Source organism: Monodon monoceros, unplaced genomic scaffold (genome assembly GCF_005190385.1).
Source record: "Monodon monoceros isolate NGI ecotype Baffin Bay Population unplaced genomic scaffold, NGI_Narwhal_1 Super_Scaffold_7, whole genome shotgun sequence".
Taxonomy (NCBI): domain Eukaryota; kingdom Metazoa; phylum Chordata; class Mammalia; order Artiodactyla; family Monodontidae; genus Monodon; species Monodon monoceros.
Window position 1 is genome coordinate 91597682 of NW_021703784.1, and position 267219 is coordinate 91864900.

Here is a 267219-nt window from a genome sequence, read left to right on the forward strand (position 1 = left end):
GAAAGATGAAAAATATAGAAGTAATGATAAGAGATATTAAAGGCTGCAGTTGGAAGATCTAATGTATATTTCATCAGAGATAAAATGTAAGAAAAAGAGAAAGAGTAGGAGGCAATATTTGAAGAGAGAATGGCTGAGAATTTTTCAGAACTGAAGGAAGATACCAATCTACAGATCCAAAAAGTCCAAATAATCTCAAGCAAGATAAATGAAAAGAAATCTCTATTTAGACATATCATAGTGAAACTGCAGAAGGCCATTGAAAAAGAGAAAAGTTTATTAAAAGCAGCCAAGGAGAAAATAAGGATTACTTTCAAAGCAGCCATTTAGACTGTTCCCCATGCTATACAGTAGAACCTTGCTGTTTATCTATTTTATATATAGTAGTTTGTATCTGCTAATCCCAAACTCCCAATTTATCTCTCTCCCCAGCCCAATTCTCCTTTGGTAACCATAAATTTGTTTTCTATGTCTGTGAGTCTGTTTCTGTTTTGTAAATAAGTTCATTTGTATCATATTTTAGATTCCACATATAAGTGATAGTGTATGATATTTGTCTTTCTGTCTGACTTACTTCACTTAGCATGATAATCTCTAGGTCCATCCATGTTGCTGCAAATGGCATTACTTCATTGTTTTCTACGGCTGAGTAGTATTCTGTTGTATATATGTACCACATCTTCTTTATCCATTCATCTGTTGATCCATTTATCACTTAGGTTGCTTCCCTGTCTTGGCTATTGTAAGTAGTCATGCTGTGAATGCTGGGGTGCACAGAAGTAATTTTTTAAAAGGAAGTAAGTGATCTGGTAGGTCCCACAATGCCCAGACACACTTCTAGCTTAGAGGTAGTATTTGGCATCATCTCTGGCTCAGGTTATCGATCCTGTGGCTCTCCTTGGGTCACTACCAAAGGGAAGGGTGTTATATCTCCAGTGAGCCATTCCCAAGTCAGGAGCTGCTGTCAGGTAAGTCCGGTGTGTGTCTGGGTGGGAAGGTAGTGTGGGCTGTAAGGACAGCATTGAGATACCTTTTGTGTGCATGAGTCCTGCCTGAGCTAACGTTGATGGATGGTGTTAGTAAGTCCCTTGTTCACACCTGACTTGTCTCAGCAGGCTTTGCCAGAGGTCAGGGGTTGTCAACCCAAAAGTCTGCTCTGAACTGTCCTAACCCAAGCCAGACCTCAGTGCAGTAAGCCGAGCTGGATCCTACAACTTCTCTTGGCCCTCTCCTCCCTTTTAGCATCACCCTGTGGTTGTGAGGCCAGGCCTCACCCTGACCCATGGGCTGGTGCTTCACTGGACCTGCTTTGCTTGTCAAGAGAAACAAGAAATACTGGAGGACACACACAGGTGGTGGAGAGGAGGGTACTGATGCTGTAGATGAAACTTAAAGCAGCCGCTGGCTAAACCCCTCAAGATAACTCTCTCTGCTAGGGCCTTCTAAATAAGTTCCTTCATAGCAACAGATTGGCGGGTGGCTGTACTTAAAAAGGTTATCTTTTCAGCCAGCACCTGCATTAAATAGGAAAGATCAGTGCTTAACCCAAAGAGTCGAGTCCTAATTAATTTAATGCAGCTTTCTGGATCCAAACCTTCAATTGTTCCTAAATCGTCTACTGAATTCAGTACAGACACCTACTCTGGCATTCAAGGCCCTTAACCTACCTTTTCAGCCACATCTCCATTACTTCCTACATCAGCAATGTGTTCTAACCTAGCTGGACCACTAGCTCCCCCAGGCCCAGGCATGCCTTCTGCGTCACACACACCTGAGTTCCAATGCCAAGAACCCTGTCTGTTCACAGTGGGACAGTGGGAAAGCCACGTCAAATCTCTGAGCTTCTGTTTCCTCATCTGTAAAGTAGGAATAAAAAAGAACTGAAATGTCTTGGGGAGGAATCCCTGAGATAACATCCAGGGTGTGGAAACAGCCCAGAGCCTGGTGTGTAGTTACTGTTCAATCAGCATGAGTTCACCCTCCCCACATCACTTTCTGTTGAACTATCTCTTCACTTCTCTCAAAATCTGCACTTATTGCCCACTCTTCCCTTTACCTGGTTGGTATTTTTCTCATTGGAAACTTTTCTTTCTTCCCTGACTGTCACATTTTATGCTGTAGCCATTGGTACTAGATTTAGCCCACTCTATTTGCCTTAAATTTTGTTTTACTGTGGTTAAATATACATAGCCCGAGTCACCCTTTTAACCATCGAAGTGGACTGTTCACTGGCATTGAGTACATTCACAGTGCGCATCCGTCACTATCAACTATCTCCAGAGCTTTTCATTTTCCCAAACTGGAACTGGAACTATTACACACTAACTTCCCATCCCTCCCTCACCCCCAGCCCCTAGCAACCACTGTTCCACTTTCTGTATCTATGAATTCAACTACTCTAGGAACCTCAGAGGAATCACATCGCATTTGTCATTTTGTGGCTGGCTCATTTCACTCAGCATGCTATCTTCAGGGTTTATCCATGTTGCAGCAGGTGTCCAAATTTGCTCCCTTTGGGTTGGGTCTCCTGGCAGAGCCTGGCCCGTAGTAGGTATCATCAATCTTTCAGAGTTGTCAAGATATTTTCCTGGAACTGGAGCACAGAAGGTGAGAGAGGCCACCACCACCCTGAGGAGGAAGCCAGGGAAATTCAAGGCAAAAAGTGGGTGAGAGCAGCTTTCCAGCTGGTCCCACTGCTTCCACTCAGCCCTCCAATCCCTCCTGCCCATGGTGGCTAGTGCAAAGATCACCATGTCAATCCGTTTTCAGACCTTTAATGGCTCCCCAAGGTCCTCGGGATACAGTTCAAGCTTTTGATGATGGTCCACAAAAGCCTTCATGCCAGCCTCATCCAGTCTCCATTCTCATCTCTTAGCACTCGCCACACCAGCTAAATTCAACTTCTCCTAAGTCATAAAACAAATCATGGGCAGGCACATGCAACTCTGTCTGCCTGGAACACTCTTGTTGGGGCTTAACTCCTATTCATCCTCAGAATCTGAGTCTGCCATTTGGATCCTTGCCTCACTGGGTGAGGGTTAAATGATAAGAAGCATGTTTTCAGTTGCAAGTAACAGGAGACTCAATATACAGTGGTTAACCAGGAAGGAGTGTTTCCTGTCGTCACAAGAAGTCTAGGGTTGGTTAACCCAGCGGCTCAGGGATGGCATCCGGGGTCCAGATAGCCTCCATCTTTCCTTTCTACCATCCTCAGGCAATCGACTCATCCTTTTGGCCTGGCTCTCCTCCTGGTGCCAAGATGCTTGCAGTAGCTCCGGGTAGGCTCCAGACTGGTGTCTCTTTTTAGACACAAAGAAAACCTTCTCAGAAGCCCCCTGTCAGATATCCCTGAACATTTCATTGGCCAGAATGATGTCACATGCCTTTACCCCAGCTAGTCACATGGCCCAGGGAATGAGATCATGTTGAATACTCAGGCAGACAAGGACCTGCCCCGCGCGTAGGATGGGGAAGGACTCGGCCCAGTGCTGCATGATGGTTGAACAAAATCATTGTCTTTTAGCAAGGAAGGAGTGCAGCAATGGCTTTTTCTTAGTCTCTCTCCTCTGCATCCCCAGTACCTAACCAGTGCTTGGTACACGGTAGGCATTTAATAATTATTTGCTAAATGACGTCACAAGCCCAAAAGGAAGGATGTGGCATCTTTTACCCTGCTCTAAGCAGCATGAATATATTGCCACCAGATGCAGGCTCCATGGTGGGTCAGGGATAGCCCTTTGAGTGTTTTCATCCCACGGATATCCCTCAGGATCACCCATTCCCTAAACCGTTGTACTGCACTCACCGAAATACTTCATCATGTAAGCAGAGACACAAACGGCCATTATATCCCATTAATACTCATGAGGGGCTTTAAGGCATGCCAAGAGAAATAAGCTACCATTTCTTTTTTTTTTCAAAATTCAAAAGTTTTATTACTCATCTATTAATTCTATTACATTTATTTATTCAGTTTTATTGGTTTTTTTTATCCTTTTTTTTTTTACATCTTTATTGGAGTATAAGTGCTTTACAATGGTGTGTTAGTTTCTGCTTTATAACAAAGTGACTCAGTTATGCATATACATATGTTCCCATATCTCTTCCCTCTTGCGTCTCCCTCCCTCCCACCCTCCCTATCCCACCCCTCTAGGTGGTCACAAAGGACGGATCTGATCTCCCTGTGCTACGCGCTGCTTCCCACTAGCTATCTATTTTACGTTTGGTTACCTAACACGCTGGCAGAAATGAAACAGTTGGTGGCACATAGTACTGACAAGGGTTTGGGAAAACAGGTACTTGCATTCGCTATTCATTAGAGTTGAAATTGGTACAAACTTAGGGGAAGGCGATTTGATGATAATCCTTCAAAACGGGGGTATGAGTGAGCCTTTGGCCCCAGCAGTTCTCCTGGTGGGAACACAGCCTTCAGAAATCTACACTAGGCTGTGCAAAGGTGGATGTGCAGGAACATCCATGGTGCACGTTATTCATAATATCAAGAAACTAGAATCATTTGAAATATACATGAAAGGGGGACGAGCCAGGTAAATTACGGGACCTTACACCAAGAAATTTGAAAGCATTAAAAAAACTAAGTAGCTATTACACTTAATCTTAGCCAAAAGTCTAAGAAGCAGTAGTGTCCTGTCCATAGTTAACAATATGGTATTGTGGACTTCAAAATTTGTTAAGAGGGTAGATCTCATGCCAAGGAAACACACACACACACACACACACACACACACAAACACAGGAAACTCTGGGAGGTGCTGGATATGTCTATTATCTTGATAGTTTTCATACGTCCAAACTCATCAAATTGCACACATTAAACATGCGCCGTTATTTATGTATCAGTTTTACCTCAATAAAGCAATTTTTTAAAACACGACTAAGTAGATCTACATGTACTGAAAGGTGCCCTTGGTCTACTGCTAAGTGAAAAAACAAGTTGCAAAAACAGCATTTGTATCAAGATACAATTTCTATATTTGTCTGATAAGTATATGCTTTTTATTTGCTTGGTAGTAACAATTCTGAAAAATTTAACAAAACTGAAGTGTGCAAGTATTTGTTAAGGTAATGATAGCTGGTGTAAGTAAGTGCCAAAGCTGCCTGGCATACACAGTGGAAGTTTATTTCTGGCTCGTAATGCCAAATACAGGTGTCCCAACCAGTGCACCTCCTTCCTCCAAGTGGTCATCCAGTTCTATCCCGAGGTCTGCCATTTTCCGTACTTGATGTCCCAGGAGGATGGCTATAGGAGGATTCCTGGGGCCAGGCTTGGAGGTGGTGGACTTCACTTCTGCTCGTTCCCATTGGCCAGAACCTGTCATGTGGCAACACTGGACTGCAGGGGAGGCTGGGAAAAGAGGGCCAGCTGTGTGCCCGGTGAGAGCCAGAAACAGGTTCTGGTGGACACATTATAGGGCCCCACAGTCACACACTTCTGTGATGCTTGCATATTTTCTGTGAGCAGATATCACTTTTATAATGGTAACCATAAGTTAAGAATGGGTGAATAATCCTCATGCTGGGTCTTTCTGACCCCATCAGGACCAGGACAGGGGCCCTTCCCACTGTGATAAATCACTGATGTTCCTAGCCTAGGAACTGGTTTCTTGGACATTTTGTTCAGGGTGAATCAGTTTCTCAAACCCCATGTGGAGGTGAGAACTAGACCCTGTGTTTGGTGACTCCATGGAGTCACAGTCATTCTGAGTGTGGGCAGAATGTCCCTACACCTCAGGCCACATACCCAGGATATCCATGTCCTAATCCCCAGAACCTGTGAATGTTACCTTACATGGCAAGGGGGAACTAAGGTTGCAGATAGAATTAAGGGTGCTACTCATCAGACTTTAAGGAAATTATTCTGGATTATCTAGGTGTGCCCTGTGTATTCACAAGGGTCCTGACGTGGGAAGAAGGAGGCAGAAGAGTGAGAACCAAAGAGATGGCACAATGAGAAAAACTTGACTGGCCATTGCTGGCTTTGAAGGTGGTGGAAGGGGCCACGAGCCAAGGAATGTGTGCCCTTCTGGAAGCTGCAAAGGACAAATAAATGGATTCTCCCCTAGAGCCTCCAGAAGGCAATGCAGCTCTGCCAACACCTTGAATTTAGCCCAGCGAGACCTATTTCCTACTTCTGAACTCTAAAATAATATATTCTGTTGTTTTAAGCCACTAAATTTGTGGTAATTTGTTACAGCAGCAATAGGAAATGAATATACTGAGCGTCCTGCCTAAGGAACCCACCAGGATGGTTTGGAGCCATCTCTCTCTGAATCTAACCATAGTCTTTGGTGGTGGAGGCAAAATGACCTGGGTTGGAATCTTGACCTCACCACGGGAGCAAGTTGCTCATTTCTCTGGGCCTCATTTTCCACACCTGTAAGTTAGGGTTGTTGTGGGTAACAAATGACATCATTTTTGTATAACATTTAGGATATGCTCCATAAATAATGGACAATAACAATGGACGCACATGTCACTGGGTGGAAAGGGCCCTTCTATTACTTGCCCCTGGGAAGCCCCGGTTCAAGCCAATCAAGACCTGTCCTTGGCCTGCCATTTTGTCTAATGTTTCGTAAGGCCTTCATGAAGTATGGTTAGAAGACATAAACCTCAATGTACTACAAGTTCAAACAGATCACTGTGTAACAGAGGCTCTCCTGAGGTTCTGGCATTGCGGAGAGGGAGGGGCCCAGGAGCTCCCTCCTTGGCCTACCCCTGCCGGGGTCTCTTCTGCCCATGCCTACAGGTGGGTTTTGTTCCCACCCAAGCAGGGAGACGCTGAGTCTCCCATCACCCCATGCTTCTGAGGTGGCAAAACTTGTTTGTCTCTCCTGCTTGAGACAAACCAGGGTTGCTGAAACACCTCATCTACTTAATGCCTCAAAAACCCACATGACTTGGATGAAACTTCCTGATGGAGAAGGTGGGGTTTTTAGCAATAAAAGGGAGACTGCTCTTCTCCAGGAATGGTGCCCCTCCTGCTTTCCAGTGCCAACTGCTCTGGTAAGGAGTTTTCATTCCTTTAATTACCAGGCACAACTTCAGCCCTGAGTGGGAGAGGCTGTGATTTGGGGTTACATTAGGAAAGCCTTTTGGTACTAATTATTGCTGTTATGGCCATTTCTGGGTAAGGAATGTTTACAATTGTTGTCCTTTAAATCTGGGTGAGGGGCCCGGGAGGAACCCTCATGAGCATGTTCTGGGTGGTTTACATCTGGCCAAAGTAAAATCACTCACCGTTTCTATTTCATCAAAACCTAATCCAGATTGAAGTTTGGTGAGACACAGGCCACCCCCTGAGGGCTGTGGGATGAAGGCCTGGTTGTTTGTGGCAGTTTGGGCTTTTTATTACTAGTAAAAAGGCTGCAGGCACTCAGAGAAGCTTTAGATCCACCTAAGGTGTCCTCTGTTTGATCTACATATTGGTATATAGTGATCATTTTTTATTTTATTTTATTTTTTTTTACGGTACGCGGGCCTCTCACTGTTGTGGCCTCTCCCGTTGCGGAGCACAGGCTCCGGACGCGCAGGCTCAGCGGCCATGGCTCACGGGCCCAGCCGCTCCGCGGCATGTGATCATCTTTTAGCACGTTCTCACTTATCCCCTTAAATTAGTTGAGACCACTCCAACTTGATGGCATCTCTTTTCAAATCCATATGCTTTGTTTCTAATTAAAAAGTAAATATTTTCTCATTGTAGAAAATATGACAAATATAAAACAAGTAGAAAGAACAACAAAAAAAATCACCAATGTGCCACTTCTGTCAATATTTTGCTCTTTTCTTCTTCCAGTTTTTTTCTTGATATTAATAGTGGCCTTATTAATTGTTAATTCATGAGTAAGGTTAATTAACTAATAATATATTAAAATTATAAATTAATATTAACTTTATGGTGCATGTACCATCTTATGAGCTTTCTAAAAATGATTCTGTTGTAGGGCTACTCCTTGGTGTTTAGAATTACACGTGGTCTTGGGAGGTGGGGTGGTATTGCTTGCACCGTGTCCTGCTAGCTCAAGAGAAGAGGGAGGACAGATTGGCATGGATTTTTCTAATTATTTGCCCGTTTCAAAATTTTAAACATTATAGAAATGTGTAACTTAGATATACAAAACCCCTATAATCTGAACCTTGGAAATAATCTCCACTACTTGGTATATGTTATTTCCAGATTTATCTACCCAATTACAAAAATTTACAAGGATATATAAAGCTATTACTTAATCAGAAATATGGAATTTTACGACTTCTACCTCATAATAAATCTCACCTCGACAACACATGTAAATCTCTCTTTCTTTTCCATGGCTTCCTATTCGGTTGTTTGGATATACCATAATGCATTCATTTAATCCCCTATCAACCACATTTGGGTTTTAGAAATTTTTCCTGTAATGAATGTTGTAATGAATATTCTTTCACCTGAACCCTTTTTTTGCACAAGTGTGGGATTTCTCTTTGAGGAATTCCCACAAGTGGTTTGTGAATTTGAAACTTGAATCATATCTGCCAAACTATCCCACAGAAAGATTGGAGCAATTTGTGTTGTCATCATCTCTCTGTTTTCGCCCCACTCTTATCATCACGGGATATTATCAATCTTAAAAATGTTGCCAACTGGATAATTTTTATGTGCTTGAATTACTATGAAGTTAGGTTGCGCATCTTTTTTTTTTTTTTTTTTTTGTGGTACGCGGGCCTCTCACAGTTGTGGCCTCTCCCGTTGCGGAGCACAGGCTCCGGACGCGCAGGCTCAGCGGCCATGGCTCACGGGCCCAGCCGCTCCGTGGCATGTGGGATCCTCCCGGACCGGGGCACGAACCCGTGTTCCCTGCATCAGCCAGGGAAGCCCAGGTTGCGCATCTTTTAGTCCATATATTGGGTACTTTTATTTACTCTTCTGTGATCACTGATTCATGTCCTTTGACTAAGAACTTTGAGTCCTTCGTTAATTAGGGATAATAATCCTTTGCTTTTCATCTGTTGTAAATATTTTTATTGTCTATTATTTGGTTCTCTGTTTTACGACCATCTATTAATTACAGCTAGTAGTTTTGGAGTGTTTACCAAGTACTATTTACCAAGAAAATTGCTTTACGTGAATTATCTCATTCAATTCTTTCAACAAATTGTTGAGTTCGGTACTGTTATTATCACCCTCATTTAACAGGTGAAGAAATTGAGGCTCAGAAGTGTAAGTCACCTAGGGAGGAGTGGGTGAGGTCAGAATTTGAACCCAGACCCCATTACATGATTTTGTTTACAGAACGTCATCTATGTGGTTATTTTAGCTTCCCCCCAGAGGTAAACCCTGAGACGGAATTTGAGTGCAGTTTATTTGGGATGTGATCCCAGGATAGGGTAAGGGGTCAGGGAAACGAGATAAGATCAGAAGGACTCCAACACAGAGTGCATTATGGCTTCAGTTGGGCTGGGGACCTCTGAAGGACTGGGTAGTATGTCACATAGGCCCGCAAGAGGGGCAACAAGCAGGGTATTTATCCATCGATTCCCTGTAGCACTGGCTGAGGTCAGCTCCTAGGACACATTGACTCCCTGCAGCTTCTGGCCTGCCCCAAACACTGTTTTCCTTGCGTCTGGAGGGAAGCCGCAGCCAGAGAAGCACAGATACTTGTATGAAGCTGCAAGTCAGGGTGTATGGGATACGGGCAGGAGAAGAGTGGTCTACCACAGTAGCCAAGTTTATCTTTTTCTTTTAAAAAAACAGGGTCATTTTTGATTAATGTTTATACAATAAAGGCAAGTTCTTTTCTCCCAGTGTGACATTATATATGCCCTTCCCAATAGGAAGGAGACAACAACAACTTCCTATCACCCCTCGTCCATGGCATTAATTACATGGGAAGGATTTCATCTTTCTTGCTCTTACTCCAGGTACTTTGCCTTCCGAGGTCCAGGAGGCCAGCCCAGCAGTTAAGCTCTAGGGACCCTTTGCTCACGAGCCTCTCCTGGGATGTCTTGGCCAAATGCCCAGGCGGGGGAGGGTGCAGCCTTGGTGCCTGTGGCCGTAATCAGTTTGGGTCAAGATTTTGAGGGAGAGAAGCTGGCTTCCCTCTGCCCTAGCCGCTCTCCCTGCGAGGACACCGTCACCATCTCCTTTTCTCTTTTCACCTCCAGTCAAAACATTCTCCCTGCAAAGAAGCTGAAAGAGGAGGGCCAGTCGCTGGGTCTTGGTCTGTTTGTGTCTTTGAAGGTGTGGAGTACTCAGAATCCGTTTGCTGAGAACGCTTTGTTTAACCCTGGTGACATAGGCAGCTCACTGGAGCAGACGGGGTACCATCGGTGGGCCTGAGGGGGGCTCCAATAACCCCCCTTCCTAATTCAAAGGGTGACAGAGCCTGAGCTCTGCCCATGGTGACGGTAGCCAGGGAGCTGTGGATGCTCGGCTGCCCCATCCTCTCCCTTCATCTCCCTCAGAGCGGCCTTCTCAGGACCACCCATCTCACCTGCCTCTCCCACCCCAAGACCCTCTTGACCAGTTCCCCCTGTTTCTAAACTTTTCTTTATACAACATATCACCACATATCACCACTATGTATTACTGGCTTGCTTTATTGGTGTGTGCGTGTGTGTGTGTGTGTGTGTGTGTGTGTGTGACTCTGGCATGGGGGAGAGAGTAGAGATGCATCTTCTGAGCACACGTGTCCCCCACGCTCAGGCCTGGACCTGGCGCACAGTAGCCTGAACTCTGTAATGGGGACCTGGGAACCAGGCGTCCCGGGCTCTGGTCTGGACTCGGCCATGGGGTTGCCGGCGGACCTGGAAGTCTATCCTGTCGTGGTCAGGTTCCCCCGGAGCCGACTCTGAGAAGGAGATTCGTGTGCAGAGCCACAGTCAGGGAATGATTCAGGATCCACACTGCGGGACGGGAGGGAAGAAAGCAGGGAGTGGTCAGCAGAGCTGTGGGTACCACCCGCCCAGGTCACCCTGAAGATGGGTGGCCTTGCGGACTGAGGAACAAGACTTTACCCCCTTGTGAGTCAGACTATGGGTGCATCACCCAGGAAGGGGCAGGACGCTGGGAGGAGGCCCTCTTCAGCTGGGGCGCTCCCCAAAGACAGCTGACCGTGAGGTTGGGGGGATCAGTCCCCCAGCCTGAAGGGGGATCTGGGGGGCAGCTTCTACCCACAACCCTCGTGCTCCGTTTGGCCCATCCTTCTATGGGGATGGTTGTATCTCCTCTTCCCAAGCGTTCCAGGGACGCGAGAAGGCAACGAGGAGAAGAGCGTAGGTTAAAAGGTTTAGAATAAAAGTGCTCCAGGGAAAATGCACTTACTGCTTGGAATTAATTAGAAATGGGAGCCCAAGTTTGAATTACAGACAATTCTTTAAAAAAAAAAAAAAAAGGATTTCATTGCTTTCATTGAATTCATTCGTCTAGAAATATCTATCGCACACCTTCTATGTCCCTGGAGCAAGAGATATGGTCCTTGCCTACGTGAATGTACATTTTAGTAGGGGAGACAGACAGTCACCAAATCAGCGTACAGGATCCGTTTGGGTGTTGGTCACCGCTATGAAGGACAGAGAAGGGAGTGACAGGGCTGGGGAGCTATTTCAGTTGCTGGGGAGGGAGCCCTCTCTGAGCAGATCCGAGCAGAGGGAGGGAGGGAGGAGCCAGCAGGCGCGTGGGGAAGGGGCAGGTGCAGGAACAGGATGGAGCTCAGGGTCACCGGGCGGGAGGGCAGGCACAGGGAACGCTTTGGACTGAGATCACGAGGGGACACGAAGAGACACGAGTAACTTTTTAAGGAACACACGGAGCAGATGGAGGTCAGGGTCACTGGTAAATCACACGCTAAGTGTTGTTCTGAAAGACAATCATAAGGGGCCTGGTGGAGGGCAGGGAGAGTCAGGCCTGGCCTGGACACCAGCTTCTTAAGAAGAAGAAAGAACACACACGACCAGTATAAGGAATGAAAGAGTGGACATAACTAGAGACGCTACAGACATCAAATGAGGAAGGGGATATTACGAACAGCTTTATGCCAGTACATTGAAAGCGCAGATACAAAAAGTTCTCTGCAAGGCATAAATTCCAAACGGTATCCAAGAAGAAAAAGAAAATTTCAATGCCTTTAATCAATGAAAGGAAGTTTTAAAAAAACCTGATTCCGAGCCATTTCTGGCACACGGTAGTTGTCTAACACACACAGCCATTATCATGCACCTATTCCAAATAATGAGGCAAATATTTCATCATCGTCAGAAACACCTTACAGTATAAGAAAAAAATACTCTATATAGTTTCACCATTAAACTCTCTCCTATACCTACTTCTGCCCCTACTAGCCTCCAAAGACATTATCTGCTTTATTTATTATACTTGATACAAAAGACTTTCACTTGTTACTAAAAATATGCTATATACTTGCTTGTCTTGGGAGAGGATGCCCAGATAAATGTACTGCAGGCTTAGACCACCCCTCAGTACAAACGAGAGGTTTGGGTGTGCAGAAGCCAGAAAGGTGGGTTATGCACTGCCCCTGAAATTCCACATGTACTCCACAATGACCTAGCAAGGCTCTGTATTCAAGGATGCTGCCAGGACATGACGCTGTAGCCGGGGTCTGAATAAATTAGCAGTGACCGGGAGTTAGTGGCGCCCAAAGGACATTTGTCTGTCGACCTTGCCAAGATATTCATTTCAAAGAAGGCCCTGGCTCCTTCAGGCGGCTGTTCCCGTCGGTCACGTGCCTCCCCTAGCAGGACTGTGTTGCACAATTGGCTTTCCAAGCAGAGGTCAGGTCTTGTCCCTTTCCTGTCACAGCCTTGCCCAACTGAGGGAAATTGTTCCAAGCCCGGGCCATGGGACTTAAGACGTGGAGAGCAGGTGGTGTGTGTCTGCTGGACTGAGCAGAGGCTGCTGGGAAATGGCAGGGGCTCCTGTGGTAGACTCAAAGAACTGCAGGGTTGCCAGGGACCTGCCCAGTTTCATCCAACTTCCCGTTTATCAGACGGGGAAACTGAGGCCCAGGGAGATGAAGGAGTCAGCCAAGGCAGCACAGTGGGTTCTTTCCAGCCTCCTCCCACAGATGGGCACAGATACTGCCTGGGGCCTGGGCCACCTCCATGGCCTGCGAGGAAGCTCGGCTAAGAGGATGGCAGAGCAAGCCTGGGAACGTGGGTGTCTCTATGGAAGAGGCTGGAAAGAACCTGCTGGTGGGCGCTGTTGTCAGGTAGAGCGTGAGCCTGGGTTGTGGAACACGGAACAACACAGAGGGAGGCTGGCTGTCCCACAGAGTCCTATTCAACGTGGGGAGGGGCTACGTGGAGAGGGTCCCCGTGCGTGTCCCCAAGGGTGCTTTCCCCAGCCTGCACTCCTTTTCGGCCAGATGTCACAAAGCCTGCCATGCCACCACCCACACTCCTCTTTGGGGCCTTCTCTGCCTTCCTGTTTTAAATGTAACGTCCCAGGGGAACAGAACACTCCAGACTCTTCGCGAATTCTTGTTATGCCAACAACGCCCTAAATGCTTCCTCCCTTGTTTCCTGTGGGTAGCAGCAATCCGGTGGGCCCTGCCTCTGCCCACCTCCCAGGGTGGTTTGAAGGACCACTCAAGATAATGGCAGGCAAAGTGTTTTGAGGCCCGAAGTGCAGTGCCTGTGCGGGCATAAGAGGCGGTCCTAGTTAATGATTTATGCCTGGGGGCTGTGTTTCCTGGCGGGAAGCTGCCAGAAGAGGAGACCAAAGTGAGAGATGGGAAAGCCGGAAGCCAGCGGCCGAGTTTCCCAGGGGACCAACCTGGACAGTTTCCTCAGGCAGTGTCTGTCACGGGGGGCTCGATTTCCAGCTCCATCTACACACCCAGCAGCCTCTCCCCGTTCAGTTCATTTCACAGAGATTTACTGAGCACTTCCTTACCTCCCTGCCCACCAGTCTCCAGCCCAGCGCTGGCCTCAATGCTGAGAACAGGGTTAGGAGCCAAGCCAGGCTCAGCTCCAGCCCTCGAGGGGCGAAGGGAACAGGAAACAGAAACACAAGTCATCATATATGAGCATCACAATTATTGTCACTGCTGTGACTATCCAACTGCCTCCTTCACATCCCCTTGGATGTCTAAAGGCATCTCTAACTTAGTCTGAAGCCAAGCATTTCATTTCACTGTCCCCCACTCTTATTAAATGCCGTCCGTCAGGTTACTAGAGCCAGAAGCCATTCTTGTTTCTCCCCCTCTCACAGTCATCAACTCCTCAGCAAGCCCTGTCACTTCTGTCACCCAAAGCTCTCTTCAGGCAGTCCGCTTCTTTTACCATCAACACTGCCACCCTTCAGGTGACAGCATCATTCATCCTCATCATTGCACAGCCTCTTAACCAGTCTCCCTGCTGCTTCTCTCTGTCTCCCATCTCACCCCCATCCGCCCTTTATTCAGAGCAAAATATGCTCTTAAAAAATAAATTGGATCCCATCAACCCTCCTGCTTATAACCTTTCCCTGGATCGCTGGTGCTTTCAGAATAAGACTCAGGCTTTACACCCTGGTCATGAAGCCCTGTGTGACCTGGCTCCAGCCACCCACTGTGGGCTTTTTTTTTGTGACAGTGCTGAGATCTTGCTGACCCCAGGGCACTTGCACCTGCTATGTCCTCTGCCTGGAAAAGCCCTTTCTCTAGAGCTTCACCAGGCTGGTTCCTTCTCTTTCTGTGGGCTCAACCTAAATGCCCCCTCTTCAGCGAGGCAGTGCAGACCCCTCCGTACCCCCCTTTCCACCAGGTGCATCCCAACCCTGTTTGCTTCCATCACACGGGTGTTGCAGTTGGTCATCCCTCATTCCTTTGCTGGCTTGTTGGTTGGTTTTCTCTCCCACAAGTGCAGGGACCTTGTCTGGATGGTTTGCTGGGCAAATTCCCCAAATTAACTTTTGTTAACTGGATAAAGGAATGTGTTCCCTCACCACTCCCATCCCAGAAGAGGTGAGTAAATTCTAGCCATGCCCCCACTCCAAGAACTGGCATGGTGTGGGCACTGCAGGACCCCAGAGCCTCTTCCTTCTCTCTAGTGTCCTGATCCCCTAGATTCTTCTTTAAGAAGAGCAGCTTAATGGATTCTTGATTCCCCTGTCACTGTGGTAGGGGCACATGCATCAGGGTTTTCACACATTTATTCAGTCACGCATGCATTTCTTCTGAACTTCCTGAGAACCTGGAGTCAGAAGACCTGGGCCTAGATGTGGCCTCTGCCACCAACTCACTGTGTGTAGCTTTGGTCATGTCTCTGCCCCATCCTGTGTTCAGTTTGTTTCTGTGCCAAAAGGGAGATGATGGAGGCTGGACCTGATGGACAAACTCTTCAACTCCACCAGAAAGAGCGGCCCAGGTGGGACCAGGTGGGCTGCATGATGCCCGACTCCTAGCTGAGGCGAAACCTGAGTCTCAAGGCCTCACAGCAAGGAGACGACTGTTGGCTTCCTGCTGGCCCGTGGTCTGTGTCCAGCCCCAGCTGGTGTCTGGGAATGGAGGGAAGCGGGACCGGAAGTGCAATGTGGGTCACCAGCCCACCCAGCCTCCCCATTCCACCACCCACGTTCCCAGGCTCGCTCTGCCTCCCTCTGAGCCAAGTTTCCTTGCAGACCATGGAGGTGGCCCAGGCCCCGTGCAGCATCTGTCCCCATCTGTGGGAGGAGGGGGGAACACAGGGCACGAGGCCTAGCCGACTTCCCCCAATAGGCCCACATCTCTTCCCAAGTGAACAGAATCCAGTTAATCCAGCATTCTGAAGTTCAAGGCCAAGGCAGGGCGGAGGTCCCAGCAGAAGCGGGTCTGAGGCTGGGATACTGCAGGAACAATGATGTGCACTTGGCAGGCAGAGAAGATTTTTCCTTTCAGGCATTTTAGGCAGATGCCTTTTCCCCTGCCCCCCACCCTAAACCTCCTGCAGGGAATTTCCTTGGGCCAAGGACCAGCAGACCCTGGAAGAATCTGCGTGGAAACTGGTCTCCCGGTTTCTGTCCCAGAGGTCAGATCTGCATCCTCGCTCCGATCCCAACAAAACAAAACAGGATGGATGAATTCCCCTGACGCTCTAGGCTCAGGCGAGAGTTTTCCATGGTGTGAACCTCTTTCTCCTACAGACTTGATCTCGCTAGAAACTTCCCTTCCCCCTTTCAGAGACAAGTGGTTTATGAAACTAATTCATACTAAGGTGTGAACAGCACCCTGCTGGCTTTCACCTGCCCTGTGTATTTGACTATGAACTCCTAGAACACAGGGGCTGTTTTACTTCCCTTCGTAGCTCCAGTGCCAAGTACAAAGTTGGTGTAGCGCGGATAACCATAAAGATGACGGCAATGGCAATAATAAATAATAACAGCTAACAATTACTGAGTGTTTTCTAAATGCCACACAATCTGGTAAGGGCTTTATGTGTGTTACCTTATCTTCACCCCAAGTGGTAGGTACTCTTCTTATTCCCATTATACAGAGGAGGAAACCGAGGCTCAGAGAGGTTAAGTAACTTATCCAGAATCTAAAGCGATGGAAGTAGGGTTTAAATCAAGGTAATCTGACTCCCAAATGCACACTATAACCTAACAAGCTAAGTTCTAACCAAGGTTAATTAGGCTCGCTCTAAAGTTCTTCTATAGCACTTAACACGCCCTCCCCTCCGAGATGTGTCTCTAATGATGAATTTTAGGCTTCCATGAGTGTGGGGGAGTGTAGTTTCTTCTAGGAAGTCCCCAAATCCCCATCAGAGTGATTCGGGAAAGGACTGGAAAATGTCAGTGGATACGGTTGTCCTCCCTACCCTTCCTCCTGCTCCCAACTGCCTGGTGAAAATCTGGGAGCTCCTGGGATGCCCAGCTTCACGGTGGGCCTGGAAAAGGCTCAGGGAAGCCAAGCCCTTGCTGGAGGGTGGGGAGCCTCACTCTGGGTTTGTTCTAAGCCCCCATTTTCCAGAGGTCCCCTCTTTTCCCTTCTCATGGCTCCGTGGTTTCCCTAGGCTCACTCAGCACAGGCGTTCAGTCAATCATGCCTTTACTAGTTCGTCTCCCTCACCAGACGCTGTGCTCCACAAGACCAGGCTCTGTCTAGTTCACCAGAGGATCCCCAGGCAGGGGCACAGGGTCTGGCGCACAGTAGATCCTCAGAAAGTGGCAGCTATTCTGAGAACTGACCCTGGAGCCCAGCGCTCCCTCCCAATTCCAGCCCTCTCTGAGGCCCCAAAGCCGGGAAGAAGGTCCTAACCCAAACGATCTTCACCTAGACCTCTCATTGAAAGGGAAGCCCGCAGACACGCAGCCGCAGGGTGAGTGTACCTGCAGAGGCTGCCACCAGCCCCGAGCCACAGCCTCCATGTCCATCTCCATCATCTGGGTCCTGGTTCCCCTCCTCCAGGAAGCCCTCCCTAATGAGCCCCACCCACATGCCCTGCTTTTGCAGCTCAGGTTCCAGGAATCTCAGGGCGGCCACACACACCCTATGGGGAGAAGACTGGAGAGAAAGACTCAGACTTCTTTAGGGTTCAGAAGTGGGCTTTCAGTTCAAGATCTCAGTTTCTGGCCTCCTCTCTCCTCTTTTTCTCACACAGAGACTCTCCCATTCATCCTTCCTTTTCCCTCTCTTTTCCTCCTTCTTTTCTCTTCTTGTCTCTTTCCCTTCTCCTTCCACCTCCCCCTCATTTCCTTCCTTTACTCCAGCTATGTTTCAGGGAAGGCCTGAGGCCACTGTTACCTCCAGCCCACCACCAGACCGCTGGGTGTTCAGACTGGCCCGAAGTCTGCTCACAGGAATGCCAAAAGCAACACCAGCCTTAGGTTCTGCTGGTACTTCCTCTGGGCTGAGGGTCGCGACAGGGCAACCTTGGGGGTAACACTCAGCCCCAGCGGCCCACACCCTACCACCCACCCTGCTGGGCCAGCACTGGAACCAAGGCGCCCCTCCTCCCACCCCCCGGCAGGTGCATGAAGGAATCCTGGGGCCGAGGAAAGAGCACTGGAGTAGGCGTCCCGAGACTGAATTCCCTGCACGCGTGGCCCCCATTTATATCCCTGGGCACAGCATGCAGCCAACAGATATTTGTGGAATGACTGCCTGAAAGCCAGAGACTGAAGTCCCAGCTGGCTGCCTCATTTCAGATGCATCCCTTCACCTCTCTGAGCCTCAGGACCCTCGGTTAAAATGGGGAAGGATGGCCTGGCCCTTGTCCAGCAGGTGTGACGGTGCCTCCAGTTGTAAAGCCCAGGCCAGCAGGTTGTGTGGGTGACAGTGGGAGCAGGTGGGAGAGGGCTGAGCCGGGGCCCGGCTTTGGGGATGGAAGAGGATCGAACACTCTGTGCTGAATGATCCCAAGGAAACTACCGAGCATGGAAGAACTGCAAGTTTCACGTTAGGGATCCCTCCTTCCACCCCAGCAGAACCCTTTTGGGGCCTGCCGGCAGCACCCCAATCGCTCTTCCCTACCAAGCCTCCCACTGCCCCGGCCCTCCCAGGGCAGGCAGGCCAGTGCCACCGGGCTGGTCCTCGCTGGGCTATCCCTGGTGAGTCACGAACTCGACTTTCAGGAGGAGCTGGTCTAGGTTAGATTTAGCCAGAAGGCAGAAGACTGCTAGCAGGTTCCGGGGTGGGCAGGCTGCAGACCCATCAGGCCTCGTGTCTCAGCCTGGGACTCAGGCCTACTCAGCGCTGCTGCTTGCCAGCTGTGTGGCCTTGGACAAGTCACTTTACCTCTCCGAGCCTCAGCTTCCTCACTTGCCACATGACAAGAATCCTTGCCTTGGCAGCCATGCCGTGAGTGTCCACAGAAGATGAACAGAAAACCTGGCAGGGAGAGGCACTGGGCGATGGTGGGTGTCTGCTTGGCTCGGGGGAGCCTATCCACACTCTGCTCTCCCCTCCCCCGCCTCTCTTCCGGCCCAGGCTCGGCCAGATGGTGGGAGCAGGGAAATGCAGGCGAGCTGCGTGCTTCTGGTCTATTTTGAGACGCCTCCTGTTTCCTTTACTGCCTGGGGCCATGTGGTGGCTGCGGGTCTCCGCTCCCAGGATGGGCTCAGAGATGGACCTTGTCCTTCCTCTGCCCTTCACCCCCAGCCCTTCCCTTCCACCGTGGCCTGGGCCCTCTGAGCCTCCACATCCTGGCTCCCAGCTCAGGCACCACAGCCTCACCCAGTAGGGGCAAAGGTCAGGTGCCCAAAGGGGCTTTGGGGTGGTGGCTGGTCACTTGTCAGCAATATGGAGAAAGTGGGGAGCTGGAGCTGGCCCCTCATTGCCAGGCCCAGCCCCTGGCGGCTCAGCCCCCGCTTCTGCAAGCCTGGGCCTCCACGGCTGTCAGCATCCTCGGTTACCCGGCAGCAGTTATCACTGCTGGGGTTGAGTGTTGGGCGGAGTCATCTGTATTCCACACACAGCTCCCTTCTGAGCCACCTGGGGGGCCCACAGAGAAACACAGCCACCCAGAACGCTGGCCCGGCCAGGAGGTCGGCCAGTCCCCTGGCTTGTGGCCTGGCTCGTCTGAATTCCAGGCCAGCGGGGAAGCTGAGGACCTACATCCCTCAGTCACCTTGCCAGAAACCTGGGAGCCACGCTTACCTCCGCTCCCACCCTTCCTCCTCCCTGCACAGAGCTCTGACCTGGGTGTGCCTGGCTTTGAGTCCCACATCCCTCACCTATTAGATCCATGGCCTTTCACCTCTCTGTGCCTCAATTTACTCATCTGTGAAATGGAGCTAAGGGCAGTCCCTATTTCATGGGCCTGCAGGGAAGAGATATTGAGTTAATACTGGTAAAGTGCTTAGGACGGGGCCTGGCACATAGTAATCGCTCAGTAAATTGTAGCTCCTGTTATCTGATCGATCAACAAAGTCTTCCCACTCCAGTTCTCTTACATCACTTCCAGCTTCTCTGCTGCTATCCTAGTCCAACCTCTCCCGGGGCGTTGCCAAACCTTCTCACTGGCTTTGCCACCTCTGTTCTCCATCCCGCTAAAGCCAAGGGCATCTTTCGAAGTAAAAAGTCTGATTAGCGCCGCAGGGTTTTGAAATTAGATTCATTCATTCACCCCCAAAATATTCGAGGGCCTACTCTGCGCTGCTGCAGTAACCTAAACAAAGTAGGACTCATATTCTACTGAGTTCAAGTCCCGGCTCTGCAGCTGGGTGGTGTTGGGCAAGCTGCTAAACTCTTGGAGCCTCAATTTTGTCATCTGCAAAATGGGATCATAGAGAACCTGCCCCATGCGCTTGCTGTGAGGATTAAGTGTTAGCAGAGTGCGCGGCTCTACAAACATAGCATATGAAATAATTTCAAAGTGGTAGCTCTGGGATGAGGATGGTAAGGATGGTGTCATTCCATTCCTCACAACCTTCCAAGGTTCATGCTGGACTCAAGCATGGCGTTCAAGGCTCTCCATGATCTGATCCCAATAGATGCCTCCCCCGTCCCCCACCAACCCTTTCTCTAACATGCTGCTCATGGTATTTGGATGCTTGGGCCACCCCAGACTTCTCACCACTCCCGCAACAACTGGGCCCTTTCTCACCCCTCTGCCTTTTCATGAAGCCTCCTCCTTTCTTGGAATTTCTCCCTCCCTCCCCTTCTTTTCTTTTCCACTCCCTCCTCTTTTCAAGGCAGCCCCAGTTACCTGCCACTGCTAGGTAATGTCTTTCCAGCCTCTCAGGACGAATCCCTCCTGGATCTGGGCTCTTTCCGTCAGGTATTCACGCCCCCAGTACATCCCTTCCCGCGGTCAACATTACTGTGTGTTCTCAGCCCCTTGGCAGGAATGTGTCACATTTACCTCGTGCTGTCAGAGCCTGGCACTGGCTTGGCATAGCGTGGCACTCACTGACATTGGATGAACGTATGCACGGCTGCCGAGATACCTCTGAGGATCAGCCTCAGTTTAGCCAAGTGGAAGGTGGGATCAGTGTTAGAGATTCACGCTCTACTGGAAGGGAAGGACCTTGACAAATGCCGTCCCCCCTGCCATCTGCGGCAGAGGTGACCTGAGAGTCTTCGACACGCTGGTATAATGGGACACGTTAGCGAGCATAGACCGCAAACTGTCTGGTGGTGCGCACACAATGGAAGTTTACCTCTCACTCACATAAGGCTGAGAGGCATGCTCCGGTCTGCGTGCGGCTTCTTCCACACCGGGATCTGGGGATCCAGGCTCCCTCCATCTTGAGGCCCCGCCATTATTTAGGTCCTTGTCATCTGCATCCAATGGGCAGAAAGAGAAAGTGAGAATGTGGAGGCGGTATACAGCTACTCTTAAAGCCTCAGCTCGGAATTGGTACAGGTTGCTTCTACTCCTGTCCCATTGCCTAAAACCCCATCACATGGCCACCCCGAGAGCAAGGGAGGTGGGAAATGGAGGCTAGTGTGTGCCCTGGGAGATGGGGAGGATGCAGATTTGGGTGAACACTGACCATCTCTGCCAATGCAGCCACCAATCTAACTTCATTTTTCTAGCTCCTGTGTTTGCGTGGAGACCGCAGGGCAAACCCTCAGGCCACAGTGGAGGGCGCTGGGCTACTAGCCTGGCTGCCCGCTGTGCCAGACCACGCTGGACTGGAATAACTTGAGCAGGTCGTGGATCACAGCCCCTCCTGGTCTGTTGGGCAGACAGAGACAGAGAGGCTGCGCACCAGTCAGGGCGGAGGGGTGGGTAGCTCAGGGCAGCCTGTCGGGTTGGAGGGTGTCTCTAGGTCCAGCACCCTTCCTGGGGGCCTGAGGGCTCTCTCGGGAGTTCTGGGACAGGGTTTTGCAGCTGCAGGAGTCCAGACCCCGGCAGGCTGCAGCTCTCCTTCCTTCATGGAGTGGGCGGGGCTGAGTCCTGAGTAATGTCCCGGCCTCTCAGAGGGTCACAGCTGCTTAGAGGGCAAATTTCTGCCGCCCCAGCACCAGCCAGTGAGCTGAGACCAGGCATGTTTCCACAACCAAGTGCTCTCAGCTGCAATTTGAAAGGCCCTTTGGAAGCTGAGCCTCCCTTTCCCCCAACACTTGTAAGCCACGGGAAGCAGAAGGAGCCCCCTGGCCAACGCCTGCCGGGGTGAGCAGCATGGCTTGGCCAGGACACCTGGCACCCCGCTCGGCTCCGTGGCTTCCTGCCCTGCCTCCTTCTCACTCCAACGCCTGTCCCCTTCTCAGCAGGTCCCACGCCAAGGTCAAGAATCTAAGGAAACCTGGGAAGAGAGGATTCCTATTGACCATCTAGTCCAGTGGTCTTTATTTAGCAGGGATGTTCGGAACTCAGTGGGTACATTTTGGATGGCTGCAGCGACGGGGTGGGGGGGGGGGTGGGCACTGGCCAAGGATGCTCTGGATTCTGGGCTGGGTAAGAACTGTCCTGCGTCCCACACAGCCTCTCCGCACCCAGCTGCATGCTCCTGTAGGGCAGTGCTTCCCAAACCTGAACACACAGGGCCTGAAAACGCAAATCCCTGAGCTCCACCCCAGGTTCCTGATTCATCGGGTCTGCGGTGAATGTGTGTTTCTAAGAGTACCCAGGGGATGCTGACACTGCTAGTCCAGGGACCACACTTTGAGAACCACTGTTGTCGCGGGAAATCTGTTTTTAAGCATCTGAACCTGGAATGTAATTCTGTTTAACATCTAAATGTACTTTTTGCAAAGCACTTTTTGCATTTTCATATTCACTTAATTTTTCTGGATTGCAGCTACCATATATATTAATCTTTTTTGTTCTGTTTACCAGAAAATGGAGTCCTCCCTGGCAATGCCACTGGAGGTATCTGAGTCGCTGATTTAACTCTCTGTGGTGGTTTGCATTTGCAGCTGGGATGTTCACGGTCATCTCTCAAATGTATACCTTCATCATGCCTTCAGTGTAGTCATACCATTACTGAAATGGTTTTGAAATGGCCATGACTTTAGTATAAAATATTTTCCTTTTATTCTCCCTTATATTAGCATTAGAGCAGTGTGTGTGTGTGTATTTCAGTTTAGTGAGTGGATAGTTTTTTGTTTCCAAGAATTTCATCTTGGGAGGTAAAGGGGATGTTACTAAATATTTACTATAAAAAGGGGGCGCCGGGCTCCCCTGGTGGGGTAGTGGTTGAGAGTCCGCCTGCCGATGCAGGGGACATGGGTTCGTGCCCCGGCCTGGGAAGATCCCACATGCCGCGGAGCGGCTGGGCCCGTGAGCCATGGCCGCTGGGCCTGCGCGTCCGCAGCCTGTGCTCCGCAACGGGAGAGGCTGCAACAGTGAGAGGCCTGCATACCGCCAAAAAAAAAAAAAAAAGAAAAAAGGGGGGCATCGCGTCCGTATGTCAGAATTGAGACCACTGCTTTAGTCCAACTCCCACACTGGACGGGGTAAAATACACCCCAGACAGAGGGAGAGACGTGGGCACAGTGGTACCAGAGTCCCTGCCCCTACCCGGACCCCTAGTGCTGTAGTCTTTCCAAGCAGAGGGGAATGAACCCCCTTGAGAGCTTGCTGGGCACGGCGCCAGGTGTTGGGGGGAAGGGAGTGGGTGTCATTAAGCCCATTGTTCAGTGAGGACTCGTGCTCAGGAAGGTTAGGTGACCTGCCATGTCTGTTCCGTTGTGGCATTGGGATGCCAACCTGAGACTCTGATTCCACAGCCACTAAGAAGGCTGCTGTGCCTCCATATTGGAGGATAACATCTTCATGTCATATATGTGATACTCAACACACATTGAGGACATGCATGAGACCCTAGACAGTTCAACAGAACTGATTTCGTGCCTGTCCTCAGGGAGCTTACCTTCTGGTAGAGAAAACAGAGCATAAATAGCTCGTTGCCATGTAGATGTCCTAAGAAGGTATAGAGGACAAGGAGAGTGTGTCCCAGGGAGCACGACCTGACCTGGGAGTGAGGGCGTTGGGGCTGGGAGGGGATTGGGAGGGCCAGAAGCAGCTGGTAAGTGAGGAGGCGGGAAAGAGAGACTTCTGCTCCCAAGAAGACAGTGGTAGGTGAGCTGAATTTAAGAGGAGGGAGGCCAGGGAGTTTGGAGCCCAGAAAGCAAGAGACAGAATAAAGCAGGAGAGGTGGCTGGGCCAGACCTCAAAGGAAGAGGTTGGTCTTTATTCTAAAAACAAAGAGAAGCCTGTTTAGGGTTGAATTGTGTCTCCCCCTTCCCCTGCAAAAGACGCTGAAAGCCTAACCCCTAGTACATGTGACCGTGATTTTATCGGAAATAGGGTCTTTGCAGATGGTCAAGTTAACATGAGGTCATCAGGGTGGGCCCTCGTCCGATATGACTGATGTCCTTACAAAACGGGGAAATTTGGACATGGAGACAGACACAAGGATGGGAAAGACCTTGTAGAGACATGGGGAGAGCCATCTGCAGACCAACAGATGCCCAAGGCTCCCAGAAGCCTGAGGAGAGGAGAGGCATGGCACAGATTCTCCCTCACAGCTCTCGGAGGGAACCAACCCTGCCCACACCTGGTCCCAACCATATGGCCTCCAGAATGGTGAGACAATAGATATCTGTTGCGTAGGCCTCCCGGCTGTGGTTCTTTGTAATAGCAGCCTCAGGAAATGATACACCATGGGTGGCTTTTAGCGGAGGAACAGCATGACTAGCTTTGGTGTTTTGAGATGGTCTTGCTTGGTGCGGACCATTCTCCATAGAGAATGGACCCGAGGGACGTAAGTGGCTGCAGGGAGACCTGTCAGGAGGAGACTGTCACATTCTACTGACAGTTGATGGTAGGTCGGTGTGACTGGGGCAGGTGGAAATGACAAAGTGGACAGATGTGGCAGGCAGATGCTCAGAAGATAGAGTTTATAGGGTGCGTCAAGGAGGAGTCCTAGGATGCTAGCTTCTGCTAAGGAGTGGACGGGGTGCCAGTCCCTGAGATGAGGGACAAAAGGGCCAGTTTTGACGATAAGGATCATGAGTTCGTGTCGGATCTGAGGTGCTTTTAAGGCATCCAGTGGAGCTACAGGTTCTGTCCCTCAGGAGAGTTTGGACTGGAGATAAAGTCTGGGCCCTCATTTCAGATGTTTCCAGAAGCCCCTGGCTTGGGGACTCAGCTAGGGCAGCTTTGATGGATCTCATTGGGGAGACTCATGTGGGGAGATTTTAAAATCCCAGTGTCCGGGCCGCCTCCTGGACCATTAAACCGGAATCTCTGGGGGTGGGACCCAGGTGTCACGGTTTCGTGTTTCGTTTGTTTTACTTTTTTAGCTAAACAAAGGGTGCCACGTTGCTGTTTCACTGTGGGCTGGTCTGGTTGAACTGTTTCTGGGAACCCCTGGTGTCAGTTTCTTTTGGTGTGTGGGAGTTCCAGAGAAGATTCTTCCGGGTTCCCTGCATCTTCTGCTAGGGTGGGGTCAGGTGGGAGGGGCAGGTCAAAGGGAGGTTGCCCAACTGCTAGGAATGGGAAAGGGATCAAGGACTCCACCTGCTTTTCTACAAACTGTCATCCAATCCCTTTATTTCAGTCCACCTCTACCCTCAGCCCCACTCCCTCTCCCAGAGACCCTGGGGGCTGGCCGTTCCTGGTCCTCTGGGGGATGGGGAACCTGCCAATCAGGTTAATTCTCTGCTTTTCCCCAAGTGCTGCCTTAGGATACAGCTTTCTGGGGCTCTGCTAAGTCAGAGGCAACCTGTTTGCCTGCCTATCAGCTACAGCCTTTTTCATGCCGTTTTTCCCTCTCCTATTCGCCCTATCCTTGTAGTTTTATGGCTAAAAAACATCCCTTGACTATCGTTTCAGTGCGGTTTGGGGAAGAATGAAAATTGGAGCCATGGGTTTAAACTTCACCCAGCCAAGAAACACGTGTGAACACCTTGAGATACAGATCACCTTTTGCCAATGGGTCATCGGGAAGCCTTCTGGCTGCGTGTAGTAGGAACCCCAAGGAACAATGGATAAAGCAAATGTGTTATCTCACACAAGAGGCTAGACTTTAGCAGCTGAAGACTTGGGTCCAGGGGCTCAGCAGTGCTGGTAGCTGCCGCTCTCGGCCTTGCCTTGTGCCGGGAGAATGTGTCCCTTCTCCATCACCTCCGGAGGAACAGGCAAGGGAGCAGGGGCCGCGATGTGCTGGGTTAGCCATCCAATGGCGTCTCTCTCTCGCTCACCAAATCACCGTCAGCATTGCGTGGTGGTTAAAAGCATGGCATTTGGAGTTCGGCAAAGCTTGGTTTGAATCCAGTTCTGCAGTTTCTTAACTGTTTTGAGCCTCAAATCCCCCACGTGTGAACTGGGGGTGACAGTAGGCCTCACTGAACAGGGGGTCGTGATGCTTGAATGAGACAAGGTATGTGAACAGTTCAGCTGGGAACTGTCCCAGGGCAGTGACTAAATAAATGCAGGTGCCCCATGTCATCCTCACCAGCGTGTACAGACGTGAGCCTGGTTAGAGTTGGATTGCCACAGCCATTTAATCCTCTACTTGACCGTGTGAAGGAAGTGCAGTCAGCCCTCCATATCCACGGATTCTGCATCCACAGATACGGGGGCCCACTGTAGTTTGCCATTTTGTAGAAGGGACTTGGGCATCCTCGGATTTTGATATCTGCAGGGGCGGGGGTGGGGGAGACTGGACCCAGTCTCCCACGGATACCAAGTCATGACTGTACTGTCAGCCCATTTCATAGATGAGGAGGCTGGGTCACAGGGAGTTTAAGAAAATAGAGCCTGGATTCAAATGTGATCCTGGAGCTTGTCCTTATAACCTTTACTTAAGCTGCCCCTTCAAGATATAGTTGCCATTATTATCGTTATTCAAACATTAACTAATCACCTGTTTTGCGTCAGATCCTGTCCTGGTCATGGGGGTCACAGAGCCATATGTATAAGATACAGTCCCTACCGTCAAGGAGCTCCCAGTCTTGTAGGGGAGACAGAAAGAGAAACAAACAATACTGAGCCATGTGGAAACCAGGAACCATTTTACCAAGCAGAAAAGTTGGTGAATAATACTCATTATTTGTATGCAAAATGAAATCACAACCAGGAACTGTACTTGCATCCAGGAACAAAGGAAGCTGCCCAGCCCTGGGTGGCGATTTGCTTCCAAGCTTCCCCAGAGGTTGTTTCCAGCTGTTCATTCTTGTGCTATCAACAGCAACAAGCATCCAAAGTTTAAAAAAAAAATGGAGGAGAAACACCAAAATTATTAAAATTGGGAAATGTTATAAGATTCTGGGGTGAGGCTGTATGGAAAAGAATGGAAGTGGGAGCTTCGTCTGCTGTGACTTGCTGGTGGCAGAGTCTAGCCTCAGTGTGTCCATCTGTTCAATGGGATTCATTCATGCATTCCTGTATTCATTCAAGAAAATAGGAGATCCGCTCACCTACCTTCAGAGCTGATTTATAAATCTAAACTGTAAGAGGACAGACAGGAGGAATTATAGAAATGGAGGCTTGGCCTCTGCCTTAGAATCATGGCTGGGGTGGGAAGGAGGGAGGTGGAGGTGAAGGGGTGAGCATGAGAGTGTGTGTGTGTGTGTGTGTGTGTGTGTGTGTGTGTGTGTGTAAGGAGGCCAAGCCCTGCTTCCCCACAGTCTCCCTCCCCGACCCCCTGGGTGAAAGGGCCTAGGAGGCACCAAATCCCTTTTTCCCCAGCATCTCCTCACCCCACTGCAGCCTGGTGACAGATCCTCTCAGAGCCAGAACGGCTCTTCCCAATATTAATGGCTCAGGAAGGGGGCCTTGGTGGCCGCTGATCGGGGAGAAGGAAATGGGTTTGCAATTATAGGCTTTGTTTTTCTTTTATCTGCAGGCAAAGGAGGTGGGGAAAGTGTTCCTGCTTCTTTGTCCCTGCTCCTTGGTCCCTGCTCGTGGGCCAAGGTGACACAGACTCTCCTCCCTCCTGTGTCCTGTGGCCCCAGACCACTTGGGGTGCATTGCGGTGGGGGCAGAGATGGGGGCAGGGTGTGGGACTGAGCCTCCCCACACTGCTCTGGGTTGTGTTTGAACCTGGCCTTGAAGACTCATCCCTTCAGATTCCTCCGCAGACTGTCCCCCACCCCCTCCACGCTTTGTCCTGCTTGCACCCAAGTAGAGGACATAGGACCCCTGGGAATGACTCACTCATAGGAAGAATTTGCATCCCCAGATGGTTTTCAAGCAAAGCTGATGGCATGAGGGTCTCTCTGGCTTCTGTTTATAACTAGTCCTGACACAGGAGGGCCAAAAGTCATCCCTGGGGCCAGTGCATGGTTTTACCTCTCATTTCCCAAGAGACTGGGCCTTGGGAACTTCCAGTAACTTCGGAGGCTATAGTCAGGCGATCGCTCCCCAAGGGCCACTGCCCCCTTACTCGGGTGGGAGGGGCTCTCCTAGGTCCTAACTGGCACCTGGAAAAGGGCGGTTTGGGAATCTACCTTCCATGAGTCTGAATGCTGTGTGACATCAGGCAGGCTATTCAACCTCTCTGAGCCTCAGAATCCTCACTGGTAAAAAGGGGATAGTCACCTTACCTGCAGTGATTTTTGTTGTGGAGACTAAATGAGGTAATATGCAAAAAACCCTGACAAGGCCCCTGGTGGAGAAGCTACTCAATAAAAGGGAGTGGCTGCTATGGCCTTGCTGGGGGCTGGAGGGGTCCGCATGGGGCACTGTGATGGTGGCCCGTCCCAGTGTGGGATATAGCATGACATTCCGGGTTTCAGCAGAGAAAGGCCCTGGAAAGAACTTCTCAGGGCCTTTTCAGCCATTGTCAGCTTCTGCCCGCTGTCTTTGAAGTTCGCGGCATGGAGAGGCAGCCTGGGAAGTTTCCAGGAGCTCTGACCCTGCTGCTGCCCGTGGGCTGTGGGTCTGGGTTCTGCCGGGGGGGGGCACCTGTCACCCACCAGGTGGTGAGTGTCTCACTCTGGAAGGCTCTCACCCTGTAGGCAGCAGCCCGTAGCAGGGAGCTCCTCCCTTCTGAAGAGAGGAAGGTGAGGGCTCCTGGGAGAGGCTGGGGTCAGGGTCACCAGAACCAGACATCTGGGACCCTGAGCAGAGACTGCCTAGCTCCCTGCAACCTTTAGTTCTGATTGGTGCTGAGGACCAGGGATAGAGCTGAGCCTGCATGTAGGAGGGGGGAAACTGAGGCAGGGGGCTCCCAGGAGTGAGTCAAGTGCAGGAGGGAAAGTGTCCCAGGCAGCTGGAAGCACGTGTACAGAGGCTTGGAGCCAAGAGGACCAAGCAGGTCAGTCAGGGGATGGGCATCGATCGGGCTGTCCTGGGCCAAACTCTTTTTCTTGGTGCCTGCCCATCCATGTGCCTCCCTTGGGGACCCCCAAACCACCCACAGACCCCAAGATTAAGAGGTGGGAGAAGCAGTTTCACCAGCCTGTTCTAAAATTTAAGCTCCAGCTGATCCCTACCCGCATCCAGGGCTTTCTGGGCCAAGCTGAGGTCCGGCCCACTCCCCATAAATGTGGTTTTGCAGCTCCCAAGGGTGTGTTCACAGCAGTTTCCCATTCGTTCTCAGGGCAGCCCTGTGATGCAGGCATGATATCCCTCTTTCCCGCGTTAGGATAAGGAGGCTCTGGGAATTGAGGGAGCTTGCCCAATGTCACAGAGCAGGAAAATGACCCCAGGGGTCTTCCCCTCCCTTCGCCCACCACATCCCCAGAGATGCACTGAAACCTCTCTCCTCAAACTGTGGTCCAAGTCAAGGGCACCGGCAGCATGTGGGAGCTGGTTAGAAATGCAGAATTTCAGGCCCCTCCCTGGACCCCCAAATCAGAATCTGCATTTTAGCAAGAACTCTGATAATTTGCAAGCACTTTACAGTTGGAGAAACACTGCTTTAGAGAAGTTCTTTCCCCTTAGGGTGATGCAACTTCCTGTAGGCAGGAGAGGATACCTACCTACTTCAGCAGGGTCGACCCCTAACGCAGGACATTCGGACACTCGCAGGAGATCTGTTTTACGGGGACACACTGGGGTGACGAGGGTGGCCTTGTCTTCAAAGACCCTTCCCTCCTCGCCCACCACTTCTCCCCTGGGCCAGCCTGCAAGTGCACCCCCAGCCCTTCATTGTACAGGACAGCTGGAGAGGCGGTGAGGGGAGCCGTTTGAATAGCTGCCTCCCCAAGACTCCCAGTCTTTCCCTGCCCCCAGCTCCCTGCCTGGTGAGGCTGACTGTCCCATTCAGCACCCCTCCCTGCATTGGCTGATGGGCTTTCAAACGCCCTCTGCCTAATTACCACTGATCAGGGGCTGCACGTGCAGGCTTCTGTGAATAAGTGATTCTGTAATTACTGCTTGCACCCACTCTGCCTCAGGCGGGGGCGGAGGGGAGGGCTCTGAGGACAAAGGGATTTCACTGCGGGGAGAGGGGGGGACCTGAGGGCAGCACCGGGCTTTGTTCAGCTCCTGGGCTTGGGGGCTCAGGAGGCAGATCCCCTGTGATGAGGCCGGGCTGATGGAGGGAGCCACAGCTGAGGAGGGGCCGCTAATGCAAAAACAGCTTTTGTGCATTGGGTGTGTTCTCGGCCAGGGTCTGTGCTCCGTGATTTGCATACCAGATTTCACGCCAACTCATCCCGATTGCCCTGGGACGTTCACAATATTCACGCATCCCCAGAACCCACCCACCTCTACCAGTTCCAGCAAACCTTGGACAGATGCTCACACTACAGCTAATTCTCTCAACAACTAGAAGAGACAGCAGGCCCCTTAACCCCGTTTTACAGATGGAGAAACCAAAGCTCAGAGAGGTTGAGGATTTTGATCAGGGCCAAACAGCTGCTAAGTGCCGGAAGCTGGACTTGGACCCAGGCTTATCTGATTCGAAAGATCCAGAGGGCAAGGAATCTGACCAAATGCCAAAGTGCAGGCCCTCGGGCCCAAGTATGCAGTGTGTGGCAACTGCCGCATCTTTTCTTTGAACCCTGGCCTAGGCCTGTGGCCCTCACCCACCCTCCGCTGGCTGCCCATTAGAATTTCCAGCCTTTCTCTGTACAGACTGTCTCTCCTGGACCTAGGACTGGGCCAGACTCAGAAGGTGTGGACTGCGCAGAGCCAGGACCTGACTAGACCCTCGGGGACAAGGTGCTCAGGACAAGGGGCAGAGCTCTGGCCTCAGAGTCTGGGTGCTCGAGGCCTGCACCTACCACCAAAGTGCAGCACCAGAGGCCCAGGCTACTTTATGGGGAGGAGCAGTGGGCTTGAAGGCAGGCAGGCAGAGGCCCCTTCTAGGGCTGCGCGCCAGCTGGATGCAGCTCATCCGAGTGGCTGAGAGTCAGTGTGCCTGGCTTTGCAGCCCTAGCTGACTGTGTGACCTTGGGCAAGTTATCTAACTCCTAGGTGCTCCCCAAAGAGGGGATAATGATGTTGCCTGCCTCTTTAAGGTCTTAAAGAGACAATGCATGGGACTTCCCTGGTGGCACAGTGATTGAGAGTCCACCTGCCGATGCAGGGGACACGGGTTCGTGCCCCGGTCCAGGAAGATCCTGCATGCCACGTAGCGGCTGGGCCCGTGAGCCATGGCCGCTGAGCCTGCGTGTCCGGAGCCTGTGCTCTGTGACGGGAGAGGCTACAACGGTGAGATGCCCGCGTACCGCAAGAAAAATAAATAAATAAAAATTAAAAAAAAAAAAAAAAAGAGACAATGCATGGAAAACTCTTGCTATGATGCCTGGCGGAAATAATAGCTAGTTGTTGCTATTCTTGTTGTTATTATTTTTAGTGATCTCCTTCTCCCTGGGGTTGGGGACTCAAACTAACATCTCGCCATCCCCACCTCCAGGCTGCAGCAGGGTCCTGGCAGGCCTGGCTGCTGTTTGAGCCAATGAGAGCTGAGGGGAGAGACCGACACTGGCCCAGGGACTAAAATAGAGACAAAGCTGTCTCCAAAGCCAGGCTTTCTAGGACAGTTTTGCCCATACAAGGCCAGAGTCAGTGCCACCTGGCAGCCCCTTGGGGCAGGGAGCTGCGGGGCAGACTGCCTCAGGCCTGCTCTGGGTTTGGCCAGATCTGCCTGGGGCCGCCCCAGTCACATGCTCCTTCTCCCTCAGATTGATGGCTCTCTGGGGGCTGAGTTTTATTGGAAATCAGTTTGAGAGAAGCAGCCCCGGGCTCCAGGCCCCCCTCCTGGCCAGATATGCCAGAGCCTGGATGGGAAAGAGGCCCTAAGGCCCAAGATGCCCCTCTTGGATGTGGAATTTGCAGCCATTGCTTCTGGGAGTGTCTGGGCAAAAGCCGGGGCTTCAAAATCTCCCCTAGAAACAGATTTCCAGGCGGCTGTGCAATCATGGGCCACCTAGGTCCTCTTAACCAACTCCTTGATTTTTTAGAGACAAGGCCCTGGACTGAGTTCAAGAAAAGGCACTTGAGTGTAGTGGGAAAGACAGCATTTGAAATTTGCCTCTGCCATGCAGAAGCTGTGTGACCTTGGCCTAGGCACTCAACCTCTCTGAGCCTCAGTCTTGATTTCTGGTAAATGGGGATAATAATGCATGCCTTGACAATGTGTGGTGAGGATTAAATGAGACGATGGCAGGATGGAATGAACAAGCCCAGGGCTGGCATACAGTAGGCCTTCTGTGCATGCTCACCCTTGGTCACAAGACGGTATGGGCAGGAGTTTGGATGGTGTAGTGAGATTGGTCTCAATTCCTTGAAATAGTGCATAGGATTCACCTCTCCCTCAAGGTAGGTCAGGCACCTGAGCGTAGGAAGAAGGTTCTCGCACAGACAGCATCCACCCAGCACTGTGTATGTACGTGGGACACTGGTCCAGCCTGGAGGGGGATACGGCAGCGGATTCTCCAGCCAATTTCCAGGCTACTGTCTCATTGCCCCATCAAGCTGGACATGCCAATACTTCAGTGCCCCAAGGGCATCTCCCAGATGCTTCTCACGCCCCAGGCTGAGTCATCCTCTGTGGCTGCCACTTACTCCAGACCATAAGCAGATGCTCAGTGATCGCTCTTGGTGGTGGTAGTGGGGACCCTGACCACTGCAGGAATGAGACCCTTCCTCCCTGCAGAAAGCGAAGAGGTGGCACAGCAGCCATGGACAGCATGGCCGAGGAGCAGGGCCTGGAATACAGGGGCCTGTTCATGCTCTGGTCGGTGGGCAGCTTGCCTCTCGGGGACCTCCTTCAGCTGTCAGGGGACCTGATCAGCACCATGGGGACCATCCTTATTTTGTCACTGGGAGGAGCAGGGCTCATCTGAGCCTTGTTTTTCTTATCTGTAAAAGGGGAGTTTGTCCAGACAGTGAGTGCAGGGGTTTAGAAGGTGGGCTTGGGGCCAGCCGCGTGAGTGTTAAGTGTAGACCTCCCACATGGGACTTGTGTCCACCTGGGCAAGGTGTTTAGCCTCTCTGGGCCACTGGGTATGGCAGTGGTGATAACACCTGTCTCCTAGGTTTGCTGCTTTAAATGGTCCGAGGCACCTGGTAACACTGCTGACCACCCCGCTGGTGCCAGGCACTGCCCGAGCGAGTTACCTGTATCAGCAAGTTCCATCTTCCCAACAACCCCAGAAGCAGGTGCCAATATCAGGCCCCGTTTACAGATGAGGAAACTGCGGTCCAAGTTCCCATAGCTAAAGAGTATCAGGACCAGGATTCAAAGCCAGAGAGTTTGGCTCCAGAGCCCACACGCTTAACAAATAAATGTCAGCTCTCATTGTTATCGCTGTTGTGTTATTAAAATTAAGCACGATGCCTGCTGCTCCATAAGTGCAAGCTTCTGTTGTTAATGAACAAGACACGAGTGACATGGTCTCAGTGGCCCCAGGCCTTTGCTTCCCCAGCTGCTGGAGAGGTTTCCGACGTTTCTTCCCTTCCCCAAACACACAGGAGGGTCTACGAGTGCCTGGCCTGCTCCTTGGGTCTAGGCTAGGACTTGGTTGGAGGAGGGGGATTAGGAGAGCCAGGAGAGGATTGCCAGAGAATATAGGTGTGAAACAAAATCGGGGGAAGACAAAACTGTACGTGGAAAGTGACACGCAGAGCTTACGAGTTGGTTCCTCTTAAGCACCCTTTAAGAAATGTGAGTTTTAGGGACTTCCCTGGTGGTCCAGTGGTAAAGAAGCTGCCTTCCAACGCAGGGGACGTGGGTTCCACCCCTGGTGGGGGAACTAAGATCCCACATGCCACAGTGCAACTAAGCCCGCACGCCACAACTACTGAGCTCGCGTGCTTCAACTAGAGAGCCTGCGTGCCGCAAACTACAGAGCCCACGTGCCCTGCAGCCTACGTGCCACAACTAAAGAAGAGAAAACCTGCACGCCACAACTAGAGAGAAGCCCGCACACCACAACAAAGAGCCCACGCGCTGCAATGAAAGGTCCCACATGCCTCAACGAAGGTCCCACGTGTCACAACTAAGACCCAAGGCAGCCAAAAATGAATAATAAAATTAATAAATAAATCTTTTTTAAAAAATGTGAGTTTAAAAAAAAATCTATTAAATGAGTTGTGAACCATTGAATTGTGCCATTTGAATCCAATACCACTTAGAGACTGAGCCATGTGGTCCCGCCATCAGCAGGGTCACGCTTGATGTTGAGTGAAAATGTATGCCCAGGCTTCAGGGGAAGCTTTGGACGCACAGGGAGATGAAGGAAGAGGGCTGACCTTTGGTGCCTCCAAACCACCCTTGAGTCTTGACACTCTCATGAATACCTTCCCCCTTAGTGAGACTACACACTCCACCTTCCCTTGTTCTACAGCCTTCTGAGGTCTACGGGGGCTCAGGCCCCTCCCGGGGACGGTAGACATGAAGGAGTATCAGCTGCATCCCGGTGAGTTCTGAGGCGAAGGCCCTCTCCAAGCAGCCTGTGGTGGGCAATGAGGGCTGGAGTCCAGGGCTGCTGGGGGGAGTACAGCCCCATCAATGTCTAGGTCGAAGGCCCAAAGAGCCCTTGTTCTTAACACTCTGGTGCAATCAAGAGGGGACTGTGAAAGACAAGAGCCACTGGGCAAGTGCAGGGCCTAGGAGTGGTCAGGGGAGCAGACAACAGAGCTGACCACTAAGGCCAGTGTGCCTGCATCCCCAGTGGAGGGCCACGATGTCTTGTAGGGGTTGATGTGCCGAAATGGGGTGACTGGTGGCATAGTGTTTTAAAAGTGAATCTAGGGGCTTCCCTGGTGGCACAGTGGTTAAGAATCCGCCTGCCAATGCAGGAGACATGGGTTCGAGCCCTGGTCCTGGGAGATCCCACATGCCGCAGAGCAACTAAGTCCGTGCGCCACAACTACTGAGCCTGCGCTCTAGAGCCCACGAGCCACAGCTACTGAGGCCCGCGCGCCTAGAGCCCGTGCTCCGCAACAAGAGAAGCCACCGCAATGAGAAAGCCACGCACCGCAACAAAGAGTAGCCCCCGCTTGCCGCAACTAGAGAAAGCCTGCGAGGAGCAACAAAGACCTAACACAGCCAAAAACAAACAAATAAATTTATTTAAAAGAAAAAAAGTGAATCTACTATCTATTTCCATCAATTGTAAGATAAACCATTGACTTTATCCTAGTTCTTTGGGAGACTAAAAAAAAATGCTGCCTTTTATATGTGCATATCAACTGGAAGGCCCAGTCAGATATCCAGACTATTACAATGTAACAAATCACGCATCTTGGAATCTGGGGGCTCTGGTGGCTCACAGCAAGGCATCCCTGTGAGTGACGGATTTAATTTGTTATCTAAACCCAGAACCCTTTCCATGTCTTCCTAGAAGTTATCTGGTCTGGAAAATGGCAAAAGAAAACTGGAATATAGAAGAGAGAACAAGAGGTACGAACAAGAGGGGGGTTTTGCTGACATGAAAGCCCAGATTGAGGAGTTTGCACTATATTTTTAACAAGAATCTGTACACATATCCATGTACGTTACCTCTATCCTTAGTCTGTGAAATGGTGACTCAGGCGAATTGCGTGATGGAAAAGCTGGGAAATAAAAGTCCAAATAAGTTGAAATATCGTGTTGCCCTCAGGGTCTGTAATCTGGGGCTCTTCCAGTCTCTCCACCCTTTGGAGAAAGAAACACAGGAATCCCCTACACCTCCCTTGCCTGTGATTTGACTTCTTAAGTATCTCTCAGAGGGTTTCCCATCTCCCCATCTGCCCTGCGAGCTATTTAGTCCCTGCTGCCTTCACCTCTTGCCTGGACATTTGTTCAACTGGCCTCTTTGCCCTGACCTCCCCCTCTCAACCCCCCCATCAGTTAGGCTAAATCCCCCATTGCTGGCTCTGACACTGGCACTTCTTCATAGCACTTATCGTGGTCCTAACTGTGGATTTATCACTGAGCTTGTTTAAGTAATGGCTGCCTCCCTCCACTTCATCAGTGTCCTTGAGAGCAGGGACTACACCTGTTTTTGCTCATGATTCTGTCCCCTGCACTTAGCACAAAGCTAGGAAGGGGTTTGAAACGTGTTTTGACCAAGACTTTGTAAACACGTCCATATAAGTTAGCTCTGTCCTTACAACTAGCCTCTATCTCTCCTTATCCGTAGCCATGGAAAGTGCTCAATAAATATTTGTGGAATGAATGGATAAATGAATAAACAAGCTTTAAACATAAAAAAAGAAGTAAATAATTTTTTACATGTATAAAATCAGTTTTTCTCCTCCCCACAAAACAAATGCTGTGGAAATATTTCAAGACCGTCCATTTGGAAGACATATTGGCCTGTTCAGAGCTCACGTGTGGGTGGTGGAGACCCTCACAGACCGTGTGTGTGTGTGTGTGTGTGTGTGTGTGTGTGTGTGGTTGAGAGGCTAAAAGAGTATTCCCTGGGGAGTGTAAAAAAGAGGAAGACAGTGAAGATTCTATCTCTATCTCATTACCTATTAAGATACAAATACATCCAACCAAGAATCCTGGAGCCTTATATTAAGTAGAAACCTACTAAATATTTGTGCAATGAGTGCAGATGTGAGGGAATCGCTCCCCTGGTGCTGATGCTATGCGAGGGTGCAGGAGAAAAGAGTCTCCCTTACAGTCTTTTCTCTCTCCAACTTGCCAAGGTCTTCTCCTGGGTGACCTGTGGGCTCCTGTGAGGAGGTGATGGCCCAGGCAGTGGTCAGTGGGGCTGGTGTTTGGCTCTAGATATATCCCCTCTTTATACCCACTTTGTGCTCAGTCCTCCATAAAGACCTGGTGCTGGCTAAGTGTGGCAAACAGGGTCTCTTATATACTCTTTTTGGGCGTATAAATTTGATCAACTTTTTGTGGGGCAATTTAACAATATCTGTCAAAAACTTAAAGACATATATCCTTGATGGGGGAAAATTCCCTTCCATGAATCTATTCCATGGTTATACTTGAACTTGTGTGCAGAGATGGATATATAAAGATGTCCATTGCAGTGTAAATTATGCTAGCAAAAAGTCAGGACAATTAAATGTCTAACAATAGGGAAATGGCCTAATACATTGTGGTCCAGCCGTACCATGGAATATTATAAAGCTGCAAGATGGTTTTCTCCATGTTACACTCTCTTGGTTCTTCCCAACTTAAGAATGTTGCTTCTTAGTGTCTTCTTTTTGAGTTCACCTCCTCCCAAATGTCAATAGTGCTGAGGTTGAGAAACTTTAGGCTAGAACAGTGCCTGGAACAGAGGAAACAGTCACTACATATGTGATGAATGAACAGAGCCTGATATGTAGTAGGTGCTCAATAAATAATTGTTAAATGATTGAAGGAAAGAGAATGAGGTAGATACATATGTGCCAATAAGAAAACGAGTTTAAGATACATTGTAAAAAAGCAAAGTTAAAAACAGTATGCATATTACTATCACTTTGGTGTTAAAAATAGACATAAACAAATGGATATGCTTGTCTATGCATAGGAAATTCATGTAAAAGAACATAAATAAGTCTTCATAATGGTTATCTCTATGAGTGGGACAGAGTTTGGAGTGGAGAATAAGGGAAAACATTGGCTTTTCATTTCATAGTTTTTGAGCGGTCTAAATTTTCTATTATGAGCATATAGTGATTCTAGAACAACCACCACCACCACCAAAGCCAGTTTAATTAAAAGAACAAAAACAACACCACAGGACTGCTTGGTACACCTTGGTTGCAACAAGACCTAGATGTAAGAAGTGGCGTTTGAGGCCTTGCGGAATGAGCCCTCTAGGTCAGTAACAGCTGAATGTGAGTTTTTCATAACTTGCAGCTGTTCAGAGCCTGTGACCCACCCCCAGCTCTGAACTCATCTCTGGAGGTCTTCATATCAACTCTAAGAAGAAGGCCTCTCTGTCACCATTTTTACTGCTAAGGAAGCTGAGGTCCAAAGAATTTATTACCTTGCTGAGGGAGAAACATCAGAAAAGCACCTTTGCTTTGACCCAGTGGGTGCTGGTTGGGGAGGAGGCATGTATTAGTTAGCTAGTGCTGTGAAACAAAATATCCCCAAACTGTATCTTAAGATAACAAACATTTAATATCTCACAGTTTCTGAAGGTCAGGGTTTCAAGAGTGGCTTAGCAGGTGATTCTGGTTCAGGGTTTCTCAGGAGGCTGCCATCAAGCTGTGGGTAGGGGCTGCCATCATCTGAAGGCCAGACTGTGGGGGTGGGGGGTGGGGATCTACTTCCAGACTCACTGTACAGTCATGGGAGTCCTCGAGTTCTCAATCGCTCTTAGCCAGAGGCCCCAATTCTTTTCCACATGGGCCATAGGCTTCCTGAATGTCATTATGACATGTCACCTGGCTTCCCCCAAGGGGATGAGCTGAGAAAGAGAGAGAGAGAGAGAGAGAGAAACCCAAGACAAAAGCCACAGCCTTTCATAACCTAATCTCAGAAGTGACATGCCATCATTTCTGCCATATTCTACTGGTCACACGTACAGTGTGGGAGGGCACCACACAAGGCTGTGATTCCCAAGAAGTGGGATCATTGGGGGACATCTCAGAGGCTGGTGACCACAGGGCAGCTCCTGGCAGAGCCTTATGCTGAAAGTCTGGATTCCATTCTTAGGTGGCCCCTGGGGCAGGAGCCTAAGAGGACCCACCTGGATGAGTCCTCTGGTACAGTGGGAGGCACCATGGAGAGACACCTGGGAGGAAGGAAAGGTGTGGGCCTAGGCCTCCAGAGCCCTTCCCTGACGTGGGCTCCTGCTCCAACCCCAAGAATTCACAGGCAAGTCATTGTACTTCTTGGGTCTCAGCACCCTCCACCCAGAGCCAGTGATGACTCAGCTGCCTACTGCCTTCCCTCCTCTCGGGGATGTGGTGATACAAATGCAGGGGGCACGCTGGAGCCAGTGGGCACTGTCAGTGCCATAATCACAGGCATGAGAGAACTGCTCTAGACACAGTCTCACCACGCTGGCCGTGTGACAGGTGCTTGATAAGCACCTGGTAATGGACTAATGGCTCCTTCTGTAAACACATGTATTGAATGCTTACTGCATACCAGGTCCTTTGATAGGGCACAATGCATGCACTATGTCAGTGTTTGCCCCCAGCACACCCAATAAGGTTGGTAACCACAGTAGTCCCATTTTGTAGACCGGAAACTGAGGCTGGGAAGGGTAAGCACGTTGCCTGTACACAGGACTTGCACCCAGATCAGCCTGGCTCCGAAGCCTCTGCTCTTGCCTGTGATGTGTCCCTTCCTCCTACCTACTCTCCTCTCATGGGAATCAGGGACTTCTGATAGAAAACATGAGCCTGGGACCTGTAAGGCACTTTATATAGGCCTCCAAGTCCTCTATTCCTCACTAAAGAGGAGGAGAAGGTGCAGTCCCCAGACAAGAAGCACCTTCCCTCCTTGAGTGGGGAGGAGAGCCCAGACCCAGAGCCTCCTAAGAGCCAGGCCAGTGGTCTTTCACTTCCGTCTGCAAGCCCAGACCTGATAGCAGATCATGCCTGGGTTCACTTTCAAGGTTAGAACTAATTCCCAGAAGGGCAGCATGCTAGAATGAGCCTGGGCTATGGCAAGAGGCAGACATTTGTTAAAATCCCACTCCTTTGTCTTTGGGCAAGTAGTTAATCTTTCTGAGCCTCAGTTTTCATATCTGTACAATGGGGAAGTCACACTCATTTCTGAGTTCATTGTGAGGATTAAATGAAACATAAACAGTAAAAGTACCTGGCATGTTGTAAGTACCAAATCATATTCATTTCTTTGTTTCCTTTGGTCTTTTTTTGGTCATATTGTAGAAGCTCCAACTCTCCCTGCAATAAAAATGTTCTTTTTAGGGGTTGAAACAGGGGCCCTCAGTCTAGCCTGCTAGGTTTTTTCTCTGTGGGGTCCTAACATCCCCAAACACCTCTTCCAACTAGTGAAGACCTGTACAGCATTGATGGGAACTTTGTATTCTGTGCCTTGATTAAAGCCAGGCCTGAAGCCCCCAGGAAAATGGGGCCTTGATACAGCTGGCTTAGTTTCAGCCAATTTTCCCTCTGGTGGACCGGGTCAGGGGAGGTTCCTGCAGTATTTCTGGAGTGGAAAAACCCCAGGTTGCAGGCTGGTGCCTGTGACAGCACTGCTGGCCAGCTTAGTCACTGGGGGCAGGCCTGGGAGGTGGTTGGATTCCAGCAACAGAGGTCCCTTGGGGAGTCTCTGCTTCTGTCCTAGCAGAGCTGGGAGAGGGGCCACGGGAGAGCAGACATTCTAGAGACACTCAGCTAGTCCCCAACGGCATTGGAAAGGATCCTAAATCCTCTCCTAGCGACTTTGACCTGAGGTTTTAGGGAAAATCAGGGTCCTATACTGCTTGCTCGCTCACAGACGGTTGAGTTAATAGAAACAGAAAAGGATAGTTTCCATTCCTGTGGGAAGGCTGGCTCTGGGCAGAAGGTGGGGGGGCGGCCCTCAGTAACTGAAGGGTGGCTGCACCAGGCCTCGAAGGTCCTTTCCAATCCTGAAAATACCAGGATTCGCGACGCAGGGCTTTCCTAGGGTCAAGCGGACAAGCGTGGGCGTTCAGAGGCAGACCTGCTGCAGCATTTCTGGGGGAGGGGCGGGGCCGAGAACCAAGACCCAGGGTGGTCGGTGGGAAAAGCACTGGACGGGTAGTCCGAGCTCTGACTGCCCTTGTGACTCAGGGCAAACCACTTCCCTCTCTGAACCTCAGTTTCCCCACTTAAAAGATGGGGAGGGCGTGCTCTTTCAGAGAACCCCTCCAGCTCTGAAATCTCTGATTTGTTTCTGGGGTTTTTGCTTCATCCTTGGTCACCTGGAGACCTGCCAAGGCACAAATATTTATAGAACCCTTGGCATCTTGTCAGGTGAGGTGGGAGGAACAAGTAATTTCAAAGCCAGCCTCTGCCCTCCTGGAGCACTTCAAGGGTGCTCAGATATATACAGGTTCACCCACAGAAGTGGCTACTCAGTACCCAATGGACAGTACCTATCTATGGGGGACCAGAGGAAGAGAGATCAAGGTGGCCTGGGGTGGTCCAGGAAGGCTGCTTGGAGGAGGGAGAATTTGAGCCAGGCCTTGGAAGATGGACAGAATTCACTGGGTTAAAAGAAGGGAGCAGGGTGTCCCATGTAAGGCCTGGTCAAAAGTCAGGGCTCACATATACATACAATTGTGTGGTATGTGCACTGCTCAACTCTTGGAGTCACCAGTCACATGTGGGCCATGTGACTAGCACTGCCTGTGTACAACCTATATGGCCTCGCGAAAGTCCCTGGAAAAATTGCTGGAATAGATGTCTTCCAGGGCCACAGGAGCGGGGAAGAGCCTCTGCCCATTTGCCCCTTGGCGTGTGAGGTGGTACTATTCTCCCAGCCTTGGGGATCAGCCCTGCTCATTCACTGAACAAGGCTCCAAGTGTCATGAAAAGAGTATATATAGAATGGATACACAACAAGGTCCTACTGTATAGCACGGGAAGCTATATTCAGTATCCTGGGGCAAACCATAATGGAAAAGAATATAAAAAAGAATGTATATAAGTGTATAACTGAGTCACTTTGCCGTACAGCAGAAATGAACCCAACACTGTAAATCAGCTATAATTCAATGAAAAAACAAATTAAAAAAAAAAAAAAGAGTACAGTCAAAGAGATGAGGTTCAGATATTTCCTCCGCTGCTTCGTGGGATCCTCAGTAAGTGACTACCTCTCCAGGACTCAGTTTCCTCCTTGAAAGCAGGCATCACAAGAGTCCGTCCTTACTGCGTTGTGGAGGAGATGAACGCAGATCATGCACGTGAAGTGTCCAGCCCTGGGCTTGATAAATGGTACACGTTATGGTGACTGACTTGGGGGACAGAGTGAGAGAGGATGGGTGGAGTGGTGTCTGGAGGCTGCTGGGAAGGGACAGGGTGGGGGTGAGCAGCTCACGTTGAGGCTGCTCATGAGCTATTGCCAAATAGCGATGATTTTGCCAGAAAGTTTTAGATGGTTTCCAGGGCAGCATCAGGGTCTCCTGGGAGAAGGAGAAATGTTTTGTGAAGAACCTTGGAGCCAGGGACCCAGGGGACCAGAATTCTTTTCCTCGCCCACCAGGGACCTGGGGCCACCCCCTGCATCTAGGCCCCTGTCTGTCCCCCACCCCTACTAGGGGAAGGACCCTCACAGTGGCTGGGCCCCTTGGATTCCCTGAGCACTGCCCAACCCAGGCTTGGTTAAGGAGACCGAAGATGAAGGTGCCTGGGAGAGGTGAGCTTCCCGGGGTATCGCGACTCCAGGCAGGCAGCTCCGCCAGACTGGGATGTGAACTCAGAGCAGTGGGGTCTATAACAGGAGTGTTAGCTTCACCCCCCTCACACCAGCTCTGAAGACACAGGGCTGAGCAACGGGAGGCCCCAGCTCGCCCCAGCCCCACTCAGGTTTGCCCTCCTGACACAGGAGGCTATGGCAGTCAGCACAGAAGCTTCTCCCGCGGGCTTGGATTCAGCCCAGGCTCGACTTCCTCTTTCCTGGCCTGTGCAACCAGAGATTGAGGGCACTTCGCCTGGTGGGGGCCACCAGCACACTCAGTCCTTTGAGACCCATTATAGAAGGGTTTCCAGGCTTGGGGACAGGATAATAATAGTAACTAATCATCTTTTAATAAAGCAGCTTTATTGAGATATAACACAGATCGCAAAATTTACCCTTTAAAAATATACAGGTCAGTGGTTCTAAGTATACCCACAAAGTTTTGCAACTGTCACCATGATGTAGTTACAGAACATTCTCTTCACTCTAAAAATAAATTTATAACAATTTTTAAATTAAAAAAAATTTTTTTTCATGTTTTGGCTGCATCACACGGCATGCGAGATCTTAGTTTCCCAACCAGGGATCGAACCCAAGCCCCTTGCCGTGGAAGTGTGAGTCTTAGCCGCTGGACCACCAGGGAAGTTCCAGAAATTTGTAACCATTAATAGTCATTCTCCATTCCTGCCTCCCTACTGCCCCTGGCAACCACTAATTTACTTTCTGTCTCTATGAATTTGATTATTCTGGGCATTTCACATAAATGGAATCATACAATATGTGGTATTTTATGACTGGTGTCTTTCACTTGGCATAGTGTTTTTAAGGTTCATCCACATTGTTGCATGTATCAGTACTTCATTCCTTTTTATTGTTGAGCAATATTTCATTGCATGGATATACCACATTTGCTTATCCATTCATCAGTTGAAGAACTGGATTGTTTCCTCTTTTTGGCTATTATAGATAACGCTGTTATGAACGTTTGTGTATAAGTCTTTGTATTCACATATGTTTTAAATTCTCTAGGATATATACCTAGAAGTGGAATTGTTGGGTCATATGATGACTCTAAGTAAACTTTTTGAGGAACGACCAAACTGTTTTCCCAAGTGGCTGCACCATTTTACAATCCAATTAGCAATGTATGAGGGCTCTAGTTTGTCCACATCCTCACCAACGCTTGTTATTGTCTGTCTTTTTCATTCCATCCATCCTAGTGAGTATAAACTGGTATCTCGTGGTTTTGATTTGCATTTCCCTAATGACTAATGATGCTGAGCATTTTTTATGTGTTTATTGGTCATTTTTATATCTTCTTTGGAGAAAAGTCTACTCAAATCATTTGCCCACTTAAAAAATTGGGTTATTTTCCTTTTATGATTGAGTTGTAAAAGTCTTTACATCTTCTAAATACTAGAGTCTTCCCAGATGTATGATTTGCAAATATTTTCTCCCATTCAGAAGGTTGTTTTTCACTTCCTTGACAGTGTCCTTTGGTAGCACAGTTTGTAATTTTGACGAAGTCTGATAAAATTTTTTTCTTTTGTTACTTCTGTTTTTGGTGCTGTATATAAGATATTGTTACCTAATCCATGCCTGTAAAGATTTATGTCTAAGTTTTCTTCTAAGAGTTTTATAGTTTTACCTCTTAGATTTGGGTCTCTGACCCATTTTAGGTTAATTTTTGCATATATAAATTAGGGGTCCATTTTCACCCTTTTACATGTATATATCCAGCTGTTCTATATCATTTGTTGAAAAGACTATTCTTGTCTCATTGAAAAAAAATCAATTGACCATAAATGCAAGGGTTTATTGCTGGACTCTGAATTCTACTTCATTGATCCATATGTCTACCTTTATTCCAGTACCACACTGCCTTGATTACTGCAGCTTTCAGTAAATTTTGAAATTAGGAAGTATGAGTCCTCCATCTTTGTTTTCTTTTTAAAGATTGTTTTGGCTATGTGAGGTTCCTTGCATTCCCAAATGAGTTTTAGGATCAGTTTGTTAATTTCTGCCCAAAAAAGGGGGTGGGGGACAGCTGCGATTTTGATAAGGATTATGTTGAACCCGTAGCTCAGTTTGGGGCTTGTTGCCATCTTAACAATTTGTCTTCCAATCTGTGAACATGAAATGTCTTTTCATTTATTTAGGTCTTTTTACATTTCTTTCAGTGAGGTTTCATAGCTTTCAGTGTACGAGTCTTATACTTCTTTTGTTAAATTTATTCCTAAGTATTTTATTCTTTTGTATTGCAAAAACAGTTGTGAATTTATTTTCTTAATGTCATTTTTGAATTGTTCATTGCTAGAGTGTAGAAATATAATTGATTTTTGTATGTTGATCTTGTAGCCTGCAACCTTGCTGAATTCATTTGTTAGTTTTGATAGTGTGTGTGCATACGCACACACGCGTGTGCATTTTCCTTAGATTTTCTATATATAAGATTATATCATCTTCAAATGGAGATAGTTTTGCTTCTTCTTCTTTTTTTTTAATAATATAGATGTCTTTTATTTCTTTTTCTTACTTAATTGTCCTGGCTAGAACCTCCAGTGCAATGTTATCAAGAGATGGTGAGAGCAGACATCCATTTCTTGTTCTTGATCTTAGGGGGAAAGCTTTCAGTCTTCACCATTAAGAATGATGTTTACTGTGGAGTTTTCATAGATGCCCTTTATCAGGTTTAAAAAGTTCCCATCTATTCCTAGTTTATTGAGTGTTTTTACCATGAAAGCATTCCACAAGGGAATGACATATTCAAAGTGTTGAAAGAAAAAGACTGTTGAACATGAATTCTATACCCAGCTAAACCCTCCTTCATAAATGAAGGAAAAATTAATATATCCCTAGATTGAAAACAAAATGCTTTTTCTGTTTCTATAAGACTATCATGTGGGTTTTGTCCTTTGTTCTATTAATATGGTATATTACACGGATTGATTTTTGGATGTTAACACAAACCTGCATTTCTGGCATAAGTCTCACTTGGTCATGGTGCATAATTCTTTTTATATGTTGCTGGATTGAGTTTGCTAATATTTTGTTTAGGATTTTTCCATCGATATTCATAAGGCATATTGGTTTGTAGTTTTTTTTCTTGCGCTGTGTCTGGTCTTGGTATCATGATAATACTGGACCCTTGGGATGAGTTAAGAAGTATTCCTACTCTTCTGTTTTTTTTCTTTAAACGTTTAGTGTGATTTATCAGTGAAGCCATCTGGGCCTGAGCTTTTTTCTTTGTGGGAAGTTTTTTGATTACTAATTCAATCTCTACTTATTATAGGTCTATTCAGATTTTCTATTTATTTCTGAGCCAATTTTAGTAGTTTGTGTCTTTTTAGGTATTTGCCCTTTTAGTTTAAGTTATCTAGCTTGCTGGCATACAATGTTCACAGTATTCTCTTATAATGTTGTTATCTTTTCAAAGAATCACCTTTTGGTTTTGTTGATTTTCTCCAGTGTTTTGCTATTCCTTATTTCATTTCTTTCTGCTCTATTTTTTATTATTTCTTTCCCCCTTCTGTGTTGGTTTTAGTTTGTTCTTCTTTTTCTAACTTCTTAAGGTGGAAAGTTAGGTTATTTATTTGACGTCTTTCTTCTTTTTTAATATGTGTGCTTACAGTGGTAAATTTCCCTCTAAACACTGCTTTAGCTGCATCTCATAAGTTTAGGTATGTTGTGTATTCATTTTTATTTCTCTCAAAGCATTTCTAATTTTCCTTGTGATTTCTTCTTTAATCCATTGATTATTTACAAGTGTGTTGTTTAATTTCCACATATTTGTGGATTTCCCAAATTTTCTTTTTTCTTTTTTTTTTTTTTTTTTGCCGTACGCGGGCCTCTCACTGTTGTGGCCTCTCCCGTTGTGGAGCACAGGCTCTGGACGCGCAGGCTTAGCGGCCATGGCTCATGGGCCCAGCCGCTCCGCGGCATGTGGGATCCTCCTGGACCAGGGCACGAACCCATGTCCCCTGCATCGGCAGGCAGGGCTCTCAACCACTGTGCCACCAGGGAAGCCCTCTTTTGTTATTGATTTCTATTGATTTTCATTGCGTTTAGAGAACATACTTTGTATGATTTCGATAATTCTAAATTTACTGAGACTTGTTTTATGGCCTAAAGTATGGTTTATACTGGAAAATGTTCCGTGTGGGCTTGAGAAGTATGTGTGTTCTGTTATTGTTGGGTGGAGGGTTCTGCAGATGTCTGTTAGACCTGGTTGGTTTATCGTGCTGTTCAAGTCTTCTATTCCATTGCTTATCATGTGCCTACTTGTTATATCCATCATTCAAAGCGGGTATCAAAATCTCCAACTATTATTGTTGAATTATGTGTTTCTCCCTTCATTTCTCTCATTTTTTTGCTTCATGTAATTTGGGACTCTGCCGATAGGTACATATATGTGTATAATCATTATGTCTTCATGATGGATTTATCCTTTTAATCATTATAAAATACCCTTCTTTGTCTCCAATAACAATTTTGTCTTAAATTCTATTTTGTCTTATTTTAGTATAGCCACTCCAGCTTTCTTTTAGGTACTCCTTCTATCTTATATCTTCTTCCATCCTTTTACTTTCAATCTATTTATGTCTTTGAATCTAAAGTGTGTCTCTTATAGACAGCATAGAGTTGGATCATGTTTTTTTTTTATCCTTTTGAGTGTTTAGTTCATTTACATTATTTTAATTACCAATAAGATAGGGTTTACATCTGCCATTTTGCTATTTGTTCTCTATGTGTCTATGTCTTTTTCTTTCTATATTCCTCCATTACTGCCTTCTTTTGTGTTAAATAAATGTTTTCCGGCATACAATTTTAATATTCTTCTTGTTTCTTTTACTGTATATCTTCGTTATTTTCTTAGTGGTTGCACTGTGGATAATAATTAACACCTTAACCAATTTTAAAACAATCTAGTTTGGATTAATACCGACTTAATTTCAATAGTATATAAAACTTTGCACCAGTATAGCTTCATTACCTTCCCCCTCCTTTCTACTATTATTGTCACATGACTTACATCTTTATACACAAGATCTTCAATAGTTTTGTAATTATTGCTTTATACAGTGTCCTTTAAATCAGGTAGTTAAAGATAAGTTATAAATTAAATACAACCTTTATGTTGCTTTTATATTTACCTATGTAGTTGCTGGTGCCCTATATCTTCATGTGGATTTGAGTTATTGGCTAGTGCCCTTCCATTTCAGCCTAAAGTGTTCCCCTTAGTTTTTCTTGTAGGGCAGGTCTGTTGGCAATGAATTCTGTTTTGTTTTCAATGTAGGGATGTATTAATTTCTCCTTCATTTATGAAGGAGAGTTTAGCTGGGTATAGAATTCACGTTCAACAGTCTTTTTCTTTCAACACTTTGAATATGTCATTCCCTTGCCTTCTGATCGCCATGGTTTTTGATGAGAAGTTAACTGTTAAATCTTATTGAGGACCCTTTGTATGTGAGGAGCTACTTTTCTCTTGTTTTTAAGATTGTTCCTTTATCTTTTGACCATTGGACTATGATGTGTCTAGGTGTGGAACTCTTTGAGTATATCTTACTTTGAACTTGTTGAGCTTCTTGAATGTACAGATTAATGTTTTTCATCAAATTTGGGTATCTTTCAACTATTATTTCTTCAAATATTCTTTTTGTCTCTTTCTCTTCTCTCCTCTTGGACACTCATTATGCATATATATTGGCATACTTTATGATGTACCACAGGTCTCAGAGGCTCAGTTCTGTTGTCCTCACTCTTTATTCTTTCTGCTAATCAGACTGGATAATCTCAATTGATCTGTTCTCAAGTTGGCTGATTATTTTGTCAGATCAAATCTACTGTTGAGCCCCTCTCATTTCAGCTATTGTGTTCTCTACTTCAGAATTCCTATTTGGTATATACACAATTTCTATCTCTTTATTGATAGTCTCTATTTGGTGAGACATTGTTCATATACTGTCTCTTAATTCTTTATAGTTGGCTTCCTTTAGTTCTTTGACCATATTTATAATAGCTGATTTAAAATCTTTTGTCTAGTGCTATGGTCTGAATGTTTGCATATTTCCAAAATTCATATGTTGAAATCCTAATGCCACTTTGATGGTATTAGGAGATGGAGCTTTTGGAAGGTGCTTAGGTCATGAGGTAGAGCCTTCATGAATGGGATTAGCACTCTCATAAAAGAGGCTTGACAGAATGCCCTAGCCCCTTCTTCCATTTAAAGATACAACAAAACGTCTGCAACCTGGTAGAGGGCCACACCCAACCATGCTGGCACCCTGATCATGGACTTCCAGCCTCCAGAACCATGAGAAATAAATATGTATTGTTTATAAGCCAGGCAATTTATGGTATTTTGTTATAGCAGTCTGAACAGACTAAGACATCTAATCCAACATCTGGGCTTCCTTAGGGATAGTTTTCGTTGAACTGCCTTTTGTTCCAGTGTATAGGCCATACTTTCCTGTTTCCTAGTGTCTTATGATTTTTGTTGTTGTTGTTGAAATGTAAACATTTGAAACAATATAATATGACAACTCTGCAAATCCGATTCTGTCCCCTCACTAGTGTTTGTTATTGTTGCTGTCTGTTTCCTTAGTGACTTCCCTGGATCAATTCTTTAAAGCCTGCATTATTTATCATGTGTGGCCCCTGAAGCTTCTGCTTTTTAGCCTACTGGTCAGCTAATAATTGGACAGAGATTTCCTTAAATGCTAGATCCAGTAAGTCTCTCAGCGTTTGCCATGGGGCTCTGCAAATTTGTACTGGAGCATGTGTTCAGTGCTCTGGCAGAGAGTTTATAGCTTGGCCTTAGCCTTCACTTCCTTCTTGTGCAGAGGCTCAAAGTCAGCTAAAGGAAAGAGGTTAGGGCCTCTTAGATCTTCCCTGGGTGAGCTAACAGCCCTATGCATGTGTGTGGATTTCTAGATTCCCAGGGATACACTGGCACTTTTCACAGTCCTCTATGGACACGCCGTTCCTGTTTTTATTTTTAAGATTCTGCTCTGAGTGGGACTGGGGGAGGGGGAAAAAAAGGGGGGAGGGAAAAGGAACTACGTTTGATAAACACTTACTCTGTGCCAGGCTCAGCTTTCATTATAAACCTCTTTACCTGATTTTTATAAGGATTCAGTTGGTTCTTTATTGGAACATTTACTTTACAGATAAAAAACTAGGATTCAGAAAAGGTGAAGAAATGTGCTTAAGGGCACATAGCTGGTTAAAGGGTGAAGTCTTTTTCTGCTTCCAAAGCCCATGTCTCTCTACCAGTGTTTCTCAATCATGAGATGATTTGAGGTAACATACAGACAAGCATTCAACCACTGTAATTGCATGTTTGTGTGTATGTATCATTTGTACACCCAACCCATGACTTTGTGCTTAGGACGAGGCATAAATCAATATCTAACTTTTAAAAGTTAGTCATTCTAAAAACAATTATTAAGTAAGATATGGTTCAGGTGGTATGTTGTCAGGGCAAAAGTTGGGAATGATGGAAATTGGCATGACACCACATACTACCCATCAGCCCTCCACTCTGACATTGGGAGTTACATTGGGGAGGGCAAGAGGGTCGTCAGAATAGCACTGTCCGATAGAATTCTCTGTGATGATGGAAATGTTCTACTCTCTGTGCTGTCCATTATGGCAGCCACCAACCACATCAAGCGCTTGAAATGTGGCTAGTGAGACTGAGAAATTAAAATTGTTAAATTTATTGTATTTAAAAAATATTTTTGCAGTGTATTTTTTGATTAATTGTATTAATTTTAATTATTTTAATTTGAATTTAAACAGCCATGCATGGTTAGTTGCTACTGTACTGGCCAGTTCAGCCACAGACCAATTTCATCACAGCTGCTCCAAAAGTCATCCTTAATTGAACGGAGAGTGTGGCTCAAGGGGGTCTTGCCCGGGGGGGCGGGGGCAGCGGACGTGGCTTCTACCTCGAACTCCTGGATTGTGTGGTTGTGCAGCCTTGCCCGAAGCACTTAGCCTTCCTGTGCCTCAGTTTCCTCATCTGTAAAAACTGGAATAATAATGCCTGCTCCACATATCTTGTAGGCTTGCGATGAGGGTCATGTGGAATAATACAGGGAAGAATGTTTCATACTCTGTAAAGTAGTAGAGAAATGAAAGAATTTGTTTAAAGAATACTTTCAGAACGAATGAGTCCATTGGGACAAGTGTGTTCAGGCTGGGCCAGGGTGTGGACATGTGGTATGAGAGAATTTGAGGTAGTGGAATGTAACATAGCCTTGACTTAGGCTGTTCCTGCCTGCCACACAGCCTGGGGCTGAACTTGGATGTGGGCTGTTCCAGACTAAATGCACCAGATGATCAGTGAAGGCCTCAGGGAACCGATTCTGATCTGAGGCTGGATCCACACACACAGTCCTGATCTTCCCCTCAGATTTACTCCTTCCATGGTTTCCTGGCTTCAGTAAATGGCAAGTCTGTCTTTCCAGTTGCTCAGGCCAAGGCCCTGCGTCATCCTTGATGCCTCTTCCCCTCCCGCCCCATGTCTGATCAAGCAGCAAATCCCGTGACCTTGACTTCTACCCAGCATCCAACCACTTCTCACCATCCTCACACCCTTAGCCATGTATGACCACCTCACCTTAGGGTTACCGCAGTGTCCTCCTATCTGGTCCCACCCTTGACCCTCTACAGCAGCATTTTCCCCACATGATAGAGGGATCCTTTCATATGCTAAATCAGATCAAGTCTTGCTTAAAACCCTGCAAAGGCTTCCTGCCACACTGCGGGGAAGTCAAGCTTCTTCCAGTGGCCTACAGAGCCCACCTGTTCCATCTCTGACCTCATCCCCCAATACTCCACTCCAGCCATCCAGCCTCTTGCTGGTCCTTGGACACTCTAAGCCCCAGGGCCTTTGCACTCACTGTTCCCTCTGCCTGGAATGCTCTACTGGATATCCTCACGGCTCCCCCTTCGCTGCCTCCAAGTCTCTGCTCAAATGTCACATTATCAGAGGGGTTTTCCGTGGTACACCTGGCATAAAGCAGTTGTCTCCCACCTTGCGCACCCACCTGCCCGTGACAGTGCTTGGTGAATAACTGGTGCTCAGTCATACTTGTTGGACGAGCGACATTCCGGGCAGAAGGGGTCACTGGCAGCTCTGCAGCACAGCAGCGTCAGGAGACTTGCTGTGTGACTTGGACAAGCTGCTTGTCTTCTTTGGGCTTCAGATGCCTCAACTGCACAATGAGGCCTAAGTAAGGGACTCGACAATCTTGAAGATTCTTCTTACGTTCAAAGAGCCCATGATCCTAAGCTCCTTAGGCTCCCCCAATTCTACCTGCAAGCTTGTCCTATGGCTTGGCGAGCTGGCCCTCCAGAGGAGCGTTAGATCTTGGGCTCACCAAGGGACCACTTAGGAAGGAGGATGGAGTCTAAGCTGGGGCCACTGGGGCAGGGACGGAAAGGGCAAGGGGACAACTTTTGCGGAACGCAGGCCTCTTGGAAGTGATTCCATTGGCTTGGATTCATTTCAGACACTCAAACCAGGGTCCCCTGGGCCTTGTTTCTGTTTCTGTTCTTTCTATGTACTAAGGGGCTCCTCCCGGTCTTTCTTGCTTGGTGGCGGGCGCGGTGGCCTCTCTCCTCCTGGGCTAGCAAAGTCTAGCCCCGCCACTTCGTTTTCTTGCTCCCCAAGCAGTATTTCCTTAGGATTCTTGGGCTCCATGAATCTGGGGAGGCCTGACCCGACCATTTCTTCCTCCCCTTCACCAGGAAGCTCTTCTCCCCACCTCCCCTCGGACCCCAAATTGCACAGCCCCCCTCCTCCTCCTGTTTCTCAAGGACACAGGCGTTGGGGAGCCAAGGCCCCCTCCTTCCATCCCTTCCCTCCTCGTCTCCAAGCCCCAGAAGGGGCTGCCTGATGCTTAGCTATTTTTATCCCAGGAGCTTTCTCAAGGAGAAAGCAGCGTGGTCCCCGAGCCAAAGCACGCGGCTGTGTCCCTATGGAAAACCTCCCCTCATGGGGAAAGAATCCAGGGGATTTTTTTGGGTCCTGGCTGGAAGCCTCTGATTTTTGTTTGTCCCTTGCTCATTTATCAAGGTTTCAGTTTGTTGGTGTGTTGTTTTCTTATAGGAATAAAGGCAACACCACATCGTGAATCAGGTCTGGATATCGACCCTTGTGCAACTGTGATCAGCCTGGGGTTTGGGGTTTTCAAAAAAGTGCTTATCTCATTTGTGTCAATAGCAGAATGGAAATAGTGTGGTGTAATGGAAAACTGGCTGGCCTAGAGGCGGGGGTGTGGGTGTAGGGGCAGAACTAATATGTATTGAACACCCACTAGCTCCAGACTCCATTCGTTATACTCACAGGGTCTCTAGGAAAAAGGGATAATTAGTGTCCAAGTTTGGGGAAACTGTGACTCAGAGAGGTTAGGTAACTTGCTCAAGGTCTTCCTGGAACACATGAAAGAGCAGGGATTCACACCCAGGATTTGGGAAGCACCTGACCATTCAGCTTCCCTCCACCTGGATTTAAGTCTCAGCCCTGCCACGTGGTAGCTGTGTGACTCGAGGCAAGTGGCTTCACCTCTCTGGGCCTCATGTCTTCACTTGTAAAGTTAGGGTTGTAATACTGGCTTTATGGGCATTGGAGAGGGTGCAGTGAGATGCTGTGTGTAAAGGGCTTGGGCAGAGACGAGAATAAATGCTACCTTGTCACCCCAGCCCCCCTCCCTGTCGCCATCATTCCTTCTGTGGAGGCTCCCGGGTCACGTCAGTTCCTGAAGAGCCAGGTGTCTGTCTGCCTCCCCCAGGCACGTCTGTGGCGGTTCCTGCACCTTGTTTTCCTTATCCTTGGAGTTTCCCTCTTCTGTGGCCTTAGAGCTTCTGAGGTCTGGAGGGTGGCGATCTTTGAAGATGCCTTTTCTTCCTGAGAGGAAAAGCGTCTGGACAGAAACAAAAGGAGGCATCGGGCCGAGGTCCCATACATTCGAATCTCAACTTTCCAACGTGTTAGTTCATGTCCTCCGAGAAGCAGACGCCAAAATGGGATTCGAAACGCAATGTATTAATTGGAGGAAACACCTGTGAAGGATAAACGGGAGGGAACAGGAGCGGCTGGGAGAGCCTTGAGGCTGTGGTCCTGGTAGAGAAGAAAGAAGGAAGGGGGCCCGAGGCAGGAAGAGTCTTAGATCGCAACACGGTTCCCAAAAAAGCTCAGCCCCGTGATGGGGAGTCCTGGAGCTAAAGTAGGCTGAGGGGGGAAGTCCGCACCTCCTAGGACCAGGCCTGTGCCAGTCCCCCTGCCATGGCCCATCACAGGCTGGGCGCGGCCTGCGGGGAACAGGAAGCCTGCCTCAGTGAGGATGCGATGGTGGGCCCGGCGGGACAGAGCTGGGCTGTGGTCCACTCGGCTCCCTCAGCGGGAGATCCAAGTGGTTCACTTTTACCGCATTTGCTCACGCAGTAGGCAAACTTGGGAAACATACTCACGCTCTCCGAAGCTCAGATTCACCACCTGTAAAATGTGGATGATAATAATAGCTTAAAACAGCACTGATTTATTCTCTCTCACAACTCTGTGGTCAGTGGGGCTCAGTCGGGGGGCTGGAATGTGCAAGATGGCATCTCACCCTCCAGGTGCTCCCTCCACAAGGCTCGTCATCACTCCACAGCCCGGCCTGAACTTCTGTGCAGCATGGCGGCTGGCTTCAAAGGGCAAGCGGTCCAAGAGGACAAGCCCCAGGGGCCAAGCACTTGTCAAGCCTCTGTTTGCATCATGTGGGCTAATGTCCCACTGGCTGACTCGTGACACATGGCCAAGCCCAGAGTCGGCACGGTGGGGGAGGGGGCACTACACAAGGGCATTCATTGTGGTCACCAGTGTTACAGGCTGCCACAGGGCTACGGGGGTGGGGGTGGGGTGTGTGTGACAGGATGATGTTGTTAAGCGCTCAGCACAGTGTCTGGTCCGCCTCTATGTATGCGCCCAGGACACAGTGACTGACGGGATGAAACCTCCCTCTGAAAGGCTCTGGGGTGAAGGTGTCTGCTCTGGCTCTGAGGAGAACTTAGCAGAGTGGGCTAATGGGAGAGGGGACACTTGGGTCTTGTCCCTGCCCAAGGATTCCTAGGAAGAAGGGAAGTGCTCGAGCCCAACTTTGTAGATTCTGGGTTTGGGGGAAGACGCAGGTCAACAGAAGCCCAGTAGGTCAGAGCAGGCCTCCTGGGGGACGAGGAGAAGACTTCCGGCCAAGAAGATTCCCAGTGGGAAGGAACTCACAACTGTGGAGTAACTGGGAGAAAATGTCCTGTGGAAACTCTCAACCCATCATCTCTAGGTCTCCCGGGGGAGAGTGAGAGGAGTCAGCTCCTTCCAGAACATTCCGTATAATGACTTCAGTCTTGGGAGACTGGCGGGCGCACAGTAGGCCTCAATAAACATGGACTGAAAGAATGAAAGTTGAGATGATCGGGGGAGGAATGGTGTGGTGGACGGCTGGGCAGAATTTGGCAGGGAGAGGCTCAAATTTATATTCATTATTTCACAAAATGCTACCCATCCCTCTTCCCTCACCTCTCTTCACAGATGAGGAATTGCTGCCCAGAGATGCTTAATAACTTACTTACAGCCACACAGTTTCTAAGTGGCTGAGCTGGGATTCGAACTTGTGACTTGACACCCAGACTCTTGACAACCACTCCATATAGGTCACACCACACCGCACCATACCTCACTCAGAGAAAGGGACATTTCAGGGGATCAGAGCAAACAACAAGGTCCAGACAACAAGCGGATGAGTTCAGAGCCTGCCAAGGCCAGACAGCACCTTCCCCCCGGGGAGCAAGGCCACCCAGTCACCCCATGGTTGCCATTTCCTGCCTGCTCTCCCCCAGCACCCCCAGGGCCGAGGACACTCAGTCTCCCTCCCAGGACCAGGGCTCCTGAAGGGGGCCCCTTGGCTTTGAAGTGTGGGTGACAGGAGTAGATAGTGTCCATGGATAATGTAACAAAACCCCTTTCTTTGTGCCCTGAGCGGTATCCTGGGTCTTGGGCAGAGGGAGAGGGGGGTGGCTGGAACAAACTCCTCTTTGACAGCTGAAGCAGAAAGACGCTGGGGAAAAGCAAACAGAAAGAGCCCAGAAAAGACTGACTTAACTGAGCCAGAGCTCTGGTAAGGAGAATAGCTTATTCATATTTGAAGAGGTATTGAATGCTGGCAGCATACTAAGTACTGGAAGGAAGGGAGATGCTGCCATCGAAATAGATCAAGGCAAAGTAATGAGATGGAGAAGCCAGAGGAAAAGGCATTGGCAGGAGGGGTAGCGGGGGCAGGAGGCTGGGGAGGGAACGAATGGGGGGGTGAAGGGGGCAGTGGGCCGTAATCGTGCTTTCCCTCACAGACCTACTTTGTTTGCCTTAGAATATGATTCTTCATCTTTGGGGGATTCTGATGAAAGCCTGGTCCTTATCATTCCTATGACACCAAATGTACTTGCAGAGAAAATTCGGAGTGGGATTAGAGGTCCCCTGGGGCCCATCCACAGCCCCTCTAAGACAGTGTTGTTGTTTTTCTCGGCCACGGCACACCTGCGGGGTCTTAGTTCCCAGACCAGGGATCGAACCCGCGCCCTCTTCAGTGGAAGCATGGAGTCTTAACCACTGGACCGCCAGGGAAGTCCCAGACAGTGGGTTCTTTTTCTTTTTTTTTCAATATACCAAAATCGATTGTATTTCTATACATTTGCAATGAACAATCTGAAAATGAAATTAAGAAAACAATTCCACTCACAATAGCATCCAAAAGAATAAAATACATAAGAACAAAGTCAACAAAAGAAATGCAAAATGTATCTCTGAAAGCTATAAAACATTGCTGAAGTAAACTAAAGATCTCAATAAGTGGAAAAACATCATGTATTCATGGGTAGATAACGGGCTCTTAACGAGTGGCATTCATCCCCATGGTCCACCCCAGAGTCTCTGGGTCAGCGAGGCAGAGGTGGAACTTGGCACTGGTTTGGGGAAAAGCTTCCCAGGGGACTCCGACGTGGACCCTGGTTGAGAATATTGTCCTGAGGCTCCATGAATCCCAGATGAAGACCTCAGGCTTTCAGGGAGCAAAAGTGTTCTACTCTAGCATTGAGAACAAGTGAATCCAAGCCAGGAGTGGACCTCACACAGCCCCAGGTGTCCTGACTGGTTTGGGAACCTCCAGTCAGCCCCACAAGGCAGTTAGTCACTCAGATACGAGCTCAAGAAGATCTGTACTGTCTTCCCATGTGCTCAGAATAAAAGCCTAAATCCTCATCAAGGTTCACAAAACCTTGTGAGATCCTTTCCTCAAAGTCAGCAAATACAAGTTCTCACCTCAGGGCCTCTGCACTTGCTGTTCCCTTTGCCTGGAGCTATTCCCCCAGAGATCCATGTGGACTCTCTTTCAGTTCCTGAGGGTCTTTGCCTAACTACCCTGTCCAAATAGCATTCCTTCTTGCTCTTAATCCCCTGCCCAACTTGCATTTTCTTTATAGCACTTATCCAACTCTGTTGGTTTATATACGTTGTTCATTTCCTGTCATCTGTTTTAGAAGGTAAATTACAAGAGGTCTGCCCCTTTTTGTTGCCTTCTGTGACACCAGTGCCTAGAACAGTGTCTAGCACATGGCAGTGGCTCATTAAGTGTTTGTTGAATGAATGAATAGTGATAATTCTTTCCTCTCTGTTATTCCACAGGACACAGATGTCATTTTCGAATTCGGTTAAAAACTCCCTGGAAACATAGAGCTGCTTTTTAGGGCCGTTCTCCCATGTAATCAGCAAATAAGTAAACAAAAAGCAGCTCCTTGACGCCTACTGTATGCTCAGCCCCCATAGGCTAAAGGGAGGTACAAGCAGAGTTAGTCTCTCTTCACGGTCTTTACAATCCAGTTGCGGATGAGGGCTCGGGTCATAGAATGCCTAAGCAGACAACTGCTCAGAATCTTGAAGGATAGTCGTTGGAGCTCTGAGGGGCTGGAGTGGTCAGAGAGGCTTTCTGGAGGAGGGAACACCTGCAGTGCCCTTTGAAGAATAGCGCCTGCTGGGTAACTGGTTGGAAGAAGAATGTTCCCCAGAGGGCAACCAAGTGGCAACCTTCTTCAGGTCCTGATGGAGGAAGATGGGCTGAACGGGTCACAGCCACCATATCCTGACATTATGGCATTCCTGCTCCTCAGGCTGTCCACTCCAGGTCACATACAACCTGGAGACCAGGCCAGACCTAATGGAATCGTTAGGGTACTATTGCTGTGGCCCAGGAATCCAGGAAGAGAACACATGAGATTCAGACACACCTGGAGTCAGGCCAATGCAAGCAGCGTGAACTTGCACAAGGCTGAGGAAAACTTGCTGGGCCTCAGTTTCCCCATCTATAAAATGGAACCAAGGACACTTTCCTCATTGGATTGTTGGGAGGCCCAGTATGTGAAACTCTGGATCCATGTCCTCAAAGAGAGCCCATCACTATGGACTCTCAGGTTCTGGCCACAAGTGTGCATGGGCCAGGGTTTTCTCAGGTCACCTCCTCTCTGGGCCTCAGTTTCACTGCTGTCTATCTCTGAGATGGGTCAGGGAACCCTTTGCAGTTTCCTCCCCTCTTGTCTCCACCTCTGTGCTTGCCAGGCTCCTCTTTCCCAAGTGAATTTGCATGTGGCCGGGTGGCTATTTAAAAGTCCAGGGAACTGAAATCAAGGGAGCAAGGGTGATACAAACCAGGGTGGGAGTGAGGGAGGGCAGCTGGGTCCGTGTCCTTGGGGGAGGAACTAGGTCTTTTCCCCACCTCCCACTGCCTACCTCCATGCTTTCCCCACCAGGAAAGAGGACTCAAGGGCCTTCTAAATGAGGCCAAGCCAGACACTGGACTTGGAATCTTGCTCTGCTTTAGCCCGAAAGAGCTGGGGAGGAGTGGGGAGTGGAGCGAGGGAACAACAGCGTTCAGCACATCTGGATTCTAATCCTACCCCTGAGGTTTTCTAGTTGTGCGACATTGGCGAAGGCACCCAGCCTCTTTGAGCCTGGGGTCCTATCTGAAAAACAGATCCTAGGAGACCCTAAGAGCGTAGGGGTCGTGCTGAGTTAGGTTGAGATTGTATTGCCGGGCTCGTCCGGGCCCCGCAGTCGGCGCGAGCTCGGTCCCAGCCTTCCGTGCGCGCGCGCCACGCGGCCGGGGCGCTGGCTGCTCTCGGAGGGGGTCGGGGCCTTCGCCCACCTTTCCTCCTGTCCGCGCTTTCTCTGCGTCTGCAGAGGCCCCTGCCCTGAGTTTTCCGCGCCAGGAAGGAAAATAAGGGTTTAGCGACCCCTCTTGGCGAATGCATGTTACAGCTGTTGTGGTCGCAGGCGTCCCACAGGCAGGTGGTGGGAAACGCGGGAGGCTGGGGGAAATGAGGGTTTTCCCTCTGGGCACGTCTTCATTCCACCGTCAGCAGTCACCTGGTGACTGCAGTGACTGGTTCCTTCATTCCCGTCCTCAGTCACTCATCAAATAGCTACTAATAGTCGTCAACACTAACTGAGAACCACCTCTGTTCCTTGGAACCTAAGAAGCTACTGCCCAGAATGGACTCAGACCTTAGATAATTGCATTATGGTATCCATTCGTTCGTTCCTTCCTTCATTAATTCACCCACTCGCTCATTCATTCATAAATGTGGTTGAACTCCCCTATGGGCCAAGCACCGTTCTTTACATTTGAGAAACAGTAAACAAACAAGCAAAGACCCTTGCTCTCATGAGCTTTATGTTTTAGAAGGGGGCACTGAAAATAGGGCACATAATAAACAAGTATCGAGTACATACATTTGAAGGAGAAAAGTGCTATAAAACATGAAAAGTGGAATGGGGGGCACTGCAGTGTGGCAGGGGTGGAAGCAGGTTGCAGAATGAGGTAGGTGGTCATAATAGGCCTCCGAGAGAAGGTGCTATTTATGCAAAGAGTCGTAGGAGATGAGGAAGTGAGCCGAGCAGGTATCTGGGGGCAGAGCAGTCCAGGCATTGGAACCCAGCTAGAGCAAAGGCTTTGAGGCACTGCTGTGCTTTATACTGTAGGCATGAGCAAAGAGCCTGGGGATATAGGTTGGGGCCCCTAAACCTGCCTAAGGAGTCAGGGAGGAAGTTTCCTTGGAGGAGGTGACATGCAGGCATAGACCTGAAGGAGAAGCAGGAGTCTGCCAAGTGGGTAGGTTTGTGAAAGTGCTCTCTGAGTGGAGGCAACGGCACATGCAAAGCCCTGGAGGAATGAGAGATGATGGTGTGCTGGGAGCGATACAGGAGGTTCAGTGTTTTGGGGGTGTTGGTGGTGGGGGAAGAGATGTGCAAAGAATGAGACTAGGCAGAAACTTGTGATTGATTATTCTAGAGGTCTGGTATGCCACATGAAAGAATTTGGATTCAGAGGTTGCAAATTGATGGCTGAGGGCTGAAATCAACTGGTAAAACCATTTTGCTTGGCAGTGCTTGCCTTTTTTTTTTTTTTTTTTTTTTTAACTTGAAGGCATAGAGGAGGGATATGCAGGCTTCTGTTAGCCAACAGTCTCCCCAGTCCTCCCCTTTGCCTTAAGCCAGCTTTGCATATTTGTTACCATTGTGTCCTTGAAGGTATTTGGGTTTATAACCCCTGTAAGGTGAAGGGGAGCCACTGAAGGATCTTGAGCAAAGATCAGACTTTTCCATTGGAAAATGTATTCTGGGACTCCTTGAAATCGGGGAATTTTTCCTTCATTTTGATAGTCTCACGGTCTAACACAGTACTTGGTACATGATAGGTGCCCAGTGAATTGTTTTTTTGAGTGGGGAATGAACAAGTAAATGACAGAAGAGATGGGTCGTCAGTGCAGGCCAGGCTGTGGAATATGTGAGGTCCCAACGCTCTCGGTAAAGTGCCTGCCCACTGCTCATGCGTCCTCTCAGTGTGGAGTCCACGAGGACAGCGTCTCTCCAAGAGGAATCCAGAATCACCTGCCATGTTTGTTTTAAAATGCAGACTCCTGAGCCCAATTATAGACCTACTGGATCGAAATCCCTTAGTGGAGCCCAGGCACCTGCATTTTAAACAAGCACCCACTGAAGTTGGAGGACAGTCACAAGACAGGGTATTCTTGAACCACAAGCTGCTTTTGGCCTTGCTTCTGTTTGTCGACCCTCAGGGAAGGCACACCAGGAAGCTCATTCACCTAAGCCATTCCCATCACCCTTTGTGAGGTAGTTTTCATGACCTCCCCCTTTAACAAAGAGAAACTGAAGACCCCGAAAGGCTGAGTGGGTTTGCCAAGGACACACAGTCAGGTAGGGCTAGGGGGATTGGGATCAGCCCTCCTGGCAATCACGCCAGTGCTTTCTCACCAAGCTGCCCTTCCTGCCTGAGGTTAACCCACTGCAGCCTGCTCTCAACTGTGACCTCCCCAGAAACGGGAAAGGTTAGTAGCTCATTTGTGCTTTAATTGAGGTTCCCTTGCTCCAGTGGTTCTCAGACATTGCTAAGTATCCGAATCACCTGGTGGTCTCAAGATACTACTCAGGCCCAGGCCCTCGCCCACTTCCAAGAGCCTCCTGCTCTTTATGAGCCCTCCAGGTGATGCCAAGACCTTCAAAGTTTGAGAACCACGGCTCCAAACTGTGGTTCTCCCAGGTGTGGGCATTGCTGAGCCTCTCTCTGTAATGGTGCAAAGAAGAGTCCATTTTATTCTGAATTTTTAAATCTCCATACTGTTTTCCATAATGGCTGCACTAATTTACATTCCACTTCTGGGTATTTATCTAAAGAATACCAAGACACTAATTTGAAAAGATACATGCACCCTTATGTTCATCACAGGATTATTTACAATAGTCAAGATATGGAAACAACCTAAGTCCCATCAGTGGATGAATGGATAAAGAAGATCTGGTATATGTATACTATGGAATACTACTCGGCCATAAAAAAATGAAATCTTGCCATTTGTGATAACATGGATGGACCATGAGGGTATTATGCAAAGTGAGATAAGTCAGATGGAGAAAGACAAATACCGTATGATTTCACTCATAGGTGGAATATAAAAAAAAAACGAAAATAAATGAACAAACCAAACTAAACAAACACAGAGAACAGAGTAATGGTTATTAGAGGGGAAGGGTGGAGGTGGGGTATGAGTAAAGGGGATCAACGGTGTGATGACAGATGGAAACTAAACTTTTGGTGGTGAGCACGCTGTAGTGTGTGCAGACGTTGAAATATAATATTGTACCCATGAAACATATAATGTTATAAACCAATGTTACCTCAGTTAAAAGTAAAGCAATAAATTAAAGAAAATTTTTTTAAAAAGAAAGGCCATTTTAGGTAATTGAGAACAGCTGGGGGAGATCCCCTTGGAAAGGGCAAGGTGGATCTTGTTGCCCTTGAAATCATCTGTGCTTAAAAGCAGAGCATACAGGCCCAAAGCAGTAAGCAAGCCTAGTGAGAGGAGGAGGTGGTGGAGAGGTCTCTGGGCCCCAAAGATTAAGAACAATTTCATCAGACATAAGGATTTTATTTGTTTTTGTTTTTGTTTTTTGCAGTACGCGGGCCTCTCACTGCTGTGGCCTCTCCCGCTGCGGAGCACAGGCTCCGGACGCGCAGGCTCAGCGGCCATGGCTCACGGGCCCAGCCGCTCCGCGGCATGTAGGGATCTTCCCGGACCGGGGCACGAACCCGTGTCCCCTGCATCGGCAGGCGGACTCTCAACCACTGCACCACCAGGGAAGCCCAGACATAAGGATTTTAGACCAGAGAAGAAATGAGTAAAAACAGGGACAGAGGTAAATGCAGGGTGGCTCGGTCAAGAGCCGCGGCTGTGGAGTGAGAGGGGGCTTTAGGCCAAACATTGCCGGGCTTTACCTGGGCCCCCGGACCGCCAGTGGGGTGGGGCAACGATGGACTTAGGGGGCCTCTGGATCCCTGAAAGTGAAAGCCAAGCTTTGAGGGGATATGCACCCTTCCAGCAAAAGCCTCAGGGAGGGATAGTTAAGAGGGCAGTGGGGCCTGCGGTTCAAGCCTCCCTTTCCCATCCTATTTGTGCGAGCTTGTGTGATTCACCTCCTGCTTTTGAGCCTCTGTTTTCTCATCTGTAAAGTAAGGCTAATGGTGGTACCCTCCTAAGAGAGTCACTCTGAGGATTAAATCACGTGGTGCATACAAAGAATCCAGACCAGAGCCCGGCTCAAGGCAGTACCCAATCAGTGTAAGTTGTTGTTGATAATGTTGCGGTTTCAGAGGGTCTGTGCCCCCCAAAATAGCTTACACTGTTCATACTCATTCTGGGTATGTAGGCGGGCTGCATTAAATTCAACAGACTATTATTAATTATGTCCTTCTTCACCCCATCTGAAAGTTGGGGATAACACCTCTAGGATTAAAGGAAAATGAAGCTGCATGTGGTTGGGGGTTCCAGGCAGTGCTAGGCTCACTCATTAGGTGAGTGCCCCCGGTTGAAAGTGCTGGTCTAGTGTTCACTACCAAAGTCTGGTCAGCATATATATGCAACATGGGTGTAGCTGCATCAAAAGATCTTCATCAAAAGATGAATTGGGGCCCTAGCCTATAACTATACTCAGTTCTCTGGTAGAACGTCTGTTAATTCTTTTGCGTCTTCCAGATAGACAGTAGGAATCTGTAGATAGCAATAATCCAAATTCCCTATTTTTAACTCTAATTTCTTTCCTTGCCTAATACTTTTGGCTGAGACCTCTGGTACAATGTTAGATATTTCACAGTGATCATGGGCAGCCTTATCTCTTGTTCATGAATTCAAACCCTTCAGTTTCTAGATTGAGTAGGAGGCTGGCTTTGTGGCTGAGAGGTGTCTTAGTTAAAGAGGTAGCCATTCATGGCATCAAGTTGTCTAACTCAAGGATGGGTATCTAATTCTGTCAGATGTCTCCATAGCATCTATAGACCAAGTGACTTTTATCCCCTTAGGATCTATTAATGAAAAGTTACTATAAATCATAGAATTGAACTGTCCTTCCATTCTTAGTATGACCCCACGTGGTGGTAAGGTTATTTTGTTATGCTGATGGATTCTGCTTGTTAGGTGCTATTTGTCCTTTAAGTATTAATAACCTAATCATAGGTGAGATTTGTCCATGGTTCTTCATATAAACATCATCAAATCTACATATCACTGTTTATTTGATTATGAAATGTGGATGCTTTTCCTTTTTTCTAGAACAGTTTAATAGCACTGGAATAATATTCTCCTTTAAGTACATGGTAGAATTTCCTTATGAGACCCTCTGGGCCAGATACTTTTTTTTTTTTTTTTTGCGATACGCGGGCCTCTCACTGTTGCGGCCTCTCCCGCTGAGGAGCACAGACTCCGGACGCGCAGGCTCAGGGGCCATGACTCACGGGCCCAGCCGCTCCGTGGCATGTGGGATCTTCCCGGACCGGGGCACGAACCCGCGTCCCCTGCATCGCCAGGCGGACTCTCAACCACTGCGCCACCAGGGAAGCCCTGGGCCAGATACTTTTGAAGGGAGCTAGCTCTTTGATAACTTCTATGGAAACTGATTTGTTTAAATTTTATTTCTTATCTGGAATTAGGAATAATAAGCTATAATACATTTTAAACTGAATTATCCATTTCTTCCGGACTTAGGCATATCCATTAGAATAGTTCAAAATACTCTTTAGTTCATCTTATTTCCATGCATGTGCTTTCTCCTATTTTTCTTGACTAAGTTAGCTTCTGCTTGCATTCTCTCTCTCTCTCTCAAGAACTGTCTTTTCATTTTTTTCTACTGTAAATTAATTATGCAAATATCCCTCTATACTTGGGGCCTGTTCCCATACTGGTCTTTACACTTGAAGGGCTAGCATTGGAAATAAACTCATTTAGCTATTTATAGTCTAAGAGAGCCTTAAATTAGCTACAGCTGCATTTTAAAAACCTACTTAAATATAGTAAAATTCATAAGTGTACACTTTGAGCTTTGACAGATGGCTATAGCCGTGTAACCATCACCCTATCAAGATATAGGTCATGTCATCTCCCCAGAAAGTTCCCTGCACCCCATTACAGTCAGTTTCCCAACCTCCTGTCCAGGGAGCCACTGTTCTGATTTCTATCACTACCGATTACTTTTGCCTGTTCTATGAGTAGAACTGTACCGTATGTACCTTGTCTGCTCTCTATCACTCAGTTGGTTTTCGCTTTTAAAGGCAAACCTACTTGCTGTGATTAGTAGTGCCCTCTGCAGTGAACCCAGCCCCTCTAGGGGCAGAAATTGGTACCGCCTATTGAAATGTTGATCTTGTGATGGCTACAAGATTCTAGGTTGGGAGTTATTACCTTTCAGTATATTGAAAATAGCATTTCACTATCTTCAGGTGTCTGCTGTTGCTAACGTCAGCTTTTGATCTATTATTCCTTTTAAGATAACTTTTTCTTTTTTTTGCTTGGCTGCTTTCGAAGCGTTTGTCTTGTTTTTTTGTAGCTTCACCATGATGTCTTTTTTTTTTGGTAGCTTCACCGTGATATATATATATATAGGTATAGATTTATTTATCCTAATTTGCACTTGTTGGGCTTCTTGAAGCCATGCTTTGGTGTCTGGTTATTTGGCACTGATAAAACATCTTATTCAAATTGCTTCTCTTCTGCCCCATTTTCTCTTCCTTTGGGACTCCAAGCGAATGTGTATATGTGTATGTATATTTTAGATTTTAGATCTTTTGTCTTTCTTTTGTGTCTTCATGCCACACTCTAGAAAGTTTCTTCAGCCTCTTTTTCCAGGTCACTAATTTTCTCTTTAGTTGTATCTAATATGCCATTAAACCCTTCCACTGAGGTTTAAAATTTTTGATCATTGTATTTTAACAACAGGAGATCTAGAATCTCCTGTTTTCTTTAAATCTGTCATTTAAGTAACTTCTAATTTTTGTCAACTTTAAGGCTTGGGTTTTATCTCCTTGAACAGAAAAGCAATTATTTTACAATCTACTCCTAGTACCTCAAGTCCAGTTGGTCTTTGTTGTCTGTGCTGGTTTTAGCTCATGCTGTTTATTCATGTGCCTGGATTTTCTGTGTGCTCGACGCTGTATTTGAAGAATTATCCTTTTTGAGAAATCTAAAATCTAAGGTATACTGCTTCCAGAGTATTTGTTTGCTTCTGCCCAGGGACTTTGAGTCACCAACAGTACAGGATGACAATATTGTTGGATGAAGTTAATCCAACGTCAAAACTCGAGACTTCTGGGGCATCGTGTGATGTGAAGTCAGGCTGTAGTCTGTGTAGGTGCTGGTTTTCTGCCAGTTCACTCTTTTTCTAGGAGTTCTGGGCTAAAGTCAGAGGGCTTAGGTTTAAATCCTGGTTCTACTATGGGACACTAGAAGTTCCTTGTCTTCACTGAGCTCCAATTTTACCTCCAACTGAGGTAAGTACCTTCTCATCTTACATGAGTAACTGATGCCCAGGGGAGATAATTCTTCCAACATCCTACAGTTGTTGAGTTGCAACTACAGAATGGAATCTGGGCTTCTCCAGGCTGCTTTTACCTGAGTTTTCAGTTTTGCAACTTGTATTTAGGCATCTGTATCCCCAAACACCTTGCTTCCCATGCACATAAAGAAGACTCGACAATCTTTATCATAATTACTACATTGAAAAGGAAGAATCTTAATTAGGTTAGAGTACTGAGACTCCAGGGGAGGCTGGTGCATGGCAAGGGGAAGGAAGGCCAAAGGGCAAGATAGAGCTAGAAGGGCTTGTAGGGCACTAAAAAAAGAGACAGAAGTATCCTGGTATAAATGGTATACCCAGGTACTGGCATCCCAAATGAACAGGAGACAAGCTTGTTCCTAGTTCACTTCCCATGTTCTTTCCCCATTCCCAGTTTCTACTGTTTAAGATCTTTCAGCTCTTATCAGAGGGCACCAGCTGGGCTGGTTCTGAGATGCTGCTTCTATAGAAGGGCCCTGAGTGTGGTTTGGGAGGCAGATGGTTTAAGGATGAGAAATACTGAAACCAAGGATGTAGCCAAAAAGACTTAGCCAGACAACTTAGGGCTGAGATTTAAGGACATTATGGCCTTTGTGGAACAACATCATTACAATAGATTTTTCCTGTGGAAAAGACAAGTTTTGGCAGAGGTCCATCTTCTAGGTTTTCCCCCTGGCCTTGCAACATACTCAGCTCCTTATCAGAAAAAACATTTACCAGGAAAATACACTTTTTGTAGTTCCTTGCCTTGGCCCCATTTTCTGCTCCATAAGCCCGCCTGGAGAGGTTCTCATTCCACCTTCTTTAAACAGCCTCCCTCCTCCAATGGCTTGTTGGGCCACCTGGCCTCCAGCTTCCCTGCCCCATCCTGATCCCTGTTTCCTGTGAACCTGGAGTCCCTGGCTGAGGGCTGGGTGGATGGGACAGAGTAGTGGGACCTTGGTAACAGCAAGGACTTCCAGGATAACAAGTCCAAGAGACTCCCTAATCCAGCTTGACCTGGAATAACTTAAATCCTGGGTCCATGTGCTGCTCTATGGAGCTGTCACATCTTTGATTTTATTATTAAGGTAAAACAGAACAAACACACTCCATATGTGACAGCCCAGGCCTGGGAGAAAGCAGAAGTGCCCTGGTGACAGCTTCTTGCCCATAGAAGGGAGGTCATCTCCACCATCTTGGCCCTTCCCACAGGCACTGATCAAGACCAATAAGGATGATGGGTACCACCTTTTGGAAGGCAAAAACAAAGGAACCTACTCACCTCCAGAGTTGAGAGCCCCGTTGAAATGACCCTCTTACTTCTAGGGGATGGAGCTTGGGCCAGAGCAAAGCTTTTGCTTGTGAAACAAAGGGTGAGTCTGGGAATAAGAGCTTATATTTGTTCAATTTCTTTCTAAGTATGTTTCTAAAAGGGGTAAGTAAAGTTCTTTGTATCACTGTTGATGAAATGTTGACATCCTAAGTCAAAACTTGGTACCCTTTTGTCCTATGGCTTCACCTGGCTGTTGCTCTGTCTTCCATAGCTTAAAGTCTTCAGTCGTGGTTCATCTCTTTACTGACTCGGCCACATCCTTGTGGTTGTGCCTCTCCCAATAGTTACCTATGTGCCAGGCACTGTGCTAAGGATATGATGACGAAGTCTGACCTGTGCAGATACTGAACAAGTAACAAAATTAAGTGTCATCACATAGAAGTATAGGTTGTGATGGGAACATCACAGGCAGACCAAGGATGGTTTGGAGAGGTTGGGCGGAGTGTCCAGTACTTTGAAATGCTGGTGCCACAAACCGGTAAAAGAAGTAACAAGGTTTTGTATATGTGGGGGGAATGTAAGGGATGTAACATAGAAAAAGAACTTAGAAGATGGCATTTGGTGGGAGATGTGTAAGTCTAGATTCTTAGAAAAAGAGGTCTCAGTGACTGGGGATATGAGGATTGTCTTATAATGAATTAGAGGCAGCTGTCAGCCTCAAATTTTCTTACCTCCTGGCTACTTAATATCTGATTTTTTTTTACTCTTTGAGGCTTTATAAAGGTGTTTCTCAAGTCTTATCCAGCATTTTGACTTCTTTTCAGACAGAAGGTTGTTCTGAATAGTTAGAGGTTCGGAAAGTATAGTCCTAGGAACTTCGTTAGAACTGCAAGTTCTTAGGTCCCACCCCAGACCTCCTGAAACAAAGTACAGTGATGAGGACTAGCCATTCGTGTCCTCACAAACCTTCTAAGTGATTCTGGTGGACTTTAAAGTTCGAGAACCATGTATCTCGACCATGGTTACTAGTGATGGAAGTCCAAGGCAGCTGTCACCGTGAGCAGGTTGAAGGCATTTAGAGGAAGTAACACAAAGTAGGAGCTTTGAACATCTGGTACGGCCAACTTGGGAAAAATGGCAAAAAGAAGGGCTGACGTTCTAGAACAAGAGCTGGAAAATGTTTTCTGTAACAGGCCAGATAGTAAATATACTAGTCCTTGTGAGCCATGTGGTCTGTGTCACAACTATTCAACTCTGACATTAAAGTACAAAAGCAGCTATAGATAATATATAAACAAGCAAACACAACTGTGTTCCAATAAAACTTTATTTACAAAAACAAATGGAAGGCTGGTTTAGCCCTTGGGCAGTAGTTTACTTACCCCTATTCCAGCAGAATGACTTATTCAGCGTTTTGGTTTGGTGTTTTTTTTTAGCAGCAGAATCCCTTTTCTTCGTTAGAACTCTACAGAGCAGGAATTGCTCTGGTTGAAGAATCCACAGCCTACATGTTCAGTTTCCCCTTTTTCTCTAAGTGGGCCCTAACGCTCTTCCCCAGAACATATGTTAATGACATTTATGTACAGTGCTCCAGTATCTGGGCTTAGGGCCACTTAGGCATTGCCCTTGAATGAGCAGGTAACTCTTCCTGAATTCATCTGGGCCTACAACCAAGGTGTGGAGGTAGGAGGAACTAGTGACCAGCCTGAGATCAGGCCCAGACCTTTGCTGCAGCGCATGGACTCTCTTTCTCTGCAGGTTCCAGCCAGCCTGCTGAGGCCAATAGGAATACCCAGAGTATGAGTGGCCCATCAGACATGCCCTCCATGCCCTATGGCCAGATGAGGGACCAGGCCCTCGGAAACCGTAGCATCCACACCCAGCTGATGGAGATGGTGCTGTCCTTGCGGCAGACGGTGGAGGATAACATCACGCAGCTGATGACCAGGCACCAGCAGCAGGAACTGGCGCTGGAGAAGCAGAGGCACAATCAGGCCGTCAGGGACCAGGAGGCCTTCCTGGGTCACTTAATGTTCCAGATGCTCCACTACCTGCAGTCTGGGGCCACAGGTGACCAGAGCTTCCAACCGCCTGACACTTCCATGGACTCTAGGGTCAATGTTGGAGGTGGGCAGCAGGCCCAATCATCCAGGCAGATTTGCTAGATGTTTTACCAACGGAGTGATTTTGAAGATACACTTATCAGCTATGACCTGTCCAACCGTGGGATTGACATCTCTGCCTTATACCACTCCAGCTTCCAGGACTACACCTACCAAGGAAACAAATACCACAAGGACGAGAACACCCTGGTGAGGATGGGGGGACATACTCTAGGGGCCCCATCACTAGGATTTACTGAGTCCCGTGTCACGTACTGTGCATTCTCACTGACTCTTCCAGCCCCATGAAGTAGGCACTGTTTTCTTCTATAGGTAAGGGGATGGGCACGGAAGTAAGGTGATGTGGCCAAGAAAGTTGACAAGCTGGGTCTGGTTTCCCCTCCTGTCCCAGCTCTTACCCACTAGGAGTCACTCTGGTTACTGTGGTAAGTGAACCTACCCTTATGGAACTCAGTCTGGTGATGGATATCGTCGGCCATTGGGGAAATGAATGTGAATAATGTTTGCAAGAGCGCTAAGGGGATGCCTGCTTTGGGTGGTCAGGGAGGATGTTTTAAAGGTTGAATAAGCCAGCCATGTGGTGGGAGTTGGGGTGGGGGTCCTCCAGGCAAGAGGAACAGCATGTGTGAAAGCTTTAAGGTGGGAAGGACTTGGAGTGATTGGGCAAGGAGACCCATGTGGCTTGAGAAGGGACAGTGAGCGCTGTGACAGAGGTATGGCTGGGATCAGGCCATTGTGAGATGTTAGGATATTATCCTAATGGTGGTGGGAGCAGGAAGAGGCTCCCAGCAAGGGAGGCTCACAGCAGCTCTCCAGCCAGAGGGCGGAGGACCACACGAGCCACACCTTTCCTTCTGTTCCCATCTAAGTGACGTGTGGCTGGTGGCTGTCTGCTTTTCTGGGGGCCAAGAGAGTCAGGTATCCCCACTGGCCTCTGAGGGGTCATACCTCTTCCAGTAACTTGAAGGGTCCATCCATGGAAGTGGAAATAGCAGAGATGGATACACGCAGGGCCTGTGCTGGCTAAGGATCCAGGCTCTGGGGCCAGTCAGGTGGAATTCTGCCCATCACCAAGGTCACATGGCTAGTAGTTTATTCAACATTTCTGGGCTTCACGCTCTTTAAGTCGAGATCAGAATAGAGCTTTATTCTCAGGAGTTGTGAGAATTAAGGCAATTCACAGGAAGCACTTAGTCTAGTGTCTAGAACATAGGAGCTCAATGAATGATAGCTGGTACATAATACAACTATTATTATCTATTGGGCTGGCCAAAAAGTTCATTTGGTTTTAAGTAAAAATAAAAGACATCTTTCATTTTCACCAAGAACTTTATTGAACAACATATTCATTAACCAAACAAACTTTTTGGCCAACCCAATAAATGGCTCGAAAGAGGGAAACTTGCAAGCTGTGAGATCTTTAGGGTTTGTAGAATTTTATCTAATATTAAAGTTGTCAAACATGGATTGCATTGCCTCATGGAGCAGGGAGACCCCCATCTGGGCTCGTCCAGCATAAGTACTTGTGACCTGGTTAAAGGCGTCCATGTAGGGCAGGGCAAGAGGACTGACCTTAGATTCCTTCCATCTCCAGGGCTACATCAACCTTGGTACCAGTGAGAAGAAGATCTGTATTGATCTGCTGGCTGAAAGGGTAAGCCATATTCCGGCGTGTGCTGGGACCCACCTTCAGGCCCAGGCCCCCTAGAATGTCCTTTGGCATGTTGTAGATACAGGAATAAGACTTAGAAGTTTGGGGAAGGGAGTGGGGAAATAGCTTCTAGAATAGCGCATCCAACCTCCTGGTTGGGCTGTGTTGGGAGATGTTTTCTGGATGGATATATGATGGGTAAGCTGCTAAGGGAGCCTCCGGATCAAATGTAGGGTTGGGGAAGTTCTCAGACACTTCCCAGTGGATAGCTATTTGTATAATCTTTGACAAGAAGATTGAAGCCTCCGTTCACCAGGGAACATGAAGCATATATGCCCATTTCCTTCTGGGAGGCCCTGTGTTGCAGGGCAAACACCCATATGCGTCCTAGGAGCAGGCTGAAACTTCTTGGGCACCCCTGGTCTGGCTGGGCTCATGCTCTACTTGTCAACAGTTGAGTCGAACTGACATGCTGTACATTGATGAAGACCTACTGCAGTATCCTGATTGGAGAGGGCAACCATTGTAAGTAGCCCCTTACAGAGCTGGGGTCTTCTGGTCCACAGGCACCTGTCCTCATCCAGGGAAGGACTCAAGGTACCAGATTCTCTGCTGGGTGCCTACCTATTTTGGGGGACAATGACTTCTAGAAAATGCCTAGCCCAGAATATCATAGGAGGCAGGCTGGTATCATAGAGATAGCACTGCCCTGTAATTCAAAAGGTCCAAGTTCTTGTCCAAACTCTTACAGTTAATATCTGTGTCGCCTGGGGAGTTGAGAGCCTCAGTCCCCTGTTAACCCTGTAAGGACCCTGAGGTTGGATGCTTTGCTCTTTCAAAAACACCCAAGTCTAGACTATGGGGAAAGCCCATGGGCAGGCCTGGGAAACACAGGTCTCTCTGGGTCTGTCCACAGCCTGCGGAAAGAAGTAGCCCGGTTCCTGACCTCCGACTGCAAGGCACCTGCCCGCCTTGACCCGGAAAATGTGAGTCTCTTTCCAGCCTTCCTGCCACCCTGGGGGAAGACCATATTCTTGGGGGCCTCTCTGCCTTTCCAGCACAGCCCCTCAGAGCCGGGGCAGAGTGAAGGCCAATGGGTCCTAGCTGAGGAGACTCCTCATGTCTGTCCTCCCGGGGGAGGGAGACGGGGGAAGTATCCCTCTTACGTGAGGATTGGTTTTCGACTTCTGCCTTCTGTGTAGCTTCTTCAGGTGGTTGTTCTAAACGGCTGCTCCTCTGTCTTCTCCACACTAGCCATGGTTCTGTGTGACCCAGGTGGTATGTCAGTGGCTCTGCGTTCCCTCAGGGAAATAGCAGCATGTGGGCACGAGTGCATGGGCACTGGGCCTTGGGGGAGAAGAGCAGCTTGACTGAAGGCCTTTCCCCTAAAGTACTGGGGTGCTTCCTGCACTGGTTAGAACGTCTTCCTACTATTTGTGCTGGGGTGAGGGATTTGGGTTCCCATTTAATATGGACATGTGACAGTCCTCAAGGAGGTCTGCCCCAGGGATGGTGACAACGGGAGCCAACTCATTACAGTATTAGTTGGACTTTTGGTCTCAGCTCCAATCCAGACAGCCCTAGTAAACTAGACAATATAGATGCTCTATCTCCTCAAAAAACAAACAAAAACACCAAAATCAAAAACTGAGTTCTAGACCAAATAAAGCTTAAGAGATTTGTTCTCAGTCTCCTTCTCAACGATGCCTCTTAACAATCTGAAACAAGAATCTCAGATTTCTTGATGAACCTACTGTATGGGAGACTCGTTACCAAGACGACCATTTCACTTGAAGGGGTGGGTCCTTGATTAGCCCATCAATGAGGCCGAATGGACGGGAAGAAAAGAACACATGAGATCACCAGGGTCACATGACCTGAGCCATGTAGAGAGATGAGAGCCCTCCCTGTGCGTGGACCTCAGCCTCCAGTGTCGGTCCGGAGCTGACAAGACTTGCTGATGGCCCGTGTTCTACCTGCTAGCAAGCCTGGCTTGAGTCCCTGGATTCCAAGTCACTTATAGCAGTATTCTTCCCTTTCTCCTCTAGTGTACCTGCAAAGAAGAGACTTGAGTTTTGTTTCCCCAAATAATGTTTAGAAGAGTGGGTTACTTTTATAGAGGCTGTGCCCCAAAGCATTCATCCCTAAGTAGGAGGGATTACCCAACTAACCTTCTCTGAGTGTAGCGTTGCTGCTGGTCTGAGGGTCCTGGCACGTTCTGACTGGGAGACCCTGGACTAACAGCTCTGTCTCTCTGCTTCCAGAGGCCTTTCTGGTCCCCACCCCCTCCCATGGTGGCTTTATCCTTAGTACCCACCTGTATGCGAAAGTTGAACTGGTTCCTGTCCACCTGGAGAGCCAGGTCAGTGTGGGGCCCCTTCCCCTGCTCAGCCCACCCAGGCAATGGAATGATCTTGGGGCATTTCCAAGGTATAGGAGGTTCTTGCTTTTCTCCCATATAAGTTATGGGAGAAGGATGGAGAAATCGGGCAAAGAGGGTATGTGGGACTAGTGCCCTGGGTGTGAAGGTAAAGGATTGTTCACGGTTTATAGGAGTGAGGAATCAAGGCTTGGAAGCTTCCAAATAGGTGGTTGTCAGGCCGTGTTTGTCTTCCAGGTCACTGAGGCGAGCGCCTATCCATTTCAGCTCACTGTGGACAAGCTGGAGCAAGCCCTGCTCAGGGCTAAGATTGAGGTCAGGAGGGAACCAGGTCTTCAGGGTGGGCACTGCCACCCCGGAAAGGGACTGAGTATGGACACTCTGGTATAACTTGTTCACCGAGACGCTGTGGACACCTTCTTCAAAAGAGATAGTGTCCCAGGGCACGTCCCCCGAGGAGCCCTGGCTATGGCGGCCCCCAGAGCTCCTTCCTGATCCCCTCTGTGGGCAAAAATATGATAGTTGCTCCTCCGAGAGCCCACTGAGGTCTTGATTAGGTGCTCGATACTCGGTGCCCTAACCTGATCTTTGGCTGGACTTGATGTAGATGTGAAGGACTTGTGTTCACTTGGTTACGTTTGGTTCTTTTTAGGGGAAAAAGGTCAGAGGCCTTGTGCTAAGCAGCCATCAGAATCCTCTGGGAGATATCTACTCCCAAGACTCAGTGATGGAATATCAGGAATTTGGCAAGAAGTATGAGTTCTACCCCCTCGAGACTAGATGAAGTCCATAAGAAGGGTTCTAATCACTCATAGTCAAGGAGTCAGAACCAGAAATAATATACCCTAAATATTCTTACTGTGTGGTATACTTTGTGAAGTTACGGACAACTAACTGAAATTGAAATGAAGGAAAATGCACCCACCCGCTCACTACTTCAAACTGTGCCATTTCCTTTCTAGCCTTTGTCCATGTGCACATACCTACATAACAGTCATCATATAGTTCTGTTGCTTTTCCACCTCTTGTAGCATAAGCACTTTCTTCCCGCATCCATTTCCCAAACTACTTGGCTTGAGGTGCCGAGGAAGACAGCCTCTCAGACCTTGTGGGGTGAAGATGAGTCCCTGTAGAACTTTCATGTCTCATTTCTAAGAGCATGTTAACATGTTATCTCTGAAGTCTGGAAATAGCCCTCTTAGGGTAGATAATCTTCTTCTATCTAGAAGAAACCCTTATTCAAACTTCATAACGTATCCAGACCAATTAATGGCAGAGCAAGGGACAAGAGGAAGAATGCTGGGGGAGGTCTACATTCCAGCTCTAGCATCTGCTAGCTGAGGGAATTAACTTTCTGTCTCAGAAACTTAGTTTCTTTCTGTGAAATAGAGGTAACAGTACTGCTTCAAAGGGCTGTTGGGAGAATAAAGGAAAAGAAGCACATGAGCACTTAGCCTGCTTTATAAACCTATTTGATTCAGATCTTGGGTGGCAGCTCCTGACTGTACCAGAAGAGACCTCTCTGGGATGCCCAGTCCCTTCCCACCAGTCTCTGCTTGATGGTTGAAGCGTGAGGTCGAATGTTCTCATGCATGTCTTTTGGGTTCTCTTCCTTCCTAGTACCCCAAGTCAGGATGAAAGGTCCTCTCTGGTGAAGGAGAGACCCTCTTCTACGTTGCCACACCTCCTGGAAGGGTTGGATGGGCTTCTGGGGCAGTAGGAGTGTCTGATCTGTGTCTAGAGAGGACCATCAAACGAAGCGAGCTAACAACTGGGGAGAACCTGGATATCGTCCTCCCTCTTTCACCCAACCTACAGGTACAACGTACATGTGATTATAGATGAGTTTTACATGCTGTCTGTGTTTGATGAAGCCATCCCATTCCACAGTGTTCTGAGCCTGGAGAGGTGAGTTGGTCTTGGCTGGAATTGGGAATGAGAACCATGAAGTGCCTACTTTGCAGGGTGAGTCCATGGGCCATCAGCTTAATTGGCTGCATGCCAGGAACTGAGCTCAGAGCCACTGGGAGTGTGAAAGTGAGCAAAGCATCACCTTTCCTCCCAAGTGCCTTCTCTAAATGCCATTTTGTACATGAGATAACTTGAGGGAAAGGTAGCATATGCATTGTCAAAAGTCAAGTTGAAGCCCTCCAGAAGGTCAGGGTAGGAACTTCTTGAGAAGTAGGGCACGGGGAAAGAATAGAAATAGAGCAGAACTTTCTTGAGGGTAGTATTCGGCCCTAGGATAGGATGCAGCAGGCAAAGCAAGAGAAGAGCGTGCCTGGAGGAAGGAAGAGCTTCGCCAAATGCGGCGGGGCAGTAAGAAATAGGTGAACACATTTTAGAAATGGGGGTGGCCCACTTGTGTAGGAGCCAACTGAAGGTGGCTTCGGACCAGCTGGGGGAAGACCCCGAGCCAGGCTGCGGGCCCTGGACTTCCTTCAGTGGGCACTTGAGAGCTGTCCCATCTGGTTCCACGAGGATACCTTTTGTTGACTTCCTGGCTTAACTGGGGCAGCTGTTTCTTGACTTTGGGTCCCATAGGCCCTTCTGTCTAGGAAGGCCCTCAAGGCCACTTTCACCTTCGCTTCATAGACCCCAGGTCTTCATTCTTCAAATATTTCTCCATAATCTTGACTGTACTCTCTCCTCTCCAGTTTGCCTGACCCCAACAAGACCCATGTGACCTGGGGCACCAGTAAGGCGAGTCCCAGCTGCCTGTCCTTGGGTAGAGAAGGAAGTCGATCCAGGAGCAGAAGGCAGACCAACTGGGTATTTCCTTCCCTACTTCTCTTCCTCTAGGATTTCGGCATCTCTGGCTTCCGCTTTGGCACTCTGTACACCCGCAACAGGGAGGTGGCCTCTGCCGTGAGCTCCTTTGGCTACCTCCACAGCATCTCTGGTGTCACCCAGTACAAGCTGTGTCAGCTGCTCCAGGACAGAGGTACTGAGCCCTGTTCAGGGCCAGACCTCGTGGCCACGGGGAATTCCTGGGTCTGCTTGGGCCTCTGACATGCCTTCAATACAGTGAGACCCTGTTCACTGTCTTGGGTTTAACAGTGGCAGGACAGGAAGTTTACAGGAGGGCAGGCTGTAGCTCATATGATGCAGCCGGGTGTAGACAGACGATGGAGGTGCTGGTCTAAAACACTGGCCATCCGGTAGCTCGTGCTCTGCTTGGAAAGGGGATCATCAACTGTACTCTAGGACTTAAAGGTGGGAACTTCAGAAATGAGTCTTTGTGTGAAGGTCAATTTTCCCTCCCCCAAAGCTGGCTTGCTTCAGGCAAAGATTACAAAGGAACACCCTGATTCCTCGAATATGATTTAACTTTATCTTCCAGTGTGGCCAAAGGAGAGCTGCCATTTGGGCAAGTTGGTGTGGCTACATCTATGGCACCTGAATTCACCTTCCCCTTGGATCTTAAGTGAATGCTGGCTTCAGAGGGAATTTCCCGCCTTTTATGCCATGGTATAAGGGCTCCTTTTTAAAATTCCCTGTAATAGAGCAGATGCCAGGCCTGAGGATTTAAATTAAAAGCGGAGATATAATGAAACTAACTAACATAATCAGATGATCCGGTTTAGAAAACAATGTGCTTTCAGCTTTGGGTGGAGAAAGCGGTAGGTAGGAGAAATCCAGCTGGATGCCGCCCTGCATGGTGCCAGGCCCTCTAGTAGTTTGGTAGAAACCAGATTCCCAGCTCCTTGAACGCTGGTTCTCAGTCTTGGACGCACATGGGAATTACCTGGGAAGTGTAAATACTGATGTGTAGGCTGTATCCGTGAAGATTTTGATTTCGATGTCTGGGGATATAACCTGGGCCACCAGGCCTTTTAAAAGCTTCCCAAGTGGTTCTAAAGTGCTGCCAATGCTAAGGATAGTTGGGCTAAGATCATCCCCAAGCACGACGACGAGGTTCTTCAACGTCCATTTGTTAGGGTCTAAGGCAGGAAGTAAGGGAGCTATGAGTACCTGCTACTTGCCCAGTTGACAACAGAAGCATCAACCCCGTTTAGGGGACACCTCAACTTCTTGCCTCAAGGGTGTAAACTCAAACAGAACTTTCCCACACAATTATTGAGAAGCCCAATGTCTCCACCTACCTAGTGGAAATGGGTGCGTTGGGTATAAGTCAGCTCAAATATAATACAGTCAGGCTTGGATAGAATCAGCAGGCATGGAGCCCAGGTAGGGAGCATTTTGTCGGGAAGCCTCTGGCAGATCTTAGCCCTGAGATGTGTGACAGCCCTTTTGCTCCACCCATCCGGAATGGGTTGACAATGTGTACCTGCCCATTTATCGCTTCCGGCTGCAGGAGGCTCACGGGTACATTACTGACAAACTGAAGGTATTGAAAGTCCCTTTTCTCAATCGTGGCTCTGGCCTCTATGTCTGGATCAACTTAAAACAGGTGAGTTCTGGGAATGAAGACAGGTGTTAAAGGGCAGATCTGCCTGATGGCTTTTGAGCTCAGCTTTGTCCCTCTGTCCTCCCCAGTACCTGGACCCATGCACATTTGAGGAAGAGCTGCTCCTGCATTGCCGCTTCCTGGACAACAAGATGATTTTGTCCCGTGGCAAGACCTTCATGTGTAAGGAGCCTGGCTGGTTCTGCCTCATCTTTGCAGCTAGGCCCCTCCTGCTAAGAAGCGGTGAGTGGGGCTGACCTCCCAATCCTGGCATCCTTCAAAGATGCCCCGGCCACTCCTGTATGACGCAATAGCGGAGTCGTCCTTCTTTTGCCTTTAGTAGCCTATAGCTCCAGCCCTTCTAGGCCCTCTGTTTCCACTTTCATACCTTTAAGCTCCTTTGTAAACAGGAACTGACAGGCACTTGAGGTATATTATAACTTTTGGGTGTCTGGTCTGTGTCTGCCATTGAGCAGGTCATTGGGACTGTAAGCTCTCAAGAAATGGAGCTCTGCCCATGTGGGACTTGCTGGCTACTAGGTGAGATAGACAGGGAGATGACCTAGAAGTCCCTGTGTGCTATACTGTGGAGTTTAGATTCTCCTCTGAAGGTTATGGAAACATGACATTCATTTTATCTATTGTATCTCGACACATGCAGGTCACTGTTCTACCTGCTGGGAACATAGCAATGAATAAGAGAACATTTATGTTACACAAATATCTTTTGAGCTAATGTGGAAAATAGACTGAGTGAAGGGCCACTAGAGGCAGAGAGAAAATGATGAGGCCAAGGCCATCAGCTAGGTGACAAGATTTGATCTGAGTCATGAAGGTAACTGGCAGGCAGGGGCTGTGATGATGAAGCCAAAAAGAGCCATGGGGGATGCGGCAGGTCGACTTGGAAATCTATCCCAAAGAGGGGAAGATTCAAGTTCAGCATCCCTGAACGAGAGGCTCTGTGGTGGCCTACTAGGACCTGGCTATATCTGGGGACTACATGAAACCCACTAAGTATTTTTCTCTGTCCCCATTTGGACCCTCTAGCCATTCAGTGGTTCCATCAGGTGCTAGTGGAGCAGGGGCAAGATTGGGGAGTGAAGCAACTGGAGGATGCAAAGAAGGAGGAAGCGTCTACCTCCCAGCCAGCAGCTCCAGCCAGTCTCACCCTCAGGAAGTCCTGACGTCAGCCTCGGATCTGGAAGGCTGGTATACTGACCTGGAGCTGTGACCTGGGCTTCTCCAGGCATGAGCTCGTTTGACCCCACCATCAGTCCCCCTAAGCTGAGCATCTGTCATTTCTGGAAGCTTTACATCTTTTTAGTCTTCTAGCCATTGTGTGTGTGCAAAATGCTTTTATGGCGATTCCGGTGGGAAAGCCTAGAGAGGAATAAAGGGAGCTCTCTGGATCCCTATTTAGATGGGTTTACTTTTATATTTGATATCAAATAACTTCCATATTCTTGTAAATTCCAGGCCTGTTTTGTTTCTTACTCACATGCTTCATATCACCTTTTGAGAGCTAGATGATTTTTAAATTTTTGATTACACCTAATTAAAATTTAATTAAAAATTAAATTTAGGACTTCTTTTGTGGGGCAGTGGTTAAGAATCCGCCTGCCAATGCAGGGGACACGGGTTCAAGCCCTGGTCTGGGAATATCCCACATGCCGCGGAGCAACTAAGCCCGTGCATCACAACTACTGAGCCTGCGCTCTAGAGCCCAGGAGCCACAACTACTGAGCCCATGTGCCACAACTACTGAAGCCCACGTGCCTACAGCCCATGCTCTGCAACAAGAGAAGCCACCACACTGAGAAGCCCGCACACTGCAACGAAGACCCAACGCAGCCAAAAATAAATAATTTATTTTTAAAAATTAAATTTAGTTTTTAAATTCTAAGGCAGGTTATATGTGAAGAACACTTCTGGGGCAGATCAGAAAGGAAGGGAAACCGTGATGCCTAATTGGCGGAGCATTTTCTAGGTGTTGGGTGCAACGTCCCACAGGATCCTTTCACAATCACGCCCACCTTATACACGAAAGTCTAAGTGGCAGGATGGGGGCATAACTCCAAGTATGAGTTCTTTCCATTCTTGCCTTTTCGAAAGGCTTTTAAAGTGAATCTCTGGTGATAAGCCTGAGGTCTTCCATTTTCATCTCTAGTGTTTCCAGCTGTTCAAATCATACCTCCTGTGCATTTCTCTGCAAAGCCTTTGTACATCTGAGCTTTAGTCTGAGCACCAATGCTGTGAAATAGGCAGAGTGGGGACTACCACCATTTTATAGATGATGGAAGAGCTGTTAGCACCCACCAATGGCTTTGGTCAGTCACTTGGGTTTGCAAGACAGGCAGAAACATGAGAGACCTGGGAAGAACCACCTCCTGACAGTATCTTGAGACCTTGCTAAATTCACTTATTAGTCCTAGTTGTTTTGGAGGGGGATTTCATTGAATGTTCAATGTACACAATCATGTTGCCTGCGAATAAAGATGATTTTCCTTCTTTCTTTTCAATATTTATGTCTCTCATTTTTCTGTTCTAATTGCATGGCCTAGAACCTCAAGTATAAAATTGAATAAAAGAAGTAAGAGAGGATATTCTTGCCTTGTTCTCAATCTTAGCAGGACTGAGTTCTGTCTCTCTTTCTTAAGTACTGCACGTATTTTTCATACTGCCTTTACTAGATAGAAGAATTTCCTACAATTCCTAGTTTGCTGAGAGATTTACCATGAATGAGTGTTCAATTTTTGTCAGATTTTTTTTTTTTTTTTGCAGTACGCGGGCCTCTCACTGTTGTGGCCTCTCCCGTTGCGGAGCACAGGCTCCGGACGCGCAAGCTCAGCGGCCATGGCTCACGGGCCCAGCTACTCCGCAGCATGTGGGATCCTCCCGGACCAGGGCACGAACCCGCGTCCCCTGCATCGGTAGGTGGACTCCCAACCACTGCGCCACCAGGGAAGCCGAAACATCATATTCTTAATCTTACCATTTTATCCAGTCTGATGATCTTTTAACTGGTCTTTGGTCATTAATTTAATGTAATCATTGATATGGCTGTACTTAAGTCAATTATCTTGCTATTTGTCTTCTATTTGTGCTGTATGCTCTTTGTTCATTTTTTCCTTTCTGCATGCCTTTTGAATTAATCAGGCATTATTTGGTATCCCATTTATTCTTAATTATACCTTTTGACTTTTTTAAAAAAAGTGTTTGCTCTAGAGATTACAATATATATCCATTGCCCTCAGTGAGAAGTTCACAGTCCTTAACAGGGTTTATTAAGATTCATGACCTGATCCCTGATCGTATCTCCAACCTTTCTCCTGAACCCTGCAAGCTCCGGGGGTCGGTATTAGGCTTGTTGCAGTTCATTAATGTTCCACACGGACTGTAACCTTCAAGGCTCTATCAAAGGCTTTCTTCTGCTTCCAACACCCCACACTCCAGCTAGCTAACTAGGACTCAAGCTTCACTTCCTAAGTGTTTAGGGTGAATGAATGTCTGTGTAAGGCTTCCTGTATGGGGCCAATGCATGTGTGTGTGTGTCAGGGAAGGGGGCAGTGGTGTTAAATCTCCCTGCCGCATGCTTCCCAGGCACCCAGTAATCTTTCTTATTAGTTAGCACATTTGTATGTCTGCCTTCCCAGTCAACCATGCAGGCCCGCTGTTTGTTTTGCCATCACTGTATCCCAGCACTTTGCAGAGATCTTGCATGACAGAGGCATTCAATAAGACTACTTACCTGAATTAAACAGAATGATATGACTTAAATGGAGAGAACTGGCTTATTTTACATAGAGGAACAAAAAGTCTTGAGAGCTGCTCAAGGTCACAATGTTAGTGGCAAGGCCAAAGCGAAGACAAGAAGTAGAGTGATCCGGAGACAGCCAAGTCTTCCCAGCCAGATCTGTACTGATGGATCCTGCTCATTGCTTTTCATGGAGAAAAGGAAACTTTTCCTACTCAAAGGCTCGGCGCGGGCCTGGGACCTTGCCAAAGTGCAGGGTCCCAGGCAGAGTTCACCAGATGTTCTGCAGAACGAAAAGAGGAGAAATTACAAACTCAGGTCAAAAGCTTTCATAGGGGAAGGATGTTTTCAGGATGCCCTTAATCGGAATTAATGTAAGTCCGGAAAGCCTTTTCCATGGGCCGCAACCAGGCATACATTTGTCCAGTAACCTCGGTGACTCTGCCTGTAAATGGGGACACTAAGGCCGGGGGGCAGAGGGAGGGGCCCCCGTGTGCCAGGGGCGGGGAGACCGGGGCGGGAAGGCCGCCAGGGCGCTGAGGCCGCAGAGAGCGGAGGTGGCAGCGGGCGGCCCGTCCCTTCCAGGCGGAGCTCTGGCCCTGGGCCCCCTCCCCTTCCGCGGCTTCCCCTCCCCGCCCCACGGTGCTGCAGAGTGTGCGCTCCCTGCGCGCAGGCCACACCCGGGCGTCCTGCGGCCTAGGGCGCAAGTTGACGAACCGTGCCCGGAACCTTCTGGGAAGCCCGACCCGGCGTGGACGGTCCCGAGTGCGAGTGCCTGGGCCCGGGTGCCCTGCGCACAGCGGCGGAGAGCGAGTCCGGGCGAGGATTCGGACACAGACTGCGCGTGCCTGAGTGCCGGCGGCGGCTCCTCCAGCTCCGCAAGTAGGTGCAATCCACGCTTTGCAGAACAGGGGGCCCGCGGGGTCTCCCTTGCCCGGGCTCGAGGCCTCGCTGCAGAAGTCCCGGCCCTTCCGTCTCGAAGCCCTCGGCCAGACTTAGACTTCCTCCTCCCGGAGACCGGGAGCCGGCGCCCGCGAGGCGCCCGCCGCTCTGCAGGGGTCTTGCGCTCTGCCTTCCGCCCTGTCCGCCCTCTCGTGGATTTCCGAGGCCCGGCCGCGCGGGTTTCGGGCTCTGGACTCGCCGCCGCCCCGCTGGACACCCCGAGCCCGCCCTTCGCTCCCGCACGGCGCGCGCGGAGCCGGGGCCCGGCCGGCCCCCACCTCCACCCCGCCTCAGCCCCTCTGACCTGCCGAGGGCCCAGGCATAGGATGAGGGGGGGCGAGGTGAGGCTGGGGAGAGCCCAGTCAGTTGGGGGAGACCCCAGAAAAGACTTAGTGGAGCAAAATTTAACCGAGGAGCCCCTGGGTTTCTGGGCCGCTGGTTGGTCCCCCATCATTTGGTGTTTGGGGCTTGTGCATCAGGACTGGGGAAAGCGGTGAGGAGTTATAATAACATATTTTACTGAAGTTTGTCCATGAGCCAGGATTTGTTCTAAGCCATTTACACTAACATATATTTATGTCCTCACTGCTACCCTATGAGGTAGTTTCGGCTACACCCAGTGTGCCCGCGAGGACGCCGGCTTAGACAGTGGAGGAGTTCACATCTGAACGCAGCATGCGACCAGCCCCTCCCAGCGGCCACGCCTCCCCCACTTCGGGAGGGAGCGGGGGTGGGGCCTTGGGCTCTGCTCAGGGTCGTGCACTTGCACTTGTGGGAACCCCACTTGCTTCTTCTCAGGCCCCACCCATCATCGCCTCGAAACAACCAGATAATCTCATTTTATCCTTTACTTCTATTCGCAACAGTCACCGCAAGACCCCTGGACTCCAGGCTCTTTCTACTTTAAGTCAGAGAATTTTAACTTGGCTTTTTGAAATTGACGTCGGCAAGAATGGAAAAAGAAGCTGGTGACTCTTTAGGCTGCAGAATGCAAAACTTCCACAAAAGTAAAACAAGCTGAAGCAGCCATTTATTAAAGTTGTAGAAAAGTAGCAAGTACAGCCCCTGTCTGTAGATCCTTAGCAGAGTTGATGCCTTGAAGCGATTGCGCACATGGTTACAACTAGTAAGGGACACAGGAAGTGATGAGTATATAAACTTGAAGGAAGGGACAGATAGAGAAGAGGGAGGGCCCCGTGACTCCCAGTTCATTTTTGTTGCTTGGTGCTAGGAAAGCCCTTGATCAGATCAGGCACTGAGTGCTTTTGTCTTTCTGCAGATGTTCATACTCCCTCAGAAGGACTCCGGGACACCTACCACCTCTCCGGGTTCAGTCTCCACACAGGGCCTGCACAGTAACCATGGGGATGGTCTGGAAAGAGAAGGCTCTGGAAAACCAGACCAGAAGCCGCTGAAGCTCTATGGAGTGGGTGATCCCACTGCCATGTTCTCCTCCGACAGCCCCTACCTGTCCTCTAGAGGCAGCATCATTAAATGGTTCTGGGATTCAGCAGAGGAGGGCTACAGGACCTACCACATGGATGAGTATGAGGATGAGAACCCCAGTGTGAGTGAAGGCCCTCTTCCCACTGGGACACAAGAGAGCACGGGGGGTGGGGGGCGGGTACCCCACCTTGACCAACAGGGCAGCACACAGCTTGCTATTGTCATGTTGGAGTTATGCCCCTTTGACTCCCAAGGGGGTGTCTTATGTTGCTCAGAGAGGCCCCTGTATATTACCTGAATCAGAAAATGGCCCATTTATAATTAAGGGAACCTTGATTTGTGAGGGAGGAATTCAAGAACCATGGAGTGTGCTCTTATATGGATTCTGATCCACAGCCCATTGACTATCCAATTTTAGATCTGGGACAGAACTAGGGTTCAGGTTGCAACTGTTTCACTTTTGGGTTGTGTATTCTTGAGCTAATTACTTAATGTCTTTGAACCTCAGTTCATCTCTATAATGGGATAGTAATACCTCCTCTATAGAACTGTCACAATTAAATGAGATCAGGTATGTAGGTTACTAGCACGGTGCTTCCACATAGAGCATTCAATAAATGGTAGTTGCTATTATTATTAATGTTACCTGCCCCAATTATTATAACTTATTACCAGTAATACCTTCAGAGGGTAGAGAGCTGTCACGAATAACCCTTTAATAATCTTTATTTGTTGAGCATGTACCAGGTGCTGGCACTGTTCTATATACCAGGGTTACAGCCGTGAACAAAAATAAAGTTCCTGCCCTCATGGAGTTTATAGTCTAGTATGGGAGACAGACATATATATATATAATATGTTGGGATAAGTCTTGTAGGGAAAAATAAAGCAGGGTAATAGGATAGAGACTGGTGGGGTGGGCTGGGGATATTACTATTTTATGGGAGGTGGTCATAGAAGGTCACTTTAATATGGTGACATTGAAGCAGAGACCTGAAAAAAGTGAGGGATTGTATTAGTTATCTCTTGCTGTGTAACAAAGGACTTCAGGTCTTAGCAGCTTAAAACAAACAGCTCACAGTTTCTGGAATTCAGGAATCCGGGTGGTGCTTCAGGCTAAAGATCTCCTGGGAAGTTGCAGTGAAGCTGGGGCTGTAGTCTCATTTGAAAGCTTGGTGGGGTGGGGAGATGATCCACTTCCAAGCTCACTCACATGGTTGTTGGCAGGCCTTGGTTCCTCACCACGTGGTCTTCTCCATGGGGCTGACAGGGCCTCTTCTTGTGGTACATTGACCCTTGTTCCCGTTCCTGCCAGAGCACCAGTTTACTGTGTACATTCTTTCGTCCTGTAAACTGAGGCTCTTGAGAGATACAGCGGTGTCTTGGGCATGTAACCAGCCTTCAGGGACTTCCCATCTAGTGGGGGAGATAAAGCCTGTACATCAGACCCTGTGACCTGGGACAGAAACTGACTAGTGCCGTAAAGGGGGACAGATAAAGTGCTTTGGGATCCAGAAGAAGAAAAGATCCCTTGCAGGTGGGATTTTGAGGAAGGCTTCCTGGAGGAGATGGCATTTGCACAGAGCTTTAGAAATGGGAAGATAGGATCAGGGAGCCATGTGGAGGGCATGGCTTGAGCAAAGGCCAGGAGGGGTGGTGGGAAGGGCGGGATTGCAGAGAGCTTCGCTTTGCTGCCTTGGTGCGCCCCCCCCGGGGCCTTCTGATGGCACACTCTGCTGTGCTCACATGGCTCTGTACCTCTTACCTCCAGGGCATCATTAACTTGGGCACCAGTGAGAACAAACTCTGCTTTGACCTGCTGTCCAGGCGGGTAAGTCCTGGTGCACCTCTGGGTGGCATCCCCAGCTGCAAGGGGCTGTCTTCTCTGGGATTCCTTGGAACACTTGCCCCAGAGAGCCTGCTGCTTGCTTCAGCGGCCCCGGGGACCACTTTCTCTGCCATCTTGGGAGAGTCACTTCCCCACTGTGATCCTCTTTCTTCACTTCTTCTGGCTCTTTCCCTCCTCAGTTCCTCCTGCTGGCTGGGTCCCTGCTCTCAGGGGGAGATACTCGGTGCTGGGTGGTCAGTATTTAACAACTGGCCCTGGGAGAAAGGGGCCCCTGATCGGTAGCTTTTCCGATTCCCATAGTGTAAATGCCCCCACTGTGGCCGATATCAGGCTATTGCCGTGACATCACTGCATGCAGAGCTGGGAAGAGAGGTGCAGGGGCACCATCACGTGGTAGTCCCACCATGCAGACACATGGACGGAAAGAACCTCCAGAGCACAGATGAGAGCAAAGTGGAGTAACATAGACAGGAGCAATATTGTTTGAGCACTTTTTACCTTTATTTTTACAGTAACTGACTTACATAATTTATATGTATAGTTTATATAATGTAATTTTTGAAAATGGTACAGTTTGCAAAATTCCTGAAATCAGATTTCTTTCTTTTATTTATTTTTTTAATTGAAGTATAATTGCTGTACAGTATTATAAAAGTTACAGGTATACAGTAGAGTGATTCACAATTTTTAAAGGTTATACTCCATTTATAGTTATTATCAAATATTGGCTATATTCCCCGTGTTGTACAGTATATCCTTGTAGCTAATTTTATACCCAGTAGTTTGGACCTCTTAATCCCCTACCCTTATATTGCCCCTCCCCCTTCCCTCTGCCTGCCAACTCACAGATAGAGAAAATAATCAGATTTCTTGAGCTGGTGTGAGCCATCTCTAGTAAACTGCTGGGGCTATCTGATGAATGTGTCTCTCGAGGCCTAAGAGTTAGAGTTTGGAACTGTGGAGAGAGTGATACTTAACCCAAAGGAACATATTTCCAAAGGGAAACATCTAAGCTGCAAGGGGAGAGGGGTGTAGGGAGTGGGCTTGAAAAGCCTGTTCTACCCAAAGCCAGCTCCCCACTCTAAGGCAGCTCAGCGCCATCCAGTAGAAATAAACTGTGAGCCACGTATATAATATTTTTCTATTAAATAAGTACAAAGAAACTGGTAAAATTCATTTTCATCATGTATTTTATTTAGCCCATTGTATCTAAAATATGGCTATTTCAACATGTAATCAATATAAAAAATTATTAATGAGGTGGTTTACATACTTCTTTCATATAAGTCTTCAGAATCCAGTGTCTCAATTCAGGAGAGTCACACATAAGAGCCACATGTGGCCAGAGGCCTCTGTATCGGACAGTGCAGTGCTCAAGGACGAAGGAGAAATGGAAGAGGCTGGGGTTATAGACACGTGGCTCATTCCCTTTCTTCCTTTTGGTCCTGCCGCCCAAGGCTTCTGCCTTTCCTCGATTTTGTGGGTGTGATGCCCTGGGAGTCACTAACCCAGCACCCAGGCAGGGTGGGGATGGTCTGGAAATGGCCACATTTTCCAAAGTGTGAGGTTGAGCTGAGCCTGCAGGAAGACAGTGGCCTGAGTCCCTCCATGACTTAGAGCCAAGACCGAGGTAGGGCACCTAGTTCTGGGACCTCTTCTGTCACCCCGTTGGAGGAGCTGAGGTGCGCGGTCTCCTATCGCTGCCTCTGCAAATCCACCCCTCTGGTTTTTTTGGTTGGCGGTGTTGTATAAAGAGCACTGGACTAGGAGTCAAAAATTCTGGTTTGTCTTAGCTTCGCCGCTTGCCGGTGCTGTGATGTTGGCTGAGCCACCTGACTTTTTTTTTTTTTTGGTCGTGCCGTGCGGCTCGCGGGATCATAGTTCCCTGACCAGGGATTGAACCTGGGCCGCCTGCAGTGGAAGTGCACAGTCTTAAACACTGGACCGCCAGGGAAGTCCCACACCCGACATTTTTAAGCCTCAGTTTCCTCATCTGCAAAATGGGCATGAGAATGCTGCCCCTGGGCTGCCCCTGTCTCAGTTTCTCTGATAAGCAGACCAAGCCCTTGGCTTTAGAAGCCCTGGTGCTGCGTGGATGCAGGTGGCAGGGCTGGCCCTCACCATGAGTCTGTGCGTTCCTCAGCCCTGCTCTCCCCTGTCTGTCCCCAGCTGAGTCAGAGCGACATGCTGCGGGTGGAGCCGTCCCTGCTGCAGTACCCTGACTGGAGGGGACATCTGTTGTAAGTAGCACCTGTAGGCCAGTGGTTCTCAACCCCAGGGCGGTTTCCTTCCCCAGGAGACATGTGGCAATGTCTGGAGACATTTTTGGTTGTCGTAACTGGGAGGGGGTTGCTCCTGGCTTTTCTTGGGTAGAGGCAAGGGAAGCTGCTAAACCTCCTACAGTGCCCAGGACAGGCCCCTCCACAGGAAAGAATGATCTGGCCCGAAACATCAATAGTGGTGGGTTGAGAAAGCCTGCCCTAGGCTGAGGGCCTAGTCCTGGAGAGCTGGCAGTCATGGGGTCTCCTGGAGCATCTGCAGGGAACTAGTGCCTCCTGCCCATCCCACCCCCGCTCAGCGGCTCCCTGGCTTGGTTTCTCTTGAGTCTGAGGAGTGGAGAGGGCCTTCAGGCCAGGAGCCTTGTCTCCAATTTCTCAGTAGCTTTAGAGGAGCCAGAATCAGCTTAGGAGGAGATGGTTGGGGCCTTCTGCTGGTAAGATGGGAAATAGTAAGTAAAACTAATAAGATTTTATATTTATTGAGCACTTGCTAGGGCCCAGATGCTGTCCTAAGGATTTAGTGCTGGAGCTGGACTTGATTCCAAGAGTAATTCCAAGCATGTGCTCTTATAATAATTAGGATGGTGGCCCTAGAGTCTGACCACTGGGCTTGAGTGTGGACTCTGCCACTAACCAGCACGTAACCTAACTCCTTCAAGCCTCAGTTTTTTTGTCTGTAAAATGGGGATAATAATAATAGTAGTTGTGTCATAGGGGTTTTATGAAGAGTAAATGAGGAATATTCTCTAAATAACACCTGCATAAGGTAAATGCTTGTAAATATTAGCAATAACTATGATAATAGTTATTGTTATAATAATAATTATATTATCCTACATTATATTATATATTTTATTATATTAGTGTGCTATTATTACTATTACTATTAGCTAGATCTGTATGGAGAGTGTCACTTTTTGATATTCCTGCAGTCTGCTGCTTAGGTGGGGTCAGGTGTCCTAGAACTACTGGAATGGAAGTTTCGACGCATGCGGGTAGTGTTGGGACCGAGGAGGGAGGTGGGTACCAAGGAGTGGAAACAAATACTGATCGTATTCCCATCGTGGGAAGCAGAGAAGGGTAATGGCAGCTGCCTGAAGATTCACCAGGGGAGCTTTGGGATGGACTTGGGGTCGGAGCCCCTCTGACAAGCACTGCCCATCTGTCTGTCTGATCTCCAGCCTCCGGGAGGAAGTGGCCAGGTTCCTGTCTTTCTACTGCAGGAGCCCCGCACCCCTTAAACCAGAGAACGTGAGTAGCCCCCTCCCCTGCTCCTTCCTGATCTTCTGCCCCCTCCCCAACTTTTAGCTGGCCAGGGGTAAGTAGGGTCACTTAGTTTTGATTTGGAATTAGGAAGACCCCCTCCCTTCTTTCCCCTCATCCTAGATATTTAGAGTTTGGGTATAATTTCTGCCCCGCTTTGTTCTGTGGCCCCTCTTTGCCTCCACACCTTCGGGCAGGACTCTGAGTGACCAGCTCCCTCGTCCTTGCTCAGTTGATCTAGAACAGGGTCCCCACGAATAAGCCACACAAATGGACTTGGCTGTTAGTCAGGAGGGGCCTGCGGGTATGACCTGGCCCTCCCTCTGTGACCCGGCCCTCCCTCTGTGCCCTCCTGGGTTAGAGGCTGCAGGCCCTTGCACCCTCCTGGGACAGATTCATCTTTGTCCCATGGATGTGTCACCCTCAGGTCGTGGTTCTGAATGGCTGTGCCTCTCTCTTCTCCGCTCTGGCCACAGTACTGTGTGAGGTGGGGGGTAAGTAGACTGCAGCCCATTCAGTACCAGGGGCTGCCCTGTGCCTGCAGTGTCCCTAGCTGCCTGTCCTCGAGGCCTGCATCAGGGTGCTTTTGCCATAATAGACTGTTAGACCACAGGGGGCTTAACTAAGGGGCCTGACAAGACGCCAGGGGTTGGCAGTTCCAGGGGAAGTCAAGGTGATGCCAGGGTTCTGGGCCATTTCTCTGTGACGACCTCACATGACAGCATGTCCTAAAGCAGGAAGAGAGGGAGGCTGTGCTGTGCCTGTCTCTTTTTTACTGGGAGGGAGGAAATGGGGCTACTCTTTCCTGGAAGAGTCCCCGCAGGGCTCCCCTTGCATCTTTCTGGCCAGGACGGACTCACAAACCCATTCCCAAAGCAGTCCCTGGCGAAGGGGAAGAGAACCCTGGTTGGCTTAAACCAAACTTGCTTCATCCCCCAGGGCTGGGGGAAGGTGCACCTTCCTTGGACTTATTGCTGGTCATAGCTGAAAAGTCTGGTGCTCTCTTAGCAAGGAAGAAAATTGGAATGGCTGTTGAGTATCTAGCCAGCAGTGCTTGCTGCAAGAGCCATGGTCAAATCAAGGACATATTGACCATAGTCATGGTCAGGGGCTGTTGGTTGCCAGGAACAGAGACCCACTCATATTAGCTTAATTAATAATCATAATTTAGTAACATTTGTTGACCACATACTACGTTTCAGGCGCTGGCCTAAGGCTAGGCATAGTCTGTCATTTAATCCTCACTCTAACCCCGATGAGGTAGGTTCTGTGCTTATTCCCATTTAACAGATGAGGAGATTAAGGCCCAGGGGTTAAGTTACTTGTTAAAATAACACAGAGAGACATAATAACCAAGTTTTGAACCTTGAAAGGAAGATTCATCACAAGGATGTAATAGGCAATTTCCTACCCGTTCTAGAACCATCAAGAGTAGAATTAGCGTCACACTCTCTGTCTCTCAGTGGCGTGTGCAGTCCCCCTCCCCCGCTTCCTATGCAGGCCTCTCTCTGGACCTTGCTCAGCTCTGTTTGGCCCAGGTTGCTGGCTCAGCTCTGACTCCACAGGACCTTCGCATTCAAGTGCATGTTCTCGTCTCACAAGGATCTGTGCTGCTTGGAGCAAAGTCCTGAGACAGAGAGAACGTGATGGGTGTCTGGCCAGCCAGTGCATTGGCTCCTGGGGTCATTTGTCTACCTCTGGCCCAATCCCTGTGGCCGGGGGAGGGAACATGTAGGGCAAAGTCTGCCCCTTCCAGAGATGCGAGGCGGGGGTGGGGTTGTGCTGAAGGGAAAGCTGGGAAGGGAGCAGCTTGACTGATGCACCCCCTTCAGAGCTGGAGGAGCACCTTTACCTCTGCCTTAGAGCGGACCTTGGGCGTCATCTCATCAACCCCTGTGTCCACAGCGGGAGTCTTCTTCATGACACCCCCTCCCCACCGAGCGGTGTCAGCCTTTGGCTTTAGTGCCCCCAGCGGGGGAGTATTCAGTCCTCCAGAAGCAGCACATTCTGTCTCTGGGCAGTTCCGTGTCTTGTCAGGTTTTCCCATTTGTCACACCCAGATCATCACCCTGCAGCTTCGACTCCTGTTCCAAGTCTGTGCTTGCAGTAACCCAGCATGTCGTGTGCTTCCGAGGGATCTAAGCTTCAGTTTCCTCATCGGTAAAGTGAGGATAATAATAGGACTCACTCCACAGAGTGATTGTGAGGGTCAAATGAGATTAAAAAAATAAATATTTAGCACAGATCCCCATACATATTAAGTGCCCGATAAATGGCAGCTACTAATTATTAGAAAAGGGACTCAGTGGATCCCAGCTTTAGAAAAGGTTTTGGGAAGTGAGAGAGGGAGCGTGTTCCCCAGATGTTCCCCAAGCACACTGAAGGCTTGGAGAGGCGTGGGGTCAGTGGACGGGGGTCTGGGTGTTCCGGCCAGAGGGTGACGGGCCCTGGCCCACTCCTGCCCCCAGAGGCTTTCCTGATCCCTGCCCCTTACTACGGAGCCATCACGCAGCATGTGTATCTCTATGGCAACGTCCGACTGGTCTGTGTCTATCTGGACAGTGAGGTAAGAGTTCCTGGGACCCCAGGTTGGACCTGGGCCTTCCTGTAGGCCGAGATGTTCCTCTGTCTGAATTTGAGGGTAGAAATGAGAGGAAGTCCATGCCGAGGCCTCTGGGGTTATGGCTGAAAGGAGAGTGGAGCCTTCTGTTGGCCATGGCTGCCCTTGCCTAGGTGCCCTGGGGACACCCGATCTTCCACCTCTGAGATCCCTGGGGTCGATGCAAAAGCCAAGGGCAGCCCAGGGAGACCACACCGGAATGGTCGGGTGAGAACGGGGCAGAGCAGACCTCAACATGGAAGCCCACGGACCCCAATCAGTGGACCTCAGGGGGCTCTTCCCCAATCCTAGGAGCTGTGAGGGTGTCCCTGATGTGATGGGGTGGGTGGCAGTGAGAGAGGAGTGACCCCCCTGTGTTTTTCTGAGATTGTTCTAAGAGGAGGCTGGAGATGACAGGGGTAGGAGAGGCCCCAGCGTCCAGGTCTGGGGGGGGGGTCACTGAATTTGGCTGGAGGCCCCAGAGTCCAGGTCTGGGGGGAGGGTCACTGAATTTGGCTGGTGGCCCCAGCGTCCAGGTCTGGGGGGAGGGTCCCTGAATTTGGCTGCTGGCTTTTGTGGATCTTCTTCCAGGTCACTGGGCTGGAGACACGCCCCTTCCAGCTCACAGTGGAGAAGCTCGAGATGGCGCTGGAAGGAGCTAATTCTGAGGTCTGGGGATCAAATTAAACCCAAGGCTGGAAGGCAGGGGGGCCTGAGCAGGGCATGGACCCCCTTCCTGTGGCTGATCTCCTGGGAGTAGTGGTGGCACTCTGTGATGGGGACGGGGGGTAGGGTGGTAGCATGGAACCGTTCTGGGGGTCAAGCGGGAGCCTGCCCATGGAGGGCTTCCTGCTAGAGAAAGACTCTGAGACTCTCAGTGTACAGAGAATCAACTAGAGAGCTTGATTAAAAATACCACCCCCCCGGGCTGCCCTGGGGGCGCAGTGGTTGAGAGTCCGCCTGCCCATGCAGGGGACACGGGTTCGTGCCCCGGTCCGGGAAGATCCCACATGCCGCGGAGCGGCTGGGCCCGTGAGCCATGGCCGCTGGGCCTGCGCGTCCGGAGCCTGTGCTCTGCAACGGGAGGGGCCGCAACAGTGAGAGGCCCGCGTATCGCAAAAAAAAAAAACAACTACCCCTCACTTCTCCCGATTCTGACTCAGCGGGTCAAGCATGGAGCTTAGAAGTCTGGTTCAGCAGTCTCTCTGGTGATTTGGGGAGGTGGTCCCCCTCACTCTGAGGGGATCTGAGGCCTCCCGAAGAAAGGCGTAGGCCAGCAGCCCTCCAGTGGTTCCTGTCCAGTCCACTTTTCAGAAATCTATCAATCTGTTTTTTTTTTTAACCTCGGTCATAAAATCCATATATGCCACCGTGGGAATTTTAAAAGTACAAACCACCACCCATAATTCTACCAACAAAGGCAGCTTCTACTGGCGTTTGGGCATATTTCTGTCTGAGCTTTGTTCTCTGCATTTGTTCTCTTTTATAGCTGATACGATGCTGCAGATATAATTCTTTGCCCTTATTCGTTTCGTGTTGGGTGGTGAACACATTTCGCTGGGATCCGGCCCAGTGGGACCGTGTGGCCTTGGGGAGGAGCTGAGGGTCTCCTGTCCCACTGATGGTTTCAGGGTGTGAAGGTCAAAGGCCTCATCCTCATCAACCCCCAGAACCCTCTGGGTGATGTCTATTCCCCAGGAGAGCTGCAGGAGTACCTGAAGTTCGCCAAGAGGTGAGGCACCCCACGCTCACCCCGTAAAGCGTGTGACGGATCAGGGTTCCGATGTGAGCTTTGGTGCAGGTCCTGTTACCCCCTTTACCCCACTGTGGGTTTCTACCTGCTTTGGCCCTTCCTGGCAGTGGAGTCAGGGGGTAGGGCTTGGTGGGATGCTACTTCTCTCTTCCTTTTTATAACAGCAGCTGCGGTTATTGCCCGCTCTAGGGGCCAGGCCCCCCCCGCTAAGCACCCTACATGCTCCAGCTCCTGTAATCCTCCCAACGACCCTATTAGGCACAGATACTGTCATTATCCCATTGGCTGAGGCTTAGAGTGAGGGGCGGGGCCAGCCGTGAATCTGGGTCCGCCTGTACTTAACTGTGGCTGGAGGTGCCCGAGGGCTCCGCCTCCCCCGTCCCCCCACATTGCTTCAGAATCCCCACTGTCATCTGCCTTGTGTGTGTGCGGCTTCTCGTTTGTTTGAAAGAAATAGACAAAAGAAGGGTGTTCCTGGAAAAAACAAGTTTGGTAACCCTGGGCTAGACCGTGGTCCTTCTGGATTTCTGATTCACTGCCATCCCACCCTGGGGGATGCATTTGGCCTACCAGCCAAGCTCTCTCCTCCCCACGACCTGCCCTCCAGGCATGAGCTGCACGTGATGGTGGATGAGGTCTACATGCTGTCCGTGTTTGAGGAGTCGGTTGGGTACCACAGTGTCCTGAGCCTGGAAAGGTGAGCTGACTCTGCCAGTCCCGCGCCCCTCCGCCCACCCAGGACAGCTCCTCTTCCTCCCAGCTAATCCGACTGTCCTCAGGTCCCCTAATGAGAAGAAGGGAGGCTGGGCCAATCAGTGGTTTTCAGATTGTTCTGTGGTGGTTCTGAAAGCTCCAAGGAGTGGTCTTAGGATTCCTTGAGGGAAGGTTGGGAGGGTGGGAAATGGGCCTCCTCTGCTGTTTCCCTCATCTCCAGAGTGGCTCCATTTTCATTCATTCACTCATTCATTCAGCAGATACTTCTGGGGCCCCCTGCATGTGCCAAGCCCTTCCAGCTATCGGAGCTTTTTCATTAGATTTAGTTTGAGTCAAGAATGTGTGGCCAGAACACCTTTGGAAACAGTTGGATCGGATCATCTGTAAAATCTGCACATCTGTCATTTAGGGATTCTGACAGTTCCTGATACTCGTTCAGATCTTTCAGCGCTGCTGAGTCCTTTTGTTACCGGAAGGGGGACCCCTTCCAGGGCCCGAGAGTGGGCTCTTGTCTAACACTCCGAAATGAATTGTCTGAGGAGACACACATACTGACAAAGCAAGAGACTTTATTGGGAAGGGGCACCTGGGTGGAGAGCAGGAGGGTAAGGGAACCCTGGGGAACTGCTCTGCCACGTGGCTTGTAGTCTCAGGTTTTAAGGCAATGGGGTTAGCTTTCCAGGTTGTCTCTGGTCCATCATCTTGCTTGTGCCCATACTTGGTCCAATTTAAGGCCCTTCCTGGCGGTGTGCGCATCTCTCAGTCAAGATGGTTTCCCGTGCGAGGGTTTCTGGGAGGTTGGAAGAACATATTATGGGCCGGCATCTCCTCCCTCCTTTTGGCCCCTCCTAAAGTCTTCGGGCTGGCGGTAGCTTGTCAGCACCATATTCCTTAGCAGGACCTCTTGTTGTGAGATAACTCGTGCAAGTGGTGATTATCCTGCCTGGCCAGGGTGGGTGGTTTCAGTCAGTGGTTCCTGAACACTTTCCTTTGCTCTGCTCAGCCAGTCCTCGCAAAGCTCTGCCAGGTGGATGGCACGTAGGTTGTTCCTCCCCTTTGCTTATGGATTAGGAGAGTGAGACTCAGGGAAATAGGGATTTGTCACTTCCTGTGGGCCACACTATGCTGTGCTGGAGATACATCAGTGAACAAGAAAGATATAGACCCTTCTTATGTGGAACTTGTCTTTCTAGCTGGAAAAAAAAAAACATCAAAAAAACCCCCCAAAACTTTTAGCAACTAGATACACAGCTAATCATTTGATTATTGAAAAGCAGACGTCTGGAGAGCCAACAGAGGATCTGCTTGGGGTACCCAATTGGCCTGGTCTACTGGGAGGGGGTCAGAGAAGGTCCGCTTGAGGAAGTGATGCTTGAACTATGCTCTACATCAGGGGCTGGCAAATATTTTTGGATCAGATGGCAAATATGTTAAGCTTTACAGGTCATATGGTCACTCACTCAGCTCTGCCATTGTAGCATAAAATCAGCCATGGGGGCTTCCCTGGTGGCGCAGTGGTTGAGAGTCCGCCTGCCGATGCAGGGGACACGGGTTCGTGCCCCGGTCCGGGAAGATCCCACATGCTGCAGAGTGGCTGTGCCCGTGAGCCATGGCCGCTGAGCCTGCACGTCCGGAGCCTGTTGCTCCGCAACGGAAGAGGCCACAACAGTGAGAGGCCCGCGTACTGCAAAAAAAAAAAAAAAAAAAAATCAGCCATGGGCAGTACGCAGGTGGGAGAGCGTGGCTGTGCCCCTTAGAGGTTCATTTACAAGAACAGGCAGCAGGCTGTAGCTGGCTGACCCCTGCTCTAAAGGATGTGTAGGAATTGGTGATTAAAGAGATGAAACCAGACTCATCTGTCTCCTCATTTGTGCAACCAAACATGTGAACTCCGACGGGTCTGCGTTGCCTCTGTTCCCACCCTGTGCTCTCCGCAGGCTGCCTGACCCCCAGAGGACCCACGTGATGTGGGCGACCAGCAAGGTGGGTTCCTGGCTGGCCTTGGGGGTGTCAGGGGGAGGTGAGAGGGCAGAGAGGTGGGTGGAACCGGCTTCCTCTGGGAGGGATGGCTACCTCCCACAGTGCCTTTCTCCTTCAGGACTTCGGGATGTCTGGGCTCCGCTTTGGCACGCTGTACACAGAAAACCAGGACGTGGCCACTGCGGTATCCTCCCTCTGCCGCTATCACGGCCTCAGTGGCTTGGTCCAGTATCAGATGGCACAGCTGCTCCGGGACCGTGGTGACTGCCTGGGCCTGGCCACCTGAGGATGGGGGAGGGTTGTAGTTAGACTGGGACTGGCCAGGGGTCATGGGTGCTTCTCCCAAGAGATGAATTTAGGGTGGTGTTTGAGAGTGCCAGCTCTGAGCCCAAACTACGTTCATATCCTACTCGGTCACGTCCCGGCTATGTGGTCTATTCCTTCACCTCCCTGAGCCTCAGTTTCCTCTTCTGCAAAACAGGAATCATAATGGTACCTGTCTTGTAGGGTTGGTGTAATTTGTCATTCAATTAGAATAGCACCGGGCATACAATAGGCACTTAGTATGAACTCATTATTATTAGCTGTGAGCACTTGAAAAGGAGCAGAAGCTACTAAGGGAAGATTGTTACAATGGAAGTGTCTCTTTCTGTGCAGGTCTATTCTGTTCCTGGGTTCAGATACTGAGTTTAGATAGCAAAGGTTACCTGTAATTGCCACCATTCATTGAGCCCCGCAAGATGCTCTCAATCTCATTTGTCCCTCCCCAGAATCCTAGGAAGCAGGTGTTTCTGCATTTTCCCCATTATTTTATAGATGAGGAAAATCAGGACCGGGTACTAGACACCTGCTATAATAGCTAAATTTTAAAAGATCGCGATAGTATCATGTGTTCCTGAGGATGTAGAGCAGCTGGAACTCTCACACTGCCAGTGGGAATGTTAAGATGGAACAGCCACTTTGGAAAACAACTGAGCAGTTGCTTATAAAATTCAACACACACTTACCAAATGGCCCAGAAATCCTACTCCTAGATATTTGCCCTTATGGTCACACAAAAACCTCTCCATGAATGTTTATAGCTGCTTTATTCATAATCACCCCAAACTGGAAACAACCCAAATGTCCTTCCACAAATGAATGGAGAAACAGACTGTGGTTCACCCACACACTGGAATACTACACTGCAATAAAAGCCATGAGGACACAGACCCATCTCAGAGGCATTGTGCTGAGTGAAGGAAACCAGTCTCAAAAGATTACATTACTGTATGATTCTACTTATGTGACATTCTGGAAAAGGCAAAACTACAGTGATGGAGAACAGACCAGCGATTGCAGGGAAGGGGGTGTTGTGACTTCAAACAGATAGCACAAGGGTGTTCTTCGGGGTGAGGGAACCATTCAGTATCCTGCCTGTCATGGGGGTTACACAAATCTATGCATGTGTTAAAATTCATCGAACTGGACACTGAAAACAAAGGTCAGTTAAAACAATGGGGATCAAGGAGGTGAAGTTGCCCAAGGCCTCACGCCTAGTCAGTGGCCACACTGTGATCTGAGCTTCCACCTGGGTGACTCAGAAGTGTCACTATGTAAGTGGGTACACCTCTGGTGAGGGTCTGAGTCCTGAGGGACTTTGTGTCTGGGCTCCTGAGAACGTCATGCAGGCCCTGGAGCCCTCAGGGCCAAGGATCTGGATTTAAGGTGCTTTTCACTGAATATTCCCATTGCCCCCAACCAGCTACAGGAGGGGCTCACCCAGCTTTGGCAGCTCATGGCCTTTTTCTTTTCAGCATTTAGACTCTCAGGCCAGAGCGGAGGGTTGACGGCGAGGTTTATCTTCTGGCTTCTCTTTCACCCAAACAGACTGGATCAATCAAGTGTACCTGCCGGAAAACCACGCCCGGCTCAAGGCTGCTCACACCTATGTCTCGGAAGAGCTCCGGGCCCTGGGGATCCCCTTCGTGAGCCGTGGGGCCGGCTTCTTCATCTGGGTCGACTTGAGGAAGGTAATGCAGGTGGAAATGCAGGTGGTGGGGGCAGTGTTAAAGCTCCCTCCAGCAGGCAAGGGCAGGGGCTCTCATTCTGCATCCTGAGTGCCCTTCACCCTCCCAGTACCTGCCCGCGGCCACCTTTGAGGAGGAGAAGCTGCTCTGGCGCCGCTTTTTGGATAACAAGGTGCTGCTGTCCTTTGGCCAAGCCTTCGAGTGCAAAGAGCCTGGCTGGTTCCGCTTGGTTTTCTCTGACAAGACCCACCGGCTTCGCCTGGGTAAGCGGTCCACCTCCTAACTGCGTCCTTCATTCTGCCCTCCCTCTTCTGGCCTCACCTGTGGCCCCAGCAGCCAGAGCTTGCTCGTCCCCACCCACCCAGCATCCGTGCTGACCCTCACTTCCCCTTCTCACATCCCAGGGATGCAGAGGGTCCGGCGGGTGCTTGAGGGCAAATCCCAGGTGGCAGAAGACGCCCCTTCCTGCTAGACCTAGGAGCCGAGGGGTCCGCACAGGTGAGCTGGTCGCTGTCTTGTGGCCACAGGGCCTGGCAGCCCCTGTGAAGACTGATGGTGGATGAGCCATTTGGCAGGCAGATACCCTTCTTGGCCTTGCCCTTGAAGAAGAACTGCTCCTTGCTCTCCCGGTGGCAGCGAGACACGCCTTAAGTCGTGGTCCATTCCCCTCCCTGGCTATTAAACAAAACCGGGAAAAAAACTAGAAGCCTCTGCTGTGAGTCATTTACGGAACAGGGGGAGTCGTGACTGCTCCTCCCCACAGCCCTCAGCCCCCCAGGACATGAAAACAAACTACCTGTACCCGCTTTTGTTGCTGCCTGCATTCTTCTGTCTTTGTTGCCAGGGAAACAAGTCAAAGGAGCAACACACGTTGAGAGAGCGATTGCCCCCAAAAGAAAGAAGAGTGATGATTTCTACAAGGAGAAAGGAATTAATTCTGTATGTTCAGATTACTCTCCCTGCACATAGGATGTGTGGGCCTACAGCACACCTGGGACCTGGGACATGGGACCAGCCCCCGCGTGGGCCGAGGTGAACGGGTCCCCGGCAGGAGTCAGGAGGGGCGACTCTATCTCCAGGATACTCTTCTTCCTGGGAAGGAACTGCCTTTACTGCTGGTCTTGAACCAGAGCGACCTAGCCGTGACTGTGCTGGGAGATGATGGGGCCCTGAACAGAGGCTGCTATGGGGACAAGCTCTGACCCAGGCTGGCCTTTCCACCTTAAGCATCAAAGGGCCGCTCACCCCTTCCCCAGGGGTGCTTTAGTTCAGAGCTCCAAGGAGCTTTCTGAACCAGCCTTAAAGCTGTGGGCTGAGGACCCTTCTCAGGTGCCGACACTGCTGTTTGGAAAAGCTATCTTCCTCTGTTCTTCTGTTTAGAGCATGTTGGTGAAATCAGCGTTTACTTTCTATAAACCATGCTCTATGGCTTAGGATTTGTCTTCCTCTTTCTGCCTTTCATTCATTCCTCCTTCCTCCCTGTCTTTTCTTGAATACCTTGTACGTGCCGGACACTGTGCTAGGTAATTTACATGCATCGTTTCTAACTCTAACCACCGTGGGAAGCTGGCAATATTAGCCCTCATTTTAGAGATGAGGAAACTGAGTCTCAAACAGATGAAATGATGTTTCTGAAGTTACATAGCTAAAAAGTGTCAGGGCCAGGATTCAAGTTCAGGTTGGTTTGGTTCACAATCTTTCCACTCCGCCAAACCACAGTCCCGAAGGATTCTTTGACTTTTCCAGTCCTGAGAACCAGGCTTCATGCTGTCATCGTTTCACCTTTCATTATTTTTCAACATCGTTGGCTAAGTAGCACTCGTTTCTACTCCCACTTCCAGGATACGTTGATGCCAGGATTTGCTGTACTGGGATGCCTGCCGCTTTTCAGGAGGTCAGAACAGAATGGCCACGTTGACGGCCCTACACGTCCTCTCCAGAGACCTCTGTTGTGACGCTGCCACTGTTGTTGAGGGTCCCCTGTGAAGGACCCACGTGATGAATTCCATTTAGAATTTTCAGAAGGATGACTCCTAGCTCTCCCTTAGAGGGAATCCAAGCAGGTTTCCTAGCAGAGGCTGACTAAACTAGGAATCTGGATCTGAACTGAGCTCATTGGTTTGAGTAGAGCTGGCTTGTGCTCTGCTGAATGGCTGTGTTCCATATGTCTCCCTTTCTGGAGCATGGACTGGACATATCCTACACCCACCTCACATCTTCTCTGCTCACCTTTCTGCTCTGCCAGTTACTACAGCCATCAGATTTTGTGTTCTCTCCTTCTCTTTTCTTCTCTTTCCTCTGTGTGGCTTCATTTTCAGACATGCTCCATTCAGATGGTGGCAAGATGGCTTCCAGGCAGCTCCAGGTTACATGGTCCTTGTAGTAGACACCTACAGGGTATTAGCAGGATAGACACCCTTTCTTCCTCAGCATTCATTTCTCTCCTGCCATAGGAGGCCAGCAGGCCTTACCTCAATCTTCTGCCCATCCAGGGGAACCCAGGTTCTATTCATCTGTCCACTCTGCCATCCTTAGTGGGTTGGCTTTTCCCCTTCAAGCTTATTTCCTCATTGTCTCAATATGGCTACAGAAGCTCCAAACATCACCTCCTCACCAACCACTTCCAGACACAGAAAAGAGAGTATGTTTTTCTGTTGCCTCCTTTTCATTTTATTTCATTCATTTAAAAAATATTTGTTTAAGCCTCAGATTTGTAGTAGTTCTTTGTATGTCTGGAAATGAGTATTTATTTTGCCAGATACTCTTCATTTATTAACATTCACTTTATCATTTTCTTTATTCTCCTCCTGAACATGGAAATGACCTTAGAACACTTAACTCTCACTCCTTTATTTTCATCTCCTGCCATATTGTTGACTAGTATTTTAGTTAATGCCTCTTTGTTGTAGTTGTTTTTTTCTTCCTCTGGAAATTGTGCTTTGAAAAGTCATGACAACCCCAGTTTGGTCGAAGACCTGGTCAAATAGAACCTCCAGTTCTGATGTGAATATTTCTAACAATAGTTCTAAGGCTTCAAGACTCTCAACAGGATATTTAATGTTTGACACCATGTTTTCTCAGACTCCATCACCCTATGTCAAAATTTAGGGCATTGTTTTCCCATAAAGAGTCTGAAAAAGAGTTCAAAAGAAACTGAGAATAGTAGTTGCCTATGGGGTAGGGAAACTGGGAGGATGGGAAACAAGGACAGAAGTGAGAATTTTTACTCTTTCTTTCACTTTTATGGTTCTCCTGGGTTTGTTTTAATGCTTTTTGTTTTTAAAACCACATGAAAGCTGTATACAGTAAAAAAAGAAATAAACTTAAAAATTCTATTTAGAGAAAGTACCTAGGAGAGTTACAGATACCATCTAGGTCTAGTACTGGTCTCAGATGTCTTTTGAGCTTCTGCTAAAACACTGCATTCAATTAATTTTTAAAAACTGAAGTAAAGTTTACCTACAGTGAATTGGGCAGGTCTTAACTGTAAGATTCAATGTCCTTGACATATATACATACATCTGTGTAACTAATATCCTATCCCCGTCATGATGTGGAACAGTTCTATTACTGCAGAAAGTTCCTTCAAGCTCTTATGTAAGTCTCCCAATCTCCTACAGGCAGCCACCACTCTGATTTCTAGCTCCATGCATAAAGTTTCCCAAAGGAATCATATAGCTGTTCACTTTTGTGTCTGGGTTATTTTGGTCAGCTTCATGTTTTAGGGTTCATTTACATTTACATGTATCAGTACTACATTCTTTTCTCTCTATGTAGTAATATCCCCTTTTCACTCCTAATAGTGGTAACTTTTGCTCTCTCTGCTTTTGTTTTTGTCATGAACAGTCTTGTATTGGTTTTATCAATTTTACTAGTTTTTCACAATGAACTATTACTTTTGTTAATTCTATTGTATTTTTGTTTTCTAATTTGTTAATTTTTTTTCTTTAGGTGTTTATATGAGTACATGGGACCTATAATTTTTGTATAAAGGGAAAATCATTATTTTTTGCTCCTTCTGCCATTACTTTTCCCCCCTCACCTGCCAAAGCTACTGTTATTCCCTAATTTAAAGAAAAAGTACAAAATATGTGCATCTTATTGTACATAAATTTTATCTCATAAGAAAAAAGGAACTGCAAAATATTGATCTCCAGTTAATGATATGCATTCAATAAAATATTCAGATGTAACTGCTGATATCTGCAACTTATTTTGAAATGTAGCAAAAAAAATGATGGATCAGCAAATGGACAGACAGACATGTGACAATACTGTAAAATATTAATTGCATAATATAGACAGTAGATATATGGGTATTTGCTGCAAAATTCTTTCCATTTTTTTTTTTTCTTTTTACCTTTCACCCCCTTCACCCATTTCTTCCATCTCTGGCAACTACCATTCTCTTCTCTGTGTCTATAAGCCAGGTTTTTTGTGTGTTTGTTTTGTTTTTTAGATTCCACATATAAGAAAGATCATATGGTGTTTGTATTTCTCTTATTTCACTTAGCAGAATGCCCTCGAGGTCCACCCATGTTGTCACAAATGGCAGGATTCCCTTCTTTTCATGGCTGAATAATATTCCATTCATCTGTCTATAGATACTTAGGTTGTTTCCATATCTTGACTAGTGTGAATAATGCCACAGTGAACATGGGGGTGATGGCTAGCTTTTAATCTCCAAATTTGTTGTTTTTATTTTTATAGTTTTATACAGCCAGTATTTGTTTTGATTTACCTATGAGTTTATCCATTTCATTACTTCTTTACTTCATCTCAGTACTTTCTTCTGGTTTTAATATTCTTTTTCCTGAAATACATCTCTTAAGAAATTCTGTTAGGGTTTACTGATGGTAAATTCTTTCTATCAGTGTATGTCTGAAAATGTGTTTCTTTCGTATTCTTGAAGGATGGTTTCACTAGGTATACAATTGAAATTGACTGCTAGCTTCTTTTGGCACTTTTACCAGTATCTTATGACTTCTGTTTTTTGTTTTTGTTGAGAAGCCCACTGTTAGTCTTATTGTCCATCCATTACCGGTGAACATCTCTGTCCAATAATGGAAGATTCTTAGCGACTGTATCCTTGGAAACTGCTTCTACTGCATTTTCTCTGTTCCCTGTTTCTGGATACATCCTGGGTTTTCTTCCTTTATTCTCCCTCTCTTTCAACCTCCCTGTCCTATATTCCATCTCCTTGTTTTTGCTTGAATCTGCATTCTGGGTAATTTATTCAGATCTATATCTCAGTGTATTAATTGTATCTAATCTGTGGTTTAACTTATGCATTGAATTTTTAATCTCAATTTTTATATTTAGTACTTTTTCAATCTCTTCTGTCTTTGGGGAAAAAACCCATCTTGTTTCTTTCTAATATTTACAGTTCCATCTTGTAAGTCTTTGAGCACCATAAACTTACTTATTTTATGTCTATTTCTCATTATCCGGTTATCTGTAGTTTCTGCAGGTTAAATTTCTGCTGTTTGTAGTTTCTGCTGACTGGTTTATTCTTCATGCGCTTTGTAATTCCAGATTGTGAGTTTATGTTTGTCAGAATCCTGGGCAGCTTGCCTTGAGGGCATGACCCTCCAGAGGGGATTTATGTTTCCTTTGCTTCAAGTTACTCTTTAGGTGGGGAACTTCCTGGACCATGCTGGCAGTATCCATTCAAATCCCACCTTGTTGTGAAGCTTGAAATTAAAGCTTCTCAGCAGAGACTCTTCTTTTCCCATTCTCTGGACAAGACAGACAAGTTTTTTTTTTGGTTTGTTACTGATGTTGAGCAAATTTTTCCAGTCGTCCATCTCAATAGCCTAGCTTTACATGGTTTTCTCCACATCTTCCCATCTTGTATGCCCAAACTGTACCTTCAACACTCAATTTTCTCACTTCACCTTCATTTTTGGCTCCTTGTATATTTTCTTTACTTCTTTTGTGAGCTCAGTATCCATTTGAGAGAGTGTTCATTATATTTGCTCTGGTGTTGATAGGTGTTTTCTGGTCCACCCAGGCTGCCTGCCAGTGTCGTATAAGCTGACCCAACGTGAAATACCACAGAACAATTCTTTCACGGAGTCTTTTTTCTTGGGGAATGTACCTTTCTCCATACTTACAGACTGCTATCGTGTAAAGGAAGTGGTAAAGCTGGCATTCATCTCCACACTAGCAATTGCTCTTCATTGTAAACTCTCTTTCAAAAAAGTGGCTGATGGGGCTTCCCTGGTGGTGCAGTGGTTGAGAGTCCGCCTGCCGATGCAGGGGACACGGGTTCGTGCCCCGGTCCGGGAGGATCCCACGTGCCACGGAGCGGCTGGGCCCGTGAGCCATGGCCGCTGAGCCTGTGCGTCCGGAGCCTGTGCTCCGCAACGGGAGAGGCCACAACAGTGAGAGGCCCCCGTACCGCAAAACAAACAAACAAACAAAAAAACAAAAAGTGGCTGATGATGCCCCTTTCCTTGAAAACCACACGCTTTTTAACGCTCACTTGCACTTCTCCTGGCCACTGGATATGCGGGACTCTGCATGGTCTTTGCTTTCTCCTGTACCTTCAGAGCAAGTAATGAAATGTCTTTCTACAGTCTCTCTTCTAACCACCGACCACAAGTACTTTTCTACCTTCTGAGACTTCAGGTCCTGGCCCACAGTTTTCCTTCTCATTCTTCTCTGCAGTCGCTCTCAGCTGCTTTAGCATCACATAACTTCTAATATCACAGCTTCTATACTTTCTCACCTCCAATTCCTTGCATGGTTTCTACCCCTAGAAATGTAGCCCCACCATTTGAACCATGCTGGTTTAAAAGACACTTGCTCTTTCTGACTGCTTCTCCTTCTTTCTCACATCTGTGCCTTTGCTCATGCTTTTTTTTCTCTGAGGGAATGCCCTCTTCGTCCTCTATTTGTCAAAATCCTAACTGTCCTCCAGGACCAGCAAAAGTGTCAACTCTTGTGTGAGGTCTTCCTACATCTTTCCAGTTGGATGTGATCGCTTTCTGTCTTGAACCCTGTAGCACAGTGGTCCCCAACCTTTTTGGCACCAGGGACTGGTTTTGTGGAAGACAGTTTTTCTACCGACTGGTGGCAACCAGTACCGGCCCGGGGGTTGGGGACCCCTGCTGTAGCATTTTGTGTACATTTTCCTATGCCACTCTCCATCCTCTGCTTTGGTGAATCTTACTTGTGCATTTGTTTTCTTTCTATTGAGCTCCTCCCAGCATCTGGGCACCCTTTATTCATTCAAAAACTACTCATTGAGCACTTCCTATGTGCCAGGCACTATGCATGTTTAGGGTTATAAAAAGTGAATAAGATAGGCAGGTTCTTCAAAGGCTATGCCTAACACGGTTCTTTAACACAGAAAGTCCTCATTTAATGAAAAAATAATTCATTTAAAATGTTTACAGAGAAAGACAAAGAAGAAAGTGAAAATGCTTTCCACTTATCTGTTTCTCAAATGTGGTGTATGTGTGCTAAAATTTCTTATCATTTTTTTGGGGGGGGTGTGGATTTGAAGAGCAGAGCAAATGCTCTCTTAGATGTGGGGAAGCAGAATGTGTTTTCCTGTCTCCAGAATATTCTCATCCCAATCTCTCTGGATCTTTGTTAAGCAGGCATTAACTCACAAGAATATTCTTGGAATCACTGTTGCTGCTGGAAGCCCCAGTGGGTCTCTAGACTTAGAATCATCCCTATGAATATTTAAGTTCTAAGTGACAACTTCCACCAGATGGTGCTGAGGTACAGCTGAGACCAGATGGATCTGGATTCTGCAGCCGTTGTCTGTAAACTGCATAGGCTCAGTGGGGTCATTTCATTAACTTCTCAATAACATCACTGTGCATTTTGATTGAATTTTTTAGACTCCACTTACTGTCTTATGACAGGGGTTTTGCTGTGCATGTAGGAGGCTAGATCATGTAAATAATACAGAAACAAAATGAAAATGAAAGTTTTTCTCCCCCATTTCTACCTCCACAATTAATCCCTCTAAAACTGTTTATTGCTTCTTGAATTATTTCCGAAAAAATGTTATATATAAGTGCCTGAATCTAAGCATCTACATATATATTTTGTCTTGTTTCTGCATACATATATATGTATATTTTATTACATAAAAAGGATCATACTCATCTACTGTTTTAAACCATGTTTTCATATTAACATGTCTTTGAGATTTTTCAATACCAACATACATATTCATTCTCTCATTATTACATTCTAATAATTTATTTTGATTAATATCAAATTTTCCATAGTTTATTTTGGTTGTGTATGGGTTTTCGCTATTATTAGAAACAGTACTGTAATGAATATTTTTGATAAACGTCGTTGAGAGTATCCATAGGGTAAACTCCATACAGAGGGATTGTTGGGGAAAGTTACCTGCATTTTACGTTTAATGGATAACTGCCAAATTCCCTTTCACGAATGTTGCACGCGCATGAATACCGATTATACTAAGACGTTTACATTTTCGTCAGTTTTATAAAGTTTTGTAAGTTAAGCATGGGGCTTAACTTTAATTAATTTCTTTAATTAATTTCTTTAATTACGAACGAGGCTGCGTGTCTATGGATTTCACTGTGGAGCCTGAGTTTCGCCCGCCTACCTGGGAGAAACCCTAAGCGGTGCCTTGACTCCTCCTGTCCAGCAGGGGGCGCGGGCAGGGGCCGCTCGCGCATGCGCAGTGAGCTGGGTGTCAGGCCGCCGAGCCCAGCCGGCCCAGTGTTCCCCGCTAGCTACCGCAGACCCGGCGCAGGCGGCGGCGACCAGCAGCTTCGTGCGATCCCACCCAGGCGGCTGTGGCCAGTGCCCCGCGGCATGAGCCAGTGACCGAGCGCGGGGCCGAGCAGGAGGCAACCGTGGCCGAGGTAAGCGGGGCGCGGAAGGGCCGGGCGGGCCCCCGGTGAGGGTTCGGGCCTCCCCGGGCCGCGGCGGAGTCGGGGCCGAATCGCCGGGGAAGCGCGGACCGCGGGGAGGTCCGAGGGCTGCAAGAGGCCGGCGCCACTCCCGGTGAATTCCCGCTTTGGGTGCGCTTTGATTTCCTCCCCGCCTTCTCCTTCGTCACCCGACCCGCCTAGCACTGTGGTTTCCCACCTGTTTCCTTGCCCACTTCTATTCCCCGTCCGCACCTTTCCTTTTTCCCGGGATCCTGTGGCTTCCTTTTCCGAAGGCCCCACCCTCTGCCGTGACCTCTCTCTGCTGCCAGCTCCTTCCCGCGAGCCACAGGGATCTGCTTTCTCCCGCTGGGATTTTTCAGCTCTGGGTTCTGCCTTGGCCAGTGGCGTCCCGTGCGGTACCAGATGCCCTGGGCAGGACCGGATGCTCTGGTGAGGAGGGTGGCCAGCGGTGTCCGGGCTCTAGGCATCTACCTGAAGCCCAGAGGCACTTGGAGTTTTACTTACTGACGGCGGGAACCAGATCTATGTATACAGTTTTGAGGTTAAAATTACTTGGTGTAACTTATTGGGAAGTGCTAATCTAGAAGGGTCCTTGATTTATCTGTCTGAAGATGTCTTGAAATAGAAATACGTCCATTTAAATTCTTCTTCTAAGTCAATTGAGTGCCCTGAGGACTTAAACGGGACTTAGTTTGTAAATTTCAGAGCTCAAAGGCTATTTACAGTAATAAAATACATGACTCAATTTCTATCACTCCTCACTGCCGCTGACTTAAGCCATCTGGTTGCAAATGCTGGTGTAAATGGATAGATTTGCGTCTGTCAAATTATGCTGGTTAATTGAGGACTGAAAAAGGTGTATCTAATTCAGGCTTTTAAGGGTAATTAGGGGAGGCAGCTTCACATGGGGGTTAGAGAGCCCAGGCTCTGGAGCCAGGCTGCCATTCTCCAGATCCTAGCGTTGGCATTTTCTAGTTGTGTGACATTGGGCAAATTGCTTAGCCTTCCTTGTTACTTTCCCTGTCTGTAAAATGAGGATAATCATAGATTGTCACAGGGCACTGTTAGGAAGATTAGGTTAACGCAGAGCGCTTAAAACAGATCCTGGCATGTAGTGGGTCTGCAGTAAAGTTTAGTTATTGTCAGTAGTTCCTTAGTTATATGCACTGTGTTAATTATAGTATAATTCACACAAAGGGGCACAGGTTTTTGTTTTTTAAATTTGGAATCATTTTTAGGGGTGGTTCGCTATAACATAACTTTAATTGTAAAGGATCCTATCAGGTAAGGCAGTGAATTGCAGATTTTCCTGCTTCGGTTAATATTTGGTTCCTTTGTTTTCAGGAACAGGTGAGTTAAGTTCCAGGGTAGCAGCGGCCCCAAGAGTTCATCTGTGAGGGCTTCTGTAAAAAGGTTAAGAAGATGAGAGTTTGGGACTGAAAACTTTGGACTAAGTGGATTGGACATAGCCTGAAGCACTAAGGAAAGGTTATTCGGGCAAGATTTAGGAATAACTAATTCCAGGAACAGAAAATGCATCTCATCTTGACAGTAGAGTGAGGTTGAAAGATTTTTCCAGTGATTCAGTGCCTGACATCTAGCCGGATGATTCCAGTGTTTTGCAGGGACAGATTTGATGTGCTTTGAGGAGGCTAAAGTTTGTAGGGCTTGTTGTGAAATTCTTATTTTGACCCAGGTTGTGGTATTATATGGAAAAACATTCATTAATAGAAGATTCCTTTTGGTTTGTCCTCTTGGGGAAGCTCAGTGTTAGGGGAGAAGAGGGTGGTCAAGGGTAGGTACAGAAAATTCCATCTGTGAAATTACCTGTCTATTTCCGCCCCCCCCCCTTTGGAAACTAATTCAAGAAAGAAACTGATCAGAGTTCATCACCATATAATAACTCAAAACTTGGGCCTTGAACAGTGTGTGTGCTGACGGAACTGGGAAGTATAGAGACACTCCTTCATTCAACAAACATTTATGTTTACATGGAATGTGTTCTAGACATGATATTAGATGCTGGGAATACTGAGCAGAGATGAAAAACTGATTACAAGAAAATGACCAGTAGAAGAGAGACTTGCAATTACATAACCAATTACTACAATCTGGCAAGTGCTGTAATGAAGCCTGTAAAAGGTACAAGGATGTTCACGGAGAGTTCTCAGTCTCTAAAGCTCGACTTAGTTGGGGGCTGGTTTCTTTTTCACTTAAGGCTTTTCCCCTCATTTCTTTTTTTATTAAGAGTTTTTATTCCACCTCAAGTGCTCGCCATCTCTCTCAGCTGTTCAGCACAGACTTGTGGACGCTCACTTAGCCAGTGTAGGCAAACCTCAGAAATGTGAGTTTATATCCCTGGGAACAGCCCTCAGGTGGGGGGTGGGGGTGGAGCAGGCACGGGATGGATAGGCTTCGGTGGATGAATGTCCTTGAAAGGGACAGTTCTCAGGTGCATTTTTCAGAGGGACCCTAGAAGGGTTGAGCCCCATCTGCCCAGCTCAGTATGGCAGCCAGCACGGTAATGCACCCTCGTGGCTTTCCGTTCTTCTCCAGCTCCTCTCCTTACTCCCTCCCTCTGGCTTTCTGGATTCGTCTTCTGCAAGCTACTTGCACCCAAGCCATTTTTAGTTTGGCAGAACATAAACTAAGGCGGTTGGTACTGGAAGTGGCTCTAGAAAGCAGGTCCTGAGAATAGCGTTGTGAGACTGGAATCGCTCACCCTCAGGTGGCAACCAGGACCCCTTTGCTGGGGGTAGGTGAGGCGTTGATAACCCCTGGTGCCCTCTAGCGTCACTGAGTAGTCAGGCTGACCAGTGGAGGGTTGGGATGAGGTTCGGGTAGAAAGGAAAGCATTGGCTGGCACAGGAACTCTAGCGCTCGAGCAGTGTGTGGACCGTGGTCATGATGACGCTGGTGGAATTGGTTGGCTCTTGTTATCCCCTTAGAGGCCTTAGGTGCGATCAGGCTCAGATCAGCCAGATATCAACTCGGGACGCATTGTGAAAGATAGAACTCCATGGCACCGTTTCCTGCAGCTGGAGGGCAGACTGTGTTGAAAATCAGGCCCAGAATTTAATCGTAATTATGGCTGAACTGCAAAGGAAGCTGAGTGCACGGCCTTGACAGGCTTCTTCTGCTGAAGTCAGGGCCATGATAGGGAAGAAGTGGGACTGTGAGTCTTAGGATGGAGATTTTGGGTGGAGGCGTTGAGGACTGAACTCCCAGATTTCCTAGATCCTCTGGGCCAGCAGAAGTCTCTCTCTCCATTGCTGAGAAGAAGCGCTCCTCACCTGGCACTATGCAGAGGCTTCCCTGGAGGTGGATACTTTGCAAGGTAGTGCTTCTCCTCGTCAACATTGCCCGTCCCCTGCCCTCAGATCTCAGCACTGCCTAAGTGGGGAAGTACAGCCCCTGCTGCTGGGGTGATAGCTGTTGTACTGGAAGAGCTGCAGGACCTGGCTCGTGTGGACCAGCAGGAACTGGAGGGACACACGGGAATGAATCTTGAGGGTGTCAGACCAAAAGTGGGGTCGCGGTGGACTGTGAAGCCAAGTGGGAGTGACTCTTGGGAGGATTCTCTCCTGATTCAGGGTTTCGTGGCCTTGAAGAGACAAGCTGGTCCTGATGTGCTGCTGGGCAGGCTCCTGGAACCTTGGATATGACTGTGATACCATTGGTTCTCAACTGAGGGCCAGTTTGCCTCCCCAGGGGGTATTTGGCAATGTCTGGATGTATTTTTAGTTGTCACAACTAGGGGTTGCTTCTGGCTTCTCTTGCTTAGAGACCAGGGATGCTACTAAACGTTCTGCATTGTACAGAACAGCTCCCCACAGAAAAGAATCGTTTGGCCCAAAATGTCACTAGTTCTGAGCTTGAGAAACCCTAGTCTGGAGTAAATGAGGTAAAGGTGCCAGAGCTGTGTTGGCAGAATATTAGGGTGGGGGTCAGAAGGTTCAGGGAGGTGGAGATTTGAAATAGATTTATTACTTGAGGCCAGAGGTGCATTTCCTGTTCCCCGGAGGGCGTTCTCCCTTCCCTCTGGTAATATGGAACCGCAGGGAGGGGACCAGCACGTTTGAGAAGCTCAGCATTGATTCTCCTCCATAGGCCAGGATTGACCTTATGAGATTTGACCATGGAGCTGGGTTCCCAAGTATCAATGAGGATGATAGGATTCTGAAGTGGCAGAAGCCAGGTGGTGGCACTAACCATCAGAGGCAAGGTAGACACAATATCCATAACAAGCAGTGAGGCTTGACTCGAAACCAGTGTGTCTGGACCCACTGTGATGCTAAGAGAGCCTGGCATTCCTATAGAGGGTATAGATGGGCAGCCAACTAGGGTATTGTTTCACGGTATAACCAGAAAAAAAAAAAAATCAACAGATGACAAGTAGAAGGCTGATGTCAGCTGCTGCAGTGGAAGAATCACTATCACCTAGTTTTCAGATGTGAGCCAGCTCTCAGACCTGTATCCCGTGGATTGAGGGGGAGGCTGGATCTCTTTGAAGAAGAACTTTGCAACATCCCTGAAAGTATAGACAGATGTTTCCCGAGTCCTTCCTCAAGGGAACTGTAGGTCTTTATCAGACTTGTGGTACATCAAGGAAAGGAGAATATCCAGACCTTCTGAGGGCTGTTAAGTACAGGGTCAGAGCTGATAATAATACCAGGCAACCTGCAAGCAATGGTGGATAGGAGTTTGCAGATAAATGACCTGGCCTCTCCTCCTTCTGAGGGACATGGTGTAGTTTGCACGGTTCTTCAGAGGGTTCCTAAAGAGCCCCTGTTACCCAGCTTAATAACACACTCCTACTGGCTTTCCCTGCTTCCCTGTCTCTCTTCTTGCTCTGTTCTCTAGCTCCCAAGTAAAACTGCCTGCACCCCCATCCTCATCTCTGGTTCTTTTTGGGGGGTTAATTATGGGGGGACTCAAACTGTGACAGGTACAAAGCAAAATGTGATGCCTAGGACTCTAACATAGTGGGTGTCAGCCTCTCTTCTTTCCAGCCCTCCTGATGCCCCCTTGGGACTGTGGAGCCAGGTCATGCTCCTACTCTTGGAGTTCCTGTGGCTCCAGGTCACCACCAGCATTTGGTGGTGTTTGGTGCTGACCTTCTGCCATGCCGGTGGGTAGAAGATGTCTTGCTGTTTTATTGCCATACTTTTCCTGTCCATTAATTAGAATAAACATCTTTTCAGGTGTTTATGTGCCATTTTGTGGGCTCTTCTGTGACATTCTTGTTTAAGTCTTTAGTTTTCTGTTGTTTGTTTGTTTTGGCTTTTCTGTTTTTTTCTTACTACTTTGTAGGAGCTCTTTATTCTGGTTGCTAGTTAGTCCTTATTGGTTACCTGTATTGCAAATATCTTCTAGTTTATAGCCTGTCTTTTTACTTCCTTACGATGCCTTTTGATGAATAGAAATTCCTAATTGTAACACTGAATTTATTATTTTATCTTTTTGTGATTTGCGTTTCATTTTGGAAATCATTCTCTGCCTGGAGTTCACAGGTATTCTCTCTTGTGCTCTAAATATCTTAGTTTTGCCTGTTACGTATAGCTCTTTAATCTGCCTTGAATAGATTTCCTCCCCTCTGGCTGCTTTTAATATTTTTCTTTGGCTTTCTTTTTAGTGGTTTTACTTTGACATATCTCGTTGGTTTTTGTCTTGTTTTTGTTTTTTTTGTATATATTGTACTTGGAGTTGAGCATCTTGAATCTGTGAGTTGATATATTTCATTATGTTTGGAAGAACTTGACAGCTGGATTTTTGTGTCTACTTCTGCCTTCAGTCTGTGCATTATCACACATCACGTAGCTTCTGGCAAATGGAAGGTGAAAAAATAATGTCAGCGTTATTATAAAAATAGTTCAGATCCTTTGAAAGGGTCTTGGGGACCCCCTGGAGCCCCCAGACTGTATTTTGAGAATCACTGGTCTAAGATTTTTGGTATTAGTGTTATACTAGCCTCCTAAAGTAGGTCAGGAAATGTTTCTTCTTTTTTCCGAACTTTGTGTAAAATTGGAATTATTGTTTCTTGACTGTTTGGTAGAACTTGGAAAATCTTTTGGATCTGGAATTTTCTTTATAGGAAGATTTTTTAAACTTTTGATTCAGTTTCTTTAATGTTATAGAGCTTTCCAGGTTTGCTGTTTCTCCTTGAGACTGTTTTAATAAGGTATATTTTTTTAAAGAATTTCTCCGTTTCATTTAAATTTTCAAATATTTTGGTATAAGTTCATTGATACCATCTCATCTTTTAAATACATGCAGTATTTAGAGTTATGGGCCCCTTTTCATTCTAGTATTTATTTGTGCTTTATTTTCTCTTTATCTTGATTAATCTTACCAGAATTATGTCAAATGTCAATTTCTTTCTTTCTTTTTTTTTTTTTAAGAAGATGTTGGGGGTAGGAGTTTATTTATTTATTTATGGCTGTGTTGGGTCTTTGTTTCTGTGTGAGGGCTTTCTCTAGTTGCGGCAAGCGGGGGCCACTCTTCATCGCGGTGCGCGGGCCTCTCACTATCGTGGCCTCTCTTGTTGCGGAGCACAGGCTCCAGACGCGTAGGCTCAGTAGTTGTGGCTCACGGGCCTAGTTGCTCCGCGGCATGTGGGATCCTCCTAGACCAGGGCTCGAACCCGTGTCCCCTGCATTGGCAGGCAGATTCTCAACCACTGTGCCACCAGGGAAGCCCAAATGTCAATTTCTTTAGTCTTTTTTAAAAAAAGTTTAGCTTTGTTGATCCTATTTGGGTTTTAATTAATTAATTTCTGTGCTTTTATTTATTAATTCCTTCTATTATCTTTGGATTTATTTTGTTGTGGTAATGTCTTTTTTTATAATCTGGAGCTCATGAAAATTGTAAAGGTCATATGTGGATACTACCTTTGTGGATTATTGCTCTAGTAGGTTATGGCCAGTATTTTTAAGAAGCAATAGGATAATAGAAGAACACAGTGTTCATCACATGTTCTGTGGCTAATACTATGTACTAAGGTTAAACATTGTTTTGTGAAAATAGTGTTTTGTGAAATATTTCAGATATTATACATACACATCTATGTCTGTATTGGGTCATAATATAAAATGTTGTCTTATAGGTTTTAGTTTAAAAAAAGTTTTAAAAGCTACTGTGCCCTGGTGGCGCAGTGGTTAAGAATCCGCCTGCCAGTGCAGGGGACACAGGTTCGAGCCCTGGTCTGGGAAGATGGCACATGCTGTGGGGCAACTAATCCCGTGTGCCACAACTACTGAGCCTGCGTGCCACACTAGTGAAGCCCACACGCCTAGAGCCCGTGCTCCGCAACAAGAGAAGCCACCGCACTGCAATGAAGAGTAGCCACTGCTCGCCGCAACTAGATAAAGTCCGCATGCAGCAACAAAGACCCAACACAGCCAAAAATAAATAAATAAAATAAATTTAAAGAGAAAAAAGCTACTATGTTAAATGGTAGTTTGTCTAACATTAGTGAAGATTTCAAACCTAGCTGCATAAAATAAACATGCAAGGGGCTTGCTAAATCGGTAGATTCTTTGACCTTATTTTAGACCTACTAATACAACCCTCCAGTGCTGGGGCCAAGGACTCTGTGTTTTAACAAGCTCTCCCTGTGTGATTCTTAGCATTTGGGTGTTTGCGAACCCCTGATTCAGGATATAGATACACCTTGAGAGCCTGTTGGGCAGTTCTGGCATGTGGTATATGGAGAGTGCAGCTCCTTGCGTGCATTTGTCCCAAGACCTCTTTTCTAGCTCCAGGAGAGATACATGGAGAGAAGGAAAATGATAGGGTGGGCCTGGTGGTAAGTAGGGGTTGGGGGCAGGCTAGGAACACCCTGTTCATCGTTAGAATGACAGAAAAAGTGAAATAGCTCTTGTGCCTGCATTTCTGTCATGGAATCCATTAGTATATATTGAATGGCTAATGTATATACCCCAAAGATGATAATCTTTAAGCTTACAATGTATGAACTTTCATATATTAGTCCATGACAAGCACATTTCTTTTTTTGTTTTTTTGTTTTGGTGGTACGCGGGCCTCTCACTGTTGTGGCCTCTCCCGTCGTGGAGCACAGGCTCCGGACGCGCAGGCTCAGCGGCCATGGCTCACGGGCCCGGCTGCTCCGCGGCATGTGGGATCTTCCTGGACCGGGGCACGAACCTGTGTCCCCTGCATCGGCAGGCGGACTCTCAACCACTGCACCACCAGGGAAGCCCACAAGCACATTTCTTGATATGTTCCAGATCATGGTCTCAGAGAGATACACGTTGAAATCATTCATGACCATTCAGCACATTTTACCCAAAAAGCTGATAATGATTGCAACAGTCAAGGCTTGGCGAGACCCTGCTGGCTAGGAAGGAAGCAGTCTTACAGTGTGGGCATGATTGGGGAGAACTCCGTTTAGCTGTAGTGCAAATGGTTGATAAACCTTAAGATAGACCTCTATGAGCTTTTCAGTTATTTCCCTTTATATTAATAGCTTTTCCGAATGAGGCCATTTTGAAGATCGGGATTTTGACATGTGGAATGCTGAAGTCCTCAAGTCTCTTGTTGCAGTAACGTGTCTGTGCCAGATGATGCAGTCACACTCAAGGCTTTACCCTCCCCACACGGTAGCTAGGCATCAGGTGTCGGGCTTGTTTGGTAAGGATCTTAATTTGTGCTCTACAGGGGGACTCTGCATTTTCAGCTGAGGACTAAGGATTTTCTTTGTATCTGTCAATGATGCTTATTGGCTCTTTATCTATTGCTACATAACAAACCACCTCAAAACTTACAGACAGCCACAGCAACAGCCATCATGTATTTGCTCGGGATTCTGCCATCTCTACAGAGCTTGGCGGGGCTGGTTCATGTTTGCTTCACATAGTTTCCCCTGGGGTCTTCCTGAGGTTGCCCTAAGCTGGGAGCTCAGCTTCCTTATAACGTGGCGGCTGGCTTCCATCGGCTACAGGGTCTCTTAAGTCTTGGACTCAGAAGCCCCAGAATCTCACTTCGGCCACGTTCTTTTGGTCAAACAGGTCACAAGGCTAGCCCGAATTCAGGGGGAAGGGAAAGAGATTCCACCTTTTGGTTGGACGAGTGGCGTGCACCTTCACCAGTGGGAAGAATTGTTGGCATCAATCTTTAGAAGTGGACCTACCTCATTGGCCTTTCTTTTCCTCCCTCCACCTCTCCTTTCCTCCTTCCCTGTTTCTTCATTTCTCCCTTCCATCTAAATGTGTCAACTATCCCTTTATTATAAAACATCAGTATATATTTTATTTAAAGATTAATCTTCTCTAATACCCCTTGGCCTTTTCTTGATGTTTTCTTAGTGGTGTTTTTACATTCCGCATTTTGTTACGGTTTTGTGTCTCATTAGCATATAAATTCCTCTAAGGTAGGTTTTCACTTTCTTCTTTGTTTAGGTCCTCTATGAGGGTTGAATGAATGAATGAAAACAGACTTTAGTACAATGAACGAAACCTCAGTTTGTCCAGATGAAGCATCAGTTTATGTTAGGCAGGTATTTGAAAGCAAAATAAAGCAACTGTCTTCAGCTGTTGCACTTTTGACTTTTCTTCCTTGGTCAGTACCCCTCTTCCTAGGTCCCACGCATTTACCAGCGTATGCTTTCAGAGAATATATATCTATAGAATATAGTAATATTTTTACATTATGTTAACAGTATGTATATTAAGTATATAATATTAAATACATCATATTCTCATATGTACACATTTATTTATTTATAAGACAGGTCAAAAATCCCTTTTCATTATTTCATCAGACCACTTAAGGAAAAGAGGTAGATTCAAAGTTGAACAGTCCTTTCAAGTGTCATCTGCCACCCTAAAAACTTCACTCTTCTCTCTTCTCCCCTGGTAACCAGGAGTGTGAGGAAGAGGCTCTCTGGGTCATTATGTGTGCCTCGGTCAAGTACAACATCCGGGGTCCTGCCCTCATCCCGAGAATGAAGACCAAGCACCGCATCTACTACATCACCCTCTTCTCCATCGTCCTGTTGGGCCTCATCGCCACGGGCATGTTTCAGTTCTGGCCGCACTCCATCGAGTCCTCGAGCGACTGGAGCGTGCAGAAGCGCAGCATCCGCGACGTGCCGGTGGTCAGGCTGCCGGCCGACAGCCCCGTCCCCGAGCGTGGCGACCTCAGCTGCAGAATGCACACATGTTTCGACGTCTACCGCTGTGGCTTCAACCCCAAGAACAAGATCAAGGTGTACATTTACTCTCTGAAAAAGTATGTGGATGATGCGGGTGTCCCAGTGAGCAGCACCATCTCCCAGGAGTACAACGAGCTGCTCACGGCCGTCGCAGACAGCGACTACTACACCGAGGACATCGCCCGGGCCTGCCTGTTCATCCCGTCCATCGACCTGCTCAACCAGAACGCGCTCCGCGTGAAGGAGACGGCGCAGGCGCTGGCCCAGCTCTCCAGGTATCACAGCAGGTCTTCCAGGAACTAGAGGGAAGGAGGGACAGAGCCAGTGGTTCTCTTGAGCTGGTGTCCAGCTGCCTGCTTGTCTCTTATCTCATATGGGGGTGAGTGGATGAGCGACTGACTTGTGGGAGGACCGGTGCTTTGGGCACCTGGCCTCTGTACCACCCTCCTGTGCCACTGCTGTGGGTTCCCAGCCTCTTAACGTTTAGAAGCTAAGGATGCTTCCCATGCTTTTCCTTTTAAATTTAAGCACTTTTTTCCCTTCTTTATAACTCACATAATGTACATTCACTATAAAAAGTCTGAAAATACAGGTAAGCAAAAAGAAGAAAGTAAGGTTCATTCCATAAGCCTGCCTCTAAGAGATAATCATTAATATTTTGCTGTTACTTTTCAGTCATTTTTGTATAAAACATAGGCATGTATGTATACATTTTTGTATAAAGTATATATACATATGCATGTGTATATAACATTTTTGTTCAGAATGGGATCACACAGCAAAACACGTTCTCTTGCTGCCTTTTTCCCTTCATTTATCATGAATGTATTTCCAGATAATTTCATCTTCATCTGTCGGTTCTACATGACTTTAAGGGCTGCATAGTATTCCATTTTGTACATGTTCCCTAATGTATTTAACCGGCCTTCTGTTTATTTATTTTTTGTTTCTGTAACCAAATGGTGAACACTCAGGTAGCGTTCAGGTTTTCATTAGCATAAGCAGATCTGTAGTGGACAAGCTTGGAGTGCACATCCCCCAGCTTTACTTTCAAGGAGCCAGGCCAGTGCCTGATGCACTGTTGGGATCTCCAGGCACTCCTGAGAAGAGGCCCTATTATGGGTTGGGGAGACTACTTGTCATCCAGAAGCTGACTTGTCTTTGTTTCTTCATAGTTGATGTGTGAATTCTCCTACATGTTTAATTTCTTAATAGGTGGGATCGAGGAACCAATCACCTCTTGTTCAACATGTTGCCTGGAGGTCCCCCAGATTATAACACGGCCCTGGATGTCCCCAGAGACAGGTAGGTGTATTTGGGGCTGTCCCCGTGTTAGGGTTCTGAGGATTAAGTAAATGCAAGACCCTTTCGTTCATGAGAAATCGTATTTCTCAGCCCACTGGGACGTACTTTGTAACCAGAATTGTTTGTTAAAGTGGAGAATTGTCCTAGGCCTTTTCCTCCTCAAGACCTAGAAGCATCAGACCTGCCTAAGTCTGTTGGAAACCAGTTGGAGCTTAGGTTCCAGCGGGGCATCTTAAAAGTTTGTCTTGTCTTCCTAGTCTGGGTTGTGCTCTCCCGAGCGTAACCTCCCCTCCAGCCCCCACAGGGCCTGGTTCCTCACTGGCTTGTGTCAGCTTTCTCTGCATTTGGGAGCATTTTCCAGAAGTAGAGTCGCAGCTACTGAGGGGAGAGGGCGTGGCTGTGTGATTGGAGCCTGTAACATCCAGGGAATGAGGGTACTCTGAGTACCATTTACTCTCTGTTGTTTCAGTTAGTGGGCTTCTTTCCTTCCTTCCTAATAACACTTCCGAACAGGCAGATCCCGTGTGGGGCGGCCATGACGTCACGACTGCAGTTGGAGCTCGCTTACTGTGTATTGGCCCTTTTGTGCATTGACTGCACCACTTCCTGCAAAACTCAGGAGGGAGGTGCCGCTTAAGGTTCCTCTCCTATCACTGGGTTCAAGGCTCTGAAGAGAGCAGAAAGTTTGGGCCCAACATGTGGGTCCGGGGCAATACTCAAGGTAGAGGATTACTGTAAGTTCATATATGAACTCATTTATAACTAACTTTATTACAGTTGATGTTTAACTCTTAAAAAATCATTGTTACTGAAAAAGGTGAGGCCAGCTGTGGGAGGCCAGCATTGTCATTTATGAAAATCTACACTTAGTACTGCTTTTCCCCAGAAGATTAAATCTAAGCCCTCTTTGCTTTAAGTGATTATCTAGAGTCAGTATTGAGTTTCTATCTGGAAATACAATTATCACTGGAAAAGACACACCCCAGGACCATTCCTCAGCTTTGGTGTAGAAACCATTTTGGACGATAGAGGGCAGCCAGGCCACACAAATTCTGTAGAAACCATCTAAACACAAGGTGATCCCTGATTTGGCTCTCAGCCCCAGTGTTCCTGAGTGGGCTGCTGTTTTATGCGTTTGGTTATTCTGGGAAAATGAAATACTTTAGAGGATAGAGAAGGGAAGGGAAAGAGCTGTTAGGAATGCAATGTCTTCACCTGCGGTTCTGTTTTTTTTTTTTTTTTTTGTTTTTCCAGTATGCGGGCCTCTCACTGCTGTGGCCTCTCCTGTTGCGGAGCACAGGCTCCGGACACACAGGCTCAGCGGCCATGGCTCACGGGCCCAGCCGCTCTGCGGCATGTGGGATCTTCCCGGACCGGGGCACGAACCCGTGTCCCCTGCATCGGCAGGCGGACTCTCAACCACTGCACCACCAGGGAAGCCCCTCTGGGTTTGTTTTGAGAAGGGCTTATTTCTGTTTGGGACATTTCACTTTTGCTGACATTTTGGTATATGTATCTGCATGGGAGAAGTATTTTATTTTTATCAAGTGCACACGTTTAAAAGGGGTTTCATTTCTCTGCAGCAAAGTGTCAAGTAATCAGAGAGTGTAAGTCCTTGCTGGTACTTAGGTGTTAAGGGTCAGGAAGGTTAAATCGTTTTCCCTGTGCATGTGTTTTTTGTAAGTGATTATAGGCAATCCTGTAGCAAGTAATGAATCATCATATAGTCCTCCTTTATCTTTCCATGGGAGAAATATCGTTTTGAAGCCTAGGTAGTCTTCTGGGTGGGGTAAGGATAGTAGATTTGTTTGTTAATTTTTCTTATCCTTTGTCCTTGCTTCTGGATTCAGAGGCAAGAACCATGAGTGTAGAATGGTTTTAGCAGGAGCTGCACATCTGATTATTCAGAAATTAGAAAACAGGCTAGATTAGACTGTTTCTAAGATTCCCCTGAAATCTAAAGTCCTAGGTGTGATTATTTAAGAATTACTTGACTCAGGGAAATGCAAGGACCAGGACTGAAGCAAATGTCAGCTCAGAAAATACATCTTTTATGCTGTTTGAATCTGTTTTTCTCTCTCAGATTTTAAAAATCCTATGCATGATACACATATACCTTCTTGGTACAAGATTGGAACAATATGCAAGGGTACGAAGAGTAAAATGTAAAAGTATGCTTTCAAATCCTCCTCTTTTTACTCTATTACTGAGAGGTAATCACTGTTATCAAACACTGTGTATTTTTCGAGTCTTTATTTGATGGATTTATAGTCAAACACACACATGTATATATTCACATACCCATTTTATTTTAAGTCAAATGACAGCAAATTGTACCTCTTCAATGTCTGACTTTACTGATCTTTGTTTTCTCAGACACATTCTGTAATTTTATTACTACCTTAGATTTTTGTTATCCTTTCTTTGCACGTATCGCTCACAAATTTCTACTTTCGTATGGGTGTATATTTATTTAAACTTCTTATGGAAACTTTTCAACTTATATAAAAGAAGAGAAACCAGTACAGTGAGCCCCACATACCCACTGTCCAGCTGTGATGTCGTCAACTTGATTTATCTGTATTCCTACCTACCCCTCACTAGATTATCTAGGAGCAAATCCCAGATGTTATATCATTACATCTGTAAACATTTCATTTGAGGCTCTGCATAAGAGCTTTTTAAAAAATGTAACTACAGGGACTTCCCTGATGGCACAGTGGTTAAGAATCCGCTTGCCAATGCAGGGGACATGGGTTTGAGCCCTGGTCCGGGAAGATCCCACATGCCGCGGAGCAACTAAGTCCGTGCGCCACGACTACTGAGCCTGCGCTCTAGAGCCCGTGAGCCACAACTGCTGAGCCCACGTGCCACAACTACTGAAGCCAGCGCACCTAGAGCCCGTGCTCCGCAACAAGAGAAGCCACCACAATGAGAAGCCCGCGCACCGCAGCGAAGAGTAGCGCCGCAACTAGAGTAAGCCCACGCACAGCAACGAAGACCCAATGCGGCCAAAAATATATATATATATATAACTACAGTACTATTATCATACCTAAAAAAATTAACAGTAGTTCTTTAATACCACCAGATATTCACCAAATATCTAGCCATTGCTCAAATGTACTTGTCTCATAATTTTTTTTTTTTTTTTTAGTTTGAGTCAGTAAACAAACAAGGATAATCAATAGAATTGGTCAGTTTCACTTTTTGCAAACCCTAAAACGTGAAGCTTTATATATGAGGAATTTGCAGGCCTGATTAAAAGGAAGCAAAAGATACACTTGCAGACGAACTGTGTTCAGGCTCTGTGAATACTCACATGGGAGGAGGCGAGCTGTGAGAGTGTCTGGGAAAGACCCAGCGTAGGGATGCTGAGTCCGCGAGGCCAGGCTGAGAGGAGGAGGGTCGGTGATGTCCCCGAGTCAGGAAGTCCCGGAAAATGCTGAAGGTTCTGGTGACACTTCCAGTGATAGAGCGCCTGGTGTGAGTGTGGTCATCATAGTAATGCTTTCTTAGCTGCAAGGTTTTGTTCAGTCTCTTGCGGCTTTGGAACGGATCTCTGATTTGGGGATACATAATGGGAAAACAGAATGTGCTTCTCAGAAATTTACTTTTCAGTCAATGTAAAACATGTGTTCTGTAAAACAAGGGAGGCTTACAATTTTTTCTCCATTATAATGTTAGGGAAAGCTTGGCAGAAGAAGATACAGTGACTTCAAGTTGAAGTCTTAGCAGCAGGGCCGGTGTGCGGCTTGTTTGACTAATTGCAGCGGTGACTCTTCCTGAGATCACACACCAGATTGCACATGTGTGATCTGTGGCAGGAGACATGCTTCGGGTTGCATGCTTTCCTCCTACCAGTGCTTAACCCCCTCCCTTACCCTCGGGGCTCCGGTGACAGAGTAACAGTAAAAGTTGGCATCATGTACACCTGCTTCCTTTCTCACTACAGACGCATGCTCCTGTCCTCTGGGGTGTGGGTGTAATTACCTCATCACCCACTGCCCTGGCTTACCTGGACTGCTTGGTGCCTGTATATCGGATCAGTGTTTGCTTCTCTGCACATAGGTTGTGGGGACCCATGCAGTCTGCTTGCCATCATGGTCATGGAACCCACCCAGATTCATGTTGGACGGATTCATTGCTGAATGCCACTCAAGAAAAATAAGACCGTATGTTGATATGAAGGCTAGTTACTGAGTCTTACATAGAGGACTGGCAGCTGGAGAGGTTTTTAGCCTGCACGTTACCTCCCTGACCAACTCTTGGTTTCCTAAAGCTTAAACAAACACATTGGGATTTCCAGGGGTGGTTTGAAAATCTTTGGACTTAAACTGGTCATGTTAGAAGGGAATGTAGGCTGTCATCAGGGCAGGGAGGGGATTGGTAGCAATCAAGATGGCACAGAATGTGGCTTTTCAGTTCATACACTTTGGCTCAGACTGTGCAGTGCATGGAACTGGCATCACTCTGCCCCAGTAAGTGATTTGATGGGTTTGCAGCCCCAGGGGCAGAATAACTGTAAAAGTTGGTGTGATATACACCTGCTTCCTTTCTGATGAAGTGTCATTGTACTACTTGCTGGATCCAATTAAAACAGTCTTCTTGGCTTTCTAACTAAGGAGAATAAAAGCTCATGCATACAGACTGCAAGAGAAGCACTAAAGGTCCAGTTCTGGATTCTGCTTCCTGTAGACGGAATTGGGTTAATAGGACTGAGTAGCTGGAATGGATGGTGAGAGCTGGTAGAGGTTACGTGATGCACACGTAGCTCTGGGATGACAGTGGAAAGAACTGCTCGGGGCGGGAATTGGAGAGAGGCTGGGGTGTAGGCAGCATGAGATGTGATACTTTGCTGTCACCACTGCTTTCTTTGTCCATTGTCCCCTGAGATTCCAGTCAGTGGGGTTGGTAAGTGACTCCCCCAGCCAGTTGTCCTGTACAGACCTATTATTATTGCTGTTATTGTAAGTGTGTTTAAGAGTTGGGTATGACTTTTGGGAGAGGTGAATGGGATCTGAATGAGGTGACAGAGGGGCTGTTCAAAGGGAGTCCTCCTGGCTGTGATGTATTTTAAAACATGGAAAGTAGGGAAAGACTACTTAGGGCCCCGGAGGAAGGGTGGTGACTCAGGAATAGGATGCAGCTGATATCCAGGAGGTGTGATTGTACGACACTGAGCACAGGGTCTTTGTAGAAAACGGACTTGGTAAACATTAGCTGTGGTTGATATTGTTATGAATATTCAATTACCCCTTTCCACAGAGCTTATCAGAATGAAGACCTTCTCTCTTTCTCATCATTTGACAAAATCCTTTGCTTTCAGGGCTCTGTTGGCTGGTGGTGGCTTTTCTACATGGACTTACCGGCAAGGCTACGATGTCAGCATTCCTGTCTATAGTCCGCTGTCAGCCGAGGTGGACCTTCCAGAGAAAGGACCAGGGTGAGGAGCATTCGGCACAACAGGGTGTGCTGGGAGATGCCGGCGAGAGCCAAAGCATCGATTACAGGCCAGGGTCTTTGAGTCTACCATTTCCCTGCCTCACCCCAACCTTATTGATCCTTCAGTTCTCTCTCTCGCTCAGTCAGTTTTGAGTGCTGTCTACCAGGCTTCCCAAATCAGAAATCTATGTGGTGTCATCAACTCTTTCCTCTCCCTTACTTCCTGTATCAGAATAAGAAGTCCTATTGATTCTACATCCTACGTATTCAATATTTTCTAGCTCTCTCTCTGCACCCACCCTGCGCCAGGCGACTGTCGTCCTTCCTTTGGATTGCTGAAACGGCTTCCTCTGTGGTCTTCTGCCTCTGGTCTCGCGGTTCTCCAGTTTGACGGTTGGCATCACGTTGTTCTTGGGAAGCCCAGACTCCTTAAAATGTCTCTCAAGATCCTCGACTACATGACCACTGTCTCCATCTCTAGCCTTTTTTTTTAGTTCTTAGAATAAGCTTTGCTCTCTCAGTTTTTCTGGGCTGTAAACACTCTCCATTGTCTGGAAATCCTTTTCCTCATTTTCATCAGACTAATGACCTGCTTGTCCTGTAGGTTTCAACTTGAATACCGCTTAGTCAGGGGGCACTTTCTGGCCCCTGGAATGGCACTCCTAGTTACCCTCATTATGCCCTTGTAACGACTTGCTTAAACCTTCTCTGTTTTGCATCTTTGATTTTGTAAGCTTCAGCCAGGTCTTGTTTTAAACTGCCACGTCCCCCGTGCCTGGCACATAATTGGGTCATGTTTCTGATATGTGAGCAAGGAAATGAGGAGGGCTGATGGTATGGATGTGCAGGGTATTTTATCTAATTTCTTTCTTTTTTTTTTTTGCTGTAGCCTGTTTAAAAATTGTGCTAATTCATGATGAGCATATCAGTGAGCTTAAAACAAACATGATGATAATAGTATCCTTTGTTTCTGTGACAAGTGCTCATGTATAATATGAAGATGACTGATTTGTATATTGCCACACCAGCAATGTTATACGTGCTGGATGAGATCTACAAACCCACGCATAGCATTTGGTGTCAGAAATGAGTCTCAAGGAAGTAGTTTGCTCACAGAACATTAGAATCATTATTGAAGCATCCCAAATTTCCCCTTAGAAGCCTTTATGGGTTCTTTGAGAAGTAAGGGAACTTTCCCAAAGAGAAGACATTTCACTCCTGTATATGTGTTCCCGTGTGGCCCAGAACCAAATTCTGGAACTTCCTTTAGGCATAGCAACTTTTTATAGACAATGTGTAAAGCCCAGGAGATCTTGAAATATTTTTTTCTCTACCATTAGGCAAGTGCAAAAAAAAAGACTGAATGGTTCATGAACTTGCTGCTTAGATCATCTTTGTGGATCTTCCTCTGTTAGTGGACTCCCAGAGTTGACTTAATTTATTTTATTATTTTTCAATTGAGATATAATTCATATTCCACAAAAGTCACTCAAAGTGTACAGTTCAGTGTTTTTTTGTATATTCACAAAATTGTACAACTATCGTCTAATCACTATTGTCTAATTCCAGAACGTTTACAGCATCCCCCAAATAAACCCACTGCCTTCTAGCAGTCACTCTCTATCCCTGCCCCCAAACTTCACGCCCCCTGTTCCTAGCAACAACTACCAGTTTGCCTTCTGTCTCTATGGATTTGCCTGTTCTGGACATTTTATATAAATGTGGTCATTCAATATGTGACTTATTGTGTCTGCCTTCTTTCACTTAGCATAGTGGTTTCAAGGTTTATCCATTTTGTAGAATAGAACCAATACTTCATTCCTTTTTTGACTTAATATTTCATCATATGGATATACCACATTTTGTTTATCCATTCTTCAGTTGATGGACATTTGGGTTATTTCCATTTTTTAGCCTTTGTGAATAATACTGCTGTGAACATTCACGTACAAGCTTTTATGTAAACATATGTTTTCACTTCTTTTGGGTATATACTGAGGAGTGGAATTGCCAGGTCATATGTTCACTCTATGTTTAACTTTTTGAGGAACTGCCAGAATGTTTTCTGAAGCAGCTGTACCATTTTACATTCCCACCAGCAAGGTATGAGGGAGGGTTCCAATATCTTCACAACCTTGCCAAGACTTGTTATTACCTGTCTTTTATTCTAGCCATCCCAGCAGATGTGAAGAGGTATCATTGTGGTTTTGATTTGCATTTCTCTAATTAATAATGCTGAGTACCTTTCCATGTTCTTATTGGCTATGAAAATTTATATACTGTGTTTGGAGAAATGTCTATTCAAATCATTTGCCCATTTTCAAATTGGGTTGTGTTTTTATTGGTGAGTTGTAAGAATCCTTGTACATTTTGGATACTAGATCCTTATTAGATATATGATTTGCAGATGTTTTCTCCTATTCTGTAGGTTGTCTTTTCACTTTTTTGATTTTTTTTTTTTTTTTTTGGCGGTACGTGGGCCTCTTACCGTTGTGACCTCTCCCGTTGCGGAGCACAGGCTCCAGACGCGCGGGCTCAGCGGCCATGGCTCACGGGCCCAGCCGTTCCGCAGCATGTGGCGTCTTCCCGGACCGGGGCACGAACCCGTGTCCCCTGCATCGGCAGGCGGACTCTCAACCACTGCGCCACTGGGGAAGCCCCGATAGCGTCCTTTGATACACAAAAGCTTCTAATTTGGATGAAGCTTCTATTTTTCCTTTGGTTGCTTGCATTTTTGGTGACATACTTGAGAAACCATTGTCTAATCAAGGCCACAAAGATTTGCACCTGTGTTTTCTACTAAGCATTTTATAGTTTTAGCTCTTACATTTTGGTTTTTGATCTATTTTGAGTTAATTTTTGTATATGGTATGAGGTAGGGGTCCACGCTCATTCTTTTTCTTGTGGATATCCAGTTGTCTTATCCATACTTGTTGAAAAGACTGTTCTTTTCCCATTGAATGATCTTGGCACCCTTGTTGCAAATCAACTGGCTGTAGGTATATGGGTTTATTTCTGAAGTCTCAATTCTATTCCATTGGTCTATATGTCTGTCCTAATGCCACTACCACACTGTCTTGATTGCTGCAGTTTTGTAGTAAGTGGTAAATGTAAGTCCACCAACTTTGTTCTTCTTTTTCAGGGGTTTTATTTTTATTTGTTTTTGGCTATTCAAGATCCCTTGCCTTTTAATTGCTTTTTTAAGTAGGGCAACTTGAATAAGTACAAATAAAAAACAATCTAAGCTGCTTTGTACTTAGACAACTACAAAACTAAAACAAATTTACAAGTTAAATACAGACAAATCTACGAAACTAATAACAGTCAGATTAACATAATGTCACAGCTGAGGCTTTTTCTTTAAAACTGAATTGCATCTTTCAAGGTGAATATGGTGTTAGTCATGGGACTTCTGCGTTTAGTGTGCCTGTACTTCGCATGCTGGGTGATGATGTATTTCTTCCTGCCACTCTTTCTGTTTGAGCCACTAGGAAGCTTCCCTTTATGTAGTATATTGTTATAATTTACTGACATTATTATCTTCATCTGGTACAGATGCATGATTTGTATTTTTTCCCCAACATTTTAATGAAAATCTTCAAGCAGACAGCAAAGTTAAAAGAATTTTATGGTGAACACCTGTATACCCATCACTTAGATTTTACCCTTGTATACTTGCTTTGCATTATTTACATTTTAAGTCTTCCTTCTCCTCTCATTAGCCCATCAAATACAAGCTTGGACATTGAAAACTTTTTAGTAGTATACATCATTAAATACGAGCAGAGATTTGCCTATACGAATTTTTTTGATCACCATCAAGATGAAAGCCCCAAAATAAATCTATAGAGAATTTGTAGACTGGAGGAACTGATACAGTTCAATGCCGTGTTTTGAGGCTGGAGTTCCATAAGTTGAGAAAGGATGATCTGTGTGAGCCCAGCTGGTACCCTTTGGGGCAGTACAAGTTTCTCTCATGTACTTAGGATCTGAATTTGGCATATTTATGTAGCACTAGCTTTGAATAACTCTAATGAGCAGAGAAAAGTCACTTGAAATTGAAGGAAGGTTTAGTTCTCTGCTTGCTGCTTCTGTGAGCATCTACTTGAAATCAATTGTGTGATTTTAAACGTTTTTTTTTTTTTAAACCTTGTTTCTTTTCCCTTTTCTTTTCCTGTTGTTCTGGAGATTATTTAATTCAATTTAGTTCTGTTCACTTCAGTTCAAATCCAACTTTTATTGCAGGCCTATTTGGGCCAAGTGTGCCCAGGCTGGTGGTTCTCAGCAGGGGAGGGAGGTTGATTTTGCCCCCCCAGGGGGACATGTGGCAATCTGTGGAGCCATTTTTGACTGTCGTGACTGAGGGGGTGTGTCAGTGGTCCCCAAGACCACCTCCAATTTTGATGATTTGCAGGAGGACCCACAGGACTCAGTGTGTAGTCATACTCGTGGCTATGTTTTATTACAGCAAAAGGATGTAACTCACAGTCCCCAGAGAGCAAAGGCACATAGGGTGAAGTCCAGGGAAACCAGGGGCAAGCTTCCAAGGGTGCTCTCCCCTTGGCATCGCACAGGAGGGGCTTACTTCCCCCAGCACCAAGTTGTGACAACCATGTGAAATGCTGCCCACCAGCTAAGCTCGTTAGAGATTCAGCACCCAGGGTTTTTTTGGGAACGAATCACATGGGCAGTCTCTGCGTGGCACGTGCTGTGCATAATTCCAGGCTCCCAGAAGGAAAGCAGGTGTTCAGCATAAACCCTGTTGTTTGTACAGTTTGGGCCCAGTGAGCCATTCTTACAGTTCTCCCCCCAAATCGAAGTTCCATGCACCAGCCAAGGGCCAGCCTTTCGAAAAAGAGAGCCATCAGGCTGTGTTAACTCTGTTCTGCACAGGGTGCTGCAGGCATCTGGTGGGTGGAGGCCGGTGATGCCGCTAAATCTCTATGATGCCCAGGGCAGCCCTCACTACAAAGAATCATTGGGTCCAAGTGTCGGCAGTGCTGCGGCCGAGAAAGCCTGGGCAAGACAGGGTGTGAGCAGGTGAGGAGCGAGTCTGGCAGGCTGGCTCAGCTGCCTCTCGGCCTCTTTCTTAAGACTGCTCGGCTGAAACTCTCTTTATTGTGTAATCTCTTGAGTATACTCTAGCTCTCTCTCTTTTTTTAAAATAAATTTATTTATTTATTTTTGGCTGTGTTGTGTCTTCATTGCTGCGCACGGGCTTTCTCTAGTTGCGGTGAGCGGGGGCTACTCTTTGTTGCGATGCGCGGGCTTCTTGTTGCGGTGGCTTCTCTTGTTGCGGAGCACGGGCTCTAGGTGCACGGGCTTCAGTAGTTGTGGCATGCGGGCTCAGTAGTTGAAGCTGGCGGGCTCTAGAGCGCAGGCTCAGTAGTTGTGGCGCACAGGCTTAGTTGCTCTGCGGCATGTGGGATCTTCCCGGACCAGGGCTCGAACCCATGCCCCCTGCATTGGCAGGCGGATTCTTAACCACTGCGCTACCAGGGACGTCCCTAGCTCTCTTACATTGGTTTAGGACTGTCACTTCCCTTTAGACTTAATCCAGGGAAAAAGCATACCGAAAGGAAAAGATTCAGTGAAGATGAAACAAAGGAGAGCAAACCACTCCGAACAGTAATTACCTTCAAAGAATAGTTTCAAAGATTTACAGGCTGTTTTCTTGGTGGTGTTTTCTTGGTAACGTAATCTCTAATTTTTATGTATAACTAGGCTGAAATTAAGATCTTTAGATGGCTTAAGGCTGCAGTTGATTTCTAAACTTCTGATGTTCAGTAACTAGTTAGAGTAGCGCTCTACCTTCAAGGGCAGCAGAAGGACACTAAAGGCTGTGATGGGCGTGGTCCTCCCCCTGCTGGCCAAGGGGTGGATTTCTACAGCCCGACCTAGACCTGCCCTCTCCATTTCCCCACCGGTTTTGCAGTCTGGCCCTGCAGTTGTGTTTCTTTTACAAACAACACTCCTCTCCCTCTGAAAAAAAGGGGGAAAAAAGCAAAGCAAAGCAAAGACAGGCTCCAGACTCATCACACTTTCTAGGGACTTGGGAGGAGGCAGTGTGGGTGACCTCGCGGCAACATTTGGGATCTGTTGCTCTTTGTGAGAGTTGCTTTTTAAGGGAATTCCCACATCTCTTGAGGGCTACATAGAGTAGTAAGAGCCTTGTTTTTATTTTAAATCTCTCTCAATATTTTTCAATGGGAAGCTGAGGACTGCTGCTATTGATAGCTTCTTCTCACAGCTGTGTTGGCCTCAGCTGGAATTCTTGTGATTTTCTCTCTAAAAGGAACTAAATTGGGAGTTTACAACTGTTACTATTGAGGGAGACTTCGAGTTCTCAGCATGATTTTACTTAAGCTTCGATATCAGCACTGCTGGGAGGAAACATGAAAGTCATTGCTGGTAATTTTAGTCCTTGAAAGAAAAACAAATCCACCTTAAGATTTTGTTTGCTTAAAACTAAAATGGGCCTACTCCATCGACCAGCCATCTGCCGGGTCAGGGAGAGCCAGCATGCAGGCAGGGGGAACATTTTTAGACTCTTGTTCACATCTGCACATTTATGTAGAAAATGGTAGTGGTAGGTGGGGACCCAGGGAGCCTGGTGGCTGAGTGTCTAAAAATAGAACTGTGTTCTTAACAGTGAAATCCAACCCAGAGCCTTTCTTTACTCAAGAGTTTCTTTGAGCACCACATGTTAGCATCTGTATTTATTTCTCTGTCTATATAGATGGATCTCTGTCTCTCTCTCTGTCTCTCTCTCTGTGTCTACATGTATTGAAAACCATGCGTTCATATTGGTATCTTCAATTCCATCCAACACTGCAGGGGCATTCTGGTTTTTCTCTCTTTCCATATATATATATATATATATATTTTTTTTTTTTTTTTTCACTGCGCCTCTTGCGGGATCCTAGTTCCCCAACCAGGTATCGAACCTGGTCCGTCGGCAGTGAAAGCGTGGAGTCCTAACCACTGGACCGCCAGGGAATTCCCTCTCTTTACGTATTTGTGATTCCCTTCTCTGACAGTGAGAAATCTGGCTCCCCTTATCCTCAGTATCTTATCTGATCAGCCCTCTTGTATGGGACCAGAATTCTGTCGCGTTGTTGCCGCTGCCCCCTCACTGCACAGATACCCTCTCCACGCCCACTCAGACTCTGACCCTCATGTAGCGCTCCTGCTCTCCCCATCACCCCAGGACAGATACCCTCCTCACCCTTCTTGAGTCTGACCGCACACTCCCCCCGCCCCGCACTGAAGTGATGCTACTCTTGCCATCACCCTCCCCCACGCTTTCAGCCTGCCCGGCCTCTAACACTTCTCCTAGGCTGCCCGGATGCCCTCCTAACCTCACCTGGTCTCAGCATCCCATGCTGGGGGGCCATAACTACCTCTACCCCTTCCCCTGTCACTCTTTTAGGGATCTCGTACTCTGTGCCAGGCCACCTCCCTGCTCTTCCCCCAAGTAGAAGCTCTCCCCCCACTAAGACTTCAGCATTCCCTGTGGGCGGGCCACCCCGCTGTGCAGAAGCACCCTCTTCCCTCCAGGACTCCAGCACTTTACCTCCTCCTGCATGGACACCCCCTTGGATACCAGCATGTCTATTCTTGTTCTTAGCAGCCCGGAGCACCAGTTTTATGTTACTTAAATAGAAAATCTCCAGAAATATCCAGCGAGTCCCAGGGCTCCAGGACATCCACCGTAGAACCAGTGTCTTGGGGATTGGAAAGACCTTTAGAGGCCGTTCAGCTCTAACTTAATGTATACCTTTTGCTATTACTTCTTAATGAAAAGTTTTCTGATTTGTAATAAAAAGGACTCAGCACCTCACAAGACAGTTCATTTCATTTTCAAATGGCTTTAATTGTTAAGGTGGTTTCCATGCTTGTCTTGAGAGTTTGACTGTAAATCTTCCTCCTGTTTAAACAGACAAGTTTGATTACAGAAATACTTTGAATGGAGGCGGTCTTCACTTTGAGATGATCTGAGAGTGCTCCCTGTATGTGATCTTCCTATCATAAGTCATCCCTCTGAAAATTAAAATTGCTTTTACAAAAGAAAAATAATTGAGGCTCAGGGCTGGGAGTAGAATTCAAGAGTCTGTTTCAGTGGCTAGAAGGAATACTTTTGGCTGTAAATATACAGTGTATTGTTCAATAAAACGTGATTTAGGGGGAAGTTGCCCAGGATGAGAGAAACCAGTCGCTACAGCTGATCCACACTATCTCCCTGACGGGCTGCTGTTCCACGTCTCTCTTACCTCTGCTTGCCTCTACCCCGGGCTCTGGGTCTGCACTACCGTCCAGGGCAGCTTTCTCAAATAGATCTTTCAGCGAGGAGATGATCTGTATTCGTGCTGTCAGGTGCCCACTGGCCACATATGGCTGTTGAGCAGTTGAAATGTGGCTAATGTGACTGCGGAACTGGATTTTAAATTTTAATAGATTTAAATGGTCTCATGTGGCTAACTGCTGTTGGGCAGTGAAGTTCTAGGGAATCTGCTTGTCCCTTTCTTTCCTCCCTGTGGTGTGGGCAATACCCTTTGCTTTTAGTTCAGCTGTAGAAAGAAATGACCAGAAGAAATGGCTCTGAGGATTTGAGAGCCATGCACAGCTGTGGTGACTGCTGCTCTGTTGAACTGAATTGCTGGCAGGGAGAGTGTTCACCTTCTCAATCACTGCTCTGGGTCTTGTGGGCATGAAGCTTAATACTTGGGAAGGTGCCACCTTCTCCGTTAGAGAATGATTATTCTTTGGTCATGGGTGGATGCATACGGTGTTCTCCATCTGGACCCTCCAGATAAGCCTGAGAAACCGTGGAAAACCAAAACAATTACCCTTTCTTTCTCCCAAAGCAAGAAGGAAAGCGGTGGGGTGGGGAGTGGGGTTCAGACTGTGGCCTTTGGGTTGTTCCTTATGCATTGCTTCCTGTTATCTTTCCTGGTGGCAGTACCTAGAGAGGTGTATGTTCAGTATTTTCCCCGGTCTGTACCAGTTTGAGGTAGATTTGAGTGAGTCCTGCTTCTAGGTCTGATGGGGGTTTCATTTCCTCTGGAACCTGCTTTATATTCTTCCTTTCTTCTACAGTGATCCCTGCTGGTCCCTCAGCCCATGTCGTGTTTATGCTCTGTAACCTGTCCGCCTGCGGGAGGGAATGACTTACCATCTGGTCTCCCCAGAGTCTTCCCCCAACTCCTGGCTTACTCACTTTGTGCTCACGTTTTGTCTCTCGTGGAGATTTAAATGGCGCTAGCTTCTTGGAAGTCCTCCTTTCACTCCATTTTCTTGTAAGCATCCCTGCTATCCAGATGTTAAGACTGGTTCTATCCCTTGGTGAAGATGGTTTTTTCCACTTGTTCTCAGTGCCCAGTCTGGTCTTCCCGAGTCCCTGTGGCCTTGAGGATGGGGATGTTGAGTGGCATAGAGTGCCACCCAACAGCCGGAAGCAGTCTTTCACCTATTCTGCTTTCACAGCCACTGTCCATTAAGACCCCTTGTTTTCCTGTTTGAAGGATTCAGCCCGCTCTCAGTTTCTTTTCAGAGCAGAGAGCTCATATAGAACTAATGGTAACATTTGATGTTCTTCCAAATAATCAACCAGTCAGTCCGTTTCTGTCTTTACACATATACATACACACACACGTAAAGCATGTTCCCTTAGCTCGGCATATTATAAGCATTTCCTCAAAACATTAAGAACTTTTCCCAAATGAAATCTTTAATGACGGCATGACGCTTCAGTATGTGAATGAGACATAGATTGCTTTCTTAGATTGTGTAATATTTTAGATATTCGGCAATGCCGCAGAGTATAATTTCCCAAAAAGTCAAGGATGTGAATAAAGAAGGGTGAGAAAATGCTTGTTGCCATTAAGTTTAATATCAAAGTTGGTCTCACCTTGACTCGCACAGCGGCTGCAAGGTCCCAGTCCCTCGTTTTGTCCTTCGTAGGCCACGGCGGTACTTCCTCCTGTCGTCCCAGATGGCTCTGCATCCCGAGTACAGAGAGGAGCTGGCCGCCCTCCAGGCCAGACACGGAGAAGCGGTGTTAGTCCTGGACAAGTGCACCAACCTCTCCGAGGGCATCCCCGCCGCCCGAAAGCGTTGCCACAAGCACCAGGTCTTCGATTACCCACAGGTGCTGCAGGTGAGTGCCACCCGGCACCTCTCTCGGGGCTCGGCACAGGTCACATCCGCAAGGTGAAACTGACCCCAACAGACAGGTGTTTCCCACGTTCAGCTAGCAGAGCTCCCCAAGGGGAGAGGAAGACAGACTGCTCTTCACTGCAGCCATGGACCTCCAGGAGCTTTGGCATCTGTGTACTGTCTGTGCAAAGCTGCTTGGCCTATGAGCGTTCCTACTCCTTTCAGATATTCATCTTACTGCAAAAGCACAAATCCCATAGATTTACGAAAAAGCCACATAGACAAAGCAGGCATATGTATTTTGCTTTTATCACTGTATTCATAACCCAGCCCAGAGAAACTTCCTTCTCTATGGTGCAGCTTGTATCCTCTGACCGTGCCAACCCGCAAGGCCATGGTCAGCTTTTCCTGAGTGGGAGGTTTTTATTTTTTGTTACCGTTTTTGTCTCTTGGTGTTTTTGCCGCCCTTAGCATGTCCTGCTGGTATTGTGGAAGTGGCAGGGCTTCCGTAACCAGAAGCAGAGTAGCCGTTTTGGGGATGTTTTATAAGCAGGATATTTCACACTGCAAGGGCCTGGAGGCGAGGAAAGGAGAAATTGAGTTTTGTTCACTTAAATATTTAAAATACAGACAGGTTAGTTCAAGGAGAAATATCAAGGAGCTGGTGTGATTTTTTTTTTTTTTTTTTATTTAAATCTCCAAAGAGTACTGGCCCATGCTGAGATTGTTAAAATACTTTCTTTCAAAAAGTGCTGCATCTCCTCTGGAATGTCTGACTGATAACAGTGGTGATGTGAGCAGGAGTATTTATAGTAACCTTTGTCTAGACAGGAAAAATGGTTATCAGCACGTGTGTGCACATCTGGACACCGACTCTTTGGGGCCAGCTGAGCTGTCCACCTGCGCCTCCACCATGACTGATGCCCTTTTTCCACTCTTGCTGTTTTCTGGTTTATCCCCGGAGGAATTTGGCATGTTGAGTTTCTTCATATTTTTTCTGAACTTTCCTTTTCTCTAGCTTTAAAGATTAAGCAGTGTTTTGTTTTTTAACTTTTTTTCCTCCTGAAGAGGCAAAAACTGGGAGAAACTGAGTATTAGAGATGGGGTCTTTTCTTATTTTGGTTGACTTATTGCAGCTGTTTCTTCTCGTGTACATCTCTCACTTTCCCAAACGTGTCCCACATCGAGTACAAGTTTGAGGCAGTGAACGAGGAAGAAATTGTTTGAGATTTTGCTTTTTGTTCGATGGATTGTTTCTAAATAGAACATATCTGTCTTACTATGTTTTCTAAGGCATTGCATTCATGAAATGAATGTCTTCTATATGCAAAGCACACTGCTAGATGCCATGGGGAGTAGAAAGATAAAAGGAGATTTGATACTTTCTATTTAGGGGGTCCTCTAGGGAGACTGATAGGCCCAGATCAAATAATTCTGTAACAAGGTAGGCGGAGGTAAGTGTCCTGAGCGCTGTGCAGCCACTGTGCCACAGTGTGTGTACACAGCACACTAGGACTGAAAGAATCCAGCCCTTGCAAAGTCACGTTGTTGAGTGTCCAGAGAAAGACCTAGACGTGGGTTGTGAACATTTTCAGAATGCCAGCAGTGGAGGCATTGCGCTGACACTGAAGAGTGGAAAACCAGAACATTGCAGCCACTTAAGCTTTTCAGTCTTACTGGTGTGACCTGTTACCTTTCAGCATTTTTGGTGTTGCTTGGCTTCAGCCCTTGAGAGAACTTCATGGTCTGCCGGGATCAGAGTAAGTGGATCAGTGAAACTGGTATGTAATCCCTCCCTCTGCCTGTATTCCTGCAGGAGGCTACTTTTTGTGTTGTCCCTCGAGGAGCTCGGCTGGGCCAGGCGGTGTTGAGTGACGTGTTGTGGGCCGGCTGTATCCCAGTTATCATTGCAGACTCCTACATTTTGCCTTTCTCTGAAGTTCTTGACTGGAAGAGGTGGGTGTTACCTTCTGATAAACTTTACACCAGGAGTCCCGCATGGATTAGATTTTAAAAGTCCCCCCAGCAATTGTAACGCATAGCTAGGTTGGAGAACTACTCCTTCAGACTGTTTTTGCTATATTTTCCATAAGGAGAGTTAGTCCGTTGGCCTGGAGCCAAGGTTGGCCAACAGGCCTTTGGGCCAAATATGGCAGGCTGCCAGTGTTTGTAAATAAAGTTTTATTGAATCACAGCATACCCATTCATTTACATATGATCTTCGGCTGTTTTTGAGTGACAGTGGCAGAGTTGAGTACTGTAGTTTAAAATGACAGAGATTACGTGGCCTGCAAAACCTAAAATATTTACCATCTGGCCGTTTACCCTTGACCTAGAGCAGTGGTTCTCACCTGTGACTGTAGAGTGTACTCACCTGAAGAACTTTTAAACACACACCTGGGCCTTGTCCTCAGGACTTTTGAAGCTCCATGGGCAATTCTGATTTGTAGCCACCGTTGAGAACCACTGCTCTAGAGTCTGTTGAATTTGCATGAAGTGCTGGCTGGAGGCAGAGCGCCTGCACACGGGTGAAAGCTTAGAAACGCTCCCAGTGGATGGATGGACACGCGTGGGTCCTGCCTGGACGTGACTGTCAGTGCTGTGCTTCATGGAGTAGTCTGCTCGTCTCTTGTTGTTTCATTTCCCCAGGACTTTGGAGGTTAAAGGTTTTTGAAAACGAGTTCCTTTTGTACATACCTCTCAGGCTTGTCTTTGCCTCAAATGCTTAATTGCTTTCTCCTCTCCCACCTTTTTTTTTTTTTTTTTTTTTGGGGGGGTACGCGGGCCTCTCACTGTTGTGGCCTCTCCCGTTGCGGAGCACAGGCTGCGGACGCGCAGGCTCAGCGGCCATGGCTCACAGGCCCAGCCGTTCCGCGGCATGTGGGATCTTCCCGGACCGGGGCACGAACCCGTGTCCCCTGCATCGGCAGGCGGACTCTCAACCACTGCGCCACCAGGGAAGCCCCTCCCACCTTTTTTGATACCATGTTCAAGCCTGGTCACCACAGGTATTTGAACAATTTAAGTAGCATTCATTCATGTGTACATTCATTTATCTCACATTTACTGGAAAGCCCTCCGTGAATAATACAGGCTCTGCTCTTAAGGAGGTGAGAATCCAGTGGGGAAGACAAACCAACAATTATAATATTGTATGATAAACGCTGTAACAGATGCATGCAGGGGGTGCTGTGGAAACCCAGAACAGGGAGGGAGCCCAGTTCAGCCTCGAGGAGGAGGGTGTGTGATTCTCTGTGTCCTGGAGAAGCGATGAGCCACTTCCAGTCACTTATTCATCTGTGGAAATATGTATTGAGCACCCTCTCTTTGCCAGGTACTGTGTTGCCTATGGGGATACAAAGATGATCAAGGTCAGGTCTTGCCTCTGAGAAGCTCTTAGTCCAGTGGTGGGAGATAGACAAGTAAGCCAGTGATTACCAGATGCAGAGCTGAGATGCAGCCCTGGCTGGATGGGATGCTTGGAGGGGGAGGAAGAGACGCATACCCTTGCTGGCTGTGGGGTCGGGTAGGGCTTCTCAGAGGCAGTGACCCTGAGCTGAGCCTGAGAAGATATTCATTCCTACGAGGATCTAGATGTGCTTGGGTAGTTGTAATTAGGGATAAGTGGTGGAAGGGCTCTGGATTTGAAGACAAAAGGCTGGGATTCAGATAACCAGCTCTATTACTGGCTAGCTTTGTGATCTTGCCAATCATTTAACCTTTTTGAGCCTCAGTTTTCCCATCTGTATGGTAGAAATCACTTACTTATTTAACAAGTATTTACTAAGCGCAGTTGTGCTAGGCAATATGCCAGGTGCTCGGGTATGCTGGTGATTGGGACCAGACGTGGTTCCATCCTAATGGACTAGGCTAGTGGGCGGAGGGGGTCTCAGGTTTTAATAAATTAACCTAGATGAATATAATGACCAACTCTGCTGAATCCATGAAGGGTAAGTTGTCATCGAGCCCTCTCTCCCTTACCCAGCATCTCTAATCTGGTGGCACGTCCTGCTGGCTCCACTCCCTCGTCACTTTCATCACTTCCTCCCTCTTAGCATCCCTTGCCTGGACCGTGCAGTGGGCCCCAGCCGTCCTCCCTGCTTCCGCTCCTGCTTTCTGTAGTTTGTTCTAACTCTTCAGGCAGAATGATCCTGTTGGAACATAACCAGATCATGCCATGCTTTCCTGACCCCTTCTGTGGTTTTCTATCTCAGTGAAAGCGTAAGTCCTTAAATGGCCAGGGAGGCCGCAGAGGCTTTGCTGTGACCCTCCCTCCCCTGTTTCTCTTCATTGCCTGGTATTCTCCACCGTCTTTACTGTGCTCCTGCCACACTGGCTTCCTTGCTGTTGCTGGAACGTTCCCGACACCCTGCTTCCTCAGGGCCTTTTGCTTATTATTCCTTCTGGAATGCTCTCCCTCGGGTATTCCCCTGGTCCTCTCACTCCCTGGCCTTCCTTCCATGTCTCATTTGTTCACTGTTGTATTGCCAGGACCTAGCACATAGTAGGGGCTCCATAAATACATGCTGAGTAAATGAATGGATTGGGGAATGTAGCTAAAGGAGAAGAGTCATTGTTAATTCAGAGCGTGCAGTGAAGAGTGAAGAAGAGTACCAGGTAGGCAGAATTGGACACGCAAAGCCCTTGTGGTTAGGCAGAGTGTGGTATGTTCAGGAGACTGAGAGGGTACCTGTGTGGCTGAAGCACAGTGGGGAGTGGACAGAGGATGGGAGATGAATGGAGTGGTGCTGGGGAGCTGAGAGATGGAGCTGGTGGGAGCTCCTTTGAGCTGGTCAGCCCTGAGAAAGGGGCAAGGAAGAGGGACTACTCACTGCAAGGACTGTGGGGCTGAGGGTAGTTTGGGGTGTTGTTGCTTCTGCTTGTGAGAATTAAACAAGAAATGTACGTAGCAGTGCTTTGTGTACAGGGCTGCGCATCCATCAGTTGTTTTGCTCTTGTCTCTAGAGCATCTGTGGCTGTGCCAGAAGAAAAGATGTCAGATGTGTACAGTATTCTGCAGAGCATCCCCCAAAGACAGATTGAAGAAATGCAGAGACAGGTAAGGGGCCAGGCAGCCCTGTTGGGGAGGGGGCGTGGGTGACATGAAGGGTAGCCCTGGCTGCTTGGGTGCAGAGCGGTGGCTGCTGGGTGTGTGAGTGGGGTTTATTTCCTCCACTACGTTGACCAGCCAAACTTAAAAGAGGAAAGCAGTGTTAGGGAGTTGCATCAGGTAAGGTTTGGAATAACAACTATCAGAGATTCAGAAATGCTCCTGAGGTAAGCCTGCTGTGACGCTAGGGTCACACCTCAGCAGTATGCTCAGGACGCAGAGCTGCCCCTCTCTGGAAGGTGGTTTACACGGCAGGTGAGGGTTCTGGTGACTGAGGTGGCTGTGGAAGCCAGCACGTTTCAGGGTGATGCTTCTGAGGAGCCTTGACCCCGAGAGTGTCTTGGTGTCAGCTGGCCTGGATCCCCCCTTCAGCGGCCCTCGTGATTACGAGGTGCCCTCCTCTCCCCAGAACACATACACCCTCCCTCTTCCCCTCTCAGGTCTCTCGTCTACCTTCTGATGCCCCTTCCCCTGGGCTGCTCTCCACTGTCTAACGCATCCACCACGTGTCCTGTTTAGTCCTGCTGCCGTTTCTCTCTCCCAAAAGAAGTTTAGTTGGGCTTAAATGTGAAACAAGTTAAAAACTGAAAAAAGACTGTCCCAGTATTGGTACTGTGCATGTTGTCTCTATTTCTTTTTTCCTTTCTTTTTTTTAAAATTTTTATTGGCGCATAGTTGATTTACAATGTTGTGTTAGTTTCTACCGTACAGTGAATCAGTTATACACATACATATATCCACTCGATTTACTTATTTTTTTGGCCGCGCCGTGTGGCACGCAGTGCAGCATGTGGGATCTTAGTTCCCTAACCAGGGACCGAACGCCCCCTGCGTTGGAAGCACAGGGTCTTAACCACTGGACCGCCAGCGAAGTCCCTCCGTTTCTGTTTTGTAAATAAGTTCATTTGTACCATTTTTTTTAGATTCCACATATAAGTGATATCATATGATATTTGTCTTTCTCTGTCTGACTTACTTCACTTAGTATGATAATCTCTGGGTCCATCCATGTTGCTGCAAATGGCATTACTTCATTCTTTTTTATGGCTGAGTAATATTCCATTGTATATATGCACCACATCTTCTTTATCCGTTCATCTGTTGATGGACATTTAGGTTACTTCCATGTCTTGACTATTGTAAACAGAGCCACAGTGAATACTGGGATATATGTATCCTTTCAGATTATGGTTTTCTCTAGTTCTTTTTTTTTTAATGGATTTTAGCAAGTTTTTATTTCTATCAAAATTATCTATGTAGGTGCTGAGCTGGAGAAGAGGTTTGGAGGGCTCTCAGCGTTGAGGATGTAACTGCCCCATGCACCCCTGTGTCTAACCTTGTCCCAGGAACGAGCCTCAAGCCTCTGTCTGGGCTAGGGCAGGGCAGTCACCCAGCTGTGTGTGGAATGGGGAGGAATTCTGGGCTTCTAACTGCTCCTTAAATACACTTTCCATCTGTCCTCCTGCCCTGAGCACTGCCTTTTCCCCTGAGTTTCTGCAGCGGAACCCAGATTTTTCTCAGCTGATCTAGGATGTGCTCTCTTGGGCCTATAGCGTCAGCTACCACCTTTCCTTCTGCTTTTCCGCTTCCACATTTTGTTGCTGTTATCTCCTCCCCCGTTCTCTTTATCTCTCAGTGATTATGCCTTAATTTTTAAAAATTCCCCTTAATTGTCATTTTAGGGTTTTAGGAGGGAGTTAGTGAATGTGGTCAGTCCACCTCTTTATTTTGGTACCGAGCTTCTTAAACCAAAGAGATGGCACATCACACAGTAGTTAAGTCTGTAGGTTCTTACCCCAGACTGCCTGTGTTGAATGCCAGCTTGCCCAGTTACTAACTCTGTGCCCTTGGCCAAGGATCTGCCTTCTCTGGACCTCAGTAGCCTCATCTGTAAAACATTTTGGTGTTCTGATTTGAAAACAAATCACAGGTTGAGTTTAGCCTCCCTGAAGTTTTTTCATAGCACACCCATGTTCGTTTTAAGTTTCTGGGCTTCCCCGTGTGTTACTTAATTCCTGACCTCATCTGAGTTTTAGTGAATTAGAAAGTCAGTCTAGAGATCTCTATGTTCTTGATCTAAACCTGTGATTCTTACAACTCATGTAGAAGAAAATGCTCCTTGAAGGGCGCTGGTATTTATGCTCTTCGTGTTTCTTTTTATGGCTTCTTGATTTGTTAACATAATTAAATAGAAAATCATTGCTAAATCAGACATCACCTTTTTCTAGATTTAGTTTAAAAGGCTAAGAAAACACTGGATGGGTAAAAATGAGCAAGTTCTGTCCAGTTACCTTCTCCCCCCGGCCACCTTTGTGTTGGAAAGAGAACCACTTAGTTCCCAAGCAGAGCTCCCACTGTCAGCTCACAGAATGCCCTTGTTTTCTGGGAGCTTGGTTTGGGAACCATAGGTCTGAGACGAGCCTGGCCGGCCTTTTCGGTGACAGGCTCGGAATCATAGAACCGTTGAGATGGAATGACTAAAGGTTACTTAAAACAGTGCACTTTTAGGTTTTTTTGGTTCAAAGAGACACACTTGGAGTCAAAAGACTCGAGTTTGAGCCCTGGGTCTGTCCCTGTTAATTATACAACCATGACAAGTTACCAAAACTCCTTGGACTTTCCTTTCCTCATTTATGAAATCAAGGCGTTGGCTAGAACATCTCTCATGTTCCATTCAGCTATTAAAAAACGCTGTGAAACTCTTGTCCTTGACAACATTAATAATTAAGTGGTCATCTCTTTCCCATGACCACCTCCTGTCATGAGGGCCTGTTACTGTCTCTGGTGGTGAATAACCTACATTATGTCAACTTGGAGGATAAAGGGAGTCTTGGTACTTTCCTGCCTCCCGTTTCTAATTCTCCCTCTGCTTGCTGATGCCCCTTTTCTCTGTGCTGTTTTCAGACCTTCTGGCACGCTGCTGCCATGCCCCGTTTAGTCCTGCTCCCCTTTCTCCGAATATTCTACATCTCCAAAACGACCTCTTTTCTTCTCCCAACCTCACATTTCTAGACTGGACTGATCTCAACTAAAGGTGAGATTATCTGGTTGAAGCAATTCCCAGATAGTTATAAAGGATGAATAAGTTCAGCTGCCAGATGCCAGCAGTACACCTGTCTCCCAAGTTGGGACAACTGGCAATGTCTCTAGACGTTACCAAATGCCCCCCATGGAGCAAAATTTCTGTGATTGGGAACCACTTTTCTATTGATAGTTAATCATCTCTCTCTTTTGTCCTTTCCCGAATATGCTTGTCATTTTGCCTTCTGTATACCCTCCATTGATTTAATCTGACCTTGGCAGGAGTAACTGAAAAAATAGCACACACTTGGTTCTGGAAAGTTTTTACACCTTAGTGAATTCTCTTTAGGGAGGTCAAATTTGAGTCTTTTTGTAAGACAGGCATAAACTTTTAGGGGAAAACCTGTTGCATCGGTAGCTGATACCTTGGAACCCCTGGTTGATCATGTTAGAATGAGCTGAGACCGAGGAACAGAGGGTCTGATTTTCTTGCTCGGCAACTCAGAACCGGCTCAAGGGCCTGCGTGGACAGCTGTAGCCAGCAGAGGGCTCCATCCACTTTTAAGTGACTGATTTTCCTTTTGAGTGTTTCCAAGAAGTCCTAAGGGCTGTGAGCTACGTTGACATTGTCCTCAGAGCCGCTCTCTCGAGACCCGCTCCTTCCTGCACTTAGCACAGGATTCTGCTCTCCTGTGATGGAATAGAGCCAGAGTTTCTGAATTGACCCCAGAGATGTGGGGTGGGATCTTGGTGACGAAGGTATTGCAGTAACTTCTTGCGGCTTAGAGTTCAGGGGCTATAATCTGATCGATGAATACATGGTGAAAATCCTTAACATGACTCGGGAGTTAGGATGTACCAAGAGAGAAGGATATTCTGCCTGACAAGGAAACCTAATTAAGTTTTCCACCTGACCTTAGACGCGCTAGTGAAGCAACCATAACGTTAAATGCAGGGCTAGACCCTGAAGTTAGAGCTGGGGTCAAGCTAAGATTTTTGAAGTACAACCTGTGTGTTATCTACCGCTAAAGGCGAACAGCCAGCAGTACTGGCATATATGGCATTGAAAGAGCTGGGGTGGCTTATGGGGTTTTTTGTGGTTAAGTTAAAAACCAGTTCCTTCAATGAGAGGTTAATAGTTACAGCGGTATAAAGCCAACTTACCAGTCAGCCTTTAATTGTCCTATGAGCTAAATTAACTAGTTAATTCATTCAGTGCAGCCCTAATTATGTTTTTCCCCCCCAAGGGGAGATGATGGGAGATGATAAGCAACCTGTGATCCCCACCCACAGAGGCCTAACAGCCATCTTGGGGATATGTGGGAATAAGCCTGAAGAAAGCTGAGAAGATGGTGCAAGTTTTCCAAAGGATGTCAGGGGTCTGACATGGGAGGAAGTACGGGTTAAAGCTGTTAGGGACAGCTTTATTGGGGAGGTAGCATTTGATGTAAGCCTTAAAGATGGGGAGTCCCGTCAACCATCTTTCTCACATTGGAAACCAGGAAGAAGTATGCAACCAAGTATTTTTCTATAGTCATATGGAACATTCACATACCCAGTCTCCCTTTGAATCACAATGGAAAAGAAAGCAATCTGGGATATTGGAGGGCTGAATAGACACTGGACTGTATAGTTAGAAGTGTTTGTGTGGATAGGGGGGAAGGCGTAAACGGATCCCCAGTTTATCTGTTGAGCGGAGTTTCCAAACATTCTTTTATTGGTCAGTGGCTCCACCAGCAGTGACCTCTAACCTCAGCCACACTAGGAGGTGGAAGTCAGGAGCCTGCCTTGCCTTTGAACTCTTCTTTGTACTCAATTGACTAGGAGCCTTTGAGGTGGCAGAAACATTCAGCATCTTCTTTGCTCTATCTCTCCTTTAATGCTTGGCTAGGTTAAAATGTCCGTTTCTTTTCAGTCTATTACACTGACCCATCTCAGTCTGCCTTCACATTTTCCTACTAAGCCTACCAAATGTTTGTGCCGTGGAGGAGTACTTGAAGGCATAATGGGCTGATTAGGAGAAAGAACACTTCCATTGAAGAAACCGTGGTACCCTCACCTAGCGGGACTGCAGTTAGGTGTAGCTGTGCCGGAGGAGAGAGCAGAAGAGACCAGAGAACAGTAAGTGCGTGTGTGTCCACCAGAGCTCATGCATTTTATTCAGGGGAGAGCCCCGACAGGAGGCTGCGATTTCAGCACGTTCACTTATCCGCTTTCCATAGCCATAGTAGTCTAAAAGTGACAAATTTGAAAGAGAGAAAGACTCCACCTGAGGGTCTGTGAGATGGGTCATCTGCCAGTCAGGCATGAATAGAGAAGACGGAAAAGCTATTTTAGGACTAGAACTCTCAGCACTTTGGATGTGTGCAGACCGCTGTGTGCGCTTCACGATGTGGGCGTGCCATTGTAAGATGGCGGAATTCCTCGGTTCAAAGAAGTATGCGTGTGTTTGTTTTTCATCTTTTGGACTTCTGGCATCCAAATGAGTCTTCCCATCACTTTGAACATTGAATATAGTTTCTATTTCATCCCCTTGAAGATGTTATTGATGGGCATCTTCAAACTGAGGAGATACAGAAATGGCTCTTCTTGGTGATGCCCTGCAGTCTTTAAGTGAGGGTTTAAATTTTGTTTAGCATATATATTTTTTTAAAAAATATTGGCTTTCATGTAAAATATTTTATAAAGTTTTCTATCTAAAATATTTGTTTTTATTTTTTAAAAAGGTTTTGTGATTCACTTAAAGGTGTAAACCCTCGGATACCTAGAAGGCTCAGCAGTCCAGAGGGTTGTGTTCTCTGAGGGTTCCCTATGCTGGTGGCTTGACTGTTGTGTCCATTGATGGCTACCTAGCAGTCTGTGTCCATTTCTCCCTCCCTCCCTCCCCCTGCTCCCCCCCCCAACACACACACAGTTTACAAAGCAAACTCTGTAAACAGAGTAGTGAGATAGGCAGCGAGAGGAGTAATCCGAATTTTTTAATGTGAGGAAACTGAAGAGAAGAGATGTAAAGTGATCCTCCCGAGACCACACAATATGCAAGGGACAGACAGGGAACATACTCTTTTGCTGCCCACAACTTTATTCAAATTATAGAGCTTTGTGGCCTGGATCGAGGCTGGAAATCAGGATGCCCTTCCCAGTAATTCAGGCTAACTGCTTATGGGATAGTCTTCCCCAAAACGTGGTTGCTTGAGACACTTGGGACTGGACACATCCCTGGAAATATGTTATGAAGAATGTGGAAAAGATTTCACTTCTCATTTCCAGGATCAATATTATAATGTCTGTCACTCTTATCCCCCCACACTGTGAAACTGAAAAAATTTTAATATATATAAACTGAACTCTCGGGGCTTTTAAAAAACGCCAAGTGTTCCCTGCTTCCCTTCCTCTCCCCCCCCCCCCCCCCACCCCCCTGCTCTCCAACATGCCACTCCAAGCTCTATTTCCCCATCCCTGCTTTTGTACTTGCCCTACAAAAAGCTACTGGATCACTTACCCTTCAACAAACACACTGACCTGATCCCTGGAGTTCTCCCTGTGAAACAGACAACCATGGTCTGATACAAAGGCAGACTCTTTGGCCAGTGGGAGAGCCTTGGGGAAGAGTGCGATTACGGGATATTTTGAGTTTCATAATTTTGTTTCAGTAGCACTGTATACTCTGTTGGAGTTTTCCTGAATGTATAAATCCATGTTGTGAAGGAGACTGGTCAATGTATGTTTAAAGTAGGATAAAACAAGGACTCATTTAATCGAAACTCTTAAGGAAGAGCATTTTTATGTGTTTAACTTACCTTTTTTTCAACTTCAGTATTAAGAACCTTATTGGAAAAAGACTCTTGCCAAGTATCTGATGGGAAGCCAAGAAAAGCATTTTAATAGAACTGTCTCAAATTTATAGTGCACTAGGGCCTGTAAATAAATTTCCCTGTCTTTAAGGTATGGGCTGATTTGCAGTTATTTTGTATAGCTTCTGAGATTTAAATCCTTACAGTCCAGATGGAGAGACCATAAAGCTGCTTTCCTTGGCAACCTGGGCATACCTTGTCCATGGCGAGCATCATGGGTAGTAGATGCAGCTCTGTCTGTAAATGCTCGCTTATTGTATCGTGATGCCAATTTTAATTGGTTTGGCGACTTTTCCTAGAGCAGCCCACCTAAATATTCTCTAAATCTAGGAGAATTAGAGTCCTTGATTTCATAATGCAAACCCGTCAAATAAATATGTATTGAGTACCTGCTTTGTTCCTAGAATTGTATAGGCACACTGAGGGAGATTTTTGAAAAGGGAGGGAGGGACACAGATCCTGTCTATAAGAAAGGCCATCAGGGTGCTGGGGAGAGTACTTTCAGTAGTATATAAATGAAGAGGCCAGAAGTGCTGTCACTCAGTCGTACTGTGGAGAGTCAGGAACGGATCAGGAGGTGAAGGGGGCTTCACGACTGGCTGGCCTCGAATAGGGAGAGAGGATGCTCTGAGAGGTACTGACCTTCTCCCAGAGGTTGGCTTCTGTGGGAAAGACTCAGTAGGTCAGATGGAGCAGCCCGAGGGGGGGAATTGGAATCCCGGTAGCAGAGAACTTTGTAGGGAGTTAGAAGGAAGGGAAGGTCAGTGACAAGTGGAGAGTAATGAAAGGATGTGTGATGAGAGGGGAAAGCAGTATCAATTAAGGAGATTGAGGGGAAAAAATCAAAGAGCAGGAAGGGACCTTAGAAATTATTCAACCCCTTTCTCATGTTTTATAAATGATGTATAAACCCTAGAGTTCAAGTGATCTTGAGAATGAATTGCTAGGGTCAGAGCTGAGCCTACCCTTGAACCCAGGTTTTCTGATCCCAGCCGATGATTTTTTGGGGGAAAGGGGGACATTGGGTACTGCAGTATTTTCCAGACTGAGGGTCTCATGATTCATTAGTGGATCATGAAGTCAGTTCAGTGGGTCTTGACTGGCATTTTATTTTTTAAAAATGAAAGATAATAGAAAGATGACATAGCAAGGGTAAATATTTCCTGAAACCTTTGCTTCTTTTGTATGAATGCGCATGGTGAGTTGCAGTATAAAATGTATTTGTATGTTTCTTAGTGTGGGTCCCAGTCCAGAAAGTTTGAGAAATGTTGGTAGTGGAAACCACGTGGGCTTTTGACTCGGAGAGACCTGAATTTGCGTCCCAAGCTGTGGTGTCTTGTCTATCAGCTTCGTGAGTGTGGACAAATTACCTAGCTTTGCCAAGCATCAATTTTCTCATCTCAGACCTGGGGATAATAATACGATAGAGCAACTGTGTTGATTAAATGAAATCATTGACTTAAAGCATCTAGATTTTGGTCTGCCTGCTGGCCATCATCTGGGAGCGCTCCGCCTGGGTCTGTGTTTGAGGCTGGCGGGAGCTTGGTCTTCAGGAACCACAGTGAGTTACCAACGTGGATGTATTATGCATTTGCTTCTGGGCTTGGAAACTTGAAACAGAACTTTTTCCTGTGGGTCTGGTGTACTTTCTCCATCTTGGCATGGAGGGAGGGTCACCTCTCTGTTTTTCTGTTAGGATCAGTATGGCTTATGAAAATCAGTGGTTCTTAAAGAAAAAAAATTCATTGGCACATTTGGATAAAGTACTATTACTTTTTCCCCTTTCCAATGAGAAAAGTTTTCATACTGAGTCTCTGCCCACCCTACTACCCCCCCCCTTTTAGCATGTTCTCTGCTAGATCATTTATTCATTTTTTGAACTAGAAGATTAAAAAATAAGCTTAAAGAGAAAAGTCAAAATCAGAATTGACATTTGGGTGGTGAACAGTTGAAGAACTAGAGTTTTACTAGGTACGTACTAAAAATAAAGGAAAGTTTTATGTGAATTTAAGAGGACCGGTCAGATACCTCTTAGGAGTAGCTGTTGTTCACCTCCTACTGAAAGGAGAATGAAAGAATATGGTTTTCCTTGTTCTCTGCTGCTTCCTTTCCCCTCTCCTCTCCTCCTCCTGCTGCCTCTGCCGCCCTTCCCCCATCCCTTTCCAGTCAGCTCCATCCCATATTTGAAATCCCGCTGGAGAGCGGAGACGAGCGCTTCATCCCCAGATGACTTGGGCCAGGGGCTAAAACACTGCCATAAATCTGCAGCTCATTTTAATGCCACGTTAAAACAGTGTGAGCGGCTGGTTTCCGTGGCCCCTGCCCTCTTTCTTTATGGGCTTCTTTGGCTCTTCTTTATAAAGAGGCCCTGCGGAGTCATTTTAAAGTTCTTATCAGTTTGCTGACAGGTATATGGGCCCTTTTGCCGAGTCCAGGAGCTCTGGCAGGCGTGTGAAACTTCTGATATTAAAATTGAAGAAAAATGCCAGGCAGAAGGGATTGGGTAGCACAGCGGTGATCTGGAGGTAAAAGTCTAGCAAGATAATTAACCTCTGCAGGTCCGGAACTTCGCCCTTGGCCGGATACCTGGCTCCTGGTTGGTGGGGGCAGGGCAGCCAGGATTAGGCAAGGGAGGGTTTTCCAAGGGCTTTTATTTTTATCCCTTGATTAGAAATGCCGTTCCGCTGGTAGTTTGTGCTTTCAGGCTTCAGCAAGCGAGCTGGGCAGCCCTGAAGGGCTAAGGGAGCAAACTTTACAATGTAGCTTTTTTCCTAAAGGCCATCTGACTGGCTAGACCTCAGCTCACGCGTCTCTGCCAGCTCCAGGTCGCTGTCTCTGTGCCCGCAGCATCACTGTTAGCGAATTCAAAGGGACTTTCATCAGTCTGCTTCACTGCCCCTTTCAGACCAGGTTGCTAACCCCCAGTAATCCTCCCAGACTGCTTTGTGGAAGCGCCAGGCCCTCTATAAATGTCAGCCTGCAGTGCTTGGCCCTTCTTACCCTCTCGGTTACAGAGAGGTGGACTGGAAGCTGCTCCTCCCTCTCTTCCACCACTTTTCCTTTCTCTCTTTGCTGGAAAACTCTAGCAGCAGACAGCTGAGGGCAAGGAAAAACCATTACCTGGATCCAGGCCAGTGGCTTGATGGAGCCTCAAAATCTCTGGCATCTCCTGACCAGAATGTTTTTCCAGGCGTTTCAGAAAGTACATCCTCACCCTCCTTCTGCTTTCAGCTTTCCAGCCTTGATTCCAGACGGCTGGCTGGGTGCATTATGCCCCCAGAATCTACTTTATATCTGTCTGCTCTTCTCCTCCTAACTAAAGCTTTTAGGAAGAGGGTAGTAGAGATAAGCAAAATCCAGTGGACATATATTTTTAACTGCTCGGCACCCTTTTGGCACAAACACATTATTTTTCCTTTTTCGAATAGTTTTGGACATGAGTACTTCTGCAAGTGTGTTCAAGTTAAAATAGTCATTTAACTTGAGGTTGAGGCAAAAGCAAGGAATTTTTGTAGTAAGTTAGTCAAATGATATAGCTGTTGATCTAGGATTGATGATTTTCATTGAGCAAACAATAAAAAATACTGGTTTGTTTTATTACTCATGTAGCTCCTGTGGGGAGAGTAATTAGGTATAAAAACCAAACGAGCAATAAAACAAAATAAAATGCCCCAAACTCCAAAGCAACAGAACTACTTTTTTGTACATTTCTGACAAATTGATATCCTAGAATTAGTTAAGAAGTTTACCGGACTGGATGTTATTGCTTATGGTACAGTTTTAATAAGCTTACGAAAAATATCTAACAAGTAATATATTGGAAATTCTCAGTAAATACATGATGATCAACAGTCTTCATCATACAGCCTTTGCAAGGCGTGTGGGTATGTGGAATGGTCAGTTTCCTCTTTGGACACCGGTTGGAGAACTGTCTCTAGAATTAACCATGGGTTGGTTAATCCCTTGTAACGAGTCCACGATATGGGGCATTGCTTCCGGAAATGGCCTCGCTAATAAAAGTGTTAAATATTAATTTGCAGCCTATATAAGGATTGTCTGACTCTTTGGGGCTGGTTTCCTACAGGGTGGGACTATTTGTGAAGCATTTCTGAGAAATAATTGCTCATTACAGGAAACATAGTGCAGGTTTGAATTCATTATATACCTACTTAGAAAAATATCTAGGTTTGTTTACAAAACAGTAACTTGTAAATTATCAAGTGTTGATACGTTTGGTAAAGAATTCACTACTGTCAGGTCTTCGGTAAGGGTCAAACTGATCCATTAGATTTCTGTCTATATTTATAAATCTTAATATAGATTATTATATATTTTTCTATCTCCCTCAGCATTGAAGGGGTTGAGAGAGTTTGGAGTTGCATGATTACTTTACAATACAATAACACAATTAACCTTGTAATTCCATGCTACTGTTCTTCAGAACGTAAGGCAACAATCATGTATATTTATTACATTCAATTTGACTTAAAGACCTTTAATACTGGATCAGACCAGGATTGGTACAGAAGTAGCTCCATATAAACCATTTCTGGCAATACAGTTATCTCTCTCCTTGTAACTCAAAGGCTAATTTGTTGTATTTAAATGTGCACTTATTTCCCATTTTGATAAGGCTTTAATAGGAGGTGAGCAGGTCACTTATTATCTTTCAGAATCCAATACTTTTTATTAAACAGAGCAAGTGGTTTGTCTTCAAGTATTTGAAGTCCATATATGTATTGAAGTATTTTTAATTTTCGTGTTAATTTGGCCAGGTTTTGATGATCTTATATCATTTGTATTTTAGAGGGATCTTTGAGTTTTTGTTTGAAGCTGCAGACTGAGGGTTGAGTTCTCTCAACCCTCTTGCTCCCACTCAGATTCTTAAATGTTTTCTGGGGTGGGGAATGGGGACATGAATTTCTCTTGAGAGTCCTTGCCATGATGAACCTCAGTTATTCTTACTCATAGGTGTATGTCATCGTCCAGGTAAGAAAGAGCAGGGGAAACAAAAGTGAGAACCACTGACATAGCTGGTGTAGCTATTTCAAACTTCTCCCTCTGTTCAGAGTCCCAATTTACGGAACGGACATTGGAGTTTCCACTCAGGATCAACAGGAGAGCTTGTCTTAATAACATGTGATCAGAAGAAGGAGGTTCCCAGACGCAAGCGGCTTATAGGGGGCCCACGTGCCTCTGGTCAGCTGGCACAGTGATGCGAGGCATTGGGCCCACAGTCTTCTCAACTCCTCTTCCTCTGAGAATGTGTGGGGACAGTGGAAGGGCTCCCATGGGACCTGACTGCTGAGTGAGTTAGTATCCACAGCCAGAAAAAAAGAACCTGCCAAAAACCAGCTCCTCGGCCGTCTCTGGAATTGTTACTACATGGGAAGCAGATGGAAGAGGGAACATGGCCCTAATGTGGCATGACATGGGATGAAACGAGCCCTCAAGTCCCGTCCTCAGTCCCTTCACACATTGTATTTGTGTGTGTGCCTTAATTAAAAGGGGTAGAGGCCTTTCAAGTGTGTCTGTTGCAGTGAGACTTGCTTTATATTTACCTTCTCTGATCAAACAAACTTATGCTTTCTCCTGATTTTAGCATAGCAAACACGGGAAATCTCACCCCAGGCAGATTCCTTTACAACTAGTTGACCCAAGTCGTGCTCTTATTTATTTATTTTTGATGACAGATCCTGATTAAAGGTTTCCAATCCACCTTTTAGCTAGTCCATGGACCCAACCAGGAGGCAGGGCTTGTCAGCTGCTAATCACTAAAGAAGCTCCCTGATCTGACCTAGGGAACAGTGGGATTCAGAGGCATGGATAACTCTGAAACGGGGCACGGGAGAAATGAATCTCTAGTCTCTTTGCTGAGAAGGTTTGACCAAACACAGTTTTATTGGTCAGTGGCTCCTGCTTTAGTAACCTTTCACCCCCACGGCTCTTGGAGGTACAAGCCATTGGCCGGCCTTGCCTTTGAACTCCTCATGGCTCCTGCCACCTCAAAGGCTCCCAGTCAGAGGCTTGTGTTTTGCTTGGGATCTCTCCTCACAGCAGGATGTCAGCAGTTGGGAAAACTGATCCACCCTTAGAACCCTGACATATTTGAAGGTGATACCCCTGAGACTTGAAACCTATGGCTTTCTATTTCAGGAGCTGCCTGTCACACGTCAAGAAACACAGCTCAGGCTGCCCCCTTTTCCTCCTCTGTCCCTTCTTGCTTCCCATAGGGCAGGAGATCGTAACATTTGAGCACACCCCACAACTATTCGCGGAGTCCTTCCCTACTTTCAAGCTCTTTTGCCCCTTTCTCTTCCCGGCTTGCCCCAAGTAGCATCTATTTTTGAAAGAATTTTTCTTTCAGATAAGGCCAAAACACGCAAATTAAGCCATGTTTGGTGTCTGGGAGCTGAATCAATGGGGAAGACGGTCTAGGGAAAGTATCACAGGGCTTACATGTTCAGCTCCAGTGAGTCCAGGTTGGATGAGCCCTACTTTTAAGATAGCCCAGCTGCACTCTTCCCTGTCTTCTTGATCTGTTCTATCTTCTGGAAGAAGTAGATCTTGCAAGAAGAGATAGAAGTGGCATGGATTGCTCTCCCACATCTGCTTGGCTTCCAGACTAAGGAACAAGAGTGAAAGCTTTAGTGTTGAGAGGCAAATCCAGGGGCCTTTGAATATTAGATGACTTCAATATAGCTTCTTCGGCAAGAAATCAAACCACTCATTCTAAGAATATTGAGTAGAAAATGCCTTCTACTTATGATGCCTTTAGCTTAGAAAAGGAGCAAATGATCTCTGTTGAGTTCCTCTGCTTTTCTAGAATTTAAATAGAACGTTACTGATAATCCTTAGCAGAAAGGACACTCTGGCAGGGTCTTTTTCTGCTTCAGAGTAAAGGCTGAGTTTTTAGCAGGTACCCAGGTATCAGAAGAGACAGGCCTGGTTTTACTACTGTCTAGTTCTTTCTTTGGTCGTGAGTATGGTCATGAGCTTACACTTTCCAGTTGACAAAGGGAAGGGGAGAGTTAATATTTGTGTTAACTGCTGTGTCTGGTACTGTGTTAGGAACTTCCTCATGAGAACCCGATGAGGTAGTTGTTATTCTCATTTTATGAAGGGGGACAGTGAACCATAGAGGCTGGTAGATGGCCTGTAGTCGCAAAGCTTTAGTGGCAGCTTGGGACTGGGAAGAATTTGTGGCCTATGATTAAGAAGTTCCCGTTCTCACCTTTTCTCCAGGGGCATTTCCCTTTTACACTGAGATAAGTATGTCTTTTGGGACATTCCTGTATTGGTGATGGTTTATAGGTTGCTTCTCTTTGCCTTTATTTTCTGTTTTCCACCTAATTGCAAATTTACTTCTCCCATTCTAAATCCTATTGCATGACTTCGAGAGAGGAAGGAATTTGAAATCCCCGTTCTTCACTTGCCTCTCTTTGCCCCATGTTCTAATTCTTTCTCTGTATCCTTCCTCTGATGGCAGCTCAGGTTTTTAAACTCTTTATAGGAATCAACCATATTACATGACGCCATGTGAGCTTATAAAGAACCTGTAAATATGTATTAGTCTTTGGGAAAAAACACCTTGTCTAATTAAAGACTGTTGTGAACTTAACCGACCACACTGTCTTGCCGTCAGATGTCTTGGGCCTCATCGTTCAGACCGCCTCCTTACATTTTCTTGATTCTTAAGGATCAAAAATGGCCGGAGCCATTTTCTCTGGTAACTACACATGGAACCGACTGCATGTTAATTCTTTAATCACTCCCCATAAATATAAATACTGAGGATGGAGATGAATAGAAGGAAATCTTTGCTTCGAAATGGATGACATGGGCTTACATATGGGCTTTTGGGAATTTTCCGGCCAGCTCTGTTTCAGAATAGGATCTGAGTACTGGTCCATGTACTTGCTTGTTTTCCTAAGCTTTGAGTGACTCGTGGTTTTAGATGTAAGAATAAGGTCTAGAACTCCTAGAAATCAGCTGCACAAATGGAAGTTGTTATGTGTTCAACAACTATTCCTACGGGGCTGGGGCTGCTGCTGGTGTTGAGAGGTCTTCAGCAGTTCTTGGGAGCGTGCTGGGGGGACGTGGCCTGGAAGACTGTGTAAAGACCACTTCATCTCAGCGCCAGGAAAATGGGATTAAATTGGGGGAAGTTGACGGATGGTTAACAAAAATGCTAGGAGTGGAGAAAGCTAGATTTAAAGGAGCAAGTACTCTACAGCCAGCCTAGGGCAAAGGCTGTGAGCAAGTTCTCAAAGTCCCGAGAAGGGTGAGAAGGAGAAGAAAGGGCCCATTTTGTGTGGCAGAGTTTTATAACCACAGTCGCTAGTATTAAGGTGATTTTATTTTTCTTTTCACCACCTATGTGCCAGCTGGGTAGAGACTATTTTAAACAAGACAAAACAACAACAAACCTACTGTGGATTCCGAATTCTAATATATTTTTAGAAGGCTGGGAATAGGGGATAAGGTAAAAATAAAATTGAGATTAAATCCTAGGAGAGATGAATTCCTAGCAAGAATTATCGGGCTCTATGTGAGATCCTAGGAGAAGAGCAAAAATTTGTTCATTAGGTGTGACACATTAGATCTTGCACTGGGCAGTGGCTGCACTGAACGTTCAAAATGTTCTCAGCTGTTCCCCTGCAGCCACACAGCTGAAAATAGAGACCCTACTGGTTAAGCCAAGTCTAGTCCTGCTTTGTTGCTGCTGTTGGGTAAAATGAAACATTGAGGATGGTGATCTATCGCCTTAGTCTGTTCCAGTTTCCCAAGATAGTTGGGCCTTACGCTAGAGGAACTGCAGGATACCAGTGGAAAGAGGCGGTGAGAACCCGCAGAAACGCACTGCCCTAAATCTGTAGTATTTAGGGGCTGAGTTTTTGAATCCTTGCCCTTGAGTGGGGCCTGGTAAGTTTTGCTTTGTACTGTGGGCCATCAGAGAGTTTTTAATCTAGCTGGGAAGATGGGTTTTTTGCCCCCATGAGATAACAGTGGGGCAGAGAATAGATGCTAACTCTTGTGTAAAAATTGTCAGATGAATTTTAAAAAGGGCCTCAATGTAATTTTGAGATTAAATGAAGTACAGGTATGATTTTTTTTTAATTACTAAATTTTATTTTTCAGAACAGTTTTAGGTTCACAGCAAAATTAAGCAAAATGTAGAGAGAGTTCCCCATACCCCCTGTTCCCACAGCCTCCCCCATAACAATGCACCACAGTGGTTCATTTGTTACGGTTGAACCTGCACTGACACGTCCTTATCTCTCAAAGTCCATAGTCTACATTAGGGTTCCCTCTTGATGTTGTACATTCTATGGGTTTTAACAAATGTATAATGATTTATTTCCTCCATGTCACTATTTCTTTTTTTTTTTATATATATTTATTTATTTTTGGCTGCACTGGGTCTTCGTTGCTACACGCGGCTTTCTTTAGTTACGTTGAGCAGGGGCTGCTCTTCCTTGCGGTGCACGGGCTTCTCATTGCAGTGGCTTCTCTTGTTGCAGAGCACGGGCTCTAGGCGCGCGGGCTTCAGTAGTTGTGGTGCGCAGGCTCAGTAGTTGTGGCTCGCGGGCTCTAGAGCACAGGCTCAGTAGTTGTGGCTCATGGGCTTAGTTGCTCCACGGCATGTGGGATCTTCCCAGACCAGGGCTCAAACCCGTGTCCCCTGCATTGGCAGGCGGGTTCTTAACCACTGCTCCACCAGGGAAGCCCCATGTCACTGTTTCTAATTTAATTCCATTGTGGTCTGAGTGCATACATCATATGATTTCTGTTCTTTCACGTTTGTTCAAGTATGTTTTATGGCCCAGAATGAGGTCTGTCTTGGTGAATGTTACTTGTGAGCTTGAGAAGAATGTATAATCTACTACTGTTGGATGAAATAGTCTATAGATGTCGATTATTTGGTGCTGTTAATAAGTTCAACTATGTCCTTACTGATTTTCTGCCTGCTGGATCTGTCCACTTCTGATAGATGGGTGTTGAAATCTCCAGATCTAGTAGTGGATTCATTTCTTTCTCTTTGAGGTTCTGTCAGTTTTTGCCTCATGTATTTTGATGCTCTTTTGTTGGTTGCGTACACATTGAGGATTGTTATGTCTTCTTGGAGTATTGGCCTTTTTATCATTATGTAATGCCACTCTTGATGCCTTGTAATTTTCCTTGTTCTGAAGTCTGCTCCGTCTGAAATTAATATAGCTACTCCCACTGTCTTTGGATTAGTGTTAGCATGCTATATCTTTCTCCATCCCTTTACTTTTAGTTTATATGTGTCTTTGTATTTAAAGTGGGTTTCTTATAGACAACGTATAGTTGGGTCTTGTTTTCTGATCCACTCTGACAAGCTTTTAATTGATGTACTTAGACCATTAAAAATGATGAAAAGAACATGGACTTCAGAGCTAGACAAAATGGCTTCGTGTTCTGGATCTTCAGTTATCAGCTTTGGGACCATGAGCAAGTTACTGTTAACCTTTCTGAGCCTTGTTTTCTTGTCTGTAGGATTATCTCTTTTCATATAGGATTGTTGTGAGGGTCAAGTGAAAAAGTATATACCATGTTTAATTGATTCTCAGACCCTTATTTTTTCATACTTCAAAATCTTTGATGTCAGATTGTGTTAAAATTGATATTGTTTTAGCATTGTATCATATCTTAATTGGAAGCTTTTTCTTTCTTAGTGTTATGTAAAATAATGGTGCATCTTACGGTCATTTGTGTCAGGCAGCTATCCCACATTAATGTGACCGCGTAAATCCTAAACAAAAAAATATAAATCGAACCTAGCAATATATAAAAAGAGATATCTATCATAACTAGATGAGGTCAGGAATATAAGATTGGTTTAACATTAAAAATTTAATTAATGTACCTTCTCACATTAACAAAATGAAGGAGGAAAAGCCTACCCGATCGTCTTAAAGAGGTAGGAAAAAATCATTTGATAAAATTCCGCAATCATTCTTGAGAAGAACTCTCAGCTGAACGAGGAATAGAAAGGAACTCCTGTAACATGATAAAGGATATTTATGAAAAACTTAGAGCTGACATTATACTTACTGGTTCAGTACTGAACGCCTTCTCCTAAAATTGGGGTCATGTCAAGGATGTCTACTCTCTCCACTTGTGCCCAGCATTGTACTGAAGGTCCTAGACAGTGCAAAAGAAAAATAAATAAAAGGCATAAAAATTGGAAAAGAAAAAGGAAAACTGTCTTCATTTGGAGATGACATGATTGTGTATTCAGAAAAGCCAAAAGAATCTACAAACTACTAAACTAATAAGAGATGTTATAGCAAGGTTAGAATACAAACTCTTTGGCTCTAAAGAAAATTTGAATTTTGGCTGAAACACTTTGTCTCGTTTTCTTGTCATGAGACACGTGGTGGTCTGGTGGTCTTTTGCGACCTTCTGTAACATAACTGGAGATGGAATTAAACTAATTTTATTATGTGTATTTTGCAATTATCCACCTTCCTGGATTCTGTAATTAGTTCACATATTTCTAGCTGATTCTCTTGAGTCTTCCAGATATAAAATCCTATCATATGCAAATAATGATTGCTTTTGTGTTTAGGGAAATGAAGGCTATATTATGGTCTTCACATAAGAGAACAGTATGAGGAGGATATGTAACTAAATATAGAAGAAAACTCCACTAACCATAGCTAAAGAAGTCAGGGTTTGTATGTCTCACATTAAAAGAAATCTGGAAGTAGGCAGTCCATCCAGGGCAAGTGTAGTGATTCAGTGATGCCATCAGAGAAGCAGGCTTCTTTCTCTGTTTCTGCTCCATCACCATCAGCATGCTGGCTTTGTCTTTTCATTTACGATACGTCTGCTTCAATTCCAGCCAATCATGTCTGCATTCCGGGCAAGCAGAGGGAGAAGACGAAGGGAGAAAACCAAAAGGCTTACCCTTAAAAGACTTCATCTTTTTAGTTAGGAAAACTCACATACCCAGGGGCTGTACCAGTACTGTGTCACACGGTCATCCATTGCTGCACAAGAGGGTGGAAAATTTAGTATTTTAAGCTGGTTTTGTTAGTAAAGATAAGGAAGGTAATGGATGCTGGGGAGGCAACTAACATCTGTCAGGACTAATAGTAATCTGGACTGTGAGAAGTTGGGGTAGTGGGATGAACTTTGCCATTAATTGTGTGTGTGTGTGTTTGTGTGCGCACACGTGTGTGTTTGTGTGCGCGCGCGCGTGTGTGTGTGTGTGTACACAATCTCACTGGGTATTGCTGGGATACAAGAGTTTTGGGTTTTTGTTTTATTTATTTTAAACACTATTTTGTAGCTGGCCACTTAACTGAACTTCCTTATTTGCTCTGATAGGTTTTTAGTTGATTCTCTAGGATTTTCTTAATAGCCAATCAATGGAAAGCTCTTGGATTTCTTTTCAAATTCCTTTCTTTTTCTGTTTTCTTATTGCTTCTACTAGTTTCCTTATGTTTCCTTCATTCTTTTCCAAATTATCAAATTGGGTGCTTACTTTATTTTTGGATGGTAATTCTGTGTATATATCAGAGTAAAGTTAAAATATGAGACTAGAAGCAATTGAAATTTGGAAATATTTGAGGTCTCAGTAGATTTCATCTCAAGATTTTTTTAATTGTTGTTGCTTTTTTATTAATTTTTTATTAATTTTATTATTTTTTTGGCTGCGTTTGGTCTTCGTTGCTGCGGTGGGCTTTCTCTAGTTGTCGCAAGCGGGGGCTACTCTTCGTTGCGGTGCACGGGCTTCTCATTGTGGTGGCTTCTCGTTGTGGAGCACGGGCTCAAGGCGCGCGGGCTTCAGTAGTTGTGACACGCATGCTCTAGAGCGCAGGCTCTGTAGTTGTGGCGCACGGGCTTAGTTGCTCCGCGGCATGTGGGATCTTCCTGGACCAGGGCTCAAACCCGTGTCCCCTGCATTGGCAGGTGGATTCTTAACCACTGCGCCACGAGAGAAGCCCAGTCTCTTAAGATTTTTAATAAAAACTGGCTATATGCTTTTCTCTTTTCAATAGATGAGATGTGTTATCAGTCTTCAACTTAACATTTAAGGCAAATGTCAGATTTTTTATTTAGTGAAGTTATTGAGGAAAGAAAAGTTTTAATATTTCCATAAGCCACAAAACCCCGTAGGCTTAAGGATTTTAATAAAATCCTATACTGTGTATACATAGAGTAGCTAACATATATATAATACTCGGTGAATAGAATTTCTTAGTTTTTAATCCTTTTAAACAACGCTAAAAATGGTGTGCTAAATTCTTTGATACTCCCTCCTCCAGGAGGTGGAGCTTAATTATCCTCCCTTTGAATACAGTCCGAATATAGTGACTTGCTTCTAACGCATAGATTATGAAATGGTGATGGTAGCTTTACAGTGGAGAAACCTGGCAAACCCCACCTTAACCAGGGGATCAAGGTGAACTTCCCCTGTAATAAGTCACGGTGATACCATGTGTCCCCCGATATGAAGTAAAGAGAAAAGCACATCAGCTCTGTAGTATTCTCCAAAATCCATAACCCCAGTCTAATAAACCAACCCAGATTGAGGGACATTCTGCAAAATTCCTGACCACACTAGGCAAAAGTATCAAGGTCATGAACTACAAGGAAAGATGGAGACACTGTCACAGATGGGAGGAAACTAAGGAAGCATGACAACCAAATGCAATGCAGTGTCCTAGATTAGATCTTGGAACAGAAAAGTGACCTTAGAAGAAAACTGGGAAAATCCAAAAAGAAAACAGAAGTCTGTAGCTGAGTTAATAGAATTAACTAAATGTTAATGTCTTAGTTTTGATCGTTGTACCGTGGTGATACAGGATGTTAACATTGGGAGAAGCTGGGTGAGGGTATTCGGGAACTCTCTGTACTACCATTGCAACTGTTCTCTAAAATTATTTCAAAATGAAAAGTTAAGAAGAAAGCAATTGCAAGTTTGCATGGTAAAGAAATAAAAAAAATTTACACCTACCAAAAAATTGTGGAATGAACTCTGCTACTGTTACGTGAACAGATGTCTCTGGCTTTGAGGAAAGTTCAGTGAGTGGTATATGTGGCTTCCTCAGGTGCTGTGATCAAGTAATTGAGATGGTGGGCCTGGGAACACTGCGCTAGATGATGGAAAAGTGCCTCCAGGGGCATCAGGGACTTTTAGGTGGAAGATGCGCGTGGAGAGGGCGAGTAAAGTAGCTTCATGAGTACGGGAATGAAAAAAAGCACTCTCAGATTTTATGGAGTAAGGTATTTTAAATGTAATTAACAAAATAAATATTTTAAGTAAAGAAAAAACTGGAGTGCTGATAAATTCCTGATATATTAACCTTTTCTGCTTCAGAAATCTCTATTTTAAAGGCGGTAAATCCTTTTTATTATTGTTTGTTGAATCATTGAGTAAAGGTATCAAATGTTAGTGAACTTCCTCTTCTCCTCTAGAAAAACTGACAATACAGGCCTAGTATGTTTTTATAAAACCTTCAGTCCATGAGAAGTGCTCCTGGGGGGTTTTGTTGATATTTTTTTCCCCTAATTTTAAGTACGTTGTCTTGTAACTGTTATGTTTATAAAAATGGGATAAGCAAAAGAATAAACAAAAAGCCAGTCTTGCAGTAGTTCTCAACTAGGAATCAGGATGCTCGTATTATCATTTGACCTCACCAGTGTGTGACTTTGGCTGCCAGGTGGAGGTTGTTCGAGCCTGTCTCTGCTGCCTCCAGGCTGGTGTGAGGTTAGGCAAGAAGGGCACTGGGCTCCCTGCTCTTGCCCTCTCATCTGTACGGGAAGGTAGCGAGGAAGAGAGCCAGTGTAACCCTGCAGAGTTTGCTGCATAGGAGGCTTTCGAGCAATAGTAGGAATGCTCATTGGTTCCATTTGTCACAGCAAACAAATGAAAAGGAACTCATCAGCCTGTGGTGCACTGGTGCTTGGAAAGGCTTAGAATCCCTTTGGAAGTTTTCAGATTCATCTTCAGACACAGCTTTGAAAAATTAATCCATGAGGCGTGGAAATATTTTCCAGCCCTTCACCTGAGATATATGGTTCTGTCAGTGTAGTAAGCTGAGAGAAAATCTCCTGTACTCAGATCCCTTGAATCTCCCAGGTTGCTCAGAGGCAGAAGTGCTTTTGCATCTTTAACGATGCAGCTGTTTCTTAAACTTCCTGAGGGAGAAGGCGAACGCTTTATTTACTCTGTCTTGGTTCTCTGCACTTATTCAGTCTGTTTTATTGTTTTTCATTAATTTTGGAAAATTCTTAGCCATTATTTCTTTAGATGTATCTGTTGCCTTGTTTCCTACCCCTCTTCTGGAACTCCAATTACAGCTACTGTAAGAACATTAGATATGGTTCTACAGTTCTTGGGTGCTCTGTTCTGTTTTCTTACACTCTTTCTCTTTGCATTTTGGTTTGGATAATTTCTTTTTTATTTTCAAGTTCACTAGAGTATTTCTTTCCTTTGCCATATCTACTGTGCTGATAAACCAATTGAAGAAATTCTATGACACTATGTTTTTTACTTCTAGCATTTTCATTTGGCTCTTTTTCTTATAGTTTTCATCTCTCTACTGAATACTCCCGTCTGCCATCTGTTCATGTAAGTGGTCTGCCTTTTTTACTAGTTCCTTCAACATATTAATTATAGTTAGTTTAAGGCCCCCATCTAGTAGTTCCAACATCTTGGTCATCTTTGGGTCTGGTTCTGCTGGTGGCTTTATGTTTTGACGGTAGATTGTTTTCTTTCGCATTTTGTTTCCGATAAATGTTGACTGAATGATGGACATTGTGTGTTAGAAAAACAAGAGACCTAAAGTAAATGTCATGTCCAGAAATGGGCAGACCTCTTCTTCTGTGAGCTGTTAGCATGGGAGGTTGACTCAGTCTAGTGTGTAATCAAGGTGGGTTTGGGTTTGTCCATTGCTAGACTTACCTCCAGCACCACACACTTCAGATGCTGCTGGTGGTCACCTTGTTCCTGTGTGGGGCACAAGGTACCAAGGTTTTTCTCAGAGTTCCAGCCTCACCCTCCACTTTCAGCAGGCCCTGCCCGCCTGTGCCACACAGGAGGCCTTGCTCCCGTCCGTGGGTAGACTTCCCTTGCTTGTGTGTGGTGCCGGGCTCGTGGCGGAGCAGCAGGATTCTGTTCCCCTGGTCCAGCCGCAGTCTGGCAGGCTTGCTTGCCGGGGCCTTGGAGGTGGGCCTTTCCCAGCATTCTTGCTCCTCCCCCTGGGCAGCTAGAGTCTGCCCTCTGTCTGTGGGCGTCTGAGGTTGGAGGGGGTTTCCTGCCCCTCCCTTGGTGGTAGCTGACCTGTGCGCTGTATCCGTGTAGGAGCCTGATCTGAGCGAGTTTACCTGGTTGTCCTTCAGGGGCAGATGGCTTTTGCGTCTGCCCCTGCTACCAGGGCAGCGTCCCTCTGAGTTGCTTGTGGGGGGGTGTCCTGCTTATGTCTAGAACTTCCAAACTGCCCTACTAGCCCACACTCAGTTTGAGGAATTGGTTAAAACTTTAGCTGTATTTTGAGGCTGCTTTTACAGTAGCCACCCCTACCTTCTGTGCTTTTCCAAAGCTGAAATAGTTTGAGCGTCCCATTGCTCCTGGCTGTCACTCTTTGGAGTTTGGTTTCCCTGATTGCCTTATGACCATAGCTCTCCGATCGGCCCAAGACACGTTATGGTGTTAGTGGGGTACCTGGTGCCGTTTTCTCATCGTTATGGTGGACTCCATGTTCCCTTGTGGCTTTCTGCACCCTAAGCAGAAACAGATCCTTTATGTTGTGACCACCCAGTGGGTGGGGGTGGGGAAACAGCAGAATCGGGCCCTACTGATCCACGGCTACATGTCGTTGTCGGGTGTTTGGACGGTGCTACCTCTTGGGATTTGGGACAGAGGCTTAGCTGGCTGGTTTATCATTTTATTTTGTGGTTTTCATTAGGAAAGTCCTTTAACGCACTAAAATGAAGCCTGTCGACCTGGGTCACATTCAGGAGGTTCTGATGGGAAGGGCATATTGCACAGCCGGCTGCTGACTGAAGGGCACTGGAATGCCGTCACTGCTTTGGGAGGCAGATGCTCTTGGACCGCTAGGGATCCTGGGGCTCCTGTCCTTCTGTGTAGTCTTTGAATGGTCGGATAGCCTGTCCACTAGGAACAGACTTGCATGGCATAGTTTTAACAACCGTTTCTCTCTCTCGTGGTCTTTACGTGCGTAATATAAGGGCAACTTATAATCCCATTGCTGCCTTGCTGTTTCACCCGGAAACAAATTTTCCTTTTTTTCCCCTCAAATCCATTTCCTCCATCTTTTACCTTTTAAAATTCTGTATACAAGATGCGGTCATTATTATTAAATGATGGCCTTCCCCCTTTAAGGTCATGGGCTGGTACTTAGAAGATTTGGAAAGTCCCGTGAGATGCATGTGATGCCTGTGAGGGAGATGGATTTGTTCTTTCAACAAACGTTTGACTGCCCACTCCTTGACAGGCACTGTGCTAGGGGCTGCAAGACCAGTCGTGAGCAAAACCAGATGTGTTCCCACCCTCACAGTTTCCAGAGGAGTGCTGGCCTCTTCCTTGGAAGCTTAGAGATTCAGGTAGAAGGGGCATGTCATTGGTTGCTGTACTTTTCAGTATAAAGGTCTGTCACACTCGTACTTGATTTATTTTTATTATATCTAACTCTGTTCTGTGACCAGTTGGATTTCTTTACTGGCTTCAAGAATTGAGAGGAATGGAGTGTAATGTTGAGATCCCATTCTGTCTCTCCTCTACCCCTTCCTCCCTTCCCACCCCAAAACAGTGCTGGGTGTATTCTAACATAAGTGACAAAGACCCTGAGGGGACAGGATGGATTGCAAGTGTTGAGCAGAGAGCTAACATGTTCTGATTATCTGTTCTGCACTGGCACTGGGCAGGGAGCTTTACAACCCTCATCTCACTGGATCCTCAGCTCCACGAGAAAGGTGGTGTGGTCTCCATCTCATAGATTCAAAAAACAGAGGGGTTAAGTCACTTAAAATTGTGCAAGGTACTCATCGCCGTGGTTCTTTCTACCATACTGTGCGGGCTTCCTTTAAACACTTGTTATTGCTAATCCTGTTGGCTTTATGTTACTGAAAATCAAAGAAATTAAACCAAAGTAGCGGTTTCAATTTGAAGTATTTATTTGCTTAAGTTAGTTTTAAGTTGGCCCAATCCTTGCCCTTTGCTTTATGATTCTAATATTTGAAAGCATCATAGGAACTTTGTAGTTCTTATGCTTTGAAATATGCACATTTTACAAAATTACCATGGTATCCGTTTAATGAAGAAAAGCTAAATGCTTTGTCGAACGTTATTGTTATGACCATTTCATATGTGACTTACCTTTCAGCTGTGTAGATCCACAGTGTGGAGTGCCTAGGGAATTTGCAGAGCTGTGGAAGAGTCCCTCATTTAAACTTTTCAGATAGGAAGAAGTGTGGCCCCTGTTTTAGGGGGGAAAAACCCTCAAAACATAATAAGCATTTGCATTTGCTCACTGGATGGGAACACTGGTGCTTTCACGTATTGCCAGCATAGCTGAAAACTGCTTCCTCTCTGCCGAAAAGTGGCTGATGCTGAGTCCTGGAGGGGCTGTAAATTATGCCTTCTAAACACTTCAAGGTGTTAAAGAGGTCCTGCAGAAATAATTAAGCCTGCAAAGTTCACTTATCCTCAGGCTGAGACACTTGAACTATGATTATTGGCAAAGCTTGCTTCCTTTCTGAGAGAAATTGTAATTTGGTGGACAGGGCTAGATGATTTGAGACACCTTAAATCAGAAGCTCTGTCCTACACTTGTGCAGTTGGCTGGTATTCTAGGTGGATTTGTTACCAATCATTGTTTCCTATAAATCCCAAATGCTGCTGTCTCTGCTGTGATTCAATGTGAACGTAAAGCTTTGGAATGCTTAAGTTTGAGTGTGGTGTGATTTAAAATAAAAGAACCTACGAAGATGGACCCATTTGGGTAAAAAAGGAGGTAAATATTTAAGCTGTGTGTGTTTATGTGTGGGGCTCACGCTTCTCAGTGAATTTTTACTCCTTTCAGTTCCTTGGTAGAGGACCGTTTCCTGAAACTTACTGTGTGCTGGTACTCTTAATACTCTAGAATGGGGTAGGGAAAGGTCTGACTTTAGAGTTAGGATTCATGAGTGGTGACACTGCCACTTAACAGCTTTGTGTCTCAGTTTCCTCACATATAAAATGAGATTTGCATCTGCCCCAAATAAGTGACAAACTGGTAATAAAGAGCGAATGAGACCATGGGTACAAAAGTGCTTTGCAACAGGGAAAACATTCTAACATTTGCAAGGATACTAATAAAAGAATGCCAGTTTCCACACCAAAGGAATTCAGTCTAGCTGGAGAGAGAAATGCGAGCATCCGAAATAGCAGCGAAACAGTGATAGAACAGAATGTAAGACACCTGACCTATAAGATAAAGGCTGTAAATGCTGTGGTGTTTCACAGTAAGAGAAGGTTGTTGATGTTGGGGGCGCTCAACCTCAGTAAAGGTCTCACAGAGAAGATGGATTCTTTTAGGTCTCATGAACTGTAGATATTTTGGCTGGATGATGGGAGGGAAAGCAGCAAGATGACTGAGAAGGAAGGAGATTGGAGCGAGTGGAGTGTATCTAAGAAGCAGCAGCAGGCAACCAGCAGGCCCCCAGGCTGTACCCAGATGGCCGACCACAGGACAGCTTAAGTCAGATGCCCTTGGAAGCTAAATCTGTTTCTGATTTTCTTTGAGTAGGAGAAATTCTCATTGGGATGCTTTGCCTTCTTCTTAATGTTAGTGGAAACAACAGTCGTCATATAACTCAGAAGTTATCCTTGGCTTTAACTAATGAATAGAGGACTTGCCCAGGAAACAGAACCAAAGTCAGTAAGTCTGGACTAGAAAGTGTCTTTTTCCTCCACCTATTTCGGTTACGCTTCCAATTTCTCATGCTAAACTTGGAAATGTTCGCCCCCTTGCGTAAGTCCTAACAGTCTCTGATTTTGAGTGGACTCGTAGGCTGAATGAAGCTGGCAAGGTCGTCTACACCAGCATCCTGCTTTCATTAGGAACCGAGTTTAAACTCTGCTTGGATAAGAAACTGTCTTCTTTCAGAAGGCTCTGACACAGTAGCTGGTTTGGGAGTAACCCTCCTGTCAATAAAAGAGAAAGAAGTATAAGAGCTTATTAAAGTAGATGAAACAACAGTTCAGAGAGCAGCCCATGCAGTCAGGACTTGAGAGACAGGAGCACACTGAGGGGAGCTACTTGTTCACTCTGGCTCCTTCCCCGAGGGTGCTTCCTAATTCACAGCCCAGGGTATGGAGGCTTTGCAGAAAGCAGCAGTCCCACAGGGCTGACAGGGTGGAGTTAGGGGCTTCCAAAGTATCTGGGATTTGAAGAACAAAATCCCAGGAGAAAGGGAACCACGGGGATATAGCAAAAAATAGGCGTGCAATCTTCCCGTAAGGTGTTTGCCAACTTCTGAGGTGCACACGATCAGAACAAAACTCTGAGAATGAATCCCTGCAGAAAGAAACAGCTGGGAGCCTAACAAGCTCTGTAGCTATTTCAGCAACCGTGTATAGTACTGATGAGATAAAGATCAGTGTTCAAGGCTGGCCAAGATGGAGGGGTCCTGGTAAATACCCCAGGCTTTAATTGAAGGCCCAGAAGGCCACACCTTCAGAGTAAGGGCAAGCTGAAAAAAGGTGGCCCTGACAAAACTTGAAACCAACCCCTGACAGGATTATAGTGGTCTGACTGCATTCTCTGTACCTGCCAGAAGAATATGTTACATTCTTAGGAGGAAGATAATCTGGATCATCCAGAACCTCTACAGCTTTTTAATACAGAATGTTGGCATCCAATAAAAAATTAAGATGCACACTAGAAGTTGAAACCAAATGACCAAAATGAAGAGTAAAAAGATGATAGAAAGAGACTTACAGGTTATTCAGATATTGGGGTTATCAGTCGGGAACGAACAATGTTCAATAATATAGAAGAAGAGAAGGAGGATTTCCACAAAGTTTTGAAATCTTCTTTTAAAAAGTCAAATGGAAATTCTGCAACTGAAAAATATAAGAAGGGAAAGTAAGAATTCAGTACATTGGTTTAATAGCAGTTTAGACACACACACAAAAAAAGGATAAAGGATTATTGGACCGGAAGAAAAAGTAGTAGAAAATACCCAGATTGAAGCACAGTGAGGAAAAATACAGAGAAGAGAATAAGAGACATATGGGACATGGTGAAAACATTTTACGTACATGTGTATTTGGAGTCCTAGAAGAAGAGGAGTGTGACAGAAGCAATATTTTAAAAAATATTGACTGAGAGTTTTCTAAAAACAGGGAGAGACATCAAATCATAGATTGGAGAAGCTCTCCAATCCTAGGTGGGATAAACACAAAGGGCCACACTGAGGTATATCTGTGAACCTCGATGAAACAAATAGAATGAGCATACACTTAAACTCAGCCATATCAGAAATTACATTAAGCGTAAATGGACTATATGTACAATTGGAAGCCAAAGATTTTTGAATCGGATAAAATATTAAAAGCCACTTATATCCTTTTTATAAGAGACAATCCTGAGACAACCTTTGAGGGCACAAATTTGAAAGTAAAAGTTTTGGAATTAAACACACGCATACACGTGTACATGCACACACGCACAGGCAGAGAAGAATCAATAAAGATAAAGAATATTGAAACAGTACTTAAAATCAACTTATTGTACTTGACAGTGGTAAAACATTACACTCATCAACGCCAAAATTCTCTTTTTTTAAAGTGCACATAGATCATTTACAAAAATAAGCTATGTACTGGGCCATAAATCAAGTTTAAATAAATTGCCAAGTTTTGAAATAACGTGTGTTTTCTGACTACAGTGCAAAGTAGAAATCAGTAACAGAAAGATAAATAGAAAATCCCAAAATGTTTGGAAATTAAACAGCATACTTCTAAATGACCCATGGGTTAAAGAAAGTATCCCAAAGGAAATTAAAAACATTTTTCACCTAAATTATAATGAAAATGATATATAAATGTGTGGGATGCATTTAAAATAGTGCATAGAAGTAAATTTATAGCTTTACATGTATGTATTAAAAAAGAAGAAAGATTGAAATATCTAAACTTCAACCTCAAAAAGCTAAATGCAGGATGAATTAAAATCCCCCAAAACGGAAGAAAGTAAAAATAAGAGCAGAAAGGAACAAAATAGAAAAAAAATGTAAGATAAAGAAAATCAGCAAAACCAAACATTGGTTTTTTGAAAAGATAATAAAATTGATAAACATCCAGTAAGACTGATCAAGTACAAAGAGAAAACACAGATTATCAATATCAGGAATGAAAAGAGGTGTATTACTACAGGTTCTATAGGCATTAAATAGGCATTGACGCACATTTAGTCCAATAAATTTAACAATTTAGGTAAAGTGAACACATTCCTTGAAAAATACTACCTGCGAAACTGACATGAAAATGTGCGTAGTCTTATGGGTATGAAAGAAAATTAATCCATGATTTAAAACCTTTACACACCAAAAAAACACCCAGCCCAGATGGTTTTTTTGATGAATTCTCAGTCTTTCAAGGAAGAAATAATGCCAACCTTGCATAAAATTTGTCAAGGAATAGAACTTTTTCAACTCCTTCTATGAGGCCAGCATAACTTGACACCAAAATCTGATTTTAGTATTACAGTGTTGAGCAAAAGAGTAAATACTGGTTGATGCCATTCATATGAAATTCAGTAGTGGGCTAATAGAAATCAGAATAATGATTACTTTTGGAGGGGTGAGGTTCTGACTGGGGTGCTGGAATGTTCTATATCTTTATCTGGGAAGTAGTTATAAGAGTACTGAAGGTAGAAATTCATTGAGTTGTACCCTTAAGATCTGTGCACTTTATGTATGTTATATCAAAAAAGACTCTAAACTTGCTCTGGTTAAACACACTGATATTTCGTCTTAAGTATCACGTAGTTTCTCTTAAACCTAAGTTGAATCCAGTGTGCGTTTCACGTGCTCACGTGCTATTTTGACTGCCTTGGTTAAATGCCCACTCTGATGGAGCTGGCCTTGAACAGCAGGGAGCCTTTGCCTTGGTCTCCCTCTTCTTCGGGAATAAGGCAATTACCCAGACCCAGAGTTGGCTGTGACGGAGCATCTAGTTCTTCACTCTCTTTGCTCACTTCACACAGTGTGGTTTTCTTCACAGGCACGGTGGTTCTGGGAAGCGTACTTCCAGTCAATCAAAGCCATTGCCCTGGCCACCCTGCAGATCATCAATGACCGGATCTATCCATACGCTGCCATCTCCTATGAAGACTGGAATGACCCTCCCTCCGTGGTAAATGAATTCCGGGGCGAGCCACATCAGGCCTGGGCCGGCTATCAGGATGGGATGATGGGAAATGTACTGAATTTGTAAAGGTTATTCAAATTCGAGCTTTCTAAGATGAGAGTTTGCTATCAGACTTGGGGCCGATAGGACCAGCTTAATTTTGAAATGATGACAAAAGTAAGAAATACCGAAGCAGCAGCTTCCAGTTTATTTTAAATGTGCTTAGGAAGACAGTATGTTTATTTATTACAGAAATAATGGGGAGGCCTGGGTCTTGTTGGAAATGGAAGACTTCTGATGACTTTCGCAGTTGTGGTGCTTTGAACTCTTGAAAGGATTCTGTAAGCAACTTAATAACAGCTTATATTTTGAGCACTTCCCCTTGTGCTTTATGCTAAGTGCTTTCCATGGATTATGTCAGTTAACATTCAGACCCCTTGTGAGGAGCAGCCTCAGCAAACGCGATTGAGAGGCATTAGGGATCGCTCAGGACTTTGGCTGAGGCCCCTGGGTATTCTCAGCAGCGAGATGGTGTGGTCAGAAGCTGCTCACAGGGCTTCGTCCTTGCTTGCAGGAGTCACGAGGCACTTGTGGCCTTGCAGGGAGTGTGTCAGCGGCCACGGCTTCTTTCTCACTGAAAGTGCCTGAAGCTGGAGAACACCTGCCGTCTGGCTCACAGACCCTGAGGCCTCCACCTGAGAGCACTAGGGTCTTCTCCATGTCAGACTGAATCGTTACTCTCTTTCCGGCCGGCCGGCCTTGTCTCCTGACTCTACCTTCTCTAGATAGTCCTGTGTGCTGCCACCTGGTTAATCTTCATGTAGGGCCCTCCTTCCCTCCCTCCTTCCTTTCTGCCTTCCTTCCTCCCGCCTTTATTAAGTGGTTCCTATGTGCCAGGCACTGTGCCATGTGCTGAGAAAGCAGAAAAGGAAAGCAGGCCCTGCCCTCAGAGGAGCTCTTCACTAACTTGGGAAGCCAGCGAGGAAGGGTATTGTATGAGTAGTCCTGTACACCCTAGTGTATGGGGTGGGGCAGGCAGCGCTCCTGGATGGGGGTGGGCAGGACACTTCCTGAAGCGAGGGTGCCTGAGAGGAAGTAAAACGGTAACATCAAGCGAAACAACAGCAGACACCTTTCTGTCTTGCTTGAGGTAAAGTTTCCTTCTGTCTGTCTCTTCCCTTGAATCTGTTGCCAAAGGGAACCTTCCAGAAGGTTTCCATTCCTATATAAACCTAACTGTATAATCTTAGAACACAAATGGGATCATACTATACATAGTATTCTGTGCCTTGCCTTTTTTACTTTACTAATAGATCACGGGCTTACTTCCATTTCATTCTGTATAGGTATACTTCAGGTTTAAGGATGGCTGTATACTATTCCATTGTTCAGGTGTATCTTACATGCAAATCTATTTTCTAACAGTAATACAAGGGACATCCTTTCATATGTGTTTGCACATAAATGTGTGAGTGTATCTACAGAATTAATTCCAGCTGAGAAATTGCTGAAGGAATAAACACATTTTGAATGTTGATAGATATTAACAAATGGCCCTTTCAGAAGACTGTACCAGTTTATCGTTCCACCAGAAGCATTTTGGTTATTCTGGTTCTCCATGCCTTCAGTAACCCTGAGTACTTGAATTTTTGCTCAAGTGGAGGTTGACATCTCTGTCAGTTTCTCCCAGAATACACATATAAATCCTATTTGTATTTCGATTGGTCACATTGAATTTTTAGATAGTTTTAGGCATTTATTCATTCAGTGGGTACTTACTGAGTGCCTGATATGTTCCAGGCAGTGTTCTTGGTACTTGAAATATGTCAGTCAACAAAGCAGAGGAAAATCCATGCCTTGGGGATTTACATTGCAGTAGATCTTGCTATCTGGAAGCAAGATTTGTCTTTCTGGTAGAATTTTAAAGTTTTCTTTATATAGGTCCTTCACAAGTCCTGAAAATCTTTTTCTTAGGTATTTTATCTTTCTCATACTCTGATAAAGGAATATGTACTCTCTGACATCGTAGTTTCTAACTTTTGTGTGAAGACATATTACTGGCTTTTGAACATAAATTTTGAAATACTCTTTTACTGAATTCTGTAATTGTTTCACTTTTTAAACGTTGATTCTCTTGTGTCTTCTAGATATGCAATCATATTTACAAATGCTAATTTTGCTTCCTTTTTTCAATATTTGAACCTTTTATTATCTTTGATCTAATTACCTTGGCTAGTAGTTCCAGAACAATGGTAAATGATGATCTGAGTGTTAAAAGGAGAAGGGCAGGTGTTTCTAGTCAGGGAAAGGGGGAAGTTAGGTTCCATCCAGAAGGACCGGCAAATTCAGAAGTCAGAGGGACAAGAGAGCATGGCGGCTTCAGGAACTTCGAGGGGGTCAGTGTGGCAGGAGTGAAGGGGGCTTGTGAGGGAGAAGCAGAAGGTGGAGCCTGCAGAGGGCCCAGGACGCCAAACACCTGGCATCTTTTTTTTTTTTTTTGGCTGCGTTGGGTCTTCGTTGCTGCACGCGAGCTTTCTCTAGTTGTGGCAAGCGGGTGCTACTCTTTGTCGTGGTGCGTGGGCTTCTCATTGCGGTGGCTTGTTGCGGAGCACGGGCTCTAGGCGTGCAGGCTTCAGTAGTTGTGTCACGCGGGCTCAGTAGTTGTGGCTCGTGAGCTCTAGAGTGCAGGCTCATTAGTTGTGACGTGCGGGCTTAGTTGCTCCGCGGCATGTGGGATCTTCCCGGACCAGGGCTCCAACCCGCGTCCCCTGCATTGGCAGGCAGATTCTTTAACCACTGTGCCACCAGGGAAGCCCACACCTGGCATCTTATGGAAGGTTCTGGAATGTTATCTGTGGGTGATGGGAGATCACTGAAGTATTTACACAGGAATCATGTGGTGAGATTGCGTTTCGGGTCAGTCTGCCATCAGTGTGGAGGATGGATCCGTTGTAGGAGGTTGAGCCTAGAGGCAGGAGGCTGTTTCAGGAACCCAGGTGAGAATTAATGCAGGACAAATGTGAGTGATATTAGCTGGCTAGGGGGAGTTCAGGAAGAGTGAGGAACATGGTGTCATTTATCCAGATATGGAGTGCGGGTGCACGGGCGTCGTGGGCAAGGGCGGTGTTGGCATCCAAGCGCATTCTGGCTGCAGGGCCTGCCACAGTCCAGCTCCAGGCTGCTTTCTAGCTTTCCTTCCTTCTGTTGCCTTTCAGGGAGCGCTAGACCTCTGGCAGCACAACTTTGTCCTTTCTGTGCTTACTCCATGCTTTTCCTTCCCCGTGCCCTTGTGACTGTTAGTCCTTTCACTGAGATGCCTCTCTTCACCATTGTCTCTGGTCATCCACATTTTTTCTGGATATCAGGGGCCTGCTTACATACCCCTTCCTCCATGAGGTTTTCCTATACCCCTAACTAAGCACGAAGTAATCTTTCCTTCTTGTAACTCTCAAAGCATATTATCTGTTTCTTTCCTATCACTTCACATGCATAGAAGTATAATTTCCTGTAAAGTTTTAAGCTTCTTAAGGGAATTTCTGAGTTATCTTGGTATTCCTCATAATACCTAGGATAGTTTAATTCAGACAGGAAGCCCTTGATACATGAAGGAAGGAGGGAGGGAGGAAGGAAGATCGGGACCCCAGGGCTTGAGCCATCGAAGGCTCACTCATATGCTGTTGTGACAGCCATTATTTTATTTGACCTTCACCCCGTTGGGAAGGTGGGGAAAGTGATAGATTCTTGCTCATCTCTAAAGCAGACACAATGAGGTTCACAGAGCCTGATGACTTGTCCAAGGTCATATAATGGGCAAGTTGTGTAAACAAGCAAGAACCCAGGTCTTCTACCTGCAGAGTACCTTGAGTTACTTATAGAGTTTTACGGGAGCCATTAAGCCTCCTCTGGGCTGAAACATTTCCACTCTTGTGAGTATATGGTACAAGCTTGAGACAAAGAATATCACATCTGTTCTTCTGTAGGAGAATTCATACAGGTGGGATGGTCATGGCAGCCAGAAAATGTGGAAACAGTAGGACTTTATTCTGTACTTTGAGCTAAAGCTCTAAGAAAAGTGTATAAGAATAAATGGCTGGGATTTTGGTCTCTGTCTTTCATAAGAATATAGACTAGGAGAAAATAGTATGTGAAATTTTATAGTTTTGAAATAGGTGTATTTTAATTTAGGAGAGAACGATCAAAGTGCTGGACTCTAATTTGGGAAAGAACAGAAGTATAAAAAGCATAGATCTGGATATGCAACTGGAAAATATATTCTTAATTTTTTCCTTTAACTCTTAATCCTTTTTAGGGAAATTTAGTGTTTACCACATTTCTAGGAGCTCAGGTGATGAAAGCCCTGATTTAAAGCTGTGGGTTGTACATTTCTGCATCTTTAGTGAAAGCAACTGACAGGCAGCCTGAGTAACGTTGATTTATTTACAGTTAACTTTCCCCCTCCCTTTCAGAAATACTTAACCTACCCTAGATGTGATTCCTATGAGCCCAACCTTCAGGGAAGTCTCCCCTCTAGATTCCATCAAATTACAATATCAGACGCCCCAAGGTGGGAGTAGGTGTGGATCTTGGTCAGTAAATCAAGGGATGGTCTGGTTCTTTCAAAGATCTGCTGTCAGGGCTCCAGCCATGCGCCGAGCTTGCTCAGCTGGAGAGGAGGGGTGAGAGTAGAGAGCCCTGTTTTGGCCTGATGCTGCTGCCTTAGTTTAATGTTAAAAAAAAAAAAAAAAAGGGCCTATGTGTGTGAATGATGGAGACAGCGAGGGGTTACTGGTGTCGGCAGATGCTTTGCCATTTTCTGTAACCAGAGAGGGGACAAATTACGTTATCCGCATTGCGCTACACTCAGAACTTGAACAAGTTTGAGAAAGTAACTCTGGAGCACAACTTTAAAGTTGCATGGCTGTCAGGTCTGGAGAGATTAGCCCTTTGTTTTGAATCTTCTCTTTGAAAGGAATTTCTCACCAAATTAAGGTTCTTTATGAGGGATGACATGTTTGTTTTTATCGTTAATTTTCTTAGCTCCTCCTGTCAAGGATGCCTGCATTTTACTATCTTTTTAGTCTCTCCATGCTTTCATTTTTCTCCCTTTTTTTGCAAATATCAGCAAAACTTTATCATCCCCCCAAATACTCCACACCTGTATTGCTTCTGAATGTCTGTGTCATTTCTGGTCTTGCCCCTTGGCAGGCCTGGTCCCTACATCTGGGCCTAGCCTGTGTGGCTGGGGATCTCCTCGGGCACCCTCCCCCACCTTACCTCTGGTTCTTTGCCAGATGTGAGCATGTCTGGAGGACAGAGACTGAAGCAAGTGAGCGTTAAATGTGATGCGGGGATGGAGTGGGCCGAGAGCTGTGAAGTTTTGGATTTCTGGCATGTGCCAACGAAACCGTATCCTCTCAGTGTCACGGTACGCGGGCCTCTCACTGTCGTGGCCTCTCCCGTTGCGGAGCACAGGCTCCGGACGCGCAGGCTCAGTGGCCATGGCTCACGGGCCCAGCCGCTCCGCGGCACGTGGGATCTTCCCGGACCGGGGCATGAACCCGCGTCCCCTGCATCGGCAGGCAGACTCTCAACCACTGCGCCACCAGGGAAGCCCTCAGTGTCAGTTTTTAAAAAACTAAACGTAATGTAGTCCTAAAATCATGTTGTAGAGTGAAGTAGTTTCCCATGTTATTTTTCTACAGTGTGATTAGAGAGATTATACTCCACCTTATCAGTATGTCCTAATTTTATTTACCCAGTCCCTTTTGACAGACAGTTTTGTTCACATTTGCTCTCATAGATAACACTAGTAAAGATACCGCAGATTTTTTTTCTTTTCGGCATTGGCCATACCAGACCTAGAACAGGGAGGAGAGACAGCTGGGGTCCCATGGCTGTTGACAAAAATTGATGAGAAAAATGGAGAAGTAACTTAAAATGGATTGTCGAACCTAGCGTAAGAATAAGATTGAAAATAAGAGTTTGTTCCTATGAAATCTAGCCAGAACGGTGACTTAGCTGCAAGCAGGGCCTCAGACGAGGATTATATTCTTACCTAGACGTCCTGTCAGCATCAGTCCGAGTCCAGCTTTTGGAGGCTGGCAGGGAAGGCTTGGTAAGTGGGAGGGTTGTGTGCGAGCACTTACCTGACGGGCACTCATCACCCATGAGGAGCAGCACCCATGAGGAGAGCTGTGGGCACAGTGCAGCAGAGCTTGCTGTAGCCCCTGGTTCTTGGGGAAGTGGTTCTCCAGTATCAGTATGCATCAGAAGCTCCTGAAGGGCTCACGAAAACACAGGTGGCTGCCACTCCACACCTAGTTTCCGGGTAAGTCTCGGTGAGGTCCTAGAATGTGCGTTTCTAGCAAGTTCCCAAGCAGTGTTCATGCTGCTGGTCCAGGGAACCATACATTGATGTGGGGTTGATTCACAGTGTGTGTCCTGACTCACTGCCTGGAGAAAGCTCTCCCTCTCTCCCCATCCAGTTCCTCTTCTGTACCCCTGGGGCTTGGATTAGAAGCATCCAGGGCCGGGGTTCAGCCCACATCTGTCTCAGCTACATGAAGAGCTCAGGGCTACCGGTACTTAGAAGTTCAGACGGCGGCCCTCATTCACAAAGGTTGTGGTTGTACAAGCTGCTGAAAGTATCGCTCAGCTGTAAATACTAACAAGCTATAAATCACTCTGCAGGCCGAAGAAGTGCCAGGTCAGATGCACGAAACAGAGCTCTGAGTTGAAAAGATACCCGGTTAGCAGTCTGTTTAACTCAACTCCATGCCCTTTAACTTCCAGGTTGTGGAATGTTTCTCTGGAATTTGAATGCCTCTCCTGCCCCCCAGGAGGCCCTCTTGGCCTATTCTCCCCTTCTTCCTCCCACTGCCCAGATATGACTAAAGTATGTATGGAATTTAGAAATCTTAGCTTGAATTTTAAATAAGTTTAAGCTTTCGGAGTCTTTTGTTTTCAGAGGCACCACATTTACAGGATCACAGTCGCAAAAGCGGTCCACTCTACTGCCCTCAACTCCAAGCCTTTCCTTGAGCAGCCTTTGCCACTGAATTGTTTTGTATCTGTAGTTGCTTCTCTGGAAACAAGCTAGAAAGTCTCAGGTCATGGAGTAAAGAAAGCTGAGTTGGGTCTGTGAATGGGGGGATGCAGGAAGATCCCAAGAGCTGGACCCGGGACCCCAAGCCAAGAACTTGGCCAGTTCTGATGGTCAGATAGAAAATGGAGAAGATGAGGTCGCAAGTCAGATCCAGGTGGGGGAGGACAAGTAAGGCACATGAAGAGACAAACGCTGGGGCGTTACAGAGAGGATTGTGTCAATCAGAGCGTCCTTCCTCGTAGAGGGAGAGTAGTATACCTGAGCAGCACACACCTGCACGGCGACTCCAGTCGTGGCAGTGGGTGAGCCACACGCACGGTTTCCCTGGATGCGGGCCTACATCTGTGGTTTTTGTAGAGTTCACTTTTATGACCCTGGCTTTCGTGAGTCAGCAACTGACTGCTTCCTTATGTCACGTGTAGGAGGGCAGCGAGTGGAGTAGTTTCTCGAAGTCTGTGGGAGCTTGATGTGGCAGTAGATGAACCGAGGACATATTGAGTGTTTCGGCCACGTCATCCTTCATGCACCAGCTATTGCTTAGTAGCAAACCAGATTCCCTTTCCCGTTGTTTCAGGGGCCACTTCCATTCTCCTGTGAATCTGCTTAAGAGGTTACCAGGGAAATGAGTTGTTGTGTATCACAACGTCAGGATAATGAATTCTGTTTGCATTTCTAATATCCTATACTGTTTACATACCTATCAGTTAATATTTGAGTGTAGCTTTCTAATAAATGGGTCATTGTAGCTGCAGAGTAGAAAAATTTCCACGCTGCTCCAGCTGGAGCTTGATTCTTGATTTTTGGTTCTCTTTTGTATCTCAGCTGTATCACTTAATTTTGTAAATACTTAAAAAAAATAGTACGGCTTAACACACGTATGGTTTAAAAATTCAGACAGTAACATAAAATGTAACTAAAATTAAGGCCTGCTCCCAAGGGGCAGCTTCTTTCAACTCTGTCAGCGTGCCTCTGATATTTCTTTTCCTACCTCCTCGTAAAACACTGATAGTGTCGGTTTTGATTTCTCAATCACAGACATTATCTTTTTACTTCCTTAGGGTTAGTGCTTTGTTTCCTGTTCTTGCCTCTTCCTCTGCACATTTCTTTTCTTTCTCATCTTACCAGTGGGGCGGTATCATCATTTTTCATTAAAGCAGTGTTTATTGTTGCATTATTAGGACTATATAAATGTTGCTGTCAACGGAACCAAGTAGTAAAACATGATTATGTATAACTTTTTATTTTCCGGGAAGTAAATACATAACTGCCTTTTTTTTCCCCCCTCTTAGTTTTACATGTTCCTATCACTGGTTGTTACTGAATTTTCCACCAAAAGAGTGAAATGATCAAGCACAAGTAAACTATAGGATTTCTTCCCTCCTTCCCCATTTTTTTCCCTCCCTGCCTCCCTCCACCCTTCTCTCCCATAGCCCTGCACCTTCAGCTCCAGAGTGGATTGATTGCTCTCTAGGTCTCCTATGCAGAGGTCAGCCTAAATTCTCTGTTCACCATGATGCTCGGAATTCCCTTCTTTTCTCTTCTTTGTTGGATTCTTTGTTTCCAAGTTCTAACATCTTTCTCTTTTTTGGGTTATTTTTTCCAGTAGCTCTTCCGCAGAAAGGGGACAGTTGGGGGATAAATTTGCTGTCACCTTGCATGTCTGAAAGTGCATTTATTCTATTTCACATTGATTAATAGTTGGGCTAGTGTAAAATTCTGGTTGTGGTAGCTTTTCTTCAGAATTTTGAAGACATTGCTTCATTGTTCTCTAAGCTTCCCGTTTTAATCTCAAAAAACTGAGGTGTCTTTCTAATTCCTGATCCTTTTATGTGAAATGTTTTATCTTCTTGGGAAATCCTGTGTTCTGAAACTTTATGATGGTGTGCCTTGGTATGAGTGTTTTTTTGTTCATTGGATACCGGTTTGGGCCCTTTATAAGGAAATTTTCATGTTTAATATCTTTGATTCTTTTTTTCCTCTGTTTTCTTTTTCTTCTTTATGGAACTTGGGTACCTAGATGATGAATATGCTAGACTGATACTTATTTTTCTTATCTTTGCTTTCCTGTTTATCATTTCTTTCTGTCTTAATTGACCTTTGTTTTAATTTCTTAGGTATTTTCTCAATTTTATCTTCTAACCTTTCTTTTGATTTTTAAAGTTTTGTTCACTTTTAATTTCTTAGAGTTTTTTCTTGACTTCTAATTAATCTTGTTTTATATCTTCCTATTCTTGTTTTAAGGATACTGTACTTTCTCTCTCTGAAGATATTTGTGGTTTTGTTTTTATTTGTCTTTAACTCCCTGTATTGTTTGTTTCCTTTGAACTCCTTTTTCATGTCTTTATTTTCTATCTTTCATATTGGAAACTTTCTTCAAATACCTGATGGTTTTCAGCAGTCTACTCTTATTTAAGATAGAGGCACTGAAAGCTGATTGGAAGCTCTGCGTACATGGATAGGTTTGTCGCCTTATGGGCTTTACTGAGGTTATGAGGATGGGGACCTGATTGTTGGTATTCATGGCTTATTTCTGTTGGATTGGTTCACTGATCCAGAGAATAATCTTTCTGCCCTTGGGAGTAGGGAGAGGATGGATAAGTCTGGGCTGCATGCATGTGGGGAGCTGAGTGGGGGAAGGAGAAGGGTTCTCATCCTTCATTTGATAGGTGATCACTTAATCTGCTGTATTCAGTGTGATGCCTTACCCTGCCTTCCGTGCCTCATGTTGCTGAGTATGGAATCTCTCTAATTCATTTTCCCCAGAGAATAAACATCCTTCTCCTGCTAAAGTGGCAGAGGGTAGGGAGGACAGGTAGGGGATTGGCCTGCCTGTGCATATAAGTTTAAGGGATCGTGGAACCAACTGTTTCTTATTCTTGTTTTTAGAGTCCGTCCTTCCTGGACACCTAGTACCTCCAATTTCTGAATCTTCTTATCATCATCCTTGGAAGGTTTAGCTTCTTATGTTTTGCTAGGTACCTTACGTTCCCCTGTCTGCCTTTTGTTTGCTAACAGACCTAAAATTCTCTGTTTTTTTTTTTTAACTTTTTATTGCGACATAATTTCAGACTTAAAATTCCCAAAATAGTACAGAGTTTCTGTGCACCCTTCACCCATATTCCTCAGATGTTAATATTTTACCACATTTCCTTTATTCTTTCCTCTGTGTGTGTGTATTCACATTTACATATGTCTTTGCCTGAACCATTTGGAAGGTGCAGGTATGGTGTCCCTTTACCCCTGAGTATTTCTCATGGAACCACAGTACAGTTAACCAGAATCATTTGGAAATAAACAGTGATACAACATTATTATTTAATTTATAGACCTCATGTAGAGTTTTGCTAGTTATTCTCATAACGTCCGTTATAGCAAAGGAAGATTCCAGACCAGGCATTGCATTCAGTTGTCATGTCTCTCTAGCCTCCTTTGGAACAGCTTCTCAAGTCTTTTCTTTGTCTTGCATGGCATTGGCCTTTTCAAAGAGAACGTGTCAGTTATTTTAGAATATGTCCCTTGATTTGGGTTTGTCTGATGCTTTTGTGTCAAATTATGCATCATGTTCCAAATTATAGAAATTTAAGCTATGCATTTTTGACAGGAATATCACAAAAGTAACGTTGGTTCTCAGTGTATCACATTGACGGACACATGATGTCAATTTGTCCTGTCAGTAGTGAGGATAACTTTGCTCACAGGTTTCTCCAATGGGAAGTTATCCCTTTCTTTTAACGTGTCTTGTGGGGGAATACTTTGAGACTGTGTAAATATCCTGTTACTCCTCAAACTTGCACCTACTAGTTTTAGCATCCATTGATGATTCCTTGCCTGAATCTGTTGGTATAATGGTTGCCAAATGGTGATTTTCTGTTCCCATTCTCTGTCTGCTTTTGAGGGTGATTTTTCTTCTTTAACCTGGAGTGCATGTCTTTAATCAGTGTTGGAAAATTGAGTCATTTTCTCTTTGAATATTACATATCTGTCATTCTCGCCAGTCCTTCCTCTTGGAATCCTATTAAATGTATGTTAGGCCTCTTTCATTCTGTTGTTGTGTCTCTCAGGTTTGTTTGTTTTTTCCCCTCATGTTTTACACATTTTAACTCTTTGTGCTACATGCTGGATAATTTTTTCACATCTATTTTGCTCTTTTCTTTAGCTGTGTCCGATGTGGTTTTTTTACCCATCCATTGAGATTTAATTTTCAATAGTTATTTCTAGAAGCTGTAATTATTTTTGAAATCTGTCTGATCTTTTTTTCATAGTGTCTCTTTTTTTCCACATATGTTTTCAGTTCGCTCTTTTATACCTTAATTATTTGAGATACTTTATATTCTCCCATAATCCAATTTTAAAATTTCTTGTAAGGTCTAATCCTTCCATTTGTCTGTTGCTCTTGTTGCATTGTTTTCTTATATGTTTTATAATTTTGGAATGTGAGTTCATCTCTGGTAAGATTTTCTGTGGAAATCTTTGCCACCTGGGGTAAGGGGGTATTTCTCCAGAGAGTTTGTTTGTTCTTGGGTTTTTTTTTTTTTGCTTCTGCCAGGTGTTCCAGAAGTATTGCAGAGATAAATCACTTTTTAACATTAATTTCTTGGTAAGAGGTTTCCATACTACACAGGGAGAGTCCATTTAGACCCTAAACCTACGTGAGGGCTAGGCTCTATGGAAATCACCCACTGTGCCCAAACTCATGTTGAAAAGGATAAATGTTTTTCTGTTGTCTCCACATGCTGGGGGTGACTTTCTGGACTACCTTCTCACTGACTGTGCAGGCCTTGAAGGATTCTGGCTTGACGTGTAAGTCTCATTGCTAGTTTCCTTCCTTCCTATGCCCAAAGCCATGTCCCTCTTCCAGTATGGGTGTGAAAACCCACACCCCTGCATTACTAAGCACAGCAACAGCCTCTGCCCTCCCCAGGGCACCACGGTGTCAACAAGCCCCTGGGCCTTCAGCTCTCATTCGTAGTTTTTCTTCATTTTTGGTTCCTGGCGATTTCCCATTTCCTGAATATTTAAGAAGACTTTTGTTATATTTTATTCTACATTTCTGTGTGTCGTCTAGCAAGAGGCTCCATCTGTTTCACCTCCCCAAATGTATTGAACTCCTGTCCACCGGTGTCTCCTTGCCTATTCTTTTTGCCCTGTGGGTTCATATGCCGTCCCCCCACCCCGGCCCAGGAGGAAGCAGAGATAAAACATAGTAGACAAAACATGTACCTTATTGGAGTTGCAGAGAAGTTAAGAATTAAGAAATGACTGCATTTTAGAGGTTGCTCTTCCCACTTTGTATCAACTTTAATGGTGGCGTTACACTCCCGTCAGCTCAAAACTGTATGAAAGCTTTGGTTTCCTTGGTCTTAAGTGTGTGGGTGCTTTGTGCTCGGATGCCACAGCTGTAACTTAACCTTTCTCAAGAGTTTCTGTTTACCAAGCTAGTGAAGTCTTCCTCCATACCATAACTGACCGCTAAAATACAGTGAGTGGGCCGCCAGCAAACATTTTTATGCCCAGGCCAGGGAACGGGCTTCTCTTTCAAACTGTGGATGTTTCAGGTGTGGGATAGTCAGATGAAACCGTAGATCTGTTTCACCTCTCATGAGAAGTAGGAGTTTGAGCCACCATTAGCATTCTTGAACACTTTGGATTATAGATTAGCCTTGTTGGCTTGAATCAGATAAGTTTCTAGTTTTTTCATTGAAGTGTTTCTTTTAAGTGTTTTCAGTGTACTTATTAAGTAACAGATCCAGGGATGAGGAGTGTGTGTTTGAAGACTGTGTCTAAGAATAATCCACATTTTTTGCTATCAAACAGCTGAACCGTTATTTTTAACGTATAAAATTATGAACCAGTAAAATCGATGATGTGTTACATTTGCGCCTACTTTATTATATTCACCCATTTAATTGATTTGACAGTATCTTAAACCATCTTACCATAGATATGTTTAGTGAAATTTATTACTTGCAGACTGATATAACTCATGAATTATTAAAAGCATCAACATATGGAATCCACTCATTCCTCATTCCAGCTCCTTTCAATATGGCTTAGGCTGAGCCATTTAACTGGCTTCTGTCCATCCCACTGATGGAAGCCACAGCCAGACGAGGGTTCTTATAAATGATTGGCTTCCTTTCCAAGCAAGAGGAGGATGAAATGTCAACTTTTCCTCTACCACCTGAAAAGCAATCAGGGGCAACCCTTCCTGCTCTTCTTGACAGTAGTTTGGCTTTATAGAAGAAGGGTGGGCACCGGGCCAAATGTGAATTTCAGTGCTATATAAAGAAAAAAGTTAAGAAGCTAAAACTCAGATAGTAACTGGAATTTTCAGAGAGGCATTCAGATGGGTTTAACCTGTGAGCCTTCAGAAAACTAACTGTAGCTCAGAAATTCCTGAACTGCAGGTTTTAATCCCTTCTTTCCTGGTGATGATCCGAGTAAATTGAGGTTACTTACCGAATCTCTCTTTGCAGCAATTTGCTCCTCTGTAGCACTGGGTTTAGGGATATTAATAGCTTCAAAAGAATAGTATAGCAGTTAGTGGCTGATTACCAGTTGCTAATCAGGGTCATTGAAAAGGACATTTTGGAATCAACCTGAGTTCAAGACCGTTTATTAGCTTAACACTGTGTTCTCTTATCTCTTTGAAATTTGTTATCCTTCCTGTAAAATGGGATATTACGTATTTCACAGGATTATTATGAGATATTAATGAAATAATATATGTGGAAGCATTTTGTAAGTGGCATTAATGTAATGCTGCTAGTGTAATGCTTTATCACATGGAAACGTACATTCTAGAATTGGATGGGACTTTGGAGGGGAAAATTGAAATTTACAGAGGGTGATTTTTTTAGATAGATAGATAGGCTCTATTGTGTGTTTTCTGTCGTTTAATCCTTACAACCCAAAAGCAGCATTCTGTTGGCTCCATTCTTACAGATGAAGAAAGTGAGTCTTATTTATTTTTAAGATCTATGTCCCCATCATCCCATTTTATAGATGAGGAAATGGAGGTCTGAAGAAGTGTGGTGCCTTGCCTGATGCAGAGATTCTCAGTCCATCATTCCATCTATTATAATACACTGCCATGTTTTCACAATAATTATTTTTATCTTGCACACAGACTTGGCCCTCAAATTAAACAGGAAACACAATAGCACCTAATTAGATTATTAGTGTAAATATAGAAAGACTTCTGTCACTGGCTTCATGGTGGATTAGATATGCTAAATGACCTTCCCAGCTGAACAGCGAAAATACTGAATGAAGTATGATAGAGCCTGTTGCTAAGCTGGTATAAAAGTAAGATATTTGTCGACCCTAAACAAAGTGAAACTAGGTATCCTGGAAGGTGAGTGGGGGCCAAAGCTGGCTTTTGCTGCAGAGATTTTGCAGAGTTTGATGACCTGGAGCTCCCTGCCTGGTAACTGTCTGAAATAGGGGATAAGGGAGCAGGATTGAAAGCCTGTGGCCTGTGCAAGTTGGAGAATCTGTCAGGAGCTTCCTGGATGAAGCCAGGAAACTAAAAGAGCCTCTTCAGTGTAAGGGTAAAGAAGAATAAGTCTGTATTGACCCTGGTGTTGAGCACTGAATTCATAAGCCACCTTCACGTGGTTTGTGGTCCAAGTTCGTACTACAAGTGTGGTCTGAATAAACCTTAAGAGGAGAATTTTGTTGAAGGTGGCCCTGAGTTGATAGGGACCAGCAGAAGTAGACATGCATCCTCTCTGGAGGAGCTCATCTTCAATCCAGGTCTCAAATAATTCTTAAAAATAAAGTGTCTACGGAAAATGAGCAGCTCACAGTAAAAAACCATAGTTTTTTACTACATCAGAGTGAGAACCAGCAGAAACACAGCTGCAAGAACTTCAGATTATTAGATTAGATTAGATTATTAGATTCAAAGCAATTGTTCAGAATGCAGCCCAAAGAGGTGGAAAATATGAAAGAGTAGTGACATGGAGAACAGAGGAACAAGGTACAACATACGTCTAATCAGAGTTCCAGAAGGAGGAGAGAGAGTGAATGGAAACAGGCCCTTCTGAAAGAATAATAGCTAAGACTTTTCCAGAACTGTTGAGTGATACCAGTCCTCAGATCGAAGAAGACCAACACACCACAAGCAGGAAAGTCATAATGAAACTGCAGTGCAGCAAAGAAAAAGGAGATCTTAAACACATCTGGAGGAAAAAGAGACTAACAGTAAGAAAAGATTTGGCTTGCTTCTGTGACCCTGAGTTAGTCTCTGTGGCTCAGTTTCTTTGGATGTTAGAGAGTCACCATACCTGTTACTCCAGTCCACCCAGATGTGGTTAGACGCATTCCAGTGCCACCATGTAGAAAACTTATTTACCAGTACCTTACTGTAAATAAATTGTAGGAATTCTAAGTTTTTAATTTACTGTCTTCCTTGGTTGTGTCTACAGCACTAAGGAGATTGCTAGCCTTCGATTTTCTTCATCTTTCCTTTGTCTGTTTAATGTAAAGTCAGTGAGATTTAGCCATCAGTGTTCTCCTTGTTTTTGGAACAATCAGTTATTTTTTATGGGTGGGATGAATCAAAGACACAGCGCAGCAAGTAGACTTCAGGCTCGTCCCCAGATCTTTTCTCTCGCAATGTAAGAGAGCCTGCTGGAAGACATCCTTAGGTCTCTGTATTTCTCCAGCTTCCCAAGTCAGCGCACGCCCAGTCGAGTGCTGTGCTGCAGAGTGGAGCTGGAGAGGTTTAATGGTTAAGGCAACTTGGGCCACGTTACTGATTGCCCCTTTCAGATCTCCCAGCATCCATTAACATAAATATCATCTCCCCGTTCTGGACAGGGGACACCACCCTCATGCACGTTAGTACTATGATGCTAATGCTTAACCCTTTCATTGCTCTCTCTGCTTCAAAGGCCTTGCCCTAATCCATTGATAGGGAGTCTGTTTGAACCTAGAGGAGAAATGAAAGGGTTAACTCCTTTTGGTTTTGCCCTTTGACCACTTCAGGATGAGAGGCATGATGAAATACTTTTCAGAGTCTTCAGTGGAAACACATCATGCATAATTGGAGCAAAAAAGAATAAATCAAAGCTTCCCCCCCCCCCCCCCCGCTTTTAGTCTGGTAATTCATAATTGAAACCACATTGAGGTAACAGTCGATAACTTCAAAACAACCAAGAAAACTGCCCTTTCTATCAAGGTAGGGATAGGTAAGGCTACTCATAACCAGGGGCTCGAGAGCTTCTGTGTAACAAGCCTGTCCTCTCCTCTTTTCCTTTCTCCTCTGACTTCTCGCTTTTCTGCTCTGGCATTATACCTTCATTTAGATCAAATATGGATTGACTCAAGTATCTGCTTAATTCTCTTCTTGTCACATGAAGTTATACATAGTGACATTTTAAAAATGTCTGCCATGGTGAGTAATAGGGATTAAATTTTGGATTATGCTGCTTTGAGCTTGATTCCTCCTGTCTGGAATTCGGTTGGTTTAGGTTGAAACAGTCCTTTCGTTGGTGTTAGAATGTGGTCTTCCTCACTCTTGATTTTATAATCTTCCAGTAGTTCCAGCAAGAACATTTCAGAATGGTTAGCAATGTGCTCACCAGCTTCCTCCACTTTCTGTATGGTAGGTAACCTTGACTGGAATGGTTTTGGTTAGGCTCATATATGACTCCCATGGCCTTTCTACTAAGGAAGCAAAACAGGATTGCAGGAAGGGCCCAGACAGCTTCCTCTGTGTGAGATTGCCAAAGGCACTCCTAGTTAGTTGAGTTTGAATCCCTTTCTTGAAGGAGAAGACCCCTTCGAACTGGTAGTTGACTTTAAGCCTGGTTTCCCAAGGCTTCTCTTTCAGGGGATCCTGACACCTGAACCCACATCTCCATCTTGCTGGTTTGTTTGTTCACTACTAGTTCATTCACCAGGGCTTTCCAGAATAAGTGATGTGATAGGAGAGAACTTCTGGAAAGCGGGCATGGTGGCGTGACAGTTGTCGTGGCTCTCGTGGATTACGTTAACAGTCTGGATCACTCAGCTTCCGTGATGAGTACTTGTTTTAAGAGTGAGGAGTGAAGCGAGGAAGGGAGGGCGCGAGATGACGGAGGTATTTGGGCTCAATGCCGGCGCTCTGTCAGAATGACACACACTTCTCCTCTTGGTATCTCCTCTCACCTTGGAGTGAACAGTTTCACTGAGCGTATCTGAGAACCAGCGTTCCGAGGTACAGCTGCGGTAGCTGGGCTTTGCCTTTTCCTCTGGTCTCTATTGCCGGGTGCCTGGTTTCATGCCCCATCTTGCCATGATGGAGATTTAATCAGGCAACAGAGTTAATTGCCAACGTCGTTTGCTTTTTCCCTGGCAGAAGTCAGAGTCTTGAGTAAATTATGGAGGTTTAAATGTGCTTGATTTCCTGCAGAAAGTGGGGTCAGAAGGTCCCAGACTGTAGACACTCTCTTTGGTCAGCCAGCAGGGGGTCAGTTCTTAAAGGTATTTCAGAGGTGACTAAATGCTGTTTTTGAAATGTCCTTCTCCAGTATGTTTTTTTTTTTTTTTTTTTTTTTCCTGGGGGTTGGTTTGTTGACCTTACCCCAGCGGAGTGGAGTGTCTGCATGAAGGCGTGCACCCCAATTAAAGCTGCCTTTCTCCACGCTGTCCCTGGGCTCCAAAGGCAAACGGGATTATGTTTGCAGAGGGAGAAGCACCCGGCACAGAAGCCCAGCTGCAGATCAGCACTTCCTATTTCTGACCTTCTGAGATAGAACATGAAGGTAGCTGTGTTAATTTATCAGTAAAACAATACTCAGGAAAAAGAAAGTTTCAAAAGAAATCAACAGAAGGCCAATCATGAGACTTAAAAAGAAACTTCTGTCATATGGTCTTTTCATGCTGTGGCTTTAGCCTGCCTGACTCTGAGGTCCCTGGTCTCTGCTCTCCTTCCTTCCTCTTCCCAGCCCTGGCCCTGGTGGAATCTGTCCCGGTCTTGGAAGCAGGTCTGAGGATGTGCTGCTCAGTTTGCCCTTCGGCTTCTTTGGCCAGCACTCTCCTACTTGGTCTCCTCCTCACCTCCTCCAGGGAGATGGAGGTGACAGTATGGACCTTCGTGTGCCCACGGGACTTTAGGACCTTGTTTTAGTACTTGTTATTTGCGTTATAATTTGTCTTTTTACCTAGCTGTCTTCCCTACCAGATGATGAACTTTTTGAGGGGAAGGAGTTTGTTCATCTATAGTTTGTGCTCAGGAAATGTCGACTGAATGAATGAGCACCAGAAACCATATTGGTGGGAATGATTGCTGAGCTGCTAATACCATTGTTTTAGCAGACAAGAATATGAATTGGAGCGAGCTAGAAGTTTTTTGTGTTTGCTTTCAACTACCATTCATGGATTTCTGTGTTGAGCCCTCCGCTGAGTGCTTATGTGCATAATCTCATTGAATCGTCATCACCTTAAGAGGCAGGTACTGTCATGCTCTCCATTTTGCGGGTGAGGAAACTAATACTCACAGAAGAGGCTTTACACACCACAGCAAATGGCGGCGTCCAGACCCCAACCCTCTATTAAATATCCTAATCCTACATTCTGCAGAATACTTAGCACAGTAAGATGGCTGGTGAGCATTTCTAAATGAATGAACTAAGTTGGAAATCATTTCAGAGCTCATGACGTCACTCATTTGAATGTACATTAACTGTTCACACCCATACACAAAGAGGACAGAAAGAACACCACCCGGATCATTTGGGCTTAACTGAATCATTTTTAAACACGGTTTTCTTCTTCAGTCGCACCAAGCACCGTGCTAGATGCTGGGTGTTAATAACAGTTATGGCTCCTTTTTTCATGGAGCTTTCAAGATACTTAAAATATAATGAATAGGAAGGAAAAGAGAAAATTGTGAAAATAAAAACAGTATATTTGGAAAGGAAGAAGCAGAGGTAGAGAATCCAGGTAAACCAGGACCCCAGAGCATGGTAAGGTAAAGGTAGAGAGGAAGAAGGGTTTCATTTAAAATCTTGGTGCTGGAAGACACCTCATGAGCACTTAGCCTACCCCCACCCCTCTTTTGAGACCTGCAAAAAATAAATCCCAGAGAAATTGCTATTCCCACAAGATCATCTATTGGCTACCTTTATCAAATGTTTGTATGTGTCAGGTACTTTACAGTTATTACCTATTTACTTTCATTAACAACCTTTAGATTGTTAAGAAATAATAAAGACATGTTAATAAGTAATTATTGTGTTAAGTAATACTACCTAGAAAAGTAGTATTATTATCATGATCTTATAGATTCAGAAACTGAGGTGCAAGAGAGGTTAAGTAATTTACCCAGGTCACACAGCCGGTAAGTGAAAGAACCTGGGTTCAGATTAAGGACATGTGACTCTGAAACTGACCCCAAATGTGCTGATTCACTTTTGAGGTCTTTTGCATCCACCTTGGTGGCATATCCTACAGTAAAGTGTCAAGCTTGTAGCATAGTAAATGTATGCTCAGCAGCTTCTGTGTTGCCTCCATGTTCATCTCAAAGCCTGTTTTTTATGGGAAAGTGTTGGCAAGATTTCAGAACTTGTTATGTTCCTTTACATGCCCTGTCTCCCCAGTATGCTGCCTTTTCTGCTTCTCCAGTCTTCAAGCCCTGTTTGGTATGCAAGTGAGTGGTGTGGAAAAATTGAGCACCAAAGACGAGTTACTATCTATTTCCCACCCACCCGTTCCTTTGTCTCCTCCCCCCAACCCATAACCATCCATTTCCCGAAGGGAGCTGGCATAAGGGATGAGACCAGATCTGTTGTCTTGCCAGAGACTCTGTTCCTTCTCCCTGGCAGCGCCGTGAAACCAGAGCTGTGATGCCTTTCAGCGGGGGTGCCTCAGTTTAAATTCCAAGGGATTCATTTTCTGAAACCAAGCTTTGCATCTCTCAGGGAATTTTCCTCTCCTTTTAATGTCATAGAGTCATGCAAGTGTGCTGGCATTCCCCACTTCTCCCAAAGAACAGACTTCATTTTGTTGGAGGTTTAATAGTTTTTCCTTCTGTGTAAGAGGTGTATTTACCATTTTAAATTTATGTGTTCCCTTTGTGTCAGTGTTATATATTTGGTGTGTTTTTTTTATTCCATGTACCCTGTGAAATCATAGTGTTTGGGTGGGCCCTTACATATTGGCCCAGATTTGATTATCAAGGATAAAGAAAACCTCCAGCATTTTTGTCTCAGAGAGAGCTGGAAGTAATAAACTCCGGAGTTTCCCACAGTTCCAGTTTCCAGAGTCTATAAATGGTGATGCTTACCCCGGACTCAGAGTTGGAGGAAGGGCCGAGAACCACCACATCCTGGTTGTCTGGAGTCAGATGGCCTGGGCTCTTTCCCACTTCTGTCACTAGCAGGTTATGTAACCTGGAGCGTCATTCACTATTTCTTCCTTCCTTTTTGGACTGGTAAAGCACGTGATTAGACATCATTCACTGTTTCTAGTCCTACAGCTTCTTCATCTGTAGAATGAGAATAACAGCTATCTATCTTGGGATTGTTGTGAGGCTCAAGTGAGATAATTTATGTAAAGCACAGTGCCTAACAGTTCAGTACTCAGTAAATCTTGACTGTTTCGACATCACACATTAAATTATTTTACACGCTTCTTTAAAAAATCTTTTTTTTTCTTTTCCATTTACAATGGTGATTTTCAAGCATACGAGGATTATGTCGGGAGGAGTAGATGAGTGGGCTGGGATGGTGATAGCAGAGAGACCATGAACCTTAGAGAGTAATTGGGACTTAAGCACAGGGCTACTTCCTGACCTCAGTTTCCATGCAAGTCAGGAAGCTCTGAAGACTAAGATGGGAGTATAAAATGAAAAGGTGTTCCTACAAAGGTAATTAGATGCAGGCTACAAACACTAAAATCCCGGCACCTTCCTAAGACTACAGCTTAACGCCAAAGCATGATGTCATGGAAACAAAAAGTCAGCATTAAGAAGATAGCCTTTCCTATTGTGTCTCTTGGTTGTGAAATCTAATTATGGCCTGTTGTGGACATTTTGGCTTTAATATCCTGATTACATTAGGACTCCAGGAATCCCGTTCAGTCTCCTTGAGTTCCCATCCATGTGTATTCCATGTGTTTGTGTACATTTCCTGTCCCACACTGTTACATCTGGCACACAGCTGTTGTCATATACATGGTGATGGGTGTCCATCAGTGATATGGATGAGGTTAGTGGGGGGACCTTGGGAATCCCAGAGTATGAAGGACTCTAGGGAGTGTAAGCAGCCAGAATAACAGATAGGTCATTTCATATTCAGCCTCCTCTTGGGGACGATGAAGTTAGGTCCTGGGCTTTTCACATATTAACATATGAATGTGAATGTAATTAATGCCACCGAATTGTACACTTAGTGATGGTTAAAATGGCAAATTTCATATTATATTTTACCAGTTTTTAAAATTTAACAGTGTAATATACCAAAAACCATTGTATACTTAATTATACCTCAATAAAGCAGATTGAAAATATAAGAATGCTTTAACAGTCGTTCCCTATTATCAATACAAAAATATTTTGTTTACATTGCTGCATTAAAAATGACAATACTTTAATGGTAGCAAAGAAATTGAATTTTATTCATTTTATTCATTACTTTTTAAACCTTATTTTGAAAAAAATTTAGACTTACAGATAAGTTGTGAGAATTGTACAGTGAACTCACATGCTCATCACCTAGATTCACATATTTCATTGACTCTTTATTCCCAGTGTTCAGAAGTGATGTGCTTTGATATGGTTTTTGTTTCATTGGTTTTTTTAGTTGTTGTTTTATCTTTTTATGTTTTTAAAATTCAGTGTACTCATTACTTATTTGGTCCTTTCAATCTGAAAATTTGCATCTCATATCTTCTGTTCTTAGAACTTTAATTTCTTTGATAGTTGTTTCTTCCATATTCTGTGTTTTCTTTTTCAGGAGCCTCCTATTAGATGGCTGTTGGACCTCCTGGATTTTCTCATCTTTTCTGTCCTGTTTTTCATCTCTTTTTGTTCACCAGACTGCAATACGTCATCATCTTTATCTTTCAATACTGCCTTAAAAGAAAAATTAAGCTATCATATTTTTAATGTTCAAGGGTTCTTTCCTATCTTTGATAGATCTTTTAAAATAAAAATAGCAATTTATTCTTATTTCATGGGTGAAAAAGTCTCAGAGGATATGATGTGTTGTTGATGTTGTTTAAATTTCCTTCTGCTTCTTCTGTTGTCTCTGTTTCCTCCAAGTTCCTGTTTTTCTCTTTGTTCATTTGGTTTCTGTTGTTCATGCTGAAGATATTCTTGAAATGTCTGATTCTAGGATCTGTTTGTGATTAAGAGGGAAGCACTAAAAACCTGATCAGAAGTTTTTTTTTGTTTTTTTTGTTTGTTTTTCACAGTTCATCCATTTAATAAACGTGTGACAAGAACAAAGCTAGGTGTCAGAAATCTAAAGACGAGTAATCTAGGGGTCTCTTTTCCCAAAGAGGCCAACTGTCTGATTGTAACAAAAAAATCTAAGCAGGGGAAGGGCAAGCTGAATGGTCAAGTACTATTGTCGTTCACACTCAAGTCTCACTGAGAGGGTATTGCCATGTTCTCTTCTCCTATGGGATCCGAGGTGGTTTCTAGGTCAGACCGAGGTCTTCTAGGGTGCAAGGGACAGGGTGGGGAAGGCCCAGGGTGACAGTGCACATCAGGGTGTGTCAGACAGACGGAGAAGGCGAGCATGTGCACTGGCACGGCAGTTCACCTGGACACATGATCAGAAGTTTTTTGTTTAAGGGAAGCTTGTTGCCCGAGGGCTTCACTGTAAGATGGTGGAGCTTTGCTGTAAGGTGATGGAGCTTCGCTGTAAGATGGTGGAGCTTCGCTGTAAGATCATGGAGTGACAAGTAAACCACATGACTGCCGATGTTTTGGGATCTGGAGGAAGGCAGAAGGCCATAGAGCTCATCATTCAAAATATAGGCTTTAATTGCATTTTCCTCTCATCTGTGCCTGTGTTTCCATGTCTAGAGCTTCAGTTTCCTCAGAGGATAAAGCTCCCTTCTCTAGCTCGGGCAGGGAAGGAGAGTAGTTTTCTGGCTGAGTGGGTAGGTGATGGGGAGGCCTATGCCCTGGGTCTGTCGCTGCTCCTTACACATACTTTAACTAGTCCTCCTGTTTTCAACCCCCTCCTCTTACTCACAAGGGCCCACTGAGCATAAGCCCTGAGCCTTTGTGGGGCTACAGTTGGGGCTTGCTTGCCTTGTTGCTCCCCCTACCCTCGGCCCACCTTTTGGTACTTGGGTTTCAGCTCTCCCTCTCCTGTGCGGTCATCACTGCTCCAGCCCCTTTCGGTCTTTCAGAAACGTGTTCACACTGCTTCTCAGCTGCTGTGTCTGCTCCCGTTTCGTTGTCTGGGTAGGTTTATATCTGTCAACTGCACTTTTATATGTATGTCTATATATATCTGTTAACTCACTTTAGTGGGTTTGGGGAGGGAATGAAGATAAATGCATGTGTTTAATCTGCCATGTTTGACTAGAAATCTCTTCTCAGCTGCAAAACTTCTCTGCCCCTTGTTCAGGGGTATCAGAGCCAAACTTAATTAAAGAGCATCAGCACAGATTTTGAGGGAAAGACTTTGAACAGTTGCTTGGCCCTTGGATTAGTCATGGGAAAGGCCATCAGATCTCCCATGTTCGGGTTTGTTGGTGACGCTGGGAGAGAGATCAGCCTCATTGTTACTAGATCCCTCTCTGACCCACATTCATGTGCTCTCTTGCAGAAGTGGGGCAGTGTGAGCAACCCGCTCTTCCTGCCACTGATCCCGCCACAGTCTCAAGGTTTCACGGCCATCGTCCTCACCTACGACCGAGTGGAGAGCCTCTTCCGGGTCATCACTGAAGTGTCCAAGGTGCCCAGTTTATCCAAGCTGCTGGTCGTCTGGAATAATCAGAATAAAAACCCCCCAGATGGTAAGAAGGGAGGGGAGACAGTGCATTCAGGAAAGGCCTGGTTTGGGCGTTAGCGAACCCCTCAGCTGGGTCGATATTTGGATGGCCAAATGATTTGCATCCTTTGGTTTAAAATGAATTTTCCTGCTCTGTCAACAGTAATGCCATTTCTGAGACAGCATGACCCCGGTTTTCTCAGTCATCCCATCCTTGTTCTAGGGTGGCCCGTTTAACTCTAAGCCCATGGCATGCTCTGTAGCCACAAGTGTTTGAGGGCTTAGGAATCAGTAGGATCAAAGGCCATCAGCCTTGGGAAAACAGATCTCAGCTTCCCTCAGCCATCTCAGCTGATTTGTTTACATGAAAACACAGTTTAAAAGGCATTAGTTTTCTCCTTCCTTATCTCTGCTCTGATACTGTGTTCTTCTTCAAAAAGAACAGCCTCACCTCCGATGGGGAAAGTTAGCAAGGCACGCCCTCCCAGGCTTGAATCAGTTCCTTAAAGTGAGCCCTCTCTGGAAGTTCCCACCGGCTCATCCTTAATGGCTCTGTTGCTTGCCTTGGCCACCCCCGTAATCTGGAAGCTAGGGTTGAGGGCTGTTTGATTCACTGGATTTGTTTTTAATTCAGGACGCATAGAGTACGTTCCACCTGCATTTTGTTTCTCATTCAGTCCGTCTATTACTGATCCTAATCCCAGGGACTTCAAAGCTCCTGCCCTTTATAGCCTATTAAAGCCAGGAAGTTTCTGATGGATTAGAGCAAGGAATGAGTTTGAAGTTTGTAATGTGCACCACTATCACCGATAAGGTCTAGTTTATTGCGTGACAGTAGTATCTGCGCTTTTTATGGCTGTTCTTGTTTAATTGGTTATACTGAAGTCAGGATAGTCAACCCTGGAAACTCCCGGTAGCAGATCCATAGTCTAGGCTGGGAGAAGAACGTACTTCTGTCTGTGAGGCAAATCAGGATTTAAATGTCCTCCTGAGACATTTAAAAATTTTTACTTGGTGGGACTTTTGTTCTCTGAGAGAATCAATACTTACTTTTTATATTCAGAGAGCCACAGTTTAGTAAACAAAGTAGCTATTTTAAATGAATAGTATGCCCTGAAGCACACTGCCTTTTGTGTTATTATTATTAACTGTCTTTTATGCCAAGTTTTTTTCCTCCCAACATTTCTGGATTTTTTGGTTTTTTTTGACTCTCAGTAAAGGAGGAGGAAAGGGGTAGAAGAAAACGGAAGGTGTTGGCACCAGGTGCCATCTAAGAGGGAGAAAGGGAGGAGGACGGGACAAAAGGAGCAGCGCAGGGATGGTCGTGGGAGACCCTGGTCCACCAGAGTGAGGGGGATCGGAGGTACTGCATTGCTCATTCGTCTCTTCATTTATAAAGGAGAGGTCGTGTTTTCAGAAGCAAGGCTGCGTGTCCCGTGTCCCTCGTGGGACGCGGAACAACTCTGTGTCATGCTGCAGTCACGCTCCTGCACGCGGAGGCCACCAGCTTTCAGAGAGCCTCCACCCTCACCCCGCCCTCCTGCCCGGATAGGCAGTTCTGTCCTTAGAAAACTTCATTAGCCACTTCGGGCTGAAGGTGAATCATTTATTGTAAACTTGAGTCACTTCTTTGGGGCAAGTATCATTACAAACTACGAGAAAGGAGAAATCTTTTTCTTCCTTCTTGGTCTAAGCCCCTACATTGGCATAACTAAAAGCAAGAGCACAAACCTAGGTTTTGGAGCTGGGTGTTCAGTTTTAATTTTTGGTACACCCTAGTAAAGTGTAGTGGTTAATTCTATGACCAAGAGTTTAGTTTATTTTTGAAATATTTTGGCTCTAGAGAGGAAAGACAGCCCTCAACTGATGAGGCCCTAATTTTGACACGGTTAGGGACTGGACCAGCTTTTTTCTCACAGTGGTTTTTAGGTCAGGGCTCCAGCTCTGGTGACGTGGTTGTCAAGGGAGAACATGGACCATGTTTAATCTTCTGTGGGGTGTTGGCTCAGTTGGTGAAGGTGGCTGCCAGCTCTGGCCCTCGTGCCAGCAGAGGCATCTGACTTTTCATGTACGGCATTAGTAACATATATATTTTTTAAAAAGCAGGTCCAAGGCTTTGAAATATTAGAGGCAAAAGTGATGTTTTCCGCTCTCTCTACATTTACTAGAATAAATATTGTGGCTAACATGCCTGCTGCTGGGAGGGTTAGTGTAGGCAGAAATTGCCCCCTCCCCCGCCCCAACCTTTTTTTTTTTTCACTCTGCAACCCAACCAAATACTTTTTTCTTTTTGGTTACATTTAAGTCTAAATTGCTGGATTTGAAGTTTAAGTAAATACTTAGACTAGGCAATAGAAATTTCCAGCGAGCTTTCGTCACGTTGGTTTTGAGCTCTGTCAGAAGAAAAGGCAAGCCACCGCCTTCCTTCTCCCCTGCTCTCTAGTTTCCAGGCTTGATGGATATAAAGGTTGTTAGCCTTGGCCCCTGGCCCCAGTCTGAAGGAAGCTGTTACATTGTACATTTCAGATAGGTTTAACTCAGCCTTCTGTTTTAATTGATTTCAGTTTTAAATTTGAGTTGATCTCAAGGAACCCCCCATCCTGACCCCAGCTTCAGATTGGGACTCTCATAGTTCTTAATAGGCAGGATGGGATTGGCTGAGCATTTCAGGATGGTCACCTCGGAAGAGGCAAGCGAGAAGTAGAAGCAGCAGCTCTCTTCCTTCGAGCTGAATTCTAGGACCTGGGGAGTGAGGGGCATGGGGACCAGCTGTACACCAGGCAGCTCTAGCACTCCTCGAGGGGGCTCAAGATTTGTATGGAGATAATCTGATCATTTAGTTCGTGGATCTGTGGTTGTGTTTGTGACAGTGATCGCCAGGATGGGCTTTGGCATCGTCAGGCAACCTGAACATTGTGTAGTACCTTTGCAAAGTTGGAGAATTCTTGCTCACGTGGCTCTTGGCATCCAACTTGGAGAAAACTGTTAATCGGTACACGTTTTTAAAAAATCCTTAACACGAGGAGTTCTTTTTCTCCTTCAAGCTGGACTAAAGCTCAGAACTGTAAAGTTATCAGGTCAGCTGGCTCAGCTGTTTGCTTTTCATAAACTTGGCCATGTGTTTGAGAAATCTTATTTTTCAGACTACTTTGTGTGAATGGAAGGTGACATTTCTGTTTGCCAGCTACAGATTCACAGGATGAGACACAAGCTATAAGTCATGTGGTTCCATTTAGAATTTCAAGAAGTAAAGAAAAAGAGCCCATCTGGGATAAGCAGTGTAGCAAGAGGCTGAAGGCTTCTAGCTGTGACACTGTTTGCTTCTGCACCCTAAGGAGTCACCCCATATTCTTCTGTCTACACCTCTTCAAGTTGTCAGAGGGGAGGTGAAGCTCCTAGACTTTACAAGAATCCATCTGTGAAGATGAGAATGACGTAGCGTTATTATAACCATGCACTGAGTACCTTTTACATCCAAGGTATAGGAACGGTGCTAAGTGCTTTACACGTATTATCTCTACTCCTTATGACAGACCTGCAAGGAAGCTGTTATTCTTCCCATTTTACAAAAGTGAAGCTCAGATTAGTTGAGTAATTTGCCTCAGTCACAGAGCTGCAAAATGGCAGAGCCAGACGTGAACACAGGTCTCTCTGGATCCAAAGCTCATGCGCTGTGCACTAGGCCGCACTGTATCTATTCAGATTGCCAATTAGCGCTCAGAAAATCGTCATGCTTTGTCAGTTCTCTAATTCGGGATTATGCAGATGAACCAGGTCCTTATCAGGGGCTCAAGGAGAGGCAGAAGAGTAAATCTATTCTTTTGAAAATACTTAATGGAAAGAAAGAAAGAAAGAAAAAAAAAAACCTCTATTCTTTCTCACCTATATTTTTCTTTCCTACCTCATGCTCCTGTCCTATTTTTAAATTAATTAATTAATTAATTAATTGTCTGCATGGGGTCTTCGTTGCGATGTGCAGGCTTTCTCTAGTTGGGGCGAGCGGGAGCTACTCTTTGTTGTGGTGCGCGGGCTTCTCATTTCGGTGGCTTCTCTTGTTGCGGAGCATGGGCTCTAGGCGTGCGGGCTTCAGTAGTTGTGGCACGGGGGCTCAGTAGTTGTGGTTCGCGGACTCGAGAGCGCAGGCTCAGTAGTTGTGGCGCACGGGCTTAGTTGCTCTGCGGCATGTGGGATCTTCCTGGACCAGGGCTCGACCCCATGTCCCCTGCATTGGCAGGCGGATTCTTAGCCACTGCGCCACCAGGGAAGTCCCCCTATTTTTTTAAACAGAATCAAAATCCCATATCAACATTCTCTGCTTTAGGGCAGGGAGTAATTATAATGCTTATTCTTTGATTGCTGCCCTCTTATCTCTGTATTCCACGGAAGGGATGCTAAAGCCTGAGAGAAAGGTAGTTCCCTTTCTTAGAGGCCTATTTTATTTGAAAATGTGAAAACAAGGGCTTCCCTGGTGGCACAGTGGTTGAGAATCCGCCTGCTGATGCAGGGGACACGGGTTTGTGTCCTGGTCCGGGAGGATCCCACATGCCGCGGAGCAGCTGGGCCCATGAGCCGTGGCCGCTGAGCCTACGCGTCCGGAGCCTGTGCTCCGCAACGGGAGAGGCCACAACAGTGAGAGGCCCGCGTACCGCAAAAAAAAAAAAAAAAAGGGAAAACAAGAAACTGGGAATTCTACTTGAAGTCCTGTCTTGTAGTAACGATGGTTCATAGACAGCTGGACCATTGAGATGGAGACTCCTTTTGCCAAAGCTGCCTTTGGCTATCCAGGCCCAACCCAGAACAGGAAGAGGTAATCGCATTTCCAGAAAAGCCATGATTCATTCTGCATTCCCATCTGCACCCCGTATCATCCTCTTTGGCCTTCATCACCTTCTAAAACTTCCCCATCAAAGACTTTCTAGAGGCAGGTTCGTTCTTTATGGACATTGTCTCAAGTAATATGAGGATCTATGCAGGCGAAGAATGTGGAAAGCTGTCGAACATGCTGTGCACACTCCCCGAGTGCAAGTCCCGATCTCATCCAGGGTGGAGGCACGTCTACACTTGACCCAAGCAGCTAGCCTGTTTTCTATACGTACTGCAGAAAGAGGGGCTGTTTGTTGCCTTGTGAAATTAACATGGCAAAAGTTCCATGCTCTTTTGTTCCGCTAGTGTGTTAGGTTTTCTCAGTTTCAGAGGATTAATGGCAGGGATTCTGTTCCTCTCAAAGTAGACATTGAAGATACATGCTGAGGACACGCCCCTGGCTTGTCAGAGTAATATACCAGATCTGACATGTACCACTTTGCCACCGCTACCTAAGGTTCAAAAATATCCTTTGGTCTGTAACTAGACTCAGACTTTCAAGGGAAAGCACAGCTGACACTTAGTGGATATCTGCTAGGTGCCGGGCACCATGCTGCTAAATGTGTTACCGTTCATCCTCACACCTTCTCACATGTGAAGGTGGTGTTCCTCTTCCATCTTCACAGTCAAAGAAACAGGTAGAAAGCGATTGACTTGTTCAGGATCACATAGCTGGTAATGGATACACCTGAGATTTGAAGCTCTTTCCAGAGACTGTTCTTTCTGTGCAGTGTTACTGTCCATACAGTCCTAGGACCTCAGAGGCATCTTGTTTGGTCTCTAAAGTTAGTGCATTTCAAATAGAAGTGCACATTGTGTGTGGCCGAAGGCATTTCATTGCATCAGAAAATTCTTACCTATTTAGAGTTTAACTCAATTTCCCTGTAACTTCCACCCAGCCATTGGTCATGGTTCTAACTTCAGAGGCCATAGAAAACAATTCCCCTTTCATCTGATAATCCTTCTGATATCCCTAGTGTGTTAGTCAAGGTCCAGGTGGGAGACAGAAACCACACAGTAACTTGAACAGGAAAAGTTTAATATAAAGAATTACTAACTAGGAATAGGAGATTGGTGACTAAACGGTAAAAAAGAGCTCTCTAAGGATTACAGGAAATAAACTTGGGAGAGCCTCTTCCCCAGCTAGGTCTGAGATTCAGACCTGGCTGGAGACAGGGTGGCTGCAGCCCACTGCATGGTGAAGGTTCTCAGGTGCCACAGGCCAAGACTGGCAAACAAGAAACCAGCAGCTGCCTTGGATATCCGCAGAATTCAGCAGGAAGTTGTCCAGGGGGTGTTATCAGGCCAGCCGGGGTACTGTCGAGGGCTTCAGTTCACTGAGTTGCTGTTGAAGGTATCTGCAGAACCTGCTGGGAAGCTGCCCTTGGGGGTGCCTCCTCTAAGACCCTTGGAGCACCCCAACGTGTTACATGGATGTATTGTAAATTATGCATAGGAGATTTTATCTGCAGTCAGTTAAGACAGGTTTTTTTCCCTCCTGATCTTCCCTCTGTCACACTTCTCCTTCAGTATGGTGACTCTGGAGTGGCCACAGGCATTTTGGGGCTTCAAGAATCACAAAAACTAGACCTTCCCACAATTACGTGTTGGGTTTTTGGAAGCAGAATGATACCTTTTCTATTCTCGTTTGACAAATGTTGCGTGAAGAACAAACTGCCCTCTGTAGAGAACACTGAGGTCTGTGGACGTGGGTCCTGTATTGAAACAAGTATTAATTTCATGCTATGCTAAACACAGCACTTTAAAATAAGGAAACTGAGGTTAAATGGCTTCAGCCATTTCAAAGTAGAATGGGAAAAATGTAAGGCAAGTCATGAGATTGTGTTTCTTCACTATGCCAGAAAATCCCATGTAATTGGACCTAGATATTCGATATTTACTCTGTAAATTGATCATAATGAGAAACCAAGCCCAGTGAGTCAGGAGAGCAGGGCTGTCGAGGTGGTAAGGTGCTAAGTTAGGAAAGCTGACCTCCTTCAGGGCCACAGTTCTGTGAGGGTGGATTTGGCAGCCTTGGGAGCTGTGGGTGATGGCGTGATGGGGGCAGGCGCTTCTGTCTTCAGCACGTGTATTTCCCAGCACAGCTGCAGGCAGGTTTTGAGCTAGGGTGTACCTACCTGGAAGGATTGTGCAGAGGTGGTAGAGTCCTGGTGTTCAAACCACGGGCCTGAGCGTGAGGCGGTCCAGAGCCCATTCGTCCTCTCCTCACCGTGACCTTCATCAAGTCGTTTTGCTCCTCTGTCTCTCAATTGTGAGTTGAAGCCACTTTGTGGATTCTGGTTAAGACAACATTGAGAATCAGTAGTGTTGTAAGGATGTAGAGAGGATAGAAGTATTTACAATGTAGGATATTATAAAAACGCACCTATAAGTGTTTCCCCTTGCACAGCTGGGCGTGTGGATTTCATGAGAGTCATGGATGTGAGTTGATTCTTCCATCTCACTTGTGATGCGATGCTTTCACCAGTTTATCTCCTCACAGAAGTTAGGAGAGTAATAAATACCTTGGTTTTTCTTTTTCCAGATTCTCTGTGGCCCAAAATCCGGGTTCCTTTAAAAGTTGTAAGAACTGCTGAAAACAAGTTGAGTAACCGTTTCTTCCCTTACGATGAAATCGAGACGGAGGCCGTTCTGGCCATTGACGACGATATCATTATGCTGACCTCTGATGAGCTGCAGTTCGGTTATGAGGTAAGGAGGTTCCAAACGGTGCATTTACATTTTTGATAGTTATTGCCCGTTATTGCTTGTCTTTCCTACTAAAGAGTGTTATATTTCATTCTGTAAAGTCGTAATTTCTAAATTCTAGTAGCGTCCAAAAGCTGTGCGTAGGAGTGTAGGTTATGAAGCTGTTCTTTAGAACTTTGGGGAAACCCTATTCCAAAATGACAGCTGTGCCATCCACCAGTTTTGGGAACTCCCAGGGAGAGTCCCAGGGGACATTTTCAAAAGAGCATCTATGACGTTTAACAAGCACTTTAATTGATGTCTCCTTGAATACCACTTCCCCGACTCAAGCAGCTGGGCACAGCAACAATAAAAACATCAATAAGCAAAGAAGCTGGCGACACTGACAAACAGAAAGCAGACCCTGTTGATGGCTTTCTTTCTGAGTTTTAAGTGGAGAGGCTGGCTGCCTGTCTTTGGGGAGAAACATTCTCTATCACCATTCATTCGATGTGGCTGATGGATTAGACTGGGTTCAGGGGTTAAGTATGGAGACCAGTAAAGGTCTCCCCAGGGGAAAGTGCCAGAGCTGAGGCCTGGTGAAAAGCAGTAGGAATTGATGAGTCCTGTCAGGGAGGATGTACACGAGATGCATGATGGCGACAGGCTGAGGCCTGCGGCTGCGGGGGTGTAGTGGTGGTATCAGACCCAAGCAAAACAGAGTGTACAAATCAATTAGCTACAGCTGGCACAGGGGAGAGCGGGGGTGGGGGGGGGAGTGTATCCCCCGTAGTCATCCTGTCTTTGGGAGAGAGGTAACCATTTTTAGGATTTGTTAAATTTGAGGTTCTAAGAAATCATGAAGTTTTATCTAATGAAGCAATATGTGATACATATATTTATTATAGAAATTTACTTTCTAAGCCTTAAATTAGAAGTGGATTTTAAGGGGAAGAAATAGGAATCCCCCTACCACTGCCACCACCAAGAATTAAAAGCTCAAGTTTTCCCAGGTTTTTACTATATTTATAAAATATATTTATATATCCATTGCGTATAAAAGAAATTGTGAAATAGACTGATGTGTGATACCTTGGTCGATGTCATTACTGGCCAGTGAAAGGCATGAGACTAGCTAGGAAAACATACACTCATCTTTCTGGATTTATTTCTATTCATATTGGTGTCTTTCTTTCGTATCGTCACGTCTAGGGTGTTGGATGATGTTTCATACATTATCATTCCCATTTTTTCAAAAAGCAAATTACCTACTTATTCCTCTAAGTAATAAGTAGGCAACTCATGGCAAAACCAGTTTTTCTGCCAGTGTCTTCTCTCCATTGCATGTAATGGCTTCAAACTATACCCATGTGTTTATTTTTGTGGTAAAAGGAAGGTTGAAAAAGGGAACATTCCAAATGGTGTAGCCAAGATGGACAGAGTGCTACCTCTTTGATATTTCAGTTGGTCTAAATGAAGTCTAATAAAAGGAAGTTAGACTAGATGAATTCCTTTCAACCTTGAGTTGAAATCTTGGGGTCTCATGAATATTGAAACCTGGGATCTCTTTCAACCTTGAGTTCGTTTCAAGCAGCAAAAAATGTGTTGATGAGAGGAAGTGCAAAACCCGGAGGGACTGAGCTTGAATCTTCACCTCTTCCCTCTGATGCCCTGTGTTTACTCCACATTACCTCTAAAGAAGTAATGTGTATCAGAGGAGTAGGGGGCAGGGAAACCCCTCATCTCCAGTGATTGGGATCTTCTCCAGATGCTATGAAAGGAACAACTTTCCTAACTACTATCTATATACAACTTACTATGTTCCTATCAATTTACTGGGTGTTTACATACATTAATGATCTTTTCCCAAACCTGCAAGGCAGTTATTGTTTTTCACCTTCTTTACTGAGACCAAGCAAGGTTAGATAACTTGCTGCAGTCACACAGCTAAATAAGTGGAAGAGTTGGGGTTTAAATTCAAGTTTGTGTGACACCATACTGTCTTCCCTGAGGATTTTTACCATGTCAGAGACTACTGGTCCTCAAAAGTAGTCCTCAGAACCATCAGCATATCCCTTGTCCATCACTAACTTACCTTGCTGCTAAGGAAAACTAATATTTTTCAGGCATCCCTGCCACTAGTGCTTTAGGGTAACTTCGTAAAGTTATTTCTTGTATAGTAATTAATATAATGAACAAAGTTAGGACAGTACTGGGCCCAAGTTTCTACTCTGTCACCATGGACAACTTATGTAATCTCTCTGGGTTGTAGTTTATTCTTATATAGAGTGGCACGAGCAGTATCTGCCTCATTGGGTTGTCACGTACATTAGGTAAGATTGTGTAGCACATGTGGGCAGCGCTCAGGAGGCACCCGTTCTGGGCGGTGGGCAGTGTACTCTTCCTCTCTTTATGAGGCACCACATTAGCAGCTGCTACCGCGACTGCTGCTGTCGTTCTCATGATTCCGCTGATTCGTGAGGGAGGTTGATGCTTGTTTCCATCATTCAGAAGGGACAGTTCTCTTCTGGAGAGGGTACCCAGTTTTGTGTTGAATCGGAAGACAGAAGATGGTACTCCTAAATCCTGTTTTTTATGCCAAAGGCTAGGATTATTCTCATGCAAGCTTGACGGATTAAGTGAATAAACAAATCAGTTAACAAAAATTTATGTCCTAGGAGAGTTACGTTGGAGCCCAGAACTACTTCTTCGTCACAGTTATCACAGTGTGTTAGGATTGTATCTATCTTGTTGACTGCTCTTCATCCTTCAGCACTCAGATCAAAAGAAGCTTTCAGAAAGTCTCCAGACTAGAGCACTCTACCTCTTTGTGAGCAAATAATTGTGAAGGGTGTTGTTTAGTGTCTGCTTTTCTTCTAGAACGTAAGCCCCATAGGGACAGAACCACGGCTGTCTTGTTCATTGCTGTATCCTCTTTGCCTAACCCAATTCAGTCCGTTCATCAGATACTCAGTAATATTTGATGAATGAATAAATCTTCATTACCAGCATGCATATGAAAGATAGGAGAGAGATTATTCTGGCCTGCATGCCTTTCCACTTCACTGTGATCCATAATCTGGATACAGCCATTTTAGAAAGCAGTTTGGAGTTTAAAATGTTAAACATATATCTACCACGTGACCCCGCCATTCTCCTCACAGAGATTCACCCTAGAGAAATAAGAGCATAAGTATACACAAATACTTGTACGCTAATACAAGTATTAGTATTTGTACTTGCAGCTTTTATTTGTAAAAGCCAAAATCTGGAGGGGAAAAAAAGAAAAGTCTTATCAAAAGTTGAATGAATAAACTAATTGTGGTCTATCCATACAGTAGAATACTACTCAGTAATAAATTGATGAGCCACCGATGCATACGACAACATGGTTGTATCGAAAAATAATTATGCCGAGTGAGTGAAGCAAGATGAAAAAGAGAACATATTTTATGATTTCATTTATAGAAAACACAAACTAATCTTTAGTGATCAGGAGATCGGTGGCTGCCTGGAGAAGGGGTAGGGAGGGTCAGCTTGAAAAATGTATTAAAAGGGGGGCCATATGGGTTCAGTGCAAACCACAAAACATTGCTGAGAGAAATTGAACAACTTCATAAATGAAAAGATGTATCATACGTCTGAATCCAAAGACTCACTATTATTAAGGTGTAAGTTCTCCCCAAACTGATTTATAGATTCAAAGCAAGCCCAGTCAAAATCCCAGAAGGCTTTTTAAAAAGTCAAAATTGACAAGCTAGTTCTAAAATTGAAATGGAAACACAATGGGTCTGGAAAAGCCAAAGCAATTTTAAGAAAGAAGGACAAAATTGCGGGACTACCTTATTTTAAGACTTCTATAAAGCTACAGTAATCAGGACTCTGTGGTACTGGTGTAAACTTAGACGTGTAGATCAATGAAATAGAATAGAGTCCAGAAATAGACCACACGTGTCATCAATCAGTTTTCAGCAAAAGACCCAAGTCAATTCGATAGCGGTGGGACAGGCTTTTCACTAAACGGTGCTGGAGTAATTTGATATCCATATGTCAGTTCAGAATGGATCCTAGCCCTAAATGCAGGAACTAAAATTATAAAGCTTCTTAAAGAAAACAGTGGAAAAAGTTCTAGTGTACCTGAGCTAAGCAATGTTTGTTTTTTTCCTTTAAGTAAGAGACAAATAGCACAGTATATAAAAGAAACCAAATTGGACTTCATCAAAATTAACACTTTTTAAAAAGACACTTCTAAGAAAATAAAAAGGCAAGTCATAGACTGGGAAAAATATTTTCAAAATATATAAAGAACTCTCATACCTCTATAATAAGAAAACAAGTCAGTTAAAAACGGGCAGAAGATTTGAACAGTTACTTCATAAAAGAAGATATAGAGATGTAAACTAACATATGAAAAAACTCTCCACCTCATAGTCGTTAGGGCAATCCTAAAGTAAAAGCACGATGAGTTACCACTATATACCCACTAGAATGATGAAATAAAATTTAAAATACTGATAGTGCCACATGTTGGTTAGACTGTGGAGCAACTTAGAAGTCTCATACACAGTGGTAAAAATGCTAAATGGTACAACCAGGTTGGGAAAATGTTTGGCAGGTTCTCATAAAGTTAGAAAAAGTTATACTTTTCATATGACCCAGCTTCCAAAAGAAATAAAAACGTATGTGTATGGAATTACATACACTATCAAATGTAGAATAGATAGCTAGTGGGAAGCAGCCACATAGCCCAGGGAGATCAGCTGGGTGCTTTGTGACCACCTAGAGGGGTGGGATAGAGAGGGTGGCAGGGAGATGCAAGAGGGAGGAGATATGGGGATGTATGTATATGTATAGCTGATTCACTTTGTTATAAAGCAGAAACTAACACACCACTGTAAAGCGATTATACTCCAATAAAGATGTTTAAAAAATTTAAAAAAACAGAACAAACAAAGAACAAAATAAACCCCACAAATTATCACTATCAGGAATGAAAAGGAATTAAGGAAGTGTTGTCACTATAGATCCTACAGGCATTAAAAGAATATTATGAAAATTTATATGAAATGTAAAAATTCTTTGAAAATTACAACTTACGTAAAATTAAACAATATGTACCCTCTATTAAAGAAATTGTTGTTATCAAAATCTTCCTACAAGGAAAAATCCAGGCCCAGATGGTTTTACTGGTGATTTCTTGAAAATAAAGTGATAGTTTCGGGTTGGAGATAAACTTAGAGATCATCTAGCTTGCTCACTTTTAATTATAGGTAAGGCCCATCCATAAACTATATGAAGCCCATAAATGACTTATCCAATATCACCCAGTTAGTAAGTGGCACTTAATAAGGGCATACAGCTCATTTTGTTGCTATTTTCCCCATACCATGCCACCTGGGAAGATTTCATCATGTAACTGTCCTATTTCTGCCTCTGTGCCATTCAAACCCATTTGTTTGAAACCTCTCTTTGGTGAAGGTAAAAACACCTGAACATTTTGTTTCCTATTCCAATATTAACAAATAAGAATCCGTATCAGTCAGGAAAACAGAATCTATACTAATTGTTTCAACAGAATGGATTTAGTATATGAAATTTTCTAATAGAGGTATTAGAGAGCTGAGAGGGCAAACAGGGGCTACTGAAAGTATAAAGAGAGAATAACTCCAGGGAGCGTCCACTACCCCTAGGGTGGGAGGAACAAAGGAAGAGAGGGAAGAGGCTGGGTTCGTCAGAACCTAGAAGCTTGGAAGAGACCCCCCACCCCACCCCCTCACCCCCGGGGCTGGGCCTTAAACCTCTGAGGAGGGGCCACCGGCTGGCTATTGCTAGTACTTCTGAGGGGTCAGGGTAAGGCTGGCTCTGCCGGAAGAGGCTAGAACCACATTCTGCTGCTGGGGTGAAATGCCACACTGTCGGGAAAAGCAGGCAAAACAGGAAGTAATTCCCTTCTCCTTTTCTCTAGTTTTCCAGTCTCTCTCTAGTGCACCCTGTTGGTAGATCACCTGGCAAAGGTGAGATGTTTGCAGAATCTCAGCCCTAGCATCACAAGGCAGAATTTAGAGGCAGGGCTTGGGGCTACAAGGCAGTAGCTTTATAACCAGTGCAGTCTACCCCTTTGGCTACTCCAGAGCATCCATACAGACCCTTCTACACGTATTTGAACTTCCATGCAGCAACAGTAACAAGTGTATTCTTTTCACTAAGAAGGATGCAGCAGCTGTCCTTTATACATATACAGGCCTTGCATTCCCTCCCCTAGAAGGTGAGACACAGAGTCCCAATAGTCATAATATCAGTCTCTGGTTAATTATTTATTCTTTCTTTAATTTTGTCACAATTCTACTTAGTATTCTGTAACTTAATGAATAAATCATAGGCTTCCAATTCTGGACAAGATTGAGCAAGCACATTCCACCCTATTCCTAGAAAAAGAAGACAGACTGGCTAGGGTCCTCAGGACCTAAGGGATACTCCAGCAGTGAGTTCCCTTGGATTTTTTTTTTTCCTTCCTTCCTCCCTCCTTCCCTCCCTCCTGTATACCCCAGCCTCAGTGCTGCAGAAGGCCATGACACTCATAGGCACAGATAACGAGCATACAAACGCAGAAAAAGAAAAAGAAAAACCCACTTTCTCTTGTAAGGACTGGGAAGAGGGCAGCCCTGCTGATGGAACGCTTTTGACTGTACCTACTCTACACCAGGCAAACACCATGAAAGAAGCCGTGTGTACCCCTGCCAACTAGATGCTGTGACTGGGGGGATTGTCGTTCAGAGCCCTGCTGACCATTCCCACCCTGCACTACCAGGAGGCAGGAGCAGAGACGGCACTGCTCCCCTGTCCCCTCTCCACTCTGGAGACTGTGGGGTGGAACCCAGTTGACCTTCCATGTCCTCCATGAAGTGAATGTTAGCGAAGACGCAGCTGCAGAGACTGGGGGCTGGGGGGCGATGTCCTGTCCACCATCCCCAGCCTGCACCAAGCAACAGACAGCAAAGAGCACCTCATCCGTTCCCAACTCGAGAGTGGAGGGAAGGTTATGGAAAGGAGGGATTCCTCCTGGGCACACTGTCACCCCTCTCCCTTCAGATCAGCCCATGCATGAAACTGACTAGAATCAACACAGCAAAGGCTTTGAGAAAGAAACTGTAGTGTAGAATACTGCCCAGGTTTCAAATTAGCCTCTGGGTAGCACACAAATTAGGCAGACCAGAATAGCACGATATAGCCTTTGAAAATTCAATTGATATTCAATCCAGAGCCCACAAAGTGGATCCGGACATGCACTCTGAACCTAAGCTCCCTGCTAAAACAGAAAGTGTGAAAGGCAGCACCATCTCACAGTAACAGTCAGCATGTTCAGGAAACAATCCAAAATTACTCATCATACCAAGAACCAGGAAAATCGCAACTTTAATGAGAAAAGATAATCAACAGTTGCCAACACCAAAATGACACAGATGTCGGAATTATCGACCAGGATATTAAAACTGCTATCATAAAAAATCCTCTAATAAGTAATTATGAGCACTGTTGAAACAAATGGAAAAATAGAAAGTCTCAGCAAAGAAACAAGCTATAAAGAAGAGCCAGATGGAAATTTTAGTACTGAAAACTGCAGTAACCAAAATTTAAAACTCACTGGGTGGGTTCAATAGGTGAATGGAGATAACAGGAAAGAACTGGTGAACTTGAGGATAAATCAATAGGAATTATCCAATCTAAACAGCACGGAGAAAATAGGGGAAAAAAAAAAATGAACAGAGCCTCAGGGACCTGTGGGACAGTCACAAAAGATACAACATTCGTGTCGTCAGCGTCCCAGAAGGAGAAGAGAAAGAATGGGGGGCAGAAAAAATTTTTTAAAGAAATAGCTGAAAGCTTCCAAACTTTGCCAAAGGTCATTAAACTTATAGACTCAAGAGGCTGAGGAAACTACAGACATCTGAAGAATAAGTTATATAGACTATATACATTGTATATATGGAATATATCATAGCTATAATTCTTATATCAAATTGGAAAAGAAGAGACAAATAAATTGGTGTGTATATGGTAAGGAATCGAGCGAACTGCATGGCTGCTACATTCTTCTGCAGGTTGCCCGTGAGCCATAGTTGATATTTATGACTTTCTTACACTGCTCATCCCACATCCTTTTATCCTCAGCCAGCACTTTAGTATGTTTATTACAGACCCAGTTTCTTTAATGGCTCTAGTACTATTCAGGCTTTCTATCTCTTCCTGTGTTAGTTTTGATAAGCTGTGTTTTTCAAGGACTCTGTTCGTTTAATTTAAATTGTGAAATGCATTGCTATAAAATCATCCATACTATTATCTTGTTATTGTTTAAAGTCCATAAGATTTGGATTGCTGTGCTCTTTTTCATTCCTGATATTGACAACTTTTGTTTTCTCTCCTTTTCTTTAGCCTTGTTCGAGGTATATCAGTGTCATATTCTTTGCAAAGAATCAACTTTTGATTTTGTTGATTTTTCTTTAGTGTGTATTTGTTTTGTATTTCATTAACTACTCTTTTCTTGATTAATCTCTTCCTCTAATTTCATGAGTTTAAGTTGCTGTTATTTTTCTAACCTTTTGACTTGATAGCTTAGATCAGTGATTTCAGTATTTATTTTTCTAATATATGCATTTAAAGCTGTAAATTTCTCCTTCATTACTGCTTTAGGTACCTTCCCAAGTTTTGATTTGTCATATTTTCATTATCCTTAAGTTTAAAATATTTTCTAATTTCTTCTTTGACCCATAGTTATATAAAAGTATATTGCTTACTTTTGTCAGTTTTTAAAGTTACCTTTTTCTTATTGAGTTCTGATTTGATTCCACTGTGGTCAGAAAATGTACTCCATATGATCTCATCATTTTGAAATGTGTTGAGACTCTATGGCTTAGTAAAAGGTCTATTTTGGTTAATGTTCTGTGTGCCCCTAAAAAGAGTCTACATTCTGCAGTTGTAGATTTAATGATCTTACTAGGTCAACTAGGTAACGTTAGGTACATTGGCACTTTTAGTACAACCAAAATATTCCCCTGCTTATTCTTCTCTGAAATAGGCATCTTCGTTTCTTCTGGTTTGGCTGTGTGTGTGTGTCTATAGCCTTTATTAGTTTTGTAGTAGTTAAATTCATTATCCTAGATTAAATAAAAAATGGTTTAAACACAGTATTTAATATGTGAGAATCAAAGAGAAACCATGCAGCAGACCGTTCTCACTGTGGCTCCAAAGCATTTTTAGAGAAATCTGGAGAGACAGAGGCGTCTCCCCATTTGGGAATTTTTCAGGAAGGGGCAGCCAGCAGTCCTCCGGTATCTAAGGTGGTTTTACTAGTCCTTCCTGGAGCTGAAGAATAGACCAGATGACTTCCTCAAATCCCTCAGGTGTCATGAATCTAAGGGATCAGAAGTACAGGCAAATGTATAAGGTATGGGTTCATGTGAAAAAGAATCCAACTTGTATGCGTAAAAAGTGTCAAACTCCTTTGCTTTCCTGTGAAACCCAGAGAGATTGTGTGAGGATCCAGGGGTATTTGGAGGCAATGCCAACAGCTTTTTAGGAGTGAAAGGGAGAGCACAGCCGTTGCCTTAGCAGAGGAGAGCGTGGTGACCCGGGGTCTGTTCTGATGGTGTTTCTGCTGATGCCTCTTCTGAGGCCTGACATATGTTTCTCACAACGAGAGGGCATTGTAAAGCAGAGCTTTAGTTAGAGGGTTGGAAGCATCACTTTACAGAAACCATTTTAAAGCAGCAGGCTCCACAGCTTGCTTAAGGGACACAGAGCAGAGTCTGAAGGCAGCTCGCAGATGGCACCCTCCCCGAGCTATGAGAAAGAAAGGTGGCCTCCCGTCAGAGCCCAGAGATGAAAGAGGAGTGAAGGGGGAAGGTCTACCTGGGCTGTAAGCTTGAAACCCGTCACGACCTCCGGAATCCCTTTCCCGGAGGAAGTTGCTGGAGCCACGGCAGTGCTCGGCCAGCCTCTGCAAAACCATAGCACACGTAGGGAATGTTAACACTGTACTGGGGTCCACGGACAAGGCAGAAAGCTCTGTTTTAAAGAAACCCGGCATCAGAAACGGAAGGGACCTTGGAGACCATCCTGTCACTTCATGCTTTATTTCTGAGAAAACTGAGGTGCGAGGAGGTTAAGTTACTTCTGTAAGGTGTTAAATGTACGTTGAATATAACCCTTTAAGGGACGCCCTAGCAAGTTCTTGGGAATGAAAGGCCAGACCCTGTAGGAAAGGCCTTTTTTCTTCCAGTGTCTGTGACTTGAGGACACAGACATGTGGATTCAAGACCTAATGCCTGGGTATCATTATTTATTTAATTGGAAGAAAACATAGGGGTCATTTGCCTGTTTAAATGGGTCATATTCCCTGTTGGAAGGCAAAGAGCTTTGGGAAATGTTACATTCCCTCGCCAGCCCCGAAATCAGGAGCGAAAGAATGATCTTCTCTGGCCCTGCGTGTTTCTGACTTGTTTGACAAGCTCTAGTGAGCTACCAGATGTGGAGATTCTTTTCAGCCCAGCCTGGGATAATTTATTTATCTGTTTATGTATTTTACCAGGAAAGTATCTGTTGAGTTCTTGATACTCATTTGCAAGGAGCTCCTGGGGGAACAGTAGCAGTGTATAGTGTTACTTGAACGTTTGATTTTTTTTTCCCCCCAAGTCTGTCTGCTTTTATTTCAGAGCTAAAGAGCTGGGAAATAAAATGCAACTTGTTCCTCCTCCCCTCCCCCGCCTTTAAGAGAGGCCGTTTAAAACATGTGGCAGAAAATGAGCCATGCAGACTTGGCTGGATGTATGAACCCGGGAATTTATTTTTCCTTTCGTACTTTGATCCTCATTTCCAACCATAAAAAATTATTAGTAGCCCTTAAGTGTTGAACATTTTTCACCTGAGAGATGTGAAACACTCTTGGCTAATAATACTGGTTATAAAGTCAGTCCTTCATGTGGGGATGGGGGTTGACTAAGAGCAACTGTATGTTGTCGGGTGCACACAATGCTGATGCCTTGCTTTTACTGCCTGTGCGTCCCCTAGGTGGCAGTGGCTGCTGAAACCTCTTGGGTGCTAATCAATTATGATAATTTATTTGTTTTATTTTGTTCACAACTCCCCAAGGTAATGGCAAGTAAAGGATCATGAAAAGACAGCAAAATAGCATGGAATGCCCTACTTTTTCTCATGAGAACGTGAAACCACCTCTGAGTGCGTTCTCCTGCTATAGGAAGGACCAAGATGAAAGGCAACCCAAGTCAGAACGAGCTTGGGTGTACGTGTGGTCGCACGGGGGAGTCACAGGCCAGTTGATGTGATGGAGGCGGAACTTGTGTTTGGGTTGACGTTGGAAGCTAGGTCGGTTCAGCCATATAGGGCCAGCTGATGGACAGGCTAAGAGGTCAGCTGAAAAGTCAAAGGCGGTGAAGAGGTGTCATAGGTTTGCAAAGAGGTATATGGTCCAGGCAGTCAGATCACAGGATGAATTAGAGATGACAGACTGAAGACAGGGAAAGCCAGTTAGATAATGGTAGTGGAAAACCTATAAGCTTAATGTTCATCTGGATTGAAGAACCAAGAAGGGAAAGGTGGGCTCCGTCATAGCTCAGATTTGATTGGTAACGAGGGAGCTTGGCTAAGTGGAGAATTCCAGAGCTGAGACTATATAACAGTTAACTTTTAAAACAGAATTAGTAAAATTTAGAGCTAAATGTATTCATCCAGGGAGAGGGGGAGAGATGATGTATTCTGTGATTCTAAATAAACTATTCCACTTTCTCTCTTCTCACTAGAAGAGCAGAAAGTTGGAAACACCTATCTTAGAATTCGACTTAATAATAACCTTTTTTAAAAAGCTAGTGGGTAACTTTTAAAAAAGAAAATAGGTTGTCTCTGTCCTTCTGTTTGTCCCTCTCTGAGCCATCTCCCAGTGAAAGTGCCACAGATACCGGGTCTTGGACTGGGTCTCAAGACTGTTTCTCACAGACTTGTGGTTATGATCTTTCTGATAGGGAATTGGCTGCTTTCCTCTCTAGATTTAAGCCCCAGAGTCCTAGATCTGAAATTTTGCTCAGGGTTGTTGGGAATCCAGGGCGGGTTTTCTTTACGGTACATGGAACCACCTGTCTCATCCTGCCATGGGCCCTACGACAGGCTTACACTCTTTGGTTTCACCTAGAGCACCGAGAAACTGGGTTCTCATAGCCAACACTGATAAAAATGAAACGTCCCTAAAGGAGGGCCCAAATGCAAGGGACATCCCTGCAGCAGATAACCTAACTATTGGAAGTGCCTTGGCCTTCAGTGGGAACCAGTGCCATAGATTTCCGTTCCTTGGCCTCTCAGCTGACTCAGATCCTTGAGCCTTCACGTGGCCTGACCCAGTGGCTGCCTGGAAAGACTGGGAATTCGGGTGTTTCCTTCTTCTCTCTGGATGATGGACTGTAGCAGCAGTGTACCATGGAGCCAGCACAGGTGTCGGTCCCCACGAGTGCAGGCACTGGCTGTCCCAAGGAGCCGGGCCTGTCTTGGGCATGCGCAAAATCAAACCTTGTCAGAGCTGTTCGGGATCAGCATTTGTGCTGGGTCTGCGCTAAGGCTTTACAGTAGCTATAGAACCATTTTGTCAAAGCTGAGCTTTTTGAACACTGAAAATTGTCTAGGACTTGCGGTGACTTCTTCTTTTAGGATCTGAAGAAGCTGATGGCTGGAAGCTCTCTTTGAGCCTTGTGTATTACATCTGAGTGAGTGACAGTTCCCCTCTGAGTCTCCTTCCTGGGCCTGGCCATCATACAGATCAATGGTGTGGACCATTGTAAGGACATCTGTCTCTCTTTACTTCCATTTTTCCCCCTTTTCTTAAGTACATGAAGAGTTGCCTTTATAGAGACTGATGTTCTGAGAAGAGGGAGCAGGCCGGACGGCTCATTCTGTGAGTGTCCTTGCCCACGAGGTACAGTCAGAACTCCCCTCACAGGAGGCATGAGGAAGACTGAGGTCAGAGGGGAGTCATTCTTCCTAGAGAATTACCTCCCTGGGGTCTTCACATCGCTTCGGGCTCCCTGTTTCCAGCCTGTGGGAGACCTGAACCCTCTGATAGGTCTGTCCTATCACCAGCTTGCACTGATTTACACCGCCCAGACTCGAGGGGCCTGGAGGGAGAATAGTTCATGTGTGCCGCTCTGAGCACGAGCTGCTGAAAGCGGACCCCGAGTGGCAGGCCGGGGCCCACGGAGGTGCTGAGAGAAGCTGCAGTGAGGTTTGACCTCTCGGAGCTTTTCTAAAGCACCCAGTCCCCATCGGAGGGTAAGTCAAACAAATATTAAGGAAAGGAAATCGAATATGTCTGCTGAACATTGAAATAACATCTGATGGTTTAAAAAAGCACCCAGTTGGGAATTACAATAGAGTGACACTTTTTCCTTCCCCACTGAGCAAATTAAAACAGCAAGCTCAGAATTTGTTTGCCTAGCCATTAATGAAACATCAAATGTAGGACTCGGGGCTCCTTATCCCAAGGAGGGAGCCTGCTGCCCGCTGGTACATCAGGTGTCTCCGTTGAAGGGTGTCTCCTCCTCGCAGACTCCCATCCCACGGAAGTCAGGTGAGTTAGATTTGCAGTTTTCCATAAGCGCTTATTTTGTCAGGCAGTGCCGGTGAGGAAAGAGCTCTCCTGACCTTCCCACTCCCCGCCCTACGTGCCCCCCACCCCAGCCACACCTCGCCATCTTTCTTGTCTGCAGCACCGGCAAGCCCACCTGGCCCCGGAGTTCTGTGCCTCAAGAATGAATGTTTGTAATGTGGGATAGTTATTTTAAAGAGGTGTTGGTACACTTGATGGTTTAAAGAATGCATACTTTCCCTCCCCCATTCAAAAGGAGATAACTGCCGTGATATTCCAGCCCTGAGAGGATCCATATGTTTACGGGTTATTGTTCCAAAACCTGCCTGTTGTCTCTTTGGGATTGATTACAGGCTTTGGCCGCTCCAGGAATCCAGAGCTTCAGGATTTGGTTTATGATTTGGGAATAGGGGGAATTTGTCTTGCATGGGCTGCTTATCTGCCTTGATTTTCATAGGGGTGCTTAAAGGAGGCGTGTGGGCAGGACTTGTCATGGGACCAGGGAAAATGAAAGCCATCCTGGCCGTATCCAGGCCCTGAACTCCCCCCGCAGCTCTCTCAGGAGGGCAGAGCCTGCACCTTTTGGAGCAGAATTCTGTGGTGTGCTGCCCAAGTGTGAAGCCGCACCGTTCATTGCCACTTGTAAAATTGCTTGCAAAATCGTGAGTTTAAGACAGTGGTTGGTGATTGCTATTGCATTAGACTTAGCAATTCCCTGTTTTGGAAGAATAGAAAGAAAGAAAATTTTAAAGGAACGGAGTAGTCCCCAAACCTTAAAAATGTCACACCTGGGAGAATGAATCTCAGGAAAACAAGGTGAGCTAATCAGTGTGATAAAATTACAACTCACCTCTTAGGTCAGATTTATTTCTTGCTGCTCCAAAATTGGTGCGTAGGGTTAATCGTGATTGCAGTATATTTGCTACTATCTGTTGGCTGCTTTAGATCAAAACTCGTCAACCTTTAAAAGCAAAATTTCTAGGTTCCCATCCAGCCTCTGGAGTTGGGGCTGAAGACTTGAGGGGTGGGGCAGAGGTCCTGATCACATGTTGACACTCTGCTCCTGGAAGGGGCAGGAAAGGGCTAACTTCTTATAACCGAGGCCACTAATTCACATCGGTGGCGTAGCTCTGGGGCTGGATTGACAAACCCCCCTCTTTAGCTCGGTCCATTCAGACAGGATTGTGTTTGCCTGGTCTACTGCTCTGTGCCTAGTGCTTGACACATAGTGGGTGCTCGGTCAATATTTACTGATTGAGTGTACGTAATGTGATTGGATATGGAATTTTTTTATATATAATTCCTATGAGTGAAATTAGAAGGAGTTTTTCAAAGTTTAAATGATTCTGTATTTTGTATTCAGAGGGAGAACTCTGGTTTTCTCCTTGCTGGCCTGCTTAAACAGAGAGCAAAGAGTAAAATTTTGTACTGATAATTTACCTGGTTGGGGGCAATAGGGATCTCAGCCCTAACTTTGTAATTTAACTTCCTTTTCCTTTATCCTCTTAAAATGAAATCCATGAAGCTTTTTCCTTATTCCCTGCTTTCCCATCCCTGGCTTAACTCTTTTTTTGTACTTTTTCCTGCATCCTTGCTTTCTTTCATCTCTAGCTTTCTATGCATATGTCATTAGATTTTCTCAGTGGTAAGCTCCTTAGTAACAAGATCTATCCTTTATTTTTGTATTCACTCTTTGAAGTATAAGACAGTCCCTAGAAAATAGTTGGGGGCAACTGATTTTTGACCAGAGGTGCAAACGCAATACAGTGGAGGAAAGACAGCTCTGTTAATGAATGGTTCTAGACAAATTGGACATCCAGAGGCAAAAATTTAACCTTGACCTAAACCTCACACCTTACAGAAAAATTAACTGGAAGTGAATCATGGGCTTAAACATATGAAACGTAAAATTATGAAACTTTCAGGAAAAAAACTTAAGGAGAAAACTCTTCAGGATCTAGGGCTAGACAAAGAGAAGCATGATTCATAAAAGGAAAAGTTGATAACTTGGACCTCATCAACATTTAAAACTTATGCTCTGGGGCTTCCCTGGTGGCGCAGTGGTTGAGAGTCCGCCTGCCGATGCAGGGGACGTGGGTTCGTGCCCAGGTCCGGGAGGATCCCACATGCCGCAGAGCGGCTGGGCCCGTGAGCCATGGCCGCTGAGCCTGCGCGTCCAGAGCCTGTGCTCCGCAACGGGAGAGACCACAACATACTGCATACTGCAAAAAAAACTTATGCTCTGTGAAAGGCCTTGTGAAGAGGATTAAATGACAAGCTGCAGACTGAGGGAAACTATTTGCAAACAACATATCCAACAAAGGAGTAGCACCTAGGATATATAACTCTCAAAACTCAACAGCAAAAGACAAACAATCCAGTTAGAAAACGCGCAAAGGACAGGAGCAGTTATTTCACCGAAGAGTATATACAGGTGGCGAAAAGCACGTGAAAAGATGTTTGACACCATTAACCATTAAAGATTAAAACTGGAATTATATACACCTATCAGAATGGCTAAAATTAAAAAAAAAATTGTCACAACACCAAACGCTGGTGAAGATGCAGAGAAACTGGATCTCTCATACATTACTGGTAGGAATGTAAAATGGTACAGCCACTCTTGAAAAACGGTTTGGGCCATTTCTTACAAAACTAAGCACGCAACTACCACACGACACAGCAGCTGCACTCGGGCATTTATTCCAGAGGCAGCAAAATTTCTGCCCACACAGAAACCTGTATGTGGACGTTCGTAGCAGCTTTGTTTGTAGTGCCAAAAAACGAATTAGCCCAGATATCCTTTAGGGGGTGAATGGTTAAACAAACTGGTCCATCCACACCGTGGAATATTACTCAACAACGAAAAGAACCAAACTATTGATATACAGAGCAATTTAGATGAATCTCTGGGGAATTATGCTGTGTGAAAAGAAAGCTAATCCCGAAAGGTTACGTATTGTATGATTCCATTGATACATAGCCTTCTTGAAATTACGAAATTGTAGAAATAGAGAACAGATTAGCAGTTGTCAGAAGGTACCTGGATGGGGAGGGTCTATAAAAGGTCAGCAGGAGGGACCCTCATGCTGATGGAAATGCTCTGAATCTTGACTGTGTCAGTGTGAATATCATGTTGTTACGTCACACTATAGTTTTGCCAGATGTTACCATTGGGAGGAACTGGGTAAAGAGCACACAGGCTCCCTCTGCATTCTTTCTTACAACTACTTTTGAATCTACAGTTATCTCAAAATAAAATGTTTAGTTAAAAAATAGTGGGAGCTCAGAAAGTATCTAAGAGTTGAATGTGTAAATGAATTAATAAATAGGAACACCCAAATCTCTCCATCCCTAGACTGTGACTTAAGCTTGCTGTTGGGTTGCCTTTCTAGAACTTGATAGCAGGATTAATATTTTTTTAATAAATTTATTTATTTATTTATTTATTTATTTATGGCTGCATTGGGTCTTCATTGCTGCATGCGGGCCTTCTCTAGTTGCGGCGAGCGGGGGCTACTCTTCCTTGCAGTGCATGGGCTTCCCATTGTGGTGGCTTCTCTTGTTGCGGAACACAGGCTCTAGGCACGCGGGCTTCAGTAGTTGTGGCCCCCCGGCTCTAGAGCACAGGCTCAGCAGTTGTGGCGCACGGGCTTAGTTGCTCCGTGGCATGTGGGATCTTCCCGGACCAGGGCTCGAACCCATGTCCCCTGCATTGGCAGGTGGATTCTTAACCACTGTGCCACCAGGGAAGTCCAGGGTTAATATTTTTAAGATAGGTGGAATCTCTGGATATTTAAAGAAATGTTATTGAGGGCATCATCTGTTTTCTGTTTTTTGTCTCTTTTTGCATCACCTGTTTTGATAGTTTGGACTTTATTCTAGTGTTTGCCTTCTGTTGTAGGCCATCCCAAATCTTTTTTTTGAAGTAGATGGGATACAAATAAATAAGTGATTCAAAAAGAGTTCCTCTGCTTCTTGATTTTCCACCAAGAGATTATGGAGTTTAAGCACACATATAGAGCACTCCAATTAATTAACTCATTAAAGAATCGTTTTGGAACCACATTTATGCTTCAGAGTCATCCAGGATTGCAGCTTGTGGTCAATGCCATTTCCTCCCTTTGCACAGTAAGAAAACAAACCTGGCCAGTTCTGCAGTAGCATCTGCGAGTGATAGGGCAGAACAGTGCCGTGAAGTAAGAAGAGTTACTTCCTCCCTGCTGGGCAGAGCTGATATCTTTGGTCTCCAGTCAGTCAAATCAAGGCTCACCAAGATCAAGTTGAAATTTTGAAGGCTCAGTAATGGTTATTTATAAAAGCTGAGGTCTCTGTCTCTACCTCATGCAGGGTTTAAAGGGAATAGCCATTTGGCTTATGGTCACTATTCTTCTTTCAACTTCATTAAACAATCCCCTGGGACCAGACTTAGAAACAGCATCACCCCCACTGGAGTTGAGGTTATGGAAATAAAAATGATTTCACGTTTAGTGGGTCTTAAGGAGCACGAAATTAGAAGGCCCGTGACCTGATCCTGACCCATCTCTGCCTCCTCCCATCCCCTCAAACTCGCGTCTCTCCCTCCCTTCTTTATTGTCTCTCAGGAGATTCATTGCCTCATGAAAAATAGTAGTTGAGTTTAATCTTTTGTTCAGCTGCTTTTTGCTTGTCCTTCCTTCCCTGCCCCAGAGCCTCCCGGATTACAAGGTTCCAGTAGGCCCTCGGTGTCCTAAGTGGCGTCTCACTCGTTTGCTACACAGCTGATGGGACTTCCTTCTTTTAACGGTGGGAGCACGTGGCTTTCTCTGCTAAATGGAAACCACGTTCATGAAGAGCCTTCGGCTTTCAGAAGATGGATGCTGAGGGGAGCAAAAGGTTTTGTCGTTTTCCCCGCTGCCTCTCGCTTCTCCATTCTGTTCCCCACCTCGGCCATTCGCATGTGCGTAGGACCCTTAACCATCTCTGCCAGCAACTGCACACAGCTGAGAACACTGACACTGAGTGTGACTTTAAACCCCGTCATCTGACCTCTTTGTTTGACAAGTGAGGGCCTGAGTGTGGGGAGAGGAAGTGCTTTTTAGAATCAGGAGAGCGGGAAATCGCAGGACTTCGTGAGCAGAGGCTGGACGGGGAGTTAGGCCTGACCCAGCAGTGTGACCTCTGGACAGCGCTTCTTGTCCAGCCTTCAGTTTTCCCATCTGTCCAGTGAGGGGACTGGACCAAATGATCTCCGCCTTCCAAGTGACCCCTGAGTCAGTGTGGGCGGCGGTCCGCAGCTCACACTGCCGGAGTGTGAGTCTCTTCTTAACCATCCACCGAAGGCCTGTGGTTCTGCCGTCTGGTGAGATGGCAGATGTCTTAGAGCCACCTCTTCAGTGGTGTCTCCCTAACAGTGGTACCCGTGAAAGGTTTAACGCACATGCTCCTCTACCAGCTGTGGCCAATCCTGGTCTGTCTCCCTACCTTCATCACAGCCCCAGGCCTGAAGAGAGGACTTGAGAGGAGTGGCGATCATGTGCCCCAGCGCCAGGGCACTAACCTCCAGCCAGACTGAGGCAAATAGGATCGCTGCCAAAACCCCAGGAGCCTTCCCACGATGGGGCTTTTCCTGTTTGGCTAATTTTAAGCAGAACCCCACCTTGGGTTGGAAAGGTCTCTGGGGCAGACTGAAGTGATGTAACAGGTAACTCTTAATACATAATGCAGCGTGTACATGTATTTGTCAAAACCAGTCAGCATCAGGGCACTCCAGATGACAACGTTGGGCTCCCTTGCTCTAGATGCCCAGCGTTAGCATTTAATCGTGTCCCAGGCATGGGTAAAAGCTCTTTGGCTTTTTGCAAAGCACCCCCTTGACAAAAACTACCAACCACCATTGTAATTAAAAGCATGAGCTGAAAATGGAGCCAATCAGTCCCTCCATTCCACTTCATTTCAGGAAATTCCAAATATAAAAGGTGAGCTTTGTTCCCAGAGGGCTGAGAGTAAATCCGATAACTGGCTTCTCTGTGGAAACCAGCTAGAAATTGGACCTCAGCCAGCTCCCCCTTTCCCATCTGGGCAGCTCGCAAGACAGTCCTGATGGAAAGGACGGCCACTAATCCAAAGGTGTCTGCAAACTGGGTTCCTTGCAGCTCTGCCACGACTGACCCTCGCATGTGGCCACAGGGCTTGGGCTGGGTCATAGCGTTCTGTTCTGCTTTGATGGTTAGGGATCAACAACACCTAGGGGGCATGTGCAAGGAGAGAAATGAACCCTGGCCCAGTCTGGGTACCTTGCGTCCATGTTCTGCCCCCTCTCCACCCCCACCCCCACCCCCTTTTCCCCCACCACTTCTTAGTCCATCTCTTGATTCATGAATCCTGATACATGTGGCATCCCTCTCACCCAGTAGCAATATCCCTGTGGGAACTATGCCTTTGAAAGTGTGATGACTGTAGCAGCCACTTCAGAGAGTTCCTTTCCTCCTGGAGCTAGCCCATGATCTCCTAATCGGACATCCCAGATGGGCGCCACCTGTTGTTTCACCTTCTCCCTCCCCCACCCCACCCCCAGTCTGTTTCCTGAATCTGACTGTGGTTAGCACACACCCTGAGTTTAATATGCGCTCTCTAAGCTGGCTTAGAATATAGTGCATTCTCCTCTTTTCAGGAACATTTATTGGGTTACCCGTGTGGGTGCGGCATTTTAAACAAAGTGAAATAATGCAGGCCGGCAACTGATCACAGTTGCTGAATTAGTTTCCTTGGAAATAGGCCAGTGAGGAAGAAGATATAAGAATTTAGGCCTAAAAGTTCATTAGAGGTCATTTAATCCAGCCCCTCCTTTTGCAGAGGGCAGAATGGAAGCAGGGCACCTTGAGTAGGTCTGGGGCACAACTCATCAGTGGCAGAGCCAGGCCTGGATATACGTTAACCTTGTCCCCAGTGTACTTTCTATAAGCAGTAATCAAGGCTGGCTGCTGTGCCTTTTTAAAAAAGGTAGAAGCTCTTAGTTTCATCCTCTAGTAATGGGAAGCCGCAAAAGACCGCAGGAAGCTTAAAAAAGAAAAAAAAAAAAAAAAAAAAAGGGTAGATAGAAAACTGAAAATAGAGAAGTGAGCACAGCTGGGAGTCCAGAGAGGAGGATATTTCCATAATCCAGAGGTGGTTGGGACCAAGATTATAAAAATTAGAAGGGAAGGAAATAGTTAGGATGGTATTAGGTTATTACAATTTCTGTTTGAATAGTGATGTAGAATAGGCCCCAAATGTAAGGACTATTCAAGTGATTGCTAAGCCCCTAACCGAGGCGTGGAGTTTGTTATAACAGACGTAGGCCTCTGTCTTAAAAGATGTGTGCAATTAAAAATAGATGACACTATACATGGAGGACTTCAATAGTATAGGCAAACAATTGAATGATGGCGTTGTGACTTGAACATAGCTCTGGGAGCACTGTTACTAGAACTATAGGGATATAATGTGAAGTTTCAAATTCCTGCACTACAGTATATAAAGGCATCTGTTAGTAATGACCAAAGGCTGACCCCGGAGCATTTCCCTGAAGTAAAAAGAAAAAAGTTGAATTAGAGTGGGAGATGGGTAGCGAAGAGGGAAGGGGAGGGGTCGAAGTCGAGTTCTTGCTCTTCTGGCTGGGAAAATGCTTTACTATATACATAATCGACTTCGTACTACACCGGGGCTCGGCTAGAGAAGGCCCATCCCCTTCTGTTCCACTCCGTTTTGATCCTGCAGTCAGCTGCAGAGTTATAGATGAAGTGACAAGGATGGTATCTTGATTGCATCCAGCTGCCTGGAGTAAGTCAAGGGCAGAGAGGCCCCGCCTGAGGAACAGCTCTCACTGAAGGCTCCAAAGGCATCTGAGATTCGGGACACCTCTGATGCTTTCAGAGCAGCGTAGTTCAGCGTTCTGTGACCCAGTGTTACCAAATTAAGTGTCTCTGGAGAGGAGTCTGGTAAGTGGCTTCGGCTAACAGGAAGAGGACTGAAATCTCAACAGCCTTTGACCCTAAAACTGATCCAGTGTTATTATTATTGCTGCAGATGGGGGCTTGAAAAGAACCCCTTGGGAAAGTGATTTGACCTTCCTTTGCGCGGATTAGAGAGCTGTGTTGACTCAAATACAGGGAGAGGGGGAATGCAGCTTCCATCCAGCAGAGGTGCCAACTGAATGGATGCCCCCATCCTCCCCCCCTCTCCTCCACCTTGCCCATCACTGGTGTTGGGTGCAGTTACTTGCACTTGGAGCCCTTCAGAAATCTCTTTAATTCCATTGAGATGGATTGGTGATTGTGGTCCTGGTGTGACTTGAACAGGCAGGTGCTTGGTGCCAAGCAAAGGAACCTGGCTGTGCGCTTGGTGGGGTGTGTTCAGGCCCACAGGCCAGACAGAAGTTATGGCCCACAGCCTATGTTGTTGCTCTGGGCTCTATAAAACTGTAATAGTATCATATTATTTTAATCTGCTGAAATACAAACCCCAGAGTAGAGAACACAGCAGCAGCATTAAAACATCTGAGGAAATGTTTGACATGGATTCATTTGTCTCCAGCTATTATGATGATGCCTGTGGCCGATTAACTCTGTTGGTTACAACATGGTGTTAACGAGGCCAAGGTTGTGGGTTGGAGAGGCCTGTTAGGTGAGCTGGTTCCGCACGAAGGAAACCTCTTCACAGCTCCAGACCACGTTCAAGACCCTGGTCAGACAGCCCATGAAAGCATGTAGATGATCACAAGGCCTGGGCAAGAGAGTGTAATGACTCAGCAAATGTCCCTTTACCCGCTGCTGGAAAAGCAATTTAAAACATGTGCTTTAGTGATGGTGAGTTACTACTGTGATCTTCTCACACAAAGGCTATCACATTATTATGAATGGTAACGGGTGATCAGTACTGTTGCAGACTTCCTTTCTGAATTAAGAAGTATACTAGCTCTGGCTGTGAGGAAGAGAGGAAGGATCTTTGGTTCCCTTCTTTCACACTCAGCTTTCTGCCTGCCGAGATTTTGCACACACACACACACACACACACACACACACACACCCCGTGCATTCAACAAGTGTGCACGGAATGCTCTCATGTGCCGACCCTGTGCTTTGTGCTTGGGAGGCCGCAGTGAGTAAGACAGAGTCTCTGCCTCATGGAGCTTAAACTCTATGGGAGGAAAAGGGATAGTGAGGAGACAGTAAATAACCAGTGCAATTTCAAGAAATGGAAGTTTGGTGAAGAAAAGCATGGGGTGAGGGGGCGTGATGAAGAATGGCTGGTTGGGGGACGGCATTTACCTTGGATGGGAAGGTCTGGAAAGACCTCTCAGGGTCGGTGACATTTAAGCAGAGACCTGACTGATGAGCACGAACCAGCCTTTTGAAGAGCTGGGGGAACATTCCATCGAAGAAATAGCAGGTGCAGAGGGCTTGAGGTCTAGTCTACTCACAGTTAAAGAACAGGGAAGCCAGTGAATTGTGGGAGAATGTGGTACGAGAGAGACTGGAGAGTAGGAAGGCCGTTTAGAACATGCTAAGGAGTTTCGTTATTATTCTTAGTCAATAGGAAGCCATTTTTTGTTTTTTAAAGATTTTTATTGGGGGGGGATGTTATGGATTGAACATATCTAAAACAGGTATGTCGAAATCCTAACCCTTAGTAACCTTATTTGGAAATAGGGTCTTTTCAGAGGTAATTAAGTTAAAATGAGATCATTAGGGTAGGCCCTAACTCAGTTTGACTGGAATCTTTATAAAAAGGGGAAATTTGGGCACAGAGACACACAGAGAGGGAAGAAGACTATGTGAAGACAGAGGTTTGGAGCAACGCATCTACAGGCCAAGGAATGCCAGAGATTGACAGCCAACCCCCAGGTGCTGGGAAGAGGCAAGGAAGGCTCCTTCCCCTGGGTGCGATGGCCCTGCCAGCACCTTGATTTTGGATTTCTAGATTTCTAGCCACTCAGTTTGTGTTACTTTTTACAGTAGCCCTAGCAAACTAAAAAAGGGGGAGTATTAGTATACTGGCTCTGCCTTTGGGAAAGCAATGAAGCACCCTTCCTGGACTCAGTGACACTGGGGTGTTGGGTAGATATATAATGAAAAAATACATAATGAAAAAATGTATAAATTAATAGGATGGAGCCCACTGATTGAATTACCCTGTATAGAATACCCTACTGTTCTTTTAAGAATGGTCCTTTTAGTGATGCTCTGTAAATGATGGTTTGGAGGGGCGAGAGTGGAAGCCATGAAATAAGTTGGAAGTCTGTTACAGTAATCCAGTAACCTGCATTAATCTAGTAATGAGTAATGTAGTTGGTAGTTTCAGAAATGTTCCGGGCCAGACATACATTTAGAGGTCATCAGAGTAGAGACAGTATTTAGTGATTGAAACTAGATGTTACTTAGAGGGGAGAGTTGAAAGAAGAGAACAGGGGCCAGGAGTAGGCCCTCTGGAACTCTGCTGTTTAGAGGCCTGGTCAAGGATGAGGATTCGTGGTGCTGAGAAGCGGCACCAGGACAGCTGGTGAATTGTCAGTATTCACTAATGGTTAATGGTTTAAAGGTTAAACTAAATTATACGGAAATACATGGGGAGAGGTATTGGAAGTGCCTCACCCCTCATATACCAAATTCTGTTTAACAAAGCTATATCTAAGAACCTTTCCAAATCTAAGAACCTTTCCAAATGCGGAAATCAAGTTTTTGTTTTCAGTTTGTTACAGATTATAGAATCAGACAAATTTTGTATAGTTGAGGCTTCCAAAAGGTCATTAAAATGTCTTTGTGCTCCAGATAGATTTTTTTTTGTTTTTTAGAAAGAGAGACTTTGTAAGTTTTCACAATGATCAAAATTTGTTATAAATCAGGGTTCCATTTAGTCTTCATTTGTGTGTTCATTAAGAGTGGAACCTGTTTCATTAATCACATGTTAAGAGATTACCTACCTTGGCCCAATTCAGGAAGCTATTATGCTACATTACTCGAAATTTCCAAGCAAGCACGGGGAAGTTTTGGAGGAAATTAGAATCACATCTATCTTTGAATATTGGCAGAAGAACTAGCATCTGTTGGATCAGATATCTTCAGAAGCCTATTCTGCTCTTAGTATGTGAAGATTTGAACGTGGGGACTCTATCGATACTGTTTAAAGAACTGAGCACTGTGCTCGGTTGTTGTCTGAACTGGGAGTTGATGGCTGATGTGTTTCTGTCCTCAGGTCTGGCGAGAATTTCCTGACCGGTTGGTGGGTTACCCGGGTCGCCTGCATCTCTGGGACCATGAGATGAGTAAGTGGAAGTATGAGTCTGAGTGGACCAATGAGGTGTCCATGGTGCTCACAGGGGCAGCTTTTTATCACAAGGTAAGTCGGGGGCAGACTTGGGGCAAGTGGGGCTGAGTTGACAAGCCAAGAGTATGATACTTGCTTTATTTGGCCCAACTTAATTCTCACGAGTTTTGGAAAAATGTTCTACTTTAGATGTTTTTTTCCAGTTTGCCTCTTTGATTTACTAATTCACATGTACAGACAGTTGTAAATATTCTCATTAGCTTGCTTTTTGCATGCATTATATTGTGAGTTTTTTTTCTTATATCATTAACATTTCTTCATAAAAAACTTCTTAACATAATTGCTAATATACCATTATATTAATATTCCATAAATCATGTGTGACTGTTTGTCTGTCATTTAGCTTGTATCTAACTTTTGTATCTGTTATTTTGTATCTAATATATTTAGGTTGTATCTAACTTTTGTATCTAATCTGTTATTTTGTATCTTATATATTTAGGTTGTATCTAATTTTTTGCTAGATAACGCTTTATATCAAATGCTTAAACAATGACCAGCGTCCATTTTCATACCCGTTTGTACTTAGGATCATTATGATAGATTCCCGGAAGTATTACGAGCACTCGGGGCAGGTTTTGATATATATATTTGTTGGTTGTTTTCAATACAGTTTGTGCCAATTTACATTCTTCCCAGCAAAATACAAAAGTATCTTACCATACCCTCCCTTGCATGAAAAACATTTTTAAAAAAACCAAACTTAGCTATTTTGATAAGTGAAAGTGGATCTTATTGATTTCACTTTGATTTGATAACTATTGAGGTTGAAATTCCTTTTGTGTATACTTTAGCCTTTTGTATTTCTTCTCTTAGAATTGTCACTATGTTTTTGACTCTTTTTTTTATTAAAGGGAGAGATTGAAGGGTATGCATTGGACTTTAGAATATTCTGTTTGATGGTGGAGTGCTCCCTGGGAGTGTGTGGCTTAATTAAACAGTAATAACTTGTCAATTGTCAGCAGTGGCATAAGGAACTGATGTCAGGAAAAAGATCTGTGCAGCTCAGCACAGTTAATTTGACTTCGCTGTATTTATATTGATTGCGTGTTGTTATCTCAGCACGGCTGCCCTCATATTTTTCAGGGCTCTAGATCCAGAAATGAGTTTTTTGTTCTTAGCAAAGAATAAATAAATAAATAAGGTTTATAATTCTTGGGGTTTGTGGTAGACTGATAAATACCTTTTTTTAGCCCACAAATTTCTGTACTATTTCATACATATAGGTTATGTAGTTTCAGAATTGCCTCATTTTGTTTCACTTTAAAAAGGACATGTCTGCAAAGTCAATCCACCATTAATACATCTGTTTCTATCTGCGGTCTATAGAAAGAATATGGAAAACAGGGTTGAACATTGTGACTCGGGGGAAGGATTTAGTGAAGATCAGTATGTAGTGTGTTTCTGAACAATATTTATTAAACATATGATATATTAATCAGTCCAGAGGGCCTACATCTTACAAGGGCTTCACACCATACGGTACACACCTCTGTTTACTATAAGTGATTTTTTAAAGAATGACAGTGTTAAAGACACTTGGTCACCTGACCAAAAACCATTCTAATACTTCCTTTGCCCTTTCTATTGATCCAGGTTTGTGACTAATCTTACGAGAGAAAGCTTGTCCCCCTGCCGTGGCTCAGTTGCCCTTTGTGTATCAACCACAGGGAACTGCTATTTGAATGTGTCTCCTTTTCTGTCTCACCTGGCAGTATTTTAATTACCTGTATACCTACAAGATGCCTGGGGACATCAAGAACTGGGTGGATGCTCATATGAACTGTGAAGATATTGCCATGAATTTCCTGGTGGCTAACGTCACGGGGAAAGCCGTTATCAAGGTAGGAGGCATCCTTGGCCGGCTCTGCCCCTAACTTACTTTGCGATCTGGGGCATGCTTCTGGTTCTCTGAGTCTCAGAAGTTTTCATAACTATAAATGAAGCCTTGGAAAAGATGAACTTTAAGCTCCCTTTTAGCTTTAAGATTCTATGATTGATGCTGTCATATTGTGAAATTGAAGCTAGGCTTTGATGATTTAAACATATGTTTTATACGTTTTTTTTGTTTTCACATCTTTATTGAAGTATAATTGCTTTACAATGTTGTGTCAGTTTCTGCTGTACAACAAAGTGAATCAGCTATATGTATACATGTATCCCCATATCTCCTCCCTCTTGAGCCTCCCTCCCACCCTCCCTGTCCCACCCCTCTAGGTGGTCACAAAGCATCGAGTTGATCTCCCTGTGCTATGCAGCTGCTTCCCACTAGCTATCTGTTTTACATTTGGTAGTGTATATATGTCAGTGCTACTCTCTCACTTCATCCCAGCTTCGCCTTCCCCCCTGGTGTCCTCAAGTCCGTTCTATACGTCTGTGTCTTTATTCCTGCCCTGCTACTAGGTTCATCCGTATCATTTCTTTTAGATTCCATATATATGCATTAGCATCCGGTATTTGTTTTTCTCTTTCTGACTTACTTCACTATGTATGACAGACTGTAGGTCCATCCACCTCACTACAAATAACTCAATTTCATTCCTTTCTATGGCTGAGTAATATTCCATTGTATATATGTGCCACATCATCTTTATCCATTCATCTGTCGATGAACATTTAGGTTGCTTCCATGTCCTGGCTATTGAAAATAGTGCTGCAATGAACATTGTGGTACCTGTACCTTTTTGAATTATGGTTTTCTCAGGGTACATGCCCAGTAGCGGGATTGCTGGGTCATATGGTAGTTCTGTTTTCAGTTTTTTAAGGAGCCTCCATACTGTTCTCCATAGTGGCTGTATCAATTTACATTCCCACCAACAGTGCAGGAGGGTCCCCTTTTCTCCACACCCTCTCCAGCATTTACTGTTTCTAGATCTTTTGATGATGGCCACTCTGACTGGCATGAGGTGGTACCTCACTGTGGTTTTGATTTGCATTTCCCTGATGATTAGTGATGTTGAGCATCCTTTCATGTGCTTGTTGGAAATCTGTATGTCTTCTTTGGAGGAATGTCTATTTGGTCTTCTGCCCATTTTTGGCTTGGGTTGTTTGTTTTTTTGATATTGAGCTGCATGAACTGCTTGTATATTTTGGAGATTAATCCTTTGTCCGTTGCTTTGTTTGCAAATATTTTCTTCCATTCTGAGGGATGTCTTTTCATCTTGTTTATGGTTTCCTTTGCTTTGCAAAAGCTTTTAAGTTTCATTAGGTCCTATTTGTTTATTTTTGTTTTTATTTCCATTTCTCTAGGAGGTGGGTCAAAAAGGATCTTGCTGTGATTTATGTCATAGAGTGTTCTGCCTATGTTTTCCTCTAGGAGTTTTATAGTGTCTGGCTTTACATTTAGGTCTTTAATCCATTTTGAGTTTTTTTTTTTTTTTTTTTTTTTTTTTGGTTGTGATGGGTCCTCGCCTCTGTGCGAGGACTTTCTCTAGTTGTGGCAAGCAGGGGCCACTCTTCATCGCAGTGCGCGGGCCTCCCACTATCGCGGCCTCTCCTGTTGCGGAACACAGGCTCCAGACGCGCAGGCCCAGCAGTTGTGGCTCACGGGCCTAGTTGCTCCGTGGCATGTGGGATCTTCTCAGACCAGGGCTCAAACCCGTGTCCCCTGCACTAGCAGGCAGACTCTCAACCACTGTGCCACCAGGGAAGGCCCATTTTGAGTTTATTTTTGTGTATGGTGTTAGGGAGTGTTCTGATTTCATTCTTTTACATGTAGCTGTCCAGTTTTCCCAGCACCACTTATTGAAGAGGATGTCTTTTCTCCATTGTATATTCTTGCCCCCTTTGTCAAAGATAATGTGACTATATGTGCGTGGGTTTGTCTCTGGGCTTTCTATCCTGTTCCATTGATCTATATTTCTGTTTTTGTGCCAGTACCATACTGTCTTGATTACTGTAGCTTTGTAGTATAGTCTGACTATACAGTTTTTTTTTTTGTTTGTTTGTTTGTTTTTAGTTATAGTTTTTAACCTCCAGTATCAGAGATAAAGGCTGTGGCGGTCAATCTACAAATCATGTTTTTTAAAAAATATAATTTTATTCTCAAACGTGACTTGGAATCTAGTTCTTTTCGTTAAAGAATGCAGTTTACATCTTTCTTAAGGTAGCTGATTTTTTTTTAATAGACGCTGAGAAGATAGCACACTTTGTACAATTTATAACTGTAGTTGTCCTAAACATTATTTTAAGATAGCGATTACCAGTTTGTAACAGTACCTTTCCTGTAACATATTAAAAGCTGAGATCACATGGGGATCTTTGTATGTGTAATAGATGTCTGTTCCTGAAATGTAGATCTTGCTCAAATCAGATCCCTAGAAATGCAGGGAGAGTACACTTCTGTGTAACAGTGGAATCGTCTTGACCTTTCTTTCCTTCTGGATTAGAATTCCATATGTGAAAATGGGCAGTGCTTCTAGGCCACATTCCTGTACTGGAAGCTTATGTTGGACGCATGGTGTGGCATCCCCAAATGATTCCTCATGCTGTTAATTGATGAGACAAGCTAGATTAAACCAAAGTGACTAAGGAAAGAGGAAAAGTCACTATGTGTTCAGACTCGACCCAATCTTACCCCGCCCCCCAGCTCTCTAAATTACTCAGTGAACAGCTCACTGCAGGGAAAATTAAAGAATGTACATTGCAAAACTAGTTTTAAAGGAACTCCCCTTATTTCCAAATTTGCTTTTTTTTTTTTTTTTTTTTTTGCGGTACGTGGGCCTCTCACTGTTGTGGAGCACAGGCTCCGGATGCGCAGGCTCAGTGGCCATGGCTCACGGGCCCAGCCACTCCGCGGCATGTGGGATCCTCCCGGACCGGTGCACGAACCCATGTCCCATGCATCGGCAGGCGGACTCCCAACCACTGCGCCACCAGGGAAGCCCCAAATTTGCTTTTTGACATGCTTCAAGATGTTCTTAGCTGTGCCTGCTTACTCTGGACAGTAATTCCTCGGGTCTGTATGCTTCTTAGCCTGGTCTTAGTTATCTAGCTTTCTTCCCCTCCCATCCCTCTACTGGTTACTTATCTTCACTAGGTTAGGATAGCAGCCTCCCCTGAGTTTGCTAAAAAAAATTAGAAGTTTAACATATGGGAGAGTGGTGGGGAGAGTCAGGGAAAACGATTCAGAGGGCAAAGGACCATTGGATTTTTTCCTCTGACTCAACGGGATTGCAAAATAACCTGGCATTTTCAAGAGCATGGTGCTGCTCGTAGCATTTGCCATTAGCTGGAAGAAGGAGAACGAGTGCCTGTTGGAACTAAGGTTACGGTGAAAGTTATGGGAAGCTGTATTTCATCGCCCTTATGGCTGCAAGAACAAATGGTGTTTATACAAGGACCTTGGCAGTGAGAAAACAGTCATTAAACAGGAATTAAGGAGCTTGTCATCACCACTTCTTTCCAGTTACAGAAGGCAAAAGCCCTCCAAGCCTTTTTTATTGGGCCCTTGTGAGTTCTGCTGTTGGCCGAGCCAGACAGAACTGAATGGAGGAATAGTGAGGCATGTGTGTGTGCATGTGTGCCTGCAGTGGGAGTGGGCATCTCAGCTTATAGAACGGAAGTGTGCAGAGAATGGTGTCACGAGTGTGATTTTATTGTCCTTGGCACTGACAACCAAGTATATTTTTGTGCTCTTCTGGCAGGTAACACCACGAAAGAAATTCAAGTGTCCTGAGTGCACGGCCATCGATGGGCTTTCGCTAGACCAGACACACATGGTGGAGAGGTGAGTGAGCCTCTAACCAAAAGTCTGCCCTAGTCTCTGATCCCCATTTCCTGCCTTGGGCCTGGTTATGGGACTTCGTTGCAGATATAAGGACAGCAGCTGGTAGCCATAGTCACCTCCTTTTGCACGTGGGAATTGGGTTAGTTCAAGCCCAGGTCACCCAAAGAATTAATTTGGAATGCTACTCACTCAATTTGTAATGGTTGGAAGGGTCTTAAAAATATAGGCGGCCTTAAGCTCCGGAAGCCAGATTCTCCGTGTGGACTAGGCAGTTAACTATCCACAGCCATTCGAGTGGAAGCGAGTTAATTCCAAAGAAATACTGGATTGTTTTCCAGGGTAACATCTCCATGTTACAGTGAAAGTTTGATTGGAAAGAATTAAACTAAACCCACTAGAGACAAATTACCTTTGCTGACACAACTGAAACACCTACCAAGAACAGAATTGAAAGCACAGCTCTTTACATTACAGAGAGAGAAGCAAGGCAGCTCTGAGATACTCCCTTTATATTGATTCAGTCAGTCAGCAAGCACACCTTTGTGTGGATGTGATACAGGGCCTTGCAGGTGAGTATAAAAGAAGTGGGAGAGGTCTGTCTTCCCTTAAGACCTTTATAATCTTAGAGTAGACCTAATAGTTCTCACTTGTATCCCAAAGGTCCCCAAGCTTCCAATCTCCTGAATCAAACCGAATTCTTCCAAAGGGCAGCCCCTTACACAAGACAGCAAGCTCTGACAGCCAGTAACACTATTGTCAAGGGACCAGCATGCATTCAGAGAATGTCATGAGAAAGACCTTAGAATGAGATGTCTAGTTCAAGTTTCCACAGGTCTCATATGCATCTGCTTGCGGCATTCATTTCTGAAATCTATCAGCCATATCAAAGTCCTTCGAGCCTGGAGGATTTTTTTGTACAGCGAGTTGTTTCACTTGGCCTGGATTCTTCTATAATGCTTTACTCCTTCTTACTCTTACTTCTTACTCTTACTCTCTAAATAATCTCTTTATCTCTTTCATATATAAATGTCTTACCCAAATGACATGACTTTTACCAACCATCAATATGAAATAACATATTATTGTGATTTTGGAAATATCTGTCACTGGTATCAAGTATTACCCAGTCAAGGACAGTGACATCAACTGTCATAGCTCATTTGGAAGAGACCCCAGTTATAGTTCTATTAGAGCACATGAACTTGTTACCTAAACCTACCCCCATTCTGTGTGGGGAAGAATTTCATAGCATTGAGCAATTAGTTATTGATTGGACTGTGTTAAAATGGTGGGGTTATAGGGTCCAAGAAAGGAATTGTATGGAGAAAAGTTGACCTAATAATGGCCCTTAAAGTTCATGCTAAAGCTAAACAACTCCTCTGTAACACCACTGAGATCATAACAAATGCAGTGGGAAAGATTTAAGTTAGATATAATTATTATTAAACACTGAAGAAAGTAACTATGGGAAATGTGGAAGCTTCCTCGTGGGAAGAGGCTTTTGAAAATAGAATAGGCAACTGCCCAGATGTTGGTAGGCTCGATTTTATCAGAGTTTATAATTAACAATAACAGGTACACACACGTGTGTGTATATATATTTAGTACGTGTGTGTGTGTGTGTGTGTGTGTGTGTGTGTGTGTAAAACTTAATCCAAAGCTATATGTGGTAAGTGTCATAAGGAAGGCTCAGAATGTCATACCTGATCGCAGGAAAGAGAAGTGACTTCTTGCTAGGTCAGTTATTAGGAATAATTTTGTAAGAGGTGGCACTTGAAGTGAGCCTTCAAAGGTCACTAGGATTCCAACCGATGCAACTCTGGGCAAGAAGAGGAGATCCTCGGCAGGGAAACTGGATGGTCCAAGGTACATTTGGCAAGCAGTCAAGATATCCAGTTTGGCAAGAACGTAGCATTGTGGCCCATTAGTGCCAAACTGCAGAGAGCCCTGGATGCCCAATTAAGGAGCTGAGCTTTTTTCTCCAGGCTCTGGTAAGCCATAGAAAGTTTTTGAATAGGAAGTAGCTTGATCAAAGTGTTGTTTTGAGGCTGATTTGGAAGTGGTGCATAGAACGGAATGAAGGTGGAGAGACAGAAGAAAGAAGAACAGTTAGAAGGCTCGAACTAAGTTGAGTGTGGAGAAGAAGGGATGAATTAAATTGCAAGGGATTTTTTTTCCCCCCAAAGGAGAAGAGCTGGCTCTTGGTTTCCAGCTGAATAGGTATGGGGAGGTTATGGAGAAGCAGTTGATCAAGACAGTCAGGAAGAATGGTAGTACCTTTAACAGTGTAAATAATATAATTAGGAGGGACGCCAGTTACGGGAGGCAAGGGGATGAATGTTGGACCTCACAGTATAACTAATGAGGCCAGGAGATTTAATCGTGTGTGAAGTTGGAGAGCAATCAGGCGGGTGAGTCTTGGGTCTTGCCCTCTGTCTATGCAGGTGTAGATACAGGGCAAGCAGTTGGAAATATGGAACTAGAACTTTAGAAAAAAGATTAAAACAAAGGTGGAGATCTGGAAGACATCTGTCCAGAGATGGCAGCTGACTGAAGAAAAGCCAAGGGCAGAATCTTGAGAAATTCGGACACTTAGGAGACAGAAAGAGTAACTGAAAAGAGAGAAGCAGCCGCTGGCGAGGCCAGGAGAGAGCCAGCGTCTCCAGTGCTCGGCAGCAGGGAGGAGCAAGGAACATGCAGACTAGGAAGTGGTCTTGGAATTAAAATGGTCATTGGTGGCTTTGGGAAAAATGATGTCGTAGGTTGATGGGGCTAAAGAGTGTGAGCTAGTAGTGAGGAAGTAGAGTCAGTGAATGTAGGCTCCCCTTTTGAGAAATGTGATAGGGAACAGAAGGAAATCAATCTTGAAATTAATTAGGAACTGAGAGCAAAACTATTCGGATGAATGACTGAATTACTAAATAAGGCACTTAGATGGGGAGGGAGGAAGAAGTGATTTCAGCCCTGTTGGATAGACCAAGAGATGGAGTTACAACTGCAGAACTGTTCATTTGTTTTCTTTTTTTAAATAGTTGCCTTTGCAGAATCCACATTTTTGCACAAAACAGTGAAAGGAGTTAACCACTCTGCGTGTTATGACGTTGTGTTGAGATTTGTGGTTCAGTAAGCTTGTTTATCCTCAGAAACCTCAGTAGTGGAGGAGAATGGCTTTTACTACCCAGCGTCCATTTCCAGGACCTGCCGTTAGTTCTTTAAGAAGCAGAAGAATTTGTGACTGTTCATTTTGGCCAGTAGCTTTACCCAGGTCAAGACGGTACAGCAGTGTTGATTTAAGAAACAAACATTGTATTTTGATTCAGGCCAGTCTTTGTTCAGATTATGGATTAGCCACTTATTTGCTGTCCAACTTAAGGAAATTGACTTACCTTATCCTGAATTTCCAACCTTTTCATTTCTTAAAATAGATATATTAACTATCTATCATGTTGCATTCAGGGGTTCAACAAATATTTACTGAGCATCTTTGTAGCAAACAGTGTGTTATATGCTGGGGATGAAAGGAGTAATAATACATGAAAGCCTGTAGCACGGGGCCTGGCGAGGTTAGTTCGCTTTCCAATTTCCCCAACACTGATCCTGAAGGCTCCTGGTTACTTTAGGTAATTGTATGTGTTTGAAAGGAAAACTGAAAACTGTTAGTCCTTTCTCCCCCAGACACTTCCAGCGCTTTGGAGATAGACATTGGCAGTTCTTAGCCTGTCTGTACTTGATTAGAAAACCAACCCAGGGGAACAGTTACTGACATGGTAGCTGGACCCCTGACAGAACAACTCAGGTGGGCCACCAGCAATCAGCCAAACTCTTAATCTACCCTAACCTGTTGCCCAACCCAGATCCCCTGCATGAAAAGAAAGTAGGAACCACAGTCAACACCTGTCAGGAGAGTTAAGGACCTTTACGATTCAGCATGAGCAGCCACTTCTTCAGGGCAGGCTGTGTGGAGAGAAAGAAGGACTCACTAACCTGGGTTAGCCGGGGCAGCTGTCAACGAGTCAAGCTGGCCTGAGCCCCAGTGGCCTCTTGCCTGTGACCCGGCCCTGTTGGCAGGTCTAGTTACAGAGGAGACATTGTCCTCAGTGCTCTCCAGGGGGCCCTAGAGCCCCTATCCTCTGCCAAGAACCGTGATTCTTCTTTAATACATGCTTGCTGGCACCTCTGCTGGGCACGGCTGGGCTTTGCTGGCCAGCATCTACAAGCAGAATAACTGGAAACTAGAAGGATCGGTACATGTTTATAGGCCGAACAACTGTCAAAAGTAAGACCTTGGGGCAATTTGACTTAGTCTGCCACTGCCTTGACCTCATGATTCAAGGAGAGAAAAGCTGTTGTCCAGTGCTTGCTTCATACCATTTTGTTAAAACCTCTCGGTCTTTTCCCCAGTCTCCTGTCAATTTGGTACCTGGGACTACGACCTCCTGAGTCTCAAAAGACTGCCAACAGGAGGGAAACTCAGTGACCTGTGGGTTATTGTAGAGTCTGATAGAAAGAGCAAGGGCTCTGTTGCCAGCACAAGACTGGGTTTGAAACCCAGCTCCGCCACTTTCCAGCTCGGGGTCCTTGGGCAGTCCCTTAGCCTCTCTTAGCCTGAATTTCTCAAACCATAACAGGAAGCTACTATACACCAATTCTTGGGCATACGGACAGGGCTATTTAAAGGAATCATTGGGATCATGTATGTAAATTAGCTGGCACATCATAGGTGCTCAACGGTTGTTAATTTCCAGCTCCTCCCTTTAGACCCTAGAATTATGTTAATAAATAAATGTGTATCATCTCATAATGAAGACTTTAGCCTCAGCAGCCAGAATGCCTGGGTTTGGTTCTGCCTCTTACTAGTTATTTGGCCTGTGGTCCTGTCTCTTAGCCTCTCTGTGATGTGTCTCTGTCTTCCCAGTGTACAGTGGGAAGGATAGTAGACCTGCCTCACAGGGTTGCTGTGAGGGCGAAGTGAGTTACTAATACATGTCAAGGACTTGTAACACAGCCTGGAGCATAGAATAAATGTTAATTGCTGTTGATTTGTGGTCATGGACACAGTGATCTGATTAGCTGGAAGAGCTCAAAATGAAGTAGTAACACATTTTAACCAAGAGAAGAAGCAAGAGAAAAGAATTGATAGTAACTGGCTTCTTTATTTATTGGTTTCTTGCTAAAGCTCAAAGGACTCAAGTAAAAGCTATTGATTAAAATAAGTTGAAACAAGGCTTACAGTATCTCTGAGGACAAAAGAGCCTTCTGGTCTGTGTCTTGAAATTCAGCCCCTACCTGGTAACCCGTTCTCAGGTGCCGTGGGCCTGACTGAGGAGAGAGAATAGTGACCTCTCTGAAATCCATCCTTGAGGGCCCCTTAGCTTCGAAAGTGGTTTTTACGGGCTTGTTTTCCCCCTCGGGTCTGATGCTGAAGTGTCCTCATTAGCCAGCTGTCACACTCAGCTGGGCTGATTGACCAGCACCATTTCCCGCCAGCATGTCTGACCTGCTCCCCTCTGAGGAGGCTGCTCACCAGGCTGGGGGCGGTGTTGGGGGTGCGGTGGGGGGGCGAGGTGCTGAACTGCCTCCTCCCCCAGCAGTGCTAAGTTGCTTGTTGCTTTGTTGCTGCCGGTTCTAACACAGGAGTGGCTAAAATTGTGAAAGCTGTCCCGTGTGAACTTCAGCTTTCATGGAAGAGCTTATGGAAGTTGACCCATAATTCCCAGAGATTGCCACTCACAGGCCCGCAGTAGATGTGGGTTGACTGACTGAAGTGTTTGTCCTTTGCAGTTGAGGTTCAGTGCCCCACTGCCTCCTTCTGCCTTCCATCGCTCCATGTGTACGATCTTCCCTTCTCCCTTTTAAACTTGAGTGGGCTGAAGCTCAGATCCAAGTGCCTTTTGCCTTTCCACCCTTCGTCTTCTCTTCAGCTGGCAGGGATGGGGTTAAGGATTGTTGGCAGCTAATCCACCTTGGTTTGAGGGCCCGCTTCTATGGAGCTGGAAGAATGACTGGAATTTGAGGGGGAGGGGAAAAGATATTCTGACCTCTGCAGGCCCCTGGCCTCCAAACAGCATCCCTGGTTCCCTTTCTCCCGCCGAACTAGTAGTTGAAGTACCCCCAGATCACTTCCTTTATCCACACCCTCCCAACCATGTTAAGAACCTGGGAGCATGCTGGGGATCCTTGCATTTCTCTTGTAGATGTTGAAGACTATGTATTGATATTTTGCTCTCACCTCTCAGCCTCTCGAACGGTTTCTCTTTTCCCCACCCCCTGTCCCTCTCATCTGCTCCACTGCCCTCCCCAAACCCCACAGGTCTGAGTGCATCAACAAGTTTGCTTCTGTCTTTGGGACAATGCCTCTTAAGGTGGTGGAGCACCGAGCCGACCCCGTCCTGTACAAGGACGACTTTCCTGAGAAACTGAAGAGCTTCCCCAACATCGGCAGCTTATGAAATGTGCTGCTGGTGGAGGTCTGAACACTAATCCCGGGCGGAGGAAGAGAACACGTCCCCCCAGCACTCTGATGCCCAGATTTCAGAGTGGGAGATTGGCACATCCCTGCCCAGCCTGCTTACCCGAGAGCAAGAGCCCAGGGAGGACAGCTGAGTACCTCGTGCAACCTCTGACGCTCTCGATGGGTTCTCTCTGAAAACTCCAGATGGAAGCCTTGGGCAGGCTCCAGGGGTAAGGCCAGCTCAGGGGTCCTTTGTTTGTAGCTCAATACAAGGTCTAAGAGGAAACTTCACTGGCTGTAAGACAGCTGAGAAACCTCCAGCCCATTTCAGATTTGGGGAATCAGGTAAGAGCTACCTGTTTCTCACTTTTCGTTATTTCAGATCAGTGAGTTCTTCAGAGGAAAAGCCATGCCCAGAATTTGGTGCAAAATCCAAACATCTTAGTGGCTTTTGATGCCTTGGGACAATGGGGCACTGGCCTCGTCCAGAGAAGAGCACCGGCTGCCGAGATGGGACCTATAAGTTCCATGAACTATCTCTCTTTGGTTTGGCTTTTTGATATGATTAAAATTATTTTTTATTCCATTTCCTACTATGTCTTAAATATTGGTTATGGAACTCTGTTTCTTTTTGTGTGTATTTAACTCTATCTTCTGGCCTCAACTCCAGTCTCCTCCTCATGTCTGGGAAGATACGTAGCCAGGAGGAGTATCCGGTGCCATGTACATCCAGCAGAGGAAGAGCCCCAGACTACAAACACTCTTAGAGAAGATGGTGTCCCCAAACCTCCAAAGGCATCTGTATGCTTCCTGATTAGATCTAGATATTCTCCAGGAAAAAGAGAAGGCCTCTCATAGCCATACACTGAGCCGCTCTGCTGGTACCATGTTGTAAAAGTTGAGGCAGTTGTGACCCTCACCCCAAGGGGGTGCCACAATTTCCCTCATTCTCTTGGTATAAACCTAACATTAGCCAGAGAGGTTCTGGCTAACGTTAAATGCTGCTATAACAACTGTTCTGCAATAGTTGCTGGTGTATTTAAATCATTACATTTCAGCATTTAGTAATACTGCACATGTGTGAGTTATACCTCTTTAAGCCCAGTTGATGGACAAATCTACCCTGGCAAATGTTAGACGTTATGGATTCGAAACAGATTTATCTGTGGCTCTAATATTAAAATTAGCCACAGTTTGGGCTTTAGCCATAACATATGTCCCCAGAACACAAAATACATAATAATTTGCTTGGAATATGGGTATAATTACTGAAACCTAGTTGTGTGCCAGTCCAAGTCACTAAACCACCACACATTGTTCTGTCAAGTGACATGAAGGTGAGCTGTTCTCCTGCTGTAGTTTTCAAACTTGCAGTTTTAACGAGTCACTTCAAATGTGCTCTCATGGACTTTGAGAGGCCAAAGAAAACTTTCAGAAGTAGCAAAATTGAGAGTGGAAATCTTGAGAGTCTCATCTTTCATATTAAGGAGCGGTAGAATCACGGACTGTTACAGGTGGAAGGGATGAGATAGCATCTCCAGGTCATTCATTTTGCAGATGCAGACACTGGAGTTGTGATTTATTCGTGTATTGCAGCTGCAAACACAGGTGCTTAAATCAATACTAATGATTTGAATAATTAGATACTAGTCAGCAGGGGATATGGGAAGGCATTTTGGCCTCCTATTCACAGTACTGGGGCTGGTATGATAGAAACCAAGAGGAAGGGTTTTCTCTTGTACACCCAGATACTGGTAGCTGACACAGTGAGTACCTCTGACCTTTCTAGGGGTTCTCTAGCTTGTTTTCCAAGATTTGGGGCAGGTGGAAGGGGAGGAGGGCCTCACATTTAAATCCCAGCTAAAAGCCAAGAACTGTGCTGACATTGCATATGTGTTATCTCACCCTCAATGTATAGCACTCTGCTCTTTTCACACCACCGACTGCACTACCTTAGTGGCTGGTTTCTAATCCAGTTCTCACTCTCAAAGGGTAAATTAATCCTCCCTCCCTCCCTCTTTATTTGCCCTTTGATTATGGAAGAGAAATGCTTCAATCTGAAGTCGTTGGGAGCCCCAGGGGACTGAGTTAGTGGGCCTTTTTCACCTTCTTAGGAGTTGTTGGACTTCTAAGGGCATTAAAACTCTATTTCAAGTACCTTACTACCCCCAGAAATATTGGGGGCTAGATCTTGCAACATAGCAGAAAAGAATTTTTATTATAGAATGAGTATTACATCCTAGGCACTGGAAGCAAACCTCAAAGCTTCTATTCCTAGGAACAGACGGGGTGCAGGTCACCAGGAGAAATTCAGGACAGGAATATAGGAAGTGATCGCGATTCATGGATTCAGAGACTAGGGACTCAACCCCTGTGTTGGTGAATTTCTGAACTGCTCACCAGCAAGCCTCACCTATGAGCCTGGGCGGGGATCATCTGTCCTTGGGATGCCATAGGGCCCGGTTTTAGAAGTGGAACAATAATGCTAATTAAAATGTCATGTTCTGGCCTACAACAGACAACAGCTGGTTTTAGATTTAAGAAATCTTTTTTAAGGAATTGCATCCTACTGGCCTGTACAGACGATGAACCTGAGTTGGCCCTGGCCTTTGTCCAAATGTGTGCTCTAAGTCACTTGCCTTTGCCCCCAGGGATCTAATTAGGATGAGCTGGCCCACTTGGACCGCCAAGGTTGGAAACACTTTTGTTGGTTAACATTAGATAGCTGTTAATATTCTTATCTCGTGTATTTTATCAAGCCTCACACATGTTTAGGCAAAAACCTCCTTTTCTGGGAAAATTAAGGAGGAAGATATCAACTTTTGTTCTCAGAATCTCTGGTTCTTTCCTGCAAATGATGCTATCCTGTCTCCTCTTCTTACTCAGTGTCATGAAGGTCAGAACTCTGGCTTCTCTGCTGAAGCCTTATGTGCTTCCAGCTTGTGGTTTTTAGGAGTTTCTCTGCTGCCTCTGGAAAAAGTGACCATCATCCTGGCCTGTGCTGACCAGGACTGGGAGCTGGAAGAGGCCAGCAGCCTCCGTGCTGTCACTTGCTGAAGAGGTTGCTAATAGCTCTGTGATCCCGGCTTCCTCCTGGGACAGTCCTGACTGGAGGATCCTTGCCACTGAAAGGTAGCAGGCTTCTAGCCACGGAGTTCTAAAGGTCTGATTGCTGGGTTCAAGTCCAAGACCCTTTGATGGTAGAATTAAGAAGTAGATGAAGCAGGGACTTCCCTGGTGGTCCAGTGGTAAAGAATCCGCCTTACAATGCAGAGGATGCGGGTTCGATCCCTGGTCAGGGAACTAAGATCCCACATGCCGTGGGGCAACTGAACCTGCACGCCACAACTACTGAGGTTGCACGCCTCAACTAGAGAGCCTGCGCGCCACAACTAGAGAAGAGAAAACCTGCACGTCACAACGAGAGAGAAGCCCACGCCGCAACGAAAGATCCCGCCTGCCACAACTAAGACCCAAAGCAGCCAAAAATAAATAAAATAAAATAAATAGATAAAAAATCTTTAAAAAAAAAAAAAGAAGAAGAAGAAGTAGATGAAGCAGAGACGTGTTGGGAAGTGGTTCAGTTTTGGGGGGATTCTTCCTGGCTCTGCAGTCCCAGGATCCCGGGGGAACCCAGCTGAGAGGGTGGAGGTTTTGGGTGTTGGAGGTTCCCCATCATCCAGCCACCCTGAGCCTGGTGGGTTTCCTTTGCTTTGGGGACAGTAGCATCTCTGGGGGCAGGCTGCTTTTCCCATTTCTCTTGGTCGTCTTCTATTGCAGCAGCAGAAGCCACAGCAGGTCATTTCCTGAGCCGCCCTGGCTCAGAGAGGCAGAGGCAGAGAATGCCCACTGGCCCCTCACCCCTTCAGCCACTTCCTGAGGAGCAGTCCTGGCAGGAGCGCCAGCCATGTTGGTAGGCGGCTGCCGTCCAGGAAGCCTTTGGAAGTGACTTGAGCTTTCCACTCAGGGCCCGGAGGCATATGAACCCTGGGGTCTGGCTGCTCGTCTCACCCGAGAGTTCTGTCCCAAGCCCTGGGGCTCCTGTCCTAGGCTAGTGTTTGCTTCTGAGTAAAACTAGGGGCAGCTTTTGGCTCCAATTTGCCAAGTAGGCCTGGTGTGATGATCTGAACAGGCCTCATTGAGCTGCTCCTGGCAGAGGAAAGGTGGGCAGGTGGACTCTGCTCTCACTTGTAAGGTTTTCCTCCTCTTTAGGGTGGGAACGTCCTAAGCTAAACTCACAGCCTCTCTTGCACCTCTGTTAAATGGACTGTCAAGGGTCCCCCGCATCAGGCTTTGTGACGTCCAGGTTCCCAGGGAGGGGTTGTGTGGTCTGTCCAGGCAATGTTGTGCCTCGGCTTTTCAATGTCAGACTCACCATTGCTGGCAACACAGGGAAGGTGGCTGGGCAGTTTGGCCCCCTCTCCCAGCTTTCCAGGCTTCTCTCCTTTTCAAGAAATTGTTGAGTCACCAGCATGTGTGTCTGGCATTTGGTTTCCTCAAATTTACAGCCTTTTCAGGGTAGAGTTTTTTCCTTTCTTCAGCTCCCAACTGGTTGGGCCCCTGGTTGCATTTCTTCCCAGTCCTCCTGACTGGCGCAGAGCTGTCAGGCCAAGACGAAGAAAGGGCAGGATGTCTGGGTCACTCTTGAGAGGTACCAGGCAGCTGTGTCTGCTAGAGGTTTCCTCAGCAAAGCACCAGCTCATCTCCAGCGTCTCAGGAGCTGCACATAGAGTGACAGCTGCCAACAGAGCAGGGACCGGAATCCGTGGGTCTTGGACCCAAGCCTCCAGCCGCTCCACCCACTCTGCAGAGCCTTCCCCTCACAGTGTATCTATTTGAGCTTTTTACAGCTGCCAGCTTCTATCATTAACTACTATGCCTAAGAAGAAGCTCAAGGACTGTCTGGTTTTCTGGTAATCACAGCTGAAGAACAACCAACTAGTTACTGACCCAGGTAAGGTAGTATTCAGTCATTCAGTTTTCTAATTGTTTCATCAATTAGAAATTGATGAATCATTGATTCATCAAAATGTACTCTTTGCCAGACCCTATGCTGGGTCCAGGAGATAGAATGGAATAAGACACAATCTTGATCTCCAGGAGCTCCAGTTCCAGTGGGAGTTCTTAGCTCTGTGAGATGGTGCGAGTCCATCAGTGGCCTAGGACTCCACAACATACATTTTAGTCCCAACTGTAAATGAGGATTCCATTTACACCATCTTCTGCAGTGCCTGGAGGATGCGAGCATTGTTTTATTTCCTCGTCTCATAGCACCTTACTCTGAGTTGAACCCTGGGCCTTCCTTGGCCTTGAGGGAGTCCACTCCTATGCCTTAGTTTCCTCAACCAGAAATTGGAGATGGCAAGAGCACTTAGACCTGGGTGGGTGAGATGCAATGATGGATCTCTTCCTCTGTCCTTACCCAGCGTCCTTGCCAGGTTGTACCTGGTGATGCTGGCAGCCAGCCTTTTTCTGGCCCCTATTTCTGCTCACCCTGTTGCCAGAGAGCTTGGGGGTCTGGATCCTATCTGGCCCCGTCAGGGTGGATTACTGAATGAGTGGTTCTTTTGCCCCAGTCCCTTTCCTGTGCCCCATGTTTATTTTCTTATGTTATTGAAATGAGCACTTGGGATTTGGGCCTCTTGACAAGTCCGGAGCACGTCCATCCGGTGCCTGGTGAGGGCCCTGCATGGCTGGCTGCTAAGTCCGGAGCGCGTCCATCCGGTGCCTGGTGAGGGCCCTGCATGGCTGACTGCTGTCTGAAGTTATTTGGAGTCCTCCCGCTGTGTTTTGGACGTGGCTTAATTTCAATAGTAAGGGCTGTATGCAGCCCTGTATCTGCTGATTTTCAGGTTTCAGCTTTCTGCCAGCCTTACTGCCTGCTTAGAAGTAAAGCCGTGCTTCTTATTCAGGGGATAAGAGCCACAATTGAGGTAATTAACGAAAATTGTGTATTGGTGGCAGCAGCTCCTATAGGATTTCCTATAGAGTCTTTCTCTAGTAGATCCTGAGGGGCTTACCTTCATCTCCCCCATTCTGCCTACCCTGTGCCCAATCTCTGTTCTTGTTTTCTGGATATAGGCCTAATAGTCCTAATAATTTCTCTCCTTTCAGCCTTGTTCTTGTCACCAGATTGGTTTGATATATTGACAACTTGACCAAATGAAGATTCCATTGACTCCATCTTCTCCAAAGCATGGAAGATGCAAGGATTTTTTTTCCTCTTCGCATAGTATCTCCCATTTGCCAGTTGTACCTTGGCCCTTCTTTAAAAGTTATAAGATGAATATCCATTAATAACAGATAGATGCTCCCCTTAAGTACCATGGCTGCACCATCTCAATGGAGAGGGTGACCTGGGACAATGGTGGGATAGAAAGGAAACATCTGGCAGCCCAGTGCAGCGTATTATATGCTATGTGGACGTCTGGGAAATAGGAAGTGTTCCGAGTTAGGATTTCCTAAGGAGTGATTTCTGGCTCCTTCAGGCTTTGACAGTTCATCAAAAGTACCCAGTGAGACTGAGCAGCACACAGCATTGTCTATGAGAACTTGGGCTAAAGATCATTATCTACTTCTCAGGATGGGTTAGCCTGGTAAGTCACTCAGTACAGGAATCTTTCTGTGGACAAACCAGAACCTGTAGTCTATTAATGAAAAGAGTTATATCTAACAAACAGTTTTCAGACAAGGAACCAAGAGAAAGTAAATTTTCACTCATATGTTTTTAGTCTGTTGACTCCTAAAGATTCTTTTCTTTTAAAAAATAAAAAGCCTATTGTGATGGATTCATATTTATTGAGCACTTACTATGTGCCAGATACTGTTCTTAATATGAAGATGTTGCACTGAACAAAGTGCCTACTCTTGCCAAAGGTACATTCTAAGAAGGAAGACAACCAAAATGAGTAAATGAATAGAATTTCAAATGGTAAAAAATGCTGTGAAGAAAACAAAGCAGAGTAAAGGGGAGATGGATAGTGACTTGGGCATGAGGAGATATTTAAGATGGGTCGGTCAGAAGTGGCATTTAAACACAAATCTTAATGTTGAGAAGGAGTGGACCATGAAGATACCAGGCAGAGGGAAGAGCTAGCATAAAGTCCCTCAGGCAGGAAAAAGCTCAGCTTGTTTTTAAGAACAGCAAGAACTCCTGTGTGACTGCAGTTTATTGTGTGTGGAGAGCATGGTAGAGATGATGCCAGAAAAGTAGGCCAGCACCAAATTTTGTTGGGATCATGTTGGACAAAAGAGTTCTGGATTTTTATTGTGAGTGTGATGGGAAGACACTGGTAGGTTTTAAGCAGAGGAGTGGAGTGGGGATGGGATTTTTGTTCAAAGATCATTTCAGCTACTGTGTGGAGAAAAGGCAGTAGGGAACAATAATGGAAGAAAGGAAATCAGGAAGCTATTTTAGGAGTGCAAGTGAGAGATGGTAGTGGCTTAGACTAGGATGGTAGCAGCAGAGATGGTGAGGAGTTATACTGGGAGCAGAATCCATTGGACTTACTAATGAATTGGATATAGGAGATGAAAACAATAGAGGATTCACAGCTAACTACTAGGTTTTTGTTATAACTGAGTGATACTATTAAGTGAAATATGGCAGACCAGGCAGGGGTAAGGACAGAGAAGTATGAGAGGGAAAATCAAGAGCTCCACTTTAGATGTGTTAAGTTTGAGATGTCTTTTGGACATCTAGGGATAGTGTTACTCAAGCAGTTAGATATCTAGAGCTCAAGGCAAAAGTTAAGACTGAATATATAGCTGGGATTTAAAACCATAGGACTAGATGAGATTACCCAGAGAGTCAGAATAGGTAGAGAAGAGAAAAGGACTGTGGCCTGATTTACAGGTAGAGAAGATAAGGAAGAACCAGAAAAGGAGACTGAGGAGTTGCCAGTGAGTTAGGAAGAAAACCAGGAAGATGTCTGTAAGATAGACTGTGACAAATTAGAGATACACATTGTAAACCCTGGAGCAACAGCTAAAAACATTTTAAAAAGAGGCATAGCTAATAAGGCAATATTGGAGATGGAATACCATAAAAATATTCAATCAAAAAGGATTGAATTGATTGAGAAAAGAGTAAACAAAGAACAGATAGGAAACACACAAAAAGCAAGACAGTAGACATAAACCCCAACATGTCAATAATTACATTAAATGTAAATGGTCTAAACATTCTACTTAAAGGACAGAGATTATCATTCCAAATGCTATCTATGAGGAAAACACTGTAAAATACAGTTGAGATAAAAGAATAGAAAAAATTATACTAGACAAATATGAATCACAAGAAACTGGAAGTGATTTTATCAATAAAGGACAAAATAAACTTCAAAACAGGAACATTTCCAGGGAGAAAGAGGGATAATATATAATGATAAAGGAGTCAATTCATAAAGAAGACAAGCAATCCTAAGTATGCAGGAACTAAATAACAGTGCTGCAAAATGTATAAAGCAAAAACTGACAACTGAAAGTGAAATAGAAAATCCACAATTATATTTGGATATTTCAGCACTCCTCCCTTAGTAATTGATAGAACAAGTTGATAGAAAAATCAGAAAGCTATAGATGACCTGAATAACACTATCAACCACTTTGGCTTGATTGACAGTTATGGAACACTTCATCCACCAATAACTGAATACACATTCTTCTCAGGTGCACATACAATATTCACCACCAATGTGTTGCACCATAAAATAAATCTCGATAATTTTAGAGGAAATGAAAACGTTAAAAATGTATGTTCTCTAACCATAATTCAAAAAGACACATACACCCTGTTGTTCATTGCAGCACTATTTACGATAGCCAGGTCATGGAAGCAACCTAAATGCCCATCGACAGACAAATGGATAAAGAAGACGTGGTACCTATGTACAATGAAATATTACTCAGCCATAAAAAGGAATGAAACTGGGTCATTTGTAGAGACGTGGATGGACCTAGAGACTGTCATACAGAGTGAAGTAAGTCAGAGAAAAACAAATATTGTCTATTAATGCATATATGTGGAATCTAGAAAAGTGGTACAGATGAACTGGTTTGCAAGGCAGAAATAGAGACACAGGTGTAGAGAACAAATGTATGGACAACAAGGGGGGAAAGCAGAGGTGGGGGGTGGTGGGATGAATTGTGAGATTGGGATTGACATATATACACTAATATGTATAAAAGATAACTAATAACCTGCTGTATAAAAATAAATCAATAAAATTAAATTTAAAATATATATATACATATACAATAAAAATGGAAATTAAAAAAAAGCTCAGGTTGAGAGGAATGTGTGTGGAATTCCAACGAGTCCTAGGTTAGAATAAAAGATTCCTTGATGAATATGCTGAGATAAAATGAGACTTTGAGAAGGTTTCCTGACAGGACAATGTTTAAAGCAAACAATAAGTTTGGATGAAGTATAAACAGATGTATAATTCACGAACACTTGATGCTGGTTTGAAGATGGTGTGGTATACTAGAAAGAGGTCTGGCCTCAGAGGTTAGAGGCTTGTGCCTTTCACTGTAAGACCTGAGGCAAATGACTTAATCAGTGGTATTTGTTTTTCTCATCTAAATAATTTTAAGAATGAAGGAGTTTGATTAGGCTTGTGTCTATCTTTGTAAGCTTTAATCTTTCATCAACAAAATGCCAATATACTCACACACACAAAAAGTATGTTGTCTGGTCACAGTGGAATTAAGTCAATAACAGATATCTGTGGAAATCCCTAATAGTTAGAAATGAAATAACATATTTCTAACTGCATGGGTTAATAAAGAAAAAGAAATAAATTAGAAAATATTTTTAGCTGAATGAAAATGAAAGCAATGTATTTAAATGTGTCAGGCGGAGTACTTGGAGATCTATACTTGAAGTGCTAATATTAGAAAAGAAGAGGGACTTCCCTGGTGGTCCAGGGGTTAAGAATCTGCCTTCCAACGCAGGGGACATGAGTTAGATCCCTGGTCGGGGAACTAAGATCCCCCATGCCACGGGGCAACTTAGCCCATGTGCTCTAGAGCCCGTGTGCCACAACTAGAGAGCCTTGTGCCACAACTATTGAGCCCACGTGCTCTGGAGCCCATATACCACAACTAGAGCGCCCCTGCGCTACAACGAAAAATCCCACGTGCTGCAACTAAGATCCCGTGTGCCACAACTAAGACCAAACGCAGCCAAATAAATATTTTTTTAAAGAAAGAAAGAACTAAAATCAATTATCTAAGCAACTACCTTAAGAAAATTGAAAAGAGCAAATTAAATACAAAGTGAGTAGAAGAAAGAATAAAGATAAGCGTGGAAATAAAAGAGAAATGGACGAACAATGGAGAAAAATCAATTAAACAAAAGCTGGTTTTTTAAAAAGATCAATAACTAGACTGTCCAAGGAAAAAAAGAAAGAATAAATTACCAGTATCACAAATCAAACGGGGGCATTGGTACAGATTCTAAAAATATTAAAAGGGAAATACATATGAAAACTTTATACTGTTAAATTCTACAATATAGATGAAATGGACACAAACTTCAAAAGACACAAAGTGATAAAAACTACCTCAAGAAGAAATAGAAAATCTAAATAGCCACATATCTGTTAAAGTAATCAAATTTGTAGTTTAAAACTTTCCACAAAGAAAAATCTAAGTCCACATAGTTTTACTGGCAAATTCTATCAGATGTTAAGAAATAATACCAATCTTACACACGCTCTTTTCAGAAAATAGAAAAGATAGAAACATGTGGCAACTCATTTTGTGTGGCCATTATTACCCTGATACCAAAGCCAGACAAAAACATTGCAAGAAAAGAAGACTGCAGACCAATAGCCCTCCTGAGCATAGACACAAAATTCTTTTTAAAAAAATTAGCAAGCCAAATCAACATACAGAAAGGACGATACAACATGACTAAAGAATATAAGGTTGGTCTAATATTTGAAAATCAATATAATTTACAACAGCAATAGAATAAAGGAGAATAACCATATGATTATCTCAATAGATACAGAAAAGATAATTTGACAAAATTCAACACTCATTCATCAACGTCTTTAAAAAAACAAAAAAGAATCTTCTGTATAGCACAGGGAACGCTACTCAATGCTCTGTAATGACATATATGGGAATAGAATCTAGAAAAGTGGATATATGTATGTGTATAAGTGATTCATTTTGCTGTGCAGCAGAAACTATCACAACAGTGTAAAGCGACTAGACTCCAATAAAAATTAATTTAAATATTTTAAGAACTCAGAGGAAGCCTTTGTGTGAAAAATAAACATAGAAGACCCTTGTGTTAAAAAGAGAAAAAAACATAGAAAATATATATCCACACAAAGACTTGTACACAGATGTTCATGGCAGGTTTATTCATAATAGCCAAAACCTGGAAAAAACTCAAATGTTAAACAACAGATGAATGCAAGGGCAAATTGTGGTATATCCATAAATGGACTACATCTAAGCAATAAAAATAATGAACTGAGACACGACATGGATGCTTTTCCAAAATAGGTGAGCAAATAAGCCAGACACAAAAATGTACATACTGTACATACATACTATACATACATACAAACGTACTCTTATGAATAAAAATACAATCCACTTATTAGAAGTTTTACAACAGGCAAAACTAATCTAGAGTGACAGAAAGTAGATCAACATTATCTATTGCTGGGGATTGGCTGGGATGAGGCACAAGGGAACTTTTTGGGGTGAGGAGAATGTTCTATATTTTGATTGTAGTGATGGTCACATGTCCAAACTCATCCAACTCTACATGTAAAATTGGTGCGTTTTATGTAAGTAATACCTCAATAAAGATGATTAGTTTTTCAATGGTCGTTAAAAACTGCCCCCTTTCACAGTTCCTTGGCTTTCTCCTTTACCTGGACGTTTGCTTAGGCCTCAGGTCTAGGCTACCTCCAGTTCCATCGCCTCCGTTTAGTGTTTTCTGTTGTGTTCTTGATGTAGACGGCAGATTTGCCAGGCATCTAGCTGATGTTTATTAAATGCTTGCTATAGTACTGTACCAGGTGTTACAGGTAAGTAGGTGAAGAAGGTAGGTTTTCCGCCTTCGAGGAGCTTATAATCAAGTTAATACAGGAGAGAAGACCCTTATAGTCCTGTCTACTGTACACAACTGAACGATTAAGGGTGAATTGCACACACTCCCTGCTGTGGTCACTTCTGACTTGGTGAAGAGGGTGAGACTTGAGGTAGGCTTTGGAGAATTAATAGGTGGAGATGGGCACTATATGGATAGGGGTGTGCTGGGAGGTCAGGCAGGCACTTTGACCTGGGGGGAGTGAAAGGAAACAAGAAGATGAGGAAGTATACTGGATATCCTAGATTTGTAGGAGCACTGACTCCACGTTGGGACATTAGAAATGGTGAGGCTGGAGAGTGGTTTAGGGCTAAACAAAAGAGCTGAAATGTCTGTGGGCAGCGTGAAGGCCTTTCAGATGATTGTTCTGCTTGGGGACGTGATCAGAGCTAGTCTTTGACACCATCGTGTTGACACAAATGATGGAGTGGAGCAGGGAGGGATCAGAAATGGGATGTAACTACTTAAGCAGTAGCCTAGGTAGTAAGTGACAAGGCACTGAGCTGAGTGGTTGCTGGGCTCACTGGGGAACTTGCTGGGAAATGTTGAAATCCTTTGGGATATGGGGTTGAGAAGAACAGCCACTTCACCCATATAACACATACCAGCCACACTGCTTGTTACGGATCAAATCGTATCTCCCCGCCCCACACTAAAATTCATATATTGAAGCCCTAACCCCCCAGTGTGACTGGATTAGGAGACAGGGCCTATAAGGAGGTAGCAAAGTTTAAGTGAGGTCATGGGGTGGGATCTTAATTCATTAGGACTGATATCCTCATAAGAAAAGGAAGAAACACCAGATCTTTCTTTCTGTGTGAGCAAAGACCATGTAAGGACACAGTGAGAAGGTGGCTGTCTACAAGCCAGGAAGAGAGGCCTCACTAGAAAACAAATCTGCAGGCACATTGATCATGGACTTCTGGCTTCTGAGAACTGTGAGAAAATAAACATCTATGGTCTAAGCCACCCAGTGGGCGCTATTTTGTTACGGCAGCCCAAGCAGACCGATACACCACTCACCACGAGATCGCTTACCACCCACGTTCCCCATCCCATAAACGTAATATCGAGGATCTCAGGGCTTTATATTTTGGTGACACACCTTTGTGAAACAGTACCTTAGCCTTTGGCATCCTGCCCTTAGCCACTTGGATAGAAGTCAACCCTCTTAGCCCTTCCCAACCATCAGAGTGCGTGATTCCTCCTGTCTCTACAGCTCTTCACTATTTTCAAGTATTTTGACTCTTTTGGACTTCATAACCACTTATCTCACTTCCTATGAGATAAGCAGGAGTTGGTTTTCCCCATTTTACAGACGAAGAAATGGAAAATCAGAGGATTTTAATGGCTTGCCTAAGATAACCAAGCTAATAAGTTGAAAAGTCAGTTTTTAAATCCAGCTCTCCTGTCTCTCACTCACCACACAGCTTCCTGGCCCGTGCTTTGCTATGCCCTCCTCTGGACAGAGCTTTCTGTTCAAACCTATCTCGGAGAGGAGATGTGGGCTGCCTTTGGGCATTCTTCTCTTCCCTTGTTCTCCCGACACACACACATACTCACTCACTCACTCATTTATTCATTCTCTCTCTCTCCATAATGTAGCTTGGCCTTAGTGTCATAACAACAGGGAGCTCTTCCTTTTCCCCCAGAGCCTAAAAATGGCAGAGCTCCATTGTGGGTAGAGGACAGAGCAGGGATGGGGTGGGGGGCTTGTGAGGCAACCAAAAGAGAAATCTCAGGAGGTGTGGCGAGAACGCTGCAGCCCCTGGATTATCTGAACTGCACCTCGACCAAGGCTCTGGGGGCATCTCATGTGGGCCCCACCATGGGTTTATTCCCAGCTAGTTAAGGCAACACCTAACACATGGTGTGCACAGGGTCATCGACTGAAGCTTCTTTTGGAAGTTTGCCCTTCCTAAAGCCTGTTGGTCTGTGTGGAGCTAAAAAAAGAAAATCTGTTTGGAATCACAGAATTCCTGGGAAAATGTCGACTCTCACACCCCATTGTCTCTGGAACTGGCACACATCTCACTTCTGAGCCCTATTTTGAGGGATGGGTTGTTTGTGGAGGGCCTCTTGTTCCTGAGCAGCTGAGCATGCAAGTCTGAGCCTGTGTGAGGAGAAAGACCCCCACTGCTGCATCACCCCGACCGGCCTAATCAAGGGTTTCTGCTGAATCACAGATCAGCCAGCTTGTGGTGCCCTGAGGCTGGCAGTTGTTCTTGTAGCGAGACCTGGGACGATGGGATTGGTGAGAAGCTGACAGCAAGAGCAATTTCTCTGGAGGTTGGAAAGAAGCTATCTACAGACTGCCCCTGAGGTAGAGTGGAGGTGTGGAAGGCTTAGGGTCATGAGGATTGTGGAGGGATGACTGGGGAGAGGAGGGGTTTGAGCCCAAGGGTAAGTGGAAAAGCTCTGAGATGAGCACTCTCCGACACAAGACCTCTCGGGCCATTTTAGGGAGCTGGCCTTGTGCCGGCCCAACCCCGGGGACACGAAACAAAGAGGTTAGCCTTCCAGTCCTGGGCTTGGCTGGTCAGGGATGCACATGACCCCTTGAGGAGCAGGGTGGGCAGGGTCCACGGCCAAGCAGAGGCTCTGAGTTCACTCCAGGCCCATCTCTAGCCTTCCTCTTCCCATTCAAAACCAAAACAGAGCCTCCCCTCGGCCCCGCCTTCCCATTCGTTCTCTCACTTCCTCATTGTACTATTTTCTGAGGCATTCAGACGCGAACGGAATTGGCTCTCTTTCGGAGCTTTGTAGACACGTGGGCTGGTCAGGCAGATACATAGGTAAATCACACGGTGCTCTGTGCTGAGACACTATTACAAACAGAAGGAGCAACCACTGGCCTGGGGGTGGAAGTTGGGGTGAGGCGTGGTGTTAAGAAAGATCTTCACAGAGGACATTATCATTTGGAGGCCACAGAGCATGAACAGGAGTTTTCCCGGCAGAGAGGGCTGGCGACGGGGCACAGGCATTCGAAGGAGACAGATGGCAAGTCCACTACTGTGGCCAAGTGAAAGGCCCCAGACGGTTTGGGGAGCAATGAGTGGTCCTGGCGGCCAGACAGGGAACAGCTGAGCTATAGTAGATACTCAAGGAAGCCCTGCTGGCCTGGTCCTCCCCAGGGACACTCCTTGGAGGCACAAGTCCCAGGGATGGGTTACGTGAGTCACCAGGGAGGCCCAAATGACCCTGTCGAGCCATCCTGCCCTTTGTCAGTAGCACTCATCTGGACTCCAGGTTACTGGGGTTGCTAAGCAGGGGTGCAAGGCAGGCGGCTTCCCATACACAAGGCGTTTCTCCCTCTGCTTCTGTTCCCACCCTGGGACTTGGCAGTGACTTGGTGTGGAGAGTCCAAGAGCTGCCATGACCCTAACAGATGAAAAGGGTCATTTTTAAAAACAAGTTCCCAGCTCAAGCCAACCTAAAACCATCTAGGTCCATATTGAACGAGAACTTACCCTACAGGTACCGAATCTGAGATGTGGCTCCAAGAAAGCAGCATTTAAATAGTTGGAAAAAGATGAAAAGGAGTCTCCTGTCGGACTCAGAGCTGGTAGCCGGAGGGAGATGTTTTTCTCCCGGGAGTAATCGTGGTCCTTCATGTCACCATTGCCACATCAGCTTACAAAGTCCATGCATGTGTCATCTCCATTTAATCCTCCCCCCGCATTGGTGAACTGGGCAGGGACAGGCTTCTTCCCCTCCTTCAGATGTGAGAGCTGAGGGTCAGTCAGGTCATTTGGCGAACGAAGGTGTCTCCCCCTCGGCACGGGGAGCGGGGGGGGGGCTCCCTTGGAGAGTAACTGCCTATTCCTTGAGTCACCTTCATGCTGGAAAGCAAGGAAGCATCTATTCCATAGCAGAACCTGGGCCCCCCACCCCTGCTTCATAATTTGTATTTAGAGCTTTGCTTTAAAAATCCCCCAAACAAACCTCCTGCAAGTTCTCTCAGCCACTAAGTATAGAGCCAGGACGGGGACCTGCCTCTTCTGGAAGCCTGTCCTGCACTCTTTGTGCCAAGCAGCCAGGTCTCCCCGCCCTGGACCTCCATGCCCTGGCTCACCTCTTGCTTTCGGAACAGACCCTGGAAACACAGATGGTACCAGTGACATCGAGGGGCCATGGTGAGCGCACTGGAGATGCAGGGGCAGCCCCTGTTTCCCCCCTTCCCCCCTCTGCTGCTTGCCTGCTGTGCAAGCAGGTCCTCTGGGATGAGGGGGGTGGCGCTCCAGTCCCTCGCAGGCCACGCACCCCTCTTTGTGCAGGAGCCCTAGCCAGCCACCTGTTGTTAATCTAGCCCTGGTAATCCATTCTGTACTGTGTCAGCAGTTCAAAAGGGCACTGTTAGTATTTTTTGCCGACTTCAATTAACGTGAGATTTCAGAGGCCCCTCCGATCACATTTCATCTGTCACAAGTCAGGAACAAAATAGACAGGTTCCAGTTGAGAGGAGGAAGGAGAAGGAGTTTATTGCAAACAACAACCAAACAGACAGTTTGGGCTGTGCCCAGCCAAGGGTGCGCCGGGCACGCGCAGCGGCATCAGTGCTCCATTTGGCCCCGTGCCTGGGCCCCTACGTCCTCTTCTCGTCAACAGTCCTCCCCTCCCCCAAAGATGTAAGTGCAATAACTTACTTTAAAAGGCAAGAACGTTTCTTTTAATATTTTTGCTATAATGTAGTTACATGGTGGTATAGGCAGTAAAACTTTATGGAACCGACCTCATTTTTTTATACATTTTTCTGAAGTTTTAATGTCTTTTTCATATATATTTTTAATATTCCACCCCAGGCCATCAAGCTAAAAGAAAAGTTGCATTTATACAGGGTTACGTTATCTTACAAGGAGAACAGTCAGTATTGATTGAGGTTCATGTTCCTTCCAGCACTCAGCTCTCTTTTCAACCACTGCACACCAAACAGACTATTAGACATTGAAAACTGTCCTTCAAAATCAGTAGTATAAAGGCCTAGCTCTATGTATGTACGTGAAGGGGAAGAAGGGGCGGGGCAAGGGCAGGTAATGTTTTGTTCACTGGAACACCTTCCCCTCCCTCCAGCATCCTCAGGGAAGTCACGTGGGCTCCCAGTGACTTTGAGAAGTTGGGTGTTTGTTGTCTTCCCGTTTTTCTCTTTCATGATCACGGATTATTACCCTGGGGGCCTGTTTGCCAGCCATCCTCACTCCCGCTAGGCCTGTTTGCTTTTGCACCTGACAGGCCATCACGCAGACCCAAAGCCCCAGAGCGTCCAGCCCTGAGACGGAATGGCTGCGGAAGCGGGATTTGTGGTGGTTTTTCCTGGAAGAGTTCCTCTTGTCCACCCAGCGGGAATGAGGGCGGAGGGGACACTGTCACTGGGCCCAGCGTGGCTGCAGCCATGGGCGCTGGGAACCCACCTCACGATTGCTACCCCACCCCCTTGCAGTGTCTTTGAACTAACTTGGCCACCATGCTTCCCCAAGCTGGAGGCATGGTGGTGAGAGCTGAGAATCAAGTATAGTTGAACGAATTCAAGGAAAGTTCCAAAGCCCATGTCTTCCAACTGCCGTTGAAGACTTGGGGACAAGCCTCTCTGTGTGTCCCCGGAGCCCTCTCCTCCCACGCCCTGGGAGCAATGAGGGCACCTGAGGGTGCTAGCAGCAGCTTAGCAGTGTCAAGCCTTGGCTGCCGAGACTGGTTCCCAGCAGGGATCAGATGCTGGCAGTGTGGGAAGGCTGCCCATAGGCCTGCCAGCCACCCATCACTTCCGGCTTGCGTGGCCGTCTCTGTTGAGATCTTAGGCAAATAGCAAAGAAAACCCCACCTCTTTTAGCTTACTGGCTTAGCAGTGACCCCCAGAGAGGGTCCACTCTCCCCTGCACCTGCCCTCCTGAAACCTCACCCCTGAGGAGCCGCCCAAGCTTGCTTAGTCATCACGGGGGAGGCTGCAGGGGCACCTCCCACCCCAGCAGCTGACAAGGCAGAAGGCCTGGGCCCAGCCTCCTGACCAGGGGAGCTCTGCGCAGCACCGGCCGTCAGAGCCCCTCGCTCAGCTCTGCCTCAGGTGAAACACGGCTCAGGGTAGTCACGTCCCCCCCCGGGGGCCAGGGTCATCTCCACTGTGAAGGGATTGGGCTAACTAGAGGGTTTCTAATCCCTCGCCACTGGGCGATTCTGGGATTCTCGGAGTGTCAGGCAGGCCCTTGAGGGCTGGGACAGGGTGAGGACAGGCCTGGGGCTGGGAAGCTACCTGTGGGGAGATGCATAGGGACATTTTACACCAACATTTTAATCCTAGATACTTGACTGTGTTGGTGGGACAGACAGCCAGAGACACACAGCCTTCTTCTATCAGAAGCTTTTTCTTCTCAAGCTTTGGGTTGCCTGACTTAGGTCTGGCCCAGGCGGAAAGCAGACGCATAGAGGAATTGATGGCCTGGGGTCCCTTCCAGAAGATTCCACTTAGGGCCCTCCTTCTCCCTTCCCTCCTCCTCTGCGGCTATCCTAGTTCTTTCTCTCTGTCTGATTCTCTCCCAGGGGAGAACATACCCCTGGTGAAAGTTCCTCTCATGTCCTTCCCAGCCAGTAGGGCATTTAAGGAGGAGCTGGGGGACTGTCTCCAGCCCAAGGCCATTTCTTCCTTCCTCTTTCTAGATTCTGGGAGTTTGAGTTGTTTCCGCCAACCTCAGAACTGGAAAAGGCTTCCTAAGAGTCAGTCCAAGATCCTCAAATGTAGGAAACACTAAGCCAAGCCTCCAAGAACATTTAATTCAATATCCAAGACCCTTTTCACTTCTAGAAGGTCAACTTTAGAGCTACGGTTCACGAAGAGGTCTGACTCTTGTTAAGGGAAGTCAAAGCCAGTTCCTTCCCCAGTCTTGTTTCTGGAGCACATGAGAACGTGAGACAGAGGTGGAGACCACGATGTCCCCGAAAAGCTACGCAGCTCAAGGGGGAGGGTCTCACTCCTCCCTGCCCACCACCCAAGAGGCTGTCCTGTGTCCAGGCCTCTGGGCCTGGTGGACCTGGCCCTCCTCACTGACAGAATCGGGGTAGAAAGGAGAAAAGGCAGGCCCTTCTCCCCAGGGGCTACCTGCCAGGGGGATTCCCAGGGCTCTGAAAGGCCTGCTTTGGAGGACAGGTACCCTGTGCCCCGAGCTTAGGTGACGGCTGGGCCCTGGAGCCTAAACTCAAGCCGCAGGCCTCGTATCAGGCAGAGGTGGCACCCCTGCAGAAGGAGGCCCCTCCCTGCAGGCAGGGAAATCTGCTTCCAGAGAGCATCCTGACCTCTGTGTCTGGAACAGAGCAAGTGACCCAGAGGAGCTCAGCCCCACGAGCCCTTCCGGAGGCCAGGGCGAGGGGCTGGGGTCTCCCATCCCCTAGGGCAGAAGTGCAAGGGCAGGCGCTCTCTGCCCTATGCCCAGAGGAACACAGAGCCTCCGCCTGAGTGGAAGGCTCTGGGCAGGGGTGGCGCTGGAGACTGCTGAGGGCCACCTAAGACTGTGTAGGGGCTGGCCTGCCGCTTGGAGCCTGAGAGAGCGTGCACTCATCCTCTGGCAGATCCTGCAGCTCTTGGTCCTCTGCCACCGTGCCCGCCGGCTTAGCTGGTGTGTCTGAGGTGTAAGTCCTTCCACACCAGGACACTGCTCAGCAACCCCAGTGAGTGACCAGAATGGGACATGGGGGGGACAAGCACCTCCAGATCCCCCTGGAGGGGCTTGAATGGATGGAGAAAAAGCTACCCGGACCTGCCCACTGTCGCCGTCATTCTGCCTGCAGCGGGATGTCAGGTGGCCAGAGAGCGGACCTGTGTGCATGAACCCCTGACCCCCACTCCCCTGGACATCTCCCTGCAGCCCTCCCTGCTCCTAGAAGCTTTCTTCCAGCTTCATGGGTACCGTGGGTGGTCTGCATCCTCCCTTGCACTGTTCACCCACATCCAGGGTCTCGGGGTGCGAGGGCGGCTGTGCATCCTCCGGGGCCAGGGTTGCTGGGTGGCAGCAGGATCCTTCAGCTCCAGCTCGTCTCTCTCTCTGCCCAATCCCACCGGGTGTGCCCAGCACAGGGGACAGCAGGACGGGGACTCCTCGCCATCCAGGGTGAAGGCAAGGCGGGTGCCTTGGGTCCAGGAGGTGGGATTCCGTGGGCTTTTAGGGAGAGAAAAGGAGATGGGAAGGCCGAGGCCGACTCTGCAGGGCAGCCTGTTCTTCAGACACAGTCATTGGCCTGGTGACCAAGGGACCACACAGCAGAGGGAAGGACGGACATGACTGCACTGTGGCCACTGCTGGGTCTGCATGGGAGTCTATCCTCGACTCAACGGTCAAACCGGGCAGGGCAGAGGGGCAGGAGTGGGGAGAAAGGGTCTTCAGCTTATAATGGATGCAAAGCTGCAAAACTCGGCCGCCTGGCTTCCTCCACTGCCTCTGGCCGGGAGCAGGGGGCTCGGCCTCAGTGTCTGCTGCCCCCTCCCTCCCAACAGTCCATGGGGCCTCAGACTTGGAGTGGCGGAAAGTGCTGAGGGTCAGGCCCCCGGCCCCGGGCCAGGCTCCTAAGAGGAAAGTCGAATGGGGGGCTGGGGGCCTGGGAAGCATGGGCGTGGCCTGTGCCCCGAGATGGGGGAGGGCATGGGGATGGGACGGGGGTGCTCTGTCATGTGGCCCAGGAGATGGCCGCGCTGTGCTCCTTGGCCTTCATGCGGAGGGCCGCGATGCTCGACGTCTTGCGGTCTGGCTCACCGTTGAGCTCGTAGCCGTTGAGGCCCGGGTTGAGGCCCGCGGCTCCAAACAGGCTGCCCATGTGCGTCTGGCCCACGTGGCTGCCAGCCCCAGAGACACCCAGGAAGTCGGTGACGCCGCTGGCCCCAGAGCCGGGGGGGTGAGCGTGAGGGGACATGCAGGCGGGCACAGGGTCACAGGGGACCACGCACGCTGGCACTGGTGAGGCAGCCCCGTTGTTGCTGATCCAGGACGGGTTCTGAATCTGGGGAGAGGGGAGGCAGAGATGTCACAGGCTGTCGGGGGCTGGGGTGCGGGGAGTACATCGGGGCTTTCCCCTCCCCCACGGATGACCTCTTCTCACTTACGAGCCCACCCTGATGATGAAACCATTCTGGAGCGTTTACTTGGGAGCCTCTCAAAACCTTTATGGCCATCTAGCCCCTTAGGAGCCTTTGGCTTTTAGGCTCTGGCTCCTCTGTTCCCAGGGCCAGGCGAGCGAGCGGCAGATAGCGGTTCCGTTTTAAAGACTGAACTTGAAATTTCATCAAGCGTCTAGTGAAAGGACCGTCCTGGGGACACAGCTCACCAGCTGAGGGCAGCCCGCAACTTTAGAGACAGATGCAGACTTTGTCTCTGCATCCGTGGACCGCTAGGGTCAGCAAGTGTCTCACTCATCTCTGGCTCTTCCCCAGGCCTGGCAGGCCCTTGAGACTTGATAGACGGGAGCTGACGTGAACCCAGAGAGCTCTGGCACTGGGAACATGGGCTGTGGGCTTGCAGGCTGTGGTGTGGAGGGGATGGGGTGGACAGCGGGGGCCTAAATTCTCTCAGAAGTTAAGGGTAGTGGTGGAGCTTCCAGGGGCTCAAGCCCTTGAGGCTTCAGAAGTAACTTCCTGGACTGAAAGGGCTGCCTCAGGAGGTGGTGAGGGGAGGGATGGAGCCGGGCTGGAGGTGGGGTGAGGTGGGGGGGCGCATGGAAGGTGTTCAGGCAGCGGGTGGGGTTGACCTGGACATGTTGTCTTCTATCTGTGCAGCTGTAATCCCTTCCCTCCCCAGCTTCCACCTCTGGACCCATTTTCCTCTCAGCGTTTATGGGGAGATAGAACTGGGGACTCAGCCAAAATTACATCCCTCCAAGTGTCCAGGCTGCCTGACTTTACTCATACTACTTCTCGTCCCTTTGCATCCCACTGAGGATTCAAATGCCCCAGGACGAGGGAATGACTGACAGCCATGGAGGAATATGCTCTGGTGGGGATGGGAGGAGATGGGACAGACTCCTGGGAGAGCCGTGAACACGCAAAACAACCTTTCTGAAACTGGATAAGTCACAAAGCACTTTTGCACAATCTAATTCAGACCTTCGAACAACCTCGTGAAAGAGTTGAGCCAGATGCTTTTATAAAGCCCGATTCACAGGTGAAGAAACCAAGGCTCAGAGAGCTTGTGACTTGCCTGTAGTGAGAAAGCTCTGGAGCTGGGAAGACTAAGGATTCCATGTTCATTCCCCTATCCTAGGAAACACTCTGAGTGGCTCCCGGGGGCCTGGAGGACCCCCTGGCCTTCAGCAAAGCTTCCTCGGTTCTGATGCTCATAGCGCAAGTGGCCAAAGTAGCAGAAGAAAAAGCCACTCTCACCACCCCGGCCTTCCTTCCCTAAAGTCCAGCCAAGGCTGGGTCAACACTTACGTCGGACAGAAGGAGCTCTGGGCCTCCCACATTCTGGAGAAACGCACACGCCCGGAATGGGCCCCGAGTCCTCTTTCTGGGGAAGGTGCCCCTTCTCAGAGCATGAGGGGCTGGGGGCCAGAGCCGGCGGCTGGAGGCAGCCACTTACCTGGGCATAGTTCTCCGCTCGGGTGAGGAGGGGCAGCTCATAGGCCGTGGAGAAGTGGGTTCGAACCTGCTGCATCTGCCCAAAACGCTCCCTCTTCCTCCACTTGGCCCTCCGGTTCTGGAACCAGACCTGCAGGACAGAGCAGTTGTCACCGGGGTCAGGCCAGGAGCTGGAGGCCCCGCCTTCGGGCAGTGCCAGCCTTTCCCTTGAGTCTCACCAGTTGCAGTGTAGGGTCGAGGCCATGGGGCTACAGGCAATGTGTCCGCCTCGGCCTTTATCCTCAAGAGTTTACAATCTAGAATGATAGTCGTTGAGAGCCTGGAAGGCACTTTATTCCAGTTTATCATGTGGGCCTGATCTTGGGCCAGTAGCTTCATTTTTCTAAGCTTCAGAATCTAAAGCAGGCAAGTGTCACACACACAAAACACACGCCACTAGTCATCTTAGCTGTCATCTAACCAACCCCAGCATGGGGGGCGGCCTGATCCACTGGGGCCACAGACTCCTGGGGAGAATCTGATAAGAGCTGTGAGCGCTCACCCAGAAAATCATTCTCTTGGACGATCGCACACATGTGGTTTGCCATCATTTTCCAAAAGGTCTGGGCTTCCTGGGACCTCTCCGCCCAGGTTCAGGATTTCCACTTCCTGAATCCTCTGTGCAGACTTTTGTCGGAAAGAGTCTCCCGGCTCAGAACACCCTGGGTTAAAGATTCTCTGGGGGACAGGGGTTCCATCGGGCTCCAGAGGCAGTCAGGGACCGCTTTGCGGAGGGAAGGCTGAGGCTGGGCTCCGAGTGCTGGCTGGAGGGACGGAAGTCCAGGCCGAGTTTAGAAACAGCAGGGCACACTCAGGAGACCTCGGGAGGCCACGCTGCCAGCTGGGGGAGTGATGGGGGGGAAAGGACCATGGAGGTGGGAGCCAGATTGTGGGGGGCCTCAAATGCCAGGTGGAGGGGGTCGCCATGGCGCCTCGAAGAGAGGCAGCTGCTGCAAAATCTCAGGCTGAAGAGTAGCCTGGTGCCGAGGAGGAGAGGAGGCCCACCTGTCACTGAGCATGGGGGTGGGGCGTTGGCGTGACCTGACCAGGTACTGGATGGGGAGGGCGGGCTCCGAGTCGGGTGTGTGAGCCAGGGTCTCTGGCCGTGGGGGTGGAGGTGGGGTGGGTCCTTTTCATTTTGCAGGAGCAAAGTTTCTGGCAGGCTGAGAACTTTCCTAAGGCTCACGGGCAGGAGCTCGCCTTGGGATCTGTCACTCCTGCCAGTGACTTGGGATCTGGGGAGGGGGCGACGGGGACAGGGGAGGGTGGGAGAGGGGGAGTGAGCAGGGCTCAGCTTCCAAGCCAGGAAGGGCTTCAAGCTGAGTCGAGGGCAGGCCTCAGAGCTCCCTGGAGGGAGATTCCTGGCGGCTTGATGTGCACCTGCCCGCTGCTGACTGAGGTGCACGTGGGCACACCTCAAACAGCACACCGCCCCCGCCAGCAGTCTTGCTGAGAGCATGGAGCTTCCTCGGACGAGGGGGAGGGAGCTGGGCCTGAGGCCTGGATGGATTCACCATGCGGCAGCATAGAGGCTGCTCGGCCCACGGGTGCCCACTGGGGTGCCTGGCATAACCACTGGCCTCAGTTTCCGCATCTGGAAAATGGGGCCAATATCTGTGCTGACCTCTTCCCAGGGGTGGTGCCTCCGAGAGCAGCAGGTGAGCTAGATGGGAAATGCTGTCACAGAGTTTTTAGAGTACTTCACACTTGTTTATCTTATAGCTCCTGACCTTCCTTGCTGTCTTTTGCTAGAAGAAAGAGGTCAGAAAAGAAAGGGGGTGTGTGTGGCCCATGTTAGTGTGTGGAGGGTGGGGGTGAGGAGGGAGGGTGAGGCTGCAGCTCGTCCCAGTACACAAGCATGAGTGTCACACACACACACAGAGCGCTGCTGGCATCTCTTTCAGCGTCACTCTGTTTCCTGTCTTGACTCTGGTGTAGGAGAGGCGCTCTCCTGGGTCCCCCACCCCCACCCCCGGAGCCGGCCCTCTCTTGGGCTGGAGTCTCAGCCGCTGCCCCACAGCCTCCCGGGGCTTCCTGTCATCCTGGGGCTCCTGGGGTCCGGGCCCAGGCCGCCCACTGGGAGCCAAGGGCAGATCGGGTCTCCTCTGTGCGCCGCTGAAACGGGATCCCCCTTTATCGGTGGTCTGGAATGGGGGACTGGGGGCAGGATGAGAGAATGAATCAGAGGCGCTTGTTTTCATTTCATGTTTAATTTCCTGCAGGCTTAGCTCAGTCTTTCCGCTCCTTCCTCAGCCCCCCAGGGTTCTCTGAGGGGGAGGCCAGCGGGAGGGGAGAAGCCCACGGGAGGCATCTAGATATATGACTGCTTTCTTTCTTTGAGGCCAGGGAGAAGGCTAGAAAAAGGTGACGTGTCCGCCACTGGGGGGTTGCTGTTGAGTCTCTGTGGACTCGGTCCCGTGGTGGGATCCAGAGGTGCTGGTGGAGGCGACACGCAGGCGCGGCCTGGGCTGGGAGGGACACGGATGGGGAAGGAGGCAGCCCAGTGTCCTGCACGGGGGGCCTGGGGTTGAGGGGAGGAGCAGAGTTGGGGGAGACGGAGTGCGTGGTGGTGGCTGGAGGTGAGCGCGGGGGAAGAGGCGGGGGAGAGGGGAGACCTGGGTTCTCTGGGAAGATAGATGAGCCCGGGGGAGAGGCAGCTGAGAGAGCACTGTCTTGGGGAGGGAGTGGAAGAGGGTCAGGCTGAGGGATTTATTTGAGGGCTAAAGATGGAGATCGTGGGAGGCGGCACAGCTGCGTGGAGCAGGCCGATGGGAGAAGAGCTGCCCACCTCCACTCCCTCCTCTGGGTCTTTCCTCCCTGGGCCTTACGCTGCATACAAGGCTGGAGGTTTTCTGCCCAGATGAGGCTTAAGCTAAGTCAGCCTCCTGGTCTTCGGCCTCCTCACACCTAAATTGGGTGGTGGCAGGGGTATCCTCGCAGGCCCCTTCTGTGCTCACATCCAAGGGTCCTGAGACTCAGAGCATCCTTCCATTTCTGACCCTTGGAGCCTAGGGCTCTGACAGCTGCCCCCTTAGGTGCTCTGTACCTCAGGCTCTGTGGCCCTAGGCCTGTCTCCACTGTGCAACCCCAGAAGGAAGGGGGACTGCAAGGTCCCAGCCTTCCGTTCTTCATGTCTCGGCCCAGGACCACCCTGCTCCCGGCCCACCCCAGCCCGGGCCCGCTCAGCACAGGCCTCTCCCCGAGGAACCAACCATCTTGGCAGGGTCCTTGCTAACCGCAGCCCATGTTGGGCCAGGGCGGGGTGGCCCGGCGCAGGGGGGCCTCTGTCTTATTTTCTTCAGACACCAGCTGCGGAGACTGGAGTCCCAGACAGCAGGGAGAGGCCCCTGCAGCCCCCTGGAGCGGGGCCAAGCCCCGGGCTTCTTCCCAGGAAAGGTCCATCTCGGGGGCCCCATCACCCCCTCCCTGTCCCCACTGCCACTCTACGCCAGGCACCTGGCTTCCCACCAGCTGAGTACGGGCCCTAAACAAACTCAGCAGAGGCAAGCAGGGAGATCCATCCCCACATCCCCCATCCCTGGGGCACTGCCAGGCTCAACCCAGAGGTCTGACATACATGACAGTCCCACCCACCCTGCTGCCTATATTATACAAAGAAAAGTCTCAGAACAACCTGGCATGTGTCCTGCTACGGCAAACTAAAGTAAAAGAAGCACTGGGCTGGAACTCAGGGTCCCACATTCTATTCTCAGCACTGCCACTGAATCATCTTTCCTGAGTCACCTGATCACAGGTGATCGCTTCCTGCCTCTGGGCCTCTTCTTCCTTGATATCAAATGAGAGGACCAGGTGATCCTTTCCAGCACTAGCATTCTATACTTCTATGGCCCTTCCCTTAGATGATAAGATATGCACACATTAGAGTTTCCCTTTCTGCCTTGGCTGCCAGGAAGCTCAGGGTTGAAATTTGTGCTCAGTGGCAAATATGATCCTTAGTCTAGATCTTTGACATAAATACCTTCCCATTTCATGACTTTGTTCTTGTTCTTAGATGAAAATAATAAACCTTTAATTGTAAGCTGCCCCAGCTCCTTTTTGGAAGTAGGCATAAATGTGTGTGTGTGTTTGTGTGTGAGTGTGTGTCTGTGTGTGTGTATGCAGGGAGAGCGCTCCATTTTAGCACTCCATTGTGGTGCCTGAAAAATGTAAAACGTACCCCAGTGTCATTTCCATGTGTTGTACTAGAAGGACAATCCTTCTTTTGATACTAAGTGAATTTTACTTCTTGGCACTCCTGTCCATTTGTTAGGGACACACACGTGCGCACACATGTGCACACATGTGTACTGAACAGAAAATGAACGGTTTGCTTCACACAAACACAGCATCTACAGGAATGCCCCATAACAGCCACCCCCTCTCCACCTACTCCTTTAGCTCCTCCCAAATCCATTGGCTGAGCTGAGGCCAGATGCTGTGGTTCCTGTCCAGACTCTTGAGGCACCAGGAAGTCGCATGACTCAGGTGGGACAATGGGTGTGAGAAGGTTTCTGGAATCACAGTGCGGGCCTCAGCTGCCCTGCCTTTCTTCCCCAAACACTTACTGTGAACTGGAGAGGAATAAACCGGGAAGCTTGTTTTTGGGAATTTACAGATAAACGACCTGACTGTTCAGAATCCCCTCGGGTTCCTGCTGTTTCTGGATGGCTGTGTATTCACTAACAACTACCAGTCCCTTTTCACATTAGCCGTTTTATTTTATTTTACTCTATTTTATTATTATTATTTTTAATTTTTGGCTGTGCCGCATGGCATGTGGGATCTTAGTTCCGCAACCAGGGATCTAACCCGAGCCCCCTGCAGTGGAAGCGTGGAGTCTTAACCACTGGACCAGCAGGGAAGTCCCCCACATTAGCCATTTTAGATGAAAACGTTTCTGGACCATATTACAAATGCCTCTGCCTTTTTAAACAGAGCATGGTTGAGACTGATGAACCTTTTATTGATGCCTTAGAAACACTGCTGAAGATTCTCTAGTGAACGAATGCAAGAGAAGGCGCCCTTGGGGTCTGTGAAGTAACAGGGCTTTTTGTCCTGGTGCTGAAAAGACCTGAGCAGAGCTGTGCTGAGCTGATCTGAACTGTGCTGCTTGTTTTAAAAAAACTCCTCTTTGCTCTGAAGCTGTTGATTTCCACAGCCCACAGGAGGGGGAAAATAGCTATCTGCCAACACCTGATTTGCTGTTTCTAACGTGCTCTGGGTTGGAAAGGCAGGCTGAACATGACGTTTATTCTGTGTTATGCTGAAGCTCAAGCTTTAGTGCATGGATCTTGTCGCCTGTGTCTGGGGTACTTAGAGGACTTTGATTCCTTTCTGGTTCTTTCTCTGCTGTAATTTCATGCAGGGAGGGAAGACACACCTCTCTGGTCAAAGGAGGTCAGTTGGTCCACGTATGTTTATTTTTTGCCTTTGTTGCTCTGAGTTCGGCCTTCTCTAATTGGTAGGAATACAATGTTGAACAACAGACAGTACCTGTCCTCAAGGAGCTCATATTCCAGTGAGAGGAGACAAACAGATAAAATATTTTAAGCCACATAAATTCTATAAAAAAGATAAAATAGGACAATGTGGTAGAAGTTGACCTGGTTTGCTTGTGTTGTTTTGTGTTAATTTGGATTAAGTTGTGTTGGGTTGGGTTGAGCTGTGTTAGGCTTTGTTGTGTTGTGCTGGTTTTGGTGGGTTCTGTTACTGTGTTGAGCTGTGTCATGTTGTGTTGGGTTGTGTTGAGCTGTGTTGGGTTAGGTTATGTTGTGTTGTGTCGGCCTCTGTTGGGTTGCATTGAGCTCTGTTGGGCTGTGTTGGGTTGAGCTGTGTTGGTTTAGGTTGTGCTGTGTTGTGTGGGGCTGTGCTGGGTTGTACTGTGTTGAGCTGTGTTGAGTTCTGTTGAGTTGAGCTGTGTTGATTTGGGTTATGCT

The 267219-nt window shown here is 46.1% G+C and overlaps 5 protein-coding genes across 13 annotated transcripts in view; 4 read left to right on the forward strand and 1 right to left on the reverse strand.

Annotated features, from left to right (window-relative positions):
• ALKBH3 (alkB homolog 3, alpha-ketoglutaratedependent dioxygenase) overlaps positions 1–67401 on the forward strand; it is a 147167-nt gene extending 79766 nt beyond the window's left edge. Inside the window, exon 9 of the mRNA XM_029207891.1 lies at positions 67239–67401. Coding sequence (XP_029063724.1) covers positions 67239–67337 — 99 coding nt within the window. The 3' untranslated portion in view covers positions 67338–67401. The remainder of the gene's footprint in view (positions 1–67238) is intronic.
• A 1716-nt stretch (positions 67402–69117) lies between these two features.
• On the forward strand, positions 69118–79083 carry ACCSL (1-aminocyclopropane-1-carboxylate synthase homolog (inactive) like). The gene is given in 14 exon segments (XM_029207894.1): positions 69118–69611; positions 71017–71076; positions 71528–71598; positions 71990–72059; positions 72285–72351; positions 73338–73435; positions 73691–73768; positions 74106–74206; positions 75272–75361; positions 76111–76156; positions 76256–76394; positions 77722–77867; positions 77954–78107; positions 78912–79083. Coding segments are annotated over 14 exon segments (1743 nt in total). The 5' UTR covers positions 69118–69125; the 3' UTR covers positions 79049–79083.
• A 1638-nt stretch (positions 79084–80721) lies between these two features.
• On the forward strand, positions 80722–102634 carry ACCS (1-aminocyclopropane-1-carboxylate synthase homolog (inactive)). 5 transcript variants are annotated; one of them, XM_029208908.1, is made up of 17 exons: positions 80722–80794; positions 81518–81992; positions 82204–82500; positions 83840–84127; positions 85778–85837; positions 88025–88095; positions 89316–89385; positions 89825–89891; positions 91866–91963; positions 92588–92665; positions 93628–93728; positions 94357–94446; positions 96401–96446; positions 96562–96703; positions 98313–98455; positions 98562–98715; positions 98857–99248. In XM_029208908.1, exons 4-17 carry the CDS (start codon positions 83840–83842, stop codon positions 98922–98924), a joined length of 1476 nt encoding a protein of 491 aa, XP_029064741.1. In that variant the 5' UTR covers positions 80722–80794; positions 81518–81992; positions 82204–82500; the 3' UTR covers positions 98925–99248. The 5 variants fall into 5 exon arrangements, 4 of the variants coding, with proteins under 4 accessions (XP_029064741.1, XP_029064740.1, XP_029064739.1 ...); XR_003791527.1 differs by lacking the exons at positions 80722–80794; positions 81518–81992; positions 82204–82500 and adding exons at positions 82687–82901; positions 99297–99391; positions 100294–102634 and having other exon boundaries at positions 98857–98950; XM_029208907.1 differs by lacking the exons at positions 80722–80794; positions 81518–81992; positions 82204–82500 and adding exons at positions 82687–82901; positions 99297–102634 and having other exon boundaries at positions 98857–98950.
• Positions 102635–107017: 4383 nt separating this feature from the next.
• Positions 107018–239231, forward strand: EXT2 (exostosin glycosyltransferase 2). Of its 5 annotated transcripts, XR_003791483.1 has the most exons (15): positions 107018–107322; positions 117236–117801; positions 118742–118831; positions 124161–124277; positions 134240–134435; positions 136251–136390; positions 139400–139493; positions 169689–169820; positions 193698–193887; positions 201271–201437; positions 226267–226410; positions 228114–228242; positions 232044–232126; positions 238437–238807; positions 238960–239231. XR_003791483.1 is itself a non-coding variant. In XM_029208303.1 (14 exons), the coding sequence occupies exons 2-14, from the start codon at positions 117266–117268 to the stop codon at positions 238573–238575; spliced, it is 2157 nt and encodes a 718-aa protein (XP_029064136.1). In that variant the 5' UTR covers positions 107018–107322; positions 117236–117265; the 3' UTR covers positions 238576–239231. The 5 variants fall into 5 exon arrangements, 4 of the variants coding, with proteins under 4 accessions (XP_029064136.1, XP_029064139.1, XP_029064138.1 ...); XM_029208303.1 differs by having other exon boundaries at positions 238437–239231; XM_029208305.1 differs by lacking the exon at positions 107018–107322 and adding an exon at positions 107330–107481 and having other exon boundaries at positions 238437–239231.
• A 19914-nt stretch (positions 239232–259145) lies between these two features.
• ALX4 (ALX homeobox 4) overlaps positions 259146–267219 on the reverse strand; it is a 39828-nt gene continuing 31754 nt past the window's right edge. The window contains exons 3-4 of the mRNA XM_029209327.1: positions 261246–261374; positions 259146–259671 (exon numbers count right to left, since the gene is read on the reverse strand). Coding sequence (XP_029065160.1) covers positions 259342–259671; positions 261246–261374 — 459 coding nt within the window. The 3' untranslated portion in view covers positions 259146–259341. The remainder of the gene's footprint in view (positions 259672–261245; positions 261375–267219) is intronic.

Coding starts and splice junctions, on each gene's coding strand:
- EXT2 (XM_029208303.1), top strand. CDS start 117,266: ATGTGTGCCTCGGTCAAGTACAACATCCGGGGTCCTGCCCTCATCCCG. Junction 124,278..134,239: donor CTTCCAGAGAAAGGACCAGG/GTGAGGAGCATT, acceptor TGTCCTTCGTAG/GCCACGGCGGTACTTCCTCC. Junction 226,411..228,113: donor GGGCAGCTTTTTATCACAAG/GTAAGTCGGGGG, acceptor CTCACCTGGCAG/TATTTTAATTACCTGTATAC.
- ACCS (XM_029208907.1), top strand. Junction 89,892..91,865: donor AGTACTGTGTGAGGTGGGGG/GTAAGTAGACTG, acceptor TCCTGCCCCCAG/AGGCTTTCCTGATCCCTGCC. Junction 94,447..96,400: donor AGTGTCCTGAGCCTGGAAAG/GTGAGCTGACTC, acceptor TGCTCTCCGCAG/GCTGCCTGACCCCCAGAGGA.